The 288,358-nt window shown below is 42.5% G+C and overlaps 3 protein-coding genes and 1 non-coding gene across 6 annotated transcripts; 3 read left to right on the forward strand and 1 right to left on the reverse strand.

Annotated features, from left to right (window-relative positions):
* Positions 1 to 13,790: 13,790 nt before the first annotated feature.
* LDAH (lipid droplet associated hydrolase) lies at positions 13,791 to 143,881 on the forward strand. Of its 3 annotated transcripts, XM_075750520.1 has the most exons (7): positions 13,805 to 13,974; positions 29,993 to 30,151; positions 49,202 to 49,336; positions 74,968 to 75,137; positions 103,481 to 103,721; positions 126,928 to 127,010; positions 140,589 to 143,881. In XM_075750520.1, the coding sequence occupies exons 1-7, from the start codon at positions 13,941 to 13,943 to the stop codon at positions 140,778 to 140,780; spliced, it is 1,014 nt and encodes a 337-aa protein (XP_075606635.1). In that variant the 5' UTR covers positions 13,805 to 13,940; the 3' UTR covers positions 140,781 to 143,881. The 3 variants fall into 3 exon arrangements, with proteins under 3 accessions (XP_075606637.1, XP_075606636.1, XP_075606635.1); XM_075750522.1 differs by lacking the exons at positions 126,928 to 127,010; positions 140,589 to 143,881 and adding an exon at positions 116,458 to 116,555 and having other exon boundaries at positions 13,791 to 13,974; XM_075750521.1 differs by lacking the exon at positions 49,202 to 49,336 and having other exon boundaries at positions 13,798 to 13,974.
* Positions 143,882 to 155,700: 11,819 nt separating this feature from the next.
* On the reverse strand, positions 155,701 to 159,984 carry GDF7 (growth differentiation factor 7). The gene is made up of 2 exons (XM_075750523.1): positions 159,578 to 159,984; positions 155,701 to 157,077 (listed from the first exon to the last, which is right to left on the reverse strand). The coding sequence occupies exons 1-2, from the start codon at positions 159,912 to 159,914 to the stop codon at positions 156,155 to 156,157; spliced, it is 1,260 nt and encodes a 419-aa protein (XP_075606638.1). The 5' UTR covers positions 159,915 to 159,984; the 3' UTR covers positions 155,701 to 156,154.
* A 16,146-nt stretch (positions 159,985 to 176,130) lies between these two features.
* Positions 176,131 to 176,212, forward strand: TRNAS-AGA (transfer RNA serine (anticodon AGA)). The gene has a single exon. It is a non-coding gene; the product is annotated as a tRNA-Ser (tRNA).
* A 10-nt stretch (positions 176,213 to 176,222) lies between these two features.
* Positions 176,223 to 229,622, forward strand: HS1BP3 (HCLS1 binding protein 3). The gene is made up of 7 exons (XM_075750524.1): positions 176,223 to 176,458; positions 181,639 to 181,804; positions 191,020 to 191,227; positions 193,485 to 193,698; positions 216,391 to 216,542; positions 217,043 to 217,178; positions 227,874 to 229,622. Exons 1-7 carry the CDS (start codon positions 176,418 to 176,420, stop codon positions 228,100 to 228,102), a joined length of 1,146 nt encoding a protein of 381 aa, XP_075606639.1. The 5' UTR covers positions 176,223 to 176,417; the 3' UTR covers positions 228,103 to 229,622.
* Positions 229,623 to 288,358: the final 58,736 nt, after the last annotated feature.

Here is a 288,358-nt window from a genome sequence, read left to right on the forward strand (position 1 = left end):
TGATTTAATGGATTTTTAAAAATTTGTTTCGCTCTGTCCTATAGTACATCACATTATCCCTGAAAAAGCACGGTCACATTTGGAAGCATCAAATTTATTTTGCAAAATTGATTTCACATTTTAAAGAAAATACTTCCTTTTACTTATTTTGTTTTAGAGTAATTAATTGCAATTAGAAGAAAATTGCTATTCTTCTTCACATGTCAGTGGCTGGCCATGCTTTTAGTTCTCAAAGCAGAAAAGTTCTAATTAAGAAACAACTGTGCAGTTATAAATGACAGATAAAAGCTAGCAGCCAAAATGAAGACAGCCCACTGGGGTTTTTTTGATTTTTCTTAGCAGATTTCTTTGAGGATTTTTCATTTTGGAAGTTCATCACTTAATCTTTTTTTCATCGTACATACTTTACACAAAATCACCATGATTTTCAACAGTCTATTTATTGTGCTATAGATCATAATTAGTAGTTTAGAAAAATTAACGGTTTCTCTAGAACACATTATCAAAGAACATGTATAACTCTTGTTTACCAGAAGGATTTTTTCTCCCACAAAATCCACTGATACACATCCAAGAAACCCCTGGTTAGAGCCTGCTGAAGATCTTTTGCACTTCATGTATAAGACTACTCAATTCAAATAACGTGTGCAATGCTGAACCTAAAAGGCATTAATGCCAGAAACAACAACTGCACTATATCAAGACCAGGAAAAAGTAATGGGACTAGAAAGGGAGAATTTCCAAAAATCAGAGTTTTTATTTCATCTGTAATATCGTTGATAAATGGAAACGCTACCATGCAAAATCTCAGCACTTTTTTGGCCGGAAAGGCATTCATGCTAATATAATGAGTCTGGATTACAGAGGTTTGCCAAGCTTAGATCATGTATAGATTAATAATGATGTCTTTTAATGTCTTAATGATCTCTTAATGAAATACATTTATAATGCTACAATTTGGTGAGGACTCACTAAACATTTTTCATATCAGAACATGATGTTCAAAGCTAGGTTCTTAATAATAATTAACACATGTACTGGACTTTTTCTCTTCAAAGTGCTCTAGGAACATTAGTAATTAGTTAAAAACTCGTGTGCTGAGTGTACGCTATCTGTTTAGGCTCTAAGAGGCCCACAACAATCAAAATGGAGCTAGCCAGGAAAATCCAAGCAGAAAATACTAATTTCTTCTGTGTTCTAAAGAATTTTAAATTAAGGCAGGAAAGACATGTCACAAGATAAATTAAATGCAGGTGGCAGCCACTTCATACAAATACTATTAGACACATAATATAAACATAGACTACACTTTAAAAAATGTATCCAGATATTAAAGCTTAATTATTTTTTTCTAAAAAGAAGTGAAAGAAAAGGCAATCTCTGAAATAGAAGACTCCCCCAAACCATCTGAAACCTCTTATTTTACTAATTTCTGTACTCTGCTAAGTGAGGATTTTAGCATAAGCAATCAGAGGCTTGCGGTGCTGATTCAAAACTTGCTAATACTCAGTATCTGCAAGTTGTAACAAAACCCTATATAAATCATACCCATTTGCACCTGTGGCTGATACCTGGCAGCACAGGGGTTAATTGAACAAATAAGAGATTGCAGCTGGCTAATTTGCTAGGGCTCATCATCTGCCAGACAAGTACCGATAGGAAAAGAAATTAGAAATCAGTTGTAGCCAACCAAGACTCAGCTTGAGCACCCAGAGAAGATGGTAGCTTGGGAAGAGAGGCTTTCCTTCTCAGATTCACAATAATACATCCCCCAAATCCGGGAAAACTTTATTCTGAGAAATCTCCTTCAGTGCTAGAATAAAAGAATTGTTTCACAGCATTGTACTGCTTTGGATGGAAGAATTAACTAATTCATGATAACGTGAATTCAGAGACTTTGTTCTATATCTGGGAATATTACACAAGTTTGATTTTTCACAAATAATTCAAATAATACATCTTTGAAAACTCATGCAAGAAGATAGCTGTATATAAAAATCTGGGTTTTCTAGTCCAGCTAGATTTTAAGGTTGTTTCATTACCTATTGCAACCAATGTGCTTGTTTTCCAAGTAGAGACAACAGCAATTCCTACATTCACAGGCACAATGTGAAGATAAACATATAAAAGATTCATCAGTAATAGGGTTATGTGCTTAAAATAAATCTGTAGCTAGATTTAGTCAGTTGAAGTTTTGAAAGATCTGGTTGTCTGCTCCTGATCTCAGTTTCAAGGAGAAAAAAAATCCTAAAAGTTTATATTCAGTTGAAGTTGAATTTCGGCAGTCCAAAATGTTATTTTTTATCACTTTTGGATTTCTTTGCCATTTTTCAGCAATGTAAGATTTAAAATTAACAAGAGATACTGCAAGCTTAATTAGTATGAAGCCCTATGAAAAATTCTAATATTAAACCCAGAATGTTTTAGCAAAACATATTTTTTTTTCTATTTTATTTGAGAAAGGAAGAAGTTAAGGCAAGTGAACAATTTGGTGATCAAAAGAATGGCATGAGGTATTCAAATAATAAAAAATTGGTTGTAACAAAGGAAACACCTTTAGTAAAGGGCAGAAGCTGAAAGTCTGATTATTTACACATTGTACTGACTTGGAATACTTCCACTCATATACTGGAATTTCACTTTATCTTATGTTAAATTTTTGGCAATGGCAGTGTGATGCTTGTGAGGTCTTCAGAAATATGACCTAGAAAAAGCTGATAGCAAATTCTTGAACACACTTGTTCTATTTAAATTATACAGACGGCATAAGAGAAATACAAGGGAAGGGGAGAAGGTTGGAAAATGCAGAGTGAGGCTATGGGATCCCAAGATGCTGACTTCTGAGTCTGAAGAAAGAAGTGACCAATTTCCATTCTTTTTCTTGGAAGCTGCAGCAAGGCCAAGTTTCACGGAGCAAGCCTTGCCCTACCATAGCCACCTCCCTCCTGCCTGCTGAAGAGTCAGTCTACCCAGTAAGGCAAGCAATTCCAACAGACCTCTGAAATCTAAGGCAGGAAATTCCTTTCAGCACAGCTTTCAGCAATGAAACAGACTGTCAAAACATCTTCCCAGAGGATTACAGGGCTCCTGCCCAGGAATTAGCGGAGAAGGTTCGGCACTTACGTTAGTACAATGCCTCCAGCTCCACTTCAGGCTTAACAAGGGCAGCTTTAACGTACATTTACACTGAGACTAGTTAACACTTTCAAACTCTGCACAAGAATGTCGCTTTTGTAATATAGGCTATTAAGAACTTCTAAAAAATAGGTGAAATGTTAGAAAATGCTTCCTCTTGTCTAAAGCACAATCTAGTGCATGTCCTTCCCAGGTTGTAAATGCAATTGTTTTCTTAATTAAACACGCAGGCTTTTTTATTTCTGTCCGATGCCTTACATAATTTTATTAAAGATCTTTTTATAGTCTTCCTAAAAATCCCGACTCAATGCATATGCAATCACAGTCTGCATGTACAGGACTCTGTGGGGGGGAGGAGATATGCATATATGTGTCTTCTGCCCTCTTTCAGCCATAGTAACTTGGTGAACTTATTGGCCAATTTGGAAATTATGTTAATTCTAGAGGGTTTTTCTAAATTCAGTTGATAACGTACTGCTCACTAGAATTCATTCAATGATGGCTGACTGCCAGGATAGGATTCCGTTGCATAAATATGTGGGAAAATGCTAGACAAGATGTCCTAGCATATGTTGCTAGTGTCCCGAGATGTTCGGACGCCAGCTGCCAGACCAGAAAGTGCCTGATAGGTCCTGTCTCATCTGTGCCAGACCCCTGCAGACGTCTTAGATGCACAAGAACATCTCAAATAGAGCTAGATGCCTAGGTTTAGGTAGCTGAGTCCAGTTTCCAAGGACTTTGCAACTACAATAAACAGCATAACCGCTAAAACAGCAAAAAGGCTGAGAGCTCAGTAGCTGCAGTAACAGCCTAATCTCACCTCTGTGCTATTTCAAAAAATCATTGTCTTGAAAATAACAACTATTTAAAATGCACACACACCCCCCAAAAAAAACCCAAAACCAAACAGGTTCCCTAAGACTGTACTATATCCCCCCAAGATTTAGTGGAAAATAACTGTAGAACATTAAAGAGTATTGCTGAAACGGAATTGCCTGGTTTTTATTATCTCAATATACCTTGCAACTTAACAGGAGTTTGTTTACAATCAGTTGCCAGCAATCCACAAACTAACATTTGTATTTTTGTTATATTTTTTGTCTTTTTAAAATAGGTAAACATCCTAGAACAACAAAGAAAGATCATAAGCCCTGGCCTCCTCCCCTCCCTTCCCCCAAATTATGTAGTAAATGCACCTGCCTCGGACCCAAACATAAAACTAGCAGAAACTGGAGAGATGTGTCTGTCTATAAGCCAGAAGGAAAGTCTGCCATCTTTTAGAAGCTTGTCAAGGAAAAAGGGAGTAATGTTACAGAAAGAAAGACAAAGACTCTCTGAAAAGCCTGTACCCAGGCAGCATTCTGGAGGGAGGCATACAGGAAAAGCTTCTCCACTACTGCTAAATGACAGAAAATATAAATAAGCCAGAATAAGCTTCCTTTCTTCTGTACAGGGGAAAAAGATGTCCTGTGAAGTCAGAAACACTAGATACAAGGAAAAGGCAGAAGAATTTATTTGAGAATAATGGATGAGTCATTGTAGGCACTTTCTCACAAACTGTGAGGAAATTTGATGCACTGCATATTGGAAACTGCCAGAAACCATAGCAAAGTATCAACAACCAAGAGCCAGAACCAGCCAGTGGACAATCTTCTTTCTGAAGAACAGGCTGGGAAGCTAAGCAGGACTTGTAGTGATCTCTGCAAAGAGAGAGAGGCTTGAATGCAATGATAAGTAGGCAGTGGACTGAAAGCTGGCTGAACTGCTGGGTTCAAAGGGCTGTGATCAGTGGCACAAGTTCAGTTGAAGGCCAGACACTAATAGCGCACCCAGGGTCGATACTGGGACCAAACCAGTTTAACCTCTGCATTCATGACCTGGACAACAGGGCAGACTGCATCTTCAGCAACACTAGGAGTAGTGGAGGTAAAAGTGCTGCCATTCAGAGGAACCTTTATGGGTTGCAGAGATAGGCAGAGAGGAACCATAAAGTTCTGCATGAGGAAAGGGAATAACCCACACACCCATGCAGGCTGGGGACCAACTAGCTGGCAAGCAGCTTTGGAGAGAGGGACCCGGGGGTCCTGGTGGACAAGTTACCTGTAAGCCAGCCACGCAGTCTCGCAGCAAGGAAGGCCAACAGTATCCGCAGGCTGTGTTAGGAAAAGCATCACCAGCAGGTTGAGAGCTGTGATCCTTCTCTTCTACTCAGCAGTGGTGAGGCCACATCTGGAGCGCTGTGTCCAGTGATGGGCTCCCCAGTGCAAGAGAGACATGGACTTACTTGGGCAAGTCCAGTGAAGAGCCACAAAGATGACTGAGGGATAGAAGCATCTGACCTACAAGGCAAGGCTGAGAGAGCTGGGACTCTTCTGCCTGGAGAAGAGAAATGTCAGGGGGATCTTATCAAGGGTATAACTATCTGATGCAGGGGAGTAAAGAAGATAGAGCCAGATTCTTCCCAGTGGTGCCCAGTGACATGACAAGAGGAAACGGGCACAAACAGAAATACAGGAAATTCAATTCAAAAAACCCCAAACCAACTTTTTTACTGCGAGACTGGTCAAACACTGCAAGAGGTTGCCTGGAAAACTTGTGCAGTCTCCCATTCTTGGAAAGATTCAAAACCCAGCTGGTCACAAAGCCCTGAGCAACCTGCTGCAGCTGACCCTGCTTTGAGCCGGGGGCGTTGGTCTATACAATCTTCAGAGGTCCCTTCCAATGTAATCCATCCTGTGAGTGTGTGAATCTGTAAGTGTAATTTCACAGTGCAGATGAAAAAGGTGGAAAAAAAATAATTTGTTTTGTCTGTCCCATGCTTTAAGAGTAAAATTTTATCTACCTACCTACACTTGTCCATGTACTCTATTCACCATTTGTGCAAGACTCAGGAACAGACAGGTTGACCTCTTTTTCTTTTGACCTCTAAACTTCACGTTTGTTTTGGAACTACATCTCTTTCCAAAATTGTACAAGGAAGCAGAAAATCTAAGTCACCTACTCTGTCCTATAAAGTACTGCACCAATATAATGGTGGCAGGGCAGGGAGAAAGAGGATCTGAAAATGTTAAAACTGTGTTTCATGTAACACTGACATATATTAAGTGAAAAATATAAGATCACTAAATTAAAAGGCAGTGGTCACAGTATTAGATTGTATTTCACCAACAGAACACAGGTTTAGAATACAAAGAATATTGCATTATTATCAAACATACAGATACAACATACATAGTTTTTTAGGAGATTTAATGTACTAAACTTGTGCAAAAACTGTTGTAAAAGAGAACAATTTCATACATTTAAAATGGCTGAAGCAGAAAGAATTTTAATTTACTATCTGCTGAGGGACTAAAACCAAAACATTACCACAGCAGGTCTTTGCTGCACATTGACCTCAAGGGAAAAGTAGTTGGTCACATGAATAACAAGAACAAAAAAGTGTAGAAAAGTGTTTGGAAAGTTCACCACTTTCTAGTGGTTTAGATTTCACTGTCTCCCTGTAACTCTGCATATAGGTCTATGATTGCTTAGTGGGAGACTACGTACAAGTAATCATAAATAACAGATCAGAATAAAACTCACTATTCTGCAAAAGCTAACCAGAAAAATGATTCATGAGGCTTAGGCAACAGCTAGGGCTAGAGCTGACTTTTTGCAACTGACTAAATTCTATACCTGACCTGAAACCTGCATGCTCTGAAACACCAGAAAATCTCTGATGAAGACTCCTGGCCAAACCCTGATGTGATTTACGACTTACAGTTCCCATGGTCAGTTTTAGATAGCAACAGGGGAAGGCAAGAGAAAAAAACCCAACAAATTATTTGACTGGTTCAGAAATGTGCATATAAATGGAATTTACTTTCATGAAATTCAATGTTTTATTTCATATTACAGTTTGCAGCTATTAAATACAAGGCAGTTGCTGTGTGAGTTGTTCCAGTACACACAGCTGCATTAACAGCTAACTACAAATACATTTTACACTAGTGGGTACTTTGAAGAACCAAATGTCTCTTCATGAAGTTTTACCAGCAACTTTTTTTTAATGTATTTATGCAGTTCCAGCTAATTCTGTATGTTACTTTCCACATACATACTTTTTTTCTGTCTCTTCTGCTTGAAAACTAATTTCCACTCATCGGTGGGGCAAGATTAACAAAGACACTACCATCTGTTCCTTGACAGGATTTGCTATCATATAACTGATGACATGTAGAGGGTATTTTATATTTTGATTGGGCATTAATTGTGCTTTCTTTGGATTAAGTATTTTAAACTGAACTATGAAAATAGCCTTAAATATATAGGTCATAGCAATTATTGTGTTATTTACATTACTAAACAAGTACGCAACAGACGGCCTCCAGGGCCCTGGCCAGAAGAACCTATCTCCTGCAGATTTATTTGGTGCATGGAGATACTACCAACTAACTTCTCAAGCCCCTTTGAATGCTATTGTGCCTCTCGTTTGTTGCCAGCAAAAATATTCCAGGCTTGTTTGTTTCAACACCAATATTTCTCAAGGGCTTCCTGGTACCTGCTATATATGAAGCATTCATACTTGGGCCTTGTCAGAGAGACCACCTCCCTGCAGTTAAATGAAATAGCACCAGGGACCCTTACCTAGATAAGGGGCCACAGTCTGGCCACATCTACACTTCTTAGTACTTGGCCCAAGTCTCTTTTTGGACCTGGGTGGTACCACTGTGGCTAGTAGGCATAATTATTATATTGTGTAGGGATTTTTTTTTTCATTTATAAGTGCCTGAAAAATATAAAAACTGTGTTGCAGCTCTCCATTGTGATTTCTCTATTTCATGAAACCAAGGGTGTATGCTGCCTGAGAGTATGTGATGGTTAAGAGTGCAAAGCCTGCTAGGACAGCTCTGGAAGACCATGTGAGGTGGACAAGGTCAAGTTTGGCGCAGCCATGTCCATCCGGCTAACTGAGTGTGGTTCAAGCCTGTACCCTGAACTGCGCCCAGGATTGTTCACAAGGGTGTTCACAGCCCCAAACCATGCCAGGAAACAGGTTACGAGTTAACAGTATGGACAATCAGTGGCCTAGTGCTGCAGGATACTCACTGGTCTTGTTTCATTTAGCAGTAAAAACATAACCAGGGAAGTCAGGCAAAATACTCAGGAAGATCTGATCTTATAAAGCACTACCTCAAGTTTTCATGACATAAATTCTTTTTTTCCCTATCCCTGAGTTAAACTGGCCCTACTTACTCTGTTCAACCGTGATCTAACAAAACATTTATGCATGTGAGCCACTTTAAGCTGAATGTTTTCAAGGGTGCTGTTTGTATAACCACAGTCTATGCATGCTCAGAAGCTCTGGGACCATCGCTTTATGTGAGACCATTCACATGCGCTAAGTTTCATGTTTGCTGTACTCTGACTTTATATACTTAAAAAAAGAATCACATGAGAGCAATACTATATATACGATATATAAAAATATATAACCTCCAATTAACTTCCATTTCCAAATGCTTGCAGTTAGCTTTTTTAGCCTTATAATACAGGAATACATACTAAAATATTATTGCTTCCATTTACGACATGAACCTACTCAAATGCAAACCACAAGGTCTGCATGTGCCCACACGTAAGGGCACAGTGAGCCAATCAACACTATGTCAAGTCCGTTTTTTTCCATAGAGATGTGGAATAATAACCTTTTCCTACTTAATGTTTCCCTTTCTTACATTAACTACATGTAAAGCCAGTTTAGTCTTTGGAAGAACATTATTCATTTGCAATCTCTGTTTCAGTTGTTTTGGGAACTGATGATGCAACCACTTTTTGAAACATTTCACTGTCTCTAGGACATTACTTTTAACTCATCATTTTAAAATATGTGCATTTCGAACTGTTCTGTAATTAAAAAAAAAGTAATTTGAAAACCAGAAAGAATTTATTTTACATACTTCTGAAAAATTTTCTGTAAACAAAATGAGTATGTGCACAATAACTTAACTGCTCAGTGTGAAATCTACTTCCATGAACACTCGAAGTATTCATATGATCCATGTATATTTTTAAAATCTTAATTTTAAGATCTTGGTTATACAGATGTTTGAGATACTTAATTCTGAGGGAGTGAATAGTTCAGCTGACAAATCTATTCAGGATCCAAATGTTGCAATCTATTGTTTGCCTTCCCTATGCTGTCAAATTTCTCCATTTAACTAGTGCAGTGTGCGTTCACAGAATAGGAAATATAATAATAATTTAAAAAGGAAATAAGATTTTATATAAATAAAAATTGTCATGGAAGCTGGACATAAAGATGCAGAGAAACCCTTTTTTTCTCCCGTTGAGTAAACAGGTAATTTAAAATATTAGCAACACTGCAGACACATGGACTTCTTCAAATAGAATTACATCAGTGTCCTGTGACAGATCCTATTTATCTTTATTCTAACTCTACCTTTGGTAAACTATCTCCAAAAATACTATGCCTTAGCAACATGAAGACTACTGGTTTAACTGTAACAGAATCACTGAATTATTGTACCTTGACTGTAGGCTACTCTTACAGTATCACCTTTCGCTCTATCACCTTTCATTTATTATATTCATTTCTGTGAGAAGCCACGCAGACCAGAAACACCTTTCCATTGCATTCAAAGCACCGGATAACAGAAGAAACACAAAGCTGGAGAGTAAAGGCATTTATATGATATGGTGAATATTAAAGATGACTGGGTTTTGTATTTACAGATAATGTACTGAAAATAGTAAATCATTGGGTGTGTCTCATCGATATGTATGCATGCATTCACATATACTGTCTCGCTTTACTAATAAACTTACAAATTATACAAACAGAAGTTGGGAACAATTTGTGATCTCCTGCAAATACATTCTCCAGATTAAATGATAATGCTTGAACACTGCAGACTGAAAATCTTTGATTCCTACTTCATACATTGAAATTTGGCTTAAAAATTAAGTTCATAAATTGGAGAAGTGACATTTTTAAGCAGCTAAGGAGATTTTTTTTTTCCCTTATATGAGGATATAAGTGATAAAAATACATACCTAAAAATCAGTTATGGTGATGAAAGGAATAATTAAAGTCACAGTTGAGTACATAGTGGCTAGGCAAGTGATGAGCTAAGACGATGGGCTATTAAGCAAAACATATGTTGCCCTCAAAACACCCATGTCACCTGATTTAATCCTACCCCTCGATTATTGATTCTTTAGCATAGACACTGGTTTGATTAACCTCTATTTTCGTTACACTCAGATCAACTACAGATCTGTAATCCATAAAGTTAGTGTATTATTCATAGCTGTTAATTCACAAAGTAAGTACACACATCAAAAGAGCACATTACAAATATCAAGGCAGAAAACAAATCAACAAATAACTATCTTTTGCTGAATAATTATATTGTTGTTGTTGTTGTTGCTGTTAAGGATAATGGTGCACATAAGCAATGTCTTGAGCAATGCAAATGCATCACAGAACCCTGTTTGAACAAAACACACGAGATGCCTTAAGGCACCCCTCTGCAATTCATGCCAAGTGGAAGAGTTGTTCATGCAGTCCCTTCCCCAAGGGAAACCACTATGAAAATTCATGCTAATCAGAAATTTTATGGTCTCACTTACAAAATTAAAAGTCACCGAGAATCTGCCCTCTAAAAAACATATACCAAACCACACATAAAACTACAGCTTATACTTCTCCTGCAAGGAAAACAATCACCAATTTTCTCAGCTATTTAAATAAATTTAAGAAAATAAGCCCAGCCAATTTACAGCACAGTCACTGATAAACAGAATATTGGCATGATCATACTGGCAGTGACCATTCAAACCCTTTCTGTCATCTGCCCTCATCACACTTAGCAATCAGATCACAAATTGCTGAGCAAAAGCCTAATGATGATGCTGAGAGAGGCAAAGCCCGCAACCTTGGAATTTGCATCTAACCCTTGCAATTTAGGCTATTTTTATTAATATTTTTAAGTGGGGAACCTGAATGTCAAAACACTGAAATGATTTCTTCAAGAAGGAAATTAATGTGTAAAACCCAGGAAAGAGCTGAGGAATTCTGATTCCTTTGAATGTCCATTCAGAACACACCTGGGCAAACTTGGTCTTGCTGTTCCGTACAGAAGTGGAAGTATTTTTTATGACTTCACTGCAGGAACTTAGCAACTCCAGTTCATGTAAGATGTAATACTCAGTCATTATTTTAATATTCACCCATAAGTTTACCTGCTGCTGACAAACAAGTTTTATAAACAGTTTGATGAAATGGTGTACTCTGATCAACAGTACCTGAAGCAACTAGGTGGCCTTTTGATATTATAAATACATATTAGTGTGAGTTCTGGAATAAGAAATGGCCTGCAGGACTTGACGTGAAAGCAATTTCAGAAAAAGCAATGTTAGCTGCAAAAAGGAACCTGAAAACCATATCAGATCAGGTCAATAGTCCTGTCTTTGATAACATCCGACAGCCAAGGAAAGGGCAAGGACTTTGGGCTGTTTCCCTGGTACAACCTCCAGAAGACTGATGGTTCTTGATGCTTTCTGAGTCTTTAGGCAGCATCTTCATGTTTAATAGCCACTGATGGATTTCCCTTCCATACATCTGCCTTATCTTTTTCCAACCCCCTGTAAACTTTTAGGAATCCGTGACATTTCCAATGAAGTTTAAGACTGCATTAAAATACTTTTTGTTTTGAAACTGCTGCCTATTAGCTTAATTTGCTTTCCACGGGTTCTGTACTGGAAAAGACAATGAGGAATCACTGTCCATTCAACTGTTTCACACACCATTGTATAGGCTTTTGTCATTGTTTTCCTGACCTCCTTCTCCCATCAGCTTGTCTTCAGACTTTCATTTTATTTAGTGCTCTCTATATGGAAGAATTTCAGACTTGTGAAAAACTTTGTCACATTTTTCTATACCTATTGCTGCTTTACTGTACCTTTTCTGAGAGGTGGGAACTGCTAGAGCTGCAGACCCCATCCAAGGAGCGACAGTCACACAGAGAGAAAATTGTGGTGTCCATTTCCAAATGGCTACCAAATCTTACTTGATTTTGACCACTGCTGAGCACAAAGCACTGAGATTTCAGAGTATCTGTTGTGACTCCAAAGTCTCGCTCATGAACACCAATCATTTGTTAAGAGCCTTTTACTCCATCTAAACACTCAGTTTTATCTTGTTATCGACATGTGTCTATAATTTTACTAGTCTATCAGTAGGAATTCAGAGGTCCTTCTCCAACCTGACCATTATTTTTACTAACTGGAATAACTCAGTATGAACAACAAATTTTTAGTGGATACACCACTATCCACCCCATTTTCCAGACTACTTATGACTATGTTGTACAGTACTGATCCTCTCACAAATTCCTGTACAACCCTACCTGTTATGCCAATCCATTGAAAAAGATGGCGATTTATTCCTACCTTTTCTTTCCTATCTTTTCACTGGGTATCCATCCATCTGAAGGTCATAAGCTTTATCCCACAACAGCTGAGTCTTCTAAGAACCTTTGATGAAAGCTCTTGCCCAAACGCGTTTCGAAAATCCAAGTTCATTGACCCGGCTTGCCTTGGCCAGCTGTGGTCATTCAGCTCCTCCAAAGAATCCCTCACAGATTTCTGAAGTACAACGTCCCTCCATATAAAAACATGCTGATGTTTCTTCGGTGCAACGTATTTATTGCTGTTCCACTCACTCCTGTCTTTGTTATTCTTCCCACTGATTTGATCAATGCGCACATCGACATTAGGGGATCTTCTTGGAGCTGTTCAGGTTTCTGCTCTGCAACAGTCTCTGGCATGTGGCTACACAGCATGCTCAGCGGTCCAACTGTTTCACACCTGAACCCCTCTGTAACTCCTAGATAATCATCATCTGACTGTGCAAATTTCCTATTATTAAATTGATTTTCTTTTTACCTTCTACCACAACTTCAACTGGAATCAGCTCCTCCAGCACATTTCTCAAAAAAGCAGCATTTCAGCATGAAAACCTCCCTAAGGTCCTCTTTGACAAATATGGGGGTTAGGTTTTTCATTACAGCCTTATCTCCCCTGAGCTCCTTTCACACCTTATGAGGTGGACATGCAGACTCCATGGCAGGAACTTGCTGGATGTTGCAAGGTGATCCTCAAAATCTTTGGGTCTTTTGGGCCCATTTTACCCTGGTCTTGCATTCCAGGCGTCTGGGTCCAGTTTCCTCATTTAGACACATCTTCAAACACTTTGAAGGCTGAGACTGTGCTTCTGCTACCCCTTTTCTGCCTTTTTTTTTAAGCCCCCAGCTTATTTTGCTTTTTCAAAACTACCTTTTTTTTTTTTTTTCCCTTTGCCAGAATTCTCAAAGCAACTGTGAGGTGTGGATAAGCATGAATGACAGAAAGGGAAGGAAACCCCCAATACGTGCATTTTGGGCTCTTGCTCCCGCCTTTCTCTAGCGGGCGACGGACACCGGCCCTCGCTCAGCGCATCGCCTGGGGCTGAGGCGGCCCCACCGGCCACCGCTCCGGCGGGAATGGCCGCCTTGTCGCCGCAGGGGCCACACCGCGAAGGGCCGTCCCCTGCCTCAGGGCGGTCGCACGGCCGCAGCCCTCACGGTGCCGGGCGGAGGAGGCGGAGCGGGGCTGCCCTCAGCCCACCCCGCGCGGCCCAGGCGGAAGGAGCAGCCCAGCCGCGCCCGCCCCCTCCCGCCGCCGCCCTGCGCGGCCTCGCTGGCTGCTTCCGCCCGGCTTCGGTAGACGTTGCTGGCGCCGGCCGCTACTTCGCCTCTATGCTGGGTGTCGGGGAGCCCGCGACGGGGGAAGGTACGTGCCTCAGTGGCGCGGCGGTCTCTCCGCTTCTCGCGGCCTCGGGGCACCGTGTGGGGCGGGGGGCATTGCGGAGGGGCTGCGCCGCCGCCGGGGGCGGGCGGTGGGTCGGGGCGGCGGGGCTGGCCGGGCCCCTCGTGGGCTGCCGGCCGGGCCCTTCCCTCCCTTGCCTTGCCTTGCCTTGCCTTGCCTTGCCTGGCGGGCGGTGTCAGGTCTGGGAGTCGCGAAGCGAGCGGCCGTGCGCCTAGGGCCTGGCTGAGCCAGGTGCCGGGCACCTACCGCTGCTCCGTGTGCTGCGGCGGCCGGTGAGCCGCGGGGCCGAGCCGGTGCCTCGCTGAGCGGGGAAGGGTCCCCTGGCCCTTTTGTAACGGCCAAGCAGAAGTCAGGTCAGTGCACTCGTCTCCCGCTGAATAATGTTGGCGATTCCCAGGCGTAAGGTTAGGGATGGAATAACCCAACCCGGGCGTTAAGCAATGCTTCGTACCTGCTCCCTTGACTTGTTTTTCCTTAGATTGGGAGGAGACTTCAAGAAGCAAGTCCTAAGCAGTGTCTCCTTTTCCAGACAATAACTGCGGTGAAGCTACTTGTAGTGTTTATTCTGTATGTCAGTACTTGCGCCGTGAAACATCACTTGCAGCTGACTGGTGCTCATTATCTAAGCAGCAAGTTATAAAAGGGTAGGAAGAAAAAGTCCATGGCCTGAAGGGCCTATAAATGAGGAAAACAAGATTATGAATGCTTAAAAGTGAGATGAGATTTGTAAGTGGAAAAAAAGTGTCGTTTAATAGAGGAACTAATTGGTTTGGAAAAGCAGAGAGTCTAGCAGGTGTGCGCATCCTTCTTCAGGAACCCTCCTCTGTCAGGTTTGTTCTTAGTGCTGGTCCCAGAGCATCATCATTGTTAGTAAACACAGGCTTGAAGGCAGCTGCTGCAAAAGAGAAGAAATGACTGTGCCAGACAGGAGGTGAGCAGCAGGTTAAAGCAGCAGCGTAAACAGCGATATGGTAGAAGAAATTATGATAACAAAGCACTGTCAAGGCATGACAGTTGTTGAGGGCTTTCATACTGGTAGCTTTTTTGTTGTGTTTGCAAAAATGATGAAACAGCTTCTTTTCTTGCCACTTAAGTGTAATATTAAAGCCTTATTACCAGAAGACTTGAATGATGCAGACCCTTATTTTTTAAGGTGCAGTGTACTCCCGGCCCTCTGGGACTTTATGATATCTAATTAAGGCCTGAGAGTCCATCTGCATGGACCGGTTGCAGAATCTGGATATGAATCTGTATTTTGTCTGTCCAGGAAACTAGAAGCCTTCAATTATTAATTAGGATTATTACAGTTGCCTATTTTCTTGTGGCGCTTGCTTATGATGTCAGTGAGAGAAGTGGTCACATGTTTACAAAACTGGGTAAGCGACAGCGCTAACATTTAGTATTTTCCATCATGGAATTACTACAAGGATTGTATAAAAACACTTGAAGTCAGTGATTTTTCAAGGATCTTTGACAGTACCCTGAGCAGATGCTTGTGAAAGAGGCAAGCATATATGATTCTTCTTTACCTAGACCCACTCTGTAAGTAGCCACTCAGCCTGCAACAAAGTGCAGCCAAGGAACTTTCTGGAACAGGTGTACTGAGGGCTTAAAGTTCCACAGTGGATTTCTTCTCCATCAACTCATCCTTGCCTTGGGCCTCTGTGGAGCTCTGCTGTTCGCAACATCCAGCCTCAAGTTCTGTGGGTCAGATACCCGCTACCTCAGGAGGTGCCTCTGTTGGTTTTGAACATGCTTTCTGCTACTTCTCTTTGGTATTTTCTACTTTTTAAATTAGAAGAGACAGTGATGGATTATCACTCATTTCTCTGCTTAATGTGATTCACAAAGGCAATTACAATAAATTGTGTGTGGGTAATGGTAAAACTAAATATCCAATATGACTGCCAAACCAAAGAACTTACCAGTAAATTTGACAAGATTTACTCTAAAGCTTCCTAATAGCACTGGTCTTATTGTTGTTGGTTTTTTTGTTTTGGTTTTTTTTTTTTTATATTGATAGCTTTGCTTTCCTTTAAATTACATTTTTTCTATTACTGTGATTTATTATCATGCAGGCACCTTGTCTGGAAAACGGGGTGGTCCCCATTTTGAATAACGTCTAGGTTATATTTACTGAGTATTAGGAGTAGAATGTCCATGTTTAAGCTTTAGTGGTGTGCATGCATTTGTACGGACAACATGCATGCAGGATATGAAGGACAGGTAGGTTTTGCTTGTTTAAATAGGACATACTCTTATTAGTGGTATAACTGTTTTTTCTGCTCTTGACAAACCACTGTGTAATACTGTGAATTTTCAGTAAAGTGCTTGACTAAATTTGACTGCAGGTTACACTTTGCATGATAATAGTTAGATGTCCAGTAAGGTTTGCAAACAGGTTACACTGGGGGAAGTCAGTCATTCTGATAAAAGAATATTCATAATAGGAAACAAATGTGTAATATGAAAGGTTTTAACAGAATCTTAATCTTGAAACAAATCTGGAATTTCACACCAAAATACTAGCCTGAGTACATTGTCTATTAGGAAAATGAATGAGAGAACTGTTTATTTACCTATGTAGGATTGTACAACCACCTAATGCAGCTGTGCAGTGTGTGGTAAGTGCCTTGTTGCCATATGTTGGGTAATCCTGATGTGCCAGAACAATGTCTAACTGGAGATGGTACAGCCCCAAGCATGGCAGGATTTTTTTTTCCTCAGTATCCTCGTTTCTTCCTCCTGCTGCCAGTACCTGTGCTGTTCTTTTGGTTCTCTCCTTTTTCTGTCTCGTCTCCTGCTTCTGTTTAGATCCTGTTCCTATTGTCCTTTATTTAGACAGGTTCTTTACGCAAATTTCTTGTTGTTTGGTTTTTTTTTTTTTTTTTTGAAGTAACTTATAGAACCTTTTTTGTGGAAATCTGACCCCCCAAATTTTGTCTCAAAAGAAATTGTAGCACTAACTGGAAATGAGTATCACATGATAACTGGATTATTATTTGCACCTGGGATGAACACAGGCGTTGTTTATGTATGTATTTGTAGGTAGTTATGTGTTGTCAGGGTTTGGCAGGATTATTTTGATGGGAGGAGCTGGGTCCCTGTGCAAAATAGTGATACTTCAAGGAATGCCCTCGTTATAGGAAGAAGCTAGAGGTGTTTCCAGCATGGTGCAGGCCTTCCTACAGCACTGCTTCTGGCAGAAACTTCGTGGCTACCACACCACTTTGTCCAGCCTGACTGTTCAACTCCCTGTCCTATCCACCTGATCAGCAGAATGAGGAACATCGCCATTGCTTGGACTCCGGGCCTCATATTAATCACATAGACAATCATATTACTGTAGTGACTCAGAAGGGGATCTAATGCTGTCTGGTATTATTCTTTGTAGTCTCTTGTTTATGTCTCTTGTTCATTGATTCTGCTGTTTGATTTCCCTTGTCCTCTGCACAGAGCTGCGTACAGCCTATTTGTTTTCAGGTCTCTGCTCACAGCGCCTTCCTAGCCTGTTTAGGTTAGTAAATGAGTATCAGAATGTACAGCTGCTGCAGTAAACATAAGAAGGAGGTGGTAAGCAGCAAACAGGTTGAGAGATTACTGGAGAATGCTGTTGTGACTAGGAAGTTGGTCCACTGTAAGCAGACTTTCTTTTGTGTCCTTGTTAGAGAGCCAGAATACCATCAGTAGCCAGGGAGCTGAGTTGAAGGTGAGATAAAGAGTTGATGTAACAACATATGCAAGATGAAATAATAAAACAGGAAGAAAAAAAGAAAAAGTATTTTGAATTCAGAGCATATGTTAGGCTAAGCGAGAAAAACTAACGTGGAAATATGGAAGAAACGTATAGAAAAAAGGGATAGCTCCATAGGGAGATTCATGCTGAACAGTACAGTGAAGGATGGCAGAAGCCAAATCAAGGACCGTGTGATGCTAATTGGATTGGTGTGCATGTGTTTTGCTTTGATATCTGCTTCTTGCTAGTATTCATTATGCTCTTTGACCTTTGCCTTACTTAACAAGAATAAAGAAAGAACAGTGCTCTCCATTGAGTAATGAACCTTATTCTGATAGGACATGGAAAAGGAGTTATTTAACATAAAATGAAATAGCAATTGCTTTTTACTGCTTTTGCCTGTCATTACTGCTGCTGAAAGATGGAAGTTTCTTGAAATGCTTAACTGCTGGGTGCTGTAGTTTAAATGCATATATAATTACCATGACTTTAAATTCTTCAATTTTTGTGTTCACTGAATGTTGTCCAAATTACCTGTATGACTTAAACAGATGTCCAACAGAAATGTCAAGCTTGTAGTTTTTTTGATGTAGGAGAAAAAATAAGAGTATAGAACATACAGTTGCAGAGCTAAATAGTTTTTTTTCTTTTGAAAAGGTGAAAAGTTTTTTTTTTCCCTAGAGATAGCAGAAATCAAATGGCAAAGAAGCATCAACTTTGTTTAGTGAGCAAGCATTTTTTCCAAACCCTTTTACCACAAGCAAACCTATTTGTATGTGCGTGTTTTCTATCTCTCGTTTTCAATTTCTTCTTGTGCACGTGTCCTTGATTATCTGTTCTTTCACTTTTTTTGCAGTGTATTCTGCTATTTTTCTCTCTCCTGTTGAAGAAATATTCTGTGAAAGGCCATGTCAACTCTTCTCCCACAAAATTCACGTACCTGTTCAATTTTGAATGTTCTCTGTTTTGGTTAATATGTGCTGAAGGTTGAAGGCCACTAATGTTTCTTTTCTCTGCATCCAGAAAGCAGCGTGATAGGTTCTTGTTCATGAAGTATAACATTCCCACCTCTAACTTAGAAAGATTTTAACCCAGTCTGTAATCATGGCGTTACACTTCAGTTTTGCCCAGTGGCTTCCAAAATACTGATGTTCAACATAATCCACATTAAAATAAACAATTAAACAAATTGCATACTTTGCACACTTTACTGTATTTCTGAGAATTTTCTCATGCTATCCATTCCAAACTGATTTATTTCTCTTTGATTTTCTAATACAGAATTTTTGCTTTTTGCTTGGTTTTCCTGCAGGCAGCTGGGAAAGTTCTTTACAAGACTCTCTTGACATGAGTCTGCTGTTTCTGTGAAATTTGCTGGTCAGAAGAGACCTGGCATAGTTTTTTTCCCTGGAAACCTTGTTTACCATGAAGACATTGTACTTCAGCAGCGGTTTTTTATATTCTTTCACATGGAAACTCTCTCTTTACTTGACTGAGGTTTTGCTAACATTACAGTCTAATCTCAGAACATACACTGCATTAGTGTAGTGACAGGACAAGGGGTAATGGGTTTAAGCTGAAGAAGGGTCAGTTTAGATTAGATGTTAGAAAGAAATTCTTTACTATTAGAGTAGTGAGGTACTGGAACGGGTTGCACAGAGAAGTTGTGGATGCCCCATCCCTGGAAGTGTTTAAGACCAGGTTGGATGGGGCTTTGGGCAACGTGGTCTAGTGGAGGGTGTCCCTGCCCATGGCAGGGAGGTTGGAACTAGATGATCTTTAAGGTCCCTTCCAACCCAAAACATTCTATGATTCTATTATATATTTAAAGTATATTTATTATACACACCTGTTATTCATGCCCACCATCTCCTGTTTATTCCTTTGTGAGATTTTGGTTTTAAACTCCCCAAGATTTTCCTCTGCATCCAATATTTTAGTGCAGTATTTGGAGGGAAGGCTGTTGTTGAAAGTTACCTCATTTGTCCAGTAGATCTCAATACTATGCAAATGAACAACTTTTTCTTCCTTTGGAACTAAAAAGTGTCCAAAAATCCCACTTTCTGTTCTGGAAAATACCCTATATTACACCAAATTATACCATCCCATTTGTTTTCATGCAAATGAAACCATCATTACTTCCTTGAGTGTGTTTGTTTCTTTAAGCAACAAATGTCTTGCTCATTTCTTTTTAGGTCATCAGCATTATTAGCTTTATCATCAGGCTTGCATATTAACTGAGAAATGGAGGAGTTGCTAGGAGTATAGCTACCACTTTCTTGTAATCTGTGGGATTCCCACCTTAATTATGCTTTGAGGTTCCTTTAAGAAAAACCAAAACAAACTCACGCTCTTTTGGGGTCATTTTCATGTTGGTAGCTCTGAACAGTTCACACACAGTTTGTCATGCTTGAGCTCTTTTGAAAAAGTGAAAGTCACCATGTGGATATGATTAAATAGATTGTATGAATCCTGAGGGGACCCTCAGCCACACCAGGGTCACTTCTCGGGATTTGCTTATGCTTGCTATGAGTCCAGTGCTGCATGTTTCTAACTGAATATTAAAGTTGCAATGGCAGATGGAGGACCTTTTGATCTACGTAGTAACAAGGGACATGGACTCTGCTATTTGAGCACTGGGCAAGCATAACTGGGTTTTTGAGACCTTTGTTAAAGGAGCGTCAGCACAAACAAAAATTGAGGTCTGTGATTGCCAAAGGAGAGAAAGAGACCAGACATAAAACTTAGTGTCTTGTTGCCAGAACTGCAATGAAACATCAAGTCCCTTGCCGACTACGTTCTGTGCTGTAGACCAAAAGTTGATGCTTTCAAGCTTGTGACTGCTTTCATAAGGGTTGCCATTGACCCTGATTCCCTTGGAAGTCTTTCATTTTCTGTTTCATCTTCTTGAGTTGTGTGGGAATCAAGACCAAGAGTGCTGTAATCATTCTGTTATGATAATTAACAAGACTTGTTTTTTTGTAGTCATTAGTACATGCTGAACTTGTAAAAGCCAAAACTCTCAGTGAGATGTAAAGATTGGTTAAAAGTAATGGTGGGCCTTCCTAATCTTCCCAGGGTTTTGACCACCCTCTCTGTTGAATATTTTTGTATCAGACCAATGTAGGTGTGTATCATTTTGGGATCTGAAAATGTGTTCTGATTTCTTGATTCCTTACCCCCAAAACTCTTTCAAATTGTTCATACCAGAACAAAGCACCTTGTTGGAACAAGGTTGGTGGGGGATCCATCTATTTCTGATTTGAATCCACAAAATCTGGATGTTTCCAAACTAACACTTTCTTGATTTGTGAGTCCTACATTGCTTTACTGAAAAGTTGTCTCAGTAACTGGTTTTATAATGTTTGGCACTGACAAGGGACCACTCGTCCAGTACAAAATTGATACCCAGAAGTTATTTTCCCTGCTTCCCTTCCACCAGGACAGTACGTATTTTCTTGATGCAAGGTTATTAGTGGTAATGAAATCCAAATTTTGTGATGATACTGTAGGTCCAGTTCTTAAAACTGGGTTTCTCCCTACATAGGTTTATGCACAGTCTCCTGTATGGTGTGTCTGTACAAGGTTCAGAAATGAAAACTGATTCCAGTTTTCATTCTGCACTTTAGCTTTTTATCATTACAGCTCTGAGCATGAGTAAGCTGTACCCCATTTCCACGCATTTCACAGATATTTTTACAGTCATCAGTGAAACTTTCCTAGCTGATTTACTGCTTAAGGGAGAGGTATGGCCAGAATGACACTGGAACAAAGCAAATGGAAGACATCAGTTTGCGAGGTCACTTAGCAATTCTTGAAAATAAGGCCACTGAGTTACTTCATTTGTTTTAGATAAAACCAGCCTGCTGCTCTGAACTTTCTTAGGTAGAGATGTTTGGGGTTTATTGGGCTATTTCATACAACTGCATTGCTTTGTTTGACGTGTCCACAGCATTAACTTTTTAGCTGTGCTCATTTTTACAAATAGCACCTAACAGGTTTATGTACTGATTCAGAACTAGTATGAAAGGGACTAGCAGGTCCTTGCAATCATATGACTTTGGCAGAGAATTGTACTGTAAAATACAATGAAGTAATGTTTTGGTTTATGTGCTACTGGATGCTGCTGTTGCTTATACAGAATTGGTCAAGATTTGTGACTGATATCACAACATCTTGCAATGCCTTTAGCCTATGTTTGCTGGTTTTCTGTAGAAAATCTGGCATCCGCTCTTTGTCTGTAGTTTGTCCAAAGAAATCCTTGACTGAGATCTGGGCATCCTGTGTTCCCTTCCTCCTCCCCTTGTTCATCTTTGGAGGTTTTCTACCAGGTCGCTCAGTCTGTCCTTTCTGCTTCTAGTTCTTAGCTACAAGCATGTTAGATCCTGTGTGCAAATCAAGGAGCTTATGTCAGGTCTGGATGATTCTCTTCTGGGAATAATGTTGCAGAAATTGTTAGAGCCTTAGCATAGCAGGCAGCTGAAGGAATCTCACTTTCTATTTTTCCAGTTATTCTTTTGCGTTGTGATATTGAATTCAGTTACATAAGCTCACCAGTTAGAGCAGTGTTTCTATTTTATTTAAGCGGGTACAGCTAATCCATGGAATACATATACTTCAGTTTCCTATGTTTTTTGGGAGGCTGATGTATTTCAGATTCCTTTTCCGTGACCTATATACTTAGTTATTGTAATTTACTGTATTCATGAAGCCCTCTGCATTTGTTAAGGTATTAGAAAAATTGGCTGAGACCCTTGTTGCACCTCACCCTTTATCTTTTTTTCTGGTGTTTTAAAGCCCTAAGAATTGTAAACTGTTGATTTATAGAAAACTCTGGAGAAAATTTAGTCCATCCTTCTGTTCAGACCAAAATTACTGTTTTGTCCAGCTGACTCTTAAAAACCTCCAACAAAAGAGGTTCCGCTGCCTTCCTAGCAATCTTCTATTGCCTTCCCAGGAAAAAAATTATTTTTTTGTAATGTCTTAAACTGTCAACACACAACTTGTGGCTGTTGCCTCTTGTTTTACCATCTGCCACTGCAAAGAAAAAAGTTGGCGATGCTATCTTTGTAGGTCTCTTTCAAATAGCTCTAGGCTGCTATTTGATTACAGCTTATCCTCATCTTGGAAGACTCAAAAAGCACAGTTCCTAAAGCTTTTCCTTAGAGGTCATGTGCTGTAGGCTGCTTACCCTCTGGGTAGTCATCTGCTTGACCCTCCCAAGTTTTCCTTCTTAACCTGGTGGGGTGAACCAAACTGGGGTCAGTATTGCAGATATGTCCTCACTACTACAGAGGGACTGTTTACAAGGGCAAGTAGTCGCAGGACAAGCTGAAGGAGGGTAGATTTAGATTAGATACTAGGAAGAAATTATTTGCAATGAGGGTGGTGATGCACTGGAACATGTTACCCAGAGGAGTTGTGGATGCCCCCTGCCTGGAAGTGTCCAAGGCCAGGTTGGATGGGGCTTTGGGCAACCTGGTCTAGTGGAGGGTGTCCCCTCGGGGGGGTAGACGTGAGACTAGATGGATGATCTTTAAGGCCCCTTCCAACCCAAACCATTCTATGATTCTGTGATACTGTTCCATAGCACTATGGAACAGTGTTCTCTCTAAACACTAGCCATGCTTCTTTAATTTGTCTGATAGATGGTTTGCCTTACTGTGTTGAGAGTGCATTGTTGTCTTTCAGTTTGGCATCCGTCATGACAAACATCTCTTGTTCAGCAGGGCTGCTGCTCAGCCAAGTACTTCTGAGCTGCTTCTGAAGCATGGTGTTCTGCTCCAGGCGCAGATCTTTGTGCTTTACACTGGTGAGCGTCATAAGGGATTTGTTGGCCCAGTCCTTAAAGTTCTCAAGGAAACAACCCTCTGAATTGAAGCTCTGCTGTGGCTGTATCCACCATCCCAGGTGATTTAACATTGTTTGCATTTTGTCTCATCATCCAGGTTTCTCATGAAAATGTTGAGCTTTATAGGCTCCAGTATTGACCCAGGATTACTTAACCTGTTTGACATTCAGCCGACAGCCAGTAGTTGACTATCTTTTAAGCTTGTTCAGTTAGTTTTCAAACTACGCGAGTCAGTTCATTCAGCCTGTGTTTCCTCAGCCTGAAAAGGAGAATGCAGTGGGAGATGGTACCAAAGTCTTAATAAGGCAATGTGCATTACATCTATGTCTTTCATTCTTGTAGCCAGGTATTTTATCATTGAAGGCAATCACATTGCTTGAGCATGATTTACCATTGGGAAATTGATTTCCTGTTCTGGATTGATGTCTTTTCCTTTATGTGATTAGAAGAATACATGCTGCCCTGATTTTTCTGAGGACTTAGCTGAGCCAGGTCAGCCTATAGTGCCTTGAGTGCTCCTTCTTATCTTTCTTGATTGAAAATGGCTATGATTTCAGATTTATTTCTTTTTCTGGCTTCCTCCCCTCTCCAGCCATCAAGAGCTACCTTGATTTACCATGATTCTTTGATAAGCAGCAGCCTTGTAATTGCATCAGTCAATTCTTTTGGCACTTTCAGGTGTATCTAGTCCAGTCTCATGACTTTACATACATCCAATTTCTGTAGGTTATTCCTAAGCTGTAGTCCAGCTCCTTTCTCAAAAAGGGCAAAGTAGGTCAGGTTGCTGAAAGCATTGTCCACTCAAGCATTGAATATCACCAAGGTTGGAGATTCCACAGCCTCTCTGGGCAATTTCTTCCATTATTTAATAATCCTCATTGTGTACGCGTGTGACCTCTTTTGTCATTGAAATTTCCTTTGTTGCAACTTTTGACTGTTGGTTGTACATCACATGCATGTCCATCACCTTTGGACATACATCACGTTTTTCAGCATCCATATAATCCAATTGACTACCTCCAATATGTTGATGTCTTGCTTGTACTGAGGAGTCCAAAACTGGGCACAGTACTCCAGGTGCAGTCTCTCCAATGCCAAGCAGAAGATGATAATCACATCCCTCAACTTGCTGGCTACTCCTACTAATGTAGCCTTGTATATTCTTGGCCTTCACAGTTGTAAGGGCACACTACTGACTCATTTTCAACTTGTTATCCACTAGTGTCTGTTTTGCAAAGCCACGTCCTAGCCTTTGAGCCCCCAGCCTGTGTTGTTGCATTGAGTTACTGAACTCTTAAGTGCAGGACTTTCCATTTGCCCTTGGATTTCACGTGGTTCTCATTTTTATGGCCTATCAAGGTCCATTCGGATAGTGGTCCTGCCCTTCAGTGTTTCAGTTGGTATGTCTCCTTCCCCCTCTTAATCTGGTATTATGCACAAACCTGCGCTAAGAGTGCATACTGTCCCATCATCCAGGTATTTAATGAAGACATTGAACAGTATTGGCCCAGTATTGATCCTTGAAGAACGCTGCTGGTTGGGTAACGCGTTTTTTGTGTGTTGTGGTTTGTTTTTTTATTAATGTTTTTCTTCCTTCTTATTTTTTTCCCAAGAGCACCTTATAGTCCACATCGTCAATGTCTCACCAGCTTAGCTATAAGAGTACTATGGGAGACAGTGTAGAAAGCCTTGCTCAAGTTAAACTAAATAGCATCTAGTGTTCTACTCTCACCCACTGAGCCATTCATTTCATCACAGAAAGCAAAGAGGTTATTTGAGCACAATGTGCCGTCACTAAGTCCGTGCAGGGTGTGCTCCCAGTTGCTTTCATGTGCTTGGGTACAACTTTTTGGGGGAATTTTCTTTGATAGCATTCTGAGAACTGAGATGAGGCTGACTGGCCTATAGCTCCCTGCACGCTCTGTCTTGAACATGTACGTGGTGGTTTCTTTTTTGCAGTTTTCAGGCACTTCCCCCAGTCATCATGACATACCAAAAAAGGATAGAGTGTGGCCTCTTGGTAACCCTGGCCATGGGCACCTTGGGATGTATTCCTTATAGCTTTGTGGAATCTCATATGTCAAATCTGTTTCAGTGGTCCTTTCTCCTTTACTTTGGTTCCACCACTGTTGTATGCAACTTCTCTTTGCCCTTGTGATAACTACTGCATGTCTTGCTTCAGCATCATTCTTCAGATCAGGTACACCAACCTGTTTGTCCTGCCTTGTGATTGGATAGTTTATAGGCCAAATCTCGATCTACTTACTCTGGTTACATTACGCAGTGCTAGACTGAGTTTGTGAGAACTCTTTGATTAAACACTGTTTTGGATGCAGATCGCAAATTTTGTTATTCCCAAGTTATCTTTCAAATAAAATGTCAAGTCCAAGTAATAGTGTAGGATGGAGCAGTTAATATGCTATCAGGACAGTTGCATAAATAATTAAGCACAATGTGTCCAAAATAAACTTAGTTTTACTATCAGCATTTTACTTTGGAGTCAGTTGAACCAAAGATGAATATGAAGAAACTTAGTCATATGGCAGAAGTAATCTGTTCCTTATAGATAACTCTGTTTCCAAATATTCCTCTCTGAAACGGTGACAGTAGGTGTAGTTCAGATCAGTAGTAAGGCACCTAAATCTATGTGTTGGTTTGTAAGTGTATGTGTAAGTTCTTTGCTAACTAGGGTATGATTTGTCTCATCCTGAGGTGGAAACCTAGTGGGTAGTCCCATGGTTGTTCCCTAATCAGTCCATCTACTGACGCCTAGATCTTTGTATCCTGTAATAGGAGTTTGCTTTCAGGTAGACACCTACGTTAAGGGTGTGTTAGTCTAGTGCTAAAGCCCTGCCCTGTAAGTCAAAGCCCATGTTTATGTAATCTAGCAGAAGCTTTGTTACCGGATTAAATACTGTTGACAGAAGCTGCCTTTCTTGTAATATTTTTCCACATACATTTAGAGAGTTTATGGGCAGGGGCTGGAGAAAAGAAAGAATATATTACATGGAAGAAATAGGGTGTGATTTCCTACATGGTTGCATCTCTTTCTCTTGCTCTGTTACTCTTCTCTGATAACACATGTGAAACTCCCACCGTTTGTGGTTCTGTCCTCTCCTTAAAAAAGAGGAGCTCTCTTTCTTAGAGCTGTGGCACAAACTGTGCCCTCTCCACCAGCTGACCGAGCTGGTGGAAGTCTCATCTCTTCAGACCTCTGCCCATTAAATGTGTTTGGAAATTGGTAGGCCAGCTTAAGATATTTCTAGGGGAAATGCAGGCAATTCATGGCAAAGATAGATGCCTATAATGGAAATACTGTTCTTCAAAGCTTCATGTGCGAAGAGGGAAGGAGATCCAGAGGTATTTTTGGGTATTACTGATTTCATCTTAAAACAGGCCTGAGTAATATCTTAGGAGTATATCCACTGCCTTTTCTCTGTTTTTCTCTTCAGTCCATTTCTATTACTAAGGGCCATAAAGTTACAAATTAAAAACCCAACAATAAATAAATAAATAAAAATCCCTCAGATATTATGTAGAGTTAGTACTAGTAAACCTTTTGGGATCATCTCAGATAGACAATTTTTCAGAAAACCTTTTCTTCTCTAGTGCTGCCTTGCTTTCAGGTACTGCAACGTTGTGCATATTAGAAATTAGAAGTTAAGGTAAGTTAAAAAGTGGACCAAAGCTACTACAAGAGTCTGTGTGAACCTGAAAAGCCTACCACTCCTGTCCAAAATGTGTTGCTGAGCTTGCTTTCTTCATTGCTTAATTTATGACCTTATTTTGCAAATGCTACTTGTGAATAGGAAGTTGTCAGTGGAATTTCCATTTGGAATTGTTCAGTGAAATCAGTTCAAAGTGAAACTTTACAACTGATTTTATTTGTTTATGATCAGAAACTTTGTATAAAACCTAATTTCTTGGGTAAGGACTTGTAACTTTTGTTTTTTGGATTGTAAACACCTCAGAAAAGGGATGACAAGTTAAATGGTTACTTTGGTTGTTGATGTAACTGGCTTTCTCTGTCAGAGCTGCTCTTGACGACTTTCAGCTTTGAATAATGAAGAAATGAAGGCAGGAATAATGCATTGCAAAATATACCTTATTATAGTTTGACAATACTCACTTCAGTTACTGATGTTCCAGTCACTGTAAGTGAAAGATGATAACATGGTGAATAATGAGGTGATTAAGATGTCTCCTTTGGCATTAGGTGAACTTTTTGGGGAGGTGAAGTAGAGAGGTAGTGGAAAAAAAGCTTCATCCAGAGAATTGTGCTGTAATTGAAAGTATTAAACAACACTTCTCCTTTCCTTCCAGAATTATACTAGATTTTTTCAATGTATGTCTTGTTAGTTCAAAATAAAGCATTATCTGCCTCTTCAGCATTGCTTGTTGTTTTAACTTCATGTGACAGCTTCATTCAGATCTGTTCCTTTCAAGTTGTGTAGCGCTGAGAATTTTCCAGTGACTATTTGTGAAGGTAGTGACCCCCACTTCATGGTCCTGCAAACTTTGTAGACCTTAGACTTTAGTTTACATGCCTAAAACTTCACAAACTGATTAGGAAATAAAATTTGGATCCTTGTACTCAGAAATAAATGGTCCTTTTCACTAAACAAAAACATTGGAAAGGCCTAATGTTGTTCTTAACTAGATGCTTTTGATGTTTTAAAGATCATGGTGGCATACAACAATATCCAGTTTTATTGTAATGTTGTTTTTTTGCTGATTCTTATTTGATCATATTCTCATTTTATTTGAATTATCCAAATTTCATGTGCTGATGGATTGGTGCTAAGTTATGCACAAAATAGTGGCTTTTGAACTCAGGAAAGATCATCTTCTCAAATAACATTAAAGGTGGTTTCACTTTTGTCTGTTAATTTCAAGATGAGGCTTATTAAAAAATTTCCCTGCATTGGCTGCATGCAAAGTCCTCGAGAGTTGATTTTAAGAATTGTTGGCCTATAATCTTTGGATTTTTTGCTTACTATCTCATTACACTTTTTGGTTTTGCATAATATAGTCAAATTTCAGGGTGTACTAGGTAGAGACAGAAAAGACTAATCTTTTAGATTAGTCATTAGACTTAATGTTTTTTATCCTTTGTGTGTGACTTGAATTCGAGTTTAATTACATTGGAAAGAATTAGGTTGGTCTGCCTTTTTCATTATAGATGGTCATGTATTGGATAAAGAATGCATAGTCATTCCTGTAATAATTTAACCAAGTTGTTCAACTCTGTTTAAGCCAGACCTGTTGCTTCAGAAGCCTGAAATATGCTTCTTATAAGATTGGAAACATTTTGTAGAGCTTAAATAGTCCTTGAAGCTGATGCAAACAGCTTTGTGGACTTAGCAAGCACTGATCTCTGTTCCAAGTGATGCACGTGTGGGATCATGCTCAAACCAGGGCAGGCTTCTGACTCTTGGTTTGGTGATTGCACCTGTAGTTGCAAATGGTAAATGTGTATTTTGGCAGATGCTTGTGTATGTCGTAGTTCATCTTAATGGCATTTTAATTCATAAGTAGTCACTTGATGAAGTGGCTTATTTACTTAAGGAAAGATATGAGGACCAGTTCTGAAGTGGTGGCCTGTTAGGACATAATGGTTTCTTATGTGGTAAATACATGAACTGATGAATGTGCCTTGTTTATTTGGCAGCATACTGTTTTTATTTCCCATTACTGCATTCAGATAATGAAATAATGTAAGAAAAGTTATAAAGGTGAGCATAAATACTTGCCTTGACTGATCAAATCTTGATTAGCTCTAACCGACAAAGATTCCTTCTTAAGTCCTTTGAAAATTTCTAGAGAAGTAAGATATGCTGCACTTAAAATTAGGAGCCCACCTAGTGCTGGAAGGTGATCTAGTAATTAGAATTTTAACATTCTTTTGGATTTTATTCTGGTTTGTTTTTGTGGGGTTTTATTTGGTGGTTGTTTTTAAGTGATGCTGTGCTCCCATACTCGAGGCACACAGAACTTGCGAAGACATTCATGAAGTAGTTCTGTTTGACAGTTTTTCTTTTGTTTGTCTTGAAATAGGCATCAGCTGAATCTTTTCAGTAGACAGTGTGAATAAGAAATTTAAAATTATTTGCATTTAAGGTAGAATAGATCTTATTGTCCAAGTCATCACCACTTATTTCTGTGACAAAAAACTGAAAGATGTTTTCCCTCATATAGTAGTAACATGTATCAACTTTTATGACCTGTTCAAACAAAAAATACTGAATTTGGGCCTCTGTTTACTAGAGATAGCTGTTTGGGAAGGGTAGGTTTTGGCTTTTTTGCAACTATTCTATGGGAAGGTATAATAGCAAAGAGCCAGCTATGTAAATAATTTTTGATCTATTATAACAGTATCTTATTCTGTCTAACAGCAAACATGAGGTCAGCATCGGAAGAGCCAGTCCCATTACATGAAGAATTTATCTACTGTTGTGGAGCTGCTACCCATGTCTTAAAATGTGGGCCCTGGAAAGACCTCTCAAAGGATGAAAGTAAAAATCTACCCAGGCTCTTATTCATGATTATTCCTGGTAAGAGTCTTTCTTTGTTTAAGTCCAGAAATGCAAGGATTGGAAAGGATATGTTCAATTTCAAAAATCTTCCTAGATAAGTGGTAGAATTTGGCCCATGCATGTGGCCAAAAAATCAATAGTATCACAATGGTGAAATTTCTTTGATACATTTTATTATTGCTGTTATCTATATTTATAGTGGTGCCATAAGGTAAAACTGAGAAGTTAGGATGTCTCATTGATTTAGTCAGTGGCGGTGGTTTACTGACAGCATTGCTTTTTTTCCCATTGCTATCTTTCCATTTATTTATTGCACATTAAAGTGGTACTGCAAAGTCAGCTGTGTGCCAACTGAAAGATGAAAGTTTTTTAAAGGTTTTTTTTATAGTAAATGTTTTTTAACTTAGATTTTTGCACATGAATTTTTATAAGCTTCTTGAACTCAATGAGTATCGTATCTAAATCTGGTCATCTTAAGATGAAAACTCTAAACTTTCTTTTAGCACATGTTAAAATCAATGGAGAAGTCCTAAATTCCTTGAAGTCTGCCAGGAGTTCTGCCACTAGCAAAAGTAGAGCTTGAGCCCACTCGAGTAAATATGTTGTGACTCTTTTACTGCCTTAGAGTTTGCAGACTTCTAACGCTTACTATAGTTGATTTGAATGTTTTGGATACTATTGTTACTTCCCAAAAATTAGTGGTGGGAATAATGACTCTTGTGATTATCCAGATTTTTGGCTTACTGTTTCTGTTAAAGTATACTTTGTTGCTGTCTGTGGGCCAGTGTGTGGCTTGGTCCGTCCTTAGTGGTGAAAGGTTCCATTTTTCAGGATTTTGCAAGGTTTTGGAAGCCCTGTGGAGTATTTTATGTTAGTTTCTTTGGGCACAGTGATTTTATGTCCTTGCCTCCCTGAGTTGAATAGTAGTGTAACTTTTAACCCAGGGACAGTGAAGTTTAAATTCTTAACTGAAAACAAGAAATAAGCCTCCTATGATTACATCTTGCTACTGTTTCATGGGAACAACTTTTTAAACCAGATACTGGATAGTGTAACTTTTTATTAAAAGACTATCTGTATGGATCTAAATCGTCAGACAGTTTTCCAGAGACACACGTGTGACTTGATGTTTTTCAATTACTGTGTTCTTTCAGTTAAGGCATTTCTGGAAGGCTTAATTGAACAGCTAAGTGTTTCTTTTTCCCCCAAGTTCTGAAGATTTCACCTGTCTTCAGGTTGTGATACCCTTGTGTTTGGGTTGGTAGTAGAGCCTGTAACTACTGTAAATCTGTAAAGCTACCTTACATTGATAGAAAGATTTGTAGGGGAAGAACACAAAAGTCACATTAGCATTGAAGGCAAGGTGCCTCTGCAAGGCATGTAGGTTATTCTGCTCGAAATATACTGAGTCACACAGACCTTATGGGCTCTGTACTCATCACAGGAAACTTTTCATGCAAGAAAATATAGTGGCAGGGCTATGTGGAGCTTATTTCCTGCAGAACAGTCTCCTGGAGACTCCTTAATAACATCTTACATTAACTAGATAGGTATCTAGGAATAGACATCAGTGGAATATTCAGAGTGCTTCTGTCATGGTCTGCAAGCTTTTGCAAGCAGCTGATTTATGGTTTTGCTCTTATTTTGGAATTATGTTGGTAACAAACTAGAAGTTCTCTCACTGAGAAAGCAATTAGAAAACACAGCAACCACAATAGCGCTATCTTCATTTTAGATACCCAAATTCAGTAGTGAATCAAGTTACCCAAGCCTCTTGCTGTGGCTGGCAGGGAGCTGACTAGGACCTGGCATAATAATGCAGTTTTGCTTCTCATAAATCAAATGTTTTTTTTCCTACTTGTATATGCCTCATTTTTAGCCTTCAAGGGAAATTCTATCTGCCAACACAAAAATACAGCCTTAAGAGAGATCTGGACATTTGGGTCATCTGGCAACATGTTCATGTACCTAAACAGTTAGGATTAGATAGCATTCCCTTCATGCTTTTGTAACTTTCCGAGTATGAAATGCAGAGGCCTTCTGGAGTCCAGCAATTTTCACACTCAAAAGCCATGTAACCCTAGTTAAGATTCTTTATGGAATGAAATAGAGGGGCAAAAGGATAGCTTGGTACAGGTCAAGGAAAGAAACACCCAGACAAGGACAACTCTCACTCAGAAAGGAAAGTATGCACAGCCAAGTTCCATGATCTGAACAAAGCATGGTTAGTCCTACTGCATGTGGTACATAGTTCTGTATATTAAACTGCTTTGGTACTTCAGATGCCAGTCTTAATGAAATTTATGTATATGATTTTGTTTATATATAGTCAAACTGGGGTTGGTGGGTGCATTATAGAGGAGAAAGATGATAAAATTCTCAGCTTCTGCTGGAACTTAATTGTTGTAAGAGAATTGAGAATAAATCCTGTATACTTTTTTTTTTTTTTTGGTCAAATTTCCTCATAATGGGGAGGAATTCTCTCTGCTCTGACTTTTTTTTTTTAAAAAGGGGGGAGGGGGAGGAAGCTGACCCCAAAACATTCTTCTACTCTGAAACCGATGGCAAAATTCCCATTGACTTTAAATGAGGCGGGATTCGGCCTCCTCAGGACTGATAGCTCACTGTGCTTGAAGCAGTTGGAATACAGAATGTGCAGCAGACTTCAATCTCATTTAACTACAGCTAAGCTAATGTTTTTATATATGGCAGTCTGTGTAAACTTATCATTTGAATAAAGTTTTACTATATTAGTTGGAATGTTTAATGTGCACTTTTTTCCTTCTGTAAGCAAAACCTCTGTATAGGAGTAATAGTGTGTTTACTGAAGTAATTACTGTGCAAAAGGCCCAATTTTTCCTCAGTCCAGAATATATACATATGCTTGTTTGCCTTTCTTAATATTAATTCTTTTCTATTAAAATCGATGAGATTTACTCAGAGTAAAATTAAACGTGAAGAGTTGAAGTATCAAGTCCATGGTTTTCTGGAAATGTAGGCGTTATGGAAAGAACAGGAATTACTTTTTTTCCTCTTGTGTCATAAAGATCTATTTTCCCTTTTGCAATGTTTGTTTAGTGTAAAATTAGCAGTGAAGTATAAAATCTACTACAGCAATATTTAACATTGCTTGGGTTCATTGGAAACCAGGATCCACAAAGTGTAATGGAATATTTTTTTACTGTTTTAAGAGTATCTATTTGTGTCTGTGTGTTTATGAAACATTTAACTTCGTAAATAAATCCTGTACGAACTTTAAAACCACCGTGCTGTTTAGCTCATGAAGTTTTGCTGTTCATGAAGTTTTTATTGCATTTCATTGCAGGAGTGAGTTGCAATACTTTCATTCCAGACTTCATTATTTTTGTTACCATTGCGGTAAACTAGGCAATTTTGTTATTTGCAATCTTGTAAGATTGATAATGAATAATGTAAATAACTTCTTTGTGGTAAAGCATGCTACACCAGTTTCATTTGTTAATACACAGAAATCATTTCAGAATTCAGTTATTTGGCATGCATGCAGAGTAATCCCTATGCTTGCCAAGTTTCTTCATCTGTCCGCTTGCAATTGGATTGCTGCTGAGTTATTGGATCATCTTATTGTTTGACCTACTCATGCAGTGACTTGGAGACTTGAGGACTTAACCAGAAACTTTTGTTAAAGTATAAAGGTTTAATCTCCTGAGCTAATCCTCTGAATCAAGAGTTGCTTAAGGCTTTCTGTACAACAGAAAGTGGGAGCTGGATTCTGATCATAGACTCATAGAATCATTTTGGTTTAAAAAGACCTTTCAGATCATCAAGTCCAACCCTTAACCTAGCACTGCCAAGTCCACCACTAAACCACGTCCTGAAGCACCACACCTACACCTCTTTTACATACCTCCAGGGATGGTGACTCCACCAATTCTCTGGGCAGCCTGTTCCAATGCTTGATAACCCTTTTGGTGAAGAATTTTTCCTAATATCCAATCTAAAGGCCGTTTCCTCTCATCTTCTCACTTGTGACTTGGAGAAGACACCACCACCCACCTCACCACAACCTCCTTTGAGGGAGTTGTAGAGAGCAATAAGGTCTCCCCTCAGCCTCCTTTTCTCAAGGCTAAACGACCCCAATTCCCTCAGCTGCTCTTCATAAGACTTGCTCTCTAGACCCTTCACCAGCTTTGTTGCCCTTCTCTGGACACATTCCAGCACCTCAGTGTCCTTCTTATGCTGAGGGGCCCAAAACTGAACACAGTACTCAAGGTGAGGCCTCACCAGAGCCAAGTACAGGGGGACAATCACTGCCCTACTCCTGCTGGCCACACTATTTCTGATACAAACCATGATGCCATTTGTGTTCTTGGCCACTTGGGCACACTGCTGGCTCATATTCAGCCACCTATCAACCAATCCCACCGGGTACTTTCACGTCGGGCAGGTTTCCAGCCACTCTTCCCCAAGCCTGTAGCGTTGCCTGGGGTTGTTGTGACCCAAGTGCAGGACCCGGCACTTGGCCATGTTAAAACTCATACAGTTGGCCTTGGCCCATTGATAGAGCCTTTCTACCCTCAAGCAGATCAACACTCCCGCCCAACTGAATATCGTCTGTGAACTTCCTGAGGTTGCACTTGATCCCCTTGTCCAGATCATTGATAAAGAGAACTGACCCTACTACTGAGCCCTGGGGAACACCACTTGTGACCGGCCACCGACTGGATTTAACTCCATTCACCACAACTCTTGGGGCCTGGCCTTCCAGCCAGTTTTTTACCCAGTGAAGCAGACACCTGCCATGAGCAGCCAGTTTCTCCAGGAGGATGCTGTGGGAAACAATGTCAGAGGCTTTACTAAAGTCTAGGTAGACAACATCCACAGCCTTTCCTCATCCATTAAGCAGACCACCTTGTCATAGAAGGAGATCAGGTTAGTCAAGATCATCTACTAGGAGGAGCAGTTACTTGTACCTGCATCAACAAGCGTGTTGTTACTTCAAGACTACTTAATTATTTTTCAGCAATGAAAACAGTGCAAACAATTTGCCTATATTATGACAAGTCTTTAATGTGTTCTCCCTTGAAGGGAAACTTCCTGTTAGCTTTAAAGTCTTTGAAGTTCTATTTTTTGACTGTAATGTAAGGACTCTGAAAAGCTTTCAATACATTATCTGGCTTTGTCTTCACCTGCTGTTTTGATATATAACAATCATCACCCTCAACATTTGCATAAGAAATATTATATTAAGAATCACTATATAATAATTCTTTACACTAAAACTAATTGTATAGCCCTGAAGCTTAGTTCCTTTGTATTTTGTTTTTTTGGTTCCCACTAAAACAGTTTGGGGTTTTGGTTGTTTTTGTGGGTTTTTTAAAGTTGTTAATCATTCCCTCTGCTCACCAATCACTGGAATGAATAGTTCTTCAGAGGTCTACTGTCACGACCAAGACCAAGGGGTTTGCTTAATAAAAAAAGAATCTATTTTCTCATTCTACAAACAATGTAAAACGTATTTACTCTGATTCTCTTTAAGTTAGTTTCAGAAAAGTGCTTTAATTTATACAAAATTTATGTGATTAAATGTGCTTGTTGGTACGTCATCTGTGTGTTATAGCTATTCATCTACAAGAACTGCATTGGATCTAGTTAGGACTCACAGTATCAGCAGATTAGGTTGCAGTATGTAGTTTCTGGCAACCTTGGCCGGAATGTAATCCAGAATCCTGTATATGAATCTTGGTACATAATGTGTGATAAAACCAATTAAACAGTTCTGGTCTTTTTTTTTTTTTTTTTTTTTTTTTTTTTTTTTTATGTGAAGCAAAACCTGGTTTTGGAATGGGGACCATTGAATTACTCAAGGGAAGGTACATCCTCTCAGACACTACTTTTTAAGTCAACAGCCAGTATCTCGTCCTGCAAGGCACAGTAGCGTTCACTATTTGCCTTTGAAATACAACTGGAGGACAAGGGAATGCTGCTGGCAGTGGACAGGCAGATTAAGAGGGAAGATGACTTTCTACCTACTCGGCAAGGAGACTTCTGGGTTCTGGGTCACATTCTGCTCTGTACGCTTTGTGCTCACAGTCACTGAATGAGCTCCAGCCACAGTTCTATGAGCAAAGTAGAGAACCTGTTCTATCTGAATGCATTAGGCAGTAAAAGCTGTTCTGTTCTTCTTTCTGGTTTTGTGGGTTCTGGTGGGTTTGGGGTTTGGTTTTTTTGTGTTTTGGTTGTTTGGGTTTTGTTTGGTTTGGTTTTTTTGACTGAATAGCATCAGAGCATCAGCAGTAGGAAAAAAATGTCTGTACAGCCTCACCTAATCTTTTGTCTCTGCAGTTTTGTCATTATCAGCCTGGTCCTGTGGTTTTCAGGTTGTTGTTGTGTTTTTGTTTTTCAGGGTCTGGCTGGGTCCATGCCACCTAGTTCAGAAAGGGACTCTAAAGCCCAATTTCATCCAGCCTAACATTAAACACCTAATTAAGTTGCCGAACTAAGGAGCATAAATTCCTAGGTACTTTGCATAATGAGTAGCTAGGGATAGGCACTGCCATGAGCATTTCTGCCTAAGGAGAGGTTAGGTTGCCTTGAGTTGTTATGAAGTCTCCAGCTGTGGAGATAAGCAAAACTTGAGTGGGTGCAGACCTGGGCAACCTGCTCTAGCTGAACCTGCATGAGCAGGGGGTGAGCTAGGAGATCTCAGGTGATCTCTTCTGACTTCAGTAATCCTGCAAATGTGCCCCAGAGACTGGCCATCCAGGCTTCTTTTCCAGGCGTGGATTCTGATCCAGATTGATTTTTGGGGCACTCCCAAAAGGTAGTAAAGATAAGTACATGGAGAATCTTAGATAAATGCTTGATTATAATTAGCCAATCTTTCAAGAGCTGTAAATTAAGGTACCATCTCCTTACCTTCACAGCAATACTGCATAGTAAGCGCCTTAACACTGACATTGGGTTTGAGTGTTAGGAACAAAAAAGAATTAAAAATTGGTAAGGAATGAAGTATGGTACTTAAACATAGCATGGAAAGAGTATGCCAGAAGAGGGAGCTGTTTTAAAGATTAGAAATATATACAATGTTTTTTGGAAAGTTTATTGCTATCATAGCCACCTATACCATGTACCAGCAGGCTTCAGGCTATCATCTGAATGCATAGGTAAGCACTGACTGTTTCTCTACTGTAAGCATATCACAGAAAAATTAGTAGTTGTTTAAAACCATGCATCGGGAGGAGTAAAATAAAGGAAGTCTGGTTAGAGCAGAGAATTGTAAGGATTGGAGTGCTGGAGCTTTTGTTCCCAGCCTTTTCACTGGGTTTCTTTTCAATACATAGCTAGTCATCCTCACAAATTGTGTATCAAACCACAAAACAAATCTTCATTCACATTTGCAAAATTTATATAACCTATCACCCAAGTCTTTAAGCTAGCATTCAGTTACAATCAACTGAGTAAATAAATTAACAATATAAGCACAGCTGCATAGAGTGAGACAACAAATACTTCTCCTGGAATGTTTAAATCATTGACCAACTCTGTGGGCAGCTCCACTCTTACCGATTGTATGAAATTCTTGCACCAGGATATATATCGTACAGCAGTAAATGCCCACAGGACATTAAGGAAAATAACTAATCACATTTAAGTACTTCAAGTCTTTATTAAAGGAATCATTCCTTTAACTTTGGATTTTGGTGGTTTGAATTAAATAATGCTTTCAGATGCAATGAAAATTTTTAGATGAAAGTCATAGAGTGTAATGTTGGAATAAACTACATAGGACCTTTTTACACATTAACTTGCACTTTATTTTAGTTAATCCTATATCACGTAGTTTTGATGACATGAAGCTGAGGCTGAAAAGTTGTTTTCTATGTGGATGTATATTTTTCATCATATTAACACTGTGTTTTATGTATTTATCTTCACTTACCTCTGCTAGCGTAAGATACAAGAAGTTGCACAGGTTTTATTACCTTTGCTTATTTTGACCATACCTTCCCAAGTACAGCTGTGCTGCTATTGTCCATCTGAAGCAACAAAGCAGAGGAGGAGGGAAATTTAGATACTCAAAAATGAAGATGATATTATTTAACTCACCTGGTCCAGGGAATCAACTTAATCTTGTTTGGTTGGAGTCTTGGCTCCCTTGACAAGGCATGTGGAGGATTGTGCAGTTCAGAATGGCATTTAGTCCAGCTGGCACACTTGAGTCACATGCGGCTGATCAGCAGGAATCAAAAAAGTCTCAATTTTGCATCTAAAATTCTGTCCTACTGAGGTAGATGTTTATATCCAAACAGCTGAGCAGGATTCCCTCTTTGTGTGTACACAGATACTCACTCTATTTATTTATTTAAGAAAGGTTCCTCTTTCACCTCAGCTTAGCAGCAACATTCATCTATTCTGTGGTATTTGCAGTGCTTGAAATTAAATGTAGTCCTGAAGATTGTTATAGTTGAACAGAATATTCACTGTGGAACATCATGCCTGACTGTGAGTTAGCCAGGAGAGAATGGTGGTGAATCTGCATACAGAAACATTATGCTCTTCTATCATGGCCTCTCCTGCACAATTACAGCACAGGACTTGAAGCAGCCACGTGATGCTTTGAATGCATTACTTGCCTGCTGGTCTGCTCTTCAGACTGGCTCTGGCAAAGAGAGATGGTGTTCTTAAAATTTTCAGGACCGTCTTTCCCTGTATCCTACCTGTCTATGTTATGACCTTATGTGATCAACATCACGTAATTGGAGTCTTCCTGGAAAGTCTCTACCATTCCCTGCTTTATTAGCAGGTGAGACTTAAGTAATTGAACCTCTGTTTGGATTTGGGCAGCCTGTAAGGAGACTGAGTGACAAGACTGGGCTATTCATAGAGCTCTTGCCTTCAGCTAGATTTTAGAACCATCAAGTTAAGGTATAAAGCAGACGTTGCTGCGTCTAAAGTAGTGTGGAAGTTAGAAACTGTAGAGTGTATATTAAGACCCACCAGGCACTGGCTGGAAGTCTAAGAGCTTAGTGCTTGAAGCACTTAGAGAAGTTTCTAAGGCCATTATTTCTCAATCCAAAATGTTTGTCAACAATATTGGCATAAGGTATTACTGTTCCTACACACTGTGCCACTCCACCCCTTGGTTATGCCAGAACAATAGTTTGAGAGATCATGCTGTGAATTAAATAGTTATATACATTTATTTCTGAGGTCTTTTTAAAGCTGGAACAGTTCCCTGTTTGAGTTCACAGCATGGCCCTGCAGAGTTGTGCCAGTGTAATTCAGGGGCTGGTGAGCCATGGTGGGGGGGTGGGAATGACAGTCAAGGGAGGAGGTGGGAGTTTCTTGAGCTGGACTCGCTGCAGAACTTTCTGTTGTTAAATTATGGTGTCAGTCCACAACACGCAGCACATATATGTGGGTTCACACACTCAGTCTTGAGATGTCTCTGGAATAAGTTGGTACCCCACCAGTCACACCAGGTGGTAGTCATTTGCTGAGAATGCCTCTCCCTTGTGGCTTCTGCTTTTGCTTACACTGCAGCTCCAGATTTGACCCTGAGTTCTCAGATCTTGACGTAGAGAATTTGTATTTTACATTGCTTTGATTTTTTTTTTTAATAAAATAATTGTCAGTGGGAAAGGAATTTTCTAACTCTCCAGCAACCGGTATACATGATGTAAAGTAATCAATGAGAACAGACTACATTGTAGAGTTAAAAGTTTGTGTAGCATAGCAATCCAGGTAGAAGGGTCTACACAGAACAAGTTAACATGTTTTCCCCTTTCCCTGTGACAGGTGGCCTTATCAGCAGATAAGGTAGTAAGAGCACAGCTTTCTATTTCAGTGAGACGTAAACACAGCAGAACGCTTTTGATTCACATACTTACATGGGATATGTATTACACATGACCATGTTTTTTAAATTTGCAGTTGAACAGGAGCAAAAGCAAATAAACACACACACACACAATCCTTTATTCCTGATCATTTCAAAGCCACTTCTTCCAACTTTCCTAGCCACTTCTTTATTTCTAGCATGAATATTAATGGATTAATTATGAGATCAGTCTTATTTTCAGCTGACCACATATTTTTTTCAGATGGCAATGCATCTAAGGTACTGTTAACTGCTGGAGTTCTTAGTGGTTACTAATGCTTTAATTTTCATGCATAGATTATTTGGTCTGTTTATTATTTCTCATAAAGTGGGAATAATGAAATCTGAGTCAAGTACTTGAGGACTTGTCAATGGGATGCGCTGTCTTGACTCATACCAAGGTTCTTTGAGGGGTCTCCCCTTTATTTCACTGAGCTAAATAGTTTGACGGTTTCAGAAAATTATTCTTGGGGGATGACACTGGTTTTGTATGTACCTATCTGGTTTCTGCCTTTAACCCCAATAAAACTTTGAATACATCAGTCAATTGTCCGCAAATCTTTCTGAGAGGTAGGGAACTCAGCGTGATACCAAAAAAAAAAAAGAGAGTTTTGATACAAGACATACATGCTGGTAGAGTATCCCCTGAAGGAAGGATCTAAGTGTCTTCTATCCCATATTAGAAAACTCAGTTCTTAGGACACTGCACTCCATTATTTTTGCTACTTATGGACTACTTGTTTGTGTCTAATATTTTAAAATATGCTGACAGTTGTTGTGCTTTGTTTACTGGGTCAGCCCACCAGCTTCCATTGTCTTTAGAAAAGAAAGGAAAAAAATCATTAAAAATAAAAATGTCCTCATGCAAAGAGGAGCCTGTATGTCAGATCTTGGCTTGAAATATGCCACTTTTGTTGAATTTCCCAGTGCTCCAGAAGTACCTCTGATGGGGGCTTGGCACATTTGAGCTTGTTAAGTTTGAGGAGGCAGAGTAATGACAGGATGGTTGAACATCCAACTGTGCTTGACAGTGTTTCCCTCTACTAAATCTGGGTGGCAGATGTGACTTACTGAAGTGACTTACTGAAATTTCTCATTCCACAGTCTTCTCTAGTTGTCCTCTCCCTGCTAATGAGGCGTCATTTTCAGCATGGATCCTTCCTGCCTGGCTGCAAGCAGTGTAATCAGGAGAGGAGGAAATCCCTCTCCTGTAGCATGCAGAGGCTTGAGTTGGCTGGAGTTATGGAAAAGTTGTTTTCTACCGTATTTTGCTTGAATTGACCATTTTAAAAAGGATCTATTTCTCTTCATATGATGTCTGAGGTGGAAGGGAAGAAGAAATTACCTTCTGAAGGACCTACCTATGAAGGTAATCCAGTGTTTCTATGTGCATCATGCACAAATAACACAAAATATCTAAAGCTGCAGCAGCAGTGTATAATGTACTTCTTCCTTTCTGGAAGCTGCTGACAGAAGTACCTGAGCTGATAGGGATTTGTCTTGATATTAAATATTTTGACCTAGTTCTCTCTGAAAATAGTAAAAAATTAATATCTCCTTTCAGATTCTAGTTAACATGTGGCCTCATTTGTATCCCGATAGTAACTCTTATGGATCATTGAAGCTATAGTAGAAATAAATTTGACCCATTATGTTCAATGTAGGTCCAGAGGAGGGCCAGGAAGATGATCAGAGGGCTGGAGCACCTCTCCTGTGAAGACAGGTTGAGGTAGTTGAAGTTGTTCAGCCTGGAGAGGAGAAGGCTCTGGGGAGACCTTGTTGTGGCCTTCCAGTACCTAAAGGGGCCTACAAGAAAGATGGAGAGGGACTGTTTATCAGGGTGTGTAGTGAGGCACTGGCACAGGTTGCCCAGAGAAGCTGTGGCTGCCCCCTCCCTGGAAGTGTTCAAGGCCAGGTTGGGTGGGGCTTTGGGCACCCTGGTCTAGTGGAGGGTGTCCCTGCCCATGGCAGGGGGTTGGAACTAGATGATCTCTACGGTCCCTTCCAACCCAAACCGTTCTATGAATATCTAGATTATGGAAAACAGTAAAGCTAAAAATTCAGTAAGTCATAACTCTTGCTCTTGTTTTCCTGTTTTGGGCATGATGGAAGGTTTTGATCAGTGTCCTGATTTCCATTTTTGAAAACAATCCTTGGTTATTCTTGATGGATTTAAAAACTCCAATAATAATAAATAAATAAATAAACACGTAGTAATACATACTTGCATACTGCCTTCAACCTTTAAGTTTTAGATCTTTTTATATCTGTTATTGCAGCCTTCTCTTAAGAGGCAGAAGCTCTTCGCAGTAGGTCTTAAATTTGTGCTTGTGAATGGTGACTTGTGTTTATGAATGAAGAAAGTATTTGCCTGAATGAACTGTTTGAGTTGAAGAAGTCTTCATGGAGCATCTACTCAGGACCAGTTCTAATATCCTGATTATAAGTTCTTTTTCCTCAATAGGGGATACACTGGTTTTTCCTAAGGTTGTGGTTTTGTAATCTTGGTTTATCTTATGCAGAACAGTCTGTCGTTTTGTCCTGCATTTCTGAAGACTGATAACAAATGCAGAATTCATTTGTAAAATCATCTTAGACTGTTTGTTTCAGATATGACATTCCCTTGGCAATCTTGATCCATAAAAATGGCAGAAACACATTTTCAGTCTTTTTGTCTGACATTAGCTGTCTTCACAGTCTCCATTGCTATTTGTTTGCCTCCTGTAAAAAATTTTATTCTAAAACCTTATTTTAAAAAAACCCAAACCTATGTTTTTCTTTTTTGTAACTCTGGCCAATGGTACAGCATAGAGAAAAACTCTGATACCCATTTGAAAATGTACTTTCTGGTGCCTTTTGAATGTATTGTTTGCTTCCTCCTTGTATATTATTCAAAAGTGATCAAATCTGCAGAGCTGTTTATCTGTACAAAACAAATAATTTGTGGTTATTTTGGTTTTGAATTGTTTATTTTTCTTGTCTGAAAGACAAGATGTTGTCTCATCAGGGTTGTTGTTATTCAAATGTGTTTCATAGCCTTTCTTGTGAACTCGTTTGACACCAAGTCTCATGTTCCTCTTCTGACACTTCCTTTGTTCTCACCCGTTCTTTGAGAAGGAGGTTGGTTTTCTGCTGGTCCAGTTCTGCTTCAGTCCCTGAAGCCGACTGAAAAATTCCCGCTGGGAATTCTAGACCCAGTGCAACCTCTCTGCCAACACAGGTTGTAGTACGGATTGGATCAGACAGACCAACCACATCTGAGGTGTTAAATGTAGTTAAATCTGTCTTCAGCTGCATAAGCAAATGCTTAAGAGACTCTGTATGTGTAGGTGTGTACCAGGAGACCCAATTAGATGTGTTAATTTTTCATTTGTTGTGGAGAAAATGGAATAAAAACTCTGTAATTGTAAGCACTAGAAAATCCTGAGTTCTACCTTTAAAAAATGTAGTGAAAAACTCACTGTTCCATTATGAACTCTATTTTTTTCAGTTTATTATCTCAATCTTAACTCCCTTCCAATAACCATTAATTTACAGGCGTATTAAATATTAGTAAAACTAAGGCTTCTTTGTATTTATGTACCTGGTTGAGACATTAGAGATGACTATTGAAATACCTTTGTGAACTTTATAACCCTTGCAATATCACTTAATCACAAAGTCCAGTAGGTTTGCAGTGGACAGAATCTTACGTGCCTGGAGAGATACTGTTAATCTTTCATACGTGGAGAGAGGCATGTGCTGTCCTGTCACAATTTCTAGCTGGGAATTTTTATTCACAGGCCTCAGGCACAATTGTCACTTAGACAAAACCAAGTAATTAATTGGGTTCATTCAGGTTTATCAGGTTGTCCATGGGATTTCTTTAGAAGTAAATGAACCCACATTTCTCCTAAAGGTAGAACAGTGTTAGAGAAGAGCAAACAAGTTTATTTGCTCTGCAAAATGTGTATAAAGAATGTATACTGTAAAATCCTATGTGTAAGTTTTATAGCTGTATCAAGCTAGAAACTGTGTGTGTGTATATATATATATATATAGGGAAAAACTGTGAAATGTTCTTGAAAAACCTCTCTAATAAGCTCTGTTACACGCACCTGGCTGAATCCTTCTGAGATTCCCTATTTTCACAACCCAAGCAAATATATTAAGGTGCTTTCCAGCCAAATTCATGATTCCAGAGTTAGAGAGGATCAAACAGAGTTTTCACATGTGTTTCTCCATAACGTCCTTGTAATTGTTTGCTCTTTGGCTGATACTGCTCCCCTGGTGCACAGACTAGAAACGGGATACAGCACGAAGAATGCCAGTCCCCTAGATGTGCAAACAGGTGAAAGCTTAATTGACGTGAGTTTACGATGATCATTGAAATGTTATTTGACATGTTTTATTTGAAATCCCTTGACCCTGCATGTTAGAGAAACCTATGTGTTTCCTTTTAAGGCCTGAGCATCAGCCGCAGTATTAGTTTCTGCAGTTTTCTCCCAAGTGTGAGGACATCATTGTGTTTTTTACACGCTCCATTTAAATCCTTCTGACATCTGCGTGGGCTGCTTTCCATTCATTAACATAGGGGAGTTGCATCTTCTTCCATGGTGGCTGGTCAGACGCCAAAGGCAGATTAAGTTTCCTTGAGCGAGGAACTTGTCATTTAGGCTCCTCAAGCTGGAGCTGGGAGCTTTGGCAGCTCTGTGAAGAAGCAGTGAGAATCTTTGCCACAAAAATGATTTTTGTGTGGTCCTGCTGTGCACCCCTGGATTTCAAATTTGATTTATGGCTGCTCATTTAAAAAAAATAAAAATAGTCTGCATTTAGTTTTGTTGCAGGGGATTATCATGTAAATACTGCGACATGCATACTTAATTCTGAAACTGTGGATTATTTCTAAAATTAAACTCATGGTAATTGCTGGCGTATTTTCCAGTTCCTCAAAGTTCTCTCTAAACCCACTGTTGGCTGTGTATTTTCCTTCTTCTATTCATGTAGTTGTCTTTATTCTTTATGGTCCTGCTGAGATCCCAGAGCAGACAGAAAGCAACTGCTAGAGAAGTGGATGAAGCACCACAGCTGAATGCCAGCTACTGCTCCCACAGATGGTCAGACTGCTGGAGACACGACTGAAAACACTGGGGAACGTCTCACAGAACAGTGCACAGAACCCAAAAAGCTTGTTTCAAAACAAGGTGCAAGAAACCTCATCGCTGTTTGGGATGATTTAGCTACACATAAATTTCTTCTCCTTCACTCCCCGCCACTCTTGGCATTTACTATAGACTGCTTAAATAAATTCTTTTCAATTTAGCTATCCTTTCCAGAGCTGCTAAGAATTATTTTCATTTTGTGTTTTAGTCTCCGTTTCATTTGAGTAAGCTGTTTATATTTTTGAACCTACCCCTTTCTGGACAGAAGGCTTTTCCTATATGTTTTGGTGTTTGTCTTTGTTTCCAACCTGAAACATTTTGCTGTTGTGGTTTGCATGGTACATTCCTCGGTAAGTCTGGGAATTATTTTTACACAGTGTTATCTAATGCTAGTGCTCTCATAGTTTACATTAATATTCTATTGCAGAGGAATTCAAAATGCTTGACAATTTGTAAGCCACAAAAGCTGTCATTGTTTGTGGGGAGTAGCTATGGTCTGTGACTTTAAATGAGCATTATATGTTTGTTGTTTTGCATTCAGAATTAAGCAGTTTGATTGAATTGCATTGATGGCATACTGTATCTGAGTTTGAACTTCCTAAGTCTGGGTAACTTCTTTTTTGGATGTGTAGCATCTCAAATATGTGTTTTATTTTAAGATTGGCCAAGTTTGACTTGATGACAGTTTGTACAGGAAGTCAAGTGAAATCAGGATAAAAGTTATTCTTTATCATTGATATCCTGGGGCAGATATTTAGTTTGTACAAAATGTTCTCTCCCCACTGCTAGCTGTCTTCTTATGAAGGAAGTGGTTGGTATTTAAAATCTTGAATTGATGGAAAAAGCATTAACAAGAAAGTGTTTGAAAGTGAAAAGCAGGCAAATGCATGTTTAGAAGTAATTTTCATGGTTTTAACTATGTGGATGATTAAAGAGTCATAGTTCCAGTTCTTGAAAGCCTGTATATCTGTAGTATATACAAGTGGAGAATGTTGACCTCCTAATATAGCTCAAAGTTACACCTCTGCACGCTCAGTCATTCTGTACCATTTTGCTTTAGCTGTGGGTGGAACAGATTGGAAAAAAAAAGAAGTGGATTCCCGTCTTCAAATTAAAAATAGAAAGACGATGAAATGCTGTGTATTACGGAGAAGGTGGCAGGAGTCCTCTGGTTATTGAAGCTTATGAGTACACCAAATAAAGTGGCCCCACTGTGTTCTAATTCCCTGTGTAAATTGTCCATTTGACTTACTCTTCCCATGAAATATTTAGAAATATTTTTCAAATTAAGCTAGTATGCAGTGTGTTGTAGTTTTTTGTCTTTTTCTGTTATGGTCACCATTTACAGTTATTGTTTAAAAGACTTCTGAATCAACATAAACACTGTTGAAAATTAAGCACAGTTGAGAGTAACTGCTTAAGATGTGCTTCTTGGTTCAGATGACTGCAATTTGAGATTTGCTGGCATGCGTGAGTGATTCAGGTGCCCTGAGGTGTCTGAGGATTGATGTGGTACTCAAATAACTGGAGTAACCTTCAAATCATGGAGGCTGACATTGCGTTTATTTATGGCTTCCATTTTTTGACACAGTTGCTGAGTGAAAGAACATAGGCAGTTTGGGCTTGATGTACTGGGAAATCCTTAAAACGCACAAGCAAGCACTGCATTGCCTGGGTGCCTTTGTGATGAACCTGGTAGTTTTTTTTATAGAAAATTAAAAATAGTTTAATTGAAGAATATTTCAACTGCAGTATATGAGCCCAAAATATTGTTGATCACAGACTGCTGTGCATATTAAGCTCCAGTTATTTCCATTAGCTGTTACTGTAACTGTTGTATGAAAAAAATCTTCTATCTGTTCAGGTTTTTTGTTTGCTCCCCTTAAAGTATTTTGACAGATAGCCTCTAAAGTAAAAACATGTAAAATGACTGAATTTGCAGAGATGTGACCTCGAGCTATATTAGGAGATAAACGTTCTCCACTTATAAATATTATAAGTGCAAGCTTTTAAGAGCAGGGACTATTAATCTGTATTTATGTAAATCCTTGCAAATCTAGAATAACTCCATTGAAATTGAAAATTCAATAAAGAATAAATTTATAGCCGCTTTACACATGGTGATTATCAAAATCTTTGCTGTTAAAATCTTTGTTGATTTTCCTTTCCATTTGTGCCAGCAGTTCTCATTCCTACCCCTTCAAGGCATTTGAACGTATCAGTAGCAGTTCTAACAGCTGACCCCTCAGAATGTCTTTTACCATAAGCAGATGCTTATGAAAAGTGGAGAAAATGGGTTTCCTTTTCATTTATGGATCTTCTCTCCTACCTGTCTAAAATACACGCGCCATTTATCACATGATAAAAATCCCCCTTTCCAAAAAAAGTATTAGAGTGCCTTGAGCTTTGTATAGTATTTAATACAAACCGTTACTGTTTGTAAGCAGTTCTTACTTCATTGCGCTTCAGCTGATGACTAAATCCCGGTTCACCTGGCTGATGATGGGAAAGAGCACCAAAATGTGGAAGACAGCTGTTGCCATATCTCCCCCTTTACTTGTTTTGCATTATTAAAGAAGAGAATTAATTGAAAAATGTAAAAAAAAGTCTGAGTTTGAGATTAACTCTGTGATTCCTTGGTCTTGGAACGACCATTTGTACTACAAATGTGATACACTTTATTTTGGAATGCTGCTACTTTCATCTTCAACCTTGCTGAAAGACAAGTTTCCTATATGTAACATCAGTCTGAGGAGCTTGACAGATGATATCAGATTTGATTTTAATGTCTCTGGGGCCCTGTATATGATATATTTTTGATGTATGAAAATGAAATTGGAGGTGTGGGAGGCCTTGAAACATACAGCTGTGGTACAGTTGTATGGATGTGTAATCCCTGTGAATTTGAATTTGTTTATTTGTTTTTTAATTCTCCTTTAATGTCAAGCTTACAAAAGAGATGCTTAGAAACATGAAATAACTTATGTTGTTCTCTCTCTCTTTTTTTTTTCCCTCCTTTTCCAAATCCATGTGCTTAGTAACAATGATACTGTTTTAAGATCAGAAATTTTATTAAGGTTTAAAAACCACCAGAGATTTTTTTACATATAAGTGAGGAATGAAGCATGTGCAATATATTACCTAGAATGGAAGGCTTCTGTACTCTGCCCATGTACCATCACTGGTGTGAGCAGTGGCATCAGCTCCTACATGTGTCTGTGCTGGAGGAGGCTTTGGGTGCCCGGTGCACTGCTGCTCTGTGGCGAGTAGGCTGTGTTTTGGAAGCACCGGGCAGAGGGAATTTCCCTTGGGAGAGCAGTGAACTTACTGTGTGCTACCTGAAGAGCAAAAGGGTTGACGTAAAAGAAGACAAAATGAAAATGCCCACTATAGGAAAGGCAGAAGTGGAATCAATCTACTTTTTACCTCCACACAGCATTTCTACAAGTACTAATTTGATTACAGCTCTGACTTTTTCTCTATCCTCTTAAGAGGCGTGGAAGAGGACAGAGAGAATATGAAGTTGCAAGCAGAAAAAAATAGTCCAATGAGCTTAATATAAAAATCATCCTCTCTTTTAGGATCAGTAAAGACTTTTGTATTGTCGGGATACCATGTATCTGTTTTGAAGTGGTAATGCTGAGATACTCTGGAGGGCAGACGTATGGGACAAGTGCTATACCCTGTAGTCTTTGTGATATTTTCATAAGATCTGAGAGTTTCTTTGTATTTGCCTAATATTCATGTATCTGTAACGTGATGGAATAGATTAGGAAGCTGCTTGACCTTTAATGGAGATGATTTTTCTCTTGTGTTGGGCTTCAATTTCAGCTTCTGCAATTTCAAAGTAATTCTGTAAAATGCTTCTCATGGGTGCTGTTGATCAATGGAATCAAACCAGTTCAATAGCATAGCCTCTGAAATTGGGAAAATCAAAAGTAGAAATGTTCTAGAGAAAATAAATTAGCAAATTTCTGTATAATGCTGTTTAGTTTGCTTTGAAGCAGATTGCTTGCTGTTGAAAGGTTAATATTGACTGTGCTTGTATGTTTTGTTTTTTGGCAGGTAACCCTGGACTGGCAGGTTATTACAGGACCTTTATACAGGCCTTATATTGTGGACTAAATCAGCAATATCCCGTTTGGGTTGTGAGCCATGCCGGACATTGTAAACCTCCTAGTGGTATGGAAATGATAGAAGGTACAATACTGTAAATTGTACATATAAATATTTGCACACACACCCCTCCCAGATTTCACTAGCAGAACTTGTGCCTATTAAAACCAGCATGAGATGGTACTTGAATGTCTCCATTATATTTCCACAGCACAGTTGTATGATAAGAGAAGTTACTGAGGAAAAGAGTTTTTTTAGGTAAATTAGATTTGCCAAATAAATGCTATTAAGAGAATAAGAGAGTTTGCTGATGGCGATCTTTAGAGACAAGTTATAGAAAAGAAGATCTAGAATGTGCTTATGTTGAGAAGAGCAGATTAGAAAAGTACATTTTCTAATGAAATGTCCAGTTCAGAGATTGAGCACTTGAGGAGAGCCTTAATTATCTCTGAATTTAAAAATAGTTGTACTACATTAGTGAATTTCCAGGAGGCAAGTAAATCTTTCTGAGACTGGGGTACAGGGCGTTTGCAGGGTAGAGGTTATGTGTTTGTCTATTAAAAGTGTTTTGAGGTGCAAGTCTCCAGCAAGACATGGTAGCCAAGTCTAAGTAGATGTTGTTAATGTACAGCACTGTGAGGAGGGAGGAGCCTATAGCAAATCCTGTCCTGAAAGCTGCTTAGTGTCAGAAGACCTCTGGACTTGGTCAAGTTGCAGTGATGAAGCAGTAAATCAGTACAGTTCCTTGGGACCAAAAGGTTCAGCAATGTGAAGCAACCTGAAATTTTTGAAGAATAAACTGGTTTAGCTCTTCAGCATAACTTTCCCTCACTAACCTTTGCACCCAAGCTTTTAAGCCTTTTTATTGGTTTATTTAATCTCAGGTTTGAAACCGAAATGTGCAACCTGTATTTCTTTGGTAAAATTCCTGCCAGTCATCACGTTCAAGTGTCAAACCACCAAAAGCTAGCAGTTTCCCCTGATAGGTGAGAAATCCCTAGGTTTATAATTTCTGGTACAATGTGAACCATGGGATACAGGTAGAAGTCTGGCTACCAAATGGAGCTGAGTTTATTGCAGAGAACATTTGTAGGTCAGATAACCTGCCCTGGGATCACGTCTGTAAGTGTACGTTTAGTGCGAAGAACCTTTGATGGTGAGAGGTGTGTTTGATGGCTTGAGACGGCTGAACTAGTTGAAATGCAGAGGTTTTTAGCTGGGCCCAGCAGGGATGTTGTACAACTGTCCCCCTTCCACTGTGACAGCCCCTGCACTGCTAAGGAGAGGGTAAATGTGGGGGAAGGAGAGCATCCAGTAGGAAAGAGGGAGCTCATACCTAAGTTGAAACCAAACCTCTGTCTGACTTCACAGTGTCCTTTTGCGCTGACAATCCTCCTGTGAGCGAGGGGATTTTCAAGGATTTGGTGGCTTGTTAGGATGGACAGGTCAGAAGTGAAGTACCCTGAGGATTGGTGCTGTGTCAGGTTTTGTTCAATATATTCACCCATGACTTGCAGAATGAGAGTAAACAGTGAAATTTCTCAGTTTGTGGGTGGTACTTTTTAGTATTTAATTATTGGGAAGATATTAGATGTCAGGGAACTACAGAAGCATCTTATAAAATGTAATTTGTGGGCACAATGATGGTAGACAAGTGTCAGGGTAGATAAATATGAGTTAATGCATATGACAAAAAAGATCTCCCTTTAGCTGTCCCTGGGCGATCCTGAAGTTGGAATTAATTTGTAAAACTCAGGAAAGATACTGGCATCATCACTGACAGTTCTCTAATATCATCTTTCATTGCACAGCAGTAGACAAAATTTAAGTCAACTAAACGTTGGACGTAACCAGTGCTACAGACAAGGCAGGTGGCATTGGTTTATTACTATATATAAACATAGTGGACCTGCAGCTTGAATATTAGAGTGCAGTTTTGGTTGGCATCTCAAGGACAACATTTCAAGAGTGAAGTTGGTGAGTGTAGGGAGGCAACTAAAAAACAGGGAGGAAGCAGCTTCCTTGTTATGAGAGATTAAATGGCTCTTTGGTTTGGGAAGCAGAATGCTTCTTGGGAGCATGGCTGAGATTTCCAAAAGCATGACAGTAAATAAGGTAAATGCAGTATACAATATACCAGATTCAGTAATGGAACTAATGGTCACTTAGGATCATAGAATCTTTAAGGTTGGAAAAGACCTCTAAGATCATCAAGTCCAGCCGTCATCCCAACACCACCATGTCTACTAAACCATATCCCGAAGTGCCATGTCTACACGCTTTTTGAACACATCCAGGGATGGTGACTCCACCACCTCTCTGGGCAGCCTGTTCCAATGCCTGACCACTCTTTTGGTGAAGAAATTCTTCCTAATATCCAATCTAAACCTCCCCTGGAGCAATTTGAGACCATTTCCTCTTGTCCTATCACTTGTTGCTTGGGAGAAGAGACCAACACCCACAACCTCCTTTGAGGGAGTTGTAGAGAGCAATAAGGTCTCCCCTCAGCCTCCTCTTCTCCAGACTAAACAACCTCAGTTCCTTCAGCCACTCCTCATAAGACTTGGTCTCCAGTCCCTTCACCAGCTTTGTTGCCCTTCTCTGGACACGTTCCAGCACCTCAGTGTCCTTCTTGTACTGAGGGGCCCAAAACTGAACACAGTACTTGAAGTGAGGCCTCACCAGAGCCAGGTACAGGGGGACAATCACTGCCCTATTCCTGCTGGCCACACTATTCCTGATACAAGCCAGGATGCTGTTGGCCTTCTTGGCCACCTGGGCACACTGCCGACTCATGTTCAGTCAGCTGTTGACCAACACCCCCAGGTCCTTTTCCGCCGGGCAGGTTTCCAGCCACTCTTCCCCAAGCCTGTAGCGTTGCCTGGGGTTGTTGTGACCCAAGTGCAGGACCCGGCACTTGGCCTTGTTAAACCTCATACAGTTGGCCTCGGCCTGTCCAGATCATGGAATCATAGAATGGTTTGGGTTGGAAGGGACCTTAAAGATCATCTAGTTCCAACCCCCCTGCTGTGGACAGGGACACTATCCACTAGAATCCTCTGCAGAGCCTTCCTACCCTCGAGCAGATCAACACTCCCACCCAATTTGGTGTCATCTGCAAACTTACTGAGGGTGCCCTCAATCCCCTCGTCCAGATCATTGATAAAGATATTAAACAAGAACGGCCCCAAGTCTGAGCCCCGGGGAACACCACTTGTGACCGGCCGCCAACTGGATTTAACTCTGTTAATCACAACTGTCTGAGCTTGGCCTTCCAGCCAGTTTTCTACCCAGCAAAGAGTGCTGTTTAAGCCATGAGCTGCCAGCTTCTCTAGGAGAATGCTGTGGGAGACAGTATCGAAAGCTTTACTAAAGTCCAGGTAGACAAAATCCACAGCCTTTCCCTCATCAACTAGGTAGGTCACCTGGTCATAGAAGGAGATCAGGTTGGTTAAGCAGGACCTGCCTTTCATGAACCCATGCTGGCTGGACCTGATCCCCTGGTTGTTCTGCACCTGCCTGGTGAGTGCACTCCTTATAAACCACTCCATAATCTTCCCTGGTACCGGGGTCAGGCTGACAGTCCTGTAGTTCCGGAGATATTCCTTCTGGCCCTTCTTGTAGATGAGCATCACACTGGCAAGCCTCCAGTTGTCTGGGACCTCCCCTGTTAACCAGGACTGTTGATAAATGATGGAGAGTGGTTTGGCAAGCTCCTCCACCAGCTCCCTCAGTACTCTTGGGTGGATCCCATCTGGCCCCATAGACTTGTGAGTGTCCAGGTGGCGTAGCAGGTCATTAACTGCTTCCTCCTGGATTACGGGGGTTTATTCTACTCTCCGTAATGATACTAGCAGGTTTAAAACAGATAAAAGAAAGTATTTGTTTATGCGACAGGTGAAAAATTTAGGGAACTAGCAGCCAAAGCACTATACTGTGGGCAAATTATATTAGCAGACTTAAAGTGATAAAACAACCTAATGGACAACTGGTCCATAAACAGCTGCTGAAAGAGCCAGGTTCTTCATTGTGCAGGTGCCCTGCTGTCCTTGCTTTGGACACTGACCTTCTCCACACTTCTCTGCTGCTTGTGTCAGGGTTGTGAGCCTGAGAGAGTCACCGCAAGGGGTGCAGAAAGTGGGCAGGCTTCGTTTCTCTCACTGAATAGTATCTATGCGTGCCACTGCGGAGTTTGGGGGACTCACTTGCCTGACCCATAAGGTGTTTTGTATGTTCTCAGTATCATGTGCCAGGTTCTGTACTTACTGGTGCACTTACTGTAGCACCATGGAGCTAAGAAAAACACAGAAAGCCACTGATGCATAGTTTAAAAAATAACAAAAAGGCATTTATGAAATTGTTTGCTTATTTTATTAGGAGCACAGGAGCAGGAGGCTCATGTCCTGTGTTTAGTATACATTTAGACAGCATCCCAGAATATTCCATAGGGAGCTTTTTTCAAGCTAGTCTTCTAAAGGGAACCCTGAAAAGTTTAGTGACCTTTGGAAATAATGATGTTACCATGGGTAATATGTTGTGTTTTGCAGAAGCTTTGAATGTAATGAATGAAATACAGTTCATTCGATACAAACTCAAGGGAAGGCACAAAGTGGCTGGGAGGCCTTATATTTTGCCATTTTATGACAATGTGGGTTGCCTGCAGTGGGAGATTTGGGATAATTCCTCCTCATCCACAAAAAGAAATGGCATAAAAGAAATGAAAAGCAACTTTTAGATATTAGAAGCTGATTCCTTTTATTTATTTATTTATTGCCAAAAATGTAATTTGCATTAATTGACTACAAAGGTGTGCTCAAAACCACTAAACCGAAAATTGAATGTCTTTGCCTTTTCCCAGGTGACTGATTGAAAGGAATAGGGAGTTGTAAACTCATTGTTCATGTTCTGGTCCTGCTCTTGCATTCCACAGGAGTTCTTAGTTGACATTCTGTGGCATTATAGCCAAAAAACCCAGAACCCCAAGGACCATGAGAAGCACATGCACAGGGACACATAATTCTGTTTTCTGCAGCTCTTCAAGGTTCTGGATTTCTCAGGCAAAGTTCCTGTGTCAAGGACCACTATATAGGATTATGAAAACCATGTCAATTATTAATATGCTGCACAAAACCAGAAGAAGGGGATATTTTGGCATGAAACTGATATTGTGAAAATTCCATATGTTCCTTTATGCTTCTGATGGGCATCTCATAATGCTTCATTTGAAATAGCCTCATGCAGATCTTCTGAGGAAGTCCATTATTTCTTTATAAGAAGGATGATGGCATAAATTGATGAAGATAACATTTGAATCTCTGACACCATTGGTTCTTGAAGTTTTTCAGATTGGAACCTAGCAAATAAAAAATGGGGAAAAAAAGGGGAGCTGCCAGAAAAGAAGAATTCATACTGATGCATTTAGAACAGTGGTCTACAAACTTTTTGGATCATGGACTCCCATCAGTAAAAAATTTCTATGAGTAAAACATTTTTTGAGCATGGACCCCCAATATATCCTTTTTAAAAAATATAAATTATATACATGTACTACTGCATTTCTAATATTTTCTTCCTGCACCCCACTTTGGAGACCACTGATTTAGAGTGTGCAAGTATTTAAATAGTATGCTTATAAATGATGCTGCCTGTAAAGTAATAAAGGCTTTAAAATGAAACAAACTACGTTGAAATAATATGCCTGGTTATATTTCGATCAAGTAGATTTTGAAAGTCTCAGAACAACTAAAGCAAGTTTTCCAACAGCAGCCATCAATCACAGACTACGTCTTAATTTTTTGGAAGCATATCACATAATGATTTGAAAACTGAACAAAGCTACACCCTTCATTGTTACTTCTGTATGATATCCTTCTATTCAGAAAGCTCTTGCAAGCTGTGCTCCACAGAGACACACAACATTAATCAAACATTTAATTGCTGTAATTCTGCTCCTAGCAATCAATCCACTGTGTAAAAAGATTTGAAACTTACTTTTACTCAGTGAATGCAATAAAAAAGCTATGTCTCAATTTCAACTTCCTTCTCCTCCTCCTCAGCTTTTTAAAAGGCGGTTGTTTTAAACACCGCTGTGACTGTAAAACAGTCCAACATCAATCCTTAGATGTAGGCAAAATTGCAAAAAGGAGAGCAGCTTTCTTGCTCTCTCTCTGTCATTTTGTTTAAATTCGGCATAATTTATATATGCTTTATAAATGTTCACAAAATCTTAAAAGTGTGGCTTTTTTTCTTTTCAGTTCCTGATATTGAGACTTTGACTTGTAGTTTTCCTAGCAATGAAGATGTTCGTGCCCCTTGAACAGATGCTAGCTGGGAACGGGGTCTTTAATAATACCAAACTTCTGCCTACCTACTGCCTCTGATTGTTTGCCATGCCAAATACATTATGACTGTATTGCTGTAAGTCTTTTTAAAGTGCAGGTATTTGCCCATCATTTGGTTAATTTCTACCTTACAAAGATATGTTCATAAGAAAGGAAAAATGTATACAAATAGATCATAATTAAGATATGGCAAATTTTCCTTAAAAAATAAAAATAATAGGCAGGTGTACCCACAGTTGATTGATTTTTTTTTAAGTTCTGGAGCTTCTTTCAATGTGCCACTCCATTGAAGAATTTGCATTACACTGCTTTTGAGATTTCTGATCTGAGAAGATATTCTTCTACGTCGAACCAAGTAACTTCTTAGATATTGTGAGGGTTTATTTAACATGCAAGTTATTGTTTCCTATATGAATGTGTTAGAAGTATGCTATAGCTCAGTGCCCTCACTGTCAAAACAGACGCTACTGCCTGAACGCTGTCTGTAAGTTAGTATTTTCCTAGGGATTAAATGGGTGGTCTTTTGACTTAGTTGAAAGACAAGAGGCAGTTCATGTTTTCATGGTATAGAACCATCACTGAATGTTTCATTTTGTAGGTAGTGAAATCAGAAGAAAATAAGTTGTGTTGCATTGCTCTTTTAAACATATGACTTCCCTTTAACAGGAACAGAAAACAGTTTAAGGAAAGAATAAAAAAATACTTTGGTGCTTTTTAAAGAAATTAAATGTTACTCTTAAATACTTTGTCAACTTCTTGATTTAAAAAAAAATAAGGGTAAATCTGAAAAATAAAATGAATATAAATAATTTTCCATATTTATTCACACTCAAATTATTCTGTCAAAATGCCAGTATAGCTGCTCAGCTTGTGGGGGTGGGCATTATAATACATTATGAAATGTGGAGACTGAAGCTCTGTACTTTATATTACAAAATTCAGCTGAGTAGAAATGCTTGGAGTACTGCAGAAAGACTAAAGACCCATGTTTAGGCATAGCTCCTCTGATGGCAATGAATAGTAGCCACTTGGAAGCTTTTCAACAGCCTTTCAACTTCTTTTGATAGGAAACAAACCGTTAGTTAAAAATAATACATATCAATGAACAAATCTTGAAATTATTCACTGCTAATTTTATACACATTGCTAATTCAAATGCTGTGTTATGAATATCCCACTTTAAAATCAGGACTAAAAGACTCAGTCTTTTAATTTCTTTAAAAGCTGTGGAAAATGGGAGATTAGATAGGAAATCCTTGACATTCCATCCCTCTAACACATCCCTCGCTCCCTTTTTTTAGCACCCTGGTTGGCTTTTGCCAGTAAAGGCTGTATGGATGGCAGGTATACATACATAGCCATGTCTTAAAATGGTCTGTTCTGTGGACGCGTGCTGTGGTTTGATAAGAAATAAGAAATACATCATCTCAGGCAGAAATAAGAATGGAAGAACACGGTTTTGGGTTTGCTTCTCCACAGAACCACCAAGATACTTGTATTTGTAACGAAGTAAGATTGAGAAGTAAAGAAAAATGAAATCAGAATTAAATGATTTATTGAATTTTGGTAATAATTCTATGTATGCCAAATGCTATAGAAATATGAAATAGAATGGTTCATATCTTAATTGATTAAGGAAACATAGTGGATGCATTAAAATATCATATACCTAATAAATGGCTAGTCATCAGTCATGTCTTAATGATACAATATTTGGTCACAAGATAAATTATATTAAGGATAAATCTCTAGAACTTTCTAAACTATACAGATGAGTATTGAGCTGTACACAGTCATAACAAATACTTTTTATTAATTTAGCAAGGTGTGTTTATCCTTTGGAACAGATTGCTGAATTTTCTGTTTTGTTCCTGAATCAGTATTAGGTAGCTTCCCCTGACAGGGAAGTTTGAGTGACATTCTTAATAAACAAGTTACAAGATAAAATTCTAGGTTGGTCTTTTATGTCCCATGGACTGTAGAAGATAATAGTGTCTCCTTAATAACTGTTAAACTATCCTTAGTTAATTTTCCATGATAAAAAGAGGTAGGTAAGGATTGATTTATAGTCCATCGAAAGACTGTTTCCATTGTTTTTTCTTTATGTAAGGAGAATAGGGCCTTCAGACCATTTTGAAAATGAATTATATCTTTAGGAAGCAATATGGGGAAAAGCACAGAACTGGTGGAGGGATAATAAATTATCTGTGAAGACATTGATTATGTGATCCCAAAGTGTTAATGTACCATCAGTGTGAAGTTTTGAAGTGAAATGAAGTTTTGTATCAAAAAAAAAAAAAAATTCTAGTGTTACAGGAAAAATTTGAAAATCATGTGCAGATTGAATTTATTTGATATATTGCTTCTTAGCTGTTGTTACAATTCATCTGAATGGAGTTTGCTTTTCCAGCCCTCTGACTTCTAATGAAACTGCAGAATTGACTATGAGTGAGATTCTGCCTCTAGCTAAAGTGATATAAATCTTATAAAAATTACTGAAACCATGTGGGTAAAACTGAATTTATACTTCAGCAAGTTAATCAATCTCGTTGATTGTTAGACAGTTGTCCACTAAATGACAGATGTAAGTATGGGCATGATTGGCAGATATGAGCCATAACTTTCTACCATCATGATATGCCGTGCTGGCAGGAAAAAAAACCCGAAAATAGTAGCCTCAGCAAGACAAGGAGCATGGTGTGCTATAATAAGAGGGTTGTGAGTTATTTAGGACAGCGATTCCCAAACTGTGGTCTGTGGGCCACTGGTGGTTGCCAGGACACTTGCTTGTGGTCCAGGAAGAGCTGGCTGATCAGATGGAGTTGGCACTCTCACCGGTTTCCACTTGCTAAGCGGAATTAAAGGTAGCTAAGAATACTTTTCCAATAACACTTTTTGTGTAAGTATTTGCTGTGGTGGCCTTAGAGATGTGCCACCATGAATGTGTGGTCTGCGCTGCTGCAAACAGGAGAGGAGGAGATCATGAAAGTTAGGTGTTCCAAGAACTGGGCTCCTAAAAATAGAGACTCATCCTTAGCTAACAGCCTTTGTCCCTGTTGTGTATAACCCCAAAGGAGAGAAGTTACACAAAGGCACAGGGAGTCAGTGTGCATTGGTAATTTTAGCTAGCTTGTGACTCTCATTTATTTTAAGTAGCATGGATGTTTTTAATGATCGCTGATGTTGGAGAATACCTACATTGCTGAATCAGGCGAATCAGAGCTACTGGCAATCTGTTAAGTCAGTACAAAACCACCTCAGAATTAGTGTCTGTAGTGCTTAGAAGGTTTTTCATCAGCAAATCCTTCTCTGTGCTTCAGCACTGTTGGTTAGATATCAAACAGCGGTAGGTATCTGGCCACATTCAGGTACAGAGTGATAGCTGTGTTTAAAAGGCATTTGTGTCTTGTATTGTACAAGTAAAGGGAGAAACGCAGAAGAAAGGCAGCTGAGCTGGCACCTCACATGCATGCTTTAAGCCTATATATACAGACATTTAATTCACGTTATACCCATTTAATTCACATTAATTTATATTTCAACAATATTTTCTGCATCCTAGGCATATAAATTAGAATATCTGAGAGTCATTTAAAAATGGATTATCTTTAATTTAACTTCTTTACAGGTTTAGTCAGTTATGTTTAAACGTTATAGAACTCTACAGTCATGTTTGTGTCCCAGAACACATAGCACTGCTTAATTTTACTGTAGAATTGTATGGCAAGTTTTCTCCCAGTCCAGTGGTATCACACTGTAGATAAATTAAAACGAACCAAGTTGAAAGCATGCCATCTAGGTAGAATTAAGCTAGTTTCATATCAAAGTCTCTTTTTTTAATGTATAGAGAGGAGAAGCTTCCTGTTTACGAAGCTGGCCTCAGCACTGATTCATCCCATTGAGCTCTTCCCAAGGTATTTGCCAGCAGCGAGGGATCCCGCATCGGGGTGTGCACAGGGGAACCACTTGTTTGCACAGGAGGGGCCAGGAGCTGTCAGCTCAGTGCACTGCAGTCCTGCAGCCCCTCCCGGTACAGCAATGGCTGCTGCCCAGAAACCTTATTCCTTCCTTGTCTTTGGAAAAGGCAGCTTGAGGAAGGAAGTGTGCGCGTGTATGTAAAAGTTATTATGAAGCATTTAAATCATGAGGTTTTTGTCTTTGCCTGGTAAGATCTGCATTTTACTGTATGGTTTTAGTGCTAGGTGTCTATTTTAAGGAAACAAACGATCATTTCATGTTATGAACCCGCTGGAATGTTTTAAATCTAAATGTGTGAAAAGTAAGCAGCCCTAGGGATGCAGCAGTACTCTTGTTTTACTTCTTTCCTTTGAGCCACATTCAGTTAATTATTCATAGAGATCCCATAATCGTGCCCATAATTATGCAAATAGATCCTTTCAGTGAAATCTTGGCATTTGGGGTTGACTTTATCAGTTCTGCTTAATTTTAAGCATGTGTTTAAAAATCTTACTCCATTCAAAATGAAAACTAAGAAAATAAAATTTTGCCATATGTGGAATATTTCTAAGTTGCTCTTGTTTTCTTTTCTGGCCACCCAAAATAACAGTTTTAACTGCTCATAGCATCATACCTTAACAGCTATGTATTTACTTATAATGATCACTTAAACACTATTAAGCTGATTGTGGTACCACTATATTCCATTGACTTTGATGGAGTAGTGACCAATTTCTGTTGATGTTACTAAGAAGAGGACCTTGTCTTTACATTTCTTATAGCTATATGAAAAATAGGTTCTCCCTAGTCTCTATTTCTTTCAAGGTTTTCCACTGTCAACATAATGTCTGTAGGCATGTTATTAAAAAATGTCCATGAATAGCTTTCTAATCCATTCTAGTACTTTATTCAACTAATTCCCTTGTTAAAAGAACCAGAATTTTTCATCCATATCTACAAATAAAGGTAATATAATTCTATTTTTAAAGATGTGTTTTAAAATAACAGCTTTTGAAAGCTGATACAGTCTTCTGGATCCTTATCCAGAAAACAAGACTTTAAAAAAAAAAAAATTAACGTTCATCCATTGGAGAGTATAATGTCTTCACTGCATTCCAGGAAACTTTGGATGTAGGTTTTGAGATTGTTTATGAATCATTTTCCGCCTTTCACCCCATGACATAGGTATGTTCTCCAGCTGATAGCATCACTTCTAATTAGATGCAGATGGCTGTTAGTGGGGGGAAGAAAGTGTTCAAGAATGTGAACCCTATGAAAAGGTAACATTTATGTCTTTTGGTGTCTTGACTTAGAAGGCATGTCACAGTTCACTGAGATGAGCAGTGCTGTGATGTTTGAGTAACTTGTTTAAATGTTTACCATACTGTTGTAGGGAAAGTAAAAAAGTAAAATAATTTAATAAACAAAATATTGAGATGATTCAGATTATTTTCCCCCAGGGAGAATGCTCAGGAATCTTTTAATCCAAGTCAGTTTGAAAGATGTATTTGCATCTGCTAACGGAATGAAAACGAGGTATCCCCATAGCAGAGGATAATCCTTTCTGTCTGAAGGTGTAACAGGTCTGAATTTGTTTTGATAGTTGAGTGAAAAAGTTTATTCACTACATAGGTTAGCTGTAGGAAGAAAGCTGATCATACTTTTATTTATTGGTAAGAATTTCTATTTTATGATATAGACCTTTGATTTAATTTTGATACCCATAAAGCTTGCAACAAACAGTGTGGATCTTGAGGGGATCAATCCAATGTTTAATGGCAATTTTATTTTTAATCCTCAGTTGTAAGACTAAGGAACCATCAGCAATGCATAACATAATTCTAGATTCTAAAAATAATCAGGTTTGGAGCATGGAGTCTTTCTGTTTGCTTTGGTTTTAGGAGTTTCCCTTTCATTAAGGAGCAATGTAGGCATTTCAGGGAAGGCAGACTACACAGAAAGAAGTAACTGCAAATGGCCTCATTCTTAGATAATCAGCTTCATTAATGAATTACTCTTACCTCTAGCGTATCTACTTAAATCTCTCAGAAAGTTCCAAGTAGGGTCTGTGTGCTTTGAGAAAAGATAAAGGACAAAATGATACAGTACTGTGGACTCAGGGTGAATGAGGGGGTCTCATTGCTGCTTGCTGGATGAAGGAGTTTTTCTTTTTCTTCATTTTGATACTGCATGGGACTATTCATTTTCTTCAAGCTAGACATATTCTTATCTTTCTAAAGGTTGAATTTTATGTTTTGTGAATTTAATACATTTATTAAAATAATCTAATTTACTACAGCTATCAAATTACTGGTGTGGTCACGTGACTACTTAGTTGCCAAATTAATCCTTGTTGGGTTAAATATTATAGCAGACTACTAAGATTCTCTGGGATTGCCATTGTACTGTCATTTTTTTCAGAACAGAACTGTGGTTTCTAACATACTACCCCTGAATCTTCACTATCAGAGACTCCACTGACTTCTGTACTAGTGTTTACATGCTTTGGAAGAAGAAGTTTTATCCTGCAGTTAATCATGAAGAGACCAATTTCAGTATTTCTGAATGCACTTTAGTACATATTAAACTCTACATGATCATATTTGGATCTGTTTATGTGTAGTCGTGTCAAATGTCAAATTCAGTTGCTGTCTTTTTATATAAATTATACTGTAAAGCCACAGGCAGTTTCAAAGAGTTTGTAATGAGCTATGGCTTCCATGTCTGCTAATGTAAATGAATGAGAAAATCCGCCTTTGCCCAGCTGTGGCCCTGTGGCTCACAGGTGAACTGGTTTGCTTTCTGTGTAGCACATCTCACCTGTGTTAAGCAAGGGCCAAAAAAAAAATCCCTTATACATCTATAATGACAAATCTGTTTTGTAGCGGTGGCACTATAGTCTCTATTTCAGCTGTAAGGTAAAACCAAGAAAAATGAAGCCATCACAGTATCCTTAGCATGATGCCATACTTGCGATGCTAGGCGGTTCAGGTAGGTGACTAAGAATGAAACCTCCGGCATTTTCTCCAGGAAGGTTAAAGAGGAAACTGCTATCTTGGTAATAGGGAAAAAATCTGCCAATTAGTTTTTAAATAGTGTAACAGAACACTGGAGAAGAGAAGATAAAAATCATGATTTTAAGTGGTCAATTTGACAAAAATGTGTTTCGTTCCCAAAGATACAAAATTTGCACTATACAGCACATGCAGGTGATTATTTAAAGCATCAGCAATTGATAAAGAAACCTGTTATGTTTAAAGAAAGTACAAGGTGAAATTCTGTTTCCTCTCCTCAGTTTTGCCACTGATTTTAATAAATTCAGGCTTTTACGTATGCTGTTTTGTCCAATTCTCTTTTGCCTTATGCTGTGCAAAGTAATGAAAGACAGAGCATGGAGTGCTCCTCAATCAAAATCATAGCTTTTTCCGGTGATGGCAGAAAGCGTAACTCGGTGGAGAGTGTCAGACCAGAGAACTAGATTCTCCTGGCTGCTGGATGCCCTTCATGTCATGCTAGCCAGCAGCAGACCCCCTGTTGCTGTGATGTCCAGTAGGGATCAACGCTGGGAATCGCTGAGCCACAGCTGGTTCCCTTTGCTGTCAGCTTGCACTCGTTGTGCAAAGAGGAGCCCAAACAGAGACTTACAAGGCTTTGCAAGACAGGTAGTCATTAGAAGCAGCGATTGAGCGCTGGGAGGTAGCACTGCATTGTGAAATATTTTGCATAAGTTCTGTGCTACAGCCCACAGCGCTGGTGTCCCGGGGTCACGTTCTGTCCTGGAAAAAAACTGACATAGGTCTTTGCAGTCAGCTGTGTGGCACCAGTTTACAGCGTCAGGAAATCTAAGATAATAACGTTAAAAACTTCTTTTAATCCATCAATTTTGAAGGATATGAAAGAATGACGGAAAATATGTTTGCCTAAGTTGGTCATTTACTCCTTAAAATAAAAAGGATGTTAAACAGTATTGTTAAATAATTTGGATCTGTTTACTGCAGGTAGTTATTCTAGATATTAAATTTAACTTTTCCATGGACAAATGAAGATAGAAAGCTACACTTACCTTTATACTTCTGTTAAAATAGTCAAGATGAACATACACAAGAGTGAAGAAAAAGGACCATCCTAATGCCATTATAGTAACTAGTGACGTAAGAAATGCTTTAGTCTTTAAAATATTTTAGTGTTACTCTAAAGATAGAAGATAGTGTTATTTTAGTCTTATTCTGAAGTCATACCTATTTGAACATTTCGGTCTTGGTCTGTATCACAGTTCTAAATAAAATTTTGGGATGGATTTTCAAGAGAAATCAAGACTGGCCTAACAAATTAAAAGTTTTAGCTTGGATTCAGTAGAAGTGTCAAGCACTTCAGAAAATGTCACCTATTGATCTGTCCAGTTGCTGTGAAGTACAAATTCTGTTTTGTTACTTGTGCTACTGTGTAACTGCCCCTCCTGGTATACTCTCAGCTGCTTGCTTTTCCCCCTTTCCCCCTCTTAACATCATAGTGTACTCCTTCTCATTTTCTCCTACTTTTAAAATAATTCTTTTTATTCCTAGTCTGTGGAATAACATGGGTTGTCTTCCTTGCCCAGCTGTCTTACTTTCCTCCAAACTTCATCTCTCCCTTGTTTGTTCTCTTTCTCTATTTGTATCTGTTTAAACTTCCCAAAGTTTCAAAGTGCTGTTTTCAATAGGTGTGACTGTTAGACACGCCTACTGCAGTGCAACACCTCATTTATCATACATCACCTGAATCAGTTCCTTTGAAGTGATATTCATCCATTTTTATTCCCTTCAACACTAATACAATTGCCACTGCCCTTTGTTTACCTCCTGTATTATATTTACCCAGTCTTGGTAATGTACAGAACATTATTTTGGTTTTCTTCCATTGTTAAACTGTACAAACGTAAGTTGTTGTTAGAGTATGCTATTTACTGAAGTTGGTTTTAGTTGCTTCATTCAGTAACAAAGTTCTGTGCCTCAGTTTCAAGACTGAATTTTCCCCATGTTAAATTGGAAGATCTTAGATCTGGCCAAACATGAAAAGATCTTGATACTAATGTGCTTTTTAGTAAAGAATTACAGAGAATCACAGAATGGTGGGGGTTGGAAGAGACCTCTGGAGGTCATCTAGTCCAACCCCGCCTGCTAAAGCAGGATCGCCTAGAGCAAGTTGCACAGGATTGTGTCCAGGTGAGTTTTGAATATCTCCAGAGAAGGAGACTCCACAGCCTCTCTGGGCAGCCTGTTCCAGTGCTTGGTCACCCTGAGAGTGAAGAAGTTTTTCCTCATATTGAGATGGAACTTCCTGTGTTCCAGTTTGTGCCCGTTGCCCCTTGTCCTGTCACTGGGCACCACTGAAAAGAGTCTGGCCCCTTCCTCTTGACATCCACCCTTTAGATATTTACAAGCGTTGATGAGATCCCCTCTCCGTCTTCTCTTCTCTAGACTAACCAGACTCAGCTCTCTCAGCCTTTCCTCATGAGAGAGATGCTCCAGTCCCCTCATCATACTCGCAGCCCTCCACTGGGCTCTCTCCAGTAGTTCCCTGTCTTTCTTGAACTGGGGAGCCCAGAACTGGGCACAGAACTCCAGATGTGGCCTCACCAGGACAGAGTAGAGGAGGAGGATAACCTCCCTCGACCTGCTGGCCACACTCTTCTGAATGCACCCCAGGACACCATTGGCCTTCTTGGCCATGAGGGCACACTGCTGGCTCATGGATAACTTCTTGTCCACCAGGACTCCCAGGTCCTTCTCTGCAGTGCTGCTTCCCAGCAGGTCAGCCCCTAACCTGTCCTGCTGCTTGGGGTTGTTCTTCCTACGTGCAGGAATTCGAATTATTGAATTTCATTTGGTTCCTCTCCGCCCAGCTCTCTAGTCTGCCCAGGTCTCGCTGAATGGCAGTGCAGCCTTCCGGTGTGTCGGCCACTCCTCCAGCTTTGCATCATCAGCAGACTTGCTGAGGGTACACTCTGTCCCTTCATCCAGGTCATTGAATATGTTGAATAAGACCATCCCCAGTACTGACCCCTGGGGCACACTGCTACCTACAAGCCTCCAACTAGAGTTTGTGCCACTTATCACAACCTTCTGAGCTCTACCATTACCTTAAGGAACAATGTGTTATTTTCCAAGACTAACTGTGTTATTCCTGGAGAAACTCATATGGCACATGCCTCAGCTGATGGTGCAAGATAATTCAAACGCCAGTGAAGCGTGTTTGTCCTTGCAAAACTGGGTGATACTATTTCAGATCACATGTGAAGTGAGTATTACTAAGGGAAACACTCAAGGCAGACTTTGCAGGAGTACTGCCTGCTAGTCAGGCAAAGCAAGGAAAATAGAGTTTTTGGAGAGTGAAAGTGAGTTTTGGGGTCCTACACTGATTTTTGCAACCTAGCCTTCTTTGTGGTGTAAGCTCAGCAAATCATCAAGATAATGGAAATAGCAAGATTTTCTCGATGTTGCTTGGACGGACATTATTGGTACAATGATCCATCCAGAGGCTCAGACTGAATGTGGAGCCCTTTCAGGTAGAAGTGCACACCTAAGTGCACACTTTTTTCCTGAAGGTCTTGTTATTGACTTCATTTTCTCAACTACCAGATCTTCAAGTAGATTCATAGAATCATTTAGGTTGGAAAAGACCTTTAAAATCATCAAGTCCAACCGTTAACCTAACACTACAAAGTCCGCCACTAAACCATGACCCTAAGCATCACGTCCACACCTCTTTTAAATACCTCCGTGAGTGATGACTCAACCACTTCCCTGGGCAGCCTGTTGTAAACCTTGATAACCCTTTCAGTGAAGAAAATTTTCCTAATATCCAATCTAAACCTCCCCTGGCACAACTTGAGGCCATTTCTTCTTGTCTTACGACTTATTACGTGGGAGAAGTGACCAACACCCACCTGGGTACAGCCTCCTTTCAGATAGTTGTAGACTACATGAGCTTTGCTTCCTCTCATTGTTTATGAAGTCTCTACCAATGCAAGGCTACCTCATTGTTTTATTCCTAATTCCTCTTTTTATCTTATTTTTTCTTGTGATGCCGGAGAGGTGTACTTCACCTGGGAGGGCTGAGCCCAGCTATGTTGACAACCACTATGGTGGCTTGTCTTTGCTGTGGAGTTACTCTGGAATGCCCAGAAACCTCAGCACCCCAGGAAGAGTAAACGTGTTCAGGGATTCCCACTACACTGGTGTTACTGGGGTTTTTTGGTACCAGTTTGCTTGTATGCAGTCCTGACTATTTCAGGATATGTTCAGTGATTCTTCCTTAAAAAGCTGTGGTAGAGCTGATTCATTTGGGAATTACTGGAAGAGGGGAGAGTTCCTGGAAGATTTTGAAGGGCTGCCAGTACTGAAATTATTTATTTTGCAACTGTAGACGTGCACATCTAGACATAAAATGACTTTGAAACTGGGAAAAAAAATGAGTAAAACCTAGATAAAAGCCTACCTTCTGGTGAAGTAAGGGCATACCGTTGTTTTCTTGTGCTCTGTAGTTACTTGTCTCATAGAGGGTATTCTGCAAAGTTAAATGGTATGCTGAGTGGGATACCTGGTGTGTTGGAATGACCAACTCAACTACATGAGCATGGTGTTACAGGTCTTTTTCTTCAAAATAATTAAATCTGCTGAAAAGTAGTCCGTAATAGTCCAAGTAGTGTACTGCCATCAAAGGTGTAACCTAGTTGTGAAAAAGTCTGACACTAAAGATGTCATGATGAGTTTTATACTTGTTCCTATATCAAGATACATCTTGCAGAGCAGTCAGCCTCAGCAAGGAAATACTTCCAGTTTTACTTCCATGGGCAAGTGAAGAAGAGAATTCACAGAGAATTCAATTTTGCCTACAAAACAAGAAACGTAACATGAACAATCAGCTTCCCATAGGCTCAGACCTCTGTGCTTTTGCTCCTTGAGGTCACTGTACAATGGAAATTTACATCTGCTCCTATACAGTGATGGTTCTCTAACCTCTACCTTGCCAAGTTTTTTTATTTCATTTTACTTTTTTTATTAATATGATATTGAAAATTCTTATAAATTGCACTTTCTGTAGTTATTCAGCTTACTGACTATAAAATGCAGTCATTCAAATATAGAAAAATTTTCCATCTATGTTAGCTGAAGAGGGTAGATTTAGATTAGTATTAGGAAGAAATTCTGCTCTATGAGGGTGGTGAGGCACTGGAACAGGTTGCCCAGAGAGGTTGTGGAGGCCCCATGCCGGGAAGTGTTCAAGGCCAGGTTGGATGGGGCTTTGGGCACCCTGGTCTAGTGGAGGGTGTCCCTGCCCATGGCAGGGGGGTTGGAACTAGATGATCTCTGAGGTCCCTTCCAACCCAAACTTTTCTATGATTCTATGTAAAACACCCATTTTAGATTTGCTTTATGCGCGTTAAAGTGATTCCAGAGGCATAGATTGGTGTAGGACTGCATAATAAAACACTGTTTAAAGGTGTTTGCCTTGTCAAAATTGGAAACAACCAACAAAATTCTCCTTCAAAGTTTGTAATGTCATATCATCATACCTTGGTAATAGTTACTCTAATGAGTTAGAGGGAAGCAAGACTGGGAATGCAAAATAAAAAGAACTCTCTTACAGATATCTTAATTTAATAAGTTCAGTGTGTTCCTGTATGTTTTTAATAAAAATTTGGTGTTTAGTATTTGTCGTGTTTATTAGTTCATTCTGTCAGACTATGCTTGTACTAATTTGATTACAATACAGCTTCCTTCAAAAAACAGATTAGGTGTTAAACAAGTGTCCCAGCAATAGGTATGTAGATAGCAAAGGAAATCAGTAGTTCAATTTGTAAATTAAGGTCTCATTATTTTTATAATAAAGAAAATAATGTATATGACCACCTCAGTATCTTGAGTAAAAGGTAATTTATTTGTGGAGGATACCTTTACAAAAAGTAATTACTCCAATAACACTAATGAGTGGTGTGTTTATCTTAAAAGTTGCATGAACAGTTCCTGAGGGTACTAGGGCCAGATTAAGGTCTAAGGGTTAATCTAAAACACAATGCTTTAAGACCTGGTTCCCAGTGTCAGGAGGAGTTCTTCAGTGTTTATTGGACATTCTTTCACGGTTTCCATCCCATTTCATTGACATTTTGTCGCTTGCTGATACAAATTATCCAGGGTTCAATAATCAAATGAAAGATTGAGTGAAGCATTCAGGCTTTAAGCAATATATCATTAGGGGATGTATTTTCTAACACATTTGCCTGTAATAGACCCACAAACCTGAAAGTTCAGTTTTTAAACTTACAGTTCTATTTAAACATTTTCAGATGGCATTATTTAATGGTGAGGAATTACTGTGTTTTGCTATAAGAACAAAAACAATCAAATGATTTATTTATTTTCCAGAATTAGACTTCTGACTATGCATGCCAGTTTAACAGGCAATCCTTCTAAGTAATTTAATTTTGGGGTTGCTTTCTGCTTGTCAGTACCTGAAGGCAAAGACAAAACTTTCTATGGGTTGCTCCATCTGAACAATAGTTACTCAGTCACAACTACTGCTCCTCTTACCAGTGTTTGTATGTATTTGTAGTGGGAAAAGGAGGTGGAGCATAAAGTCTAAAACACTTGGCCCTATACGTAAGGCCCTATACCCTTATGGTGTCTGATGGAGATGCAGTGGACTTAACGTGACCCTGAGCTAGCTCTGCTGAACTACTTGGTTGGCCGTACTTGATGCTTTGTGCCTTCCCTTTTCAGGTGCTTTGATGTCATCACTGACCTTTCAATATCTTCTCCCTCATTGCATTTCTTTCTCTTGGTACTTTCTTGTAATGTTACTGCATTTTCATGTGTTTAAACTTGTTTTTTCGCCTCACTGTTAACATTAAGCAGCATGGTGATGTGTCATGCAGCTGAAATGAGCAGCATCTTCCGAGGAAAAGGTGAATCTTGTTCCAGTCCCTTGGTTCAGTCTCCAGATACTTGTCCTTATCCTGTAAATGGCCTGGTTCTGAAAATTCTTGACCATGAGAGTTCATATGCTAGGTTCATTAGAGTTTGTCCTTAGGTATCTTGGTACACCTCCTAGAGTAAATGACCCGAAGATACAGTGCAAGTAGGGCAGTGGTTTTTACATCCCTTTCCTTCATGACATGTAATTACAAGTCACCTTTTCACACAGTCCTTTACTTATTCACAAGTAATTTGGAGGCCTTGTGCATGAGCGGATCTTGAGACAGACTTTAAAGTCACTCTATGACAAGTGGACAAGTGTCCATATGTACTCGGCTCAAATGTTCAGTCACCTGTTGTGACCAGGGTAGCTGGAAGTTTGGATGCACAAGGACACCCTTGTGAAATTAGGGAAGTGCAAAGGCATGCAGAAATTATATGCACAAATTTGAGGGTGGTGTTGGAAAATCCAGCCTCCAGTATCTTTTTGAGTCATTCAGTAAAAAGGAGTCTATGATTTTTTGGAGATTTTTTAATGAAAGGTTGAATTTTATGAATCTCCAGTCTAAAGTCTGCTCATTTAACTGATACGCTTTTTTTTTTCTGCCTAAGAATTTCCTGTGCATACACAGCAGAAAAACAAACACACACAATTCTCTGTTATTTCCCTGAAAACCAAAGTCCACTTTCCTAGCAAGATTAACTTGTCGACTAATCATAGAGCAAACACTTTATTTTAATCTATCATTGTTTTCTGACTGTGGGTTTAGCAGAGGTCAGAAAAAGAGACTCATTAAAGTGATTGTGCATTTGTTTTTCTGAAAGCACATCAGAAGATTAATGCTTTGCCAAAGACAATAAAGAAATACAGTATTTCTTTTAATACACTTCAGCTAAATAAAGTCTTAAAATCACATGGCTTGGCCCAGATGGGGTGTTTGCAGCATAAAGTACAAGTCGTATAATTTCTACTATCTGAAAACTGCTTAAATGAGCTGTCCTTCAGCCATGCCATTTATTCCACACCTGAGGTGAAGTAACTCCGGTCCCTTCTCTGATGTAGAGCCATCGGTGAGCTGACTGCCAGTGTGTTTGTACAAGTCTGTTTGCTTATATAAAGAACCCATTTAAGCTTATCCACCCAAGAAATTCATGTTGATTTTGGATAATCCCTAGGCGATTTTATTCTGTAAAATAAATAAATAGATCTTCCAAACCTGTGACGCAGCCCAGCTCTCACATATTTTGGACTATTAGAACTGTAGCATTTGTGTTGGAGAACCATGAAGTGACACGAGGCATGGGCAAATTTATATTTGTCCAGAAATAAAATGGGATGCGTATTTCAGTATAGGGTTACGTGACGTTGGAGTTTTACCTGTGCGAGAGCGCAGGGTCAGTTTGCGACGAGGAGAGTTTTGCCTGTGGATTGCCAGACCCCACACCGCACTCTTATCCTCCAGTCTGGCTTCTCTAGGAGTAGTGCCAATGTGATTTGGTTTGGCAGCAAACCAGTATTTCAGAAGAAAAGGAAAAGTTGTATTAAACAGCTGAAACAATTCTCTGGGGTCAGCATTGGCTGTCAGGACTTGCTTTCAGTCGAAGAGAGAGAGGTGTGTGTGTGCGTGTGTGTAAGACAGGCCAGTAGATGTGGGAATCTGAGCATCCTTGCTCTGGGTGGTGCTGAGCAGGGCTGCGCAGAGGATGCTTTGGCCCAGTGCAGTAGAACGGGTCTCTGTGATCTTCATCAATCATAACTAACTCATCCAATTAAAAATTGCTTCGGCAAGCTCTGCTCTCCCCTGCTCCCTTAAGGAAACACCAGGGCACAGACTTGAGTTGAGTATGCTCAAGTCCTAAACTCAAGTCTGGGCACATGTGAGGAGGAAAAAGCCCTTATTTTGACTCCACTCTTAATCTCCACTGTATGATGCATATCCTTCCTCAGGGTTCTTGCTTTGGCAGCAGAACTGGTTCTGAATAGGCACATCTCTGCTGAAATCAGCAATAGCTATAAATGTTGCCCTGAATCTCTGCACTACTATTTATTAAGTAACTAAGTATTAAATTAGATATCTAATGTCTTGAGTAACTGAAATAATGAATTACCTGTATTTATCTAACATAGTTATCTACCCTAACTTGGAAAATGTTGAGACTGGGCTAGGCTATATTTGCTGTATTATTTAGTAATTGCATTGCAGCAATGTTCAGCATCTCTTGGAGCAGATATTGAATTCGTGTAGTGAAAAGCAGCCATTAACCTGGGCAAGTCTGATTTTCTGTCATCTAAATTGATAATGGATTATAAGGTTGGCTTCAAAATCATGAGATTGTATGGGCAATACAAATAGAATTTTATGTTGTGTTTCAGGATTTGTTTCTGAGGTCTCGCGAACCATGAGAGGTTCTCTAGTTTTATACACCTCCTTTTTTCTTGCTCTCACCTGAAAGTAAATTGAAATTCTTGTAAAATCACATTAAAAGACGTGCTGATAAATCACTGGAGATGGCAGTGCCTGAGAAAAACAGCATGGAAATTATAGCAAATGTTTACAAGGGAAAATTGATCTGCTCAACCCAACACATGGCAATATACATGTATTCAACATAACATACTCTTTCACTTGTTGCTGTATCCAGTGGGCCATCATATTTCTAGTGTTCTGTGTTATATATGTGTTATATATACACCCTTAATTAGACTTGTGATTTAGACAGCCCACTCCTGCATGTGGTTAAGCTGCTGCATAAATAAATAAGAAGTAGGAAAGACAGTTTTTGCTAGAAATAGAAACTAAGTTTAAAAACAATGTTTTGGCCTTAGGCTTTTATTTAGGGTGTCAGAAAACAGAATAAACTCTTTATTTTCCATTACTTGTAGAAACCCTAATAGGCAAAATACTACTTGTCATCTAATTTTGCATTCCTTGAGTGCATTTTAGTAAACCCCTTTTTCATTTAAACTACTATAAATTACACTGGGATATGAACATTAGTAGTTTTAGTAGAAATACTAGTTTAAGTGAAGAACTTCTCTGTTGTGACCTCTGTGGTAATAATTTAAGCTCAGAAAAAAAAGGCATCAGAACACATTCTTTAGCAGTTATTTTGCTTTGGAAGGTTATGTTTCATACAGATGATCAAAAAAGCAATATAGTGCCAGCCCACTTAGGCTTCAAATTAATACTGTCAGAGTCCAACCCCGATAACTTCACTACAGTAGCATTAGTAGTTTCTAGCATTTGAGGTTACTGACCAATTGCTATCAAATTCACCACATGCATGTTAAAAAAACAGTCAGCCTTTATAATTTGAAGGGCAAAAGCAGAAAGGCTTCAGTTATCACTGTGTCCAAGCAGGCACAAAACCAACTACATCTGAAATGGGTCTGCGCCCCTAGCTAACTTTCTCGTATCGTAGCCTTTAATGTGCGTATATTTACGGTGCCTGATGGATACTTTCTTCCACATCTCTTTTTCACGTGGAGAACTGATGCAGAGGGCATCAACATAAACTAAAAGTGGGAAGTTAAACACCTAATACTTTCTGGACTGGTGAGGGCTGTGTGTGTGCTACCTCTGTTAGCTGCTCCTGACTTGTTAGAGGTGGGTGGCTTTTGCCAGGAATCTGTGTGCTGTCTGTAGGACCATTGCTCAGTAATGAGCTGAGCCCCATCATGTGTCTGAACCTTACCACAAGGAGATTTAGCCCAGGTGGCTAAGAAAGGCAACAGCATCCTGGCTTGTATTAGACATAGTGTGGCCAGCAGGACTAGGGCAGTGATCGTCACCCTGTACTCAGCACTGCTGAGGCTGCACCTCGAGTACTGTGTTCAGTTTTGGGTCCCTCGCTACAGGAAAGACATTGAGGTGCTGGAGCGTGTCCAAAGAAGGGCAATGAAACTGGTGAAGGGTCTAGAGCACAAGTCTTATGCGGAGTGGCTGAGGGAACTGGGGTTGTTTAGCCTTGAGAAAAGGAGGCTGAGGGGAGACCTTATCGCTCTCTACAATTACCTGAAAGGAGGTTGTAGCCAGGTGGGTGTTGGTCTTCTCCCAAGTAACGTGTGATGGGACCGGAGGAAACAGCCTCAACTTGTGACAGGGGAGGTTTAGATTGGATATTAGAAAAAAATTCTTCACCAAAAGTGTTATAAAGCATTGGAACAGGCTGCCTAGGGAAGTAGTGGAGTCACCATCCCTGGAGGTATCTAAAAGAGGTGTAGATGTGGTGCTTAGGGACATGGTTTAGTGGTGGACTTGGCAGTGCTAGGTTAAGGGTTGGACTTGATCTGAAAGGTCTCTTTCAACCAAAATCATTCCATGAAAGCTGCACTGCAAGTCAACATATAAGGAGTGTAAAAGAACAGGGGTTTAAACTGGAATATGAAATTGAGCCCTGAAGTAATAGCATGGGTTTAAGAGATTAAGTGATATTAGTACCAGTACATCTCTTTCAGATAAGCTATAGGCATTAGTTCCTTCATGCTTTTTGCCTCTTTTCTTTCATCTGTTTTTTTCAGTATTTCTTCTTACAGTCTTTTCCATCGAGTAGTGCAGCTTAAATTGGAGTGGTGTGTCCTTAATATATCTTTTAGTTCAGTGGGTAGAGCACTTTTCTAGCAGATGGAAGAGCTGTGAACCCCCTTAGATTGGGGGACTTGAGAGCCATGTCAGCCACTTCATGAGCAAGAGTTAAAGAAAGGTGCCCAAATTGCTGTAAATTGTTACAGGTACCAAATCATCCATATCTTGTTGACTGGCCAGGAAGCGAGTAGCGAAGTCCTCATTATAAGTGATTGCCCAAGCTCCTCCAGGAGGTCCCTGGCAGAACAGGAATGAAATTGCACAATAACTGAGAACCGTGAAGCTCTAATGTGATCCTCCTCTTTGTAGCTGGATGGAGAATAAGAACCTCCCTAAATAGGAGTAGTTGATGTAAGTGCTAGTCCATGTTGAGATGTACGCATTTCATATTTTTTACTTATTCCATAGGACTTCTTTGTGTGTCTTTATTTTAAGACAGAAGATTTTGAATATCTGAAGGTCTCTCGTGCATGATAACATATACAATAGCTTGTCTTGAGTGAAGGGACTCCTGTTCCTGGGCAGTATTGCTATTGTAGGTCCTGATCTCTCAATGTAAATTTGGATTGATTTAGGCTGATCCAATGCCTTGAGTTTGGTCTTGTCCTGAATGAAGGCAAACACAATGCTAGATGATGTGCCGTGAAGCTCTGTGTGTTTATGTATCCTTCCCTGTTCCCCAGCTACACATAAGGCTCCACATCCTATACATGTGATTCATCAGTGGTAACTTAAATTTTTAAGTTTGGAGTTGTTTTGGGTTTGGGGTTTTTTTTAATTAATAAGTTTATTTATTTCAGAGTTTTCCAAAGAAGTGAAAAAAATCGAGATACTTGAAATTTCTATCATTAAAACATAGGACTTTTTCTATGTTTCAGACACAGATATTAAGGAGCTAGAGGATGTTTTTGGACTCAATGGACAAGTAGAGCATAAGCTGAACTTCCTCAAAAAGAATGTATCAAAAGATATAAAGCTGGTACTGATTGCTCATTCTATTGGTTGCTACATCACACTGGAGATGATGAAGCGAGCATCAGAACTACAGGTACGTTAACCTTATAGAATGGGAGTTACATTACTAGCAAAGCAGTGCACATGCTTAGCCTATGGGTAATGTCATATCTTTCCTGTGGATGCTATATTCTGCTATACACAAACTTTCAATCCTAGTTCTCATTAAAATGAAATAAAAACATTAATGACTAATCCTAATGTATAATAATTTGGTGTAAAATAAAGTTCTTACTCTGAATTTGGACCTTTAAATGCCCCTGTAATATAAATGATTAATAATGGTGATAAATATATATAGGACTTTCTTGTTGTCTTCTTGTCTTTAAATAATTTATAAAAAGATTGCTAGATAATTGGCCATTATCTTACTATACCAAAAATTAAGACTGGTTATGATTTTAATAGCAGCTTCTTATCTCAAGGCAAGCAAATTGCTGGCTTTACATGGGAAAATGTGGGGAAAAGAATAGTAATACAAATTGTGAAGATTACTTTTATGAAGGACATTATTTTTGAAATTTAATACATATGCATATATCATTGCTTTTGCAACTCAGTCTTGGTTTGTGTAATTCGATGAGAGTGAGAGGTGTTACTGCATGTTCTTGTGTATCTGAACATTTTTCTTTGTTGCTGTGAAGCAATAGGAAGGCTGAGGCAGGACCGTATCCTTGCAACCCTGGAAATGGCAAACTGTTAGGGCTTAGAAATAACTCTACTAGCAGGTGATGAATGAAGAATTCTGAATTTTTTATTCTTAAACGTTCACTCTTGGTGAATCATTGCCTCTTCCTTTACATTATAAATTTTTCAGTGGAAGGAAGTGCAGTGTCAGCGTAAAGTCTGTGTTTAATATATGCATGGGTAGGTTCTTCCACTTCTTCATAACCATTTCCACTGCACGTCTTAACTTTTTTTTTCCTTTTAAAGGAAACAGCAACTAAAAACATGAAACATGAAGTTAACTTGATATATTTCCACAGGCATATTTCACTTTGTGATTATAAACAAGGGCATTTTTTGGAGAGAACTTTTATTACTGTTTTATCTTTTCAAGAGGGAGTGTTCTAGAAAATATCAGATGCAGTAATTTGTCAAAAAATATCAACTTTTCTTTGGTCAACATCTGCACAGTCTTTATTACACAAATTATTTTATCTGTTTTCAATTAAACTATGAATTGTTGAGTAATTCTTTTACACCTGGCTCACTGGATGCTGGCAGCATGCTATTCATCAATGTTTTGAAATGTAGGTATCTACGGAACACTCTTAGACTGCACACTGCACTGTGTGCCTGAAGTTAATATATGACAAGCTACATTTAAGATGCATTTAACAATAGAAAATATTTGTGTTAGCCAGAGTGTTGTGCAACCTTTGTCCTTTTGCCAAAAATAAGTTAACTGTTAGCTTTTATAACATATGAAGTGTGATAATAAGAAACTTGTGTTTCCATCTCTCCCTTTATTTTTACTGGAATATTTCATTCCCACAAGATTTTGAGCACATATGTGTATTTTAGTAGCTAGATAATTTGATTTTATTTTTGTGTCGTTCTTATGTGATATTCTTTTATTACATGAGTTTTGGTTTTTGTCTTAAATGCTCTGCTTTGAGAGCCTTTGATTGCTTACAGTTTATTATTCTGAGCCGGAGGTTAACATGTTGTATTTATTCTTCAAATAATTCAGTAAATGTTTATATTTGGAGTGTATGTTTAGCTGATTTTTTGTTACCCTATTTAAAGCTTTTTCATAATCTGACCAAACATAGACTCGATTGTCCCTTTCTTGGACAATGATGAGGGAACCTGATGCACTTAAGCTAGCATGCATGAAAAGGAGAAAGTACCATCTCTTTATCTCTCCTCCTTGGTTGCTCTTCAGCTGTCAGTTTTGAATGCTGCTAATTTCTTCAGCCTTTGTGCTCTGCAGGTTAATGGGGCACTGTAGTGGGTTTTTTTCTCAAACTTCTGTGAAGTAATGCTTTCTTATTTCATTAAAAGAGAAATTAAATAGGAATTGCCAGTTTACCTCAGGATAAATTCAGATTTGGACCACATGCCTATTTTCCTATTGACTCGCAGGGAGGCTTCTGTTAACGGTCTCTTCAGGAGACTCCTTAACACAAACTTAGTCTTAGGGTGATGCCTTTAACTAAGTCTAATTAGTAGAGAAGGGCCATACAGGTGACATCCATACTTGTAACTAAGTGGGGCTACTGCATGGATTTGAATACTGGGCCAACTGCGCAGGGATGTTTTTGGACTAGTCCCAAAGAGACTTTTTGGCCCAAAGCAGCCAGCGACTCCCAGGAGCACCCTGGCCTGGTTCTGGGCTTGCAGAGGCCCAGGACCGTTCCCAATAGTTAGTTTGGATGCAGACATCCTGGGTTTAGGCAGGAGGAAATTCAGCCACGTGGATACAGACCATCCTATGCCATCGTGTTCCATGGCAGGACAGGGAATAGTTCCTGGCCATTTGGTTTGCTGGCACATGTGTAACTGTGGACACTTCTCAGCTGTCACGGTGGCCATCAAATCTTAACAAGATTCACCTCTCGTGGGAAGTGGAGCACACAGAGTTTGGCAGATTGCCCTAAAACTTTGACCCTGAGAAGTAAAAATGTTAATCAGCCTCACTCTGTGGTGATGGAAAAATGCAATAATATATGGCTTACTTGATACTTAGCCTTTACCTCATAATCTTCTTCGTTCTTCATTTAGCAGAACTAAAAAATGAAGCTGAGTGACAAAATTATTTTCTCAGTTGTTGGAGCTTGAACCTAACTCATAAATATGCTACATACTCCAGGCATTCTCTTCTAAAATACAAAATCCTTACTTAGAGGATTTCCTTGTACTTTGCTGGTGACGCTACTGAGTCTTTTCTAAAACACTCAGTTTGATCATTAATTTAATCAAAAGATTGACACATTTCCTTGCTAATGAAATTCAATCTGTTACAGGATTAGTCTTTCATTTGCAATGATGCTTTTGAAATGCCAGTACCTTTGTGGTAATAAATTAACACTTATTAATGAATGAAACCATCATAGAATGTAAACATTGGTCTTCCTGTAATCTGTAATTGAGAAGGAAGAGTTTAAAACCTCTGACTATGTGTCATTTTACGCAAATAAAATTTCTGTAATATTTAATTTAAAACCACGCATTGCTACTATGCCCTAGCGGTGCCAAAGAATATTGTGTATTGCTAGAACTTGGTTTATTTTATAAATAATAGCTAACAAAACCTAAGTTGGAATAGTTGTGTGTAAAACAAGTTCATACCTTGGAAACTTTGTCACATCATTTCTGTGCACACATTTGTGTGCATCCACCTTACCTTTCCTTCACTGTGTTCTCCTCCAAACAGAAATCTGTGGTTCTGTACTTTCTTTTGAGAAATCTGATAAGCATAACAAAATAACATAGTTTGGATTTAATGATTCCACAAATTTCTACAGTAACATAACCATATTTTCATGTTTTTTCGTCTGTATATGAATTGCATTCAGGTCTTTTACTTGAGGAGCTACAACTTGTTCAGGATCTGGTAATGTATGTAGCTTAGAAGGCTTCTGCAATGTGTCTTATTCTTCATAAATCAGTACTGACTTTCACCCTTAAGGAGGCCATCTGCTAACCAAGATTTCTTGAGTTCAGCAAACATTTATTCGTTGCTGACTATTCTAAATTATTTTACGATGTATAAATATGTTGGTGCTACTCATTCCCCTTTATAAATAAATTAAACATCCCTAACAGGAGGTACTGAGCATTTTTGGTTACCTTTTGAGCTACTGAAATTGGCTATATATCCCTGCTGTTGGTTTTCTGTCTGTTTAGCCAGTTTCTAATTCTCATATAAAAATGTTTCTCTCACCCATTATTAGTATTATTGGTTGTCACAGGGACTGAATGACCTCAATGGGAAGCATTTTGTTGGAGCTTTGTGAAGGTAGATATTTTAGATGATGCTCCTATATGTGCAAGGTACCTTTTATTCTTTTTTAAATTTTTCAAAATCCTTAGTTAAAAGAGTGAAGGAGTTCATTTATAAAATACTATTATTGTTACTTTTGATGTTAGAAAAAGCCAGAAACATATTTTATCATTCTTTTTAAAATTTAGCTGTTAATAGATTAGTCTTCTGTTGTGTCATTTCAGATTTTTCCTTGTTGGATTTTAGTAATGGGTTCTTGTATTACCCTTGGTGCTCCCCTAAATCACACCTTTAGCATGACATATGTAGTCCTCAGTTTGTGGTTTAATGCCTGAACCAAAAGGCCACGTTCCATCTGTTGTGAACAGCTTGCTTAGAAACGTTGATGGCCTACAGGTACACAACAGAATGACAGATGTCACAACTCTGTTAGCTTTTTTTCCTTTAGCTTTTTTCCCTTTTGTCTGGAAATCTGCTTCTTCCTGATTACCTGCAGCCTTTTACAACGCATCTTAGTAGGAGAAGACATCTCTGCACATGGCCCTTCTCACAAAGATATTGATTGGGATGTGAAATTTCAGAAATGCTCTTCTCTTTGCCATCTTTTGGCCAGGGATTTTCTTTTTTTCAGTGTGTGTGAAAGTTACCTGTATATATAGAATTAGTTTGCTTTAAAAGAAGCTTTAGCAAAACAGTGAAAAATAGAAATAAAAAAAGATAGTTTGCATTGCAATGTCTTTGTATGCTACATAAAATGCAATAAATAGTTATTCACTTACAGAAGAAAAGAAAGAAAATATATAGACTACTTGAAAAAGGATCCTTATGTGGCTTCCCTCTCTCTGTAAGACAGAATGTGACGTTTAAAGCAAATCAGCTATTCCTGAATAAGTAATGTAAAAACATTCTGATTCTAAACCAAATGTCTTTTTCTGATATAGCTTAATTTATTTTCAAAATATGTTAAGGTAATGGTTTTGAATATATTCTAGATTCATTCTGGAATCTCGAGAGTGTTCACACATGAAGGTATTCAGGAACATTCCCGTGTTTAGATATTCTTTACTCAGGCTTCAACTTATCACGTCTCTTGGTCAACATCAGTTCTGTAAGTTATCAAAGCTTTTCCAAAATTTACTGGCAAAGATAATCTTCTTTTTGAAATACAATTTCCCAAAGACAGAAGCTTCAAGTAGGTGGTTTGTTGGTAGTTTTTTCTTTCTTAAAGCTGTTGATTCTCTCAAGAGCTGAATTGCACAAGGATAGAATTTTATTTTGCCAGTATTGCAAATGCAAAATTGGCCATCATAGCACAGAGATCCCACCTGCTAAATGAGTTGTGTTTCACATCTTTTCGTGTGCTGAAAATAGTTACTTATGGGGAGGGCGGAAGGGGTATGTAAATTGGTTTGCAGTGGTTTAAAATCTCACTTGGACAAATATTGGATTCTCTCACTGCTGCCTTTCTGCCTTGAAATAAAGTTGGTTCTTTTGTCTCTGGTTAACACTTAGTTCCTTTCTGTTGAACTACTTGGAAATCTCCCCCCTAATTTAGTGAAAATAGGACTAGGCCATAAGAGAGAAACATGTCAGAATTCCTCTGCGAAGTGATTTATTGTGATACAGAATTCAATGCAGTGACCCTTTACTTTAGTAATTTAGTTTCACTTATGTTGAAAGCTTCATTATGAACTTGGGAAGCACTTTCATAATGTTAGCAAAGAGAAAAGTCGCCATGATTTTAAATACGGGTATTTCTACATGAAAACAAAATTCTTTAGTATAGAATAACTGGAAATCCACAGGGATGATGAGAGTATGGGATTAAAAGAGGGAGATTTTTTAACTCTACAGGAACTGCTAAGCATGCTTGACCTCTGAGATCTTTTCAGCAGCATGAATGGATGAGGGAAAGACTGTGAAGGCGATGACATTTGTTCAGTTTCTATTTTGCTGAGATTAGAACCTGTATGTGTAATCCAAGGCTGGTGATGTCATCATTACAGAAAACATCTTCTGAAAGGACACTAATTTAGCAGGTTCTGACGTCCTTAGAAGTTCGAGTGCATTTTGGAAGTAGAAAGAAAACTAAAATATACACACCTAGATAAACAGGAATATACATTTTTCTTCCATTTTTGAAAAACTATTTAATATAATAGCATCTAATTCAAATGTTGATTACCTAAATTAGTTGTCACAGTACTTCAAACAAAGTCAGTTTACATAGCTATTGTCTGCGTAAATTCACTTCTGATGATCTCACTGACGATTATAAAGTTTAAAATATGCTTAGTGAACAAATATATTTTTTACCACTTTGCATGCTGTCTTACAAAAGTGAGCGTATCTCAGGTCTTTTGAAGAGTACAGTGAGACTACATAAAATAGAAAAATAGCCAGAAGATTTCCGAAGAGAGATAATGTCTTGTCTCATGTAGAGGGTTATACTTTGCAGACCTGTGTGCCAGGGTGCAGGTAACCAACAGCTCAGTAGAAGCGTGAACAAATGTCCTTGGTTTTTACAGCCTTGTTTTCATTCGTCCTTGCTGAGAACTGTTTGCTTTTGGTTCCTTAATCAATTGCAGTGATGGCTGGAATATGGATGTGTGGTTATGTCTAGCAGTAGGGACCATGATCTGGAGAAACAAAATGGAGAGACACTATTTTTATATGAATTTCATGTTACTTGTAGGCTTAAATGATAAAGTGCAAAAAATCCCCATAAAAATTAAAATGGGTAAAAGACTTACAGTAACACAAACCCAATAACAACATTTGCAAAATTATTATGCAGGAAAAAAATAAATGGCTATACTTAGCAGACCTCACAAGGGAATTGGTACACATTTCAAATAAATGTGTATCTTGTGAAGAGAGCTGTGAATTTCTAGGCCATGATATAAAACTAAACTGAGTCTGATGTATTTTTCTTCTCGTTCAGTCCATCCGTCTGGATAAATGAGCTACATATTAAAAAACCAAGCAAACAATGTTGGACTGATATACACCTACCTTCATCCCCCTTTAAGTGTTGAAGGAGCAAAAAAAGAAAGACTCTTAACACTGTTCTGCACAGATTTAATCATGAGTCTAAGTTCAGCTGCCTTCAGCGAGACGTGTGTGTTAATTTAACTTTATGGATGTTTTAAGTTGGTCACTGAATTGGACTATTTCTATAATATATATATTTTTGGTAGTTCCCTCTATCAGTTCTTGATAGATAGCAAGTCTTTGGGAGCATATACAAGGAAGCACAGGTGGTCTGAGCCAGCAATTAGACTAAAATTTGCTTCAGCTGATGGTACACACATTCCAGAGTCTGCATAATCCACCTTGCAACAGATGACAAAGTTCTGCGAGTATGTTCTCTCAGTGACACCTCAAGCAATATCAGTAAATCTGGTGGAACAGCCAGTAAAGCAAGCAATACGAACTCGGTGCATACGTGCAAACATTATGCAGCTCTCTTGCTTGGAAAAAGCAAGAAATAATGCAGATGATTTATTAAACCTGACCAAATAAAATAAATAAGATACGGTATCTTTGAAGCATCAAGGAAGTTTCTACAAAGATTTGTAGAGAGGGTTTGTTTTAAAAAAGGATAAAATGAAAACAACCTTCATATGAAAACCTAAAAGACAAACATAAAACCTTCTCTCTTTGGGGTGGGAGTCTGCACAGCAAAGAGCAACAGTGGATGAGTTCATGGCAAACAAAGATTTGTTAGAGAGATACTGACTTTTGACTGAGACACTCATAAAAGGCCATCAGCCTGAATTTAAAAGCTCGACAAAACTTCAGAACACCATCGGTGAAAGGCCGATAACTTTGGAAAGGGGTTGAGAGTGTCAGCTCACCCAAGAGACCACTAGCAACCATTATTTTCACTGGCTTGATGACAGACTCTAATCCTAACGGTCCCAGTCATATTCTTTTCTGCCTCTCCCCACCAAAAAAAAGCTTTAAAAAATGTAAACCGTAAGAAAATGCAGCAATCAACAGGGAGACAGGATTTTTTGTATAACCCTCACTGGACGCCACCTTTGTGGATGGGACCAGGCACTGTTTAGATTGCCATGTGCTGCGTAGGTCTGCCTGAAATTACTTTTTTCTTCAGAAACAAACAACCCAATAACCTACCTTGTAATACAGAGAACAGAAGAATGTGAAATATCTCAAGGATACAAAAAAAAATAATTTAGGAAATTTAAAATGTAATGAGAAATAGACTGTTGAAGGTGACACATCTTCAGATATAAAATGCCTAAGGGCAAATTAAATAAGGAGTCAAATTTTTTATCTTTTGCTTTCACCAGGGAGAGGCATGCATCTTTCTCCACATTAAGAATATAACTTTTATCACAGAAAATTGGCTTCAAGCCAAAGTGGCATGTACTATCAATGATCAGCAAATAACTAAACCTGTCAGGAACTGAAATGTGATCAACAGCTTGAGAATAGTCTTCAGTCATGCTGTGAAGATACCTGACAATTTGTGCTTTGTGTCTGTCAGGTTTTCTGTTTTCTGCATTCTGGTCTTAAGCAGAGAAAGTAGCTTTTAATCATACATCGTGTCGTCTGTTACACATGGTGCCATCTTCTGACTCTTATGTCATCCAAACATGTTGTGGTCAACAGTGTATAACTGCCTGCTACTTGACGATCCAATTTCCTCTGAAATGAGGTAACAGGATTTACGCTTTAAAGTTGTTTCCCCCCACTCCCCAAAAAAGGAGGGGGGGCGGAGAGAGAGAGAGAGAAAAAAGTAAATGAGATTTCCAAAGGGCTCTTCTTTATATATTGGTCCTGTCTGCAATCCAGACTTGTTCTTGCTTGTAAGTGTAGAAGTAGCAAGCAAGAAACAATGAAAGGTGAGACCTAAGTTACCAACATAAGATGATAAAATTCTGGATTTTTTGGTAACACAAAACTCTAGGATTAGGAACATGTAAAATTTTCTAAGTTTCATGTTGGGAAGGATTACCTGTTGAACTATGCCCTTTTCAAGATCTTCTGTCATCGCTGTTGAGATCTTAAACTTCTAAGCCAAAACCTAGAGTTTACCAAGGAAGTATGAATGGAAGGTTTGGATGAGGCTTATGGTGCTTGTCAGCCTACTTGGCTAAAGTTCGTGCCTGATGATCTGGTCCAAAGAAAGCTTTTTGAAATTAACCTTGTCTTCAATTGCTTTGTTTTATTCTGCTCGCTAGTGTTTTGTGCTATGTTTCTTTTATATTGTGTTAGTACACTGCGGCTCAGCTCATGTTAGCCACGTGGAAGCTGTAGTTCATCACATTGTCAACACCTGAAAGGGGGTAGCTGAGTGGTGGATTTGCCTGGCTGGGTTCAGTATCTGACCAAAAAGTGTCAATATAGAAACTCAGTTTAGAGAACAAAAAGCTTAAAGATTGCAATATGAGTCTTAAGAATAATAATAAAAAAGGATATAGATTAAATTAAACAAAACTTATTTTTAAATCCACTCGTTTTGTATCTACCAGATATAGACCAAAGGCTCTACACTGTCAGTTTGTCTTACCATTTGATTCCTAAATGTCTCTCCTAAAAACAGAAACAGAGGTACCAAAAAGATAAGGTATAGTAAGTATTAAAGCTCTGGTTTGCCTTCTAGAAACAACTTTTGAAGTATATATATAATTCATTCTTAATAGTGCCTCATATGTATTTTGAAAACAAATAATGCATTTCTGAAGAGTGCTGCCATGTGTATACATAGCATACCTTGTGTGGTTTTTGAAGTGGGTGAAGCAGGTAGATATCACCTGCTCAGTCCTAGAACTTTATGGCAAATACTAGATTACATATAGTTCAGTACTCTTCTGAGTCAGGAAAACTTACAGTCCAGAAGTGTTGAAGATCAGATGAGACTGGTAAATAGTAGAGTGATAATTAAAAGCACAAGTGTGAATTTAATTAAAAGTGATGTCTGGTGCAATTAAAAGACAGGCTTGACAAAATCAGCAGCAGTATATCTGTCAGAACGTAATTACCGAGCATATGAATACAAGTTTCTGGTTTTAATATTGATTGCATTTTTAAGAGTGAAGATTCAGAGTTAATAATGACATTGCCCTAAGATTAGCTTGTTTAGATCCAAAGCGTGTGATAAGATGGCCTGAAGAAAAACTAATTCCCACGACTTTCTGAGGAAATTGTATTTTGTTCATAACGTTCACTGAAACGTCAACTTCTGTAACCTTGTTTAACATGTGTGGTTTACTGCTCAGTTGAATATAGAAACGATATGAAAACCAAGATTTTGGTCTGTGATGATTCAAAGTAGGAAAACATAAGAACAATAATTTTAATTTCAAGAGTCTTGAATTTTTTTTAATAACTTTGTGTTTATTTCGCTGCTAATGAAACATCTGATTTCTTTTCGGATGTATGTAGTCAGAATTCAAATAAACCTATAAAAATTATTTTTTCTAGGAAGTTAAAAGACATTAAAGTAGCCAAATGTACAAACAGAAAAGGAAGAAAAATAAACTGAAAAGCAGAATCCGTGATCATTCATTAAGAATCCAAAGTAAAACATGAGAATGAAGAGGAAATGAAGGGCTAAAAATAAAAAGATGGCTAGAATGGTAAATGGCAGAATAACAGGATTTATTAAGTACTGTGGATTTTTACAGATTTGTTCATAAAATCTTGTTATTTTGAATCTCCAAAATCTGGATTCATATTATAATAACTAAGTGAAATGATTCTATAAAAATGAGGGAATCATAAACATATAACAAGAAGTGAATTTCAAAAACAATTAGGATTTATAACATATGTTTTCAAAAGAGCTCAACACCATTTTGAAAGCCAGATTTCCCAAAGAACTTTTTATGCTGGGTGGTGAGATCTCTTGAAATTTTGTCTGCAGATGTGTATGCGTAGCACTTGAAAATCGGAGACTTCTCTCTTTGGAGAGTTGGACCAAACAATCAAAATTCAGTATCAAGATATGTCGCACATAACTTGAATTTGTTTTGTTTTCCTACTGCAATTAGTATGCTTTTACAGAAGACAATAGAGCCAGAAATCAGCAGTTTTCATGTTAATTTAAAATTGAGTAGAGAAAAGGGGAAAGCAGTCAATTAGGATATTAAAAACTTGTTCATGAAAGGAGTACGTGAAGGGACATTGTGAAGTTTTTGAACATAGACTTTGCAAACATGTAGTTAAACTTTGAGCTCACCTGTAACTCTAGTAACCAATAGCTGTTCCTAGAAGCTCTGTATTAAAATATAATTTTGCTGGCAGTCCTGAGCCCTCAACAAAGAAGTTGTACTGCTTCATCAGCTCTTGCCTCTCATTGTATGTGATACAGTTGGTCAAGCAGTGAGGAAGGACTTGACTTGGATTTTCTAGTTAGAATGGACAGGATTGTAATTAAAAATACTGCTCTGCCACATTGTTGATTTGTTCATTCCCCATCATTTACAGTGAAGTCTAGGGATGCTTACTTTGGAGGCTGGAGTGGAGAAACATATTCCTCTGCATTAGCTTCTGTACTGAGAGTCGTGTGTCCTGTTTGAAGAGTTCACTGCAGGAGTGAAAGGAACCGGAAAAAGACACAAACTCTACACAAAACTGTTACAAGATCTGTGAGCTTAGATTGCACATTGACTGCATTTAGGGCATTTCTAATACACTGTTGAATTAAGTTCAGATAAATACTGGAGAATTTTTTTTTCCCTTGTCTCTTTAGTATTTCTTTGATTACGGATTATTTTAGGAGAATTTTTGCCATGCCACGATGGATCTTTTCAGATACCTGAGGATGTGTTGAGGGATTGTAAACCTATGTTTAGAGAACTAAATCAAGCACTAGATTTCTTCTTAAGAATCACTCTTTGTGCTCCTATGACTGAGATTATCTTTAAAATTATATGTAATATAAGTCCGCTTCCTTTTCTGTTTATTTCAACATATAAATACTTGAAATGCTTAATTTCTGTTGTTTGGATATAAGTCTACTTAACTATGACATTTTGGAAAAAAACTCATTGGAGTTTGCCCTTTCATGTGGAATTCAGTGTTAAGTATACATTTAAGTGGAAGTCCAGGAACCACAAATGTATTTAATAAACTTGTTACCTTTGGAGTTCTATAAGAAAGTTCAGTCAATGTTAATGAAAATATGCTTCTAATAACTTTGATACAACATTTCTAGTCACTGGAAAGTTTTAAGAACATTCCACTCCATTTCAAATTCCAAAACTAAGGATAGTTCTGTATAAGGAGTAGAATTCACTGAGTCCTAATTGTTCTTGGTCCTCTATTTTAAAACAGCAGTATTCCTACTGTAACTGTATTTTACTGAAATGAAAGGTGCAAACCCCAGATCTCAGTAAATATAATTTGAAATGTGACCTCTAATGGCAGCTGGCAGAGTTCAGACTTTTTATCTGGCATTGGTAATTGGAAGATGTCCTCCAAATTCTTGTTCTCAGTTGCATCTACCCGATGACCATTTTTATTTGCGTGATTGGATATGATAATTTTGCTCTTTTAGCAGATTCCTGCCTCTATGCCATTTGTCATAATAATTAAGCTAGGACCAGTCTGTAGTATTGCAAAGGAAGGAATTTTGTATTTTTCTCTTATTATTTAAAATGCTTAGAGTTCTGGGAAAGTCAATGCAAGAATGCAAAAACGAGTTGACTGAGAGAATTCCTCACTCCCTCCTCTCCCTTTTTCTCCTCTTCTGATACCCTGACGAGTTTGGGATATAAGTTCTATCTTGAACCTGAAATACTCCTTGTTTCTTTTCTTCCTTTGACAAAAATACAGTTTGGCTTTGTGTTCCATTTCTTCTCAATGTATACTTCCTGGCTCACTCATCCTTCTGTTCTTCACTGGTATCACAAGTCAGGACTTGTTCTGCTCTTCTTCTTCCAGAGTACATCATTAAATAAGCCACTTAAAATGGTTAAAATGGTAATGGACTGAACTCCTTCCAACATCAAATGTCAGCTCAGCTTTCTTTATCTGTTTACTAACCCCTCTAGCCAAGCAGGGCTATGGGCTTGGGTTGACTGGATGCCTTTTTGAGGGCTGACTTCAGTGAGTGGTGAAATACAGTCCTTCCAAATGTCTTAAGTGGAGCACTTAAAAATAGAAGTCCAAGGATCTCGAGGCACTGATGGAGAATCATGGCCTTCCATTTTCATCAGCAAAATGAGGTTATAATTGTAAAGCTGGTTTCTCATTCACCTTGTTCAACCACTTTTCCTTAAACTGAATGGATTGTCATTGAGATTTATTGGTAGGTATGGCTGTACATTGATGATTGTGAAAGCAGTTGGTTCAAGACAACAGAAAATTTGATTCTTAATACTTTCTTTTTGCTGAGCCCCCTCTCCACTGTAAGGGCATATTACTGGTTCATCATAAGTGGTAAGTGTTCCGAATCATGTCTACAAGGAGCAATCACTTTTACCAGTCCATGTACCATAAGGGTACCTGCAGATGCAATGCAGTGATCTCATGGGAGTGCTACACTTAAAAAAAAAAAAAAATCCCACCCTGTACTTCCAAAATGAAAACGGAAAGAATTTCTCCTGGAAAGTGGCAGCTGCGTTCTGACATTCATGTAATGGGAGCAACTGAAAGCTTTATGGTGTGTAACTGTGACACTGCATTCCAACATAAGCTTCTCCCTGCCCTTCTTCCAACCAATAAACTATTCTTCCTCTCTTTTCACTCTCACCCCTCCTAATCTTCTTCTGTTTATATGCTTTAATCATAATAGCAACAAATCCATCCCTGCCGGTATTATCACACCGTTGCAAATTTTGGCTGTCTCATTTGGCAGTTCCCTTGTAGATGGAATGATATTGCCCACTTTGATGGGGCTTAATTCTCTATGTAAAATACTGCTCTGTCAATGAATATTTTCTCTATTAAACTATTTTCAGTCCAACAATAAGATACAGATTTTTGGGAGAACAGTTTTCTCATTATTACCTTAACCCATAAAAAGGCTTTTGCTTTTGCTTTTTTTTTGTTTTTTTCCCCCCCCAAATATTTTGGGCAAGTCTTCAGTTACCCAAATATTTGTAGTACAGAGTAATTTGCATTTCAGCCCTGTGAGACTTGTAAATGTAATGAACAGTCTGTGTGTTTAATATTTTTTATATTTTTAATAATTCACAAATAGTTCAGTATGTAGAGCTGACCTGTTGAGAAATAGTTTGCAGTGTCTGTAGAGAACACTTCTGAGTTCTAGTCTTTTGTACATTTAGCAGAATTCTGGGCTTCATCTGGAAAAATTCTAGGAGTACTTCGTACTGGAAAATACTTCAAGTAATGTGAAACAACAGGTAATTTTTTCCTGTGCCGTGACCTGCTTGCAAGGTACGGATGGTCCCTCTCCTGTTGCCATTAAACAGGTTTCAGCATTGGAAGCCAGGTATTATGGAGGATACTGACAACCTTTTGAAAGGCGTAATTGAAAGTGTATTGATTTCAAAAGGAATTATCAAAGGTCTCAATTTATTTCTCAATCCAAGAGGTTATTCTGTAACTACCATGTTAAGTGTTTTAAGGCAGCCATGGTCTTCAGCTGTCTATCCAAGAATAGATAAGAGAATCTTGGTCTCTAGAGCTGGGAATGTTCTGTCTTTGGTGAGATCTACATTGACTGTAGACTGTCACATTTAATAACTGAAAAATAAATCCTTTAATCAGAATTTATTCATTGGGCAGAATTAAGGCCCATTACGTCGATGGAAATTTTGCCAGTAGTTTCAGCAGGAGCAGGATCACATAGCCAGCCACACAGTAGGTGGAATCACAGAGGACCAGAAACATTCAAGAAGATATCGGACACGCTGCAGTCTCATGAGGGCTCTACCTTTTCTGCAGTCTCATGAGGGCTCTACTTTTTCGTTTACTCTGCTTGCGACCACTGTTGGCAAAGGCGATTTCTTACTCTTAGCAGCCAAAGTTAGATGCTACCAAGATTTCCACGTCTCTCACTTTCTTGTTACTGAAAGATATTTCCTGAGTTATTTCATCCCATTTTAGTTCTTCTGTAATTAAATTCTGCAGAGCAAATTTTAGTATACTTCTAATAATATTATGCAAAGTTGATACTGTAGAAGCCTGATTGTGATTCTTCATATGGCTGGTCCGATGAGTTTGGATGCGGGATTCCAACATAGAAGACACAGAATCAAATTTATGCTGAGTCAGTGGAAAGTGGCCTTAAAGTAGACATAAATTTAGTCACACCTCACCTTGGTGCAAATGACACTCAGACCTACATACCTAAGGACGTAATCATTGTACCCAGCACTATATTCATCGTTACACTGAAGACTACAGTTTGAAATACAAATACATGAAAAAAAAATGCTGGTCCTTGAATTTTGTTTCCACCCAAGTGGAACTGCCAGGAAGCATTGGAGGCTTGGGACATGAAAGATGTACTTCAAATAAATATGGATAATGTATGTTAAATAAAGAAGGTGCCAGGACATGGAAAAAACTTGTGATCACTATAGAGCATTTTAAACCGATGAGAATATTGCCTGCTATTTATATCATCAGATAGAAGCTGAAAGAAAATAGTAAAAAAATAAAACCAACTTTTCATTCATTTGAAAAATGTGTCTTCTATATATATTTGAACATAGTGGGTAAAATTCAGATGTTGAAGGAGGTGTTATTTATATAATAATATTGGATATACTGAATGTAAGAAACTGTAAGTTAGTATGAGTGACAGATGGACAGAGTGGGAGAAAATATAGGGGTTTTAAATGGTGTGGAACAGGTACATTAACTTCTATTTTCAAAGCATCCTACTAATTGCTTTTTTCTGCTAATTGCTTCTCTTTTTTTTTTACCACGTAGAGTAGAAGCAAAGCTGTGCTGGATACACAGCTGAGTTAAGGAGACCCTTTGCTGCTGACAAAAACTGGTCATAGTTCCATTGGTTTGCACAAGGGAGTCCTGACATTTTCCATCAGCTGGGAAGTTGATTTTTTCTGTTTTCCTGTCATCGAATAGCATCAGCTAAAAATTAACATTCAGTTATATCTTAAACTATTCCTGTCTTCTTTTTCCAGGATAGTCTGTTAAAGTACAGCACAGCTGCCTACAAGTTGCTTCAGTATATTAATTTTACTTCTTCATTTCATTAGTAATAAATCATGGCTATCCACTAACTAGTGGATGTGCTACAGCTAAAAGAATGCCTTCGACTAACTTCTCCCAGAAATGGTGGTGTACCTCAGGGGAAGAGTATGAAAACGGGACATAGTCCTTAAGTTTTTTTAAATAATGTTTCTCCGATAAAGTCATGAAAAGTAAGGACAAGATTTGGCATCGTGAAGGAGCCTGTAGAGTGGGGAAAGATATAAATTCAGTTTGTTGTAATCCATTGTATTACATTTAACTACTTCAGAAGGAAGGTACAAGAAAACTGATGGTTGGGATATTATGAACCAGCATACACAAATCTGAAGTTTCCCCTTAAATTTTATTAACTGTTGCATGGCTCACATATATATATGTGCCATTTACAGATAGTGACTTTGTTTAATATCACTGAGGACAGCATTGTCCATACAACTGTTTAATCTTCCTTTTAAAAAAGAACAAATCTTAATAATGACCCTATATTTTGCAACAGTTAATACCACAGTAGAATACCGTGAAGTTGTGAAGATTATGCACAACTTCACAAGATGAATATTGATGTGTCCTGTATCTCTCATTACGCTGTATCTTGAAGGAAGTTAATGCTGTTGAAATGTTTGGAAACAATGCATTTCTGAGGTTTTCAGGAAAATTTGTATATATGTTGTTTCTTAGAGAAGCCTTCTGTGGAATGTATAAGGAAGTATTTATGTATGTATACTGTTTCCTGAAGAACCAATATAGCTGGTACTTTATGTGTATGTCCAGATAGAAATAGCTAAAAACATTGGATATATGGTTGTTTGAATTTATGTTACCCTGAATCCAACCTGTTGTAGTCTCCAAAGTTCTCTCTTTTATAATTCGAAATGATGGAGATATCTCTAAGTTGACCAGCTCCCTTAAGGTCAGTAAAAGTCATGAAGTTTATAGAGGTGAGAAGAGGTCTCCATGGGTTGTGTCTGTGGTCACAGAGAAACGAGAGTGGTCTCTCTCTCACACACTTTGATAATTCTCATTTTGCCTCTTGTTCAAATCCAGAATAAGAATTGAATTGAATATCCCAATCTATTAGACTATGCTATAAGTAATTTTAGCTGTAAAAACATGAAGTTAAGTATGAACAAAGGTGAATACATCAGATGCCAAGAGGCAGAGACATCCCTGACATCAGACAAAGATAAATGGAAAACAGCACTCGAACAGGAAACAGCCCTTGTCACACAGCCAGCCGGAGCTTAGGATGTGATGCAACACAGTATTAAGGCAATATTGTTTTGGTAAAAGTATGTTATGAATTTCTAGTTACTTTGCTTTGCAGATCTCTAGAGGAGACATTGATTGGAGCTTGGCTACCACTTCTCCCCTGCCTCAGCTCTTGCTGACTGTGCTCTAGTTTGACCTTTGAGTGACAATCTGGCCAAGGAACAAGAGTGAGAAGGTTGAGAAGACAACCATGTCAGCAGAGCACTTAAAGGAGGCAGCCTCGTCTGTTGTACACATATTGTAAGAATTAAAAGTCTGGGTGTGCAGGAGAGGGACTTAAAAATGTTATCTTCATATTCTCTGTACTTACTGTTTCTTACACATCTCATGAGTCATATTTGCACAGATAAGGTTTAAGAAAAGCGTGCTTTACTCACTGCATGTGTGGAGTAAAAATATACAGTAAAGGGCTAAGGGTCTCCATCAGTGCTTTTGTGAAGATGAATGATATATGTCACCGTGGAGGAAACTCACACGCATTTTAGTTCGGCCTAATGTGGTTTATAGGACAGAAAAGCATAAGTACTATCATACAAGGTAATTTCTACCCCAGGTGTTCAAGAAGGAGGAATTCAGACTGAAATAAGTAGAGGGAAAGCCTACAAAGGTAATAAGGAACCTAAATTATGGGAGGAGCTCAGGATATCTTGGCTCATTTAACCTCATTAGAGAGAATGTGCATATGAATGCCTTCTATAAACATAGAAAACAGAAAAAAATAAATTGTTATGAAATTATCTATTGCATTATGTTAGAATGCAATGTTTATATAGGATCAGATGAATATAAATAAATTCAGAAATTTGCAACTTGTTTCTGGACATGAAAATATTAAATCTGAAGTAATCATCCAAATAAGTAACAGCAAGAAGACTGTATTGTTTTTAGTGAATCTGAGTAGTTAATGGAAAGGACTGTAAAAACAGGTAAGACAGTATGTTTGTTATGGTTGCTGTAGGTTTTGCACCATATATGTTATATATTGTGAATGTCATTCATGTATCTATATATATGTACGGAATGTAATTATTAGTGTAAAGTATGTCTTATATTTCAGTACCTAAACTCCTGTTTGTGGACTTTTCCATAACTGTCCAAGAAATATTTCTTGCCCTGACTTGAGATATAGCTTCTGTGGCCTCTATTGCCTTCCTTAGAAGCAGTAAAGATTGGCCACAGGTGGACAGCATATACTGGGTACCCCATAATACTGAAAACCTTGTAGGTGGCAACTGGTGTGTCTTGTTTACATGCTAACAGTGATATTCATCAAAGATTTGAAATCACAAAGGAATTCTCCATCAGCACTGACCTCTGTGTTTCTTTTTGGTAGCATTTTCTGTTGGCTGAAAAAAATAATTTCCTGGGATTTTTTTAAATAATTTAATGAGTTCCATATCAGAAAAGGGGGCCCCATGCCAGTGGTGGTACTGTGAGTCTGCCTTCACATCCTGTGCTGGATCATCAGGTTTGGGGGTTTGGATCTTTTTCCAAAGCATAGAATCATAGAATTATAGAATCATAGAATGGTTTGGGTTGGAAGGGACCTTTAAAGGTCATCTAGTTCCACCCCCCCCTGCCATGGGCAGGGACACTAGACCAGGGTGCCCAAAGGCCCGTCCAACCTGGCCCTGAACGCTTCCAGGGATGGGGCATCCACAGCTTCTCTGGGCAACCTGTTCCAGTGCCTCACCACCCTCACAGTGAAGAATTTCTTCCTTATATCTAATCTAAATCTGCCCTCTTTTAGTTTAAACCCATTACCCCTTGTCCTATCACTACTTGCCCTTGTAATTGGCCCCTCTCCATCTTTCGTGTAGGCCCCCTTCAGGTACTGGAAGGCTGCTCTAAGGTCTCTCTGGAGCCTTCTCTTCTCCAGGCTGAACAGCCCCAACTCTCTCAGCCTGTGTCCATAGGAGAGGTGCACCAGCAGCATCTTTCTGGCCCTCTCTGGACTCTCTCCAACAGCTCCATGTCCTTCTCATGTTGGGGGCCCCAGACCTGGACACAGTACTTCAGGTGGGGACTCACGAGAGAGGTGTAGAGGGGCAGAATCCCCTCCCTCAAGCTGCTGGTCACGCTTCTTGTGATGCAGCCCAGGACACAATTGGCTTTCTGGGCTGTAAGTGCACATTGCCATCTTATGTTGAGCTTCTCATCAACCAACACCCACAATTCCTTCTCCTCAGGGCTGCTCTTAATCATAAAGTATGTGCTGGTGGATTTTTTACAATTTGATGGGAAGGAAATGCAGAATGGTTGTGACCTGGGTTTAGGAATCAGTCTTGTGCTGGAGTGTTAACAAGTCCATTTTGCTAACAGCATTCTTTGAATTAGAGTGAAATATTTTTTCTGTAGTGTCCTCAACTTCATGTTTTGTTCTGATTTTTTGGAAGAGGGGTGAAAACTTTGCAAATAACCTTTGATTGTTTTTCTCTCCTGAAGGGGTATGTTTCTTTCCTGGGCATAACCACTCTGCAGAGATTCTGCCAACTTGCTGTATAACTGAAATATGCTTTAATTTTATTTTTTTAAAATGTAGTAACCATTTACACAAAAGCAGGGAAAGAAGGAAAAAAAAAACCAAACATTTTAAGTCAATGCATTTACTTTCCATTCTTCCTAGCTTACTAGTTTAGTCAGCGTATGTGATACGCTGTTGTCGTAGGACAACGTAGTTGCATGAGAGAAGTGAATATGTAGAAAACACACCTTACGCTAACGTTTTTACAGCTTTCTGATACAATAGTCTGGTTTTGGAAATGAAGAGTGTCTGTCACATCCGTGTGAGGTGGCATTTCTCTGTCGTGCACTGTTCCTCTTGGCAACGGTTCTACAGTTGGTATCTGATAGCTTGGTGCAGCGCAAAAGTTGATGTCAACACAGACTTGATACCTGCTTTGACATTTGAATTTTTTCATTTCTTTCCATCACATCTCATTATGTCACTTGTCCCACCCAAAATATTATTTTGTATCCTTTTTAGAGAACACTTAAATACTGCTTTATATTAGCATTTACTCCCCTAAAAATTACTGATTGAAAAGTATGCTCTGCTGCTTCTCCCATAGAACGGTCTCATTTTTGTTCTATGTGATGAAGCTCCTAATTAGAAGTTTTAGGTCCTCTGTGTGGCTAGTGAGAGGCAGAAGACTCTACTAGAAAGTGTTTTCAGTTCATCTGACATCTTTCGAGTATCTGTCCATGACTGACTGCAGTTGGGAATCTCAATATTTTAACTCCTAACTTAGGCACCTCAGTTAAAGGCCGGTAGTGAACTTGATGAAACTGAGCCAAAATGAACTCTGAAAAGGGCAAAGGTTTATGCTCATTAATTTTTGCACTGTTTCACGATGCACTTTCAGCAGGTGTCATTAACATGCATGCATGTAAAGACACACGGAGTTAGTGACTCGTTCTTGCCTTGCTGAGCATCTGATGAATGATCTCTTGATAACAGAAGGGAGGATTTTAGTTTTAGTCCTGGAGCTGAGGTCCTAGCTCAGTTTAGTTTACCTGTATAGAGGCTACGATGCAAACTGGAAGCCACAAGCATAGGTGATAAACAATTTGCTACTTGTTACACCTCTTTCTGTTTCCAGAAGGCATACAAGGGGGAAAAATGACGTAGGATAGTCAATAATCAATATTTATTTCAATATAAATCAATATATATATTGATTCAATCAATATAAATATTGATTATTGATTATTGACAGATAATCAGTCAATATGATAAAGCTTAGGTTATTTCTAAACTGATACCATAAAGAAAACTGTTTGCTGTACACCTGTTCTGGCCATAGCTCAGCTCTGTGCATATGAGCCTACTTTACTGTGTTTAATTATGATTTTGCTCTTTTAGTATAAGACATCATTAATATTCATGTAACCAGTGTACTGGATGGTTTTGCTATATTTATTCAGCAAAGAATTAGAAGCGTGTACCTGGGCAGTATGTGTGTGTGTGTGTGTGTGGACGTGTTGGACTTCGCATGTGCCCACGGCAATGCCTAGACCTAACGCCTTAGAGGTAACGACACAGAAGTTGTCAAGCAAAACTCCATCCAAAGTTTATTTGGTAAGCGGATCTTATGGACCACTTGCGTGCTTTTATGCTTAGTCCTTGAAAGTACATTTGATGTTTACATACTCGTGCTTTATATCTCTGGCACTACTGTTTGTATTCATATATGTCTGTATAAAAGCAAAAAAAAAAAAAAAACCCTGACATTTTAAATAACTTTAATCTTTAAACACATTGCTCTGTGCTGTTACCCTGCTGCATTTACACTTCTGTGCTCTCAGCTACATGAAAAGCTGGCTGGGACATTGTATGTCTAAAGATGGCATTCAGGAGTTCTGCTCAACTGAATCATAATTTTTTCAGATACTGTAAGAGAAATTCTGCCTTTAAACATCTGCACATTGTCCACATGCCTTCACAGCCCTGCACGTGTTGGTTCCCTTGAAGAACTCGATCCCTGGCTGGATCCTCAGTATGCCTATGAAAACTCTGCCGGAAGGTCCTGTGATCAAGAGTCTTGGTCCAATCTGTTCTTAAACTGTGGAAACTCAAATACCACTGAATAAAGTCGAGCTGGCATTGCCATGATGCTGTTAGTGACACTCAGAAAGTTTGCTTTTCCTAAGGAGCAAGAATTCCTTCAGCCCATCAGAGAAAATTCAAGTGTATTATTTAGACTTACAAGAGCACGTTCACAGAGTCGCATATGCTAACAGTGCTTTTGTTTGGAAAACAAATTAAGCTCTGCAGGGAGCAAATTATGCTCCTCATATACAAAGAGTTTTCTTAGAAAATTAAAAAAAATCCTTCTTTCTGTCAGTCTCATAGATTATACATAACAATGAGAAGTCTGGAATGAAAGGTACAGAAAAAATTAAATTAATCTGGTGCCAAGGTGAAAATTTGGGCACTAATAAATAGGAAATGTAGAAAATTTAAGTAGAAAGCATGAAATCAAGTGCACGTGCCCATGCCTCACAGCACTGTGTTGGGAGGGGGCTTTAGAAGATGGTAACAGAAGAGTCTAAGGAGCCACTAACGAACTAAGCCACCATGGCATTCATGGTAAAAAAATGCAAACTTTTCTACAAAATGTTGATTGTTTACAATTTTTTTACCACTCTGTTTTACAGAAACAGTTTGATTACCCAGAAAAGTAAGCTTTGGTTAGAGCAGAGGATTGTGAATTACCATACAGTTGTTTTAAATCTTTCTACTTTCACAATATGTATTTTCACGTGGAGTCATGTAACTTCCCGAATTTCCATTTATTGATCCATAAAATAAGTATGGTAACACTCCTCTGTGGGACTTAATTCTCATAAAGCACTTTGTCATTTTTCAGCAGTAAGATTTTCTATTAACTGTGTTTGAGGTATTTGTTCTGTTGCCCAAACATACGTTTAGGATCACAGGAGATCCGTAAGATAAAATAGAAGAAAGTGCACACAGTATGTTCTTACTTCATACCAGGAGTGAAATATTATTTTTTTTGTAACTTGTGTTCATTCTTTAGTTCTTTTGCTGTCATGAAATCATGTGGGTTTGTTGATACTGAACTGTGACTGCTTGCTGATACAACAAACCAAATGGCATCTTGAATAGCTGAAGAAGAAATTATTCAAGATTTTAAAATATAACTCTATATTATATGTATTATATTGTCTTATAATATACTATACTGCACTATATTATATAGAATTCATGACTGAGCAAAATGAACGGGTAAGTCCAGAAAGTCCCGCTGTGGTGAGAGGAAAGCCCAAACCAGCCCTGTCTGGTTTTTCCTCTGCGTTTTCTTGGAAATCTGCTCGGCACAGCTGTGGTAATAAAGCAGGGAATACTTCCCTGACCCTCGTTGTTTTGCCTGCAGGTTTCTGCATACTGGGTAAAAGAAATTGTGATTAATGTGGCATTCCGTGTCAAGGGTAGACTGTAGATTACCATTAAGTGCATCATTATGTTATCTTTGAAAAATTTACTGAGTTTCACCTGACAGATAATAGCTTTTCCTCTGCCAGCACAACAGAGGAATAACAAACTAATACATGGGATGAACTAATATATATCAAAAGAAGTGTTACTTTTGACAGAGAAACAGCTTTTGCTTTTGGTAGGGTTTTGAAGGAATTTTAAAAACAACTTCCTGGCTCGTTTTCTTTCCAGCCCTGTGAAGTCGTGCACATAGTGATGCTATTGCTGCGGAGCAGGGGTGCGTGGCTGCAGGGTCTGCGGGCGAGCAGCAGAACTGCGCTTGGATGCCTCTTTACTGAGCGTTGGTCGGTGCGATGGGTCCGTTCGAAAACATAGTAGATTGCTTCCTTGCTTCTGCCCGCTGATTTGTCTCTGGAGTTCCTCATGGGCTCTGAGTTGCATAACCGGTGTGGGATTTGAGCCTTATGTTCTTTTTGTTGGTGGGTATTATATTAACCGTATCTGCACGCCCCGGTGATTAAGAGCCAATTATGCAGCAGGAACAAATACTTTCCAAAACCTTCTCTGCTCAAAAGTCGATGTGAGCCTCCAGCAACCGCTGCTTCTGCAATTAAAGCAGAGTGAACCAGCAGGTTATTTCTGAGGAAGTTTCATTGTCTGATACTTTCTTCAGTGGGTCAGAGTCTTCTTGTTTTCCAGCCTCGGTAGAGATCTGAACGTGCCTGCGAGGGGTTGTGGGCAGGGCTGTCCATTGAGAGCCAAGGTACAGGACTGAGAGAGCCTGGCTGCAATTAATGAATTCATCTGCTGTGGATCTCTTCTGAAACAAATCTTTACAATGGCTCCTGCTCCTTTCTGTCAGTCAGTGTCTGCTTTTTCATGTCCTGCCTGCTTTTCTCTCCCATTTTGTTTCTCTTAGTAAAACCTCACTCTATGTTAAGAGCCAGCGCACGGTGTCACAGCTCTCTCCTCGGCTGCAGTGCCGGTGTGATCTCCGGAAGGTACGCGCCTGTGGCGCCTCAGTTTGGAACTAGCGTTTCTTGTGCATAATCAAAACTGCCTGATTTCAAAAGTATCGAGCTCCTCTCATTGGCATCACAGCACTTAATAGCTTTGAAAGTCATGTCACTCTTTTGAATACCGGCTGTAAGTGGCATCTGGTTTTTAAGCATGGTGTTACATCCTCAGCATTGTCCTTTACCAGTCCTTGTAACAAGTAGTATTACCTGCTCAAACTTCAAATCGTAGCTGTCAAATATATTTCAACTCTTTCAGTAGAAGGCATTAGTGAAAAATATGACCATGAGGGTTTTTTTGCTTGATCTGATTTGCATACTTTTAGTGTTTTTATAAAACATTTAAACACTTTACAAAAATCCTTTACTGGTGTGGTTGAGACTATTAAACTGCAGTGATAAACAACAATTTGTTGTAAATTTAATTGTTTGGCTTTTTGTAGTCTGTTCTCATTTTAATCAAAACAAAAAAACTTCCAACTCTTTCTGCAAATCCAAAAACATGTCAACATAACCATTATCCAGTGAAGGCTTGAAGGTACTCAGTTGTCACCTTGTCATCTTGTTTTAGATATATGAAAAGCTGGATAGAAAGCCCAGATGTATAGGAGCATATATGTTCTTTATGTAGGTGGTTTGGAGGAAGCCTTTGTTTATTCTTTAATATTTATATGAAGCAGTGATCACATGAGGTGAATCATACTCATTTAAGGATCCTGCCTAAACAAAGCCCCTTGGTCAATGCCATGCTTTCTGGGAACGGACATTTAATATTCTTTGCCTTGAGGGCTCACTTCTTCTGTGAAATAAGTAGTTTCTCTTCTCTCTGCGTTGTAAAATTTACAACAGGTCTTACATACCTGAAGTTGTTGGACTGATAGACCTAGACACCAAAGTATATAAAAAAAAAAATCACAAAAGTAAAACTCCAGCAGTCCCCTCACCTTCCTACTATGGTGTTGAAGGCATAAAGGGCAGAACATAGGAGAGGTTTAGGTCAGTTTGTTCTCTGGACACATGCTCAGGCTGTGCCCTGCTTGTTTTTTCAGTGAGAGAGATATATATATATGTATGAGAGAGAGATATATATGTACACACCACTTGACTAGAGACTAGGAGCTGCCTTGGCACCCACATTGAATTATGTGCAGAGCTTGCAGATAATGTTTTTGTTGCTAACAAGATCTAAAACTCGTGACACTGCATCGTATTACACTCCCTTGAACCATTCAGGTCTTGAGCCCTGAAGTTAAAAATTAATGATGAAAGTAGGAGCAGCTGCCTGGTGACTAACCCAAAGAGCAGCTATGCCTTAGACATTGAACTTGTGCGTCATCCCAAGTGTTGAAATCTTGCAATTTAATAGCACGTTAAATAAATAACTGTTAAGTTAAATGACAGTTTTACAAATACTGTTTATTGTCACAACAATCAACAGTGACAATTCCAGTATAATGTAAGAATACATGTACCATGTTTATCGGGTTGACCAAAGCACAGCAAGGGTAGGTGATACGACCCACAGCTCTCAGAGACGCGGGGACATGGGGTGTGTTTGCCTTCAGTAGATTCACTGGCCAGCTTTCGGAAGCCCCCAGATCTGCTCAAGTCTCTGTGGCTAGTGTCTCTAGTTGGCCAGCTCTGTGCCTTCCCATGTACTTAACCGATAAAAATCACTGGACTTTGAATTGGGGGTAATTTAAACCAGGTGAATCTGGATTTCTCTCTCTAGTTGTGTATAATATTTTTGGTATTTTGACTGATCGTTATCACAAGAAACCTCTGTCGTTAAGTATGAGAGGAGTTTCCATAAATAAAGGTGTCATTAACCTTGACATGTTACTTAATGGTATGTACTGTGATGTTGATAGGTGTGGCAATGCCCAGTATTTTATGATAGGCAATGTCCTGCATCTTCAGAACTGACTGGTTATATAATAATTCTGAAAGTTGTAACATGAATATAATTCTGTGCCGTCTACTTGATTTCAGCTAGTGTAAATTGCGTATAATGAGATCCTGGCATTTGACAGGACAAAAATCATTAACTGATGTTGGGCATTTGAATCTCATTAATGTCCTTCATTTTACCTGTATAATTCACTTATTTCATGACACAAGTGTGACATACTGATTTCACAAACATATGTGTCATTATAATAAAGTAGGTTAAATCTGTTGTAGCCACAGTGGTATTGCAAATAAATTGAACTACATCTTCAAGCAATTCGGCAGACAAATGCACATTTCAGAATCCTGGCTCAGGAATCTAGCAGTAAACTAAGAAATAGTCGATAAGAGTTTGAAAATTACAAATTTTGCATTTCTCTATTATCTGCAAAAGACTAAAAAAAAGAAATTCAATAAAATTATCCTCCATCTTCCCACCGTCTTTTAAATTTGTGTGCCATTAAAAAATGCAGGAATGCGTGGGTCATTGTAACAGCTTTCTTGGTTTGTCCTTTTTCCTCCAAGGTTTAGCAACTTCCCCCAGTGGTTAGTACAGCACTCCAAGCAACTAATCCTGTATCTATAAACTGTAATGTCAAAGGATTAATGTGTGCCTGGGAACGCAGGTCAAATCTGCTTTAGATCACAACAGTTTGAGTTCAGCTCCTAGCTGGAATATCACAAAACTACCATATAATTTAGTACAAGTCTTGCATTCCTATACTTCAGCTGCTGGTTGCCTTTAATAAAAAGAGGCCCAGGATTGATTTCCCTGAGAATGTATTTTTCTTTGTCTAAAACCAAAGTAGTATCAGCTGGAAAGTAGAAGTATTTCTTAAAATAGTTCTGTATTAGATATAAATAGCACTTTCAAAATCTGCTTTTAAAATGCTGTAGAAAGTACAGTACAGTAAGTTACTGATATTTCCTGCATTTCTGCTGTTTGCTGTGTTACAATGTCCAGATCTTGCAAGCATCTCTCGGTGCCTTCCACTGCGTAGCTGCTGAGCCCCGTGGTGCTGCACACAGACACGGTGGCATACAGCAGCTGAGTCTCTTTTGACAGTAAAGACAATTATTTTTAAATATTTTTTACATTGCGTAGAATGGTGTATATGTAGTAAGCAGACATAGATAACTACATCTGCTTTATTTATGTTGAGTCACCAGCAAAGCACAGCAATTTATACCTAATTACCTGCAAATGTAATATCCAGAATCTCTCTCAGTTTGCTTTCTTGGTACTTCTGTTATGTATTGTAGTCATGTATCTTTGATCGCGTTTCCTATATGAATTCTTGTAATACGTTTTTACTTTCCAGGAAAAAGTGGCAGATATCCTTTTAGAATATTTGTTTGATCTTAACATTGAAATATAATTGAGAGTAGGTATATTAATTTACTTTTGGTTAACGTGGGTGGGGTTTTTCATTAATTTCATCCTATTTTAAGGCTACAGTGTATTCTATTATCATAACATAAAATAATTACCAGCTTTAGAATATGGCTGTTTCATTACAACATATAAAAAGCAATATTGTGTGCCACTGTACACGTCTCAGTGAAGGGGCTGTGTGCTTTTCGACTCTTGTTCTGGTCAGGTTTACCAATATTGAACTGCAAATTGAAAACCCTGTGTGTTGTCAAACTGTCAATTACCATCACAGTGGATGACATTTTTTAATTTGGTTGGTTGATTTACTTAGAGAAAATAGTTGACCGGATGAAGTAAACAGCCGCGTACTTTTGCTGACATGAAAAACCCGCCTGAAATGACGGTTCCTGCCTGCTGCCCTCTGGTGGGGTCGCCGTCCTGGAGCAAGTGGCCGTGCTCACGTTCCTGGGTGCTTGTTCCAAAACCGATAGAACCAAGCATTTATTTCATAACCACCTTCTTGTTTGCTTCGTCTTTTAAAAAACTCAGCCTGGGCACCCCGCGAAGCCTGCCTGCTGTCTGAGGTGCAAAACGCCTGGAAACCCAACTTCATTTCAAGCGGAGACTCGTTTAAAAATTAAGTGCGCTGTGGGACTTTGCTGACAGTCGTTTTCTCATGGCCTGACAGGTTCTTCGCTCTGTGCTGCTGTTTCCGACGATCGAGCGTATGGCTCAGTCCCCTCAAGGAAAGCTCATGACCCCTTTGCTGTGCAAACTTCGTTACGTTCTGTACATGCCCGTCTACCTGCTGTCCTTTCTACCAGAGGGAGTCAAAGCCTCCCTGGTGCGGTTTGCTCTGCGAGGAATGAAGACCTGTGATGAATCTTCCATAACAACCTCCGTAAATCTCTTCAGCGTGGACTGCATTGGTGAGCACATTTTGTTGGTTGGGTTTGGGTTTTTTTTGTTACACAAGCTTTTGTATTGTTCTCATTTAGTAAATGTTGATGTAGTTTGGTGGGCAACAGCTTAATACTAAAGCATGAATAAGTTTTGAAGGACAGGTCTAATCTTTTCTCAAAGTAAGACCATAGGTACAGGAAAATCTCAAATGAGTCAATTTTGAGAAAAAGTGTTACGGGGAAAATAACAAATAAAATATTTCCCCAAAGAATATGTATTTCTTAAGAAAACCTATACCAACCTATACTACTAACAGTATCTCACATGATTAAAATACTGGTTTACAATCTTTTGTGTTACATATGTCTGCTTACTTTTTGCATTTCATTCGTATTGGATGGTGAAAATAGATCAGTAATCAATTTCACAAAGGGTTCTTTGCGTCTGTTTTTTTAAAGCTGTGATTTAACCAGCTGTATAGATTTTGTCATCTGAATTGGAACATTGGTAAATTCAGAAAAGGACCTTTAGTCGACAAAAATGCATAGAAATTACTTTATGCACAGAAGAATTTCAGCACTTTTCTGGGCACACGGAGAAAGATTAACGTTCCTCCAGTGCATATTGTACGCATATTTTGCACATTCTAGCAAGAGAAACAGCTTTAAGAAGCGGAATAATTTCACCTAAATTATGTTAAGTTTAGAATGAAAACCAGAACGTGGATTGTGCTATACTCCAGGTATTTTGGTAAGTTAGCAGTTGAAAACAATTTGGAATAGAATTGACGTGCTAACGCAGTAATAATAGCAAGAAGGAAGTTTTGATTGCATTAATAGTAGTAAAAACACATTCCTACATTTCCAGTTGTGCTCTGTCTTCTATCAGTTAAATTTTACCGACTAATCGTCCAACCAGATGTGCCAGAGTAACTGTGGTCGCAGCGAGGTCCTGTACCGTTCGCGGGAATCTGTGGATGTGTTGGTCTGTATTGGAGGCTCGCTGCAGGACTGTACAGAGACTGACAGCGGGGTGGGCAGCGAGGGTTCGTACTGCCAAACCGAGACAGCCCCGCTGATGTTGTACGACCCTGGCATAACGACAGTCGCTCCGTTGCAGTACCCGCTGCCTGCCAAAACCAGGCTCCCGGTCCATAATGGAAATTTCTGATAGGAGTCCTGTGGTTTGTTGCTTGAGCTCCTATTAATTTATGGCAGGTTTATGATGACCGAGGAGAAAGCAAGCATGCAATCATATGCACACTAGGCTTTCAGGCTTCTTCTTTTGATAATTTGGTCTCGGAGAAAGGTATGTGAAGGTCCGTGGGGTCACACCTCCACAAGCCAGGAAGCCTTCCCTGGTCCCCACAGATAAACTCTTACCTCTCAAAACAGGCTGTCCACATCCAGAGTTGTATTGGAAATGGTCCTTGGCCTGCATTAACCTCCAAAAAAGCGTGGCCAGCCATTGTCTGTGAGTGCTGTTTGGCCCAGACCACAGCAGTGGCAGGAATAACGTCACAGAACGGATTTTGTGTGCTGCTGTTGGAGCCGGACTCTCCGAGCTCTTTAGTCCCCGGGTGAATGAGCCCGGTTGATGTGTACGTGTTGTAATTTTCTGTGTGTGCCAGTGTCTGATCAGTGTGCAAGCTGTACGGTAAATTGAGGCAAGGAACCAGGCTGAAGGCTCTTTAGGATGTGATCTCTGCCTATGTTCAATTTATTGACTGAATTCGTTACACCAGAATGAAAACCCCTGTGAGCCAATGTCTTGTAAAACTTGCATAAATAGTCTTTACTGATGCAACTGGTTCCTTTGGGCTTGTGATATCATCTCTTTCAAACAGAATTCCCCTTTGGTTTCATCTTTGGAAACTGGTGGTGTTTTACAACCCAGTGACTCAGGACCACATGTGTGGATTAATAATCTTAGGCTTTCCAGAGATTGCCTGTTAACCTTCTCTTGTATTGTTTGCGGACAATAGAAAATGTTACCATTCAGCAAAAATTCTCTAAACCTAGCACAACAACCGAGTCTGTTTTATGGGACTGCGCATCTGTGAGTTACTGAAGCCCCTGAATTTGTGGTAAATGTTTTTCTCATTGATTCCTCGTCCCTTAATAAACTGCTAGATACGGTTCAGAAGCGTTGAGCAAATGAAGTTGTTTCTCCTCTCCAGGAAGGTTGCATGTCAACTCATTAAAAATAGACATATTGCCTTTGGCACGTACATCTGTTGCATTACTGTAATTGTAATAAAAGCTGTGATTAAGGGCAGAAAAGATGGTAAAAGTTTCCTTAGAACTAATACGTCCGTTAAAACAAACCAACCTGCCAGGGATTTGTTACCACATCCAAAGCTTAGTCACAACAATGTTTTCTCTCCTCTGAAAGGAAATGAGATTTGAAAACATAATTATAGCGGAACTCTAAGACCGAGTGCCGCTCCCGTTGACATCGAGAGTGAAATGCTCCATTCAGTGGCAGCAGAATCAGGCCCTTGGTTGAAAGAGTCCGTGAAGGAAGAATTATGTTACCTATCTGTCCCGCTGTTTCAAATTATGTTCCCGTTTCTTATCCAAGCTCGTCTCTCCGTTGCCCTAACTTTATAGTTGATGATACATAGAAGCCCAGTCACACAGCAGAAGGCGTTGCGATGACACTGTGCAGAAAGGTAACATCATCTAACGTCTTGTCCCAGTGGGGAAATGGTACAGAAAGAGGAGAGATAGCAGGGACTGTAAAGAAAGTGGATTCTGAGGAAGAATGGGAAGACACATTGTGTAAATAATAAAGGCCCTATTAGAAATAAGCTAACAGGTCTGAAGGCAGTTTGCCTACATGGATTAAACTTCTAGCAAAGATATCTTAGGGTAGAAAAAGCCTTACAATCAACAAAATAGCATTTGAGTACTTGTATTCATGAATCTAGGAGATGAATAGAGAGCAAAATTAGACATTAATGACCTTGAGTTATCTGAAACATTGTCACTCTGTTTATTCAGGCTAGGAAAACAAGGCTAACCGTATCTAGCACAGTGGTGGCGGTTCTACAAATCATGTACAGTCCTGCAATGCTGGAATACTTTGGCACTCCAGCGCGTTGAAATTTGTAAACATTTCTTCGGTGACAGATGCCAGTAGCAGACTTACAGTGACAGTAAACCATTCTATCTACACGGGACAGGATTTATTGTCCAGCCGTTTGACTGGCAAACTTCCTCCATTTGTTTCTGTAAAATTTCCACAAAAGCACAGACATTACATAATCAGTAAACACCGCAAAGCTTTTTCGAAAGGCGGGCTCGCAGGTCAGAGGTTAACGTCTGGATGACAGTGAAGATACAGATAAGCACAATAGCAAGAAAAACCTCCAACTGGCCCAAATGAGGTGCGTCCTTTGTGATCTTGAACCTGTGACTTCCCTGGAGGAATCTCCCTGTTTGTTTAACCTATTCGGGGAGCGGGGGGAGCGCGTTGGTCCGGGGCAGGGGAGGTCTGCTTTGTGCAGTGCAGGCAGGTTGGGAAGGAGGGGACTCGGAAACCCGAAACGAAGGTTTCAGATGGGTTTGGGCTGTCACACGAGTGAAAGCTGGAGACAGTAGATTTCCCGTTTATTTTAAGCATCCAAGAGATGTTGTAAGAAGACAAGGAGCTAAGATTAAACTTCAGAGTTTGGATTCAAATTTTATCTTGATCGAAGTGTGGAGACATTCCGATTTCATGTGGAGTGTTTACTTTTCCCTCATTTTACAGAGAAAAAAGGGCTAAGGCAGTTTCACGCACTCCACTCTTCCTCCCACAGGACTGCGTAAGAAGTGAGAGTCCTGACTAGGTACTGAGGCTTGTCTCCCAGCGGTAACTACTTCTCTCTGTTGACTGTTCAGGATGGCAAAATTACATCCCTGAAGTGCCTGCTATAGAGTAAAAACATTTCTCATAGGATAAAATTTGCGGAACTGTGAAATAGCATCTGTGAGATAAATTTGTATCAAAAGCCAGTGAAATGTAAGCTTGCAATAGGTATGAAAATGGAACATAAGCTTTTACATTGACTAAGTTATTTTAAACTTTTATCTCCAGGGAGCCAACTGGAAAATTTCATTCTGGGTTTGAATTATCCCGACCTTGGGAGTTATCATGTCTTGAGGTCTGTTTCTATTCCATTTCTCTCTTCTTAATCAGAGAGAATTTAAATATGACATTATGGGTGGTCTTCATCTGACCACTGCGGACATCATGCTGTCCCAATAGTTGGGATCTGAAGCAGGTCAGGTGGATCACACCCGACAGATGACTGTTTCTCTTTACTGGCTACAAAGGGACTCTCTCTTTGCTAGATACATAAATTGGAGGAGATAAAATCCCATTCTGTATCTACTGGCCATTTGTTTTGCTGCAGACATCAGAAAACAATGGGATCTGAATTGTCCGTGCAGCCTTTACCCTTGCTGCCAGAAGGACAGTCAGAAATCCCATGCTTTGGCTGCGTTGAATTTACAGCTGGTTTCTAGTGACAGTCCTGTCGTTTGTTTCCTGCTGCCTTTGAAAATTCATTTCACATCTCCATCTCCATTTCCTGACAAGTAAGACGGGAAATTTTTGATGAGTTTTTTCTGGAGACTGAAATGCTATAGAAACACCCATCTAACTGAAATACTTGGGTAAGAACAGTGCGTGGAGTTGTATTCGTGGCACTCAGTAGCCCCTCCACCTGTTCTGCTCATATTTTTCAGAGTTAAAAAAACAATGTTTGAAGTATTAGGTAAGCACTTGATAAACGAATTCACCTGAAATGGTGAAATAAGAGTGCTTTGCCCCCTAAAGGGTATTTTGAAAAGTTATATGACCACATAGCTAAAATTAGTTTACTTTTCTTTCTTTGTTTTTAAATTAAAATGGTGTTCTTTTCTTGCACTGAAATTAAAATTTAACTCCTAAAAGTAACAGAAGGTACAATGAGCACCTCTAAATTCAGCACAGAAGGCAGGGCTCTTTTGATTTTGTTGTACAGAACTAAAACTCTCCATCGAGTAAAAAGCCAAGGGGGCATTGCCCATTATATTCTCATCTAGGTCGTATTATTTCAAACACTGTAACAGCGCACTTAAAAAAGAACTTGTTATTGAAGGCAAGCAATGAGCTATTGCCCAGCATCACATAGCTGATCAGCAGCAGAACTGTACATAGACCTACATCCCGGGGCAGCAGCGGATCTAGTGAGCCTGCTTAACCATTAGTTTAGCCTTATAAATACATATACCTATGTCAGTCATGAGCAGCTTCCACAAACCGCATTCACTAGACAGGCATGCAGGGCATTTTAAAATAGAGGCAGAGGACAGACTTTTTAGTAGGACCTGTTGCAATAGGACAAGCAGTAATGATTTTAAACTAAAAGAGGGTAGACTCAGACTGGATTTAAGGAAGAAATTTTTTTATGATGAGGGTGGAGAAATACTGGAACAGGTTGCCCAGAGAGGTGGTAGGTGCCCCATCCCTGTACATATTCCAGGTCAGGTTGGATGGGGCTTTGAGCAACCTGATGTAGTTGAAGATGTCCCTACCCATGTCAGGGGGTTGGACCTAGGTGACCTTTAAGGTCCCTTCCAACCCAAACCATTCTATGATTCTATGACAGAAACTGATACCACAGAGGATTTCAGGTAGTACCTTGCAATCTCACACCTACATTTTTCATAGTGGGCAGGAGAATAAAAGCTTTCTCTCCCCCTTCACCACTGGGCAACTGTGCAGATCTTTGAACATAGACCAGTAAATTTTCAAGTTGATTTTCCAGGCTGACTGAAATCAAAGCCGTGGCAGTAAAAAGTGATTGCTTTGTTTCTTCTGATGAACGTAGGTTTTAGATAACTTCTGGCTATAATGCAGAAATCATTTCAAGGATAATTTTCTACTTTTCTAATTAAATATGTATAGAATTTCAGACATGATGTATATAGCTGGACAAAATTTCAGAGAGCGCAGAAATTACTGACATGGTATGTAAATTGCATCTACATAAACTAAATAATGTTAAATCTGGACAGTGTAGTGTAATATATCACAGGTGAGGAAAAGGATGAAGCTCAGCAGGTCTCCTCTCTTCCTCCTGTGTGCATTCTTTGAGACAAAGTGGGGCAGAAAGAGGTCAACATGATACAGCAGATTATCTCCCTCCCTCTCGCTATCATCTAACTAATGAGGATTGAAGAGAAGTCTTTCCTGAAATCAGGTAACTCTACAGCTGTCTCTTACAAGATGTTTTCTGCCTGTACCTGAATTTCTACTGCCAGGTATTGCCGAGGGGCAGAAGGCTGCTTTAGGTAACCCAGCAGCGCTAAATCATCTGCTTCTGCAGAGTTTCTCGGCAGGCTCCTGTGTGCTGTCACAGTTCAGTCCTATCCACTTCTGACATTTTAAGTGATGATCGTAATATGTATTTCTGCAAAGTGTTTAAGAGCGTGTTTCCTTACCTGTGGAAACACAGTAATATTTTATCACCTGCTTCGCAGGAAAAGGGGCCAAAGAATAACAGTCTTTAATATTTTCATGTTTCCTCTGCTACTGTTTATTTTCCTGTGTGATGCCTGACTAAAATGTTTGTTTAATGTAGTCGGACAACTCACCTTACCAAGGCAGCACTTAAGCTGACGGAAAAACCTCACATCTGCTTCATTCTTTCTGCTTTCACATCTGAGTGAACTAAACTTTTCCTTATTTCAGAGTAGGATGCTCATATTAAATTACTGGAAGAAGGCAACAACTTTTATGTATTTATAGTCCTATTTATTTTTTAAAGTCAATCTGATTCATAATTTACCCTATTTCCGAAAGAAAGAAAGATGTTTAACAAGGACTTTTATTACTTGCAAAAGCTTTTACTTTCCTGTAAAAACCTTGTGAAAATAATAGTAATAATGTGGAAATTTCTCATTGGGTTCATTTCTGTTAATTATTCCTCTTTTTCTTCTTGGGGGGCAGGGGGGGAACCCAACATAAAAAACTCCCATCGTAAATATTACTCATAAGGCGTGAATGTTTTGATAGTGGAACTGCTGATCATTTCCATGAAATGTGAGGCACAGTTGGGATTTGGTTGGGGAAGGGGAGATTGTTTATTCACCCCTGGTGGGGTTTCATCCCCAGGGATACCATTTACTCCCACTGACTTGCAGTGAATCTACTGATGCGTTGCAAATGGCATGAAAAAAAGGAGGGGGTAACATCAACAAAGCAGAAGGGATGTTGAAAATAAGTATATGCCAGTTAAGGGCTAGCAGCTACAGTTGCTTTGTTTTAGCCAGTGCCAGACAGAGTCATCTGAAAATTAGCACTTGATTTTCCCTGGGCCCAGTGCAAAGCCCCTGAATTCAGGGGAAGGATTCCCTTCTGCAGTAGGCTCCTGCCTTTTGTCTCAGAGGTGTTTGTCTAAACTCCCCCAAGGAATATATGAAGTAGAGCTCATGGCTCTGTCGTAACTCGTGTTTACTGGTTGGGAATTTAGCTTGATTTGTTGAACTCTTTCATCATGCAGTACCAACAAAGTATTTAAACACACGCTAAATCCATACCCATGGGTAAATTATAGGCGTTTGTGTCTTGGAATAAAGGGGTTTTTGAAAATGACATTTGCAAAGCTGCTAACTAATGCAATACCTGGCATTCCGCGTGCCTAAAGGGGACACCAGTCTGGATGTAATTCCTAGTGTCAGCTAAAACAAAATTGCAGTCTGCTTTGCTGCTGCTTCTTCGCATGACAATGTCCACCAGCACTCACCATCTCCCTTGCCTAATTCTCTAACATGACAATATTGACAAGGGGAAAATGTCTACAGAGTCTTCACGGATCTCTGGAGGAAATGCTGGCTTATCTTGAGCAATCCAGGGGTGCAGGAGATTGCTCGCTGGTTAGTGCAATGGTCAGGTGTATTTAAAATGAGCTTTAAAAACAGTAGTTTATGTTTAACAAAGGGTGGTGTAAAGTTCACCTTTCATACCACTCAAAGCCACTCCACCTGAGAGGAAGTTCACTTCATTCAAAGCACAGGTGTTCCAGTTGCTGAATTTCATCAGGGTTCCTCAAGAAAGACTCAGCATCAGGTCCCAATCCAGAAAAGCATTTAAACTGACCTCCATATACCTAGTCACATGCATAAACCCTTGTCTATTAGAGCGTATTAATCCCAGTAGAGCTCAGACAGGAACCACAGTGTGGAGGTGCTAAACTACTGCTGTGGACGGTGTCCATCTTGGCCACTCCCTGTGGGACGGAGCACCACCTACACCAGACCCTTGTATGCCCCTCTGGCAGGGTGAGAGAACAGACACTTTCCACAACCAAAAATCTGTACCCTAGCAGAAGTCCCATCATCACAGCCATCTGCCAGGGTATGTGAGAGCTTAAACAGGAGATGAATTTTTCCAGCTAAGGGATAGTTTTGTCATTTGAAGGTGATGGGAGTTGTTCCAAAGTAACTTAGGGCAGGATTAAGTCCATAGACATTTCAGTTTCCATCACACACCCCACTTCACCTGCACATGCTTCATCACACAAAGTAAATGAGTGTTTTTCGCACTCCTCAACAAAGTATCTATTGTTTGTAAAGCACCTGGGTACAATTGTTGAATAACTTTATTTTTGCCTTCAGCCTCTCCTGTGCTTTCTCAAGCACAGCTGACCGATTTTCTTATATAGTTCTGATCTTCCTGCAACTATAGTACCAAGCAGATTGGAGAAGTCCGTCGTAACAATTGCAGCTATTTCTGCCTATTTATGTCGATCATGGTTATATATAAACTGGTATGTTTTCATTCTAAATTCAAGTGTAAACTTAAGCAGAACCCAAAGTCAACATTTACAATCTTGTAAACCTCCAAACATCAACATTTTATCTAATGTGTGTGTGCATGTGTGGAAGCACATGTTCCTGTGTTAGTCATCCTTGATACTAAGCAGTTCCTTCTGTTTGATGTTTTAAACAATAAGTTATATGATATTTCCAAGACTGCTGTTGGCAATAATTACTGGTAGAAAATATTTTTTCCCCATAGGAAATTACACTGCTGTTTGGTATTATTAGGTCTTACCACTGTTTTCTGACTCTGAAGAATGACAGAGATTGCTTCCTCAAGAGCAAAGAACAAACTGAAAATTAGTGTTACACTCCTCTGAAGAACCTTACAATAAAACGGGCAATTTACCAGGAAAAAAATGTGACCAGATAGTAGTACCTTCCCTGAGGAAAACTTATTTTCAAAAGTTCAATTTACTTTTTGCAGGGTATTTCAATTTAGCATGGAAATCCAACTTAGAATTGATTCATCACTTTTTGCAATTTAAGCAATTTTGCTTTACAGTTTAGAGGACTTTTGAAAGTCATATTACAGCACGTCAAAGTACAGATGAGCTCTATTGCACATGAAAATAATAGTCTCCGGCTATAATCGTCCCATTGAAGTCAAATTATTCTCTTCTTCTACCCTCTGCTTGTAGTCCCTCAGAAGGACGAGCAAAACTCTGCATGCATATCTGCAACTCAATGTTGAACAGCCATGGGTTTAGAAATAGACTGTGAAATCTGTGGAGCAGAAATGATGTTTTTCCTGGTAGTCTGAATAGCCTCTGACACACTGAAGCCAGCTCTTGACTGGGACCTTTAGCACTCCCACACAGTATAACTAATTCTCAGTTACAAAAAAGAGCCAGTCAGGTAGTCAGTTCGGACTCTTCCCTTTTGCTACAATTACCAGCAAATTACCAATTTACTTGTATATTGTCCAGTTTACCTTTACAGAGGTCAGGAAGGGGAATTAAAACTTGCTAATGTTTTGCATATTTAAAAATACTTCTCAAGCATTTTGTAATACCAAATTATTGTGAAATTACCCTGCTGCCAGGCAGATTTACTAAGGGAGGCGTCAGTGAAGCCTTCTGGGAGAAGGAGACTAAGAATTTGTGGAGGTTTTGTGGGAGTCCCTTGTGTGACAGTAGAGAATGGCATTTCAGTCTTTTCTACGTGCAGTACTGCCGGTACCTGACAAAATGTGTCCCCAGTCTCTACTGTCGTCCTTAGCCAACACAAACAAGAGTCTAAAGTAATAGCAATAATAGCAATTAAATGGCAAATGGTGAAATAGCAGCTGCGTTCTGTGAAAAATTTGACAGTAAATTATAGTTTTGTAAGGCAGAGCATCAGAACCGTCCTGGGAAGCTGCAGTGTCAACATGGGAAAGAAAGACGTATGGAAATAAACTACAGTGAGTGAGAGACTAATGGCAGTGTAATGAGGTTGCTTGTTTTTCACAGGGCATAAGACATGGTTATTAAAACCACTGTATTTCCTCAAAAGAGTCTTTGCAAGTGTGCACGGAAGTGCAGAGGTTGGAGCGCTTTCAGTCAGACCAATGTCATGGGAGTTTTGGCTTCCCTAACCATGAATAGGTGATTAACGTTGAAACATTGAGTAAAGAAGGCTTGATGATGAGTTTAAGGAGAAAGATAAAAAAATCTTGGTTTTCCAAACCATCAAGCCATGTCTGTAAGAACTATACTATGTCCTGGGTTTAAGAGTAAACCTATAAGTAACGTCAGGGAAGGCAAATTAATAAAGCACTTTGCTCAGACTTCTAGGTAAGAAATGTGGACTAACTAAACAAGTTGTAGGCACTCTTCAATTTTTTACTTGAATCTGGTAGAATTGTGACCCTGATAGTACAGTACTAACATAGCAGGATATTTTCTTAGAGATGGTGACAAATATTGCTCAAAAATTTGTTCAAAAGTAGATGAATGTAAGCATTATTTTACTAACTGAAATATACTATTAAGTTGCATAAGAACTAATATCTGGAAATGAGATCCAAAGTCCATCCTGTCCCATCTTTCATTTCCAACAATAATCAGAACAAAATGCTTCCAAGAAGAGCAAAAACTCTGCAGTAGAAAAATCTGCCAATTAATCATAGAGTCATGGAATCATAGAATCATAGAATGGTTTGGGTTGGAAGGGACCTCAAAGATCATCTAGTTCCGACTGTCCCGGCCGTGGTTGCCCAAAGCCCAATCCAACCTGGTCTTAAACACTTCCAGGGATGGGGCCTCCCCAGCCTCTCTGGGCAACCTGTTCCAGTGCCTCACGACTCTAACAGTAAAGAATTTATACCTTGTATCTAATCTAAATCTATCCTCTTCGACTTAAACCCATTACCCCTTGTCCTATCAATGTCCTTAATAAAGGCATCGTTCTTAGAGGCAGAGGCTTAAAGACCTGAGGGTTTTGTATTAGTATGTAGCTCTAAATTTTGGTTGTAGTTCATTAATAGAGTTCTAAATATTTGTTGACTTCCAGTGTCTTTGTTGTCACTTGCTAATTTCTTGGCCCTGAAAAGTTCTTACTGTAATGGGCTGTATCCTATGTGCTGTAAAAGGGATTTCCTTTTACAGGTTCTGATATTTCTACTTGTTAATATTCCCTTGTATTGCAAATGAGTTGCAAAAGATTTTTGAAGAACCGAAGGGATCTCTTCTGGGCCTGGTTGCACTTCAGATTTGTGTTTTTTAATCGTAATGAGCTGTCTTTTATTAAATGCCTCAAACACAAGGGAGGACAGAGACCAGGTGGAAAGTGTTACGTGACTGAAAAATACATGAATTAACTAAATTACATTCAACCTGGAAAAATGAAGCTAATACAATGCACACGAATCAAAAAAGAGTGGTGCAGGCTGCGGGTATTCTCTGTACTTCTATAGTCGTAAGAGGATCACTGGCCTGTTACAAACTCCTCCAGTTGTAGCCTACAGGAAGTTTACTCATTTCTTTGTGAAAGAAGACCATACCTTAGTATATGGTGGTCTTACTAAGACAGCATAAGAAGACTCTCCACGCTCTGTAGTCATCTACCCAGGGGGTCGGTTGGTCAAACTATGATAAGAGTAGTGGCACCAGATTTGCATTTGGGAAGCACGATGAAGGGTTGCGGTCTCTTTTTCCTCTGAATTTGTCCACCCTGGAAAATCACATAGTATGTTCTTCCAAGATTAAGGCTGTTGAAATTGTTCTGTCTGGACCTTGAAGTAAAAATTTGGCTTCGTGTTTCTCCCTGTACCCCTTCCAGAGCATAGCTCCTACTAACTTACAAAATAGAGCAATATTTTGATGTGTGGGACTTAATAAATTTACACCTCCAGCCACAATCTTGTTGATAGAGTCAACATGATCTGAAGCCAACAGCAGTAGGAAAATGAAGTGAGCTCGGGTAACCCTTTGTAGTCTTATGTTTATTTTAGTCTGATGAACAAGCTATTAAAGAATGTGTGTGTGCATCCATTAAAGTGTCCAGATTGGGGCTATCTTCACAACCACTCATTTTTGTTGGAAAAGGAACTATTCTGATTATTTCCTGAAATTCATTAGCCAATGAAGTTGAAAAGGGGTTTTTTTTCTTTGTTATTGTCTCTGTTGTTTCATTAGTATGGCATCTCTGTCTATTCTTTCTGTCACAGTAAATCCATCTCCTTAGCCCAGCAAAGAATACAATATTGTTTTTACGTAATTAAGATACCGACTATAGAGCAAAACCACATAGAACAAGATCTAGTCGTGGCACCGCAACAGAGTTGAATTTTAAATTAATCAATGGCATGTATATCTCTCAAAGTTTATCAGAGTTAAGTCGGAAATACTTAACCCTCTTTTATATTTTATGGATATGTGCACCATGTGTAAGTCATTTTTTTTAAAGATTTCTTTCCATACAGACATAGTTACATCTCATCTTGAATTTCCACAGACAACACAATGTGACTCCTCAGTTTCTAGCGTGAGTTTACGATTAATCTAACCTTAATGAAATCATTTTCTTGCAAATAAGCAAACAAATGATTTTGGATAATCAATAATCAAGCAAGAATTTTAAAGACTTAAGGAAAAACAAGTACAGGAAAGTACAGGAAATCTCTGTATTGCTTCAAGAATCAAGTATGAAGAGGAAGTTTATCTGTCCTGAGTTAGAACCATGTTTCTTCCCTGAAATTCGCACGGCTTTCCAAGTTCCAGCATAGATCTGTTGATAACCATAGAGTCAACTGACAATGTATTGGTTTAGGATATAGCTCTAAAATCTTTAGAAAGTGAGATGCTAGACATGTGTTTCTTCAAAATCATAAAATCTTCTACTTTGTATATTATTTGCTTGACTGCATTGTGGATATATCAATATGTTTGAAGTTCAGCTCAGTAAATACAGGTATTCATCTCACAACTGGGTAATTGAACCGGTGCTTAAATAACCCTAAGCACTGAAAAGCTTGATTGATTTCAGTCATTATTGTTTGTGAAAACTAATAATTTAGCTGAAGGATATAAAGTCCTTGCTGTGACACCAATGATATAAAGCACTCTTTTCTTTTCTGGATCCTTGATTTGAGCCCAATCAGGGTTCCTCTATCACAAAACCACCACAAATAAATCAAACACATTTTGGCACAGTTTGTCGTCTCTGCTTAGCAAATGTATGAGACTAAACTGACACTGATCCTTAATCACCTTTAAACCATGGAAAGGGAATGATCCTACCAGGGCAGGAGAAAGGTCATTGGCAGGATCATGGAGAGAAGCTAAGTTGGCAGTTAATTTCATAAACCTGACCTGGGAATAAATGAAGGGCTTCTATTTTCAGGGTAATCTGTGTATATAAAAGATCTGCATATAAAAAGTTAGGATATTTTAGAAGGTATTTATGTGTTAAAAGCATGATCAACATGGTATTTGTCTGTTAAAACTTTGATTTCGCTTTTAAGCTCTAAAGCCTTATTGTTTATGATAATTATATAATTAAAAATAGATGATTTTTTTTTCATTATTAAACTCTGGTGACCTTTATGAATTACAAGGGATATCAGCAACTTGAGATGAAATAGAATGTAATAAAAATGCTTTGGGGTTCTACAACTGTCACCAGGTACATTGGCCAGTTTCTGTAGCTTTGCAACCATATTTTCTTTTTTTTTTTTTTTTTTTTTGGAGAAGTATGTTTCCTTCCCTAGCTGCTATGTGAATAAAACACATGAAGGAGTATTTACAGAGACCATGATACTGCAAAGATTCATGTTACATGCTTCTCTTTCTGTGCTTTGGATTATCCCACTGACCCAGGCTGACTCATAATCCAGCATATGCATAAACACAGATTTGAAGGAATGGGATTAAACCACAAAAATTAAGAAAAAAACCCACTGAAACTGGCTTTAGACTGTTAAACCAGATAAACAAATTAAATAAGCAAAAATACATTGGCAAGAAAAGCTAAAGAGCTTCTATACGTTCATTTCCTAGAAATCCAAGGCCGATTCAAGACCAAGTCTTTAGGAGCCTGCTTCCTAGATGGGAATTCAGAGCGCAGAGGTGCTGGGCTTTTGCCATGCAGGCAAAGGATGAGAAAAGAATAAACTTTGTTCCTTTCTTCCAAAGTCTTCAGGAGAGGACTGCAGATTATGTATCCTCAGTGGATGGAGATGACTTCTTGAGTCAGATCTCTGCGAGCCAGGATTTAGGATTCAACTCCAGCCTTGATATGCAAAGCATCCATGCCAAGTAAAGTGCTCTCAAGTCATTGTGTGGGTCTTTGAGCAGAGTTCTGAAGCACTCACATTCATGTCCATGAGAACTCCCTTCTCATTTCAGGGTCTGAATTACCCAAGTTACCAAAGGAACTGATGTATTTGGTGTTCATCTCATTTACAGATCTCATCATAGCTGTGCTGTGATGGGGTTCTTCAGACACTGAATGTTTTCATGATTTATCACTGGTTAAGTTCCTCCTTCAACAATGTGTTGGTTTTGCGTGGCAAGGTTTTGGTAGCGGGGGGGGCTACAGGGGTGGCTTCTGTGAGAAGCTGCTAGAAGCTTCCCCTGTGTCTGACAGAGCCAATGCCAGCCGGCTCCAAGACGGACCCGCCGCTGGCCAAGGCCGAGCCAATCAGCGCCTCTGTGATAACATATTTAAGAAAGAGAAAAAAAACAGAGAGCGCTTTTGCAGCCAGAGAGAGGAGTGAGAAGATGTAAGAACATCTGCAGACACCAAGGTCAGTGCAGAAGGAGGGGCAGGAGGTGCTCCAGGCGCCAGAGCAAGATTCCCCTGCAGCCCGTGGTGAAGACCATGGTGAAGCAGGCTGTCCCCCTGCAGCCCATGGAGGAAGGATGAGGGCGTGTAGCGATTCCACCTGCAGCCCGTGGAGGACCCCACGCTGGAGCAGGTGGAGGCACCTGAAGGAGGCTGCGACCCCGTGGGAAGCCCACGCTGGAGCAAGCTCCTGGCAGGACCTGTGGATCCGTGGAGAGAGGAGCCCACACCAGAGCAGGTTTGCTGACAGGACTTGTGACCCCGTGGGGGACCCACGCTGGAGCAGTCTGCTCCTGAAGGTCTGCACCCCGTGGAGGAGACTCACATTGGAGAAGGTTCGTGAAGGACTGTCTCCCGTGAGAGGGACCCCACGCTGGAGCAGGGGAACGATGAGTCCTCCCCCTGAGGATGAAGAAGCGGCAGAAACACCGTGTGATGAACTGACCGTAACCCCCACTCCCCGTCCCCCTGTGCCGCTGGGGGGGGCGGAGGTTGAAGCCAGGAGTGAAGTTGAGCCCGGGAAGATGGGAGGGGTGGGGGGAGGTGTTTTAAGATTTGGTTTTATTTCTCATTCCTCTACTCTGTTTTGCTTAGTAATAAATTAGATGAATTCCCTCTCTAAGTCCGGTCTGCTTTGCTCATGATGATAATTAGAGAATGATCTCTCCCTGTCCTTATCTCGACCCGTAAGTTTTTTTTTCATTGTACCTTTTCTCCCCTGTCTAATGAAAGAGGGGAGTGATAGAGCGGCTCTGGTGGGCACCTGGCCTTCAGCCAGGGTCAACCCACCACAAGCAAGCAGGTAGAACTGCCTTGCTTTCAGCAGAAAACTGTGTCAACTGCACAACTTTTCACAAAGCGCATGCAAACGCTGCATACACCTTCATTTCATGACAAGATCAACTCATTTCAGTTGAACCAATAATTGGTTAGGGACTGATGGAAGACATACCTAGTTCAAACTACAGGACAGTTCTGATTCTTCAGATATTTAACATTATCACTTTAAGCGTTCCTGTTAGAAGCAAAGAGGCAGCAGATCATAAGCAGAAGTGTGTGTGTGTGCAGTATTGGGTCCTCCAAGGTTTTTGTGTGGGCTTCACTAAGCCAGTTTAGAGAAAGTTTTGAATCTCAATAAGTACAATTTTCTCACAGAGACACGTCTGGACTCTGAGTACTTACACTCTAGCCCTTAGTTCTGTTTTTGATGTATTCTTCATCTGATAGCTTTGAAGATTTTTGTTACTTACTCACTGTAAAATGCAACATTCGAGGTAGTAGTGGGCAATTCTAAAGGGACATGATCAGTTTGGCTCTGTAAATTTCGTTATTGTTAAAGAAGTATGTTTTTCAAGAACTAAGTAATAGCCATTATGTTTACACAATGCTTCCAGTATTTTAAAACAGTCTACAAAAAACACTTCATTGTCATAGCAGCCTGAAGTATGTTTTTAAAATGAGGAAACTGAGACATACAGATTTTGTAATTTGCACAGGGTCTCAGAGGACTTCAGTGATAGTTCAGAAAAATTCCAGGCCTCCTGACCTTTCATCCCACATTCAGTCTTACCTTTCACATACAACGATTTTTCGGAATACTAATTTCAATCTTATTTTATCTTTACTAAACCCCAGATAGTTCTCTCTTCAATGAGTAGTGAGCTATAGTGATGAATGAAGCTACACGTTCACCATAACTTCAGCATGGACAACAAGGTCACAACTCCGATACAAGTTCCACACAGCTCATTATGGGAATTCTCCATTCTTGCATTTTGAGCCAGGGTCCTGCAGACTCCTGGATGTGCTTCATTTTGGGCAGTGACTCAATCTGCAGATTTGGGTGGGACGACTTCATCACTCAGGAAGTTCAGCACGTGGGCTCTGAGTTGCATTATAAATTGTACTTGGAATCATGACAATCATTACCAATAAACATTTTTTCAGGATTCTTGGTAATGATTCTGGGAATCTTTAGAGATTTTCAGCTAAAGCGAGCACTAGCACAGGTTGGAAGTCTTTCCACAAGTGTAACGCCGGTGGCAAGCACTGACAAGGTGATCTCACGAGACACCCTTCCTCTGCAGAGCCTACTGAAAGACTTCAGAGGCCATTCATTTTGTGCGTCTCAGTTTCTGGTTGTGCCCAGTTCAGAGCCTGCTAAAATATTCGTAGTAACAGTTCCTGGGAGCCTTTTGAGATGGGTTTCTAATTACACACAAAAAGCAAGTGAATTCTTCTGAGTTACTTCCTTTGAAAAAGCAGGTCACTAGTCATGAAATAAGGAAACAGAACAATTTTTATTTTTTTTTTTTAAAAGGAAAGAACTAAATATTCAAAAAATGCCAAGGTTAGTTAGCAGAGTATAGCATTAGGAAATAGCAGAGAGTTTCTCCCTGAACTTGTGACTTAGCTTTTGAGAAAAATAGCTTTTCTGAAGAAGCCCAGTTTGACGTTCTACAGCAGCAAGAGAGAAAGTTACTGTTCCTGCTCTTTAACAGTATCTCTTTCAGTACAGCTTTCCATAGACATTAAATGTCTTACGGTGTAATGTGGATTAGAGGAAAGCAGTAGATTTAGAATATTTTGACTTTAATAAAGATTTTTACAGCATCTCCTTTTATGTTCTTATAACAATGTTTAGGAAATATGACATACCTGAAACAACTACTAGACAGATGTGTGACTGGAAAATGGGATTCAGGAGGATTTTTGAAACTGGAAATACTTAGCTAGTAGGGTTTTGTAACAGTCTTCATTCCTTTACTGTTCAATAGTTGTGTTAGGGATGTGACTGATGGAATACAGCGTGTGTTTACTGAGTTTACAGGTGGTACCACGCTAGAATATGCTGCAGATATGCTGGAGAGGGACAGGATCAAAATGACCTTCACAAGCTAGGAGAAGTGGTCAGGCTCCTTAAAGAACCAAGTTGTTCTGTATGTAAATTGAATACAAGGATGGTAAATCACTGGTTAAGCAATAGTTCTGCAGGAAAAAATCCTGGGAATATGGTGGGTCACAAACTCATGTGGGTTAACATGTCATGCTGTAGCGTTACAGATGCGACTTTGGTACATATGGCTGAAAGAGCTACAGCTCTGCCGTTGGAGAGAGAGATTCTCCAGCATAAGCTGAAATAACGTCGGTGTAATTCAAGAGAGATACGAGCTACTGGAAGTGTGCAGAGGGAAACCAAGCAAGAATGATAGCGGGCCTAGAGAACGGTACCTGAAAGGAGAGATTGTTGGAAGTGTAAGTTATCTAGCCTTATAGATACTTGCCCTAAGATTAACTGCGTTCATATTTACAATTAGAGGAGCTCAGGGCAACATGCTTAGATGTGAATGTGGCAAATACGTGTGCTTATCGGTTTCCTGTGGCAGCAAGGTTCACAGTTAATTGCATATGACATTAAAAAAGTACTTCCTTTTATTGTTTTACATCTTAATGTATTATGCTGTAAGAGAGGGAAAAACAGCGTATCATGAAGTATCACGAACACAATGGCAGCAACACATCTTTAATTGTACTTTGACAGTTTTTACTACCATTCTCAGTTTTGCAGTGTCCCACAGAGGTTATGGCTGTCAGCATACACTGTTCTTCAGGTGTGGTCATGTTATGTGATTTATATAATGGCACTGTAGAATTCTGATCGTCATCCTCCTATTATTTATGAAACATGATATTTTATTTTATTGGAATTTTGAGTAAATATGCACGGTGAACAACAGTCATCTTAGGGGGTTTTGGGTTTCTGATTCCATTCCTTGCATTAATTTAGAAGCTTGTAAGGGAAAAGAATATTTGGGGTTTTTTCTGCATGTACGTTGTTTACCATTCAATTTGAATTCCATTTGCTAGCGCGTTGATTTTTTTCTCTCTCCTCTTTAGGTCTCTCTTACATTTCTTACTGCCTGGTCCTGACAAACTGACTAGTGGTGTGTCCTGTGCAAATGCTATCAATAAACTACTTATCCAGTGACCAGATCATTAAGAAATAAATTACCCATTATTTTAATAGGAAGCTGGACTAGAATCTCAGGCCAGGGTTTATCCCACCTCAGTTTTTGCATTTAATTCAAGTTAAGGTCTAAAAGCCTTATGACTGAAAAGAGAGTCATTTTGAGAGGTGATTTAACCCAACCCAGGAATGATCAAATTACCAGGTGTGTTCAATGATTATTTACAATGATTATTAGATTTTAGTAATGATCACTACTTTTTTTGTATTTGTGATGAATCCAGACCTTATTCCTTGCTGTGATTAAAACCAGCTAATCTAATCTAATCCTAATCTTTTTTCTTTCCTTCCAGACTATTTCTTAACATGTTACAACCTTTCATTTTACAGTTGTTTAGTTTCAACCAAAGCTTATTGTGTGAAATGTAACAGAGGGCTTTTAGAAGACCAATATTTTTTGTCATTTGTTGGTGTTTATTGAAGTGTTCAAGAAATTATAGATGAGTAAAATGCTATTTTCCTTTGTAAAATCAGTAGCGATTAGACACTATTTTTAACTCCCCAAGCCACTGGACAAGGTGATTCTTACGTAGCAGGATTGTTATTAGCTCAGCAGTTCTGTATTTAAGGTTCTTCAGAACTCTTAAATGTGCCTTCTGGCCCTGATATATTCTGTATTCTCCAGTGTTGCTACTTCTTGATACCTCAATACCCAAAGAGAAATCGTTGTTATTGCCAGAAAAAGATTATAGAGAGCAGAAACCTCCTGAATGTTTTGAACAAGAAAGGTGCATGCAAAAAAAGGAAAATCATTTTGCTTCCAGTGTAATTATCTTCTTTAGCTACTCTCTTAGCCTGTACAAATTCTGCGGTAGGCTTCTTGTTTCTGATACACCTAAGGAATATTTTATTGTTTATTTTCAAGTCTTTTAATGTTTGCTCTTGGAAACCTACTTTTGCTCTTTGCAATTTCCTCTTACTTAACGCCTGCTGAAGTTTAAGTTCCTGTTTATTGGCTTCCCTAGGATCATGTTTCCAAAATTTGAAGGATTTCTGTTTGGTTGAAATAGACTCTTGAACCTTGCCATTCATCCGGTTTAGCTTAATCCTGCCTTCCTGGTTCCCTTTCTTGCGCAGTACACAAGCCTTCAGAGACGGTTCCTTTTAAAGGAGTGTCCTTATGGCCTTGGCTGTCTTACAGTTTCACTTTTAGGATCTTTATGACTAATCTAAGTTCACTAAATTTGTGAATTCCACTTCATTTCTTATTTTTTACTGCAAAAGACACATGAGCAACCGAGAAATACGAGCAGAACAAGAGGTAGGACGAAGAAACCGGTGAGATGGGAGAAGGGGAGCAGGGGAGTATTTACTGTTCTGAACTGAAGGTGAAGAGCTGCCTGCAGGATCCCAGTCAAGTTGAATGAACTGGTATGTGTCAGGTTTTGCACTGATGGCCACCAGTATTGTCATCCCTGCCTACCATCCACTGCCGATGCTGCAAGGTAACGGCAAAAGTTCTGACTGCAGGTAGGCTATCCACCGTGTCCTACTAACGAGCACCTTATTCTGGACTGGAAAGTAAAAGGCCTGGCATGCTAAAATCCTCATATAATGGGTAGGGTACGAGTCCTATTGCCACAGACACCCTGCCAAAGCCAGGGTCTTGCACTTAGTGCTTTGTGAAATCTTGTTAATCCATAGTAAACCACATCCATCACCATAAGCACCAGCACCTAGGGTAGCAAGGGCTGCTCTCCATGTTCTGCCTTTCCTTCTGACACAGAGCAATGCTTTTGACAGACAGCTTCATTTAGAGGTAGGAGTTTTGAGCACTGGAGTCATAGTTGTCACATTAGAAATAGGAATCAATCTGAAATTAATGAAATACCTACGAAATTCCTCATTGTCTTTCACACCTCTCATTTAAAATTTTCCTAGATGATTTTTGAAGGTACGTTCTAAGATGCATGTCCTTCTATACACAAAAGTGTAAAATGCATTAGTGTTTGGAGCTGAATTGAGAAAAAGAAGACCAGTGTCAGGGCATGAGCATAACAGTGCTGCAGCTGGACAGACTTTAGCCAGCTCCACCACAGGATTAGATGACTCGATTGCTGGAGACAAAACTGCAAGGAGGCCACTTTGCCCAATAGAATAGGATGGGACCAGCAAATTTGCTGGATTGCCTATATGATGTCACATCTGCAACCCTTTCATCTTATCTAGGAAAGGAAGAACTTGCACTAGCTGCGTTCAGCGTTTCATTGAAAAAGACAGAGCTCTCCAGGCATGTAACCGAATTGCATCTTCTTTGGCTGGCTCTGAAGTAAATGCTACTTTCAAGGTTTTGGTTGTTGGGTTTTTTTTTCACTTGAGAGCACTGGCTTTGTCTTTTAACATTTGATCTCTGGAGCCATCACTCATCTCTCTGGTGGCATTCTGTTTCCTCAGAGCACTGCTGGAATTCAGCCAACATCATGTTTTGGTCAGCACCAAAGACCTATGTGATTGCCATTTCCTCCCCTATCACACATTGTGAGAATGTATTACTCCCATCTCAGAGCAGTATCAGATCCAATGTTGTCATTAACTACTTGTGCACTAAACTTCATTGGTTGAAATTCAAAAAATTGTTAGAGTCTTTCCATTTTCTCCTGTTTTTCAGGAAAGGATTTAATATTTTCGAATACTTTCAGTCATTCTAGGACCTGGAAATTGAAATGCTTTAAGGTAATTTAGCCATTCAGGGTCTTCCATTGGTTTTGCGAACTGGTGAGAAATGTGAAGAATATTGCCCTTCATTCCCACATATAAGTTTTGAATGTCTCTGTGATCCAACAAGCATAGAGGCTTCAGATTGTGAGGACAGGAGAGGCTTTGCCATCTTATTAGCACAGCAGAAAAAAAAGGTAATAGAAGTGCTGATTCTTTGGATAGTGGTATCTGCACATTTCTTCAGTACAGCACTGATGTCAGAAATGGATAGCCCCTATTAAAACCGGGTAAGTCTGAACACCCCTTGGAGGACCTCTCACTATCTGCAGGCATAATGCAGCACTGATGGTCATGTAGCAACTCTTGATTCTGCAGTTGAATACGTGAGGGTTATTCTAACAGCAAAACTCATAATCTAACAGGTACATGTGCTTGTTCAAAGCCAGGTTTTGGACTGTGCGCTGAAATTTCTTGCCGAGCTTCTGTAGGTTCTGTTGTAACAGAAGCCAGGCTAGGTGAACACAGTGTGATCCTTTTGTGTCAGAATGTTGAAATTTAGCAATATTTAGGCATCCAGGCAAACTGATCCACTTTTCAGAAGTGCTTAGTTCCCACTGCTGTCTAACATACATAGGACCTTTCAGAACTCAACACCTCATAAAATTAGACTGCTTTTAACTAGGTGTCCAAACATTAGACTCAATCATTCATATCTCTGAGACAGTATCTTGCAGACCAACTCACAATAAATTGCACTGAGCCATTTTTAATGCTTTACATTCCAGAAAGGTAAGGCTTAGACATTTAGTGTCCGGTCCAGTCCTGTCTGGGTAAGTACTATCGATATTATACAGGACTGCAGTTTTCAATGATGCTGGTATTTGCCATTATTTTTATTATTTGTTATGTTGAATATTTGAATGACTTGCATATTGAAATGTCAATAATTTAATTGTCTATTAATTCTTAATGCCTTTTAATGAATCCTTTGCATTTAAAAGCCTGCTCTTGCAAACACTTCACAGGTAATTTATCATGCTTACCTTTACCTTTCTAAAAGTACATAGTGAAAGGTAGTCATCAAAGTTCCTTCATTAGTCAGTGGAGAGAGAGTCATCACCGTGAGCTGATTCAGAAGTCTGTAAGATAGATGGATAGAGTTACGTTCCAAAGGTGTTTTTCCCTGTCCTTTAATCATGGAATTAATTAATGGGGAGTGACTTAATTTAGTCTATATGCCTTTTTGATGATTCAGTTAGTTGACATAAATTCGGCCATTTCTGTCAGTAGGATTTTTTTCAGTGGGATTGACAAGATGATGACTGCTCTAGGTGCCTTACCTTTTCACAGGGTTGGGCCCATATTATTTTTTGTAAAACATTTGCTGTGTAATTACATTATTGAATGTTTCTTTTTCTGCAGCCAACATCTTGTATATGGCAAGCCAAGAAATGATGAAGGTTGTGGAGAGAGACAGTACGACCATAAAGCAAAATTTAAAGAAGGTAACTATTTAATCCACATAGTTTTCATGGGAAGCCCACATGCATGAGGAGATCTTACATCCAGTTATATTTGTGCAAAAATAGAATTTCAGCAGGCTTGATTCTGCTTTTATGTTAGTGTCATTCCATTGACTTTGGAGAAGCCATTAAAGGGTTTGCTGATCATTGAAGTGCCATTGATCCACACCTTTGTAGATGTAGCATTCACCACTATCAGATGTAGTATCCCGTCTGGTATGTTTTCCTTGGTGGAGGAGAAACAGTCTATGTTCTGGCTAAGCCGGAGATGTGGTTCCCAGTAAGGCCAGTAGTTACCCGGGGTCTGATCAGACAGGCGGATGGCCAGCCAGGACCAGGATCAGGAGTGCAGGCTGATTGACCAAATCCCTGACTTTGCTGATGGACAGGCCGAGCAGAACACATACCATCTGTGTTGTGTGGTGTCAGTTAATATCATGGGATTCTGCAGGCTTGATTTTTCCATGGCATCAAAACATAACAGAGAGGAAACAGCAAAATTATTATGGCTCCACAGTTTCTGCCATTCCACTGCAGTGTGAGAGAAAGACACAGAAAGTGCGTTCCTCAGAGACTGGAGCTACTGCTGCACAAGTAAAGGAAGTAGTTTCGGGGACCTTTCTCCTGCACTGAACTTTCTCATCTGTACAGATTTATTGTTGAAAGAGATCCTGGTACAGTTTTGGTCTGGACCGACAGCATTCCCCCAGTGAACTCCCAGTCACAGTTCAGGGGTTGGCACAGGCCAGGAACTGTTCCTGACTGGACTTTGGATGTGGTCAGCCTGTTTTGGAGGCCGAGAGAATTTAATAGTGTGGCCATGGTCAGACAATTCCAGATGGCTTATGAGCCAGAAAACTGTCACATTTAATAAACTACCATTGGTGTAGCCTCTGTGTGAGTAGATAATCAGTATAACATATTTTTCTACTGTGTCCCCTTCCTTCCCTCCATTTTTTTGTATCATCCCTGTCTTTTTGCTGGAAAAATGATTCCAGCACTTTGCACTGGCAGGGATTTTCCTTGGAGAATGGAATTTTCTAGAACAGAGGTCCTAGATCTATGTGAGATTACTTTGTGCCTTGTAAATAGATATGGTACAAAGTTCACTTCATAAGTCGGTCTTTCTTTTTTTTGCCTGAAAATTGATTTATTTTTTATTTATCCCATTTGCCTTCTCTGCACTTTGTAAGGTATGTTCAGATATTTCAGTTCTATTTTTTTTTAAAGGAGTTGAAATAGCACATGTGAAGAAGGAACACTACACTGAACTAGGCATGCCTGGTTTTTCACATTTTTACTGCAGGGTATTCAAAGTTCTCCTGCACTTTGCGGGGGGGGGGGGAATCTCAGTGAAGATACTGAAGGGCTGATCTTGCAGACTGCAGATGTTCTCATTGTCTTAAACAAAACTTTCCATGGGTTGATCCAAAGCCCAATGAATTCAAGGAAAACAGTTGATTTTACTGACTGAATCACATCTCTGAGCGTCAGGGAGCTGCATCCGTGTGGGGCAAGGTAACAGGTTCCTTTGACTGTCCCAGACAAGGCAAAACAATGAACCAGGTCCAGCGTCCCTCCAGAGAATCCAGTCAGGAGCAAAAGGAGACAGGGCCAGAGACAGGACTATAGGCAAGGCTGCAATGTGGGTCCAAAGTCCGTCCAGGAGACATGGCCAAAGACATGGTGGAAAGCAAGGTGGGATCCATCCAGGTGACAGGCCATGTACAATGTAGGTCCAGTCTAGGACACAGGGACAGGGCTGGAGACAGATACTCCTACAACATAGCTTGAGAGGCAGAGACTAAAGGCAAAGGGCAGAGATGGAGACCCTGGACCATGGGCAGGGAGCATAGGTCAGAGTCCCAGGCGAGGCTGGTAAGGCCTGTTAGTGCCCTCAGACTGAGGGTATGACTCTGCAGGGTACCGTGTCAGGGTACAAAAGCGAGGAGTTTGCAGGATCAAGACTTCAGGTGCTTTTGGAAATTTTATTCACAAACACACATGCTTGAAGTTAAGTATAAAAGCTTCGTTGGATGAGGACGATAGTGGTGACTATCAGCTGCAGCTCCAGTGACTTCAGGTGGTCTACTCAGATGCTTCACATTACAAAAATACTTATTTCTTGTACTGAATGAAGGCCCGTAGCCAACAGTAAGAGTTTGCAGGTGTCCTAGTCTGCTTCATCTGTGCTTTTGTTGACTCTGTCAATCTAAGCATGGCCTTGGCAGGCAGGAGCTTTTTTAAACCTGTGTTAACTTTCTTTTATTGATTCTTCTATGTCCTCATATTTTTAAAGTGGCAAAAATACTCAAGAAAACAAAAAGCTGAAGCAAGCTTATAAGCAGTTGGCAAACTGAAGAAAAAGCAGGTCTAAAAATGAAGCTAAATGCTTCTCTTTTTTCATCTTCTAGTAATTTCTGGGAATGTAAGAATTAAGGAAAAAATTTTGAGTTGGCATTATGTTAAATTTGAAGTGTATTGACAATAAAAATGGGCTTAACTTATAAAGGTTGGAAGTTTATAAAAACAGGAACTATAGTCCAAGTTGCTATAGAACTGGCAAGCTGTCACTTCAAAAAATTTATACTGTTTAGTAGTCGCTGTGATCTTATGTTAAAAGCCAATCTTAACACCTGACTTTGCCAGCTGCTGTGGAATAGAAAAGTTATTTCTGGATCTTATTTGCATTCTGTGATGTGAAGAAGAAAGAAGAAGAGACACTAAATTATTCCGATCTTTCCATGCCCAGGTTTAACTATAATTATTAGTTAGAGACTAGGATGAATTTTAGCTCCAGACCCCATATTCTGAGTCTAACGATGCTAATTGCTCAGATTTATGTTGAAAGAATGGGAGCTGGAATAGTGTTTGGATAATTAAATGAGATTTTACTTATAATCTTCTAAAGACAGAAGTTGTGCATATTAGATAGCAGTGGAACTGTATGAGGATAGAGACCTGTCTTCTAACAAAGTAATATATGATAGACCATTTAAAATATTGGTTCTAAAGCTATTCATCTGGATCAAGCAGTGCATAAACGTTGGCTTCTTACTGCAGTGACACAGGGAGTTGTGATAAATCACAAACTCTAAACAAATAAGGTAGGGGATACAGATACAAGATTTGGTCAGCTTTGATGGTTAATGATCATTAACTGATTGTGTCTGAGCCAGCTGAGCTACTCTCTTTCACTGTAGTAACACCAGCTCCCTTTCCTAACAGAAACTGGAGGCAAAGATACTACTGTACTCGAGGAAGTTTATTGTAATTCTTGCACAAAAGGAAGCGAGTGTAATTCCGTATTCTTAAAAGATAGATCAGCATTGAGCATCATGGAGCTGTTGTTACAAATAGAATAAAAATAGTAAAAGGAAAGGGAAAATGGTTACTTTGAGCATTCACTAGCATGCCTATAGTGGACAATATTTCCATATAGAAGCTCTCTACTTAACTAGTGCCACACTCATGGCTTTATTTTAAGACTTAGCCTTATTGACTTTTTTTCTGTCAAGTGAACTTATAACTCTATTGTAACCAAGAAGATATTGCATTAAAGGGTAAAATTAGGGTGCTTACAGAGGAAATTTTGCTTAAAAAATTCACCCCTCAGATTTTGTATTTATTGAGAAGTGCATAATACACAATAGTCGTATTTTTAAGTGTAGGATCTGCTCCAAAGCCCATCTAAATGAATAGAAGAGCTCCCACAGACTTCAGGAAGTCTTGAATCAGTTTGGCAGTGAACTTTCTGTAGTGGTTCATAATTTCTTAAGACCATAAATCATCTCCACCAGCAACTGAAAATCATGATGCTTTTGGTTAGCATGTTAAACAAAAAAAGGTTTATATGCTGCTTCAGTTTGCCAGTGGTCTGGTGTAGCAGATACATTAATTGCGTAAGGAAAAAGACAGGAAACATCTGAAGTGGAGATACAAAGATGAAAAAAATCTGTTGTCTGAGAAGAATCATTTTTAATCAAATGGGAAATAGTATCTACTAGAAGTTTATGGGCACAGGAACCTATCTTCACTCAGATTGAGGAAGTCTGTATTGGGGGTGGCTTATAACAGCCCTTAGATGGTGCGGAAGAAATTCTGTTTTGAAAAAAATCAAATGAATGAAATAAATGTCTACCACTTCCTGCTTATTTCAATGGTGTCTTTAGAATTTAAAGTAAAGTAATACAAGTTTATATCTCACAGTAATAATGTAGAAAATGTGTTACCCTGGAGTATCAACTGAACAGTGATGTGCAGAGATTTAGAGTAAAAATTGCAAAAATTAAGTATTTCCTTTCCAAGTGCTAGGTTTTTCTTTTGAAAAATTGTCTTTGCTAGAGAAAATTTTTATAACTGAGCGACAAAGAACTATTTCGACCCCTGAAGCAGCTGTTTTGATGTTGCCCAGTGTTTTTTGTTTGATTGTCTGTAGACATCCACAGGGGTTTGGTAATTATTCCCAGGGAGAGGAGCATGATCTGAAGATAAAAGTGGTTAAAAGAATACTACAAATACTTTGCCTGCCCACAGCCTGAGCAAGTTGCTTGCCTACATTTGGGAAAAACCTTCCAAACACTCTTTCTGAATAGGTGCAAAGTGCTCTCTCCAGCCAAGAACACCTCTTTTTTGGCTGGTCTCACATCCTTTTTGGCCTGCACTCCCTGGAGGTACAGAGTTGAAGTTAGGGAAGTTGCACATGTGCTTGGGGATTTTGGTGCCTGTGTCATTTAACCACAAAAACAACCTTCTCTTTGAAGCACCCAGAATGCCTAATCAGGGATCAGCAGTTTCTCTCCTCAGTGGAAAAGGATCCCAGTGAGCATTCAAAAAGTTCAATGGGCCGCAATATACTTATATGTGATATTTCACTTTTCCTGTAACTGGGCTCCTGTTACCATCGTTCATGCTGTGTGGTATTCCAATAAAGAAACAATGACATGGATTTCCAGGATTTTTGGGAGGGTGTAAGGTGTGTGCTACACACAATGAGTAAAACCAGCAATATTTCCCCAGCCTTCTGAAGAATACTTAAGAAGAAGTTACCGTCCAACCCTTACTACCCCTTAATTGCTGAGGGCGATGCTTACCTTCCCTCCGTTTGCCGCAACACTCATTGTATGGTGGTGGACAAAATTGCCCTTTACAGCCAGACACTGATCCTGCTGTTGCAGGAGAGATCTGACTGATTCATCTTAGATAAAGTCCCACTGAACGTAGACAGTGTCAGACTGATATTCAGAGGGAAATACTGTTGGCAGAAAATATGGTTGGAAGAATCTGGCCCAGTAATAGTATTGCTTAAATAGTGGTTTCAGGTCTGTGTGGTTTTATTTTGGTATTTATACAGACTTTACTTCTGAAATATTCATGTTCCTGACACTTCTAAATATATACCCTCAAGATGCTTTTAACTCTTTAAAAGTAACATAGTTTAAATAAGTTAATCACCCTGGTTTGTTGGTGCATACTTTTTAAAAGCAGGTTTTTGCATTGCATGGAGTTTGACTCTTTGTTATTTGTGAGAAGGTGGAAATAGAAGTGGCCTTGCTTGATCTCCTGGGTCTACGTGCAGAGCCGCCGGTAGCATTGCTGACAAACTGCAGCAAAGTTAGAGAGAAGCCCTTTCCCCTTCCTGGCTGAAAACAGGGAGCATGCACCCTGCCCCTTTGGTGGAACACCGTACCTGACACCAGGGAGAGGAGTAACACAGCTTGAATCAGGTGCAAAGTAGCCACTCTGCCTTGCTGTGTCTCAGGTTTTTATCTTAATTTCTCTGAAAGTAAAATGTTTCTCCACTCCCTTTCCAGATGGGGAAGTTGGGTTTGTTTACTATTTGTGTTGGTTTAACAAAACTGGCCACGTTCCTTATGTTAAATAAAACCACCACAAATTCTTGAACTACCCATTACACCTTTACTACAACCCCTACAAGGTTTGTATTTTAAAATAGCATTGCGTACCCCAGATTCTCAACTGCCTCCTCTCAAAACTGTCCAACAGAAAAATTTTAGCTTCACGCTGGCCTTGGAAAGTTGAGAAATCCCAATTCTGGTAAAACAAGATGAGAAGCAAGTTCCAAAGACCTTGCCATCAAACCAGCTGATCTCAACCACGCCAGGATCATGAGGGCAGAGAGATGGTGTCTCAGAGAACCAGATCCCAAAGCATTTAGGGCTTCCTAGGGCAATGCCAGCTCTTTGAATTCTTCCCAGAAACTGATTAGTAAAGCCAAAGTACAACTGAAGCACGTCCAAAAAAAAAAAGCATGTCCCAAACCAGTCTGTTCCCATGTCGTTCATACTATTCTTTTGGCAGGATAAGGTGGAGACACTCTCGTAATTCCAGAGAAGCTAAGTCATTTTCTATAAACCCTGATTGAAACTAAAATTAATTCTGGGCTAATGCCTTTACAACTAGTTTGCATCCAAGGACAAATGAAACTATTCACCGGTTACTGTTGGGAGATGTCACCCAGAGAGAAGCTGCTGTCTCATCCGGTGAATGCATGTGGGAATAACACCGATGATAAAAAGTTAATGTATGGGAGCCCAGGATTTCAGCAAGGCCACTGGTAGAGTCTTGCCTGCCGTTGCACATGTGCCGCCAGTTTGTATCCGCAGAGATCAGTCCTTCACTCTTTGCCATCAGCTGGAGTGGTGCCTGCCGATGTAATAAGATCCTAAAGTTGTTATAACATGTACCAAATTCCAGAGAGATAGAGGAAACTCAATGAATATTTTTTAACTTTTTGAATTTGTTTTTCAGTGTTGACCTATGACAGCCACAGAAGAAGCATAAAAGAAATATCTTGGTAATTTATACTTCTGTGAACTGTCATACATACTAAAACAAGTGCCAATTGAGTCAACCGCAGGAAATCTTTATTATTTTCTTAGAAACTCTTTAAAATGTAAACATCCTGTTGATACGAATCTCAGATTCTTCTGATGTTTACTTAGCAGCTGCCATCATTGTGCAGTGTCGGAATACACGTACCATATTACAGGGTACTAGGCTGACAGAGCCCTATTCTGACTTGTGTTTTATTTTACAGGAGCTAAGGCTGAAAGTGCTTCCGAGCACTTTAATGGTAAAACAGATTATGAGAACATTGCTGTTATTTTAAAATTTTGAAATTACGTAACTGTTTCAAACACAGTATTGAAATGGCTGGCAAAGATAACCCACATCCCCTTTGCTCTGTCCCCATCATCAGGTCCTCAACAAGGACATGGGTTAGTCACTCATAACAAGCAGGGTGTTGCATCAGGAATCATACAAAGTCTTTGACATGTCCAGTGGTAGCTGCCATTTCCCTTCTGAGTCAGGAATACCTGGAAGTCTCAGCACTCTATATTGCAAAAGAATAAAAAGTAATCCTCTCGCCCTCATGGCAGAAAAGTTAAGAAATGGAAATATTAAAAAGTTTAAGCCCAGAAAAAAAAATAGAAAGAACCTTCTGTTTATTGTTTTGTAAATCTGTTTATTTTTAAGCTAGTCTCATTATTTTGGGGGGCTGACTCACCATTTTTGAATGCTTAGGTTGGCAGAAGTTTTCCATTGCTGGTACAGTGGTTGTGCTGACTCAGGATGTCTTTACAGCCATGCAGAGTCCACAGGAAAATATATACTTTACAGATCCACGCAAATCATATAGTGCACGCCAATGTTTCCTACCCTTAATGAAGATCCCGTGTGCCTCTGGTTGCACATGGTTCATTAATTACACCTGCCTGTGTGCTGCAATGCAAAGCTCATGATGTTAAAATGAAGATGAGAACATTTGGATTCTGGAAACTTTTGTTTAAATATGTCTAAAATGAATATATCTTAATATATTAGGAAAATAGGTAACATCCTAACATCTGGACATTTTGTGGCTGTGCGTGGCACAGGCAAAGAGCACAGACATTTAGACCCTCAACGCCACAAATGACAGTCAGGGATCTGTCAGGTTCCATAGGCCCTGTACCACCAGCTGGATCACTGAAAATTTACACCTTAATTACGATCCTGCTTGTAGATTTTATTGCAAAGCCCATTAATAGGGAAGTATTTTGAAAACAATTCTGAATTCTGTTGGCAGTTTCTAGTTAAGAAACAAGTATGTTAAAGTTTTAGATTTGCAGGCATACGCACATAGACACACAGAATGTACACACCAACATCTGCACATGGAATAAGCAGACAAAATAACTGCAGCATTAAATAAAGTTCTCCAAGTCTTCCTGTTAGTTAGTCCTGCTCTTAGTTAGTTGGTTATAATGTACCCAAACTTCAATTGCATATTTGACACAAGTGTCTATCCTACCTTGACTCTTTATTTTTTATTTCAGTCCAAAGGGTTCTACAATGTCTACAAATAAGGCTCAGGGGAAAATGCATTGTTTTCTCATGGTAAAAATTCTTGGCTTGGAGAAGGAAGCTATTCTTTCCAGTGCAGAGGAGATACATGCAGAGCTAGTCTAGTATAGAGGGAACTAGTGAGTGAGGATTAACAGAGGAGGAGGAGGAGGCAGGAAGAACCAGAGGCTCTGTTTGTTTGGCCAAAGGTAAGCTTCTGGTGGTATATGAGCTGGTGGATTTGAGCTACCCAAGCAAAACGGGCATATGAGACACATGAGCTGCCTGTAGCAAGGGTGGAGACCGAACAGGATATGCTAGCATATCAGTCGTAAATTGCATGAGATCGTAATGTCATTTAGGTAGGAGAAGACCCTTAAGATCATCAGTCCAGCTGTTTAACCTGACACTACTGGATATTTATGTATGGGCACCTGAATCATGCTTTATGAGTTTACTTGTAGGAATCTACAGGTGCAATAGCCATTAGAGATGCAGATGACCCCATTAGAGACAACAGACATCTACTGAAGTCAAGGTGGAATTTGGACCTTAAACATGGACATCTGGTTTAATTTTGGGCACTGAGGATATCCCCATCTGGCCTCCAGCTGTTTTCCAGAAAGTTGTGGGTCTCCTATAAAATCTGCCATACCTCCCAGTCTCATGGCAGATGCCTCAGACATCTAGAGCATCTCAAATGGCCATAGGTACCTCCACTTAGGCAACTGAGTTCTTAGTGGAGCTTCAACTGCAGCTTCATCCACCTTACTGTAGACACCTGCTATTTCAGCTGAATAGCTTTCTAAGCACCGATGACTGTATTGAGTATATATTTCCTGACTGAGTGATGGGAATTTGGGTGCCTGGTACACATGTAAACACCACAGTACAGTTACCTGTATGTGGATGTTTTTATGCTGAGCTGAACCCAACACTGACACTAGGAACAACTGATAGTTTGAGAGATACTTGAGAAGTAGGGCTGGGAATAGAGGTTCTAGACTAATAAAAATTGGAGAATTGCTGGGGGGGAGAAATCAACTAGGGTTGGAACTGAAACTCAGAATGGGGTGGAGAAACCAGAAGACTAATATCTGGACTTGGCAGAGCAAGAATGTGGGACTAGAATAAGAAGCAGTAGAGGAAATTGGAAATGATGAGGGAAGGGGAATAGAGCTGAAACAATGAGCCAAAGGTTGGTAGAGCAGTTCTGAGACCAGAAAGGGATGAGGTAGAAGAAAGACAGACTGGACAAACAACTGGACAGCAAGGCCAGTGGTTGGTAAATATTCTGCCCTTTTCTGCTTGGAATGGAACCTAAATTTCAAAAATCTTATCGTTCATATTCTCAGCAGGTGCCTTTGGCTATGTTTGCCTTAAAAACAGGAGCAGCACGATAGAAGAGAATTTGTAGAGATAAATAATAAGTGGTGAGGACCTGATGTTCCCAATGTAGGCATCTCAGAGGGTTATTGCTTTAGCCAACAGTTGTCTGGTCACATGGACTGAATGTCTATTAGTGACTGGAGCTCATGAAGTCTGATCCTGAAGAGCATCTTTGCCTTAGTTTCAGTTGAAAGGAGTTCATACACTCCAAGACTACTCCACAGTGTGAGCCAAAGAATGCTAAATCTGGACAAACATGACATTTGCTTCAAAAAACACACAATAGATCCAAATTAATCACTAATTTCTGTGCTGGACACTGCCAGTGTGACTCCCAGCAGGAAGGTGTCCCATGTTCCTCTGGCCAGAAGCTGACAGTGCTGCTTCTTTCAGTTACACCATTGCCTCAAGGGAAGAGGCCTAAAGCAGCAGACCTAGAGGTGCTGACACTGTTGCGAAGACCTACGCGTAGGTGCCACATGTAGCATACCTGGTTTTTTGTTAACCTCCTCGAAGTCTAGCAGACTGTATGCACAAGCTCTGCTAAAACTAGCTGATATTGCATTACCAAGCATTTCAAAGTTAGGGAGCACCCGTCTTAATTCAGACACCTTTTATGTATGCATTAAGAGGTGGTCTTTCATTAAAACTTCACTTTTCCTTTTTCCTCTTTTGTTAACCAAAAGAGCTGTGTAATGAAGGAGACGGCAGGATGCAGAACTCCTACCTCATTTGTGGCAGAAGCAGTAAAATGCCTGTTGAAAGAAATAGGGAACTATATGAAGTAAAAATAGATAGTTTCATGGTAAAGGCACCTAAACTTCACATCCAAGAATGGGCTGTTGGTGAAGTCATTAATAATTTCCATAGATGGTCACAGTTTGTCCTCACTTTTCTGAGTATCATCTCATTTAAGACCTTGAAATCTGTTTTACAGACAGACAGACAGTGTTTCAGAGCACCCGCAAATGAAGTCCAGGAGTGCTGTCCTTTGAGCAGAGTCAATACAGCGTAATGCTATGCTCACTGGAAAGCCAGCTCTAGGTGTTTCAGACTAGACTACATACTTTCAAATTAATGTATGTAGTTTAACCTTAACTTCTGTGCTCCCCATCTGCAAAATGGAGATAAAAATGGCCACTAAGGTGTTGCAAAACTAAATTAATAAATGTGAGCATGCAAATCCTGTAGTGGTGCACGCCAGAGGAATGCACGTAAGAAAATAAATTCTGTCTAAACCATGAAATATGTAGTAAATAAATCCTCAGACCACACACAGAATTTAAAACAAAAAATACTATCAAATAGCAGCTCATCAGCTGGACGTCATCCTGTCAGTGGATTGAATGAGTCAAGGTCCTTTGGATCAGGCTATGGAAGATTAAACCGTAATGCAAATATACTAGAGGCAAGCTAAGAATGCACATAAATCTTTTGTTTAGGCATTTCCAAATCTGTGAGTTCTCAAGTTTACAGCCCTACCTGGAGAACAGCCCATTTCACAGTTCATGCAGACTAAGCCAAGTATTTTATCCACCTTTGTAACTGTAAGTGACTCTTCATCTTTTTCTAAATGATCATGTGATAAGACTTTACGACTAGCCTATCACAATATCTCGTAATTTCAAGGACTAGTCCATTAAACTGGAGTTGCTCCATTTCTTTTTTTCTCAGTTTCAAAGTCTTTATTTTTGTGTCTGTTGATAACAGAGCCCGGGGTTAAACATAATTCGGTCAGATGTTTGGCTTTCAAAAGGCCTGAATGCAGCTGGCCATTTTACGTTAGCTTTTTTTGAAGAATTTTTGCTAGTGTGATACCCTGTGATGTATGAATTGAAGGCAAGATGAAAAGAAATTTTCTGCTAAAGCAAGTGACATACCTTGTTTCCAGTAGTTAGTGACAAAGGAAACCAATAAATATTTGTTAACATGGGATGGTTTATGTTCTGTGTTTTACATCTACATAGAAGTATAACTTGGGTTGGTGTCTGTGCAACTGAGATACTATATTTTGGATACAGCCAATAGTCAGTAATATCCAAGATTTGGGTACACTTCAACAAGAGAAGAGCGAGTTAGACAAGAACTTGTAACATTTTGTGAAATGCAGTCTGGGCTTTTAGCCCACCTCTGCCCCAGTGGGTGCATTTATTTATATTCCACATGGCTACAAAAATGATGGAATTGAAGATTTTTGTGATGAAAGGAAGATTTCTTGTCCCCTAATTTATGTTAGCATTGCTCAATTATTCACTGAAGTACAGAAATGAAATATGAAACAAATGAGAGTAATGGAATTTGGCCAAGCTGTGTGTGATATGTTGAGCAATCAACATCCTTCTGGTACCTGCATTCAAACATTTCAGTATAAATTAACATCATTAATCTTGTTCCTGTATAGGTTTAAATCCATAGGTTTTTACTGTCTCCTAGACAACCACTCTACCTTAAAATACTTTCTAGAAATTGAAAAACATAGCTATAGCATACAAAGTTGAGATGAAAATGAGGGGAAATGATGGCTTGGAAAAGAGTGACATTTTGTGTTTAGGTGGTTCCTGTAGCACCTGCTTCATGTATGTCATTGAACAAGGCTGTTAGGGCAAGATCAAAACAAAATAGACTTTGGTAGAATGTAGTTCCACATTATGACCCAAAAGAAGATTGCTCATTGGTCTCTGGGAGGTGCCTGTGCTCTACGTGGGAATCACTTCACAAAGATAAGATAGAGAGTTGGGGTTGTTCAGCCTGGAGAAGAGAAGGCTCTGGGGAGACCTTATTGTGACCTTTCAATATATAAAGGGGGCTTATAGGAAAGACGGAGACAAACTTTTTAGTGGGGCACAATAAGACAGGGGGTAATGATTTTAAACTAAAAGTGTATAAGGAGGAAACTTTTTACATTGAGGGTGGTGAGGCACTGGAACAGGTTGCCTAAGAGGTGGTAGATGCCCCATCCCTGGAAACATTCAAGGTCAGGTTGGACAGGGCTCTGAGCAACCTGATGTAGTTGAAGATGTCCCTGCTCATTGCAGGGGGTTTGGACTAGATGACCTTAAAAGGGCCCTTCCAATCCAAACCATTCTATGATTCTAAGATTATACGATTCTCCAAGCAAAAAAAAAAGTTTTGCTTCTGAGAATGACCATAATTGCTGTTATTCTAACATGACTGAGTGAATCACCTCTAGTTTACATCCAACACCGAGGTTAAGAAAAATAGGTGCTCCTCCACCTAAGGCCCCAATGGGGCAGGTGGTTTGAGATCACACCTAATAGATGCCGGTAAGACTGAGCTACTCAAAAATGTGGAGTGCCCTCCTACTTTCTCTTAGTTTATATCCAGAAGAAAGCCATAATGGTTAGCCCTTTCAGCTGGGACATAGCATAATGTCTACTGGTAATGTTGCTATTTGATTAAGTAGCTAGAAAGCTAACACAGAAAACAGCTAATAGCTGGGGAAGACACAGCAGTTTGCCTGGCTAGAGGTGGACTCCGTGGACAACTAGATGTTTTGATCCATAATAACAAATTTCTTAAGACAGCCAGACTTTCATCAGCAGATCTCTGTTTTCAGAGTTAAGCCTGTATTGTGTTCCACAGTTTTACAGATGAGGAAACTGAGTCACAGAGCATTTAATTGACTTAATTTTAATTGCAGACTTGGAAACAACCAAGAACTACAAATTTGCTATTCATCACAGTATATCTTTGGTCATGAAGCATCGCGTATTTCCAAATAATTCAGTGCTCTTTGTTTGGATATTGGTTGTTTCATCAGTAACTTTTCAAATTAATGATTTGATGTGCTTTGATTTCTAGCTGATTTTTTACTATGGAACTGGAGACAGCTGGTGTCCGCAGCACTACTACGATGAGATCAAAATGGATTTTCCAGATGGAGACATTCGACTTTGTGAGAAAGGGCTCCGCCATGCCTTTGTGCTAGATGCCAGCAAGGAGATGGCTGCTATGATTACAGACTGGTTACGGGATGATCTGACCAAATTATAAACATGGATTCAGTGTTTAACAAGAAATGATGTAATTATTTTGTGAACGTGTAATTTTTTTGTGAGAGAGTCTGTCCTATTTTTTTCTGTTTATTATAGATTATGGCTTGTTTTCTACTGAGATGTTTTAGAGAAAGTTAAAGAGAGACTGGCTGGTCCAAAGTATAGTTTTATTGATTCAGTGGTGATGTACCTTCATCCTGCGTCTTCAGGATTCTGCAGGACTTGGCAAAGGGTGGAATATTTATTGTCTTCTCGTGCTCTAGACAACACTGATACTAGATTCACTGGCTACAAGTGTACCTGAGTTACTACCACCTCACTCACCTGCTGGAGGTGATGCCAGGGATGGGTTTGGGGCAGCCCAGCTGGCCTGCTTTAGACAGAAATACCAGGCTACTCTGTACGGCTTAAAATTCCCCTGTGGATGGATCCTGGCAATGGATCCTGGTATGCTGTGAAAGACCTGGCCCTCTCCACATGTCTCATCCGCCCATGTAACCCTGGTGCACGACAGCCAGAAGAGCCCAAGGCTCCAGGACAACCCTGACGTTGTCTCCTCCAGATCAGACGGATTTGGTGGGATGAATTCAGGATGAGCACAAGGGAGATGTGTAGATGAGGTGTGCAGTTTCTCCAAGTCTCAGAAGGCGTTTAGGGCACTGCCAGGACTCCACAGAGTATTAAAAATACCATAAGGTAACTGTGGCTGCTCAGCAAGGGAATACATACGGAGCTCTTATCTGGAACATGGCCAAATGTTTCGTTTTTCCATTGACTGTGGAGAAGGTAAAGGATGCTGGTCAAAAGTGCCACTATTAAAAAGTTAAAATGGATTGCAGAATCCATATATAGCTACTTATAGGTGGCCTAGCTCTCCTAATGAAGTCCATGAGAACAGTGCTTCCTCAGCAACTTTAAAGAATTAACCCAGTTGTGATACATGCCTAAATTTCCGTTCTTTGCTCGAAGGAATGAAGTATGAAATTTTCTGCCAAGCCACAAATTAGGCAAGTCCACCATGAGAAAATGGCTCTTACTCTGCCATGGTCACACCCATGAAATCTCATGAAATGTTACTATCGAGAACCAGATCCTTGCTATAGCACATTGCTGACAAGTACACTGTTCCTCACATGTGTTCATCCCTCTCCTTTACAGAGAGGAAGAGGGGGAAAAAAAAAAAAACACCAGAAAAAAGAAACATCCTACCAGTTGTGATAACACAAGAAGTTACAGGCCATATCTAAAATGTAAATAATGTGAGTAAGGGGAACAGAGCCAAGTGTAATCAGGAAAAGCTTTCTAGCCATGAACCTGTGAAATGGTCTCCCTGTGGAGTTCATAGAGACGTTTCTAAATAAACAAAACACTACACAATGTAGTCAGGAGAAGTCCTGCCCTCACAAACAGATGAATTTAGATGATGCATTGGGTATCTAACTGACATCATTTATTAAAAGTTTTAATGTGGTACTAGTGAGAATGGTACTGGAGAACATTCTCTGTGGTGCAGAAAGAACTAATAATTCCTTACTTTTCTTGCACGATTGTGTACACACCTTCCACTTCTCTCTAAATCCACCTTTAAATTGTTCACTGATACTTAGAGCAATTTGTAATAGAATTCAATTTCTGGATATTTTGGACTAGTTTTCAGACCTGCAGCCAGCCAGTGGATTTAAGTGACCTTCTTTGCATTAGGAACTGGTTTAGCTTTTGAGACTAGCCAGTGGATTTTCAGATTACACTGCCGCATAATGAAACAGAAACTGATGCTTGAGGCGGAAATGTTGAGACTACAGTTGCAGCAGCATGGAGAGGAGTCAGGTACGTTCAAGGTGAAGGGACCGGGACTGTGCAACTAACTGATTCTGTTTATTGGAGAGTCATGGGACTTTCCTTCTTTCTAGAGGGGCGTATTCATCATGATCAAAACACTTCCTGTGCTCACTTTAGGAATCCATAGTTGTGTGTGTCCGTGTGTGTTTAAGCAGCCCCCAGACCCTGGCATGCGTTGCTGCTGGATGGCCTTATGCTACATGAACCTCTTGGCCTAGGTGCTCCCTGTGGCAGGGTGAGGGCGGGGGTGTTCACATACGTGGAGATATATATATATGTGTACACGTAGATGTTTACATATGCACATGTTTGTATGTTAGCAACATAAAAAATACAGTTCACTTGGTTGTTTTGGTTTACACGTTGATCTGGTTGAACGAAACTTTTGTTCTTCACAGTGTATGGAATCAGGTCATTGAGCAAGGAATCAGTTTGTAAAAGTTCAGCTGTTGTAGTGGGTCTCCTGAGGACAGAAAAAATCTTGCATTAACCAAAGATGACGAGCAACTATTAAAGCCTGGAAACTGAAGCACCTATGAGAAGCAGTTGTTTACAGTGCATTATTCATATACTTTGTATGAGGAATTAATTTAGCAATACTTGTACTTGACTTGTGTATTCCTTTTATACAAATGTTAATCTGTTGTAACAAATCCTACTGACTGCATTAAGACCTAAACTGAGATTAGATCTGGTCAGCAAAGACCAAATCTACTGCAGGAGAATGCCTTACGATTTTCTTAAATGAATTTTCTCTAAGATTATCGAAACCATAGTGATTTAATTGCTACCTTCCACCTAGAAGCTGTTACCGTAAGGCTAAGATCTGAAAATTTGCTACTCTACTCATTGAAAAAAAGCACAGGTCTAGTTTTCACAGTTGTATTTCCTAAGAGGAGCAGATCTCGCACAATGAGAATCCAGCTCCTCTGAAGCCCCTGGTGTTCACCGTGACCCCAGGTAAAGTGTGTCAAAAGTACTTATGGTCCAGATGTGCCAATTTACCATGAAAACACAGTGTGGTGTTGCCTATTTTAGACTATTTTAGAATTTTTGGAAAACCTGTTGCAAATGAATTGACTGTATGCAGTAGCACCTAATCTCTGTCATTCACATTTGTGCTTAATTCTCACCACACGAGTAATCCTGCTAGCTTCAATGACTTTGACTCATGTTCAAGTGTTTTGCTAGATCGATACCTTTTATGAAAAAGTACACAGCTCCAATAACAAAAATAAAGACATTTATGGTAAAATGTAACTCGATTCTTTATTTTGATAACTTGTTCAGTCTTACTTCACCTTCTTCATTACTTCCTGCATACAAAATTTACAAAAATACTTGCCAAACCCCAAATTTCAGATGCAATGTAGACATCTGCTCAGTGGGTGGTAGGCACCTGACTCACTTAAGCATTTTTATGAGCCACTCCGAAGTAAGCGGTATTTCCTCTTTCTCCCTCCAGCTCCATGTTTGCTGCTTTGAATGAGCTGTAGAATGTGTGGATCAGTGAGGTCTGTCCCTTCAGGAAGTTTGATGAGTCCTTGCCCAGTGTTTATGGGGAAGAATTGGGAAGGAGTTGGACTCCAAGCTAAACACCGGTTTCTTGACGCACAGGAGACAGGTTGCATACATGAGCCACAATACATGTCTCTTCTCTGCAATCTAGGTCATTTACACATTTATTTTACAGAAAATGGGTTTATACGTGCATCTGCTCCTCCTCCCTTTCTTCAGTCTAGCTAATTGCCAGGAAAGACTTTAAACAAGATGTTCAATGTTATCATTAGTAAATTCACTCAAACTGTTACGGGGTTTGGATAAACTTACTAGACCCAAGAGACTTGTTTTACTCTGTATCACAGGTCACACTCAGACTCCAAACTACAATAAGTTTCTGAGGCTCTTCACTTGCAGGCAAATGTTCTTTTTCCTGGCACATTTACAGAATAAGAATCCAGAGAGCATTTGTGAGATACTATTAAAACAGCAGATATTTCTGGAACAGCTGGTGGGGTTTGAGTACAAGCAGCAGATACAGCAGTAACAGTACAAGGCAGCTGCCAGAAGCGATCGTTGCTCTCGGTAGCATCATGCAGAAGTTATGAAACAGGCTAACACGCATGCTCAGAAGGGACAGGCAGGGAGAGATTTAATTAAAGACTGTTTTCAAGCACTTAAGCTGACAGCAAATGGACTAGGTTTTTCCATTCCACCTATTGCAGCCCCGTGCTTGCAGGAAAGGAGTTGTGTTGTGGGAAGTAGTTTGCAACGGCTAATAAAATGCAGAATGTTATTTAACACATCTGACTCACTCTGTATCTGACTGCAGGTTTGCCAGTCAGACACTCGAAGGAGATTTTTAGCCATCCTATTTGAAGCAATTCATGGTGAAGGAGGCAGGGGAGGGTACCCCCCATTTTCCCAGTTTATGAACATCTTCCACAAACCAGCCTTAAAGCCCCCCCAAGCTCTAAAACACACTGTGCTTCATATATTAAGAGAAATCCTCGTGTATGAAGTGGCTTGGAATTGGGAAAAACAGGTTTTCACAGTGTCAGGATTCAGCTACTCCTTCTTCCTAACAGGCCTCCTTAAAGTTCGATAAGGTTCCACCTGTTCCAATCCAACTTGTTAGAAACAGGAATACCATTTACAGAATATAAATGTTCTGAAGTGTTAACATCATCTGCTATCATCATGCAGAGGGTACTGCAACTCATCTGTGTTTATGGGGAAGGAACCTGTATTTTCACTCACACAAAAACCCCTAGGATTTTAAGCATCCAGAGTGAAATGGAGTGTGTAAGTCCAACTACAGCCCCAGTCCAACCTCAGTAAAGTCAATAGGATTGGACACAGGCTTAGGGAGACCCAAGTGATCGATTGAGAGGTGGCACGATATGAACAAAGAGCTTCAGTACAAAACTATTGCCTGCAAGACGGGAGTTTTCCTTTCTCCTCGTATCCCCAAAATAGGACAGTCCAACATAGCAGGATTCCTGTGGAATTAGCGCTTTGTGATAATGAGCATTTGGGCTTTCATAGTAATGAAAACATGCCTGCCCAGTATCAGTTACTGAAAATAAATTCTCATACTAGAATACTTTGGGACTGCAGTTTTGCCTCACAGCAAACACGTCCCAGTGATCTCCCTAAGCATCTTCTGGATTAGTCTGCATTACAGAAAACTACATGAGAGGCTTCAGGTAAGTCTTGAGCAGATGACAGAGCCTGCTCCCAAACCTACTGAAGTTAATGTATACATTAAAACTAACCTCACTGGACTTTGGATTAGGTGCTAAGAGTAAAACTGGTACTCCAAGCAAAATAGACCTGGCTCACCTAACTTGCCCCCAATTTATAAAGCACTGCTCCCAAAATAGATGTCAAAATTCCCTATCTGGTCTAACTTAGATATCTAAATGCAGGGGTATCAGATCTCCCTCTGGAGGTCCTGGCAGGCACCAACTGAATTTCTACTACATAAAGGACTCAGGCATTTGCTTTAGGGTGAAGTCAGTAGGTGTCCGAGTCAGACTATGTCCTGTTTTAGCAATGCTCTGCATTTTCTTCCATTGCATCAATGTGTGACCTGGGGCATCTCACCTGTCTTTGCTGTGCCTCTGATTTCTCTGAAATCTAAACTGACCGTGAGAATGCTTGGTTTTCTGAGTATATATGAGGATTAACTATTTTATGTTGTAAATCACATGAGTAGTCTGAAGTGCTATGTTAGTAAGGACTAAAAACCTATCTCCACCAAACACAAACATACCACTCCCACTGATTTCAGTGAAGACATGACGGGATTCCGATGAATAACCATTTGCTCTCACCCTTCAATGTTTTGTTGAAAATAACTTGAGATAATACTTTCCTGTAAAAGTGCCCACAGAGTAGGCAGGGGCATGGTGGCAAGCGCCATCCTGCCTCCCTCCACGTGCCTAGCCAGGGAACTTGTGCCAAAAGACCCTCTCAGCCAATGTGACTGTAAATGAGCATGTGGGGATGCAGGATACTGCCCAAAAGGTGGCTTGTGCTTGGTATGTCACTCCATGTGCCACTGGGAATAGAAATCACCATGCCTCACTCCAGCTGAGCCGTTTGTTTGTGTGGGTGTGCTCAAGATGAAGGGACAGCCTAGAAAATACCAGTCCTGTAAGAACTCCTTTTTAAGTCCTTCAGGCAAACCTCCTTTGTCAGTTCTCCATGGATTTCTCCTACGTCTTGAAATCTGAAGTTGCTCTGCTGTGACTGAAACACATACCTGATGCCTTGAAGACTTCTGGGCTTCTAAACGCGCCCCACTCCACACCTACACGTTCACAGTATTGTATGTGGTAGGGACAGAGGCAGTCTTAACCCTATTACCCTCACTCGCTGTCTCCAAGGCATGTTGGCGATGTCCTTTGCAGGAATACATGCTAAAGCAACTCATTCTCCATGAAACTTCTGATTTTGCAACTCTAATGTCCTAGTGAAAGCAGATGAAAAAAAGTTCTATGGCTTTTTACAGCCCCTCCCAGAACGTGCATCACATTAACCTAATGTGATGGATTAAGCTGATCTTACAGATTCCTTGCTTTCTGGATGTGCCATAACTTTTAAAGTTCACCTACTAGAAATGCAAAAGGATTTCATGTCCCAGGGTGCTTTATTCAGCTATTTAAAAAAAAAAAAAAAAAAAAAAAAACCCAAACAAACAAAAAAAAACCTTCAAAAGAGGGAAGAATGGAAGACTAAATCCCAATATTCAATTAAAAGTATTCTTTGGGGAAAATTTTGCTGCAGTAGTAATAGCCTAATCTCTCGAGTAGTAGGTGATATGTCACATATACCAGTGGTACCTAACAGGAATGAAACTACTAGACCTGATTTGAGGTAAAAGAACGCACTGCTTCGTTTTTCTAGGGGGGGTTTTTTTTTTTGGTATCCTAAATATTGAAATTCCTAATTTCTTCCTCATTTCCAAAGGGGATGTTTTCACCAGACCTAACCAGATTGGGTTCCTCCCTCACCCCTCCAGAAGAGCATTGCTTTGGGGTCCCTCTGCGGGGACCACAGGGAGCTGGGCACCTGCAGGGGCAGAGCCCCGTGCTCAAGTTAAACTCGTCCGGCCAGCTTTGTGCGATCACAAGTATGATGTGAGCAGGGGATAATCTCCCAGCTCTCATATTTACCCTCTCAATACAATGACTCTGACCCTCTAATACTTTCTATTCAAGCCAATGGAGAGAATCCTGTTTGGCTGGCTGGGGCTGGGTGACTACTAGTCAAGGCAGGTGAACAGTATTCAGAAACACAGGGAAGAAAAGGATGTATATTTTGTTGATGAATCCATCACAAACACTCACTGTTCTTTTTTTTTCCTTGGAAAATACCTGAGGTGGCCAAGGAAGGCAGTGTAAAATGAACCTCTTTTTCATTCTTGGTTTCATTCTTAGGTAGCCCAGGAATTAAAGGTGACTTATGAAAGTTGCTGTGAAATGAGCCATCTGGTTTCAGGACACAGACACAAGTCTTCAAAAGAAAAAAATCTCACAGAGATCTATTTATCAATAAAATATTTAATAAACTTATCTGTACAAAATATTAAAAAGGTTATTGAAGAGTATACAAGAATACTTATTTAACAAATATATACTGCTATATAATATATTCAAGAAAATATAGATTGCTGTTTACAGTTCATTTACAATCCCATATGTACAATCTATTTAAACTTTAGAATACATACAAACAATGCATTTACACCATCACTTACAGAGCTATCTTCTTCAGAGATACTTCACACACTCAGACCTGAAAAGGCTGAACAAATAAATGGATAGTTTAGAGGCACACACAGGGATATGAGTATTGCTTCAAAAATTATAACTACTAGAGATACGGCTATTGGAAATGCGAGTCCTTTTTCATTTTTTGATATTTTCCTTTCTAATCAAAGAAAGGAACATATAAATAAACCCATGACTGACCAGCAGAGAGGCTTGTTTTGTCAAAGGAGCTGCAGGTAGTGTTGACTTCTGAACAAGGGCACGCGGTGATGGGATACGTAGTGATTTAGCAAACTGGATCAACAAGCAGGGCTGACGTTGCTCCTGCCTGCATCTAAAGCGAGCAGCACCAAAAGTGGAGCAGGTCTTCCCCGCGCCAACATACGTTCAGGTCTTGTGAGTGGCTTCTCCATCAGCTTTTCCAGCAAAGAGCACAAGACAGAGCTGGTGGTGACTCTAGGTGGGCAAGGCTGGAGCTAACCCCCTGAACCACTGGTCAGGCTGTAAGAACTTGACTTGCAAAGGCACTGCACAAATGTGGCTACTACCAAAATACATGGGAGCACTGGATGCTCAGCACTTCAGAAACTCTTCTTCCCCTCCTGCTCCCCCTCCTCTGTCTTCATCAAGGCAGGATGAAGGCGGGGAATGAAATGCCTTGGGGAACGCCACCATCTTCCCAAAGACCAGGACCAAAGCCAGAGCCACAGCTCCCAGGGAGGCCGGGTTTGACCCAGAGTCTCAGTCTCGTCTTTCTTCTGCTGGCAGAGACCTGGGTGGCACCAGCATAGGTTGATGCTCTGGCAACTTGGAGGGAAAGGGACACCCAAACACTCCCACCTCCCATCAGAAAGCACTTGAGCATGTGACCCATCATGAGTGGGTCCTCTCCTCCCACCAGCCTCAACCCAGCCAGACCCGTTCCCTCACCGTCCCCTGCTCGAGGGCACAGACTGCCCCAGCCTCCTGCCGCTGAGGCTCAGCCTGTCCGTCCTCGCTCTCCTCCCACCCACCAAACACCACAGCAAGGCTCCACGCTCCCTATCCTGAAAACCCAAAGTATGAGCACAAGTACCAGAGCAGAAAAATGAGCTCACAAAACGTACAAATGAACTCATAAGTGGTGATGACAGAAAAACGAAGAGCAAAACCTGCTGAAAAAACACTGAAAAATGGCTGGGGATTTTTTTCAGCCATTTCTGGGAATGGATCAAGCTTCGGTTTAAAATTTTTCAATACCGATCCACATGAAAATGCTCTGCTGCCCAACGCTTCCTACCCAAGTCCACTCAGCCAAAAGTTAAACATGGTGCGTCAGTCAGCCTGCCGGTGTGCTCCTTCCCACCACCACGGAAATCAGGATCCTCTCCAACACAGTAAATTCAGGGGGGCTGCTCAAATACCAGTGCCAGTAAAAGGAAAAAGCAGCCAGGTAGGCTATGCGTGCCTGGAGGTGTAATGCTGCAAAACATCCTTCATGATGTAGGGTGGGGTCCTTGGTCAGCAGGTTATACTAGCAGGACTGCCAACTTTTGGTCATTTTTCGAAGGTCCAGAACACTTGCCAATAGGGCATAACTGATTTTCAGAGACATCTTTGCACCTCTATGTACCTTGCAACATGCTGTACTAGGAATAAAGAGCCTGAATGCAGCTGGTTTTTCCATGGAAGACATAAACCAACTGATGACAAAATTCAAAGTGTCACAAAGACCAGCCTGGTGGAACATCTCACTCTTTTACCAGCCATTAATTCAAAGACAGCAAGGGCAGAAAAACTCTCCCCCCACCACGTGAGGTCACAGGCTCCTGACGATCAGCAACACCCCATCCATGGGACAGTAACTCCTCTCCCCAACATATTTTCACAGAGGACACAGCGCCAGTGGTGAACAAGCTGCCGCATTCTGCTCCTGCTACCCACCATTCCCGTCCAGACCCTACGCAGCCCTAAAGGGATCCCCAACACCGGGGAAGCTGCTCTGACACCAGTGGGACACGTGTGGTCTCTCCATCTGCTGGTCCTGGCGAGTTAAGAGAAGAACCATGCTGCTCTCAAACAGCAGAGCTCAGTTTTGCCCACGTGGGTTTTCCTGCCCACTCACCTCCCCAGAGGGTGACGTGAAGAGTGAAAAATTCACACTGCAACTCTGGTTTCACCCAGGAGATGGGACACAGCAAGCAATTTGGTGGAACTCCCCAACCAAGGTCTATGTGATAGCCCTTCGGCCTGATCATCTTTCAAATCCAGTGGCACAGCCACTGTGCAGTACCCAGACTCTCATTGCCGTTGTCCCACGCAGGTTTTTTATTCCCTGACACGTGGCTGTGCTGCCCCGATGCAGACAAAGGAGAAGACACTCGTATTTCAGGACTTGCTACATGCTCAGCAGGAAACCATGACATTTCCCGCCAGGTTTACTGCAACGTGAGTACGAGCTGGTCGCTGGATTGGTATTTATGACGTATCTGCCACATCAACATATGCCATGGGGTTTTTGATGCGAATAACTGTAGATGCCATGATCACAGACAAGCACATCAAGCCGAAGCTCACGCCAAAACTCCTGTTAAATCTGGACAGCAAAGCCAAAAGGATCCCATCAGCACCCCAAGGTGCTCCGCTCCGTTTGCCCAGCTGTAACCTCGTGGGACCCGCATCCCCAGGGCGTCCCAAGTGATGCCCCGGCCTCCCTCATCTCTTCCCTGCAAGAGGCAGCGCTGCAAACAGCGGTGCATGTGTCTGCTGTTACATGGGGCCAGCACAGGTGACTTCCCTAAACACACACTTTCGGGTTTGTGGGATAAGGGCTTAAAACTGCCAACAGTAAAAGGAGCTGCTTGTTTTGCCACGAGACTGTGACGGATAAATCGCTACAGACCCACCCAATTTTCTCCAGTAGCGAGAGCTGTGTAATCAAGACGTGAGTTAAAATCCATATGGTGCAAACAGACGCAGAAGTCGCTGGCACTCAGACCTGAGCAGAAGGCTCAAGGCTTGGGGTTTGCTTTTAATCGGAAGCGGTGCCTTTCCCGTCTTTTTCCTTACAGGTACACCAAGCATCAGCAAACAGCCAAAGAGGACATGGCTCCGTCTGCCAGGGCTGACCAGAAGTAAGGCCGCTGGGATCAACGCAGCTATGCCAGGGTGAAGCTGCTGCGAGCCTGAAGCAATCCCTTTTCCATATGAACATCCTTCTCCCTGCCAGAGGATTCTCATTTCCCTTCTACCATTGGATTTGAAATACAATGTAAAAAAAAAAAGAAAAAAAAGGGGGTGGGGGAGATGTTAGACAATTGCCTTATTTTGAAAGAAATTAAAAAAAAAATTACTGCTTTTAGAAAATGAAAAAGGATAAAATCTGTGTTTCCTGGGAATTATTTCTAGGCCAGAAGCACCCCTGGTCATCAAGCAGTTAAACTGGGCATAAAGCAATTTTTTGCTTCTGACTGTCCCTGCTATGGGATTCCACCGGACAGGGGGTTCAGGACACAGCGCAGACAGTGGCTTAAGCACAAGCTTTAGTTTTACAGGGCTCAAGGAGCCCCAAGCCAAGGCACACACACCAGTCCTGTCCCGACCGGGCGTGCTTGCCTGAATCGCAGCCCCAGTGCTTCCAAGTCAAACGGGATCACTCTGCAAGATCCCTGCTCCTGCGCAATTACGTTCCCATGTATCGGGGAGGGAGCCAGTGAAGTGCAGATACACAGTCCTTTTCAAATGCTTAATATTTGTAGCTTCACTGTAATTATATCCTGCAGATAAAAATGGTGCTGAAGGTCAAACAAAGCCTCCATGAGAATATACTCTGCATGGAAACTGTTTTTTCTAACTGGAAAGGTTGTATAAATACTGCAATTGAGAACCTATAATTATCCATTAAAATCACTCCGAGTCTACTGAATTCACATTTGTCCGTGTTCAACCTCTAGTTTCCTATTTATAATGTTTACATGTGCCAAAAAATCAGCTCAGGCAAGAGGCAACTGATCAGAGAGACATTTTTCCTGGACCATTTCTATGGTGTTAGAGCATGATGCTCTGCGGAGGACCAGCTCCGGTGCTGGGGTGCTGGGCTGAGCTGTGCTAGTGCCGTCCTGCCGCCGACGCCCTGCTTACCTGCCTCCAAAGGCAGGGTTTACTGCTCCGTGCCCTTTGCAGACACATCCCCACGTTGCTCCCCAGCACGGCAGGGCTGCAGCATCTCAGCCGCAGGAACCTCTCAGCCCAGGAGAGGTTTTTGCATCCCTCTGGGGGCTCAGCACATCCGTCTGCAACGGCTCTGACGACTGCATCCGAGCCTAATCCCACTGCTTGCGTACAACCTCTGAATCCGCATGGGGACGGAGAGGCAGCCCCTGCTGCCTGCACACGGGGATGCGAGTCCACCCTCATAAGGGAGGACTGGTGGCTTGGAAATACTCTCTGGGAATACTCCTCTGGGAGCAGCGAGCAGTGTGACCACGGAGTGCTGTGGCCGATACGCTTACCCAGGGTGGCAGTGGCACAGCTACACACCGAGAGCCCCAGCCCCGCTCCCGTCCAGCCTTGCTCTGCTAATACGCATCTCCCTGGAGCAGCCCCAGGCAGGGAGCTGCCCTCCCCGTCTCCTTAGGCAAGGGGAAAGAGGGTACGACACCATCCTTCAGCCTCCTGTTGTCCTCCAGAGGTTTTTTGCCCAGGAAAGGAGCAGATGCTCTCTTAAAAGAGTGGCTGGCATGGTGGTGTCACCGTGACCGTGAAGGCAAAGGACCGCACCACCACTGGGCTCGCTCCGGGGGGCAGAAGCTTGCTCCCCCACCAAACGTGCCTGTTCAGGAAGAGGCACCTGCAGCCTGGAGAGCTGGGACTGGTTCCCGCACAGGCAAACCCATGGATGGCATCGCTGCCAGCAGCAGCCTCTGCGCTCTCCCCAAATTCTCCCCTTTCTCCTTTATCGTAGCAATCCAGGCTACAAAACTGCAGTCACTGAGCCACAGCTTTTCTCACCAGCACCCCAGCAGCGAGGTTGGGGTAAAGCATCGTGAGACCCAACCCGTCACCATGCTCTCCATCGGCCACCTCCAAACCTGAGGTGGGTGACACCTGCCTGTCTGTCTGTCTGTTCCCTGCAGCTGTGGCTGAACCACAGGAACCAGGGGTTACTGGCATCGACACCTGCTCGGACGTGGTCCCACAGGGGCAGGTCTCAAGCCACCCGTTTGGCCGAGGTTCATAAGAGCCACCAGCCAGCGGGGGCTGCCAGGAGCTATATGTATATCTTGCCTGGATTTGAATTGCCCACGAAGCTCCACTGCAAATATTTGGAGGAAGGGGAGGGGGTAAAAAGAAATGAAAACATTAAAAAAATTGTCTCAGCAGTGAGAAAAACTATCAAGGAACCAACAGCGATTGAAAAATCAGGTACTTTGAAAGCTTGGTAACTTTATAAATGATGCAGTGTTTCCAGAGCAAGCTGCTCCGCGCTGCTCGTGCCAACCTCCTTCCCCTAACCGCCTGTGCTAAAGCCAAAGGTCAGAGGAAAGCCAGGAGCCCTCCTGCCGACCCCTCCAGCTGCACCTCAGCCCCCTAAATGCTGACAGTGAGAAAACCCACTGGCATGGACCTGACTCTTCCTCTGCCCCACTAACCTCCATCTCTGAACATCCCCCTGGGTACAGGTGCATCACACTTAATATATTTTAACATTCATGCTGAGGTAGGGAGCTGGATTTTCCTCTCGGATATGCGGATGTAAAGCCAGAGTTGCTGTGTGGGTGTCAAGGGGGTTACACGAGACTTACGGGTACCACGCTCGCTCCCCTGAGTTGCCACCGGCCAGAGGCTGAGCATGCAGAGCAGACCTCAGGGGGTGAGGATGGAAGGAGGCTGGGGGCGTTTAGCCCAGCGGATATATCACTATTATGGATGTGCCTGGTTTACTCCCTGCTGATGCGCTATTTTCCTGTGGGGAGGGGGCTGTTGGAGCCTCACTGAGGCTTTCCTGACCTTTGAAATCATTTGGATCTCGGTAGAGTGCTTTGAGGTGACTCCCTCTCTGTCCTGGCTTGGCTCAGCCCTCCCTAGCAGAACACCCCTGTGATGGAGAACAACTGGCTTTATATAGAAAAAAGATCCCACATTTTCCAGCAGGGATTTATCTCCCCCAAAAGCAAATCACTGTCGCTAATGAGCACAGACGTTTACACGCCAACACATTGACCACCAGTAAAAAACAAACCATCAGAAGCAAAATCTCTGGTCTAAGCCAATCCAGCCATGACGCCAAAGTTCGGTACCAAAAGCCACCGAGGTGCAGCAGAAATGCTTCCCGGCATCCAAAACATGCCTTGGCATGGATGCAAGCCTTCTCTGATTTAAAGGCATAATTTATACTCGGCTCCTGAGTTACTAAAATCCTGTAGCACTTTCAGGATGGGTCAAAGCACCTCGCTTTGTGTAGGGGTCTCCGAGGGTGGTGTTCAGCCGTTTGCATGGGAAACGTCTGTTCCCGGCGGATCTGGGCTCCCTTAATGGAGCGGGGAGAGGCAGGTGATCCAGGGAGTGATGGACCTCGCTGGGAAATCAGTACCAAAGGCAGGCAGGGCGGAGCTAAACTCTTCTATAGAGATTATTTGGAAAAAGAAGAACCCGAGTGAAATGTCTCCTCCCTGGGGAGCTCAGGACCTTTGCTTCTCTCCAGACACACCAAGGATGGCTGTGCAACTCGTGGGCCTGATGCCAGGTGCCCAGTGTGCCTCGGAAAAGGGATTTTGTGCAGGAAAGGGAGAAGACCCGCCAGCCAGTACCTCCTGCAGGTCATCGGCAATAGGGCCAGCGCTTCGGACCACATGGAGCCAGGGCATCCCCAGGGCAGCCCCAGCTAACACCTTCCAGGGCTGTTCCCATCTCTGTTGAGAGCACCAACTCGATTTCAGCCCTGACTCTCGCTTCAGCCTCCAGTTACAGGGACCTTCTTTCCTGTCCCCAACAGCAGACTCACAAATCTCTCCCCAGTGCAAACAGGCCTGGACCCGATTATTTCAACCCCCCGTGACCACAGGTTCTCCACACCTCACCTTCCCCCAGGATCCCATTTTTCCCACCACAAACCCAGGGCATCGATTTGAAGGTAGCGAGAGAAACTACTTAAAGAAAAGAACGTTCCCACCTCCCCTTCGCGCCATCGCTGCAGCCGGAGGGGTGATGCTGGCCTGACCCCTCTGCCGCAGGCACCACTCCTTCCCCCCCATGTCATCCCCCCCCCCCCCCGAGACAATTTTGGCCAGACGTTTTCCAGAACCTTTGGGAAAGAAGCGTGTCAGGCAGAGCTTGGAGGCTGAGCAGGCACCCCCCAGGGGTTTTGCCAGGCTGTGTGCCCCCCTCCCCAGGGGAGAACAGGAAAGGCACGGAGATGGGGGCAGATATGAGCCTGCCCTCCCGCTGCAGCGCAACACTCCAGGCTGAGCCCCGGGAAACCCGGCATGGGTGGTGGGGGTCACTCTTTCTTTGAGAGGGTCTGAGGGGGGGCCAATCTGCAGCCTCGCTGTTGGGAGGGGCATCCCCCATCTCTCCTGGGCTCATGCCCAGGGCGGCCCCGGGAAGGCAGGGGACACCTGCTCTGAGCTTGACTTTTGGAAAGGCACACATCAAAATGTGTATGTGTGTATATATATATTTTATATATATATATTTATATTTATATATATAAAATGGGGCAGGGCTGCTGGGCGGGACAGGGAGGGAGGCAGGAGGGGGAGAGCTGCAGAAATTGCTACCTGCAGCCACACGTCTCCACGACCATGTCCTCGTACTGTTTGTAAACCACATTGTTCCCGGAGTCTATGTAGAGGATGCTGATGGGGCTGAGCTTGGAGGGCACGCAGCAGCTGGGGGGGGTGGACTCCGGGTCCATGGAGTTCATCAGGGTCTGGATGATGGCGTGGTTGGTGGGCTCCAGGTGAGAGCGCAGGGGGAAGTCGCAGACCCCCTCGCAGTGATACGCCTCGTAATCCAGGGGGGCGATTATCCAGTCGTCCCAGCCCAGCTCCTTGAAGTTCACGTGCAGGGGCTTCCTGCTGCAGCGGGTCTTTGCCTTCTTCCCGTGGCCTCTGCCCCCAGACCGGGCGGCGATGGTGGTCCGTCTCTTCCTCCGCTTGGGGTACGCCTCCTGGCCAGGATCAGGGGGCCCCAGGAAGGGGGGGCTGCCCAGAGCCTTGATCTTATCCCGGATCTCCTTGAAGAGGTTCTCCTTCCTCTGGGTGCGGGAGAAGGCCACGAGCAGGGCTTGCTCGTGGGGCTGCGGCCGGGGCTTGCTGAACCCCAGCTGCCGGGGGGGCAGGAGCCGTCCTGACTGATCCGAGACGATCCTCAGCAGGAAGCACAGCAGCTTGCTGGAGGGAGATCTCTCCCTCCAATCCCGCAGGGCTTCCCAGACATCAAACACCTCCCATCTGGAGGAGCCTGCATCTAAAATGTCTGCAGCCCTGGAGTCCAGCAGCTGGGGCTCCTCACCCTCCCGGCTTGGGCAGGTGGAGAGGAGGAGGTGGTGGAAGGTGCCTTCGGGGGACAGGGCCAAGCTCTGGTTTTCTGGGAGGGAACGCAGAACCCGCAGCTCTGCGCCTGTCACCTCCTCCGTCTCGGGCAGGCTGGAGATGTCGAAGAGGTACCGCTGCTCGGGGGCAGACGGGGAGGCATCTGGAAGAGATAAAACAAAAAAATAAAAAAAAAACAACAACAAAGGAAAATTAAAAAATAAAAACTGAGTAAGCTGAAGCCAAGCTCTCATTATGGAGGCACAAGGGACACAGAGCTAACAGGGGAGATCATCGCCTTGCAGCAAGGCACGCAGAGCATCCCAGCGGGGACACAGCCTGTGTGCCCTGTGGCCAGGAGCATCACCCTGGCTGGAGACATGGAAAAAAAATGGGGAGGAGAAGGCGAGGAGAGAGGGAGAAATCTCTCCAAGCAAGTGCATTCTCATCAGCGCTCTTCCCCACGTCCCCAGGTGACTTCTCTGCCTCCTCCTGGGTGTTTCAGTGCCCCAACTGCATCACTATCCGGCATCATTGTTTTGCCACAGAAAGCCCCACCTGAACCATCCCCAAGCAGCAGGTTATCACCGATTTTTTCTGCCCCCCCCCCCCCCCCCAAGTTAAATGCCGTGAAAAATCTTATTTTCCCTTGCAGGCACACCCATCAGGGATGCAGATGCTGTGCCACAGGGCATCTGATAGAGGCACTTCCAGAAGCTGAAAGTGAGCCCAGATTGAATTTGTCGCTATTTTGGTGGATCCAAAGCCCAAACACAGACTCGCGCAGTTTCTGGCAGTGATTAAACATACTCGATGTGAATTAAACAAAAAAAAAAACCAAACAGAGGAGGTGGGGTTGGGGAGAAGAGATGAATGAGTTCTGGGAGGGTTGTTTTTTATTTTCCTGTTCTCTAAAAAGAAACCTGAGCTGGGCACGCTGCAAACGTTACCGCCGTGCCTGAATCCCCTGACCCACTGCTGGCAGACCCCTGCCCGACACCTCCACACCGCAGCCCTCTCCCACGGGCAGCGCCGCCGGGCTGCAGCCTGCACTGCCCGCCAGGTAGGAAAGATTTTTCTCCCTGTCATTTGCTATTATTATTATTATTATTATTATTATTACTATTATTATTATTATTATTTCAAAAGCAGATCTGTGAGGAGCAGATAAGGAGATCCCTTTGAACAGTTTATCTGCTTTCGTTTTGTGCTGAAACTTCCCAGGACCTGTGCACAGTTTTCCCCCCGCTCTCCCAAGCCGGGCACTGCCCACTCTCCCATCGGAGCATCCTCCCCCCGTCCCGTCTCGCTCCCCCGACGTTTCCCCACCAGCTTTCAGCAAAAAGCTCCCTGCAAAAGCTGCCGGCAGGATACGGCTCCTGCTGGGTTTGGGGACGGGGTGCGGGGGGTGCGGGGGGCTCCGCACCCCCAGCCCCGCCGCTCTCCCACCCCGGGGCAGCCGGCGACAGGCACGGGGGGGGGGGGGGGGGGGGGGGGAGGGAGGAGCAGGGGCTGCTTTTCAGTTTGTCTCTTCATTTTATTCGATCGGGATTCTTTTTTATTTTTTTTTTCCCAGCCGAGCTAACTTCGCCAGCAGGTCCCAATGTGTGTGTGTATATACACGCATATATAATAATATATCGTTAAGTGCGTATATGTGTTTATTTGATTATTATCATTAGATCCGTGGGTATGAAGGGGCCAAAGGAGGAGGAAGAGGGAGAAGGGGACCGCGATGCCGAGCTCAGCCGGCTCCGGAGCACCGCGGCAGCCCGGGGCTGAGCCGCCCCACACGGGGCACCGCGACGGGACGGGACGGGGAGGGAGCGCGGCCGCGCTCCCTCCCCGTCCCGTCCCGTCGCGGTGCCCCACGGACTTTTTCGGGTGCAAAGGCTCTGGCGGGGCTTCTGCCTCCCGGCCCCAGGGATGCTGCTCGGTGAAGCTGTCCCCATACTGCGCCGGGCAGCGCATCAGGTGGCGGGGGATCCCGAGAGCTTGCCCGCACCCCTGCCCGCCCTGTCTCGGCTGGGCTGCAACTTGCACCCCGTTCCCAACAGTATCTCCAGCCCCCAAAGCCACCCTCGACCCCGACTGCGTGTGCAAACCCCATCACCATCCCCGACCCCACGCTCATGCACAGACTCATACTTATCTGCACCGGCAACACTTTTCTCCAGCTCCTTTGCTATCCCCATCGCAAGTCCAACCCCATGCCCACGCACAGCCCCATCCCCACCCCTGTCCTCATCCCCATTCCCATGCTCAAACTCATGCACAGCCTCACCCCCGTTAAACTACTGCACAAGCTCCATCTCCAACTGCTACCCCATCACCGCTCCACGCAACCACCCGTGCTCAAACCAGTGCACAACCCCATTCCCCAACCAACCCCCAAGCCCCAGCCCCATGCACAGCCCCAGCCCCAACCCCAGCCCAGGCACAACCCCGTGCTCAGATCAACGTGCAAGCTCCATCCCCGTGTACAACCACGTCCTTACACGCTCAAAGTAATGCACGACCCCGTCTCCATCCCCAAACCCGTGCAGAAGCCCCATCCCCATCCCTCCCGCCCAACGGCGGGGCCCGGCGGGGCAGCCCGTCCCGGTTCCCCTGTCCCACTGCGGGCGTTGCGCTGCGCGGAGGGACGCGCGTCCCGCACTCACCGCTGCGCTCCCGCTCCGCGAAGCCCGTCACCGTGTCGGCGCGGCGGCCGGGAGCGCGGCGGGCGGCCAGGCGTTGGTAGAGGGCCACCATGTAGTGGTGCGGCACCACGGTGCCGTTGCGGAGAGCCCCGTCCCTCCGCGGCGGGGAGGAGAAGGGGGAGGCGGCGGCGGAGGAGGAGGAGGAGGAGGCGGAGGAGGAGGAAGGCGCGGCTGCCGAGGGTCGCTGGGGAGCGGCCGCCGACGGGCCGCGCACGGCGGCGGCCTCCAGCCCGCGGCGGAGGCGGCAGGCGCCCAGCAGGCAGAGGCAGAGGGCGGCGGCGGCGGCGCGGAGGCGCATGGCGGCGGCCCGGTGCTCGGCGCTGTGCTGCTGCCGCCGCCGCTCCCCGCCCGCTTTTGAACATCGTCTTCGCCCGCCGCCGCCGCCGCCGCCGCTGCCGCCGCCGCCGCCCGCCGCCGCCGAAGCGCCCCCTGCCGGCCGCTCGCCCCTCCCCGCCGAAGCGCCGCCCGCGCCCCGGCCCCCGCCCCGCCTCCGCCCGCAGGTGAGACACCCCCCCCCCCCCCCCCCCCGGCCGGGCCCCCCCCCCCCCCCCCGGGGCCCCGGTGCAGGGGGCACCTGCGACCCCGGTGGGGGCCCCCGCACCCCTGTTTGGAGGGGGAACCTCCGTCCCGTAGCCCCCTGTTGCGGGGGTCACCGTGGCCTTATTTTGGTTTTTTTTGGGGGGGGGGGCAACTCTTATTGTGGAGGCCGGCCCTGGGTCCCGGATTGGAGGGGGGGCACCGCCACCTCTATTTGCAGGGAGCTCGTATTTCTGTCAGGGAACCCCCCACCCCATACTGGAGGGAGAACCTTCACCCTGGGGGGGGGGGCACCCGCCACCCCGTATTTTGACAGGGGGACCCCGGTCCCATACTGGAGACGGGGCAGCCCCGGCTCTGTTTTGGAGCGAGGAACCGACACCCCGCGTTTTGGACGGGACCCCGCGCCCCATATTGGAGGGGGACACCCCACCGCTATTTAGGAGGGGGGACCCCCGCCCCGGTGTAGGAGGACCCCGCTGTCCCCGCGGGGGTGGTACCGGGCGGCGAGGTCGGGCCGGGAGCGGCCGGGGGAGCGCGGAGCGACCCGCTGCGGGGCGGCCCCGGGGGCCCGGGCTCCGCGCTGCTCCGCGCTGCTCCGCGCTGCTCCGCGCCTCCATCAGCCCCGGTAATTCCGCCCCGGGAGACCGACACCGGAGCAAAACAAAGCCCCGGCCGGGCTGCGGGCTAATGTTTTGCCTTGCAGAGAGGGTTTCCTTGGTAAAATTCAGATGTTTCCTTGGGTCTCGATTAAAATAACAAAGTGGGGTATTTACTAGGATGTTATTTCAAGTCTCTTAAGTCCCTGGTTATGTCTGTTGCGATTTCTCCGCAAATACAAAAACAAGTGCTGCGATGATTTATTTGAAGGAATGTAGATATTTCGCCAAAACAAGCACAGGGGTTTTTTTTCCCTCTCCCCCCCCCCCCCCAAACAATCGCTTCTCACGAGCATTTGTCACTGCAGCCTCTCAGATTTCTTTCTGCTGTAATTTTACAGGTGCTTTGTCACAATATCGCGAGCGGGTTTCTAATGCCAGCCAGCGGAGTTGCTCAGTACGTACACATAGCGCCAAGCCACGGAGGCAGCTCCCGTGACAACGTCCTCAGAAATCCCCGTCCCATGCGGCGCAGGATGACCTGGCCCCAAGCCATTTGCACGCCTCGCACACCTCGCACAGCACCTTGCGCGGCATTTGCACGGTTCGCACGGGGCTTGCACGGCCTTTGCATGGCGTTTGCATGGCTCGCACAGTGTTTGCACACTTTGCACGGTTTGCACGGGGCCTTGCACGGTGCCGTTGGCACCACCCGACCAGTAATTCGTGGCCACTGGGAGCCCTCACCTGGCTGGGGCAGGAGGCAGAAGAAGGGCCGGCAGAAGAAGGCTTCATTAACTGTTTTTCTTCTGTCACCCCCTTATTAAATCCAGCCTGATGCTGTTCAGACACTAAAGGTCACTTTAAAAAAAAAAAAAAAAAAAAAGCATCCAATAAGACCTTCCACTCCCCAGACGCCCTGCTCCCCCCGGGCAGGGTGCTGGGACCCCGGCTGGGTGCCCCCACAGCACCGGCGCAGGCGGCAGCAGGGCTGAGCACTCAGGGAAGCCTTTTTTCGAAGATGGGAAGCCTGAAATTCCCTGTCCTGTCCTGCACATCCCAGTCCCGTCTCTGGATCCGTGCCCCGGACTGGGACTCTCTGCTCCCCTGTGCCCCCGCTGTGGGGTACAGCAGTGCTCCCCTCCCCAAGGAAGGGAGCAAAACAGTGGCAGGATGGAAGGATGGGTTGATAGATGGGAAGGACTGCTGAGCTACAGAAAATGGGCAGAGAAGTCCATCCATAAACCTCTGGGCTTCTTGCAACCGTTTCTGGAGCCTCCTGCCTGGATTCCTCTTGTGCAGCCACTTGCATGGGAAACAGTGAAAGGTGTAAAAAAGGTGAGTGCAGGCCCTGCCCCGGGCCACTCGGGTCTGTACATCGTCCCACGTTTTGGGTGCGTGTACCTCCCACACGTGAGGAACCCCAGGCTTCTCCAAATTCCTGAGAATTGGAACTGTCGCTGCATTTTTTCCATGTATCTTTTAAAAATTAAAATGATATTGATACAACAGCCGGCTGTGGCCCCTGTTTTTTCTTTCCCCCTAACTTTTTCACCCTGGTACCAGTCCTCAGCCCCCAGTGTGGACAGCAGGGCCAACTGCCTGCTTGGTGCAAGCTAGCAGAGCTGAACAGTAGGTTCCTCCACAGCGGTTCGTACCACACCATCCTCGTCGCCGTGCACAGCCGTCCCCATGCACAGCCGTCCCCGTGGCGGAGCCGTGTGTTGCTGGGTGATGAGAGCCAGATCCCTGTCCTCACCGCCTGTGTGGAGACCCAAACACAGGCACGCACATACCCACACAACCCCGAGCGACACGTACACACATGTCTGCACGCACCAGTCACACATGTCCTCACCAGCTGGTGCACACGCACGCACACACATGCACACACACATGGGTACACACACACACAAGGGTACACAGACCCAAGGAGCAACTCCTGCCTGGCTGTGCCGGAGGGGAGTCGTGAAATCCTGCAGCCCATCCTCTCAACCACACAGTGTCTACTGAGGTGCATGAGCGCTGAGTTTCCCATCTGTTCTCCATTGCAGCTTCATCTAAACCCTTTTGGGCTTTCTTGAATTTCCATCAGCCCAGCCCAGTCCAGCTGCAGGACCTTCCCAAGCCGCCCCAGCCCTATGCAGCGGCACGGCAGCTCCTGCCCCCAGCCCTTCCCTGCTCCGAGGACAGGCTCCCTTCTCTCCCAGTGCAAACCTTTTGCGCATAATTTCACGCTGGCAAAGAGCCACCTTCTACCAGCCCCCTTCCAAAACCAAATTAGCACGCTGCTGCAGCAGCAGAAATTGGAGAGGAAAAGCTGCAGTTTTATTTTACAACTCAATTAGCAAGTTTATATAGAAAAAACACCCATATAACCAAGGGAGATTTTATGTCCGTTTGGCTTCACCAGCAAATAGACTTGCTCCTCTTGAGGGCACTCCCCATTGCTGTGAGTACAGTGATGTCCTCCTGCCCATGGTGGCCCTCAACCAACGTGGTGATGCTGGCTCCAGCCCTGCTCACTTGCTCCATCTCTCTTTGCTCTTACACTTACAAATCCTCTGGGTACCTCCAGCACAGACTGAAAAACACAGTTCTGAGACTGTCCTGTCACCCTGTCCGCTAAGTATTAAACGAACCAGAAGTCTGCCAGAACCTAAGATGAAGATGAAGGGCCACATTTGCCTCTAATTTTTCCCTAAGAACCTGTCCCGAATAATATGAAACCAATGGCTGTATGCCAGGGAGGGATCCTCATTCCCATACCTTAACAGCTCACACCGTGTCCCACCACGGTCTCTCCCTTCCTTCACCAACAGGCCCTTCTAGGTGGGTTTTTGGAAAGAAGGGGTCAGTCAGCTCTCTAAGCCTGGTTTTTTTCACTAGGAACATTTTTTGAATGCTCATTCCTTCAGGACGAGGAAGACATCATTCCTGCCTGGCTGAGACTTGGGCTTGTCCCCTCTGTTGCAGTCTCCCTCCCTCCATTCCTTCTCTTGATTCCCAGCACTGTCCTGCTTGCCCTCCTGCATCGTCCATGGTGGTTGGGAATCTTTGTGTACGGAGCACAGATTCATTTCCATGCATGGAGTTGAGTCCTGGGCAGGGTGGACTCCACCATGGTTGCATCCTCTTTTGTAACTGTGGGCAAGGTGCCAGCCTGGGACTCTTGCCTGCCAGAGAGGGGCTGCCCTGCAGATGCTCTTCAGCAAAGGAAATAAGGGGGTATTTGATTTAACCAAACCCCACCAGCTGTGGAAGACCACTTCTCAAAGAAGGAAACTGAGGTAGAAAGGAAATCCTCAAGCAATAACCATGTACCTGGTGTCATAGCCACGTTCCCACAGCCCTGTACCTCCACAGATGTTCACCTTTCCTGTCATCAGCACTTTTTGATGGAATAAAAATAAACTGCAGTGACAAGCCCCCTCCACACTTAAAACTGGAGGTGTTTGTGGCTGTTTCCATTAGCTAAGCCAGTGAGACTCAACCAAATTTGCAAGTCTTGAGCAAGTTCAGAGCGGTCAGAATATTGATGCTAGTGGTTATTTGGAAGAATATGTTTTCATGTAGTTACCACACAAGAAGTCTCTTGTGGTTTCACTTAACGAATGTCTTCTAGCGAGATGGCTACAAGTGATGGCAAGGCCAGCTCAGCAAGTAAGCAAGCAACAACATCATTTTCTTTCCAAATCTTCCAGCAACTCCTTCCAAAACTTACTTAAACTGAAGCCAAGCTGAATTCTCCCGGATTGTCTGCACAGGGATAACCAGGGAAGATAAGACAAATCAAGGTACAAAGTCCATGCGTGAAACATCAGATGATTCAAAGACCCCATAGGGCTGCTTCCTTCAGGCCCAGAGACCTTAACATCACCGCAATCTGGATGTCTAAAGCTATGCTTGTCTCACATCACGGTCTATTTGAACACTATAGCTAAGGGACAGGAGACTTATGGAAAAGCTTTGCAGAGAGTTCAATCCTTCTGGAAACATAAAAGCTTCTTGGATTAGACTTTCCATTCCCGTGGGGGAAGTTGTCCTATTCAGCATCTGGTCGACAGGGTCTGGCATAAGCCACCTGAAGATAGCAAGTCAAAGCACAGTTGAGTGCTCAGACAATTTTTTAAAAAGCCCATTTGCTTTTTGAAAAGTGTAGAGTCAGCAGGTCATCTGCCAGTGCACTACACCACAGATGCAGAGTCGGGGTGATGACTCAACCCAAGTGTCCTTAAGGTGGTAGTCTAGGCTAGCGTCCAATTGGAAGGGGTAGGATTCACCTTGCTTCATTTTGGCTTCTGTCTCAGACTAACTAATCACTTTCCTCCCATCAATAGTTACGGAGAGCCGTACCTCCAGAAGGTGATTCCCACAGTGTTAACCAAGGAGCCCAGGTAAGACAGCTGTTACAGAGGTTTTGGTCTTCCTCTGCAGAAAGACCACAGCTGCCTCCCCACCCCTGGCTGTCCAGGTGAGATGTCACTGGGGGAAGTCCTCTCCTACAGCTCTCCTCAAGCTCTGCTCCATGCTTCCGTATTTTTACATATTTCACCCTTTGACCTCCACTCAGTCCCTTTTTCTCTCATCTGTCTCCCAGATTATTGTGTTTCTCCCCAACTTCTTGTCCTCCAGCTCCCAGCCCCATTGCAAAGGCTCCTCAGATTTGGGAGGTATCAGTCAATCCTGAAAGGGAGACCTGGCTGGGAGAGCGTCTGCCAGCGGGCACCCAAAGGAGTGTCGGAAAGGGACCAATGCACACAGTACTTCACCCCGATCTATCCATTCCCAGCTACTCCCAGGAGACCCCTTCTCTGCCCGCTCCCCATCCCTCCGAGCCACCAATGCTCACGGCTGTTGTGTCATCCTCAATTCTCTGCCGCTTGAGACAGAGAATTTCTCTGTACCAAAACCAAGGGCTTTTGTTTTCTGCTGTAGACCAGCCAAATGGAGCTAAACTCTCAAGTCCTTAAGGCCAGCCCAACAACTCACCACGATGACAGAGGTCTGGCAAAGAAAGTCCTTTCCCCAAGAACTGATTTCCCTCCCTTTTGGGATCATCACCTTGTGCAGGAATCAACAGGTGGATGCATCCTACCTAAGTGCAGCTAACAACGCAAGGTACCTAGCTTGAGGTATCAACTTTGGTTTCTTTGACAGTTACTCTGAGGACACCGACAAGCCACGGGGTCAGCTGAAGCATGCAGAGGGCGAGAGCAGACCTGCCATCACCCCAGCTGCATCCCAGCCCCCTTCACTCCTCTCTGCCTGCCGCTGTGCCGGGCTGGGAGGAGGAGGAGTTATGGAAGAAAGTGGGTGTCTGGGTGGGGAAAAGGATGTGGTCCAAAATCCTGTTTGATGTCAGCTTTTCACGGTCCGGATCACTTCCCTCAGAGACTGTGTCTTTCTGATCTTCTTGCCAGGGCAGTATGTCCTTCTGTGATGGAGGGAATGCAGGTGATTTGGACTGGGCACCTGGCAGTTAGGAGAGATGCTTCACCTAAAAGGCCCCACAGAGACCAGCATAGACCATGGGGCAAACTGAGCAGCTCATAAACCACTTTTTATCACCACTGGCCTCCTGTCCAGTTCTGTATTTTAACCCTACAACTTCTGCTTTCCTTTTCCATCTTGCCTCTTCCAACTTTTTTTTGTAGACATTTCATACCCCGGGCCTCTTTCTCCTTCAGCTGTTGAGTAGCATGGGAAGCTCAGAGGAGAAGAAACCATCCCACAAGGCCATCCCGACCCACCTCAGCTGGGTGGCTGCAGTGGGACCCAGCACCAGCAGAAAGCGGAGTACCGGGGGGTGTCCCGACGTGCAGGGAGGGATCACTCCCAGGGCAGGAGCACCATCTCCTGGCGAAGGGACTTATAGCAGCAAGCCTCCCTTTCCCGCTGCACAGATGACATGTGGAAGGCACTAGCAGTTTGGAAGATACTCTGGTTTCTCTCCCCTTAGGCTGTAAAACATACGTAAAGCAGCCCAGCATAAGTATGTACCGTGCATAAGAGGGAGATGGAAAATTGGCTGTGAACAGGAATACATTGTGTGGGCACATCCCTTCTTCTTTGTGCCATGCTGTCAGAGGGATTTCTGAGTGTGTAAGAGTTGCAGGATCAGCTGTTACAGAGCTCTTACTATAGGTGTACCAGGTGAAGCTCCATCTTATTTTGCATTGCTCCAACTCTGTCTCAAAGAGCTCGCAAGTTAATAAAATGAGGAAATCACATATTGCTTAAGGGTCCTTTGCATAGTTTTGCTATTTAACTCAGAACAAGATTTTTGCCCGCATATTTTTGCCTAGATAGATGTATTAAGAGGAGATATGTGCAGTATATTAAATCCTGTGTTCCCTGCACATTTATTTAGTGCTCCCACTAAAGTTAAAGGCAGGCCTCTGGGCACTGACAGCTGCGTGGATGAAGCATTTGATACACATTACTGGATGGGATGTCAAATGCCCTACTAGCAACACTCTTGCTTTCCTAATATGTTACAACTGTCTATCTACAGCTCTTTGCAGAGTTTGCAAGTTGATGTGGGCTGTGCGGGCATCCGTATTTAGGGAACATACATTTCTGCCTTTAATATTTGATGCAGGCAATCTGGCTTTGCCTTGCCCACCTGCTTGTTCCTACCTGCCCAAACACTCACGTGCAGGTTCAGGCACCTGAGACTATCTCAGATGCTTAAACGTGAGCATCTGGTGCCACCTGAGACATCTGGACCTCCAGCTGCTGCCTCACAAAAGACAGGGGACTGTCCTAACACCTTCTGCCTCATCTGCCAGCACCATGTGGATGTCTTGGGTGCCCTGCAGCCTGCACAGAGACCCCAGGTGCCTATTTTAGCACCTGAGCAAAGCACTTTCCCTTATGAGAAGAAAAAAATATGTAAGATGGGACTTGCTGATATTAAAGAAATCCTTGAAGAGCACACCACTGTGTGTGGGTCACTTCAGCAGTGTATGGGGAGCTCTGCCTGTTTCTGCGGTTCACATGTTGATCCCACCAGGTTAGTAAGTCAAAACATGCCATTTTGGGCTCCTCACTCTGTGCCCAGAAGGAAAGCAAAGCTTAAAATGATTTGATATGACTGGCTCCTGTATGAAACAAAATGTCTGGTAGGCAGCTGCCTGTTTGCTAACAAGCCCTTTGCACTTGGAACAAGGAGGTGTTAAATAACAATAATAAATTATAATTTTTTATATATATATATAAAAACAAAGTGATGCACAAATACTCACCACATGCAGAAGGGAAAAAAACCCTAAAGCCCAGTCTGTTTCCAAGAGAAGACAGTTGCTTCATTCCCCCTATAGCCACTGGAGAAAAGTGGGCATTTTTAGAACACAAATCATCATGTCTTGAAGTGAGCACCTGAAACAGATCCTAGTGCTCCCAGAAATGTGTCCCAGAAACACCCTTTTCTTCATTGACTACAAAGCAAGTCTACCAGATCAGCACAGAGGAAGATGCTGAGCAGGTCAAAATTGAATTTTAAGCAGGAATAATCTCACTGTGTGTAACTGGATAGGAAAACTGTTACTGCTTTACTACACCTTTATGATAGCAACCACTAATATCTTCATTAAAAACCACAGATTTCAGAAGCCCATGTGCATGACCTGGTGAAACTCAGAGACTGACTGCCAGCCACCTTCTAAGTAAGAGTCAGAGCATCTGACTTAAAATGTTTGTTGCAAAACATCTGCGAGCAAAACTCAGTTCCTGGATTAAATAGCATTGATAGGACAAGGGGTAATGGCTTTAAACTGAAAGAGGGCAGATTTAGATTAGATATTAGGAAGAAATTCTTCACTGTGAGGCTGGTGAAGCACTGGAACAGGTTGGCCAGAGAAGCTGTGGATGCCCCATCCCTGGAAATGTTCAAAGCCAGGTTGGGTGGGGCTTTGGGCTACCTGGTTTAGTGGGGGGTGGAACTAGATGATCTTTAATGTCCCTTCCAACCCAAACTGTGAATTCTGTGATTCTATGACCTGAAGAGATATTCACCTTCCTACTACTGCTGTGTATGAATGACTGGTTAATGAGACAGGTTGTACTGGTCACACTACGATACAGAGGCATACTTTCAGATCTCCTTGGACAACTGGGTGACTCTATCCTGGCTTGCTGTCACCAAGAAATGTTTGGGTCATGGTAATGTCTCCCTCCTACAATCTGTCAAATTAGTTATCCTGAATTTAAAACAGAGCAGCAGAACTAATGCAACTCAATTTACCAAAATATCTGTATTGTACTTCCCTTATAGTTCCATCCCACACTGGATGTTCACGAGAAGTGACTGACCTACTGGCAAGCCAAACCAAACAGGTACCTGCCGAGCTTATGCTTCAGTCTTTCCCTTAGAGGGACACAAATGCCGGCCTCTCACCTATTGAGCTGCCAGGTTTTCACAATAGTTGGAGGAGCTGAACGTTGTCCAGCCATCTCCTCTTCTGTTGTATGTGGTTAAAATTGGCCATCGGGTTACTATAACGTTATTAGGCAGGGAGCAGACACTTAGACTGGCAGACACATGGAGTGACAGACAGAGCAATTGCATACACCTTCTTTTTTTAGGAAGAGATGCTGAAGAATAGCATACTAACACCTTTTCGCCTCCCACCTCCTTCTCTTTTTCTTGCTAATTCAAAAAGTTGAAATTTTTCCATTTGGGAGAATTTCAGTCAGGTCTAGAATCACTCATAAAATGGAGGAATTGTTCCAACAATGTCCCTGAAAAGTTTCCTAATTTTTAAAAAGAAATCCAGGAACAAAATCTGACCAGCTCTAACTCAACTGGCTCGAACCGCGTTATGATGGGTAGTTCAGTAGAGGAGCCTAGGTCTCCATGAACCTCAGCCTTTTCTTACTCCTGCAGGCAGGGTCTTCATAAATGGAGTCATCTCCACATTTCACGCAGGTAATGAACAACCAGCAGCCAGCACCAAAGCCAAGCAGACCTTGGGCTCTTGTTTATCTCCAACCAAATAAATTAGCACAGACATAAGCACCTCCAGAGCTCATTTGATGGGAGGGAGGGAGGGAAACCAAGGTAAAACCCTTGGGCAACAACTTAGGTCAGGTGTGTGGTGAAGATGTACTTGAAAAACTTGGCAACATATTTTGAAGCCTGCCTGGAAACTTGTGCGATAACTGACTGTGCCTTCACCCTTCCTTGACCTGTGGAAGTACTTTTTTCATTGCGCCTATGTAAGAGCCAACTACCCCAAAACTACCCTTTGTCTTTGGAAAGATAAGTCTACTATATCTATCTACTGTAGTTGTGGTTTTGAATAATATGGACAATTTTCAGTATTGTAAGGCTTGGTTTTATTAAACTGGGGCAAACCCAGAAATCTCATCTTTTCTTCTTCACTGGCTACCATGAAATTTATCCATGATTTACCTAGGACCCCCAAACTTAAGAGAGGTGGAATTTTAATTCTGGGGCTGCAGCAGGTCAAGAGCCAGGTTTATCTTTCAGCAGGGATTACCTATGGTTTCTACTAGATTATTCCTGACATGTGGCTCATCATATTACAGGTTAACTGTTTAAGGGGGGGGGGGGGGGGGGGGGAAGCAAGAGGCATAATGAAGAACAGCAATATAACTCTCCTCTCCTCATAATAAATCTATCCTGAGTTTAGGAGGTGTGTAGATTAAAAGACTGCCTTGACAAGCTATCAACAGTCTTACCACATCATATAACAAGAGCGAACTTTAAATCTACCATTTTGGCTACCTTTGAAACTCACAGAGAAGCCCAGTCCTAAAATAAAATCTCCTAGTGGTTCACATCTGGGTTTTGTAATTGTCATCTGAAAACAAATAGTGGTAGGAGTGATAAAGTGACTGGTCATCTCACTGGAATCCTATTACCCTAGTGCAGCCTTTTTCAGTAATTAAATAATATTGTATTTCTCCCTATATGAATCAAGGCTGAAAAAAAGGTTTCACGTTCAGCTTTTAAACTGCGTTTTCATAGCCAATTTATTTTGTTTTAAAGTACATTCCTCTGCCCTTGCTTTTTTTCACACCTTTTTTTTACTATACCCTAAGCAGGGCTCTGATTTCTCCTCATTCTGCCATGATTACAGGCAGAGTCCTCTGCCAGGGATTCAAAATTTGGTGGACAACTCCCCCTGGGCTTATAAGGTCACTGTTTTTCGCCTGCTGTCTTGGGGGAGATGAAAAGCAAATCCACAAGCTGCCAAGAATCACACCCAAGCAGGGATGCCGTGCTGTGGGAGCTGGTTCTTGCTCAGTGGCCAGGAGACAGACATGACCCTTGGACAAGTTCATGAGGTCATACCCTGGCCCTGATGGAGACCTCCTGTCCCCCTGTGCCCTCACGGGGAACGGAGAGGGATCGAGCTGTAGGGCTGCAGTCCGTTGGCATCGAACTGAATGAACAGAATGGACAGACCCCAGCCACAAATCACTCAATATTTTAACAGGCTTTGGGAGGTTTTTCTTCCTCACTTTAACCCTTTGTGGGAACTCAGGGCCTGCAGAAGATGGCTGGTGGGCAGTCCTCCAGCACACGTGGTGAACAAGGCTACCTGGTGCAAACCCTCTTCTTCCATGTCCCAGACAGAGCGGAAGGGACAGGGAGGACCATCCCCTTCACCTCTCAGGTGCTACAGCTGCCCTCCAACACACTCCTCGCCGCCGGTGTTTCCCATTGCCTGCTCACCAAACGGGTCCCCAATTTGGCACCAAGCCGTTCCCCAAGGAGGCCAGGACCTGGTTGTCAGTTATCTCACAGGCATGGGACCATAAGCTCTGCAGAGGACCTGGCTATCTCACAGGTGTCAGATCATAAGCTCTGCAGCCACTGCCCAGCTCCTGAGCCATCTGAGCTTGCCCAAGTCCTTGCAAAAACCTCTTTCATGTGTTTTTCAGGTCACCACAGGGAGGGCCAAGCGAAGAGTTTTTGAGTTGTGGCTGGTAAAGAACCAATATGTTTGTGCCCTTTTCTGAGTGCTGGGGAGGGAAATAATTTCTCTTTGTATCTCCTTGCCTGTCCTGCCCCAGGTCAGTGGATGAAGAATGATCTATTCTCTGGCAGAAAAGCCCTGTGCCAGGTACAGAGAGAGGTTATGAAGAACAGTAGCTGTAGGCTGCTGATTTCTAACCTTTAGCATTTCTTACTTCTCCCCCTTTTTCAGCCCACCCTCACTTGGTCCCTCACAACCTTCTTCATGTTGCGGCAGGTGGCTGAGAAAACTCCTCTGGGTTGTGTATCAGTGTAAGTCTCCTACAGTTTAGCTATTGAGAGTAAAACTGTGTATTAAAAGTAAATACAAACATCAGCACTAACTGCAAATGCTGTAGTATCTGTGGAAAATCCCAGTGTAACTGGTCCCAGAGTCAGGTTTTGAGCATGAGCTGAGGGTTCGACTGGAGTCAGTGGGATTGCCTGTGCAAGAAAACGGTGCCGGACAGGAGCTGGGCACTTGGCTCCCAAAGGGTGACACACAGCTGGGGTTGCAGTTAGCACCAGCAACACGTCCCTACTCTATAGGTTGTCTTTGAGTGCTCTCTAGTGGACAAAAAAATAAGTCCAGAGGCAAACAGCACTGATGGTCACCTGCCCTGAGCTGAAGTCACGATTAACTGGGTGTCTGAGGCATTGGGTCTGTAATATCTACACTTCCTGGGAGCAGGGTTTTGGAAGGCGGTTCAAAACAGGGTCTTCTTGATCTGTGACGCTGAAGGGCAGAGGTTTGATGTGGGAGAGATGCAGGGTGACGGGGGATGCATGCCTCGTTGGACGCCTGTGATAGGAGCTCAGGCATAGAGCACAGGGTAGCATCCCACCCCCTTCCCCGCTACACAGCTTTTCGGAGCTTCTCCTTGTGTTGAAGGGAACACCTGCGGGACCTGCTCCTGCGTGTGCAGTCAGCAGGTAGAAGAGCGATAGGTACTGTGGAAGGAGAGTAGAAACCATTTTTGGTCCCTAAGACATATTTAGTGAAGGGGGGGGTGGGGAATTATGGTATTAACTCACTCACCAGCCGCTCCAGAGGCCCTCTGCTCTGAGAGAGCCCTGCCAGTGCCGGACACAGTTGCGCTGAGGCAAGATAGTGCTTGTTTGATAACACAGAGTGATAACCCACTAGACACAGAGAAAATCTAAACTACTTCAGTGTGACAAGAAGGGGTTTATCCCGTGGAAGTCAGCTCAGGGCACAGGCCATCAGGTGATTACATAGTGGGTGCTCCCAGATCAGCAGAAGTGTATTACTGAACCCAAATGTTCAAAAGGTGTCCCAAAATCATCAGATTTATCAGGATACTGTATTGCAGTTGGAATTTACCTGCATTAGGTGTCTGAGTTTTGAGTTCTGAAAATAACTCATCACATTTTCCTTTTATTTCTGTGAAATAATGACATCTAAAAATTTTTTAATGATGGTGAAAACTGAAACAGCCACTTAACTCATGAAATGGCTACACCAGTTATGGAGGTTTAATGTATCTCTCCTTAAATTCTTTGTTTAAAACCTGGCTTCTCCATTATGCCCATGGTCTGGAGGCTACTATTTTAGGTTTTCAGGATGACACTGTCTGTCAGCAAGAGCTCCTCTTAAATGGGCACTGCCCAATGCTCAGACATCTTGAACACAAATTAAGATCCTTCAACCACCTACTGAGCTTAATTACTTGTCTCCCATTCATTCTTCTTCACGTTCTAGAGGCCTTTGACTGAAATCAGACTGGCCTGCTTTGCTTTCAGCATCTTCTTCTACTTGGAGCAGTCAGTTTTGACCTTGCCTCATATAGTCAGAAACCACTGAGGCTCTAGCAAAGTACCACATGTACCTGCAGTAAAAAACCAGGGCATTGTATATGAGCAGTTCTTCTATGCAAATTCATTAATAGTTTTGTTACAGAGATGCTGCAGCTATGCATACTTTAGGCTACTGAATACTGACTGCATGAATAGCTTGATTCAGTTTGTTGAGGGTACAGAAAGGAAGGGGAAAAAAAAAAAAGAATGGATAAAAATAAACAAACCAACCTACTAAACCAGTCAACACTGGAGAGTTAAGAGGCAGGAAAAAAGCCAGCAGTCCCAAAGAAAAGAGCCCTTAAACTTCAGAGAATTTCTTCCTCTTTCCTTTGCTCATACACAACCGAACTGAGGCAAGGGAGGTCCATGAGGGTGAGAGGAGCAGCTGAGGGTAACTTAAATATTGGTAGAAAATAATAACTTTATTAGTGCTGCTTGTTACTGGTATTGGTTCTCAGATTTGCTGCACATCCTCCCATAAGCCTTCCTCTGCACATCTCCAACTGATGATCAGCTACACTGATGATCAGCACCACTGTGCCTGATGGCCTGGGTGCAGGATCTGGCCAAAGCTCATCGATGTGCTCTTTTCTGCCAGAAAAAAAAAAAAAAAAAAAGAAAAAAAATTAGTTCAGTGGAAGAAAATTTCTATGTAGCATCCAAAGCAACATGGGAATTAAACTCCAAATATTCTGGGAGGTTGCTTCTGAAAAAGGCAAGATTTTTGCTCAGGTCCAACAGACAGCTCTAGCAGCATATTAGAATTTTCTTCTGGCAGGTTTGATTTTTTTTCCACCTTTTTCTCCCAAGATTCACTCAGAAATGCACTCCGCACAGTCACCACCTGATTAAAGACCCTACCCTAATGTCATGGGTAAGTCAATTGACTCTTCCCACAACTTCAGAGATTAGAAAAATGGAGGCATTTGTTTTATTTTCCAGACACATGATGCTTTCGATGATACAGGCTGTGTAGTTATAAAAATGCCACATATGATGAGACTTGCTAAGAAATCAGAAAAATGGGCAGTTCTTGGACTTCTCCACACACATACCAAGATAGCGCACACAACCTCTCCGGGTCAAAGACAGAGCCCAGCAGCATACTGGGCTGAGCAGACACTTCTCTCTGGGGAGAAAAGCCCCAGTTTTTGAAGCATCTTCACAGGCACTCGGTGACATTTGGATAGACACTGCTCAGAGAGCGCGACGAGCACTGCCTTAGTGGGGGCCCGTGGCTCAGGTCCTGCTCTATTTTTGCTGTCTCAGGCAGCAAACTGCCAGCTGCTTACTCCTTGTTACTATCTGAATAAATTGGATTATCCAGGAAGCCAACCGAGGATAAAAATACCATTAGAGAAGTAATTCATTTAGACATATAACTGTTTAGGATATACTTATGCTTTCAGAAACTCCAGTCCAGAGTTTTTAACCCTTCAGAGGCCACATGAGAACAATTCAAAAGCATTTTCCAGTGGTTTGCAGCAATTCTGGCAACCGCGATTCCTGTGCCAGGAGGGCTGCAGCTGTGTGGTGGTATTTACGCTCTGCTTAACAAAAGGTTTCCAGTGGCAATAGCCAGGGAGAGAAAACAACCAGGATGTAGGAAGGAGCTCCACTTATGAAGTCTCCCTTTTCTGTTTGAGTTTTATGCTCCAGACTTCTTGTTTCAGCAGAAGCAGCAAAAGATCTTTCTCCATCTGCCACCTTTGGATCACTCTTGATTTTTACAGACTTCCATCACACCCCCAACTCCTCCAGCTGTTTCTTTCCAGGATGAAAAGCCCTAATACACTCACCAGGTCCTCTTTTAGGGGCTGCTCTTCTCTGGGGGGGACCCCTGGACCCCACTGCATACCCACTTGGGGTGCAGAGCCTGTTCAGGGGGCAGCTGCACTGATGCAGCTGGTTTCTATTGCTCTTCTAATATTCCCCAGCATCTCCTTAGCTTTCTGCTGTGATATTGAAGCATGAGCAGCAGACAGCAGAAAGCCGTGCTCGGTACGAAGTTTTTTTTCTCGGTGCTTCCCTGCAGAAGTTTTGCACACCCGTGCAGAGAAGCACCGAGGGGGAAGAAAAAAACAAAAAACAAACAAACAAACAAAAACACCACCAAAACAAAAGAACCAGCACCCAGAAGCACGAAAAGGAAGCAGGGCTCCCCAGGCCAGCCGTGGGTGTCAGAGAGGGGCAGCAGAGGGAGCAGCTGCTTGCTGCTTTCTTTCCAAAATAAAGGTTGGAGCAAACAGCAGGTCGGAGCACCCCTACGCCCGGGCAGCGGGGGTTTGCAGCACCCGGCACCCGGCTGCGCTCTTTGCCCCGGCGGAGGGCAAAGGGCTGCCGCGGAGGAGGCGCCCAGGCACCGGGCTGGTTTTTACTGAAGCTAACGCTCTCGAACAGCATCGTGCCGGTTATTTCAAGGCAGATAGAGGGGTACAAGCTATTTCCAGTTAGGGGGAGGGCACACGGATGTCACCGGGGAAATGTTTTGCTCCCGTAAGGAAGAAAAGAAAGAGACGGGAGGGTGAATTAGTGGAGCTTCCGCGCCAAGACAGTCGCCCGTCGGTGTAGTCGTGGCCGAGTGGTTAAGGCGATGGACTAGAAATCCATTGGGGTCTCCCCGCGCAGGTTCGAATCCTGCCGACTACGACCCTCGTTTCCTTTTTTTCTCTCCCGGCTCGGACGTTTTCTTCCCCCGCTCTTCCTAGCGACAGTTTTGCACCAAAGCCGCCCGCCAGCAAACATCCGGCAGGGCGGCCGCTGCCAGCCCGAGGGAAGAGAGGCGGGACCCCGTGACCGCCGGACGCGGCCTCTCAGACCGGGCCGGCGCCGATCCGGAGCTGCTCCCCGCGCCATGCAGCACAGCCCGGCGCCCGCCGTGCTGGTCACCACCAGGTACCGTGGAGGGGCAACGAGCGGCGACCCCGCCGCCCGCCTCAACTTCGCCAGCCGCTCTGGGCGCTGCCGCCGCGGAGCCGCCCGTCGCGGCCTTCCCTTCGCGGGACAGGGCCCGCGCAGCCGTCCCCGCGTCCCGGGGAAGGGAAGGAGCGCGGCGGGCGGCGCCTCACGGGGACCCCGGGGCGGGCGCCGAGGGGAGGCTGAGGGAGGTGGCGGAGCTGAGGCGAGGCCGAGGGGAGGCCGAGGGGCGGTGGGCGCTGAGGAGACGCTGAGGTGTGGCGGAGCTGAGGCGAGGCCGAGGTGGGCGGCGGGTTGCTGGTGCGTGGGTTTGCCCCCGGGACACTTCGGCGTTGTGGGGTTCCACGAGTTACGTGGCACTTCACAGCCGGGAGAGATCGCAGTTGTCATCTCGCCCATCCTGTGTAACGCTGGCCGTTGAGTCCTTTCCTCCTGTGGTAACTCAGGGTCTTTTCCCTTCTGCATGGACACAGCTGAGGATGTGACTTGTGCTCCCACCCTCTGGAAACGTATTTTCCTTGTTGATATTTCAAGGCAGGTCGGAAGGAATTTAAAATTCTTCCTGAAGTGTAAACCGACATCTTTGAGGCGTGGTGTTGGCAGTGCCTTCAGCTGACCCCTGCACCCCGACCCTCCTGTCCACCAGGCTGCAGAGCTTGTTGGGCTTGAAGTTAGGCCAGGGATGGGCAAAATAAGTTTCTTCTGTTTTCCCACTTCTTGAAGCCATGCCCTAGGTGGGTGCAGCGGCACTGTTTTCAGTTACATTGAATTTTTAAAACCTGTATTTTCCGCGATGTGGCAAATGAACCTTCAAGAGAAACGCCTCAAGATAAAAATGCTTGTGGCCATCTTTATAGAGAAATGATGGAGACATCTCTCTCATTTTTTTGCCCCCATGAAATATTTGAGACCACATGAAAGCAGTTCCCTATCACATGTGACATGAGAAACATAAGTGTTAATTCAGCAAGATCTTGCCTCACACATCGACCTCCTAGGACATAAGTAGCAACTATTTCAATCATGTTAACTTCAAAGCCCTTATTTTAATCCTTAAATATTTGGCTGTGTCAGGACCTGACTTCCTTTTGAGCAGTGGCCTTGAACCTTCAAACGTATGTGACTTAACTCACACATTTTGTAGAACTGTCTTTATATTAGGTTTAGCCTTGGAAAAGGAAATGCGAACACCTGGATTTATTTTACAGTCAATAGACTTTAACACTTGCAAATTGTCCCACTGGTAGTGGAATGCTTTCAGTGATAATACTGGATATATATGTAGGTGTGGGATTAAGGCTTTAGCAAGTGAATATATTTTCTGTCTTGTGAGATGAGGCTTTGGGCATCCTGGTCTGGTGGAGGGTGTCCCTGCCCCTGGCAGGGGGGTTGGAACTAGATGATCTTTGAGGTCCCTTCCAACCCAAACCATTCTATGATTCTCTGATAGCTGTATAGTTGTGATCTTTTTCCCTCTTTATACATACTGGTTTTGGGAATAGGGTTCCTGGTTGCTATGGTAGTATAAATTAATAATAATCTGTATACTTGTAGTTAGACTATACAGGGAAATAAAAACGTTTGCTGGCTAATTTGTGTCTGATATTTTGCCTTCTTTTAGTGAATAAACTAGTTGTACAAGTTGTTTCTCCCTTTAGTATGACCTGGGTCATCAGAGTTTGGTCCCTTTTGAGGTCGCTCATGGAAGGAAGAGAGCTGTTGGAGCTTGGTGCTGCTGATCATGCTGACTTTATCATGGCAAAAAGTACAGAGTCCGCTCTCCTGACCTCACAGGCACTGGAATAAAGTTTCTCCAGTCACAGCGCCTGCATCCCTTACTTTGCTTTCTTGCTTAGCAATGGCTATTTTCCCACTCTCCCATCTTGGCCTTTCAGCACAGAAAACAGATTAATTAAAGCACAAAGCCTCTACATTTTAGCAAATCAAAAGACAGGAATGGAAAACTGTGGAAGCTGCTCTGTTCAGCTGGCCTTTATATAGTCTCCCCTTCCTCCATCCAGTGCCACTCCTGCCTGATCTGATTGTGCCAGCACAGTGTTACTCGTATGAATGGTCTCGTTGTGTTTTAGGAAAGTTAACCATGTGCCCCAATCTCCCCTGCACTGTCTGCATTGTATACAAAAGTGTAACTTAGAGATACACAAGCTAGTTTTAAATAAGGAGTAGAAGCAGTAAACCTCTGTGTCCAATTTAAACAACCAGCTTTCTCCTTTTACTTCTTTTTTTAAAGCTACTAGTGTAAAAATAATTGTGTTTGATGTGAAAAATGCAATGAAACTATATTCTGTCTTGGGAGTTGTAGGTGCTGCTTCGATTTGAATAACAACAATAACAGTGTGGAAGGAATCGAAACACTGGGGGCTGCTTATTTTGAAACTAAGGCGTTACAAGAACTAATATGAGCTTCGGATATTACACTGTATCTGTCTCAGCCTCCCTGCTGATTTCTGTTCATTTAGAATCATTTTTATATTTAAAAAAACACACAATCTTGTTGCTATGGAAGAGATAATAGTGGAAATAGTGGTTTGGTTTTGTGTAAGGGATGATAATGAAAGGGATCACAAAGTATAAAGCAAACAAACAAAAATGTAGCTATTCCCCCTCCAGCTAATAGCTTTCCATTACAGTCATTTTAGCAGAGACTTTTAGCAACTTTAAAAGAAAAACTCTGGGTGTAGGTAAGGTACTTATTAACTTCATGACATTTTTAGGACTCTTTGATGCAGCAGCTCTTACAGTGAAGTTGTTGTTTCATCTCAGTGCATCTATATGCGGTTGGTGTTTTAAGCTAAATAAGGCCATTCAGGAAGGATGGTTTTCTGGTGGTTTTTCTTTTTTTTTTACATCAGAGGTGAAAAGCAGGTTAATTTGTCATTTATACTCTGTCTGTGGCAGTATTAACAGAAATAAATCACTCCAGAGTACCAGCTGACAGACTTGTTTGCTGTCATAGCTGCGGTCACAACTTTTAAGTAACCGCACATCTGGAGAGCATTTCCTCTGCTGCAGGTATGTTCTGAAAAACCCAGATCCAGCTGATTTTACTGCCAGCTGTCCTTTGAGCCAGTATTTTGACTGCCACTGCAGAAGGCAACACTCCAGATAATGACTGTAACTTACGGGTTCAACAGACTGCTGTGTGAAGGCCAGGCACCTATGTATTTGTACATAAGCACTATTGATTCTATTTACAGCCCAACAACGTGTAACTGAGACCAAAATTTTGTCTGTTAGTGTAAAGTCAAGTCCTGGGCTGGCAGAAAGTGAGATCAGAATCGGAGCAAACAGAATAGCATTCAGGTACCTAGTATAAAATCTTGTTGATGGTAGAGCTGTTGTTAAAGCCCTAATGTTTTAAACATGGCTTGCAAAGACGATTGGGTGCAAAATTGGGCCTGTGCCCTTGTTCGTTGCTATCTGATTTATAGAGAACTCTTGAGATACTCTCTTTCAAAAGCTTTTTATCCAGTTTTGCATTGGAAATTCAGAGGTTGCCTTCTTGGGAAAACTCAAGTTTCAAAAGAATTGGTCAAGTTTTAACATGATGAGAGGAGTCTTTTGAAACTTTGTTGGAAACAAGATTGTTTAAACCTCTTTAAAGTGTGTTTTAAGTTCATACGCCTCATGTATCCTTAGGTGAAGGGCACCTGTGTTAATGAATCTAAATTTCCTAAAGAAAGAGGCAAGAATTCTGCAAGACACCTCTGCAATCTACAGGAAATCCAAGGAAGATGGGACTTGATGTTCCCTATACAACTAGGGTTAAAAAAAAAAAAAAAAAAAGCAAAAATGTTTAATGAAAAGAAAATTGTTTTTTTAAACAGTCCCTCCTGATTTCATTAAAAAACTCTCACACATACAAAGGACGCAGTCGACGTGTTCAGAGAGTATTCAATGCTCTGGATGATAAACTTTCTGATTCTGGCAGGGTACTTGGTTCCAATGACAGGAGCAGTGAGGGTGTGGTGGCTTGGCACAGGGGTAACTGGGGAAAGGATCACTGTTTTGGTCTCCAGTCTACTGAAACAGACTGTTTGTTTCATTAAACACACTGTTCTCTTGTGCCACAAAAACAGCTGCTCGGTCTTACTCTTGATGCTTGAGCATTATAATATGATCCTGGCATTCCTCTTGCAAAAATGTCATAAATAATTCCTTGGTTGGGAATCCAGAGGGAAGATAACACCATGGTTCAGTGGATCTGAAGCTGGCAGGAGAAGAAAATGTGTTAAGTAAGCTGCAGCAGTAGTGCCCTTGTTGCATTTTCCTCCAAGAGGAGCCATGGCTGGTTCTGACTCTTGGCAGCTCTCAGAGGTTAATGCTGTGAATCTTTGTCTACTTTAACTGGGTATGATAGGACAGGTAATTTTGTTTCCAGAGGGATTTTCTGTGGGAAAGCGGCAATACTTTAGCTAATGTACCCTTTCTGCTATTTGGCAACAAGACTATCAGTCAGACCAGAAGGCTGCTCAGAGAGATCATGTACTCCTTTAAATTGCTCAGTCCTGATAGGTGTTTGTCTAATATTCCTCGAGGACCTCCACAGACAGAAACTGTGTGATTGGCCCAGCAGTCTGCTCCAGCAACTTCTCTCTGTATTTTAGGCTTTAACCTAATTCCCTGGCTGGCTCTTACAAGCCTTTATTCAAGCAAGCTCCTTCTTCCTTTTGTGGCCTCTTTCCACTATTGTCTTTGCCATTCCTAGGGATGTCCTAAGACAAAGGAGAGGTGGATAGGGCTTGGTGTGAATTGTAATGAGTAGACCTTTGCTTCAAAACAAGCCGTGATGAGAGATCGTGGGGTCTTCTCATCTGCCCTGCTGGGTAGGACAGCACCTTCAACTCCTGTGAGTGAAGCGCTGTTCTGAATGAATCCCCATCTTCTGTTCCCAGAAATACTATGTTCCTGGCATTTTGTCTGCAGTGGCCAGTGACAAGTGCTCTGGGATAGAATATGGGAAGCAGGCCGTGTCCAACTTGGTATTGTTGCAGAGTAGGAACAGTGCTGGGGTAGGTGTCCTGCTGAAATAGGAGTCTTTAAACTGACTTTCTTGAGCTTTGAGCTGGATCCTTGGAGAGGGTCAGTTAAAAGTCTTCATGCCGATGCCTGAACTCTGTGTGTGTTTTCTTCCCTAGGCAAATTCAGAATACAGACACGGGACTGGATTTGTCAGTGCCAGAATACCAGGAAATCCATGGGAAGATGATGTCTGGCCACGTAGAGTATCACATTGTTGTTGTTACCCGACTGGCTGTCTTCAAATCAGCAAAGCACAAGCCTGAAGATGTAGTTCAATTTATGGTAAATGTGTAATCAGTGCTGCATTAATAATAATTTTTTTCTTTCTTAATCAGCTTTGATTATTTTGGTCCTGATGTAGCAGATGCTTTGTCATCACAGTCTCTGTGGGTCAAGGTCCTTGGTAGGACAATGCAGTCTGTACCGTTCCTGCAATAGGAATATTATAATATTTTAATTGAAATTTTTATTCCAGAGCTCAAAGCAATTTTACCTGTTTGTTGTTGCCTTTAAGGCATTTTGATTATGGGTCAACAAATAGAAACCAATCAAGCTTTTTATAAGTCCTGCTACAAAATTAGTTACTCTGATATATGTATCAGTACTGGGACTTGGTACATAAATATGTAATAGTTTACTTGTATGGAGAGAGAATCATGTGGAGCAATAAGAGTAATTAACCTTGCAGTAGGTTAGCCTTGACGGATTAGCCTTGATCTATTAGGCTTGATATGGTTTTTAAAATCCTTAGTAAAAGAGTTTTACAAGTGTCCGTATAAAACATTATTGAGTTGGATTGTCTTTTTCATGATACCTGCAGAGTAAAGATTTGAAAACGTAGGACATGAGATTCATTTCACTTGTTTTAAGTCATCTATATCATTTGCATGTCCCTTGAGCTGCCTCACCTGTGCCTGTCTATTGAGTCGATGGAAAAAAGTGCATTTAGGGTACATTTCATGTGATCTGATTTAGCTGTCTGCTGAACCATTCCCAAGAAGTGTGTTTCCCTGTCCATTGACTCTAAAGGGGCTCTAAGGGAAAGCACCCTGTTGCATGCTGTGAACATCTGCTCTTTTCAGATGTTTTGGGGGTAATCGGAGTGATATGAGCGCGTGGTTACCTGGTAGATCATTAGCCCTAATGTAACTCATACTCTGTATGAGACAGCTGATAACTGGATATTTACACAGTCTGATTTGCAGATAAAGCCATATCTGTCAGTGTTGTGAAGAAGTGCATGGTGAAGAGATCTCATACATTTATTGCATTCCTTATGCTATATATGATTTTATAGGAAAAGCAGCAATGCTGGTATAAGAGTCTCTTCTGTTCTCCCTCCTTGTCCCTGACTGCTTGTTTTTGCTCCTGCAGTGCTTCCTTCTGTGTGCCAGTGTCATGTGGCTATTCTGTAACATCAGCCAAGGAAGAGGTCCTGGCTAAAAATGGGTATTTGGGGGTTTGTTATTTAGTACTAATTTACACCTGTTTCTTGAGCCTGCAAGATGCACAGCCCCATTAAAGTTTGTTTTAGGACAGGAGAAGGGCCAGACATGGGCAGATAAGAGAAGGGGATGTGGAACTGGTTTTTTCCTGCTGCAGTGCTGGCTTATATTATGTAATATTTCCATGCAACTCTCTGGAAGAAAGAGCCTGACTCATCCCAAGGTGCTAAACTGGCCTGTTGTCATCTAACATTTTGCTTAAGAAAAAGTAGACAAAATCATCTTGTCTATAAAGAGGAGAAACAGACTTCCTACTGTGGGCCGGCTGGTTGCTGAGATTGTCCATTCCCATGTCTGCTCTCTCTAGGAGGATTTTCAGCACTTAGTTGCTCTTCTCAAGTGAAATGAACCTTTCTGATTTCTTCTGTGGTCAGACCTCTTGACATTTTATTCTTCATGAAGAAGAAAACTGGTGTAGTTTGATGGGAATAACATTTATCTTATCAGATACATTTTTTCAGCTGACTAAGTCTGATATATCATGTATTTTGGTGTGTGAGAGTAATTTAAAACCATGAGCTGGGAGGTTGGAGGATGGATGCTTTGCATCGATTCATTCCAATGAGTCTTTTCTGTATGTATGACGGGAAGGAACAGACGGATTCACCTGTCCTAAGTTACCTCTCTGTAAATTGGATATTTTAATCTGAGTCTGTCCCTGCTTTTATGGTCAGTGGGGAGAACGGGAATGAGGTGATTCATCCTCTGGAAATGCCTCTCTTCTTTGACCATAAAGGGAAAGCATTCTACATTTTAGACAGCTGGGGCAGGGGGCTTCAACTCCAGGCTAAAATGCTTAAGGCTCAGTTGCACACAACTCACTGTCTATACTACTGGAGGTGCCCTGGGATTTTCAACCTAGCCTTCAGGAGGTTGTGGGTCTCCCATAGGTCCTGTGTGATATTTGCCTGCCCCACACAAGCTCTTTGGATACCCCAGAGCATCTCAGATGGCATGAGATGCCTGTCTTTAGGCAGAATGGTCTCTCTATGATTAGATGTCTACATTTGCTGCAGATTTCTAAGCTCCCATGCCATTTATCCAATTTGTATAGCAAGGGGCAGTGAGATGAGATGTCTGAAGGAGGAAAAAGAAACAACTGTGTGCATGTTCTGTATGTAAGCAGGGTGGGAGAGGGAACTTATTTTTGCTGCTGTTGAAATTATCAAATCTGAGAGGATGGAGGAAGGAGCCAATGTCACGCTGCTGAGATGACAGGTAGGTTACAGAAGATGGGTAGGCGTGGTAGGATTTTCATTGGCTCTGGATATGTTAATCCAATTTTGGCTGCCTCAGGAGCCAGGTCTGTGTTTTGAGACCCTTGGTCTTTCTTTTTCTTCCTCCTCCTTCCCCTCTTTCTCTCCCTGAAATATTAGCTAAATTGATTTTCCTTGTCTAGCTGTTCTTCCATCCGCTCTCAGCTGAAGTGACTGCCTTCCACACTCTCATGCCCTAGGTGGCAGCAGTGAAACTGGCTTTGAACAACTGCCCGCAGTGATGTGATTGAGCAGCATTTATTGCTCAGATAGCTTCTCTGTATCCCCTGGAAAAAGATGGTGAGCAGGACACAAGCGTGCTCTAAGCTAGCTGTGACCATGCTGGATCGAGATATTTGGCCAGGACCAAAACCAGATGAACATAAAAAAAAAAAGAGATTTCAGATCTGACCTGTGGAGTTCCTAGCCTTTACTGTGGGTCTAAACAATCCAGAGTTCCCTGTTCTCCAGCCTTAATGACACTATGCAAAATCAGTATCATAATGTTTCTAACTGAAATGTTTCTGAAACATAAACAGAAAAAGAAACTCACTTGTTAGGTGACTTTCAGATCTAAATTCTTAAAAACTGGAGGGATTTTTTTTAATTTAAAAAATGCTATTTGTAAAATAACACAAATGGGTTGTAGAACTGCTTAACCTTGAGGTTATATTTGATACTTGAAGGAAAACTCAGCTGCGTGTCTTTCAAAGGTCAGAATCCTCTTGCCCTATTAAAACAGTGAAATTGTTTTTATCTTTGGTATTGCATCAGAGATACTGCTGCAAAAGGAAGATATAATTATTACCTGTAGATCTGCCATTTTCTGTGAGAAGAAGAAAAGGCTTTATTTATCTTAAAGGCATTTCTTCTAGAAACATCTTGCCTTTTTTAGCAATTAACTTCTCTCTTCCTAGCCTTATTAAAAGTCCACCCAGTCTATAGCACTTTCTCTTTCTCCCAGTGCCCAGTTTGCTGCTTTTTTACAAGTTACATTTGTTAGTCAGGTCCTTTCTTTTTCAAAGCTGAGCAAATAACTACCAGTGTTTGATAGGCACAGCACATTTTTGGGAGGAATTTACTGTAGAACTATCTTCTCATAAAATGAGGGAGTGTAAGTACGTGGGTGTGTATTCATCTATGTTTTCATCATTGCCTGCTTGCATATGTTGTCCTTCTTTCTGTGGCCCTCAAAATCTGTGCGTTGGAGGTGCTATTTCCTGACCATACAGGTGTGTTGTGAAGATAAATGCCTTCACATTATAACCTCTGTGATGTGAGACGGGAAAAAAAGTCCCTGCTCAGTGTATCAGTAGGTTCAGGAGCTGTTAAGTATTCATGTTGATTAAACAGAAATAGTAGAGTGTTTGCTCTTCTGCTGGGCAAAACAGGTGGGGAGAACAGCATGTGGTCATGTAATTAAAATCCACCATAATGCGTACCCACGAGGTCACCAAGCAACATTAATTCTGGTATGGCTTGAATTGGGAGTCTGCAAGTGAAAGCTTGGTTTGTGCTCTCTATGAGAAGGGATGCTTTTGATTCCTGAATCCAAAGCTGGTGGTTGTATAAAGGACAATGTTGCTGTACCTCCATTTCGTTTAAATCCTTGCAGTAAATATAAAGCACATGAAGACACATTTGAGGTTAGAAATGGGGCATTAAAAGAAGCCGAGGGAGAGGAGGCATTAAATCCCATTAATACTGAGCAGGATCAAATTCTCGTACGCACATCGGAGAGTCCCAGGCTCGTACCCTACAGGCATTCCGGTGTGAGTACTTTCATGCGTGAGGTTCTCCTGAAGAAGGGGGCAAGGCACATGTGTGAGATTTGAGGCATTAGCAGCAAACTTCAGGCTTTCCCTTTGAACTTCCCAGTGGTTTTCTTAACCTTCTAGCTATATTTGATCATGCTCAACTTACTTATTTGTTCCTGGTGCAAAAAATATTCGAACCCATCCCTGTCTCTTTCAGTTCTATGTTGATTGTTAATTGTTACAAGCAAATAGGGTCTTGACCTGGTAAATATGCACATGCTTTGCCGTATTTGCATGATTAACTCTTTTGAAGTGAAGTAGATTGAGCCTTTGATATTGTGACTTGACAGAACTCCTTGAAGTGCATGCACTCAGGCTGACTTACAGGTGGTGGGGGTTTAGCTCCACAGTATTCACGGAGTTCAGTTAGAGGCATGGAGGGGGAGAGGATAATTGGAAGATCAAGACCTAGAGGAATTACAGGCAGCAGAAGAAAAATATTTGAATATTAATAAAATAGGACTTTGTTTACTTAATAGGAATGATAAAATGATTTTTAGAGGAGCATTTATTTTTTATCCTGATATTTTAGGCCACACATAGGATTCATCAACTCTTTTCATAGGGTTGTGAATGGTAACCAGGAAAAGCAAGATTTAATTTTGTTACATGCCAATATGCCTTTCTCCTGGAAAATTGTCAGAGGATGTCAAATTGAAAGGGTCCAAAATTGTCACGGCAGAGCAGTGCTTCCTGACTGGCAAGGTGTGAGAATGCTCTGGGTGACACGTGGGACTCGACCTGAGAAAACACACTCTGTGAGACCTGGCCAGTGCTGTGTAAGGCCCCTGCAGTGCAGCTGTGCTGCTGCTTTGACACAAGGAGAGCCAAATGTACGCTTGCAGCCCAGAAAGCCAACCATGTCCTGGGCCGCATCACAAGAAGCATGACCAGCAGGTTGAGGGAGGTCATCCTGCCCCTCTGCACTGCTCTTGTGAGACCCCACCTGCAGTACTGCGTCCAGCTCTGGGGGCCCCAGTAGAAGAAGGACATGGAGCTGTTGGAGTGAGTCCAAAGGAGGCCATGAAGATGATCAGAGGGCTGGAGCACCTCTCCTATGAGGACAGGCTGAGAGAGTTGGGAGTTGTTCCGCCTGGAGAAGAGAAGGCTCCGGGGAGACCTTTTAGCAGCCTTCTAGTTCCTAAAGGGGCCTACAGGAAAGCTGGAGAGGTACTGGTTACAAGGGCATGGAGTGATAGGATGAGGGGTTAATGGCTTTAAACTAAAAGAGGGTAGATTTAGATTAGATATAAGGAAGAAATTCTTTAGTGTGAGGGTGGTGAGGTACTGGAACAGGTTGCCCAGGGAAGTTGTGGATGCCCCTTCCCTGGAAGTGTTCAAGGCCAGGTTGGATGGGGCTTTGGGCTCCCTGGTCTAGTGGAGGGTGTCCCTGCCCATGGCAGGGGAGTTGGACTAGATGATCTTCAAAGGTCCCTTCCAAGCCAAAACATTTTGTTATTCTGTGATTCTAAATGCATCAGTCTGAGGTTGTTGGATTCGGCCAGTCTTATTGCTGCATTTCCAGCACCAAAACCAAGGTAAATATGGCAGTAGTGTTGAGCGAAGATGTAGAGGAGCCAGCCAGGGTTTGAGGTGGAGGGACAGCAGGCAAAGAGCCTCAGCTGGCAGGGGCTTGCAGGGGCCAGTGTTGGGCTTAGGTAAGTGGGGACTGGTTTAGGCTGGAGGTTTAAGATCTTGCCTGTGTGGTAGGTTATCCCAGCAGAGGGCATCCCGACACTGTTGGATGTTGGCTTGCATGGTGTGCTGCAGGCTTTTGGGTAGCATATTAGTATGCTTTGGATATAGCGTTATCACACTTTGTATGCTGTGTCGCGTGTTATGGTTGGTGGTGTTGTTCAAAGCCCACGCAGATTCACAAAGGCTCAATTAGCGATAGGATGCGAGGGTGTGCATTTACTTTAGGTTCAATGGTGTAATTAGACATAAATTGAGATTTATGAATAATTTACAGAGTTTGATAGAGGAGGAATGAAAATTAAGTAGGGGAAGATAAGTTTGTATGTCTTGGTTCAGTTTTTGAGTATTTTAAAGCTGTTTTGGTATAGTCTTGTTGGTTGGGTGCTGTCATGTAATGCTTTCAGACATTAATTTATTATTCTTGAAATTAATTAGATGTTAAACATTTTTCACAAATCAGACTTGATTTTTTCTTTCTGGGTGGAAGGTAACATTGTTTATTCATTTGAAAAAGTACCAGTGAATTCCTTACTGCCCTTATATTTGTGCTTACAGAGTATTTTTGGGAGGGGCTCTGGTTTTGTACCCTGTTCACAGTGCTACAGGGACCTAGCAAACTAGAAATGTACAGCAATTCAGAAATTCCAGAATTGCTTTCCTCTCTCTTTTTGGGGTATCTTTCAAAGGGAAGATTGTCTTATTCTGAGAACATTTCTTTATTGCTCTCATTTTAGTGCTTGACTGCTGAATTGCATGTCAGACCCTGCATGCAGGGCACATTGTTGCTCACACTGACTTCTGTTCCTTACAGGAGACAAGTCTAAAATTCCTGTTTTTCATTCCTCTGTCAACTCAGGTTTGTTTTTGTACTTGAGATCTTTTGTATGGAGCTGCTTACCTTTTGTGACTACACCCTGAACCCATAGTGAGCATTGTACAGATGAAATGCAAATTTCAAATCAGCTAGCTTGGTTGATAATTACTGCAAAAATCAGGGTAGCATGAAAGCTAAGGAAGTTATTGCTCTTTATGCCTACATCTAATTTAGTGAACTAGTTGAGGTGTGTCTGTTAGTGTCAGGACTTGTTCTCTGGCCTGGAGGGCAGCTAGCACAGTCTGAGTCTATCACATCCATACTGTGAAACTTTCTTGCAATGGGCATCGTTACCCAAACTGGCTACTGAGTGGTCTCTGCACCAGGCTGTCTTGAACTGAAAAGTTACCTGGGGGAGTGCTAGCTGCCCAGAGTCAAAACTGCTGGACATTGTTAGGTTGCAGTAGATGCTATAAAGTTCCTAATAGACACTCTCAAGTTCCAGGGCCTGGGAATATGCCTGGATACTGTTTAGTTTGCTAGTACAGATGCAGTTTATGGATTCTTGGTTAATCTATAACTCATTTCCCTTCTACTTCTGTGCTTTTTGTTGCGTTGAATTTCTTTTATCACTGTTGGTGGAAGAACTCTGCCTTCTTCCATCCCAGGATGTGGCACTTGAGTCTCTCCATCTTTTATGTTGCAGTATTAATTAGAATTCACTCCACTAGAATTCACCAACATGTGTGCCCTGGTTTTGGCTGGGATAGAGTTAATTTTCTTCCTAGCAGCCAGTATAGTGCTGTGTTTTGGATTTAGTACGAAAATAATGTTGATAACACACTGATGTTTAGTTGTTGCTAAGCAGTGTTTACAAAAGTCAAGGACTTTGCAGCTTCCCAGCCCTGCCAGCGAGGAGGCGTGAGCCTTCTGCAGGAGGTGCACAAGAAGCTGGGAGGGGGCACAGCCAGGACAGCTGACCCAAACTGGCTGAAAGGATATTCCATACCATATGATGGCACACTCAGTATATAAACTGGGGGAAGTTGGCCAGGGAGGGCCGCAGAGCTAGCTTCGAATCAGGTGGTGAGCAATTGTGCTTTGCACCACTTGTTTTGTATATTCTTCTTTGTTGTCATCATCATCATTATTATTATTATTATTATTATTATTATTATTATTATTATTCCCTTCCTGTTGTTTTAAACTTTATCTCAACCAACAAGTTTTACTTTTTTTTTTTTTTATTCTCTCCCCCATCCCACTAGCGGTGGGGGAGTGAGTTAACAGCTGCATAGTTGTTTTAGCTGCCTGCTGGGTTAAACCACAGCAACGTGTTACAGGAAGATAAGAACTGGACCTTAGCAGAGGATCTGTCCCATATGCGCTCCACTAGCACTAGTTTTTTGGGGTTGTTTTTTTTAATCTAACTCTGTATTCATTGAAGCACGTTAATAGATTAGGGGGCCGTGGAGGGCCATGGCGAATATATTGTCTATTTAATACCACAGTCACAGAGCATGACAGTCACTCTCCATTATGCCAGTAACATCAGTTAGAGATAGTGTTTTGTTTGTGTGTGGGTTTTGTGTGTTGATTTTTTAAGGTATTGAATTCAACACTTAATGTGGCATAGAAGCCACCCCATTTCTCACCAGTGTTTCCATAGTTATTGCTTTCCTTGTAATATCTTGGGCCGTATTTCTCCTCAGGCTTCCTGTCTTTGTCTGCAGAAGGAATGACTCCATTCACTGTTGGCATCTTCTCCCTGTATAAGAACCTGTAGACCATGGCCAAGTTGTTGGTTTTTATTTTCTTGTAGATAAACTGAATAGTTGGGGTCAGCTGAGGGCTTTGCCCTTTGGTTTCTGTATTAGGTGCTCTGCAGGGCCAGTTCTTTAGGCCTCGACAGCCAGAAGGGCACTGAAACCCACCATAGCCAAGAAATGGGTCTTCTGGCTTAATGGTGAAAAGATTCAGGCCGCTTTCTCCATCAGATACCTACCTGGCTGGGCTTCTTTTCCCTGTCGTCTCTCAGAGCTGGGCATCGTATAGCTTATTTTTAGTAGACAAGGATTTTTGCTGTCGGAGAAGAGTATCTGGTGCAGTGACCTTCCCAGTATTTCATTAGTTGATGAGTCAGACAAATGGATGCTGGGTATCTGGCAATGAACCTCAGTTCCATTAGGGAGTGGATTTTAATAATAGAATTAGAAAACTAGCAACAATGCTTGGGGATCCACCGTGTAGATAACAGGCTTTTACTAGGCTATATGTAAAGCTCCTTGGTAATACATGTTTTTCCACTTGAGTTTCCAGGGTTAATGTTTCACAGCGCTTAAACTGATGTTTGTTGCTCATGTCTCCCCTGTAAAGAAACTTAACCAGGCAGCATGTTTCATTGCAGGTTTCCAAGAAGTACAGTGAGATAGAGGAGCTCTACCAGAGACTGGCAGCACGGTATCCACAGGCTTCACTTCCACTCTTGCCAAGAAAAGTTCTTTTCGTGGGGGAATCTGACATCTGCGAACGAAGAGCTATGTTCAATGATATCATGAAATTCATCTCAAAAGATGAGGATCTAGCAACGAGTCCTGAGTTACTGGAATTTTTAGGTAACTAAAAGATGTGAGTGTCCCCTCTCCCATGAATGTGCTTGATAAAAGCGTTATTAAGTTCTTGACTCATGGAGTCAAAAACTAGAAAATGCCAGAGTAAAGGCTATCACTGCAAATATCTTCTTGTGCATCTACAGTGCTGCAGAGTCATGTGTGATAGTGTTTTCCCCTCTTCTCAGTAGACACATACCTCATTTAGAAGTGTTGATACCACAGTGCTCACTTTGAAGGTACTATCCCACTGTCTCTGATTTCCCTAGACATATACCTAAGCTGTGATTCAGAACACCTAAGTTTAGAAAGCTATATAATCATATATCGTCAGTGGCAAGATGGACCCTAAAGAGACAGTGCTCTACCTTAGTGAACAACTGTTCCGTGTTTTGTCTGGTTTTCATTCCTAATAAAATTTCTAGGCCTCGCTGAAGAGCGTCCCGAAGAAAATTATTGACCCTGAGAAAGATCTGAATAAAAGCCAGATGCTTTCTTAGTTAAACCCATTCTCTGGCCTTTTTCTTTTTTCTTTTCTTTTTTCTTTTAATTTTCTTTAGTCTCATGTCCAGCTCTTGCTGCCTCTTTCAGCGATTCATTTAGTTCCTTTCTTATGTTCCTTGGGCATAGCAGGGAGTCATCGAATGAATGAAACAGATGGGCTCTCTGCTCTTAATTCAGCTGGGAGCTACTGAGCAGGGAATACTCCAGCCTAGTGCTGTGCAGGATTCTCAGTGTAGCGTTAGTTTTAAGGAAGTGAAGTTGTAAGGTGCTAGCATGTCACTGTGTGTGAACAGCTGATTTTGCAAAAGTGTCAAGTGTGGACAGATTAGAAGTTCTGTGAGACTGGCAGCTTTCTAAAGTCAAGGGGAGCAAGACTGCATAATATTTGGCAAAATTCTTTTGCTAATAAGGTTTTGGATTTTTTTTTTCCCTGGCAGTGTTCTCTTGAAAGTAGGCCCCTTGCACAGAGAATTCAGAATTCATGTTGATTGACTTTTGCATGCCGATTAACCTAACCATGGTGTACATGTCTACAGCTGAATTAGTCTAGACTGTCTTTATACTGTGGACAGATTGGGTGCAAGTAATCTGACCTGTTCATCAAAATCTGCCATAGAATAATGTAAGTATCGCCCTACCAAACCAGGTGGAATTCAGTACATACACTGCAGATCCTCAAGCTAGTTGTGTACGCTTTCCTTACAGATGCTGGAGACATAGTCAATATATTCAGGGGTGTTTAGGGAGAATCAACATGGTAAAACACAGATGACTGTGGGGATAAGATAATTAGCATCCTAACATCCACTGCCTACCCTGACCATCACTCTCTTGCCTATAAGGGCAGCATAAGACCACTTCTTCAGTGTAGACACCCACATTTAGTCAGTGAAGCCTGCCCTGGGTGATTTGGCTGATGCAAGTATGAAAAACTGGGTGAGATGAGTCTCTCATGCCATGTTACTTTAACACTCAAAAGAATGAAACCATTAATTTTATCTATTGTGGTTTTCACTGGCCTACTTTTAGTTAGTCTCATTATTTTAAATTGCTTTCCTGAACATCCAGAGACTCCACAGCAAGGAATAGTTCTCTCCTCATTCTCCTGGGCTTTGCATATGACAAGTATAGTGAGAAGACTTGGTCAAAGCGCATGTTTCAGTTTCCTGAATTTGCATACTGAAGGGAGTTAGAACTTCAGGCTTCGGCTTTGAGTGTAAATTGAAGAGCTTTTGTGGAAACTCTTTTTCATGCTGTCCAATGCTCTAATTTTAGCCCAAATGAATTAAATCAGTAACAAAAAGTTGACTTTATCTCAGTTAGCTATATGAAAGTTAGCTACCTATATCTAAGCAGAGTATTTACAGCCTCTCTGTAGCCAGTGGAGAGAAACAGGCACTTCAGAGGGAAATTCCTTCTTGGACAACTATGGATGGGATGAATCACCATGTGGAAATTCTATTGTCTCCATTGACTATAGAAGGAACATAAATAAGCAGATCAGACATGCACGGCTATGTCCCAGATAAAGTTCATTTCCTCTGTCCTTCTCAACTACTTTAAATCAGTAAACAGATCAGACACATAGTGACGCATCAGTGGATAGAAGGGACAGTCAGGAATGTTGAAAGAGTTTCACAAAAGCTGATCATATCCTTTATTCCCCAAAAAACCCCATCAGGAACAGGTGCAAGGTATTAAATAAAACATGGTTATTATCCTGTGTACTCACTTTCGCATCCTTTATTGTATTTTGCAGGAACAAAATCTATTAGTGCCATTGACTTCAAGGGTATAAACATTCCTGATGACAAGGAGAGAGAAGATGAAGAAAGTGAGGCACTGGATTTTTTCAAAGAGGAGAAGACACCTGACTTAATCTCACAGCTTTCATCAGTGGAAAATGCCAAAAAAGGGGAGAAAAAGGAAGAGGAAGAGGAGGAAGAAATTTTAGACCCTCTCGGTATAATCAGGTATGGCTGGTAGTACCTTTGCTATTTAGGTTTTAGCATGGTTTTCTAACCAAGTAAGTCTGTTCTATGTCACTATCCCCTCATCCCAACATTTTGTAATATCAAGCACTTTCAACTCAATTTGACAGAGGAGGAGAGACCTCTGATACCGTGTTCCTATCCAGTTCATGAAGGAGGTGCCTCGGTAGAGGAAAGAGACTTTGTAGTGCCTCTTCAGAGTATCCAAGTGACAGAGGGACATTGTGAATGCCTTGATAACAGTGTCAGCTACAGCAGGTACTTTACTGAACACTGCAGGGTCCCACCACAAAACATAAAGCCACCAGGCTCCATTGAATGTGTTGCACTGGAGTACACTGGTGTTTACAGTGCCTGGTACTGCTTCTGAGCTGACTTGCATCTACAAGGAGGTAAAGTTATAGCAGTGTAAAGACCAAAAGAGCCAACATTTCAATCATCATGTTCACAAACAGACTTTTCTTTTCTTCTTCCCTTATCTAAAGGTGTCACATGCTAAGTGCTGCTATGGCATAAGCAATAACAGCTTCAGAAACAGAATAATTGAATCAAAGCTTGCTGAAGTTAGTGTCTGGATTTGTTTACCTGTCCAATAATTTTCAGACAGTTATTTTCTTCACTTCAAGATGGAATTTTTCACTTAATTCCCAAAAGCATTTCTAACTACTGAAGCCTGGAAGCAAATTTAGTTTCTCAGTGGCTGGGATCATGAGTAATGACTACATTTTTAGGGTGTCTCAGGCTTTAGATGCCCAAGTAGCAAAGGCTTAGCTGTTCTTGATCTGCAGTAAGCGATGACTGACTCAACTGAATTGTTTCAGCCACCCACAGTCATCAGCCACTACTGAATGTTCTTTGTCTTGGACCCAGACAGTGCTTTCAAAACGCTTCTTCACAGCAATAGGCAGTAACTGATAGTAACAAGCCAGAGCCCCCTCTTGGTGTTTCCCAATTTCCTTGAATCATTTCCAAGGGGATCATTCACTCCAGGCTCTAAGCCGGAGTCTCCTACATTAAGTTGGGTCAACTACAATGATTAATACTGGAAGTGCCGTTTGGACTTTCCTCCTGCTATTATAATCATATGTAATTGTTGATATCCAGATATCTTCCTTTTTACTTGAAGTATTTAGTCCTTTACGTATCACCAGAAAACTTTAAATATTATTATTTTGACAAAGCATGTGCTTAATTACTCAGCATCAAAATTATTCTTCTGTTGAAGAAGAGTTTAAAAAAGTTAAATAACTATTTACAATGCGAAGTCAGATAAAGCAATACTTCCCACAAAATAGTCCTTAGTTGGTAAGTTTACAGAAGAAGCTGTCCTTTTTTGGATAGGAAAATGATCTATTGGGTTAGCAAATGCAATGTTGTATTTTCCGACTTACAACAAATAGAAGCTGTAAAGAACTTGCTGTGCCAAGAACAAGCAAGAAGTTTGCTTTTCTGTTCTGCACAGTTTGACATAGCATTTGAAAGTCTTGATTATTTTGGTCTTTTAATGCACTGAAGGATGACAAGATCTGGTATTTAATCCTCATTTAGTTTATTGCTTTCATTCCTTTTGGGAACAGAATTTGTACTGAATCAGAATAACTTCATTTATATAAGAAGTGTGGTCTGTACTGGTACAGAGCTGCAGCATGACATGTTATGCAGTCAGATGTTTTTCCCTGTAAACTAGTGGTTGGCTATATATAAAAAAAATTCTCCATATGTATTTACTATTATTTTCGTAAGTCTCACATGTACAGTTGTTGAGGCAGAAACATGAAGGTGGAAACGAGAATCCTGAATCTGGTTGTACCCTATCTCTAGTCTCCTGTAACTCACCATGCTTCCATGGAAGATATTTTCAATTCACATCAATGGAGATCAGATCAGACATAAGCATCGTACTGTAGCTTTATGCCATCTGGTAATGGGTGTCTAGGTAAGAGGCTAAAGGCAGGAGATTAGCTGTCAGTGGATGGGCATTTCTTGGGTGACCATTTTAGGGTGTCTTCTGTGCCCATTAAAATGTTAGGTGCTTACATGCTTTAAAGAGGAAGCTTGGAGGCCTCACATCTTTAGTGCTTCACATGTGCTTGAAGTTACTTTGGGATGGGGATGAATAGAAAAGTAGTTAATGCAGACTGGATAAATATGTTTAGTAGTAAACTGCTCCCTAATGCCTAGTAAGTTCAGTTTTTTTTAAAAAAATAATAATCCATGATTCTTTCCCCTGTGAAAAACCATTGAAAAGATGTAAAGTCAGCAGTGAAACAAGCCATTCCATTCCAAGCAGTATTGGTGGCCAGGGTGCTTTGAGCAGCAGAGATCTGACCTAAATTGAATCATGTGTTTGGCATAACCTTACAGGTTTTTTTTCTTTCTGGATGAGGATGAAACTGCTCCAGTAGCGCAGGCCTCCATATGTTGTCAGCACGCTTCATTTGGTAACAACTTTTCCTCCTGGGCCAGAAGGCTGTGACTTGGATTTGGCCCAGCACTGCTGCTGTGCTACTGAACCACCAGATATCCAGTTGAATGTACTGGCCTTAGGGGTAAAATGCTAAACTAGGGTCTTTTTTTCGGGTTTTGTATTGCTGGTGATCATCCAGGTGGAAGCTCATAATGGTCTAATTCCTTTTGCCTTGAAGAGACATCCTAGTTGTGCCGGTTCTCTTCCTCGCATTCAAGGCTGTGTCTGCGTTGCTCTTTCATGTCTAATGGGCAACTCACTTGCCAATTCTGCTCTTCAGCTTTTGTGGCTATAATAACGGTCTACAAACTTTGTGTTTCTCTGCTATATGATTCTTATGCCAAAAGCTTTTTTTTCTGTGCTAGCAGGACGATCTTAGGCCATGTCTGGGAGTCTTAACAACAGACAGACTGTTTTTTTCTTGCCCAAATCAGGGCCATTTCGAAAACTGTAATACATATTTCTGATGAAGTTTTCAGCTTTTAACACCCCTCCTCCTTTTCTTTTTTTTTGCCCTACGCCTAGTTCTTCCTAGAATAAGAGGTGCTCAAAATCAGGCTACATTTGTGGGGTGTATTGTTGAAATTCATTTGAAATATGTTTTTGAGGGGTATATCTTCTCTTTTCCCACTCCTGTTCTTGACAATTTGGAGTGCTGTTATTCCAGTGTATTGTCACCAGTTACTCTGCAAGTTTTCCTGGACATTTGTAGAAATCTTTTCAGCTTTGGACAGAATATACAGGTCCTGTAAGAACAAACACTCCTAATACTGAGTAAGATGGCCCTTTGACATCAGCTGTGTAGCAGGGAGTGAATGTAGTGTACTCACTTTTATAGCAGTGGCATATTTCTGGCTCTATTTAATTTTTCTTGGCAGCCTAAGTGTACAGTGACTTCTAAGTCACAAGGTTTTCATAGCCAAACTATTTTTTTTTAAAGTTACCATCTCATTTTTTTCTTTTTTTTTTTTTTTGTAAGCCACAATCATTAGAATATCCCTTTGTTAAAATGTTTTAATTGCTTTATAAGTGGGAAATCAGATGTGTATTTTACTCCACACTGTAGGGACAACAGTAGTTAGATTGACTTATCTTTGTCTCTACTGTTCTCCTTAAAGAGAGCGCAATACCGCTCTTTATCACTCTTCTCTAAATCCATCTATCTCAGCGTTTGCAGAAACATGTATTTATGTGCACGGTAGGCTACCGTGGTGCTTTGACAATATACCTGGATTTTTAGAGGTGCAGTGTCTTTTAACAGTGCTGTCTTTTAAAGGATTTTCCTGGTAAATTACAAAATATTACTGTGTGGCTAGTCACAATTGCAGGGGTTTCTCCAACTGGAATGCCATCAGGAATGAAAGAAGCAAGAATACTAGATCTGAAAGAGGCTAATCCTGTGAAGGGAAAGGCATGGAAGATGGAGAAGCTTTTCACCCACAGCTAGGATATTCTTGATGATACTGCTGAAAATTCTACAATGGAAAAAGGTGCAGTTTGCCAGTAGTTTGAGAGAAGATTTGCGTGTAGTGAAGAGAGATGTGTGAAGCAGAAATCCTGAGCAGCATCAGTGCTAGTCAGCTGAGCCGTGCCAGGGCGCGTTGGCTGAGGCTGACTGGGCAGTATGTGGCCATGTCTATACCATTACATTCTCCTGTCTCCCAGAGTAGGTTTGCTACATCCGGAATGCCCATTGGGAATGGCTGCTGGGCTGTGCTGCCTCCTGGGCAGTGATTAGGATCATTTAGGAGGAGGCAGGTTGTCCCATGCCAGGGGAGTACTAGAGACTGTCCTAACAGTTGAATTGTGCTCAGGCCCAGGGTGTGAAGGAATTACTAAAAAAAAATAGTATGACCTTGAGCTCCTCTGCCCACAGGGATTAACTTTCTGCCTGCTGCCGTGTTTGCTCCCAGCCTGCCCTGAGGGTTCCCTAGGGTTTTGCTTTCTGTAGGGAACTCAGGTAAGCGGTTGTGGATTTTTTTACTTGATCCAAGGATCAAGTTAGGCATTTCTAGCTCTGAATCTCAAGACAATTTTAAAAACACATCACAATAACTGCATTGGGTTTTGTCTTCTCCCTGTGTGGATGAACTCTGCAGTTTTATTGTTTGTAGGTTGAAGCCAAGAGCTTTAGCATCTCTCTCCTCTCACTTTTTAGTTAAAACAACTGAATTTAGCACTTGAACTCAGTTCACTCCAATAAATCTGAGACAGCAGCTGATTAAAATGCCTCTGAACAAAGCAACAACAATTTTGCCAAAGGAGCACGAGTGCTTCAGGGGCTAAAGCATGCAGCAGCCCTTTCAGTGCATGCACTTCTGCAGCTGCAATTAACTTCTGAGGTAATGTTTGTTCACCAGCTTGGGACAGCCCACCTTTTCCTGTGCTTCCCTTTCCTGTCTTCATCAGCTCTCCGCAGCCCTTGCAGGAGCCTCTCCTCCACATGCGGTTCCCTCCCTTCCGTCTTTTTTCCTTTGCATCCCTAAATCTCTCAGTGACAGCGTATCTTCACTCAGCCCTAGGTTTTTCCTGGCAAACTGCACAGAGCCCAGAGGTAGGTATTCCCCAGGCAAGAGCTCTGTCTCCTCACGGGTCCTGGAGAGTTTCTGTCTCCACTCTCTACCTTTGCTGTTGTTTCAGAGCATTTCCCCTCGTGACTTCCTCTCATCCAAATTTGTGCCTTTTCAGAGGAATAAAGACACGTGGGTAGTTGAAGCTTTGCATCTGTTGTGTTTAAACACAGATCCTGACAATAGTTAGGAAGGGATGGGGCTGGTGAGGGCTGACCTTTTGGGGGCCTGCTGCCAAAAGTTTTTAAAAGCCTTGTAGCTAGTTGTTGCTGGGGTCAAGCTCAACCATGCCTGGTGCCAGAGGTTTGCCGTTGCTGGAGATTATTGAAGGACTCAGCGGCTTTTCTGGCTGCAGATGAAATGGGCAATGCCTCTGAGCAACAGATTGGCAGGGAAGGAGCAGCCAGGCAGCCAGCCCTGGCCTTGCCAGAGCCCTGCAGAGTCAGGCTGGCTGCAGGAGGTAGGTTGGTGCATAAACCAGCAGTTCTTTCTGGGTCGCATCCCACACCTTCATTTCTCCCAGCCCTCTCATGTCAGTCAGGCTAGAATTTGACTCCTGAGCGTTTATCCCAGTGCTCCCTTTCCCTTCCCATTCCCCTTCGTCTTCCCCTTCCCCTTCCCCTTCCCTTTCCCTTTCCCCCTTAAGGGGAGTCCTGCATTTAGCATCTTTCCAAGTGGTTTTATTGATGGAGTGCCCAGAGCTGTAATAGGTGAGGGCAGTGTGTTTGGTGGATTTGCACCTCCAAGGAAGAGAATTTCTGCAGGCTGCAGTGGTGTCACGGCACAGCTGCTGTCTGCTGGACAGATGGTCTGGAGCAAATTTGTCAAAATGTGTGTTCAGCTGCTGTGCCTTCTGGTCCTCGGGTTGGCAGGGCTGTATTCCTGCCACTCCTCAGGACGCCGCTCCTCAAGCATCCTCCTACTCCTCAGCCACTCATAAATTCAGAACTGCCTTTTGGTCTAGCCAGGTACGTGCATGACTTCCCCTCTGAATCCAGTGGGATTCATACACACCAGTAGAAACACTTGTCTGTCTGTCCTGATCAGCTGAGAGTGAAGGTGTCAAAATATCAAAGAAGAGAGAAGATGCAGGTTATTTTTTCTTTAATGAAATTCAGATAGTTAAAACAATGAACAAGAAAAGAAAGAGTGAGCCTTGTTTTCCTAGCAGTGTGTGTATCCATGCTCACAGCTGTGAAGCCTTCAGAGATTTAAACAGGCGGATCTTTATTTTCTGTCAGTTGTTGAGTCACAAGCTTAGGTTGCAAGGCATGCTTGACTGTTGCTTTGCCAAGTGACACAAGTATTTGTCGCAATTCCAGTCCAGCTGCTGTCAGATTGGCGACTTGCAAAATCCCAGTAAACAGCCCTGTTGGTCTTTTATTGATACATTTCTGACAGTTGAAGTTGTTCTGAAAACCAAGAACATAGTCTGTTATAGTTTTTTTCCCCATCAAAGAGAGGAAAAGGAAGAAAAGGCAACAATAAGTCTGTATTACCCATCCAGTTAAAGGATAAGCCTTACGTACTTTTCATAAATTGCCTGCTCTCAACCCTTTTTAGGGACAACCTTACAGCCGCTCCTTGGCGATGTTTTAACCAAGTGGCTAGGGAGTAAAGCAGGATGGCAGGGATGCTCTCCTTGCAGGAATTCAGTCCCTCCAGTTTGTCTGTCGTGAACTTCTTTTACATTTATAGTTGCTTGATGAGTGTCGTTTTCCCATGCAATGGGCTTTCCTTTCTCTTCTGCCTCCGGTCCCATCTCCTGAGCACAGCTTCCCATGTGTTTCTTTACTGCAAATCTTGTCCCCTCACAGATGGAAGGTTGAGGGTGATTGAAAGGAAACAATGGAAAATGAAACCATGTTTAGCTATTGAATCTCATAGAATCATCCATATTTGTTATGTCTTCTGAGTGGAAGAAACATACTCTCTTGGAATATGTTTTCCTTGGGAGAACTTTACCAAGGCCTGTGTGGCTGCAAGTGGTGGAACACCTTTTCTAGCTGCACTTTCCAACCAAAGGAATTGAGTTCAATGTGTGAAGGACTCAGCCCTCTTCTCTCATTGCTGTTCTGTGGTAGTCCTAACTGAATGTAAGTGCACTCAGGAAAACTGAAATTTTCTGGTACTCATTGGCATATGTTACATCCATAAGCACTCCTTCAGGACAGCATATTTGACAGGTGGTTGCAAAACCCCTCCTGCTATGTCCACTTCTGGCAATCAGAAAGAACTGTACCTTGGGATCAGAGCTAGGGCACTCAGACTGTCAGAGAGGTTTGGAGAGGAGTGGATGCATAACTTACAGACCTAAAGTTGGCTGCTTTGGTTGAGTTTTCTTTTATTCTGGAAATAGTCACTTCCCTGACCTAAGGAAAACTTGTAAGAGTCCTCCCCTGTGCCAGCATTGTCCTTATCTGCATTCATATTTCCTGGTTTAGTGTTGGCTTTTGGGTCCTGTACTATTATGCAGTCATTATTTCCCCAGGTTTTATGTTGCATGTTGAAGCAATTGCCTTGGTTAAGCTTCAGTGGTGAGTTTCTGTCATGGCTGGTTTGAGTGATTCCAGCACATACACAGCTGGAACATGAGGATCCTTTGGGAAGGAGTTTAAGTAATTATTTTAATATGCTTCATTTTCTTTCTGATTAGAACACTGAATATACTTTAATGGGTTTTATAAATAGTAAATCTGTGTTTATACCAACCATCATCCTAAACCCAAAGGATTGCAAATAACTCTATGGTCTGTGTAGTATTACAGCTGTGTATGCCATCCAGCAGTGTTTTCAAGCAGAACACAAATGTAACTACACCTGGGGTAAAATGCAGCAAGGGCTTGATAGTTTAGTGCAGTACTTCATTGCAGCATCAGACAGTAAGTGAAGAACACGTAATTCAACTGGAAATACAGGGGGAATTGCACCAATGTAAATGTAAATACCCAGCTTGGAATTTGACCAGCTTGCTGAAGTAGATATGTCTACTTTTATGAAAGATATCATGGGATTTTTAATGGACCTGGTTCATTGTTTACAATGTATTAAATCAATACAACTTCTGTATATAGAAGAATTGTAGGGCCAAGTAATGTCAGGGAACTGGAATGAAAGCTGGCACCAGCTTTCACATAATTCCCATAGTCCTCTGAGTGAACTCTCAGCTTTTGATTTTCCCATCCTGTTTAACAGCAATGTGCGGTCATTTGTAGAAGTGCAGCACTAAAGAGTGATGAAGGCATGCAGAAGATGCCGTGAGCCATTCTGCAGGCGTATTAAGCAAGTCCTTACTTAACTGAGACAGGTTCGTAGGAGGCAGGACATCCTTTAGAAGGGGTACAGGATAAATTTACAACTATATAAAATCAAAAGTGTCTTTTTTTTTTTTACTTCTGCTTTGGAAGAGGATTGAACATGATGTAATTGGGCAGATTTAAACATGTTTTGTTTCATGCACTTTACAATAATAGGATGACTCAAGTCCTTAATTAGAATAAAAAAGCATTACCTCATAAATTCGCCTGCTCCTTTCACCAAAGCACGGGAAATCTTTAATCAACAGATGCAGGGAACTGCTTGTGGATGAGACAGACTGCTAATGAGGGATGGATTCTGAGCTGCCCTGTTGCGTTTCTGTTCACCAAGTATAACAGAATTGTTTGCTCTAGCAGAAGCTGTCTATGGGGCGAATGTGTGCTCGGTTTAAATCGAGATGGGAGACTTGCTTTTCCTTTCATCTGATGCTGTCAAGTTCCTAATTCAGCAGACTTAATAAAACCATTGTTCCCTTTTCCCCATGGATCTGCTGCAGAAATTTCTGTCTTGGTTTCAAAGGATCAAAGAACTGCCTTTTCGAAAGCCATTTTTGGAAACAATAGTAAAACTTTGCCAAAAATGCATGAATTAGCCATTGTAACTATGAGCTGGTACTAATTAACACACCTGGGGATCAGATCCTCTTGCTGCCACCCCTTGCAGCAGTTGGCCAGATCTGGAATCATCTGAAGTGCCAGCGAAAGGAGAGTGTCCTTAAGGACTGACACACATCTGGGACTCAGCAGCTCTTCATTCTGCGTTTGCATTTCTCAGGTCTCATCTTGGGCACAGTACTTAAAAGTTAGATCTTGCCATTTTCCCTTTGGTAAAAGGAATAAAACTGATTTCATAGGTCTGGGGAAAAGTTTCCCTTTGCATAGAAATGTGGCATTCAGATTGTTCTTAATAGCAATTGTCCTTAAAATGAAAGAAAGGCTTTCTATTATCTTCCATAAATTTTGGATAAGACTCAAAACCTTTCTTTCCATATTGCCTGAGATGCCCAATCATGTCCACATCATAAGGAGTAGTAAGATTTATCATCACAGTGAAATACACAGCTGTGGTAGGTGATTTGACTGTATCTAAACTAGTAAATAAAAGCAGACAGGAACTGTAGTCTTGCTCTGTGCCAACTAGGATGAAGTAGCTCCTGTCCAACAACTAAATCCTTTCACTCCCCAGAGCATCTGGACACGTCCAAAACAGGAAGGGCCCTGAGCTTGTACTGAACCCTAAACTATGTCCGGGCATCATTTGGGAAAGCAATAATTAGCCTGGGCCAAATTCATGCCAGGGACGATGCTAAAACCTCATAAGACAGACATTGTGTGCCATTATCTCAGCCCAAGCCCTGACCACATTTATTTGCTAGTATAGATAGTGGTTTTTCATTGTCAACAGGACAGCCTGAAGAAGGTGCATTTAGGAGTCAGGATTGGAGCTGCTGAGGCCCTGTAATGAGGCTTTTCTTGGTGCAGGTGGTGCTGAGTGTATGTCTGGCACTTAAGGGTGCTCTGTGAGCATGAAACACCAAGGACGTTTTGCAGCAAGCATGTAGCTGGCTGCTGCGGCCCCTGTCAGCTGGCACTCTTTTGGGTGATGGTGGGCACAGCTCAGGAACTAGCCCAGGACTGGATGGGTGCAGCCATATATATTTGGAGTATAACAGCATTCACCCATGTGGGTGTGAGCCATGGTGTGTCATTTGGCTAGGAAAAGGTCTTGATTTGAGTTTTTGCTGGTATAGGCTATTTTCTGAGGTCTGCTCTCTGAAACATGATTTTCTGTAATAACTGCTACTTATTTGGCATGATACACAGACTGGTCAGAGTGGCTTGGATGGAAGATTTCCAAGCTTCTGTCTGCCTTGCTTTATTGCTTTTTGTCTGTAATAGCATCCGAGGCGTTCTTGAAGGCATCATTAAACACAAAACATGGTGTCATGCCCTCAAAACCACCTTACAACATTATCTAGACCCATTTGCTAAAGATGTCTCATTTTTCATCTGTGTGATGGGTTATCTGCCAGCGTAGGTTGTTGCTGTGTATAACAGTCTCGTCCTGGAAACTTGTTCCCAAGCTATCCGTCTTTCTCATCTTGGCTATGAGTGACAGAGTGACAGAGCCAAGGACCCAACTGTTCCTGTAATATGAAAAAAAGCAAATGCATTCTTAAGAGGCTCCTGAGGGCTAACCCTCACTTCCTCCCTCAGGGGCTGTGACAGCAAACCCTGACCTCCCTGGCACTGTTTTTATTTGTTCAGTGATGCTGCCAAGAGACAAGGGCAGTGCCACACAATGCAGGATGCTCAACGGGAAGAAGTATGTGGTCCAGAGCTGCTGGCCAAGGTCTCAAGGGAATTTGTTTCAATTCTTCATTTCAAACATCCTGTTTAGGCTGCAGACAGCTCACTTCTGGTTTTCAGGACCATGTTTCATTACCGATCTGTAAAAGAAGAGTGCTGGCATGCCCTGCCATTTAGAGGTGCAGAGAGTGAATTCTGAAAGGTTGTGAGGTGTTTGGGGGCTATCCAAACGTTGCAGTCTCTTGGCAATAAGCATTGGGCGATGGTGGGAGATGTAACCCAGTCTGTTGTATCCCTTACTCTTGTTGTGCCAGTTGTTTGCCAGCTGTTGGCAGCACAGCACCATTGCTCGTGGGAGGGGAGCCATTGTGATGCTGTTGGGCACCACAAGACAGATGCTACTGATGAGTATTATGAAGGATGCCTAAACCCTACAGACAAATGGACAACATGGCAAAGGACAGTCTCCTTTCTGCTCTCTGCTTATCTGTTCTTCCTGGGAGGGACCATTTCCAAAAGGTGACGTGGAGAAGACTGCATCAGTTTGTCTCCGTGCACAGTCCTTTGGCAGTATTTCATCAAACTTTGCTCCTTCAAACACCAACACGTGCCTTTGTTCAGTGCTCAAGGCATGTCATAAGCACCTTCTGTTTCAGGCTATGACTTTTCAGAGCCCTAGCACAACCCTAACATTATTTCAAGCACTTTGAACTGAAAATTAGATGCAGAATAAATAATAATTCCAGGACACCACACAGAGCAAGGCCAAGTGTTGTATAGTTTGGATACAGTCCTGCAGCAGGGTAGGGGGGTGTGCTGCCTCCTGTGCTCGTGGCACCTCTGCTGTTGAATTCTGCCAGCTGTGGGAAGGTGGGCAGCCTCAAAACCCTTCCCTTCCTTGGACAGACCACAGGCAGGTACCAGTGTCCTCCCTTGGAGGTGCAAAGGAAGATGAACCGAGACAGGAGTGAGGCCAAGAGCTGCAGATAGGAGCTGGGTGGGCAGCACGGAGGGGCTCGATGAGGGGCACAAGGCAGCCCTGTGAATCAGCACCTGGCATTTTGGCTATGTTTGATGTACTATATGTTTACAGCCACACTGATCCCGTGGTGTTGGTTCTCTGTTCTAGCCATGTGGCATGCGAAAAGTCTGCTGTGGCATTTCTCCTTATGGATCCAGATCCTGAAATGTCCTAGATCTGTGTTTTCTGTCTGAAATCATCATTCCTTCCTCCAATATTACCACAACCACTGTAACACCTGGGAGTAGATACTTAAAATGTTGTGGAGTTATTTGGAGTTGCTATTCCCCTGCTGTCATCAGCATCATTTCATCACTTTTCCACTAGTCCCTCCCACTGACACAGATTAGTGATTTAATTTCTGCTCCCCTGTGTATTCAACAAGAGATCCCCCTTACCAAACCTCAGTTAATTTCTCACGTCTCTCCAACTTGCTAGATGGTTTAATTTCACCAGATTCTCCACTGATGTAAAATGATGTAACTTTAGTATACTTTGAGCCTATTTAGGATTTGTGAGTCAGCAGACTGGCCCAAAGGATCAAGTTACTTGCCCAAGCTCACACCATGAGTCAACAGCAGCTAACCCTGAAAAGAGCTCTCTTTGGGCTAACAGAGCACTATCTACTTGCTCCTTTTTGTCCCTACAGAGGCCTGAGGTCTCATGTTGTCTGGGATTTGAGAGCCTGAAATGCTTACCAGTCTTTCTACCCACAGTCTGTATTCTCTGATCTGTTTTCCCTGCTGCATCCCTTGCAGCACATGAATCTTCAGCATTTCTAATCCAGCCAACCCCAAGGGGGACAGCTGGCAGTAGCAGATCATCAGGTAGCTAAGTAGGAGCAAGGAGCAGGGTCTGCAATGAATCAGTTGGGTGGATCTGCAGGCTTGTGTCGCTTCTGTCAAGTCGTAATTCTCTGAGGATATGAGATGGTAGTTGGAGGCCTCGCTGAGATCATCCATCTGCCATCTCTGAAGAGTGCTGTGGGAATAGCAAGCATCACTCTGGGTGAGCTGAGCTCTGAGAGGTTTTTTGCCAATAGGAGGGGAATGATTTTGGTTATGATTTTAGAATATTATCATGGTTGTTAAATAACACCAGCGCTGAGCTGGATCTCATGCATGAGCCAGAACACTTGTAAAGACTACTTATTTCTCTTCTTTTAGTCCCGCGTTCGTGGATTACTTGCATTTTTCAGGTTTCTGTGATTCAGCGTCCGACCTCGCTGTGCTCTGCAAAGGGCTCACAGTGCTTCCCCAACTGAACTCGTCCACTTAGCGTGACAGCCAGCTGTTGTGTGTGCTGAGCTCAGTGCCCAGCCCCTGAATTTACTTATGTTACAAAAGCTTGTGTGCTGAGACATCAGGCCAGTTAGCGATAAAAACATAAATAGGAATCCAATTTAAAAATGGCAGAACTATGTCAGCTATTTTTCTGCTTGTAGCAGAAGGAAGCCCCTTGCAGCTGCCACTGCAGAACCTCAGTGCCTTGCTTAGGAGGGAGAGTTTTGTGTCTCCAGTGCTCCCTGGTGTGACTGTTCTACAGTCTGACCTCCAGCAACATCTGCAACATCAGAAGTGGAATTGCTTCATGCAATAGGCATATCCATGGCCTGGGGAATATTTCACCCAGAGCAATTTTATCTTACCTCTGTTAGGAAAAAAAAAAACAAAACCAAAAACCAATGCAAGAAATCTCTAGGCAGAAAAGCCGCATTTTCTTCTTATGGAAGAGGTTTTGATCTCGTGATCAGCAGGAGAGGCAGCAGCCAGAGCACAGGGCTGTGTCTGCAACAGCAGTATCATTTAGCTCTGACAATGTCTCACTGTGTCCTTCTCTATTTTATTTCCTCTGGAGCCATCTCTGTGTTGCGGTGAGAGCTTTGTTTTACCCGCAGCACAGCCAAAAGAAAAAAGTGACCTCTGTGAATGGCAAGATGTGGGGGAGGGAAGGGCAGTGGGGAACCAGGCTCAGCCCCGTCTTCCCTCCTCGGGACGGATCATGGAGCAGTCAGAGACCCTGTGCTTTTGAAGCAGTCTGCCTCTGAGTGCAAATCCTGCTTGGCTACTGCTGGAATCTGCTCACTGCCTTGGTAACCAGCCCTTCTGTGGCTTTTCATAAGCTCTCTAAGATGTGGTGTGACAGGTGTGTCAGGCAAAATTATAAACTGGAACATCATTTGCAGTTTGCTAGACGTTTTCTGTAGGCTGGAGGTGGGTCTGTGCAAGTACCAGGTGAAAAAAAGAAGGGCATCCTTCAGAGTTTTATACAGAGCCTCTGGGATTAGAGAGGCCAGAGGTTTTTTGATGCAAAATCCTGTCTTGTTATGTTATGTATTTGAGGCTTTTCTGTTCGCAGGGAGATAAAAATTAGAGTTGTGCCCGCAGTCTGGGTTCTTGTACCCATTCTGGATGCAGTGAGGAGAGAATTTACAGGGCAAAAGGTCTCCTCCGGAGGAGGACAATGTGATCCCAGGAGGCTGTCAGACAGGTGGCAGGAGATGCTGCTGGAAATGATGGGATTCTGTTTGTGAGGAGGTAAAGATTAGGTAACACAAAATGAAGCCTTTATAAAGTAGATGTGGAACAGTCAGGCTGCCTGTCCCTGGGACGAGGCACCAAGCAGTTGCAAGTCCTGCTGATTTGACTTTACCAAGGCCTGTAGTGACAGGATAACTTTAAAACTTTCAGTTTGAAAGTGCAAGAAGGTAGATTTAGATTGGACATAAGGAAGAAATTTTTTATTACAAGGATGGTGAGGCACTGGGACAGGTTGCCCAGAGAAGCTGTGGATGTCCCATCATTGGAAGTGTTCAAGGTCAAGTTGGATGGGGCTTTGAGCAACCTGATCTAGTGAAAGATCCCCCCATGGCAGGGGGCTTGGACTAGATGATCTTAAAAGATCCCTTCCAACCCAAACCATTCTGTGACTCTGTGGTTCTATGATTTAGAGGTGTGGGTGCCCAGCACTTCTGGAGATGAGGCATCAACTATTCATGTGTTCAATGCTTTTTCAGAAATTATTCAAATATAACTAACAAGAAGCTGCAGTGGTACATTCATGTGTGTGTTTGGCTTTTTTCACCATTTCAGTGTTGAAAAAACCAATCACTTCTCCAAAATGGTTACTGTTTGCATTTGTCACTTCTTTTTGCTAGTTGTAAGAATTCTTACCACAACATCGGATACTTCCAGTACCATCAATTCCTTGAGGTGAGGCCTTCTTTTTTTGTGTTTGCTCCTGAATCTGTTGAGTATGTGGCAGATAACAAGCTCACTAGCAATTTTTTTTCACAACCTGTTTGCTTCAACTTGGTTGACTTTGGTTATGAAGCTGCTCAGGACATTTTGTGAAGAATGTCTCATAAAGGGACAATGTTGGCAGGTTGATTTCATTACAGTTGTCATATTTATATTCTTGTCATGTCACACATTTTATTGCTGAGTTATACTGCATGTAGACATCACTTTACAGGCATGCAACACAGTACTTGCCCAAGAATTTGTTGTCTTTGGAGCTACAGACCTGTAACAATTATTAATTAGTGTAAGAGAATGGATTTTTTTCTTAGACTGTGATTTTTATAGGGTCAAAATGTAGAGCTAGGGCCTATTCCTTAAAGGAAGTAGATCAAGATATAATATCTGGCAGAGTTTGTTAAGTTCTCAAACTGTTCATCCTAACTTTTTCCTGATAAAGCTTCCTTTCTCCAGAAAGATTTTACGTTTATTTAATATTTAACATTAATTTTATCTTATACTGAAAACTGACTGGTAAACATCCATGTTTATTTTTGGTGGTCAGCAGTTACCGCTGGTTTTCATTTACAATCAATGTCTTCCCTTTCTCTTGCTTTGCTAACCTGCCTACTGTTACTGCTGCTTAATTTCATCCTTTTTTTCCCTCACCCTCCCTTCTGCATTTTCCCACTTCCCATTGCAACTTCCTATTTCTTTTTTCAGTTACAGCCTGTGCTCTTTTTCAAAAGCATAATTTGACCAACAATAGTAATTTTAGAGTTAAAGCAGGAAAAGAAGAGACCAGAATAGAGGTCTGGAGGGTCAGAGGTACAAGATGTGGACTGCGGGAGAAGAGGGATGAAGATGACAAGGAGGCCTAATTGTCAGTCTAGAGGGTAAGGCAATACTGCAGATTCTGGAGGTGAAGCAAGAAAGTATCTGATACAGGCCAGAAATTTGGGGAAATAGATTGAGGAGGGATGAAAAGGGGAAATAGGATGATATTGGGCAGAAATTGCAAGAATGAGGCACGGGAAAATAGAAGGTGGTCCAGAAGATGGAAGCAGAACAAAAATCAATGTTTCTTTCATTTTATCAATTTGAAATCAAGTCCTACCAAACATACAAATAGAGAAAGAGAATTAGGGGCACAATAAAAGCTGGTATACACTCAGCCCTGATGCTGCCATCATGCTTGCCTTGTAGCTCTTACTAATTCACAGACTAAACAGCAAGATATAATATTCTCTCCTCCTTGTCCCACCAAAGCCATGGAGAAGAACCAAAAAGAGAGCGTTCTGCTTTCATCCCTCTTTGCTCAAGGTGTCTGAGTGCCTAAGTTAATGTAGGATAGCTCAGGCTCGCTCTCTACAGAGAAGCAGATACCTGCAATGCTGCAGTGACATCCCTGACTGCAGGAGCTGGAGCTTCCGTTGTCCTGGTCCTGCTTTGGAAGAAAACAGTGGGAAGTCTCAGGACTGCTAAGTCAATCCTTGGGTAAGATACCATTTTTAACCAAGCCTGTACATTCATAAAAAGAAAACAGCGGCATGATTCTGGCAAGACTTTAGTCATGAATGCTCTCTTAATTGCTTACTGATTATATCTGATTATCTGCCTTTCTTTAACTTCACTAGGCATCAAGGAAATGCTCACCAGCCCATGCTTCTTTGTGTTGTACTTTTCTAATTTCTAAAATATCTTTAATTTTAGCCCTCTGTAGCCTCTCTGAAGTTCTAAAATGTGTTGAGTAGTTACATCCGGGTGCAGAAAGATGCCTGGCCAATTTTTATCAAAACACGTTAGTGCGTGTTATCTGGTATTGCATATTTGAAAATGTGCATCATTAACATGAGTATTAGGATAAGAAGCATTTCACTGTTGTCAGAAACCCTGAAAGGACCATTGTCCTGCTTTGCAGATGAAACCCAAAATACTAGCAAGTATTTTTGGCTTTTTCACATCATTATTGGCAACTTTATTATGCCTGTCTTGTTCTGGACCTTGCTGTAGTTTAATTTAGTCATGGTTATATTTTGAAATTTGTCTTTTGTTGTCCTTAACTTGTTTCAGCAAGTCTCACATTCTGGTTTAGTCTAGAAAATCAAAGGAAAACGATAAAGAACTTTCCTTTATATTAATTTGCTTTCTTTGCAATCTACTCTCTAACCCTTGTTCCCTTGCCAGACGTATGAGTTCCTGTGTGCTTTATTAGTTAGTTGAAAACTTTTTAGGAAATGTTTGTGTATTATGATTATTGCTAATGAGCTGTATACTAAGCAAAAGTTGTCCATCTGTGGTCTTGTCATCTGTTTTCAAATTATATTGAAAAAGGATGTAATCAGAAAGTTTAAGGACAGATTATAAAACCAGCTTGGCTTCTTTTAGGATGAACAGGTACTCCTGAGTGCTGAGCCCTTCAGAAAAGTCTCTCCACAAAAGCAGGTCCCTAGATGGGAGCAGAACTCTTAAAAATGTCTTCCTTCAGGCTTTCTTTCCATCTGATGCTCTGCAGGAACAATAGTCCAAGGCTGACCTAATCTAGGGGCTTCAGCAGGAGAAACTTTGCCTGCAATTGCTCTTCTTCCAAATGACTTCTGATAGGAGATTTATTCCATCTATTATGCATTATCTTATTTGGGGACATGCTGGGGCCATTTAAAACACTTTAAGTTACTGTGATGTCCGCAAGAAAAAGATTACTGTGTGAGGTAAAATATCCCTGCAGCCAGCACTTGTCATAGTTGTTTAATGCTTTGCAGTCAGGCTGTGTTGAGCTGACAGGCTTAGAATTTCTATTCGGCATCCCTTGCCCAAAGCAGATGAGAATGACCCCTTTTGTCCTGTCTGTTATTATCAAGCGGCTTTGGAAAATGAGCACTGTTGAATGAAAAGAAAGCGGCAGATGACATTTTGTTTTCTGCATAAACTAGTGTATAGGTTCTTTGTTTTTCAGAAATGGTTTTCAAGAAGATGTGCTAATATTGCTGCTATTTTAGCAGTAGTTCTTTTGTTCAAGCCTGAACGTAGATTTGTGGGTGTTAGGGTGTCCATTTATGTTAGTGAGCTCTTTCCTTGTAAAATCCCATGGATACCTAAAACATGAATATGTATATTCTGAGTAAGTCTACTGTAACTTCCTTTCCTGGAGCATAATCTCATTTCTATAAAAAAGAAATAGTCACATTTTCAAAATAATAAGTTCTGAAAATACTTGTTTGTGCTGAGATGACACTTACTCTGAATAATGACACACACTTACTCTGAATAATGGCACACACTTACTCTGAATAATGACACTCACTTTTAACCCAGTAGTGAGCATGGGTTAGGGACTCCTGTCTGTCTTAAGCATAATAGACATGCCCTTTGATTTAAGCTACGTGTCACCAAGCATTAGGTCTGGAGATAAAATATTTCAAAATACAGCTATCACACAAACAGGTCTTAGTCATCCTCGTTGCTGTTTTCTACAGCTGACCAGAAAGCTTTTCTGTGTTATTGATGTGCCAGTGAGACATGGAGGCTGCCAAACCAGTGACCTACGGTTTGCATCGGTAAACAATAGCATGAAAATTGCACTCACCAAATGGGTTAGGTTTGAAAGTGAGTTTGTTCTGCATACAGGGTTTTGTTGACATTTTCATGTGTGATTTGAGAATCATTTGGGAGCCAGGAGTCTCAGCTGGATTTTCAAGTGTGCCAGCAGCCTGACTAGATGGATTCATATTCCCTAATTTTTAATCATCCAGTTTTGGTCCATGTCAGTTAGGAGACTAGTCTTTATCTACGGTCACTTATGAGGCATTTTGGCTCCTTTTGGACTCAGAGCAGAAGACTGTAGTGTTATTTGAGACATTCTCACAGTGCTTCGTGTATAGAAGTCAGTGAGCTCAACTGGGTAAATAGGTTCAGCTGAACAAAGGATACCTCATCTTTAGGGCTTGTTTAGTTTTTGTTAAGATTTTTAAAATTCACTAGAGTGGTGTTCCCAGTTTCACTTGTTTCAGCAACAAAGAAATAGCAATCATAGAATCATAGAATGGTTTGGGTTGGAAGGGACCTTAAAGATCATCTAGTTCCACCCACCCTGCCATGGGCAGGGACACCCTCCACTAGACCAGGTTGCTCAGTGACACCAGCTGGATGCAGGTAGTTTCAAAATGTCAAATGCCAGGATTGTGAGTGTGATGTATGAAGAAGATACTAATGAAGCTCCCTTCTCCTCAGGGGAGACCTTATCGCTCTCTACAGCTACCTAAAAGGAGGTTGTAGCCAGGTGGGTGTTGATCTCTTCTCCCCAGTTATAAGTGATAGGACAAGAGGAAATGGCCTCAAGTGGTGCCAGGGGAGGTTTAGGTTGGATGATAGGAAAAATTTCTTCACTGAAATGGTTTTCGATCACCGGAACAAGCTGCCCAGGGAAATCGTTGAGTCACCATCCCTGGAGGTATTTAAAAGATGTGTAGATGTGGTACTTAGGAACATGGTTTAGTGGCTGGACTTGGCAGTGTTAGGTTAAGAGTTGGACTTGATGATCTTAAAGGTCTTTTCCAACCAAAATGATTCTATGATTCTAAGCGCAGAGCTTCAGTACAATAATACTTTGGGAGAGTAAATGTTCCTTTATTTCTGTCTTCCCAAAAGACTCTACATCGCTGCACCAGTTTACTGCACTGTGGCACATCATGATCATTGAATTAACTATCCTTGCAGCTTCTCCTCTGCATGCCTCCCAGCATATCTTGATCATATCTTCACGATTAGCTCAGTTCCAGCTAAGTCCCTGGTCCCCTGCTTATGGGGAGGTAGCAGGAGTATATAGAGGGGGGATGAGTGAGCAGGCAGACACGCATTCAGGCCCGCTGAACCTGATTGTGAAGCCAGAACCTCAGACAGGCTCCAGAACCTCTTACACACCCTTTCTCATCCATTAACCTCTGCTCAGCAGTGCACAGCCTGGACTGGCACAGCTAAATACAGAACCGTGGGAATCCTGTTTCCCAGTTAGAGACTGACCTCAACAGAGTCCCTGTATGGATATGCTGGAATTACTTGGCAGTCCAGCTGTGGCTTCCTTAGAAGGGTAATGAGGGGAAACAACTTGAAGGCAGAAGAACTTCTTCATGTTCCTACTGGTAGCAGTCAAGCCCTGTGGGTTTGGCCTCATGCCCTGTAACTGCCAATGGAGTCCCCTGGCAAAACAGAAAGCCCCAGTGTAAGTGGGCTGGTTTGATGGCTGGACTAAACAGAGGGTTATTACCAGGACCTTTCAGTTCAATTAATTTTTTTTACATAATGTTCTTTATGACACTCTTTATGGTTCTCTTCCCTTTCTTTGGTATTTCCCACCATTCTGGTACTCTTTGCTGCAAATACTTTAGCTAACTGTTAGTAAACTCCTTGTTAACTTCAGTGAGGTGGAGACTTGTTGCTTGGAAATATATTGGCTCATGTATAAGCACCTGTGGCATAACAGACCCTTAGGCATCAGGAGAGCTGTTGTAACTCTGTGAATGGACAAGGGATCTTGTCAAAGATGTTTTGGCATTCTGTAGGTTGGCAAATCCTCATCTATATTGTCATTCACTTCTCAAAGAATACTTTGCAAGGCATGAATTATGCAAATAAAGGTCGCTCCTTCCCCAGTAGATTGGATTTATTTGTATCTACTAATTCTATTTTTAATCAGTTTGTCAGCTCTGAAAGACTCAGTCTTACTGTTCTTCTGTTTTTGTTGTTAAATATAATGGCTCTAATTTTTTACCTTTTTCTTTAATACTTAGGTTCACTTGAGTAGTAGATTTCTTACCACTGTTAATAAAGCAATGAATTTGAGCTTGTGTAGAAATTCTGGGTGAAAGCTGTCTGGCTTGTACATATTCTAACTTAAGATTTTGTCAGGTTTTGGAAGAGGGCTCTTTTACAAATGCTTCAGTTTGAGGCAGTTCCTTAGAGCTGACCTCTCAAAAGGAGCTCAAATTCAGAAGGCATATCCATGCTGAATATAAATTCAAAAAAAAAAAAAAAAAAAACCAAAAACAAAAAACCCAAGCTGTGGAAGTTTCTCCTGCTTTAAGAAGAAGGTTTGTATCATAAATAGTTCAGTAAATTAGTTGCTGACAACCGCAGATACCTTTAGTATATTCAATGGGGTGTATTTCCAAATAAGGACGTATTTAAGTTCTGCATGGGGCTTGCTCTTAGGCCTGTCAAGTGCAGCATTTCCCACTCCTAAGAAACAAAGTGGTGGTAGCAAGGTAATACCATCCACGAGTTCTATTTTGGTGATAATAAACTTGTGAAAATAACTGGAAGTAACTGGACTCCACTCTTTTGTGTGCAGCTGTAATCGGAAGAGGATTTTACAAGATTTTTTAATGTAGTTGGAATGTATGTGTACTCTTTTGACCTTGTTCTTAGTTTTTGATCACTATGGCATGTTAAGTGTTGATAATTGGGTTTGCTCTAGGCTGAAACCTGACCTGCTCTCTGAAAAGGAGAAGATCAGATCTTCTATTGTAGAGGCACTCAAAGGGGCTACCTTAGAAATTGCAAGGCCATGACTGCTTAAGAGTAAGGATCTCTGAAATACAGCAATTTCTTAGGAAGGACATGTTGTCCTAAGGAATGCTTCTCTTTCAGCTTAGTTTGAATTGGACTTTTCACCCAAAGGTTTTTTGTCCTGTTCTCTAAATTTTCTTTTTTCTGCCATCTGATTTGCCTCAGAACTCAAGCTGCCCTACTGTGAAAGCTGCCTTATAGCTTCAGCTAGTGGAACGTGACTCCTATGTATGACATTCACTCTCTTGGAAGAGGATTCAGCTCTCCTTGTTTAAGCCACGTGCAAATAAGGTCTCTAATCCAAACTAGTTTTCAGCTTCCTTCTCCAGCCAGTGGGAAGAGGAGGAGGTCTTCAGAGATTTATTGCGTCCAAATATCAGTGTTCAAAATAGATGGGATTAATTGTCCTATGGAAATGTATATCACTTTCCACTGAGTAGAGAAGAAGCCTAAAAATTAACTTTGTCTCATTGTCAAATTTTTAGAAGTCTAAATTTAGATGAAGTTAATCCTGTCCTTGGTTCAAGAAAGTGCTGAGTGACATTTGTAAATTCTGCAAATAGCTGTCTGTCCAACCAAGTATCTTCCAATCCCTGCTTGCTTCAACTTAAAGGTGATGTAGTCTTCATATCATGTCTCCTCTGAGGAGGACGAGGGGAGTGTCTAATACCTTCATGAAAGGAGTATGCAGTCAAAAACAGAAGCAGGCACTGGGAAGGAAATGGAGCCAAAGAGATTTTTAAAAAACTGTCCAAAGGGATCAGTGCAATGGTCCAACCCGCACTTTGTTTTTCAAGCCATCCGTTTTCTGTCTGTCTATGACAGTCTGGCTGGAACTGTTCTTTCTTATTTTAAGCTTTCTGTGTGGGAGGAGTAAAACTGCTTAAAGCAAATGTAATTGAGTGGTAGTTTGCACAGTGCAGCATTGTTAGCCCTGCTTTCCAGTTCCTCTGGGGTTCCTTGATGGTTCTTGAGAATACAAAATATGAGTACAGGTAGAGTATGTCAGACCAACAGTCCCTCCAGCTCAATATCCTGTTCCTGCCAGCAACTAACAGATGCCTGTGTACCTTTCTCTAATCCTTTACCAGCCTCCATCTATTTTCAGTTTATGAGACTTTCTAGCCCTAAATCTTTCTTGTTAAATGAAGAATAGCAGCTGACTTTCTCGTCTCTTATGTTTTAGAACTAAAAAAACAAAGAAGACATCTGCTCCTCCAACCAAGGAAGAGAAGCCCAAACTAACCATTTTTGAAGAGGAAGTAGATACAGATGAAGGACTTTTTGGCCCAGAAAAAGATTTCTCATCAATTGGTCCCAGGAAGAAGATGAAAGAGAGTAAATCTGTTCTATATTTGTATATACACGGATTGTTTTATCTAAAGCATGTGTATAACTGAGCTTTTAAAATGTAGTGATACAGAGTATACAGGCTAAATAATGACTTGGGAATGTTAAGGCAAATCTTCAGCTGGGGCAGGATCATCTAGAATCATTCAGAGAGAATAAATAAGACCTGTAATTCCCACAGCTGTTCACTGTTGACATTTTGGACTGGATATTATAGGTCTGTGGGAGCTGGCTGTCCCACAGTCGCTCATGCCACACTAACAAGAGTAATGTGACCTACTTTTGAGTGCAAGAAGAAAGCAGATTTACTAAGTCCTGAGAGTGCAGAGTATCACTAGGCTTTGTGGATTGGAAGTCCTTGTAAAAAAGAATCGTCTATCTGATGTTTTTTTTTCAACCCAGTAGCCAGATTTACTAGCTAGTGTTAATGCTGGTAATGTGTTATGTAGTATGATTTAACTACGGTATGTTCTGGTTCCCTTTTCTAGATCTGAAATTATTTGAAGATCCAGACCTTGGTGGGGTGGTAAGACTAGGTGACTCACTGCTGCTGCCAGCTGCGTGTAAGAACAGGGAGTATGTGCTGAACACCAGTCCTGAGGAGGACACCGAGGAACTGCTGAGGTACACATCTCAAATCTGTTGTGTAGGATGAAGGTGATTTGAGGAATTATTTAGACTTCAAGAGATATGAATTTGAGGGCAAAGCTTAAATACTTTGAATGCTAACTGTGATAATCAATACTTGTACTTGCAAGTAAAAGTTAAGATATGTGTCATGGAGCTTGGAAATCAAACACATTAAAAAGGAGATTAGGAAGACCCTTTGAGTAAGGTAGGGTGCAAAGTGTTATTCTGTGACTCCAAAGGAAGGTCTTGAAAGCCCAAGACATGCCATCTAGTCCTTGTTTTCTAACATGACACTTCTGCTTTCTGCAAGGAATCCACAGGGGGTAAAAACTGACCCCCATTATGAAAAGTGAGAAACAGAGCCTAGAAACAGAGGAATTCACGTTCAGTGAGCTGAAATCAGGGGCTCTTGCCACAAAAGGAGTGATTTTCTGCTGGTAGCTCACAGACCTCCATGCCCACTTCCACGAGGAATCCTGTGCACACCTCCACAGCTGTAAAGGACTCTCATTAAAATCTCTGTCAATCTGCATTTAATTTTTAATCTAGTGGAAAGGAGGGTCGGAGCTTAGAGTTACAGGAGGGAATAACATACTTGCTCTTACTACTTACCTGCCCCCTTGATGGTGTAGCTCCAGAACTTACCATCACATAACATGTTTTATTCCTGACATCTCTCTCACAAGGCTAGTTTGCCTGCACTGATAATCCTCAAGAGATCAAGCAGGGAGCCAATGCTCAGACAGACCAGCATCACCAGGGAATCTGTGCTGCAGTAACGAGTCAAATTCATGCTTTCTGGATCTTAGGCTGGCATCTGAATGATGAGGCCAACCTGCTTCCAGTGCTAATTCTTGCCAGCCAGCTCCTGTTAGGATGTATGATTTGCACAGCAGGTACTAAACCTAGGAGAGAGAATCCATGTGTGGTTTCAAACCTCTCCTGAAGCAGGTAGTTTTGCAGCTATTGCTTTCTACGCATGCAAAACTGCTAGCTATCTCAGTGGTAATACCTAACTTAATTTAAACAAAGGTTAAATTGGGCTGGGTGCCATCTTGCATTACATCCTGACAGCCCACCTGATGTTTATAGAAGCTGATGAGGCAGGACATGACCTGATTTAGTGCTGCGGTATATTGGGAGCAAACACGTATGTGCTTGCAATATTTTCGTGTTTGCTCTCTCCTCTGCTAGCAATCTCAGCATACAGCACTTCATCCAGATTGTTCATACGGCTAGAAGAGAAGAGCAGTCCTTGCATTATTATCCACTAATGGAGAGAACTTCTCCATCTGTCATGTTAATGTCCTTTGGGTTATATGTTTTCTCTTCCTCTGTGGCAGAGAAAGGTCTCCGAAGTCTGCTCTGACACCAATGGACTATCCTTTTATATCAGTTTGGGGTTGTCACTGTTAGCAGCACACCAAGATGGTTACGGAAACCCATGGGAAAAAATTCCATTTCTTTTAAATTCCAGTAGTTTTCATTTATTCTTGAATTGTCCCAGCACTTTCAGTAGCTGACAAGTCATCAAAATCCAGTTGGAAATGAATACATGTAAAGAAGCAGAAAATCATGCCAGTGGTAGCCAGTTGCTATGGGAATCCAGAAGCAACTGCTGGCTGTGCGAGAGGTATAGACAGAGGTATAGGCCAGGATTTGTTGGCCTGTTCAGGTGCCTAACACCCTCTGAAATCCCCCTGATAAACCTAGATCACAGTGTTATCTGCACATCATAGAGAGCTGGTGGACTGAATGTGAGGCGATGGGGGGTAAAGGTGAAGCTGTTAAAGGGGCGAAGAGGAGTAGCAGTGCTGTTTTAACCTAGTAGAATACTTCACCTTGCCTCTATGTAAAATCACCTGAAATCCTGTAGCTGAACTTTCTCAAGTGGTTATGCATAATGCACTTTGTTTTCTGTTCAGCTGGAAGCCTTAGCAGAACTGTCAGGTCACATAAATGTAGAGGCAGCATTTGAATCATCTCCCACTTCCCCTTACCACCAGACTGGTGTTACATGTTCTTGCAGGGCAGTGCCACAGTGTCTTTTCCAGTGACCCTTTATGGTGAGAGGCGATGTTCAACATGAGCTGAACCCTGCAATCTCTCTGGCAGGGGGGCTTGAGCGTATTTTGAGGCCTAAGAATAAATCTTCCCTTTGCCCTGTGGATGTTGACAGTCCCTCTCCTTTCCCAAAGGGGACTGAAGAAACCTCTCCCCAGCCCTCAGATCAGAGTAGGAGCTGTGACAACCCATTGCTTTAGTGGGCTAGAGCTGGCTAAGCTACTAGAGGAAAACCGGCAAACATCTTGGTCTGTTGGACATACTCTGTTATACCGTACAGAAAATTTGCCTGGACACATTTTGTCAAGACCTAAGACCAGCCTGAGTTATGATGCACCAGCAGGTCTGTGGTGGGTCCATAAACCTAGACATGTTCACTGTACACAGATGGGTTAGCTGAATAATGCAGATGTGGTAGCTCTTGACTTACATAGTGTACCTGTGCATGTACCACACGGTCTGCTCACATGCATGTGGTAGATCCGAGAAGTGTTTGGCTTTGGAAAATGTACTTTCCAGTGAATCATGGTCAGAGATAGGAGAACACTGCCTAAGGCAGAGGAAGGCAGAACCTTCTTCTTCCAAAGGGGAGATGGGAAAAAGATGATGTTCAGAGCAGAACACAGGAGCAACCAAGTACTTCATGATCTTTGTGGTAGCTGAGTGGTTGTAGCAGCAGTAGCACCACAGCACTGTCAGCACAGCAGTGAATCCCCAGCAGTGACTTGTAACTCTTGAGGAAGAGACTGTTACAGAGACAAATGAGTCTGCAAAATGTGCGTGGGCTGTGCTTGTCACAACATTAGGGAGAAGACTATGATAAACATTCTCATTGCAAACTAAAGACTGTGCTCTCTGTGGATACGTGCTCAAATGAAATGAGAACTACTGTTTTAAATAGAATCACCTACTTTACATTAACAAGGGTTGAGCTTAGAGAAGAACCAATTGCTTTGTAAGTGTAATGAAAGGTTTCTTTTTATGGCAAAATACCCATGTCCATTCAGACAAGTATCTTCCCTCTTCCTGTCCATTGACCAGCCTTTTACTGGTTACTAATTTCTTGGCCTACCAACAAATATTAGGTGATGGTGATGGAGCAACTAGGTGAGCTACCTCACTCTAACCACTGGCACTGTGGATGCAGGCACTCTTTCCTACCACTAGGTCTGCCGTAATACATCAATGAGGTGCCTGTAGAGCACCGTACTTGCATCTCTTTCCAGAACTTGTGGAAAAGAGATAGATTGTTGTGGTAGGAACCAGCAAAGTCAAGTCCCATCATGTTGCCTTCAGGAAAAAAGGAGGACACTCTTCCTTCTTGGGATGTGCTTTGAGAAAGGGAGGGATAGGTAACCAAGTCTTTTTGGCTTATCTCTTCATCACAGGGATACGGAGGAACCCAGGCTTTTCTGAGAAGTCTTGGGTCCCATTGCTTTTGACTCTTCCCAGGTGCAAGGTGACCGTCTGCAGTGAGATGAAAGGGTAGCTGATCAACCCTTTCCTACATGTTAAAAGAATTATCCTTGGGAATGGATTTAGGACCAGGCTTTTCTTTTCTCCTGTCATTTTCCTGGGTCACATCATACCATATAAAGATTCCTTCTGGATGCATTCAGCCATTTATCTCCACTTTCAAAACTTCTCTTCAGGTCTGATTTCCATTTAAGCTAGTGACAGATGTCAACTTCTGCAGAAATCAATATCCTGCAAACTCTCCCATCATGGATTCTCATGCCGTCTTATTTTCTCATCTCTGTACATCCAGTAGTCACAGATGTGCAAATTAAGTTTTCGTGCAGCAGGACTGTGGCCGACCTCTTCTACCTCATTAATCTAAATTGTGCCTGCTGGTGTGATGGATCAGGTTTTTGTGGAAAACCAATGCTAGAATTGATCCTGTGAATGTTGCAGCAGCTCTGTGGGCCCACAGAATTACATAAATTTTCACACATCCTAGTCTGAAATAATTATCGCAGTTGTCTGAGCAGCTTTTTAGGAGAGATTTAATTAACTTCACCTTTGATAATGAATAGGGAGTTGAACTGGAAGGAAGCAGCTGTCAGCGTAAGATTTGTCTTTTTCCAGTGCTGAGAACAGTGTCAGCAGCAGGATCCCAGTTCTGCTGCCCTGTGATGGTAGGCCCGGTATATTCTTTCTTAGGATTACACTAATCTAAGACTGCTGGTGTTGAAAGGGACAGTCCAGCTCTTACCTTTGTGCTACAGCTGCATCATCCTGCCATGCCCTTAAAAGATTAATTTTGTCTGTATTTACAGGTTGATCTCTATTTACAGCTGCGAGCTGTTCCATCAGGGATGCAAGTGATGACCCTTTCAGGAGCATTATATGGTTAGAGGCTGAAGCTGTTTGTGAAACCACATCTAAAACAGTCACCATTTCTGAACACTGTTCAGTCCATACAGCTTCTTGAGAAGGTTTGTTAGCGTCAGGTTTGCCAAGGAACTGTTGCCACCCTTGGAGCAGAAAAAGTTTGTAGGTTCTTCATTCAGCAGGCCATTAGCAGATGCTGAATTCAGAGTGCAACACTTCAGGCTAGCTAGGAGGGACACCACCTCCAGCACCACATGATGAGAAATGCTTTCTCACTGACCTGACAATATGAGAGCAGCACCATAGCTGGGAGAAGAGCTTTGAGAAACTCCAGAGGGTTTAAATCTAGATCTTTTGGGCAGAGGGTTGTTTGGGCAAAGGGCAGGTGGTAGCGGAGGTTGCAATAACTGAGTCAGAAATTTCCTGACCACTTCAGGGCAGTTTCCCTTGCTTGCTGTGGCCTGTCTGTGGGGAAAGAACCTTGATTTGGCTGCAGTAGTTTTCAATAAACAAATAAATTCTTCTTTTCCTACCAGTTTTTGGTGGGTTTTCTTTGCTGCCCAAGAGCACTTTCTGTGATAGTTTTCAAGTATTTATTTTGTTCGTTTCATTTTCCTGTGATGTATAGGGATGCTACTTACAAACAGTGAAAGGACTACGAAGTAAACTTGGCCAACAGAATAGAAGCCTTTTGGTAGAGAGGAAACATTTATTCTTGACCCACCCCTATGAACATGTATGGATTGTACAGAATAATGCAGAGAGGTAACCTAGAGTCCTAGTCTCTCCTAATGTTTTTGCTGGGCTTGAGAGTCACTAGATTTCAACCATCTTGCCCCAGGGTACTTGCACTTTTGGCAGCCATCTTCAGCTGGGGGGGTAAAAGCTGCCTGCTCTCCGCTGCCTCAACTATGCCTTTGCCTGGTGATTGGGGAGCTTTCTAGAGAAGCAGGAGACAGAAGTTTGAACTTCTTCAGGCTGGGGAAAAATTGAACCAGCTCTCTGGTTCAAATTGTAAAAACTGAATTGTCTTATTTCCTGGGTGAGTGATCTAACCAGTAGGCTGTTTTCCTCAGAGAGCTTCTTGTGGGCATATGCATGTAGTACTCACTTGTACTAATGAGCTTATTTTCTGGCCCTCAGCCAGACAGCACCACCAGGCTGCATCCATGCTATCAGACTCTCTCCAGCTCCAGATCAAGGTGACTGTACGCAGTTGCCTGCTGGGAATGATCCCTGTCCTGCGCCAGCTCCGAATTGTGCCTGGGAGTTTTCTGGAGGAGGGCTCATCTGTCCCAGACCAAAGTTGTGCCAGTGGTTCTTCTAGCATTTCAATAGTACAGGCTCTCATGTTCCACTGTCCAGACATATTTCCTCGCACTGCTTAAAGTAGCAGTATGAATTTAGCACTAATAGACCACAGGGGAAAGCAGGAGCAGGAGGGGAGATACCTCCTACACAGCCCCCTGTGCTTTGCACTCCTGTGGTTAACCAGCCTGTATAATTTCCAGGGGCCCTGTTATATGTCACACTGTGTCTACTGACCATAGCAGAAGTGACGGTCAACAGATACTTCGAAGCCTCCTGCCTATTTTTGGGCACAAGTCTTTTCCCAAGTCATATATGTGATATTACATCTCTCCACAAGGCTTCACGAAGGTATCTATTGTACTTGGAATTAACACCAGACAAAATAAAGACACTGATAATAAGACAGGGGAAGATAATAGTCTATTCTGCAAGAACTCCTGTGAGTTGCATAACCTAGCTTCAAGCACAATCCTTTTGGATACTTTAGCAAATTATGGGAGTCTTTGTCTCTTGCTTTCATTGCTGATTCTCCTCATTAGAGCATTCCCAGCAAGCAGAGGTCACTATCCCCATCCTGCTAGATGCTGTACACACACACAGTCATTCTTCTGCCAAAGAGCTTGTCCAGATAGATGAGACAGAGTTCAGAGAAGTGGCATCTAAAATGTTGATGTTCTGATGGCAGCGGTGTCTGTCTCCAAGTCAGAACTCGTTCACTCTCTTGAAGTCCACATGCTAGCAGTCGTATCATAGGGCTTTGTGACAGCCTTTCTTCAGTAAGCACTTTGATTGCTTTTTGTGTCTGGAAACAGAGATTTTCCACCAACAGAGTCTGTGAATCTGCACAACAGTATGGCAGGAATTTTAAACAATGTGGCACTGCTTTTCTGTTACAGAAAAAGAAAGAGACTAATTAGAGAATGATTAATTACATGGATTCTGTGCCCGATTGTCTATAAAAAAATGGGGGATGAAGATGGGAAGGTTCTTCCTTTAATCTCCTTGTTATTTCAGAATAGTTGCATGACTTTTTTTCTTCCTCCTCCTGGCCTGGAGTTAAATATGGTGGTAGTTATGCACTGTAAGAATTCATTTACTTCTCAAGAAATAGAAGTCCTTGTTTCTATCTCTGCCTGAGGCGTTTTGCATTTTACCTCTTTAGTTTGTCTCACCTGATCAAACAGCAGCAGATCAAACAGTTTGCCTAGCACTGCAGCACTGAAAAGCAGGTTTTGAGACAAAGTCCACATATTATCTGCTATGTTCTCTGTAAAAGACTTCTGTCTAACCAAGGTCTTGAAAAAATCCAGGACAAAAAAGGAAATTTACATTATCAGCTTTCAGACTGAAAAATCATCTCCTGCAGAATTTCTGGGCTCAAAGCACACTACCAAAAATAACTCCCTCCCCCAAAAATAACCCCACAACCTACTGGACTGCATCTTTCAGGGGTATTTTATGATTGTGCTGAGTGGTTTTGTTGCTGTGGTTAGCACAGAAACTAATATATAGCCACACAGGAGTAGAGAATTCAGGAGGCTGTACCATCTGATCAAGTTAATGAGCTGTATTTACTGCTGCCCCTTCTGGACAGGGCGCCTAGTTCAAAATCATGCTTCCTCCATATGATCTGTATGTATATGTATGTATTGTTCATCTGGTTATTATGGTTTCTGTTATTTATGACCAAAACTTTATGACATGGACACTGATTCATTCAGTATTTGTTTCTGCCAGGAAAGGACACATCAGATCAGCTAAAGAAAGCTACGCTTCAGAAATACCAGCCCTAACATGTTTTGTTTATTACACAGCAAAGAGAACAAGAACATGTCTTGGCAATGTGATCACAGGTGTGATATCTCTGGGCTATCAGAGTTTGCAGCAAACAAAAATGCCTGGGCTTAAATTCAATTAATTTCTTCTATGTATATGAGGAATTCAGAAGGAAGGAATACATTGACAAGGTGTTTTGTTAAGTTAGGTGGGATATGTCACCCACAGGGAATCACGGAAACTAAGAGACATCAGAAATCTTACTATCTAATTAAAAGAATATAATCTCCAGAATTACTTGAGGCATGAAATTTGAGGTAACAGCAGGAGCTGCCTGCTGGAATCCAAAGTTCACAAGGTAGAGTTCAAGGTGCAGAGCTCGGGGACAGTGGCCCTATTCTGTCCATCAGTTGGTCTGTTTAGGTATTTCCTAGTTGTAGATATTAGTGTTCAGGCAGTTGGTTTTACAAGATTAGCTGTGGTTAAAACTGATCCTTTTTAGATTCCCTTTGGGAGTCACAAAAAGATCAGACTTCGAGAATGGTTTTATCTTACATGGTTATGACCATGGCAGAAAATTCAGGCTAATCCCTGTTCACTTTATGGCCAGTTCATGGTGAGTGTAGTTTGTTTCAGCCTGAACAGTGCAGTTCTAAGTTCCTCACAGCTTTTAATAAGGGTGAACATAAAAAAGAAACCCTTGAAATAATGCCATTTTTCTTAATAGTAGTGGGATCCTTAGCTGAGGGTGCTGGAGGTCTTTAAGTCCCTGTGATTTTAACATTCAAACAATGTGCACTAGGGATGGCGTAATAAAGTATCTCAGATACATTGATTCTTCTGTTGATCATGTTCCCCATGGTCCTGGCCAGTTACCCTAATCAGTTGCTTCCCAAATTATGGAAGAACTCAGCTTTGCTTTAACTACCTACTTTGATTTAACTGTCTGCAGAAGGCCCCACCAATTGTTCTGTCTGTGCTAGAGGCATTTACAGTATCTCTCCTAAGGCTACTCATGAACAAAGAGAGAAAGGAAGAGATCACAGTCCCATTTAGTCAACAGAAGTTATCCCAGTGGCTTCGCAGGGGTCTGGCCCCAAGATGGCCTCTTTGCATGGTAGTGAGGAAGATATGAATTACAAAAGACAAATGAGTGGAAGGACCAAAAAATACCTGACGTGAAACAAGGTGAGACTCATTCATGCTCCACGGACTGCCTACCTATGGGGCTTGTAGAAGATACTAAAAAGGTACCTTTCTTAGACTCCATGCCTGGTACCCTGTTCCAGTGAGTGGAGCTGCTGGAGAGCTGCTGTAGCCAACCCCTTCCAGTCACCAGGGGCTCAAATGAGCAGAGAATCCTCCCAGAGAGAAACAGCCATTGTCTGTTCCCTTAGTCACATCTCCATTTGCTCCTTGCCATTTGCCATGAGATGGTTATGGGTGCTGTGACGAACAGAGAGCGTCCAGTGCATCCTCCTGGATGGAGGGACTGTGCCACCTCTTGATGTAGTGATGTAGCAGAGGCAGAGGTAGAGGATGGGCTGCACATGTGCCACCAACTCCTTTCTTGTTTAAGAATCACTTCATCAGACTTTCTTATCCTCACAAGTCCACCAAGAGTGAACTATGTAAAAGTATTTGAAGGGAATTTTAGCACCGAAGAAAATTCCAGTCACTTTGGAATAACTCCTGCACCTTAATTTCGTCTCCTAGTTCATTTGTAGCTTCCCTGTCTGCCCTTTGGCTGAAGCAGAGGGATTTTTGCTGCTGGCACTGTTACAGCCTAATGGGCTGATTCAGTTGGTGCTGAAGTTTGGTAAAAACAGTTCTTATAACAGTGCTTGTAAACAATTAAACAGTTAAATCATTTCACTGTTAAGACACATAGTGTCTTAACGCTACGGTCATAGAGTAAGTGTATCAGACTAGAGCTGGGGTCTGGCAAGGAGATACCCACATATTACAAACCTACTATTCCTCTTGATCTTTGGCTCTTGGTCCCCCATGTAAAAATTTTTGCTTGTACATCTTAGGCTTTAGCTTTCTTGATTTTGTATGCTACAGTTAGGGGTAGAGCCTTCTGCAAGTCATCTGTTTTGTAAGCATATATGAGGCAAGCATTTTATCAGGGGCTTCACTTTTGTAGCTGGTCATTACACAGCTCATTATCTGCATGGATTGCTGGTTGGGTTTTGACTGCTTTAACAATTATTTACCTATCAATCTTTTGGGAAATTAACAACTGTGTTTACTCCTTATGGTATTTTGTTTGGCCACTGTGCTCAGAGGACCAAAACAAGAGGCTGTTTTGATTCAGAGGAGAAATTACTGTGACCTGTAAAGACTTCTCTAGCTATGCTAATTTTTACTTTGCCATCTCTGCTATATCTTTTAGAGATGTGATGTGTCACAACCTTCTTTCCCTTTGCTCCACATATTCACTTTCCAAAGGCAGACACCTTTTGGAGTCACAAGACAATGTGTTATAAGGGCTCTCTCAAAATCTTTAACAGCTCCTACGGGAACAGAGTTGGGCATGCACAGCATGCTGTGTCTCTTGATAAGGTCAAACAATGCAGGTGGAAAACATCCTTAACTGTTTCAACTGTTTTGGGTTATTTCGCTAGGAAATAGGGGAAAATGGTCACCACAAAGAGTTGGTTTATATGGTCACAGGGTCACAGATTGCAAAACTCATTCAATTTCTTGGAAGCAAATGAGAATGCAATATTTTTAAAGCCATTAGTTTGTCCAGTTTCTCATGATTGAGCATGGGGGATGCTCAGTCTGAGTCTTGGGGTATGGGGATGATGAGGAAGTAGAGCTGAATGTGAAAAATTTTACTGTCCCATGAAAGCTTCTGGGAGGCAAATCATCCTGTCACAAATCAAAAGCATTTTTTCCCAAACTAAAATCAAGCTCTTTTTCTTTCAATAATTGCAAATTGCTTTTAATTTAGACATTTGAAAACATGCTGTAAAATTAATTAACTTGTACAGTTAACTGAAAAACCACATTATAAAAAGACAGTTCTTATTTGGTAACATTGAAACTTTTATGAAAGCTCTTCCTGAAAGAGAAATTGATCAAAGTTGATCATTTCCTGCAGAAAGTTTTATTTTGCAAGATTGCATTTTCTCACGAAACAAAAAACACTTCAGAAATTCCCAAGATGTTACTGATGATTTCTTTTCATTCCAGAGTTGAAGATGATTTAGAGAAACTCTTGAAGATAACCTCCAAACCAAAACCTAAGGTACCATCAAAACCACCACTGCCTCAGAAGCCAGCAGTTGCCCCCAGGAGCACTAATTCATCTCCACTGGCAAAGCCAAAGGAAAACAAGATTCAGACAATGAATGAAGTTGACATTCTTCAGTATATCCAGGAAAATGAATCTATCAACAACCAAGATACAAGTCTTTTTTGAACATTCGTGTTTTTAAAATGTAACGATGCCTTCTTGGCCCAAACTCCCGGTGATCTCAAGTGACAGTAGCAAGAGTTGACCAGATCCTTTGCTGTCACAGTGCTCATTTGTGTACTGTGATACAGAGAGCAGCAAGTTTGACTAGCACAGGCTTGACACGTTTTCAAAATAGTGCAGTTGTGGTATAATGTTGCCTTAGATTTTCAGGGGTTTATAGGGAATGTGGACAAGGACATGGCACTACAGATTGTCTACTACTATTTTAGTATCAACATAGTACAGTTTTGGCCAATTTAGTCCTGATTGAAAATGGTAAGCGTGTTGCACACATGGCAACTGTGAATAGTGTCCAACTAATGGTCTGAGGCTGGACAGGATGCTGTTCCTGTCATTTTAGACAGTGTATTTCAGCGCACTGGAAAGGTAATTTTCCTCTTATCCTATGCATTTTTGTAGCAGTCCTTTCCTCCCTGACTGGTATTTCAGTAATTTATAACCCAGAACTGTTAAGTATAGGTAACAGTTCCTCTGTAATCCAGAGAAACACTGAAATCCCAGCTAAGCCTGACAATCTGCTGTTGTGCAAATGCCAACTTGTAGGACAACTTGTAGGACTAGACACTATGCATCTCTAGCCCCTGGGGAGAACAGCAAATGACTGAAGATGGCTAAAAGCACAGCTCCAGACATATGCTGAAGTTGCAGTGTGTAGGAGGTTTGGATGCTGTAGGACTCTTGTCAACCTACTCAAGATTCACAAGGGCTAATTTTTTCCAGCCAAGTCTTCCTGGGCTTCTACTGTAGCTAGTGGAGAGGAAGAGATTTCTCCAGGAGGTGATTCAGTGCAGGTTTCCTAGTGGAGGAACTCTGAATTACTCTCTGAGGTCACTCATCTCTCTTTCTCCTTCCCTTCACCCAGAACTTAGAGAAGAAGCCATGGTGATTAATTCGACTAAGCTAAAATGAGGTTTTTTGATAAAACAGTGGTCTGTTCATTACTATGGCAATGGTTTAAACAAGGGAGGACGAACTTGGGATTATCCAGAGGAAAAAATAGGAAGAAAATATACTGGGGAATTTTTAATATGCAGGAAAAGAAAAACACGGTAGAACAGGCATCCCAGACTACCCCTCTTCTTCCCCAGCTCAGGCACTCTGGTTGAACATGCTGAATTTACATCTCATGTGGGTTGATACCTGCTGTCATGTAGAAGGAGATCCCTGAACTCATTCCATGTGTATTCTATCCAGATGTGAAGACAAGCTCCCCAGAGGGAAAATATTAATATATTTAAGCAATATCACTATCCCCAAATTTTCCTTTCTAATATAAAACAAAATAAATAGAAAGCATTATATATATATTTAATAATGAAATTATCTCTATTAGCATTTCCTTTTTAAGCCAATGGAAAATATCATACAGGTATTTTGGTTTGATGGGACAGATAAAACATAACCATTGGCTCTCATCTATGTACAGTATGTTTCAGTATAATAAAACATTTTGCCGACCTGCAGTTGTTACTGTTCTTCTCTAGGTTGTACGGTAGCAGCAAATCGGAGTTAAAGGATGGATTCCATTTAAGACATGAGCGTTACATGGTACTAAAGTGCATGCTCCGCTAAACCCTGTGTAAATAAGTATGAAACCAAGAATGTAGCTGTGCTCATATTTCCTTTGAGAGCAGCTAAAGGTAAAGCTATATGTGGGCAAAGGTAGTACCTGATCTGTTCTGTTCTCACAGTGTCCTGGTGCAATCAGGAAGCTTGTTTATGCCATGCTGCAAAAGGGGAGCAAAAGCACTGGGGAGAAAATAAATGACTTCCCAGAGAGCAGGCAGAGAGTAGCAGGCAGGAGAAATTAATCCAGGACAGCCTTCCTGTTGCACTACCCGATGTCATGAAGAACCACTGTATATTTAACCGAGGGCTGAGGAATCTTTATTCAGCACTATTTGGGGAGAATGCTTGCATTTCTCTATTTTTGGCCTGCAGCCCATCACATGGCCTGAACACTGCTAAAACTACCCTATTGGGGGCCATGGATTTAATGATCGGTAGACTGAGTGTGGATCTTCACCCTTGGTAGGGGATCAATAAAGGAAAAGGATTATGATTTCTTGAAGTAAATTAGAGAAATCATAGAAGAACAGAGCTGGCAGTGGCCTGGGAAGACCAGTTTGTCCACCACCCTGCCCTAAGCAGGAACATCTGGCCTGTGTCCTGCTGGTGGCAGTTCTTACTGGCCAGGACAAGCTGTTACTGATGTGAGGCTGCAACAGGAAGAGTAGGCAGATGCCAGAGCAGGACATGGTGGCTGAACATGGTTAGGCTGGAGAGATACCTGAGCATGGGCACTGAGTTATTCTTGCAGTGGCAGTAATTATGCCTCATAGTAATTATGCAGTAATTATCTCTCATAGACATTTTTCTAACCTGTCCTTAATAGTTTGGCTGGAGAGCAGCACTGGAGATGTCATAGCCTCCCTGGGTGTGCCATTACAATTCTTGCCATCCTATTAGAAATGTTTTCCTACTGTTCGACATAATTGTTCCATCTTGCAACTTAAGCTCATTACTTCTAATTCTCATCACCACAGAAAGAGAACAAAGTATATTCCTTTCAGTCTCTTTTCTAGACTGAACAACTCTGCCAGTGAGGGTGGCAGCAAGACAGGTCAGGACATCACTACGGTACCAACTTCTCACGACTTGGTGTGCCCTAGATGAATGTTGTCATCTTGCATTGGATTTCCCCCATTTTTAGAAGAATTTCTACATATCCACATGCCAATTTACCAGGGGCAATAAAGGATGCCAGCATCCCACACCCTTTCATTAACAGTGCAGTGACACAATGTGCAGCCTTTGTTCCAGCTGAAACTATGGGTTTTTTCCACCTCGTAGCAATGTCATCTGTCTGCCTTCCACCACCTCTAAAAGCTCCACGCAGAAATGGCTTGTGCTTTTGCAAAGCAGTGGGAGGGCAGATATTATATATTACCATCATAACCATGGGAACATTCCCAGTAATACTGATGTAACAACAGTATAGCTGTATCCATTCTGAATGGCCAAGGAATACTTTGCCCCCCAGCCCTCCCTAAAATTGTCAAATTACCTGAACAACGCAGAGAAGGAAGAGCTGTTAATTATTTCCTATGCTAGATTTTTCAGATGATTTTAAGGTCAATGTTGTACTTCAGAAAGAATCTATCTTTTCTGTCAAGGAACTAACATAAAAGGATCCTTCATAAATCCCAGTGTTACACATTTGTTTTACAATGCAAATGTCTAGCTGCAGTAATATTTATAGGCACTTAGAGGTGAGTTACAGTGCTTGAATAAATTATATATAATGAATCATTATTATACAAGAGAAGAATGTCAGACAAATGTAGCCCAGAAAAATTGAACATATTATTTGAAATGACATAGGGAAACCATGCAACATACTTCGCATCCTGCCAGACCAGAACTTTTTTTTTCATACATCAATTCTAGTAGCAGCTATTTTATTAGCCTGCTCTTGACAACTCTTGAAATTCAATTATGGACTCTAATGTAGTTCTTGGCTGACAGGCATCACCTTTCGACATTAGTAATAGCTAGCTCATCAGAAGATTTGAAAAGCAAGAGTTATATTTAAGCCCTTACAAAAGTTATTTTCTTTAGTGATCAGAACTCATAATAGGTATCTCTATTGCTTTAGAAGCTGCTTCTTGTTTTGCATAGCCTTCTGCTTGTTATGTGGTATAGCACTAATTAACAAGACTATATACTTCATTATCTGGGTCATAGTTAAAATACTGATTTCACCAAGCTGGGTATTTCACAGATGACCTGTGGGTCATCTGCTCAGGTCTGTTCTGTCGCTAATTTTTTAGGAAAGCTAATTCCCACATAGCATTTAAGGCCTAAGTCTGTCTGACAATTTGGGTTGGGTCTAAAAAATCTATTAATTGAAACTGGTATTTCTGCTAATCTTTGCCCAGATGTCGGCTTCTGCAAAGAAGCTGAGCTTGCTACAGCAGAATACACGTCAGCCTGTGATTTAAGGTCATGAAAATCCAGCACGCTCATGGGGCACTAAGGCATTAGCTAATGAAAGGAGACTGTAAATGACCAATCCCTGTGGTTGTTAGAGTGAATATAGAGTACAGGAAAGCACTGATATTTCAGTTAAAGATGTGACTGTCACTAATGTCACCAAGGATTCTTGAATCTTTGTGTGTGTCTATGTGTGTGTGTGCATCAACCACGCTTCTTATCAATCGATGCGATCACACATTTGTGACAGTTTAAACCTGTGTAAGTCAAGAAGAGAGGGGATTTACAGTGAGGTTTTATCTATATTCTTACTTTCCATCTCAACAGCAACAACAGGACTGAACAAAGTCACTCAGTTGCTTTCTGTATTGCACCCATTCCTTCCTTGATTCATCTTTAAACCCTTCTGATCCAATTTTTTCAGCCCTCACCATATCACTGATTTTCCTGGATAGCCTTCTGCATACTTCTGGTATTTAATGTCGTGCATTGAACCTAAGGAAGAATTCAAGTGAAAGGAAATCATATGCCTGTGTTTCTAGAGAACCATCTGCAGGGTACACTGCTACAAGTAAAAATAGTAGCAGTGAAAGGTGCTGATAGTAAATTAAATTAATAGTCAAAATAAGTGCCGCTGTGGGAGTTCAGAAGTCAGTGAAGCTGCTTAAAGGATTGATTCGTCATAGATATTTAGGGACTACGTTTTATTCATACCATGATGTTATGTATGCTAAAAAATTATATGGGGTCACGAAGACACTGAGTAGATTCACAGAAGAGAAATGTATCAAGGGTTATTAAAGACACCACTTAAAGTTCTTGAGCTACAAGTTGCTGGAAATGAGGAAAATATTCAACAAGCAAATATTTTCGTATTTCCCTACAGTCATCTGCTTTTGGCTGTTGTGAAGAATACTATACTGGGCTAACCCCAAACTCACACTGAATGAGTCACTTTTAGTAAGGATTTGGTGACTGAAAGGACAGAACATCCTCAGTGCTTTATCGTCCCGCTTCCCGAAACCCTCAATAAGATCCGTCCACTGGCCTTGTAACAACAAAGCCATTTCTCTGATTTACTCAGGAGAGATTCCTGAAGTCAGTGGAAATTTTGATTTGCAATATATACCTTTTCGAAAGTCACTTTTGACGTGCATATGTTATATTTGCAGTGAGCAGTAAAAGTTTTATTGATATCAGAGGAAGATGTCAACCATTCTTGATTGTTCCTCCAGATCCCACCTTGAATGGTAAGATTAGTAGGTACTATGATTTGCCTAGGAAGTCAAATGTAAAAGATTTGCCAAGGGTAACTAAGCAACAAATGGCATCATCAAAACACCCAGCAAATTTCAGGGGAATAACCCCTAAATAGACCATCAGATGTTATTATGTTCTGCTCTTTTTCAGTGCGGTGCTCAGGAACCTCACAGGTTGAAGTCATCACGAAACACAAAAAGACCTAACAGCCCCCTGGCCACTGCTGCGTTAACAGCCACCATGGTTTGTTACCCTCAGGTATATTGTTTTTATTATCAAGTACCTGGGAATCATAGTATTGAATTTGGAGGTTTGGAGCTGCTAAAGCCATGGGGAAGCATTGTGGCCAGTGTGCCATCTTAATGTGGGAGTTTTAGTCACCCAGCCAAATCAGGACAATGTATGAAAACCATCATTTTGTTGGGTTTTGGTTAAAAAATGCAAGCCAGTCTCTCCTTGAACTCATTAAAATAATCGCTAAATACGATTTACCCATTTTCTGCCAAAGGCAATGTTTCCATGCCATTTCTGTCACCGAAGGGTTGCTTCCTGTGACTGCTGGGACAGTCGTACAGTCAACCTAATCTGTCAAAATCCTATGCAGATCATTAGAAGCTTGGTGATGCTAATGCTTGGGAGAGGAAGTAAAGGAATAGGATGTGACACCGCTGTTCAAGCCTGATCGACTTGGAGAGCACCACTGAGAATGTGACAAACAGGACAGAGTGAAAGAAGGCATCTGCCTGATTTATACACAGAGCTCCAGAGCCTCTCACTTCCTTTGAAAGACCTGAGGCTGTATTGCTGAAACAATTTGTTTAATGGTTCTTTGGTGAGATGAGCGCTATGGTTTTTCAAATGAACATAAAAGCAAACAAAATAAAATTACAAAATTCCTGGGGTATTTACTGAGCACTTTTCTTACTTCTCTGCTAATTTCTCTGCTTTTTAAGTTTGTCCAGGGAATTTGTGCTAACAATAGCAAACTTCTCAGATTATTTTGTTGGTAATAATCATTTAAGGCCACTGATTTCCCCTCAGAGGAGCTTACAGAAATGGTTTTGTTTGATAATGTCCAGGTATGTTACGAAGTTCTTACTGTGAACAAAAATAATCATTACCTTGAATGCTGAGAATCAAAGCTACCCGGTGCTTTCCCCCCTTATGCAATCACATCTGCAGGCTACTATGATTTGTTTTCCTGCTTACGCCTTCCTGTGTCTTGACCTTTAATAGCTTAGATATTTAATCTTATGTACAGTCCTCGAAAGGCATGTTTTGTGTCCAAAACTGCTGGCTAATTATAGTTGCAATGCCTTACTTAAAAAGAAAACCTAATTCTACATGGAATTACGTAGAAAATTCATCTTTTTCATGAGGAATGAAAAAGAAATCTGGGGCTGTCTTCATCGGTGGTTTAGTTTATTTCAAATCTCCTGATTGGCTCCACTTACCATATGCTGGTTCCCATCACAGAGCTGCCATGGAGCAAATGGGACACTTGGGTCCAGAAAACCCAACTAGAAGTAGAAATAACTTCCCCCAGATGTGTACATGAGGGCAGTGGGTACTCACCACCAGCTGCTTCACTTTGCAAATCTCCTGTTGTGCTCCTGCACTTGCTGATGTCATCATTGCATGTTGGTGGTAAATTGAGCCCAAAATCCAGCTGACCTCAGCCTGTTTCCTTCCACCTTTGCAGTAGGGGATCGTACTGAGGGAGCAAAGGGAGGAAGGGGCAAAATCACAAGGAGGTTCAGGTGTCCCTCGGTCTGCAGATGCTGGAGTGGATTTCAGAATACCCGGTCAGGTATCCTTAATATAACAACTTAGTCTCCACGTGTCTGTCTCTGTTCTCCAGGCTGTTAACAAGTTTTGCAGTAAGCAAACATGGGCTAAACTAAAGGAACAATGTAGGAGTGGCATAAGGAGACAACAAGCCCCTGTATCTCCTGCTCCCAGGGAGATGTCCTTATTACTGGCTATAAAATCTTTGTTTCTTCTGTCAGGAATCCTATTTCTGTCCAGTATCAGCAGGGAAGGTAAAGCAGGATTTTGGCACTGCCTTGCTTCCTGTTTGCTGGAGAAATTGGAGATTGGGGTTCAGGAGTCCCTGAGGCTGAGAAAGGCAAAAGGCCCACATTTCTCCCCTAGTGGGTGAGTACTTTAGGCAGCGTAGCAGCAAAAAGCTAGAAGAAATAAAAATTTCCGTAAGCAACAGACAGGAGACTGTGTCCCAAGCCTGGCTCAAAAAATAGTGACTGAGCATCACGAGATGCTGTTGCTTCCTCCCGTGCCCAAGCTGGCAAGACAAACCCGGCTGGATCGGGCAGCAGGGTGGTGGTCTGGCTGTGCCCCGTGCTCCCAGGCTGTGCCTGGAGCTGCGCTTTTGGCTGGGGCTGAAAAGCAGCAAGGCTTTTCCGAACGGTGTTGCACTTGCTAGATTTACCAGCTCCAGTTTTCCCATATTTGCAAGTCTGTGCATGATGACTCTGTTCTGCAGGGTAGTCGTGAGCTGACCCATTTCCTTTTAATGCAGTAATTACCAGATCGACTGTCTTCCCCTTCAAGGAACTGACCTTCAGTGGCTCATCCAGTAATTACTGTGGATGAAATCTGTAATGCCTGCATTTACCACAGCCTTTTTTGATCCATTTCTCTTGCTGGGGTTTTTTTGTTGGGTTTTTTTTTTCCCTTTTTCCCTTTTTTTTCTTTTCCCACTTGACCTGCAGATTTACCAGCTTTGTGAAAGAAAATCATGGGGGTTTTTGGCTTAGCCATATGATAAGAGAATGAGAAAAATGGAGAGTTTAGTGGAAAAAATTAAACTGTTTCCCTAGAGCCATGTTTGAATCCCATTTAATTCTACCAGAGATCCACACAGGGAATTACACCGGTAAGCATTAGAAACCAGTAAGAGATCCTGGGAGAGCAGGTATCATTGTTGCCTTGCTGTGAAGACTGTGCTGTTTGGCAGGGACACTTCAAAATATGCTGGACGAGGTGACAAAGTGAGCACAGCACCGTGTCCCCCGGCCCAGGGGCTGGGGTATTCCCCTGTGTGCGACTGTCAGAGACCTGCTGCCTCCCTTTCCTTCTCCTGTAATTATTTTAATAATAGCCACTTCGTAAGAACAATATCCAGTGATTTTAGACACTTCAGTAACGACTGGGATTTAAGACTTTGGAGTCTTTGTAGGCTCCGTGTTTCTCTCTGTCCAATCCTATGTAAGTATATAGTACATATGAGAACATGGAAAAAACAGAGAGGCTCCTTAATCTTCCCACAGTTAAACAGGGAGTCTGTAGCAGAGCCAGCAAAAGATTTGTCTAGTTTCCTATCTTGGCCATGAACCTAAAGACTAAACTAAAAATACAAACAAAACAATCTTGTGGGTTAAGGGATTTTCTGATTTGTTTTCGCTTTTTCATGATATGCATAAGGATGACCTGAAATATTTTCCTTTTGAAAAATTTTTGCCTGCCTTTTCTCTGTTTTGTTAGAAATTCAGGAAGATGCTTTGACTGCTGAACAGGCTGTGAACTTGTGACATTGCAACAGATGAAAGGGAGGGAAAATTAGCAATAGGACAGGATATTTTGGTATTGCAAGTTTTAATTTCTTTTCCAGTTGAATTCCTGATTCATTTTAAAATGTCTAACAATGTGCGTGAGAAAAACAATATTTGTCTGGATCACTAATGGGTTTTCCCAATAATAAGGGTGTGAGAATCTGGGTTTCCTCCTATTTTTTTCCAATAAAATATAAGAAGGAAATGAATGACCTTTAAAAATAAAAAAGGAAAAGCTTAACTGTTTTCTTTATTATGTCAGCAAAATAGGCCCAAACTGCAAATTCCTTTAAAAGTCACCTTTCTATTCCCCATCCAGTCTCTCCTCCCTGAACCAGTCACAATTCAGTCACTACAGGCTACTCAGAATTGGTGTGAATAAAGCGTTTACTGGATTTGTGTCAGAACACTGTAAGACAGAACTTTTTAAAGGGAAACTTTTTTTCCGAAATCATTATCAACTTGTCACAGCACAACACACAGATATTTTCAGGGGCGTACAATCTGGAAAGCTGGCTGTGTGGCCTTCCCCAGGATTAAGCACTAGGACTATAGCCTTTGTGGTTTCCTAAAAAATAGGTACTGGATACAAAAATGGGATAGACCTCTTTTTTTTTTTTTTTTTTTTTTTTTTTTTTTTTGAGGTTTTGCACAGCTTCCCAGACCCAGGGCAGCTCTCTGAAGAAAACAGAAAATCACTGCTGCCCCTTCAGCACGGGCACGGGCGTAACCATGCCTGAAATGGAAATGGCATCAGCCGCCGCAGGGGCAGAGCCGAGTATTCTCTTGTTGCAGCCAGAAAGCAATGTCCTGACAGCAGTCCTGATTATTAGAAACACAGCTATGAAAATACTTAAAGAGTGATGAAATGCTGTCTAACGAGCAATTACGTAGGAGCATGAGTGTGCACTTCACAAGCAGAGAAAGCAAGGTCAGTGATTTAACACAGGCTTTCGGGTCACTGAAGCACGGCGGGCTGATGGCAACGGGGCTTTCTGCCATCGCTGCACCTCGTTACGTGGGTGTACAGGGCAAAGCGCTTACAGGGAGAGTGAGAAGTGAGATTCTGGAGTATGAATAAAAGCATAGTTTGCTGAGATCTGAGTTGTTTCTAACCATTGGAGGCTTCCTGTTACTCTTTCCTTATTGATTACACGTCACAAATGAGACAATAATCCCATTTGGCACCTGGTTAAACCAACAGGAACATGATCGTTATTAGTATTAAGTGGCAAGTTGTTCCTGCTGCAGACGAATATGTCTAGTCGTTTCCTTTATAGGACATCCTTTTTAGTTCCTCAAACTTTGCCAGGTTTTAATTGTTCGGGGTAACATGCTCAGTTATTTGGCTTCAGTTGAGATATTAAGAAAGCCACAGCTCCAACAGTCCAACGGCCTTCAGATGAAGAAGTTGTAGAAAGTTCTTCTTTTAGTCCCTATAATTTTTTCTTAAAACTGTAGATGAGAAGGCTTTATAGTCCCACGTCTTGAAAGAAGGATTTGGGAATTGGCATAGAAATCACTTGGATGTCAGAGCTGTGCCTTTTGCCTTATGGATTAGAAGCAGACACATAAAGCCTAAACCTTCCCAACTCTATCTGTATGATAAAAGGAAAAAATAATTTAAAAAAAAGGAAAGTAATGAATATACTGCTGGTACTAAAATATTGTGGGCAATTCTGTAAATTTTCCTGTGAATGTGGTCTTCCCTGACAGTGCCCATCTGCAGCCAGCCCGTGGACACAACATCTCTCCTCCGTAAGCCCAGCACAGGAGGAGGCTGAGCCAGACTTTCCCTGCAAGCACATCTCTTGGCCGCTGACGTCCAGCTCCAAAGGGGCTGTGGCACCTAGCAAGTGATCGCCTTGGGGCTGGGAGGACCTACAGGAAAGACTTTTGGGGGCCAGCAGCTCCAGGCCAAGCAGATATTAGACACCCGTGTTTAGGCAAAGGAACTGAACCTCAAGGGTGGTGTTTCCTATGAGAGCTGGCAGCTGAGAACCCTTTTTTAGTCAATGAAAACAACTGGTGTTTCCAGGCTGCTTCATCTGACCTTCATCTAACCTGGGGTGAGATGAAATACCCTCTGTAACTGCCTGTTTTCCTCTAACAGGGACCCTGGCCAACTCGCTCAGCTGCAGACTGTGGGCATCTAAACTTAGGTGAAATGGATCCTGCCAGAGGAGACTTTCTCCCCCAAAGTCATGCTGGGTCTCCCCCGAGCGGAGGAGGGGGCCGCTGCCGCCTGCCAGCTGCCGGGTGGCTATTCCAGGCTGGGACCCATTGGCTGGAGCTGTGCCACGAGCATTATTTTGGGTCTGTTCCTGCACATGTGTTTTGGGTCATTTGTTAGCAGACAAGGCAGCCAAAAAACGTACTGGCAGAGGGTACGCGAGGAGGTTCGTGTCAGCTGACACAGGGAAAATGGAGTGGTGGTGCTTTGTCCCGGGTGGGACTTCTCTCCTCTCAAGCGGTGATGGGCCATCTCCTGTGGGTAAGCTCCGTGTGCTCGTCTCTCAGCAAAAGTGCATTTTCAGAGAGAGTCTAAAAAAAATCGATTCATACATGTTAGTCCAGGGACAGCTGTGGCTGGGAGTGTTGGGGTGGTGGATCTATTTGCAGAGACATCTGAAGGTTTCAGAAAACATCTCAGTTTCAAATCGCCACAGAAAGGCAAAATCTCAAACAGACAAACAAAAGCTCCTAACCAAAACTGTAAAAGAAAGCACTGACCAGAAACAAAGGAAATTTTCATTTCGAGTATCACTTTTCCCCTAAAACTACAAAATTATAATTTAATTTAAATTTGAACCAAAAGTCAGGAGTGAGATATGTGAACAATTGTGACAGCTTTAAAAAAAAGAAAAAAAATTCGGAAAACCAGAAGTTCATTCAGAAAGACACTGTCCTGTTTCAATTCATTTTCAATAAAGTTCCATTTCTGGGTGCTAAAACTGAAGTAATTTTCTGTCATGCTGCAGACCTCGGCTGTGCTGTGCTGCTGCATCCTTGGAGGGATGTGACTGCTATCCCACTTCAGCAAAAGGAAGGGTGCTGAGCGCTGTCTCCTTGGGACTGGCACCTCGTGTGAAGACCTGCCTCCCTAAGCAGAAGAGCAGAGGGCTCCAAAACCTCCGGGGGAGGGGGGGGAAGTACATTCTGTGGCTGTGAAGCCATTAAATATTTACAGTGTCAGGTGGCAGACCGCAGCTGTGGCGTGACGTCGGTGGATTACTTGCCTGTTATGAAGGTGGTGTGCCAGGGATGAGTCCGACCCCAGGCACGGTGCCTCGTGTGCCATTAACCCAACCAGCGTTTCCTCGTCACCGTGAGCCAGAGGGGGTATGAGATGGCAGGAGCCGGCAAAGGGAAGAGGAGGGTGTCTGCGTGTCTGGGAGCGGAGATGGGAGAAGGCAGCAGGACAAAGGGGAGGCGCATCCGAGCGGTGCGGTGGAAAGCTCGTTTGTCAAGCTTGCACAAAGGTGATGGGAAAATCTCTGCAGGGGGTTTTCACCCTGCTCTTGTGCACAGTTCGTATTCACTCCAAGTTCCTTTCAAACCCAAAGTGAAGAATGTTTTAAAACCCACAAAGAGGGACACTTGAGGAGAAAAATACCTTTTGCTCTCCTGCAGTCAGTTGGATTAGTGTATTTATTGTATTTTGGAAAGCCTTGGTGATAAATATTCCAGGAATAATGAAAGGGAACTGTACCTGCAGCTGGCCTGTGGGGCTCCAATGAGACAAGCTCTCTGCTTTGCATTGCAGCATTTGCACCCAAAATCTAAGCACCATCCTGACTTCCTTGTGCAGACAGGTGCCCCCGCCTGCCTCATTCCCCCAAAGGGCTCTTTTTCCTCATTTTGCAAAAGGTGCATTTGGTGTCAGACCATCCAGCCAAAGAAAGAGCCGCTTACCTCATGCAATGATGGAACACTATTTCATTGACAAGTTATCCAAAGGGCCATGCACCTACATAAATCCTTGTATGTGTAAAATTAAGATTGTGCCTTTCCTCCATGCATCCTGTTACAGAAGTAATTAGTCTCTGTTGAAAGGAGCACAAGGCACAAATAGCCCATCATGCCTCCTGTCACACCAAAATGAATCTAATCTGATGCCAGCAGATGCCTCTTTATAAAACAAAACCTCTACGTTCCCTTCTAGAAATGCAGGGGCACCAGAGAGAGCTCTGGGGTGCTCTGACCTGCTTTGGGCGCTTCATGGATGGCCTCCAAAGTTACCTGGAGATGATCTCTCAGCAGCAGAGCTGGGCTGAGGGGCTAAACCAAATCACACATGTGTGCCCAATCCAGGCTGTGCTACTCCTCCCCAAGCCGGGACAGCAGAAGTTATGCCCGGCGGTGGACACAGAGGGAGCCCTTGGCCCGTTATTCCATTTTTCATGTACATGCAAAGAAACCCAACCCAACTCCATCCCGAGACACTCCCTTGAGAAACCGAGTCAAATCAATGCAATACGCTCTTGGCAACGGACCCAGGGGCCCTGCCTTCGCAAACAGTCACAGGAGGCTGGAAATCAATTAGCAGGGTTTGTTCCAACGGCAGCTAACGAGGAGCCCTGCTTCTCTCGCCAGCTCCCTCCGGGGCTTCCTCGGGCATCGCTGGGAGCGGCGCACCCAGCCCTGCGGCCAGGTTGTCTCCTGCTGCCACAGACTGGGTGGGAGAGGCGCTTGGAAATACAGTTCTGCAAATGTGCATCGTCTGACAGGGAAGGGGAAACGTGGGGGGTCTGTGGGAGATGAGGGAGGCAGTGTGGGGTGAGGGGAGCAGGGTGGGCAGGTGAAAGACGATGTTGATGTCCCACCGTTCACTCTGCATGGTTGGGGGATTGCCTTGGGCTACCTCTCGCAGGTCCCATGGAGCAAGAGCCCTTCAGGAGTGCCCTCCGGGGCTGCAACACCCAGTCATTTCATCCAAGACTCGTTATTTGCTCCGGGACCTTTCCTTGATGTGAACTGAAGTAGAAGGTTGGGAGAAGAGTGAGAGTCTCTTCAAAAGTTTATACTTGATCCAAGGCAAAACACTCAGGTAGATGCACCCAGGTGTCCTTTGTGGTTCCAGTGGGGGGCTCACATGGGTACAGAGTTGCAGAACCGGGTGTTGTCTCCGGACACAGAATGAGACACATATGTTTTTGATGATTGAAAATACCTGTTGCTGTTAACACCAACACAGTGTCACCAGGGGAGGGACAGAGATGGAAAATGGCAGTGCTCCATTTTACTATAAAAAGGCTGAAGCACGGTCAGCAAAACCCAAGCACTTCCCTCCCTGTCCGGGTGCCCCTGCTTCTCCCCACGGCTTTTAGGACTAGGAAGCTGTGGGTGCTGCTTTGGCAGTTTGCTTGTCCACTGCCGCAATCGCTTGTTCCTTATTTATTTGTCTGTTTTTAATGACCGCCACTGTTGCTACCTGCCTGGGGACAGCCTGCTCATGAATGTGCTGACAGGGGAGGGTTTGTCCTTGACAAATTTGCAGCCCAGGGACTCTGTGACCAGCTTGTAAAAGTAGAGACAAGCCCTTGGAAAAGCCACAGAGAAGCTAAAACATGAGACTAATCCAGGCAGAGCGTTTGAGGGGGCAAGGCAGGGTGTGCAGGCGGGGGGCAGAGGGCTGGAGCCGCTGCAAGAATTGCAGCCGGGCACTGAGACATCTCCCTTGTAGGTGTCCGTCCCAGCTGTGGAGCACGCACCCTGACGGGCCTGGATTTTGCGGATACGAAGCATTAGCTGCAATGTCGTTGCAGCAGTAGTGATCCAGGGATGCAACCAAGGGAAAATTTGTAGGGAAGGTCTGTATTTTCCAATAGTCCCATTGACGTAACCGGGGGAAAAAAATGGATCTGCTTTTGAGCATGCGATCCGGGTCTTACCTCTTGGAGGAAAGTCACACACAAAAGCAAATTCCTCAAAGAATAGACCTAAGCTCTTGATCCTCCCTTCTCCTCCTTCCCTTCCCGCCTCTCCCCTTCCATGCCCCACAGCAGGGCTGGGAGAGGCACTGTCATTTGCTGCTTGGCTAGAGAGATATCTCCAGACATGGGAGACCATAGCTCATTTCTCCCCTCTCTCTGAATTAATTTTAACCTAGTTCACTATGTTAAAAAGTATTCTGGAGTTTGAGGTTTCCCTAAACATAAACATTATTTCATGGTTTTTTTATTCATAGGAAAAGTAAATGTTCTTCAGGCCATCGAGTGCATGTAAATAAGTACATCTCCATAATGTAGACAGGAGGGTATGTATCTGATTTTAGTCCCCCCCTAAGATGAATGGAAGGATGTGTATTTTTACACTAGCTCTCCCCTGAAGCAGGGGTTGGTAGCAGGTCTCCCTACTCCCAGGTGTAACTCAGCATTCACGCCTTTTTTTTTTTCCCCCAATTAATACAAAATCAAGCATCTTTCACAAGCAAAACTTACTGTATCCCTGTCCAGAGTCTCTGCTGACCAGACACTTAAAGCATCTACGCATTAGGAAGGAGGCACGAGTTCGTCTCCCCTAAGCGAGGCACGCTGTGCGCGTTTCCCCCGGCAGCTGCCTATCCACTGACCTAGAACATAAACCACAAAACGCAGGTCTTGCCACATCCTCCCCAGACGTGTTTTAAATGCAGTTGGATCCTACTCAGCAAAGAAGAAGGCTGAGGCATTTCTGGGTGTGCCCAGAAACAAGCTGAAATCCGTGACAGTCAGTTTCACCAGTTTACAGACCTCAGGGTGGATGTCCACCTCTGTGTGATGAGAATAAGCCGGCTGATGGCAGATCTGGTTTTCAGTAGCCGCTCTGAAATTTGAAGAGGTAGACATCAACTCACAGAGGCTGTGAACCACGGATGGAAAATCACTGACCTGGGGGACCTAAATGTCGGTGTCTGAGGGCTTTGCAGACACTGGATGAACCAGGACCAAGCAGCTGATGAGTCTTCAAAGGTCAAACTCTGAAGCTACATCCTTCAAATGGCATTTGAGAAGCCCAAGAGGCTCCTGAGTATTTTTGTGCATCATAGTAAACTCAAAAGATTCTCAAATTTATATACATTTTTTTCATTCTTTGGGGCAGGGGTTTCTAAGCCAATATCTGACACATTTTTGACATCTAGCTGGATGGCTGGGCTCAGCGAAACAAGGAGACCCAGCTCCCACTGGCTTCCATCTTTAATGAGAAAAGTGTGACAGTGCCCTGGGGACTGAGAACAGACGATGCTGGGGAAAGGAAAGGTGGTTTATGCCTTGCCAACATTTTCTCATCGTTCTCATCATTCCCATTTACATCTTTAAGAATGTGGTGCTATAATGCAGCATGCAGATTGTGTGTGAGGCTGATAAACACGAGAGAAATCTACATGTTCCTAAACATCCAAAAAGCTGCACGGTCTCCATTTCCCTAGAAACGAAATCCATCTGTGTAGGGATGTGCCTTTGGGATTGTGCAGCAGATTTTCATGCAAGGACATGCAAGGACATGCAAGGACAATGCATACATTAAATCGGTTTGTTACTTATCTGATTCTGGGGATTTTTCACTCTTTTCCGTATGTAAATTGCTCAATCCTTTTTAAACCTGTTCTGTCTATGGTCTGAGCCGCGCAGGATGTCTCCTGCAAAGCTCCATAAGCTGAGTACAAAGGGTGGTCCCTTTTCCCTCTAACATCACTGCCTTTGATACGGTCTCTAATAATAGTCAGTCACCTAATTCCTCCTGTAAGAGTGTGAACATAATGACAGCCCAAAGGAAGCGCTTACAGGAGCCAAAAGCAAAGTGTGCTCTCTGCTATTCAAACACTGGCATTTCCAGCAATGAGCCCTCACTGACATGGGATGCTGGAGCCCGGCGGCTGGGGACTGCTGACAACAGCTGCTGGCACGGTCCGTGGGGCAGACGTGGCCATGCAGCGGTGCAGGCGATGCTTTGCTGCGGGCAGCGGGATCTGCCTTCCTCCTTCTCCAGTCCAGCACACGTGAACGCGAGCTGCCGCACCGAGACTCGGCTACTGCCTTTCTGACACCAGCCTGACACCTCAACAAAATCAATGCAGTAAATGGGAGCAGAAGCGTCAAGAAAACCTAAAATCTGAAATCCGGGACTGCTTTCAAAGAAAATCTCCACAGATATTTTGATCTGAAAGGGATTATGATGTGGCTTTTGTACCTCAGGCAATTATTTGGCATCGCCTTCGCTAAGTCATATAGGAGGGACTGGCACTTAATTGAAGTACTTCGTAGTGAATTTAAAAACAAAGGGAAAGATCTGTATCTTTGTTCCCAGGTTTTCCCCACTGCTGAGGTATTTCTCCTTCACAGTGGCGGGGGGGAAGCCAGAGTCCAGCCCCTGGGCTCCAAGCAGACAGACACAATACTTGTGTGATTTGTAGCGTTACGCAATTAAAATGGCAAGGAATGACTTGCTGGGTATTTCTATTGTTCATTTGCTCCTATAGCCAACTTCCATTTTCCCATAGAAGTAGCTAACAGTAGAGAATCTAATAGGTTTCCAAATGTTTCCCTGCCCTTCAGGATAAAACTGCTGGGTTTAAAGGTTAGATTAAGAGTCAGGAAATTGCTTCAATAAGCTGAAATTTCTGTTGATACTGAAACCTTTCAGAAGCCTTTGCTGCATTCTGCCAATTTTGTCCCTAATCTGAGTAACTCCTCTACCACCAGAGTTTAAAAGAAAAAGGTCAGGTTGAGATGAACGCGGTCTCTCCCAAAGCTAACAAAACCCTCGGCTCCACGTCTGGCCTGGGTCCATGCGCTGAGCCAGAGCTGGGGAGCGCTGAGCAGCTGGGGTGCATCGGCACATCCCTGGGACAGCAAATGCCACTGCTGCCACATCCTGGGGACCACGACACTGGGTGTCCTGGCAGAGGTGCTGGTGCTGAGGGTGGCACCTCCTAATCATAGGGGAGCCAGTGCAGAAGAGTGTTCTCCTTCAGCACCCCTCCAGTGCCTGCTGCTTCCTGACCCACGTTCCCCATCGTCCCGGTGGGGTGGGTGCGGTTTTGTGCAGAGCTGTGCTCTAGACCAGCCCTGTCCTCAAAGGTGACTTACCTCTGCCCCATCACCCTCCATTTGGTAGGAACTCTCTGCTCCTAAAGCCACGTGTGCCATTCTTGGCCAGCCTCCCCTCCTCACTGGTCCGTAACCACCTTTGGTGAAGGCAGACCCCTCCCTGCTGCCCTGCTGAGAACAATTTTTTGGTCTATTAGTGCACCAGAGGATAAAGACATCATTGCTTCAACACACAAACATGGGACTGAGTCTTTATTGGGATGGCCCAGGAGTTTTCTCTGGCTTGGGGTTGCAGGTGAGCAGCTGTGGCAGCCCTGTCCACCTCCCCATCCCTGCAGCAGGGGAGCAGGGAGACCCTCATCTCCCAGCTTCAGAGCATGGGGCTGGACAGCTGTGTACGGCACTGGTACACAGAAGATGTTTGCACCTCAGTTGTCTTTTCCTATGAAATTATCTGCTATTACTAGTGTCTACAGCAAAGTGCCTTTGCGCCCGTGTTGCCTTTTGTTCCTCCCAGCCGCAGAAGGACACCTGGAGTCATGGTACCCTTTGCTAATGGTGAAGAGCTCCTTTTCCATAGCCCCAGGATGTCTGACCCTTCAGGAAGAGCCTCTCCCAGGCCTGAACCTTGGATTTAGTTGTGCATAACCTCAACAAACACTTGGCAGTAGAGCGCCACGACTGAAAAAACCAGGGGATGCCACTGACTCCTGTGTGAAAAGGCCTCTTTGCACAGGAGCATCACCCCTGCAGGTCAGAGCACACGTGTGTCCCTACCTGAGCTGGGCGAGATTTTTAATTTATTACAAGCTAATCAAGCCAGGAGATATCCATGAGTTTTTTCAGCCAGTTTGATTAATCCCCTGCAGGGCAGGGTGGCTTCTGAAGCCACCTTTGGTTGTTGCTTTGGTCTGTCCGTCTTGAATGACTCTGGATCCAAACGCTGAAGTTCTAGGATGGGATCCTTGGTGGTAGATGTTAGGTCCATGCAGCCATGCTCAGCTCTGCAGCAGCCGGCAATGCGGAGGTGGGACCGAGGGTCATGCTGCTGGTTTCCCAAAACTGAACTTGTTTGGCTGTAAGCTGCCTTTGCAGCGGGCTGGGCGTATCTCTTGCTGGTAAGCACTTTGTTCTCGCACAGCATGGAAGGGTGGTGGTGTCAAGCCCCTCTTTTCCCTTTAGAAATGCTGCGTGAAAGAGTTCCCCTAGAGAAGACAGGCGGTTATAAATAACCCTGTGGGCAGCGGTGACTAATGCGCTCATACATGCAGAGCTGCCTCCCCCTCCCTCTGTTGACGATGGTCACATATGTCTCCTGTGCATGTTTATGGTCTGCAACCTCGGTGGGGGCTGCAAACTGAATGATGGATTTACATTCACTGGAAGAACATCCGTTATCAGTGATGCTCTGGGGTTTAATGTCTTCATGTCACTACCTTCAAAACTGCTATAATCTGGTGGAAAAACTGTTACGTTTCTAGCAAACACCCTGCTTGAAGGTCGTGGTAGCCATTAGCTTATGATGCCACCTGGTCCTGAGTTCAGCCCCACAAAGGAGAGAGCATTTGCTGAAGAGTGATTCATGTGTGCAATAGGAAAGCAAGCTCCGTGTCCTTTTTCAGGATCACTTTTCCATGCCCGTGTGCTTCAGCAGGTCTGGTTGCCCTCCCTGGAGAATGTCATTTCAACATTACATCCTCCATAACTCCTGTCTGGACAGTGAAATCTCATCCTGTGAAGACACCTCCTGCCATGAGAGCGACACTGCCTCTCAGCCTCCAGCAGTGCTGCCTAACCTCTTCTCGCTGCAGGCTATGCTACTCCCATCCTCTCTCTGCTGGCTCACACAGCAGAGATGGTCCTGTGCTCTTCTGACCAGAGCCTGGCCAGGCATGGCACAAAGCAGAGCTGCTGCTAGTCCTCTCCCCCCTGCACAGCTCAGTGTTTAAAGAAACCATCCAGGACTGTTCTCACTTAAGAACAAGCTGTGGCATTTGAGCAATTTCAGTTGGCCTGCATCTGCCATACGAATCAGGCTGTGCTCTTCTCTTAAGGACAGACTTTCTTTAGGTCAAGTCTTTCAAGGACAGACTGCACCATCACTGCTGAGAAAGCATTTGGCTGAGAGACAACGGCTTTCTCTTTGCAAGACGGCAAGCACGTCTGCCATGCCAGGGCCTTTCTCTCCTGTGCCTGCGCCTGGGCACTGAAACACTTGGGTTTTAGTAAGAAAACCTCCAGCACTGAAACCCAGGACATGAAGAAGATCCATTTTCAGGACTGCAAGTTTTTGGGGAGGAAAGGAAACGAGAGATGGGTTGGCAAATGACCTGATCATAGTCTATTAATATTTACAGGAGGAGCCCATACCTGCTAATGAGCAGCTTCTGAGTCTACACCTCTGGGGAGCCGATATCATTCCAGACTGAGAGGTAGGCACAAGAGTATTTAGGTGTTTATTAAAAAGCACCTTACAACCTACTGGTAGATGCACCTCTGCAGGACCTCCAGACCTGAGACCACTTGGCACAAGGGGACCATGCCATTGTAGGAGCAGTCCATGGTGTGAGCTGGCTGCCAGACCTGGGGAGACCATCAGGGCCAGAGGTGTGCTAGGGACCACCAGCCACCTCAGCGTCATAGGCAAAGTCCTTCTGGGGCCTGGCCCCCAGGGCTGGTGCAGGTTGCCTTTCCCCAAGGGTTTGACCAAAGTGCTGGGACTGCAGCTTTTCTGGGGCGCTTGCTGGAAGTTGCGATGTGAGGCAAGAGCTCATCCGTTCTCATAATTGCCTTTTTTCTTGCTTTGCTGCATGAGGTCTTTACGTTGACTCACTCCCAAGGAAGATGTTTTCTAAATAAAAAAAATTCCCAAGCTAACCATGACTTCCCAAAGGATGTTAATTAAAAAAAAAAAAAGCCCTTATCATGACGAAAGATGACTGGCAAGGACATGTGGAAGATGATAGTAAAACTATTTAGTGGCACGTGAGCTCAGAAGGAAAGATCTGATTCCCATTACACAGCCCATTTCTCATAAATCTTAGCTTGAAGCAGCTACTTCAATGAGTGCCAGCCAGGCTCTACAGTTTTGAGTAACGCATGACTAACGGACCTAGCCTTGCTGATAAGTGCACAGAGGCCTCAATGCTGATGCTTTGCGCTGGTGTAATTGACTTTTATGGAGTTGCCCCTGATTTGCACTCATTAAGAGGCTCTGAAACATGACTGCAGATTGGCAAGTTATCACACAGCACCTCCGCAGCAGCAAGTGCTCAAGAGTGATCTGAACCTCTGGCAGCAGAGGTGAGGTTTGACATCATTTAGCTTGCAGTGAGAGAGGAAACAGCTACTCGAATTGCCTCGTATCTCCTGCAGGCTGAAATGTCGGTCCAGACAGTCATCACAAATCCCACTAGGCATGGGAGTGAATGTGTCTGACCTTCTGCTGGGCAGAATATGCCTCCCATTCCTTGGGATGCTCTCCATGCCTATGTCATTGCCCCTGGCTATTTTAGGATGTTGTCTCCGCTCCCATCCAGCAATGCTGGATCCAGCCATGCTACATGTCCTGCCACAGACACACCACATGCTGGAGCCTTAAACTGGCTGGTGCTCACCAGACTCTCATGATTGTTTAGCTTTATCTATAAATCCATGCCTGCTAAGGATGGCTGGTCTCCAACCATTGCAGCTGGAAAGAGATAGTTGACACGTGGAGTGGCACATGGGATGGCACATGGGGTGGCATGTGGGGTGGCACGTGGGATTGCTGTGCACCTTTTGGAGGTGCACCGTTTGGTGGCACTGCCTCCTCAGAGATCTCCAACACCAGAAGCTTCATCCAAGCCCAGTTGTTGAACAAGAACGGATATGTCCCTGCTGAAACTCAGGGGACCCTGCAGTAGCAAACGCAATTTTAGGAGGTGAGACCAAAACCACAGGTGGGCAGAAGGAGGAAAGCACTTGTGCCTGTCTGTCTGAAGTCAGTGAGAAATCAGCCTGGTGTTGGGCTCTGCTCCCCCGTAGGCTTAGCCCATCACTGGGACTCTGTAAAACCCACTTCCCACTAACTGACCCAGCCACTAACGACCTCCACCCAGTGCCTCACCATGCATGTTGGGGTTGCAGACCACAAAACTGCACTGGCTGTGTGCTGGCCTGCCAGGGACCTTCCAGATTAGGCAAGCACCCCATCCTGTTTCAAGCAACGGCCCTTCTTTGTTGAGCTGCAACCTATAGCAAAGGTATATTTAGTGCTTTTTTTCACCCAGATCAGGCAGTGGGTGCTGCAAGCTTGGATGCAAAGAGGAAAGAGGAGAAGCAGCAAGGATGGTGTAGAGGGAGTAGTTAAGCTCCTTCCTAAGGGAATGGTTGGTAGAGAAAGAGAAACATTGAACTTCTGAATGTTACTGGCAATTAATAGTTCAAAACCTCCGGCAAAATAAAACATTTTAAAATATTGTATGTTTCATGAAGATTTGATACGTGACATTTTTTCCAGCAGTCCCAAGTGTTTAATAAATTGTATTTATCTCTCCCTGAATCTGCCTTTTTGTTCATGAACTAGCTAAGTGAGGTCAGAAAGAATGAAAGAGCATTTTTGGCAAAGGGAAGCTTTCAATATGTCACATTTAATAGAAGTAATAAGTACACAAAATCCCAGGATCTATAAAGGGATTTGTACAGAGAGGTTAATTTGCATCTCTATTGGATATCTTTCCCTAATTATCTTTTTTGTTGTTCTTCTTCCTCTTTCGTTTACTGTGTGGATGAGTATCAAGGCATTTCCTCTGCTAAGTGGGGAATGGTTGACACGGTTCACTGCGGAGCTGGAACCCTTGAGCACAGACTAGTCATGGAGGGTGCTGCAAGCTCCGTGTCACGCCAGAAGTGAATCATTAGGGAGAGATGCCCACAGGGACTTCCACTTCTTTTTTCCTGTCTTTGCACCCACAACATTTTATAGCCTGTGAGATCGCCTGAGCAGGGGCGTGCCAGATGTTATTTGTGAATCCATGGATGGAGTCGAAACACAGAAGGCCGGACTCAAAATAATCCTGTTCTGTGCCAGCAAAGCCAGGACAGAAAACCCCTCTGGAGTCTCTTCAGCAATGATGCTGTTTTACCACGTCTTTTAAGGACTGGCATATTTTCTCATAAAGTAGGAGTGAGTACCTAAAGCCTGAAGAAAAGCAAATGTCGCTCCTTCAAGACAGAGGACCCAAGGAACTACAAGCTGGTCAGCCTCAACTCCATCCCTGGAAACTGTTTCAAGGTAAATGGATGACAAGTCATCAGGAGTAGTCAGCATGGCTTCACTAAGGGGAAGTCATGCTTGACTAACGTGATAAACTTGTATGACAAAATGACTAGCCTGGTAGATGAAGGGAGAGCAGTGGAATACTTGGACTTCTGTAAGGCTTTCAACACTGTCTCACATTAGATCTTCACAGACAAGCTGGGCTGGATGAGCAGACAGTGAGGTGGACTGAAAAGTGGCTGAACGGTTGGGCCCAGAGGGTGGTGATCAGTGGCACGAAGTCTAGTCGAAGGGCAGTGACTAGCAGTGTACCCCAGTGGTCTATACTGGGTCTAGTCCTGTTTAATATCTTCAGTAATGATCTGGATGATGGGGCAGACTGTACCCTTAGCAAGTTTGCAGATGATGCAAAACTAGGAGGAATGGCTGATACACCAGAGAGTTGTGCTGCCATCTGGAAGGACCTCAGCAGACTGGAAAAATGGGCCAACAGGAACGTCATTTCAGCAAGGAGAAGTGCAAAGTCCTGCACCTGGGGAAGAACAATCCCATGCACCGGTATATGCTAGGGGCCAAATAGCCGGATGGCAGCTTGGCAGAAAAGGACCTGGTGGTCCTGGTGGACACCAAGTTGAACACAAGCCAGCAATGTGCCCTTGTGGTAAAAAAGGCCAATGGTATCCTGGGCTGCCTTAGACAAAGTGTTGCCAGCAGGTTGAGGAAGGTGATTCTTCCTCTCTACGCAGCACTAGTGAGGCCACACCTGGAGTGCTGTGTCCAGTTCTGGGCTGTTCAGTACAAGAGAGACGTGGACGTACTGGAGAGACCCTAACAAAAGGTGAGGAAGATGGTGAAAGGACTGGAACATCTCACACAAGAAGAAAGGCTGAGGTAGCTGGGACTGTTAAACCTGGAGAAGACACGGGGGGAATCTTATTAATATATATAAATACCTGAAGGGAGGATGCAAGGAAGTCAGAGCCAGGCTCTTTTTGATGGTGCCCAGTGACAGGACAAGAGGCAATGGGCACAAACTGAGACATAGGCAGTTCCCTCTGAACATCAGGAATGACTTTTTTACTGTCAGGATGACCAAGCGCTGGCACAGGTTGCCCAGGGAGGTTGTAGAGACTCCATCTTTGGAGATATTCAAACGCTCTCTGGGCAACTAGCTCTTAGGCGGTTGAGCAGTGGGCTTGGACCAGATCACCTCTGGAGGTCCCTTCCACCCTCAACCATTCTGTGATTCTCTGATGGCCCACAATAACAGGAAAGTCACATATGGAGGTATTTTGGTGGCCCTTGTTGAGGGTGGTTGCTGTGGAGGTCACTAGCTCTTATCAGCTCAGCTTTGGAACTGGAAGAAGAGTGGTGAATTGCCACAAGACCCAGTGCCTACCAGCACCCTGGGGACAGACCTTCCTTGTATTTGCTGCCCAGCTCACCTTCTTCACCGACTCCCATGTGCTGGGGGGGGTCTCCCTTGCCTGCTGCCCCCCTTGCAGCAGCTATGGCAGCACCCTGCCAGCTCCCACCGAGCATTTCTGTGGAAGTCAAAGAGGACTGAGGGCAGGATGGGAGCCGCAGATTCCCCATCAATTTGGCCTTTGTGGCTCCCCGCTGCTTGCGTTACTCGCACCTTCTTTCCAGATGGAGTGGCTGCCTGTTATCACAGGCCTCTTAAGCTACCATGCTTTGCCTGCCAACTTGTACTCAAATCCCATGCTGTTTATCAGTGTACTTATTTTCTCTGGAGGGAGGTGAGCAATTTAATTAACACTGAATTTCAGCTTGTAAGAAAGCAGGCTCTCTCATAACAGATGAAGATTAATGCAGATCCTTTCCCTTTCTCAAGACTTTATACTTGGCTGGCTTGACTCCTTGCATGGATGCAGCCTGCATGTTTGAACAGGGAGCAACTGTTTTTCAGGCATCTTTGGCTCCTGCTGTGCTGAGATCTCCTTTGTTTTCTGCAGCAGAGTGGTGATTGATATGTCTTGCACCCATGCCAGTGCCTGAAGCTCAAAAGCTGAGGACACTGGGCAGGCTGGAGCTGGTGAGCTGCAGGGACAGCAATCTTTAGCACCCTCCAGCCATCTAAATTAGGAAAAGGAAGAAGCACAAAAATTGACCTTTTCTGAAATACTGAGACAATACTTTAAATGCTAGCTGTTTGGCAGCAGCAGAGTCCACACTGTAGTTTGAACAAACCCACAAACCTCCTCCGGCTCCTAATATGCCCATGTTACATGGAGACCAGCCCAGACTCAGCCGTGAGCTAGAGGTGACATTTGGTGCTGTCTAAATGGGGAAGACATGAACCCAGGCCACCTGGGAGCACTGGTTCATGTTCATCCCCGCCTGCAACTGGGATGGGGTGGCTGTGCTGCTCGCACCCAGGCTGGCATTCACTTTCTTACCTGTTCTTGCACCAACATGATGCAGTCAAGGTTGGGCAGGTAAAATGGCCATGAGGTCCTTCCTGGGGGACATGCATGCGCCTCTGGGGTTTATAGGCCACTTTTTGTTGGATTGCCTTTATAACACCATAGTCTGGTCTTATTTCCACTTTGGCTATCCAAAACTGGGAGGAAAAATCCCACTCTGTGACTCCTTCAGATGTTATAGGTCTACAGTCAAGAAGGGGAAAGGAAGGACCATCTAGGGGAAGACCTGTGATCAGTCCAAACACCGTTCCCCTGAATTAGTCTCCACCACTCCTTCCTGGGATGCTCTCCTCCCCCTGTTCTGCTGCCTCCAGACCTTTTGAGAAGAAGCTCCAGTGGAGGCTGGTGTTGCTCTGCAGGGACACGAGCTGTCCTGACCCTCCTGCAGATGCCAATGGAGTCAAACTGTAATGGCAACGCGGGTTCCCCCTTCAATTTAAGCCATCTGTGCTCTTGAGCGCAGCCCCCGCTTATCGAGGCTGGTTGTCAAGTGGCATATTGCAAAGGCATCCCTCCTCCATCGCAACTGCATGTCCCTCAGACTGTGATATCCCCTTATGGCGAAGATCAAAACTGGATCAACAGAGAAAAGGAAACTCTTTTACTTCTCATGTCTGCTCTATGAAAAGAAGGCAGCCCTTGTTCCACTTGTTCTGGCAGAGAAGAATTAGAGGTGAGTTGGGGTAAGAGGCAGAAACTGAAAGGAGAATAAGAGAAAACTTATGGAAATCTACCAAGGCTGCTGTCATACAGAGCATCAGTAAGGACTGCTGTTGACTATCAGGCCAGAGGAGCAACTATGAGAACACAGCCCCTGTAAGACACCTGACATTATTGCTGGTACTGGCCTTTCACCTGCTATTTTCCTCCTCCATCCCTGAAGAGGGGAAAAATATTTGCAATTTATTTAACTTCTATCCATGCAAAATCTGTGTCTCCAGAACAGTTTTCCAGCTCTGCAGGGTCCCAGAGCGGTGCCAGCAGCAGTTTGCTGCAGCTCTGCTCTTGCACAGTTCTTTCTATTTTCCTCTTCACACTTTTTTGCTTCTGCTCCTCCCTCCCTCCCTTTCAGGTTTCTACTTGATCTTGAAGCCAGGCATGCTACACTGAAGGGGGAAGGTTTGATTCAACTGGCTACTGGAGAGACCCCAGACCAAAAAAATGACCCATAACAATGAGGGCTGATACTGTGTGACTGACGATACCGAACCCCCTACTTCCTTTCCTTCCTCCCCACAATAAAGGAAAATAGGTAGATAGATAATACATAGATCCTCGTAACACCGACTTTGGAGGGGTGTCAAAGATATCTCAATGATCTCCCTGTCACTATCACCACCTCGACAGCAAGCCTGACTGGGGCACCACTCCTGGCAGAGGCTGCAGAGGAAGAGGGTGCTGGAGCCTTCCTCCACCTCTGCAGCATCACACCCCACTCAGGGAAGAGCCGAGGCTGGGGAGGGAGCTGCTCCTCCCTAGCATTTGCAGAGCTGTGCAGAGCCAGGCCCAGGAGCTGAAGGACCAGTATGATCACCCAGTACTTTTGGTAGCTCTTCACATTGCTTTGTAGATGTGGGGAAACACAACACTGCTGTGACACTGGGGTGTCACCCATCTGAAGATAACACGCAGCAGACCTGTAGCAGGCAAGCATCCACACTCGCCCCAGTGCCTCGTAGCCTGAGAGGCTCAGCAAAGCGGCGACCCCCCCTTTCTTCTGCTCCATCCGTCCTGCTTCTCTGCAGGAGTCAAGCCAAGTCCCATTCTTACCTGAAGGCAGGTAAGAGCTTGGTTTGCATCCAACTTGAAATGCAGTGAGAGAAATAACGCTTCCCTAATGCTTCCTCTCTGAGGGACTGAATCTCCTCTTTTCAGCAGGGAGACTGCAGTTTGACTGCCCCTGCCTTGCCTAACCCTCCACTTCAACATGCTTTACGCTCTATTTTGATTCCTTTTCTTCTTCACCTCCTAGAAATTTCTGCTGTTGCTGTGACTTTTCAAATATGCCTACCTGCCTTCAAACGGGCCTCATTTTCACTTCTTGAACTGTTTAGTGACCTGTTAAGCCAAACCTTTATTAACATCACACAGTGACAGAACTAAGAGACAGTCTTCTGCTCAGCACATCACCATCAGACCCTCTGGGTTCAAGAGGGCGATGAGCAATTGACATTCATACGCTCAGAGAGAAGTCATCCTGACACACTGGGTGCTAAAAATAAGTGTACAGTTGTAGCTGGTTACCTGAGCACTGCCAAGATCTCTGTATAATCCACGGGGAGAGACAGGAATCTCCAGAGGATAATTCAACATCTTTAAGATAAATATTGTTTTCTGTTTGTCTCCATTTTCTCAATCTCATCTTATCTACCTTCCTAAACATTTCTGCAGAATTTAAATTTCGTTCAAGGTGGCATTTAAGGTAAAATATCCATGCAAATTAGATTAGTTCTGGATCATTAGATCTCTTCCCAATTAATGAGCAAACACTGCCAACCATTTTCAGAAGTGCCAACACCCAATGAACAAACCACTATTATCCTTGCCGTTTCAGACTTGTCTTCTCCTGAGATGTAAGCAAACAGCCGGTGTTATTCTACACCAGTTAAATAACATCATTTCACAGATAATTTACACTAAGGGAAAGCATATCAACAGGTGTTTTAATACCTGGGAATATACCGTCCAATTTGGGAAAGTGAGAACTCTGGGAAGTGGCATAAGCAAAACACCATTAATGAAGCTAAAATGTAGTTTATACTGAGTTTTGGGCTTACATTCATAGACTAATCAAATTTGGATGCCAGACTACTTTTCCAGATGCCAGGTTATACCCAGGCTGCTGACAGCACACCATGTCCTCCTGCATCCAAGGCCTCAGCAGCTCCTACCTGGGCATTCCTGGCACAAACCAGGTGTATTGCTGTCAGCAGTGCCTTCGCATAGCACAATGTCTGCACTCAGGAATGTACTAGCAGAGCTGCTATTCATCTTCAGTGGTCAGAGCTTGCATCTGGCGGAAAAAATTTTTTCTTGGCCTCCTTTGCCCTCTCCTTCCCAAAACCTGTACCCACAGCTCCTGTATGCAGGAACGCTTTAACCCACTACAGTGTGGGATATTGCAGGTAAAAAAGAGCCTTTCTCTGTCGCCTTAATGGGTCGCGCTGTCCCTCTGTGGTCCATGGGGATAAGGACGCGATGGCCAAGAGTAGGGAAGTCTCACCTAGTAAGGCAGTTTGCAGTACATCCTCAGTTATCTCGAGTGAAAATGAAACGTCCCAAGAGGGCAGAGCCTTGCCTACCTAAGTAATTACTGCATGGGGATATGCTACAGGCAGCTTCATATAATGTACAACAAGCAGTTTCATAAAGCATCAAAGCTAAATCAGTGACCAAAATCCCACTGTTGGAGTCCACAAAGAGCCAGCTGCCACGTCCGTACACACGGAGTCGTTGCGGTATTGCCTTTCACAGTCCCAGGGGGCACACAAACATTGGCCATGGATAGAAGATCTCAGGACACGAGGTCACATAAATCTGAGCGGCACAAAGAAAGCCCGTCAGCTGAGCCAGACTGCTGCAATGAACCTACAGTTCCCGACATTTACTATTCTGGGACAAAGCAGCCCTAAATGCTCCATTTAAACTCTGGCTTTGAAAGGCTCCTATTTAAATCCAGACGGACACTGCCGAAGCCAACACGAGTGACACAAAGGCACATGGGTGCCTGGCATTTTCCCACGTGGTGCTCCAGTGACCCCCTCAGAATACGCAAAACCCAGCATCCCGTTTACCAGAAATGGTCTGGAAGGGCTGAATTGCCTGCGACTATTTGTGGAAAAGGCTTCTCAACCGAAAGCATCCTCCCAACACCCAGAACATAGAAACCCACTCGTCCCCAAAACGGGGTGCGCCAGCCACAGTGCTAATGAATGCGTCTGGCAGAGTTGCCTCTCGCCCTGCTAAATTGCCAGCAAACACATTTTATTTTCTGGACTCAGGGAGGCACAGGAGGAAGGTGTGACACCTCTCATGTCCCCCCTTGCTCAGAGAGCGCGCGGTGCTGGGAAGCTGCTGTATTAGCCCTTGTCGTGGGGACTGGACTGGATCCCACAGCAGCAACACAGTTCCTGCCTCGAGGTTTGCAGAACAATAGTCCTTTCAATTAGTGATTAAACCGGTATCTCTTCAAACTCCAGTTATTTCTGGTTTGCAATTGGCATGGATAACAGTTTGTTGCTGTTTTTCTTCTAAGCTGTTTTTAGCATAAGTGTTTTCATCTTACTGAGCTCTTTTTAATGAAATACTTTGTTCTTATTGAACTGATGCCCTGGCTTGTCCGAAAGCAGTTTGATTTCTATTCTGTTATTAATGTGTCTAACTAAGTATTGCAAACAAAAGGAAGATGGGTAAAGACACTTCCAAATTGGTGAATTGATTGTGGTCTCCTTCCACCTTCAATCTTCAGCTGTTGCAGCACAAAACCTAATCTTCCTGTGAAATTGAAACGCAGGAATCTAATATTGTTTATGAGATTGTTATCCTCAAAAATGAGGGGGTGATGACCGAAGTTGAAGGAAGCACAGGCTCCCCCTCTTATCCTAGCAGGACACAACTCAGACATGAAGAGGAGGAAAGGATCACTGCTGAACTTTAAAGCCTAAAAATAACTAAAAGTCAAAGAAAAGCCTGGAAAGCTTTTGGCCTGTAAAGAGCTCAAGCCTGTAACAAAAGAGAGAAAAATTAAAGGGTGGTAGATACTGGACAAACCCTGCTGAGCATGGTGGGAGCAGAGGGGGGGGTATTCCCACTGCCGATGTTGGCCGTGCTTGCAGGGACAGGGACATGAGGGATGAGACATGAGGGATGGCTGGGACAGGGAGTGCTCCGGGCTCTCTCCTGCACAGGCTCTGCCCTCTCCCTTTACACCGCAGCACTGGACAGGAGCGAGTCCAGTAACATCCCAGAGGCTGATGTTAGGGAGTGCCACATTCTCACATATCTGCAGTGGTAGCCGATGCCTCAGCAGCCAGCTGACTTTCAAAAATAGTGTGGAGGGGAACCGAGAGGCAGGTGCTTTCTGGCTTTCACACTGGTCGTTCAGCTGCAGGCTCAGGAGAGGCTGATTCAGCCCGAACTTGGTCTTCTGTCTAGTGAAAGAAGAGCAGGCTATCAAGACTAGACCCAGGCCTTTGTGCTGTAAAATTAAATAGAATGAAGGTAAAGTCATTGCTGAGATTCAAAAGATGAGCCTGGGCTGAAGTAGGCTCTTTTTATTTAATGAAAATGGGAAGAAAAGGAAGGTGGGCTTTTAAGATGCTTGATAGCACTTTTTTTTTCTGTTCCTGGAAGGCTCTTGTCTGTGAGAGTGTTGTTTCCCAGGAGCGGAGGCATGCAGAAAGGCACAGGGCCATTCACTGCAGGGTCATGGAGCTCACAGACCCAGAAGAAAACCTGTGCACAGGAGGGCCCGTAGCTATTGACTGCTAAAGGTAAATGCACAGGAGAAAACTACTGAATAGCAACCTTAAGTGGTAAGCTGAGGTGGCAAGCATCCCACCAGCTGGGAAGTGCCAGGTCCTGGCACCAAAACCCACCAATGCCTCTGGTCGCTGAGCAATGCCTGGACCCCCACCAGCAAACATCTCAGTGCCTCTGTGTTGCAGCGATACACACCCACCGCTCCCCAGAAGCTCTTTTTCAAATACTTAACCTCCTTAGCCAAGAAAACATCTGCGTAAGAAGTCACGTTTCCGAGAAGCCCAGCTTGTGGGGTGTCCCGTCCCCCAAGCTGCTGGCACTGGGGGTTGTCCCTAATGCCTCCATGTGGGAAGCAGTAGTGTACGCTGACCCCAAGTGGGCAGCAGCCAGGACAGATATGTCCCTATAGATTATTTCGGTGTTTTAAAAGCCATTAAGCTTTGGTAGAACTCAGCCAGTACCAAACTTTGATGGGACCAGAACTGCATCCTGCTGATGACAGCAATTAACCTATAAATGGTTTTTCTGCACCTTGAAAAGTGCAAAATAATGTACGAACACAAGGTCTTATTACTGAAACCAATCTGATCCGCATTTCTCCCACATAGCCATTTTTTTTTTCCCCAAAGTATTTAAACCTCAGCTTGCTATTACCACAAAACAGGAAAGTTTAACAGTGGTTAGAATGCTTCCCTGGTTCACTTACAGCCTGTCTGTATCCTACTTGTAATAGACAACATGATTTAAATTAGTGAGAAGACAACATAAACACGAGCTTGATTTTCTCCTGAAAGGCTGTGTGCATTCCAAGCAACTTTTAAAAGCACTTCCAACGCTAGCTTTTAAGAGAAACTTTATCACACTGAGATTAAAAGATTAGAATTTAAAGAGAGTTCCTAGAAAAGCCTGAAAATATACAAAAAAGGAAGAAATATGTTAGAAGAAAAGATTCATTGTGAACATGGGGATGTCTGTTTCTAAAAATTGTAGAAGAGAATTATGTTCTCCACTACATGATAAGATGCTTCTTCCTTTACCCATTATGATTTGAGAAATGGAAACCATCTGAAATGAATTTCATCTGGCTGGATTAAACGGGCTCCGCAGGAAGTTCTGTTTTCAGTCACTTAATGGCAGGGATTACACAGCATACATGTTCCCAGCAGATCCTTTTCCATAAGCCTTGATTACCTTACAGCGGGAAAGCCTGCTCACCCCAGCAGTCCCTCTGCCCAAGGGGCACGGTGCACTTAGAAAAATGCATAATAATAACCAATTACAGTGTCATGATACAGCATTCTTGATAGCTGAATCTGTAGTTTATTGATGGGATCAGATTAGAGGCTTAGAGCATGTCTAGGTGAAGGAGCTCTTTTTTTTGCTAATGAAACTCCAGGTAAATCCTGCAAGTGCCTCAGGAAGCCTTCAAGCAAATTGGTCTCTGCTCCTGGCACTACTCTTGTCCCTCTGGGCTCTGTTCAGCAAAGTATGTAAGTACATAAAAATATACCCAAAGCTAAGCAGGTAGGTAATGATAGCTCTGAAAATGAACAGGAGGTTTTGTGTTTTTCTGAGGTATCAGTCTTGCTTGTGCCCGGGATAGATGGTGTCCTGCAAGTGTAGGAGCTCTGAAGAGGTGTGAGAGGCACAGATGCTCTTTGACAGTGCAGCCAGGGAGTTTGCGTCAAGAGGATTTCACCAGGACAAGCCTGTGAACCTGGGGGGTTAAAACATACTCCTGGTGTGTCTCCTACTTCCAGATCTCTTCTACTGACATATGAGTGATGGAGAAGAAAGCCTCCACTAAGAAGAACATTCTTAAACAGGAGAGGAGAACGTCATCCAGCTGCATCTTCCCACAGTCTACAGGTTGGTGACCTTCCATGCATGCACCATCCAACACAGGTGACAGTAACAGCCCTTACCTCCTCTCAGCCAGTTTCTAGGCAGGAACAAACATATCTAGACCATCCCTGGTGAGGATTTGTCTAACCTGCTCTTAAAGATCACCAGTGGAAGAGGTTCAGGAACTCCCTGGGCTGCTCCTCCCCTGCTTCACCACTTTACAGTTAGAAATATTTTCCTACTATCTCATCCAAATGTTGTTTGTGGCAACTTCAGTCAAATATGTTTTGCCTAGTGCTACCAGACAGACAGAAGAAGCTGCTTGCTGTCGTCCCTATTGCATTCAGAGGGACTGCTGCCCACTCCTCTCCCCTCAGTCCTCTCTTTTCCAGAGTAACTTGTCTGCCGTTCCTCCTGACTCAAACTTCTTAAACCTCTGCCACAGCTGCCCATCCTGGACAGTAGCCAACCTTTCTTAAAGTGGATTTAGCACACAAGCCCAAGAGTCATCAACAAAGAACAGAGCAAAATCACAGTCTGTGATGTTCTTACTGATACAACCCAGAACATACTCTCCCTTTTATTTAACAGTTAATCTTCTGTGTAATATAAACTCATGCTTGGGCATGTGGGTGGGTTTTTTTGGGGGGAAGGGATGCTGTTTTTCTGCCTGCTTTGTATTTGCACATTTTATCCCCCCTTCCCAAATTCAACATTTTACGGCATTCAACTTCATTGGTTGAGCTTTTCCCTTGACTTGCAGATTGCTCCTGCTGCATCCCTCAAGTAGGTTTGCAAACTTCCCTCCAGGGGCTTGATCCCTGCACAAATAAAAGTGCATCCTCTACTCCATTGTCTGAACTGGAAGTGAAAAACAACTTGACTAAAAACTCTGAAAGTTTTGTAAAGAAAAATTTGTTGAGAGTGAACTATTGACAGCTTGCCTTTGGGTGCCAATTCTCAAACAGTTCAGCACCTGTCTCATCATGGTTTAATCTCTTCCACATTCTCTTAGAATCTATATAAGAACATCATCTGGCTGTGACAAAAGCATTTCTGAAGTCATGATGCAACATATCACCTACTTTTCCCCTCTTCACGGGACCAGTTATCCTGTCAAAGAAAGGAGTCAGACTGGATTTGTGTGACTTGCTTGTGAAAAATCTACTTTTGATACATTTTCATTTTATCCCGATGGTGCTTATAAAGTTGTGAATAATTCACTTAGAATCCTTCCAGGAACCAAAGCAAGTCTGACCAATCTGTCTTCTTTCCATCCACATCCTTCTCCCTTTCCTTCTGTTGGTTGCTCTTCCCGAGCCTGCCGGGATCTCCTCTTCCACCCTCGTTATGCACTCAAATACAACTGCTAATGTCCCAAGGAGTGCTTCAGCTGGTCCCTCACTAACCCTAGGGTGAACATCATCTGTCCCTCCTGGTTTATCTAGTTTCTCTAATTTAAGCCTTGTATTTAAAATATTTAACTTATCTAAACATTTAAACACTGAGGAAATTACAGGGAAATACCAAATAATAGTTGTTGTGCATTGATTTATCAGTCTGATGACTCAGGAGAAGTAATGGATCTTTTATGTCCCATTACTTTCAAAGATACTTTCAAATAGAGATAAACATTAGATTTATTAGGACTTATGGTAACAGTATGTTTATAACCCCATTTTGAAAATAACATTTTTACTACAAAGAAATAACGAAAGATCAAGTTTGAATTTCCCCTTTATATAGCTGTGACTCCTTCAAAGGCTATCCTTTATCTTTTGTAAAGCCAAAATCTGCTGTATGTTTGCTTTAAAATCAAACTATTTTTTTAACCCAATGGTAATGGAAGTTCATAATTTTGTTTCTTTCTCAAATCACTCAAACTGTTGCCATGGAAATAATTCTATATGGAGATGGGTCAAGAGAAAATAATCTCTCAGAGAAGATTGCTACTTGAAAAGCACATAAATTATAATAATTTAATCAAAAGCATAAAGTAGTCGATCTAAAAACCTATGCAAGTATAATAATTCAATTCCACTGCCTGATCTTTCTCTCCTGTGCATATCTTCCACACTATTGTTAAAAATCCATTACTAATTAATCTGCCAATATGGTTTCCCAGGACACAGCCCAGTTGGCCAGTGAAAGTATTCTGCAAAGGAGATGAGAAAGGATTCCTGTTCGATAAAATAAGGAACATTGTTCTCGCACTTGCTTGTCACTTTGAGATAAATGTGATTTCTCCTGGATATAGAATCCTTTATCTTCCCCCTTTCTGCCCTGCCGCACTGCTGTGGGAAGGCTTGCGACACTTAATCCCTGTCTCAGATGTGGCTCCACATCCAGTTGTGAGCATTTTATCTCCAGGAACCTGGTCCCAAGCTCAGTGAAAGAAACAAGAATCTTGGGAAAGAAAACATTGCTTTTTTGAAGCTCGAAGTGGTTGTAGATGCTAGCTGAACTGTAAACAATTTTGCTATTGAAAAATTGTTTTTGTGTTAAAGTAAGGGAATCTCATATTAATGTCATCAAGGAAATACCTCATAATTTTAGGGTAAAACTAACACATCCCAGAAGTTCCAATTTACTTTACTTTTGCTCTTCTCATTAATTCTCCTGTGAACACTTGTGGTGTATCTGCCACATCTGTGCCTGTGAGCTGTACTGTCCACGGGCCTTCTCCTGAGAGGTCACATCGCCCTTCTCATCATCCATCTCACTATCTATTCTCTGCATAAATGTTTTACCTGGGCCCAGCTACATCTTCATCTGAGCGCTATCCGGTGCCCTTCACCCGAGGCTGTTCAAGGTGTTATGTTTGAAATGAGCTGCAATAAGAGATTGGCAAACATTCTTCCCATTTCACAGTCAGCTAAAACAAGATGGATTTGAGTGATTTGCTCCTGGCTATTGATTCCACTCTGCCAAAAGTGGAGAAAAATCCAAAGCACTCACTGCCACTGTTATCCTCCAATTCAGCCCCAGTTCATGGGGTGACCCATAAATGTGTGAGACCTATCTTTGCCTAAAAACTTTGGAGAAAGGTGAAAGGAGAATAAAACTTGAACAAAGTTACAAAATATAGGAGGAGAAAAATGACAAAAATAAGACCAAGTGTCCCAGGACAGCAGGATTAACCAAAAAGTTCTGAAGGCTTTTGATTAATGTCACTAACAGAGGAGAAGTGATTTTTTTCCTAGCAGGAATGATATAGGGTTAAGTATAAACTAAAAATAATGGAATAACAGAGTTATTAGGCCATTGTTTATCTGGTTTTAAAGCTGAGAAGGACAGGCTTTTACCTAAACTGGTGATAAGATTTCTAGAGAGAGAGAAGCAGAAAAATAAGGAAGTCTGTAAGATAAATCCTAAAATAGCTTGTGAAGGCTTTGAGCCTCTTGGTATTGACAAGGCATTAAGTGCAGACAGCATCCGTCTGAGGGTGCAAAGGGAAGCGGGGGCGGGACAGGGAGAGGTCCAGCAGATTTTTTTCCAAGGTCGCGCATCCTCCAGGGCTGGGACAGACAAAGTAAATACGGATGAGTCAACAGTGCCAGCAGCTGCCAAGTTGTTCAATAGCAGCAGTGGAGAAAATCCCAACGTTTGCAGGAATATGTTGGGAAGGGCTGGAGAAAGGAGGTTGGTTGGTACAAAAAGGCAGATCTCAGCTTTCTGCATCCCTTCTCGGCAGCCCCCAGCTCTCCCCATTAAAAGTGTGGGGAACACCAGGAAATCAGCTTCTAGCAGAACTACCTAAATGGGGGCAGCATGAATATGCTTCTCCTCCTTGCTTTTCCTTCCTGCGCTGGGCAGAAGGTGGCCAGAGTGAATGACAGCTCACAAACATACACTCCAGCTCAGTAAAGTATCCAAATTTAGGAAAAACCCTGGCCATTTCTTTCAGTCTTACTGAAGTTAAAGGAAGCAGACACATGTTGTAAGAGTTTTATATGAATATGACTCCCAAATTAGAGTCAAATTAATTTAGCTGTTGACTTTTTAATCAATCAAAGCATTCCTGAACTAATAAAAAAAAAGTGATTTATTACTAATATGTATTTCCCAGACAGTTTCACATTTTTTTTTCAGATGATTACTTATTCTGACATGACAATTCTGAATATTGATGGTCAGGTTTAGTAAGGGGTTACCTAAAGGATGCCTTACTCTTCTTATTTACCAATTGGTTTTGGTTTGCCAGTAGAATAATAAAAAATAATACTATTACACAAAAAAACCCCACCAAAACTATTAAGAAATTCAGACCAGTAATTCTCTTGTGCTAAAATTCTAAAATACTAAACCACCTCTTACCTCTGAATAATTCATAGTTACCAACAATCAATTTAATACCCCTAAAGAACAAATATCACAACACAAGTGACAGGGTGGTGATACATCCTCCAAATTATTCATACATTCACATATTTTACTGAACTTTGTCACATAAAATTCAGCACTTCAGGTAAGAAGGTAGCCTTATCCCTGGAGGCTTTAGAGTTTTCTTCCTTATTGACCTACCATTGTAAAGACGTATTGTTGTAAAAGAGCACTATTGATTTTCAGAAGCTCTTTGGAAAAGCAGTATCTTGGCTTCATTAAAAATTGAACAGTGTAGTATAGCAATACATCTGGAAGACAGCTAAGACAGTCTGCATTTAGCCACCAACTGAATAAAGAAATAAGGCAAAACCCCAGTAAAAGGTGTAGGAATCCAACTGGGACTTGGAGATTCAGTCTTAGTCAAATTTAGAACCACAGGTCTGAATATATCTCTGCTGCTGCTGCCTCTCTGTGGAGGTACCTGAATTGCATAGGCAACTCAGGATTTTACCTCAGATTTTCTGAACAACCAAAACTTCTCCACTGAGTGCCTAGATACATGAATTTATCTGGGCTAAGTCCACCTTATACCTAAAACTGCTCGTGATCCAGATGGCAGATGTGCACCTGCCTTCCCTGGCTGGCTCCGAGTGCTTGGGGTTGCTGCCGTAGCAGATGCTTGCCTCCATGGTCGTGCTGCTCATCTTTGATACCTCAATGCCTCATTTCAATGTGTCCTGGTTTCAGCTGAGATAGAGCTAATTTTCTTCATAGCAGCTAGTATGGGGCTGTGTTTTGGATTTGTGCTGAAAACAGTGTTGATAACACAGGGGTGTTTTTGTTACTGCTGAGCAGTGCTCACACAGAGCCAAGGCCTTTTCTGCTCCTCACACCACCCCACCAGCGAGTAGGCTGGGGGTGCACAAGGAGTTGGGAGGCCACACAGATGGCACAGCTGACCCCACCCGACCAAAGGGATATTCCATACCATATGACGTCATGCTCAGCATATAAGGGGCTGGGGGAAGAGTAAGGAAGGAAGGAAGGGGCAAGGGGCATTCAAAGTGATGGCGTTTGTCTTCCCAAGTAACGGTTATGCGTGATGGATCCCTGCTTTCCTGGAGATGGCTGAACACCTGCATGGTGAAGGGAAGTGGCAAATGAATTCCTTGTTTCACTTTGCTTGTGTGCAGCTTTTGCTTTACCTGTTAAACTGTCTTAATCTCAACCTGCGAGTTTTCTCACTTTTACCCTTCTGATTCTCTCCGCCGTCCCTCTGTGGGGGGAGTGAATGAGCAGCTGCATGGTGCTTAGCTGCCAGCTGGGGTAAAACCACGACAGTGTCTCTTGGGAATGCAGGCTACTTCAAACGTCTCTTTAGGACTCAACTGTCCCACATACGTGTAAGGCCCCTGTATCTCATCCAGAATCCAGACATTGCAGCATGTGGCAGCAGTGATGAGCAGCCCATCAACAAGGCCTGTTGTTGGATGCTTACTCTGGTCATTCCTACTGGGTTTTGGCACCTTCAGGAGTTAGACAGAGCCTGAAAGATAAGTTCTCCATGGCTTTCTAGAACTTTCTGGTGTTTAAACTGCTCTGGTGTAGCATCTGGCACTTACGAGAAATCAGTTGAGCTCTGGGTTGGCAACTTGGTTCCTCTGTGACCTGAAGGTTCTTGATGTTTATTGTCCTGTCTGATGGATAAGACTGTACAAATGCTACATAAACCTCAGAGGTAAAGAACAAAGTAAAAGTCTAAGACAGGATTTCTGAAAGTTTTAAAACTTTTTCCATCAGGCCATTCCCAGCAGGCAGAAAAATCCTGGCTAAAGAGTAAAGGCTCCTGAAATGAATAGCATAAAAAGATGTCTTTTATTATCTTGCTTCAAAGTACAGATCATGACCATTAAGTTATTCAGGACTACAAGTTCCAGACCTCCTTTTCCCCCCTTTTCATCTAACCAGCAGAGGAAAAGGCCGTAACTACTTCAGCTAACGCATCTTTCTCTAGAACAAAACGTAACCCCTCCAACCGCCCCCAACCGAGCCCCAGCCCTCAGTCAGCCTTATTTCAATGTCTGTGCGATGTGCACAATGACAGACCAGAGACAGTGGGATTTGTCAGCCATCTCCTCACTGACCTTTAGATAAGAGCAGCCTTCCTTGCTTCTGGCCACCAGAAAGGAAAAGTCTGTGCTCCAGACGTGCCCGAGCCGGGGAGCGAGTTGCAGCTTACGGCTTTGCTTTCCCAGTGTGCTGGGCTTCTTCACAGCTGCGGTTTGGAGCCTGGGAGCGAGCCCCCCTCCTGCTCGCACAAAGCCGTACTGATGTCATCGCTCAGGCATCTGATGCGTAAAGCTAAAAATGTGAGTGTCTGCTGTCCCTGGGCTCCCTGGGGAGGCTCTGCCATGGGGCGCCAGGCCGATGGAAACTGTCCTGCCTGCCAGGAAGGGGTGGGAAACACATCTGGTCCCTCAAAAAACAGCATGTAAGTGTCCCTCTGCCATCCCATCAGGCACGTGGGACAATCCCAGGGGCTGACACGTGGCTTGTGGATGTTCCTGCTGGCATCCCCAGGGACCATACACCTGGGGTGAGGGCACATATCCTGCTCCATGTGGCACGGCTGTAGGATCCCGCTGAGTGCCAGCCACCCTGAACACGCACGTACACACCTATGCTGTGGGTGTCAGTGCCCCTGACCCCATCCTGCTCTCTGCTATGCATTCAAGCTGAAACTCCCACAGTTTTTTTCTCCTGGGGGTTGCTCTCCCCCTCTTCTGCTGCTTTGCTTTCATGGAGTTTGTTGGAAGTTAGCACCTCTGATGCCTCTGCACCACAGTTGGCTGAAGCTGCTGGGCAAAGGTCTTGAAAAGGTGGTCCCACAGGGAGTAGGAGAAAAACCACAACAGGTATGTCATTGCTGCCCAGAATAAATGTCTTTGTCTGTATGGCAGGCAGGAATGTGCCTGAGGCAAAGCAGCAAGTTGAGGAGCTGAGAAAGGTCATCTCAGTGCTTATCCTCAACCCCTCTCATACAGCTGACAACGGGTTCATGGCAGCCCAAGCGGGTCTCATGGGTGTCCTGCTCCCTCCCCTGCCTCCTCTCCCTGCCTTCACCCTCAGCACCCTCATCCAACAAAGCAAGCAAGTAGCTTGCAATGGCATTAACACTCCAAATTGGCTCAGGCAGGCTGCAGTGAAAGCTGGAGTATGGGTCTACAGAAGAAGGTGGTGAGTTATTGGGGTGAGGCAGAGGGCACGCCCCCGCGAACGGGCAATTAAAGGGGTGGGGGCCACCACAACGACTGTGAGAAGCAGCAGGGGAGCCCGGGCATCCGCAGCTCTTGCATGGGTGTGTGCAACGAGCATCCTCACTGGTCTCAAAAACGGTGCTGCTAGCCAAGCGGCATGAAACAGGGTGTTTATAGATAGTTTCACGCTTTTTGCAGCAGCCAACTTTCCACTTTAAATGAGAGTTAATTTGGTTTCTTACTTCAGATAAGACTACAGCCTGTTGGGCTCAATAGCAGGAGGTTACGTATGGAAATGTAGAGGAGCATAGATGAAATATAAACTATCCAGTCTAATACATTAGCATATTTTGAGTGATGAATGGCCATTGCATTGTGAACAGCTTGCTGCTACATCAGCCTTCTGCAGCAGCAAATATATAATATGAGCTATTTGCTAGCATCATATTCAGGATTTTTGAATATGCGTGGTTCCCTAGTAATCTGGAACAAGCCATATATCACCTTCATGCACTCACAGGACTGAGTTGAACTGGTGGCCTTGTGAGATAATGGGCATCTGAATGCCTCCAGCTCTCCTTTGAATGAGCAGAGAGGGTTTTGCACACCCTGGACGTGCCGAGGCTCAGTGCATGGATGTAATGGACAAAGGCTGTTTGCCAGCTGGTGCTGCCCGCCTCGGCGAGGCTGTGCGGCGGTTCCCTGCCTCCCTGCGTTGCGCGTCAAGCTTCCGCGGGGCTGGAGGTGAGGCTCATCCAGCAGCACGGCCAACTCCCACCCCTCAGGGCTTACGATTAACATGTGTGACGGGGAGAGCAGGTGGAGGCACTGAGCACGAAGAGCGCCCGAGGACGTCCCCACTGTCGGCGCAGTGACCACCGCGCACCAGCTGGCTTGCCACTCTCGGGGTACTTGTCACCAGGAGGTGACGGGGCTGGTAATGCCAGACAGATGGCCCTGCACTGGGGCTGGTGGCTCTGGAGCCTCTGCAGTGCTTTTAAGGAAACTAATTGGCAAGGAAAGTGCCTGCATGCATCGGCAGCAATACCACAACCACTAACACCATCGGCCAGCACCGGTGGCTGCCTGCAATGAGCTTAATAAGGCGGTGGGGCTGGTCAAAGGGGCAGCACGTCCCCACTCTGCTACTGCTGTGAAACACTTCGGGGCAGGACATTCCCTGAGAGAAGCTCAGGATTGCTTGGGGCACATGCTGGATGAGGCCAGGGCTGCGAGGTGCCACAGGACACTGTGCCACGGCCATGCCCTCACCCTGCATGGCCAAGCCCACGCGCACCAGCCCAGGCAGCTTTGTGGTCCAGGGTGCAGCAGGATTTTGGAGGGAGGAATGCTGCCAGTGGCATGATGGAAAAAGAAAGAGATGCTTGCTGGTTTAGGCCTCTGCATCCGACACCGCATGGCTGGGAAGGCAGGCATCTCTATGACCCTTTGCTTTTGGTCTTCATGACTGGTGCTCCAGCCAGGGCTATGGCAAAAGCAGAGAGGGCTCTGGTGAACTCAGTGCTACCACTGCCCAGAGGTCAAAACAATGCCTAATTTTGTTGGAATCATCCCAAAAAATGCTGGAGGAAGTTAGAAATATGAGAGGAGAGAAAATGTTGTGGGGGGTTAATGCAGGAGTGGAGCTTTATGTCGGGACATAGAAGTGCAGTGCTGGTGCTCCCCAGCAGACCTCCCTGGTGCAGCAGTACGTGTGAGGCATTTACTAGCCATTTTTCCAAATTGCTTTCCCAACCGTGCCTCTGATAAGCTCCAAGGCCAGTGTTGGCCACACGTGCAGGCTGGTAGGTACCAGGCAGAGAGTTTTGCTGTGGCTGCACCTTTGTCTTTATGGCACAAAGGAGGGAAACAGCCCTTGCACGAAAAAAGGCAGCATTTCCATTTAAAGGCAGACTGAAAAGATACGAGACAATTCGTGTGTGGCCACAAGGCAGCTCATTCGAGACAAAAAGGAAAGCTATATCAGTGCAACTTTCCCAGACAGACAAGCCATAACTCAGAGCACCCTTTCGTCGTCTCCTGCAACGAGCTTCCCTTTAGCTGCTGCAATCTCCGCTCATTCATTTCCTCCCCTCCCTCTCAGCCGCTTCTTTCATTATCCATTACAAGACCTATTCATGGACATCCCCTGAAATGTCCCATTTGTCAAGGGGGTTACGGCGCTTGCCTTCGCTCCCAGCTACTGGACATTTTGAGCCACGGCCCAGTCCTAGGTAATAAACATCGCCTTTGTCAAAATGAAGCACAGTTTAAGTACCAGGGAGCAGTGTCTGTCTGCTAGATAGGGGGCTGATCTGGCCTTAGCCAGCTATTGAGATGTCTTTGTGCCATGTTGCCATGGCTACCCTCCAGCTAAATAGGGTAAGAGCTCCTTTGTCCCACATTAAGACCAGCAGACTTTTGGAGCGGAGCCTGCCGGAGACTGGAGGGAAGGAGCTTGTCTGCAGCTGCCGGGACTTTTGCACTCCTGTTGTATGTGCTTTGGGCTGTGCGGAAAAGGAGACAGGGGGTTGCTTGAAATAAATTGATTTTATATACATATATATGTACGTATGCATGCATATGTACATATATTTTTTATATCTATATATACAAAGAAGGCTGTGAAATAGTGGTAGTTGAGGGACAGGTTTGCCAGCAAAGGAGGTGAAACCTGAAGCAAAGAGGACTTGAAATAAAACAAGCAGGAGCCCTTGCAGCACTTGCCATTGGCCCCAAGGACGACAACCAAATCCCTTGAAAGGGGATGACAGGTCCTGACCAAATCGGGCATTTCCAGATGAGGCTCCCAGAAAACTCACATCAAACTAGCAGGCACCGTCCTTTCTCCTGCCTTGTGCTAAGCAGTGTCAGTGCTGGCCCTGCATGTCCTCACTCATCCATCTTTGCAAAGCCATCGGTGCCTGGGATGGGGGGATGCGTGTGTCTTTGCAGCCAGTGCTGCACAGGCAGCGAAGCATGGCCAGACAAGGTCAGCAGGGCAGGCACAGCAGCTGAGGACTCAGGAGGGACTGCAAAACCCCATGGAGAAACAAGGAAGCATTTGCCTAAATGCTAAATACGAAGGGGATTAGCCTACAATTGATTTTTTTCTGCCTTGACTGGACCTTTAGCTCAGTAAAAGTGAGGCTGAGTGTTCCCACACTGCACAATAGTGCAGAGACCAACACAGGCAGGGTAAAATCACAGCGAACAGTGAATGCTTGCATCTTGTGCTTGCCATTTTGCGTGTACACCGCAATGCCATGTGCAGCCATTGCTTTCTTCCTGAGTACACTGAACGAGGGGATGTTACACAGCTCATTTGCTCCCATTAAAAGGTGGGGGTTTCCATAAAGGTAATGCACAGCCTCGGGATCCACAGGCCTGATCTAGCTCCATCTCTGAGTTTTGTTTCTGCCCACTATAGACTTCCTAAAACAACCTAATTTCTCGAGGGTGCTCAGGCAGCAGGGAGAATTTCAGACCTCGGGTATGCAAGTAACACAGACTGTTTGGGGACTGAATTCACATGAATTGAGACAAAAAGGGCTGGTTACGTTCAGCACAAATTTTGGATGATATGTAAACTAATTTTGAAGGAAGGACTGAAGACTTTCCTAGAAGTAAAGGAAAAAATATGATAAAAATATAACAGGGCTTTAGCAAGGTCATTTGAGTGAGGCTAACTTGATAGCTTTTGGTGATAAGAAAAGAAAAAAAATAAAAGAGCAAACAAAGTACTTCATGGGCTTTTTTAGACATGGGAAATGCTTTAGATCTAATCTGTCTGGACTTCAGCAACACTTCTGATAAAAGAGCCACATGGGAAATTATTGTTTGTGTTGGAAGAAGTGGGGACTGGTATTCGAGCTGAAGGTCTGTCAGGAAATAGCCAAGAACAAACACAACAGGTTCTTCTGAAAGGAAAATGATAGGAGCAAGGGGACATAATGGGTGAAATTCCTTGGAGCCAGTTTTAGTTAGTTTTCTTCTGGAACAAAAAGTAAGCAAGGGCTAACGATATTTGCAGACAATACACAGTTGGGAAGCATCAGTGAATTGGGAATATCATAAAGAAAAAACATGCTACGTTTGAGACTTGGAAGAGAGGACCTGGAACAAAGAGTTCAAAGTGCCTGTCATGCACTAAGGCTCCCTCGACACTAATTAATTAAACTGAGCCCGGGCAGGTTTATGAACTGCCCTGTGACCACTGGTGAGGATAAATGTTTATGTGCCTCCTGGCACTGTTTGACTGGGGCTGACCAGCTCCCTGCTAGACAATGCCCAGGCACGGTTTGGGGATTAGCGCTGCCCGGGGACTGCTTCCAACAGGCCGTTTGGATGAGGTCACTCTGGTTTAGAGATTATGAGAGTCGAGCTGTGTGGATGTGAGCCATGCCACGCCATCCGGCCCTGGCTTGCTTTACTGGCCTGACGTAGATGTGGCCTAAGAAATTACATCGTTTTGCTGTAAAGTGGAGCACACTGATCAACTGCAAAATGGCTGTGAGCACCTATGCAACATGCCTGCACATGACAACAAATACAGTCAAAGCTTGTATCAGGAGAGAGACTTCTGAAAGAGCAAAGGCATATGTTTTTGCTCCTTTACAACCTTTTTCTGGAAAAAAATATGTGTAACCACAGACTTCCCTAGCCCAGAAAAAGTCATTCCAACTGGAACAGGTTGGCAGGCAAAGAAGAGATGTTGGAGGGACCAGCAAACATGTCCAGTGAGAGGGAATTGTATGAATTTGGCCAGTTTACTGTGGCAAAACAAAAGCTGAGAAGCGATTCACTTGCACTATTAATACATCAAGGAGGTAAACACCAGAGAAAGAAAAAAAAAAAACAAGAAAGCTAAAGGCAACTGTTGGCACAAGTACAAATGTGTATCAATCAGCCACAAATAAATTTAGGTTGGAAATTAAAAGGAGTTTTCTAATCCTGGAGGAGAGTGCTTCAGCTGTAGCCTTGCAGGAGCACTGGAAGCAGAAATGAAACTTGGTTTAGGAGGTGATGGCTGCACACCTGGGGATACATGTGACATGGTGGCTTGTGACAGCAGAGACTGGCCTCGCTGACCCACGAGGGCCCCCAGTCCAGCTTCTTCTCTTCCTAAATAATTAATAGGAAAGCCTGCCAATAATGACCACAAGAAGTGATGCAGAGCCTAATTGTTCCCACCATCCATCGAGCTCTTTCATTGACCACAGCCCTTGTGTGCATTAGATGAGGGAAGGCTGCTAATGGAAACCAGTGTAACAATATTCACAAGTGCAAAATCATAGACTCATAGAATAGTTTGGGTTGGAAGGGACCTTTAAAGGTCATCTAGTCAATGTGCTTGCTGTGCTTGCTCCTGGGTAGCTGCTTGAGCATATTGCTTCCTGAAAGTCTTGGTCTTACACATTATTAGAAATGAAAGCAAGTGAAAAAAAGAAATATAATTTTTTTTAAAAAGAGGTTCCATCGTGTATGTAATAAACTGCAACCTGAAGATGGTTTAGAAGGCAAGAAATTGTGATAATTGCTCTGGCTAATAACTCTGCACATCCAATTTACTTCTTTATGCTTGTTCCATGCTTTTAGTAGTGTTTTGCTTATGAAACCAGTGCTTTTCAGACTGTGGTCTACAGATCCTGGAAGGTGTTTGGGCTACTTGTAAGTAGTTGTGCAAAAAGAAAGGAAATCTGTTGTAGGAGCCCTACATTTGCTCTACAGAAGTCTCTTTTGTAGAGCAGTCCAAAACCTTAACTGGCAGCGTCCAGCTGTCCCCCAAACTGTGTGTGAGCAGGACTGCATTTATACAGTGTCCAGCACAATCAGACTCTAACTCTTCCAGCCTCTATGGACACATCCATGGGCATATCCTCTCTCTCCTGTAGCCCAGACATGTTGGGCATACCCTCAGTGTTTCCATGATATAAAACATATGACCGCATACAAAGCCTGCAGCTGGACAGGAAATATATAACCATGTGAGAGAAGTCAGATAAAGGTCTTTGCATGTCAAAAGGCAGCAAAACCAAATTATTTTGCCTTGCAGTACGTCCTATGCTTTCACAGAAGGAGATGTCTCTTAGGGATTTGGGGAGCAGTTGAGAAGCCCCAACTGTTGTGGAGGAGGAGGAAAGATGGCAGTAAAGCAGCTGCTCTGTATCAGTGCTTCTTTGGACACTTGCCTTTTAGCTAAGTCATGCAGCCCCCATATGCAATAGTCATAACACTGCATAGTTTAGGTTTTATCTGTTATTTAGTCATGACCTAATGACCCAAAAGGCAAAATCAGCAGCACCATTCAAATCCTCCAATAGGAGTGTCAGTAGTTATGAGATGTCTCCTGAGACACAATTTACAAATCCCTTCTGCTTTTTAGGCATCAGCCACAAGTTTGCATACAGATCCAGGGTTATTTGGAACCAAGAGCTCGAATCTATTTCTAAAATTTGCAATTTGAAGCCAGGTACATGTGCCAACTTCCCTTTCTTTAAAGCTGCCAATTCATTACAGGTGATACCAGAATAGAGAGGGAAAGTGAGCCAATGTTTCAGGTCTGGGGCTCAGGTGAAGCAAGTTGATGTCCCTGCTGGGTCTCAGACAGGGACAAATCATTTAAACTCTCTTTTTCCTATATCCTGGGCCACTGTGAAGAAAAAAGGTTCAGGCTACAGTGATGGGAGCCTTACAAACAGGCTCCACATCTACAAAGGTTTTTTTAGGTATGATTGATTTCAAAAGCATAAAGGCTCCTAAATACTTTGGTAGTTCTGGGGATGACAGCCTGCATATATGTTGAGTATATTTCTTCATCAGCGTATCTACACCACAGAAGGAGTTGCCCCCTTCACTGGAGGACAGCAAAGAGGTAGAGGCATTGCCCTGGCCATCCACATGGGAGCAGAGCATTACAGTGGTCATGTACCTTGGATTAAAGCAAGTGCTGCTCAGCCATCACAGTTGGCTGCCCAAAGAAGTAATGGAGCCTTAATCTTTGGAGACATTCAAAGCCTGACCAGAGATGGCCCTGAGTGACCTGCTGCAGCTGACCTTGCTCTGAGCAGGGGTTTGGACTAGATGATCTCCAGAGATCCCTTCTAACCTCAGCCCTTCTGTGACTCTGTGAAACATACATACATACACATGCACACATATATATACATATATAAAATATACATATACACACACCCCCTCGGGGCTCAGATGCACAGCTGAGTTTCAGTAGCTCAATGAATTACCATCCATCAGCTGACACCAGTGGAGCTCAGGCATCCATCTGCAGACATCTGCATGCGCAACATAGAGTAAATGTCTTCTACTGAGGTTACTTCTCTCCAGAGATGGGCTGGAAGGGCAGACCTGGGCTGCAGCAGCACAGTCATGGTGGCTCAGCTGGCACACAGTAACCTGTGAAGTTGCCATAAGCTGAGCAGGTTTCTGAGCCTTGCAGGTAAATAGATTCAGCTACAGTGATCTGTGTTCTCAATGAGGAGAGGTGGTAAAGGGGTGCTTAACTTTAACTTGATATAAATTCAAATCCATTTAAGAAAACAAGGCATAGACATGTTCTGCCACTTGCTGGAGCATAATTCACTAGTAATTCTTGTGACACCTCTCCATAGGCCTTTGTGGGAAAAACAATCTATAAAAGTCTGATGAATAAACAAAACTTTTTTAGGATACAAAAAAATATATTTTTGAGTAATAACGCAGTAATGCACAAAGCCCTGTTGCCAGCAGTAAAAGCTCCTAATCTGGGTCAACTAGTGATTTAAAGCAAAAAAAAAAAAAAAAAAAAAAGGCTCTTTAAGAAGATTGCTCTTCAGCAGTTGAGTATCGGGAGACAGACTCACCACTGAGCTCCATCTGCTTTGTATCATGCTGTGACGCAAGCCCAGATCTGAACATCACTGAGACCATGTGGAGCAGCTGGAGTAGACGGGGGAGGCTGGGCCAGGAAACCTTCATCAGTTCTTAAGAGTTCTACAGTTCTGGGTGGGGTGTTCTTTGGTCTGTTTCTTATGGCTGCTCTTCAGATACCACAGCGACGGCCTCCCAAACACCAAATCTGCTGAGCTGTGGGATGGTACAGTGGCTGGCCTGACCTCTCCAAGGAGGAAGTTTTCTGCTTGCAGGACAGTGAAGGGAGACCCTACTATGGGGTTTCCATCCTCAACCAGGAGCCGTATATCCCCCTCTTACCGCCTGGCTCCCCATGCAGGAAAAATTCACATCACTTCTTCTTCTCCAGCCACTTTTTGACTGTCTCGGTAGACCAGAAGACCTCTGAGAGAGTATCTCTTGCCAGGCTCATACAGTGCCCAAACCCCACAAGGCTTGTACCACAAACAGTAAAGGAAGATGCTTGGTAGGAATTTGAGCAGTGTCGCCTGCCTCTAACAAGAAATGTTGCTGGTGCTGTCTGCAGAAAGCTGGTATACATAACCTTCTGGGAGGAGACATTTAGTCAATACACTTGGTGTGGAAAGTAAAATGTAGGTAGGAGCAAGGAATGAGAGCTCTCTTAATCATTGTCATTGATTTTCTGAAATGGCTCTGTGTCTGTTCATAAGAAGGATGCAGTGACATCCTATGTTTATTCAGTGTCAGCTCTGGGTGGGAGGAGATGGCCATGCCAATTAAGAAGTTTAATTAAAGCAGTAACCTTTCTGTTCCAGAGGTGGGGGCCTGTCATCTGCTAATTTATTTTCATTAATAAGTCATTAAAGCAGGAGCTGCTAAGGACTTACTCATATAGCTCAGGTTTGTAGTGCATCTTGGCTGGTTGCTGGAAATCATTGCAGATATGATATCAAGGCCTTGAGGTGAAACTCAAGAATACTAGTCTAAACAGATCAGAATTATGTCTGTGATGTTTTACTGCAGTATTGAAATCTCCCAACAGCAGGGACATGCTGTTACAGTCTATGCCAAGATTGCTATAACTGAGTTTCATATAAATGTCACACCCAATAAATCTTCAGGAGCACCCAATTCCCATTTTTTGTCTTGTTGCTCACTGTGGTGCTTACCTCTGTTGATCACGTTGCTGCATCAGAGAGAGGAGGTGCTTATCATTTCTGAGCCACAGTCAGCTGACAGTCCATCTATGTGTGATGTGGTAAGTTCCTCAGAGAACAGATGTGACCAAACTCAGATGGTCCTATGAGAGAAGAATCAGAAATGTCAGCTTATGACCTTGCTTATGACTACCTGATAGATGAATTCTGCATTCAGATGAACAAGCTTACCTCTGAGTTCAGGCTGCTTTGAACCACCTCTGGATGTTACGTCACTCCACCTGATTCACTGTCTTGAAGCCAGTACCTCCTGTCATAGTTGGTAGAGGAACACTGGTCTGCAGTTTAAAGTATCAGTGTTTTGATGCAGGGAGGTGAATTCATGAGCTATAAAATCACCTATTTTTTCAAGATTTGTTAGCACTTTGCAACTATTCTCCTGCTTTCTAAAGTAACTGAGTCATCTGTACTGAACTAGAAAGTTCATCCCCCTGGACCAGGTGAGACCTGAGTCAGCATTTGAGTGCTGCTCATCATCTCTGTGGGCTCCTCCAACCAACCTGCTTCTTCCACCATTAGGATAGGCATGGTTCTTCCAAACCAGCCTACAGATAAGAATAGACTGGCATTAAAGGAGAGCAACTACACAAGAAGCAAATGGGGTCTGCTTCCAGGAGCAATAGCCAGTGTGGCTTTGTGGGGATTTGTCATAAACAAAACAGGCAGAAAGGCCATCACCATTTCAGTGTTGTTGGCTTACACATCCTCATGCTTCATCATAGTCTGTTGAATGTCTACTACACTCTGCAGAGGAAAAAAAACAGTCATTTTGTGGAACTGAAGGGATCCCCCCTATAAAATGTCAGTCCAAAGAAATTTAACATGCTTATTGACACAGATAAGACAAGCCCCATGGGTTCATGCTGGTACATGCATGGATTTGTGCAAGTGCACATATATGTCTCTGCATACAAGTACTCACGCACGCTACACAATATATTAAGAGTCAAAATTAAGTCATTTTGGAAGCTAGCCTAGTCATTGTATTGACAGCAATGTTAAGGAGATCTTTAAACATTGGAGGGGACTCAAAAAACCTTAGGAAAATCAAGTTGGAGGCTGCGAGGGATGTGCACTCTCTGGAATGACAGGAAGAACCAAACACCTGTGGTTTCCAAAGCTAATTTGGCGTGGCGACTACTTGACTCCCACAAATATAAATGAAAGTTATATGGCTAAATCTTCTGGTCTATTCCTGTTTTCCTCCACTGTAGCTGCGGCTGAATCCCTGAGCCTGCTTGGAAAAACTGATCCAAGTGTCCAGGCTAGTCAGACAACAGCAGAAAGGCTCTGTGTTGGAGATGATTGTGTAACACTGGGGTTGGAGAGCCAAAATTCAAGCTGATTCAAGCAGGTATTGCTGGAAGCAGTGAGGTGAAACTGAAAAAAAGTAGAAGCTGCAGATTAAATGTCAGAACTGCTTTTTCCACAGCCAAGGTCTATTAGCCTGAGGGACATTGTCCAAAGAGAGTTATGGAATCCCCATTAGCCGTCCCTTTTGAAAGCTTAGCTATACCAATAACACTCAATAATACATTTTTTGGAGCAAACTTATGTTGGCAGAGAAACAGGAGGTGAATTAATAGATCCTTTCTGGCTCTGATTTTTATAACTCTTCACGCTGAATCCTAATACAAGAGGTTATCTTTATAGCAGGCAATGAAAGATATTCCCTGTAGATTACCACTTGAAAAGTACATGCTGCACGTCTTTAAAGTACAGGACATTTTATACTTTCATTTGATTTCAAGTGATTGGAGTACTCTATAGCCAGCTTCAAGTTAATATTTTAGCAAGAATCAATGGCATAATTAAACTTTATGGATGTCCCTCATCAACAGTTCCATGTGACCAAATTTACAACATGGTGGTACTTGGATAAATCATTTTGTATTTATGGATGGCTCGTAAAAAGGCAGGATGAGGACTTAGCCACAAGGGATGATGGAGTAATTACACTGAGTGGTATGGTTTTAAACATAAATGCAATTTGTTATTAGTGCTATGAACTGAAATGTGTTTGACTTAAAGGGACAGTGCTACGTCATTAAAAAAGCCTCATGACAGGGCCCGGTGTTTGGGTTAGCCAGTCTTACACTTCACCTCCAGAAGGATGTGCCCTTCTAGCTTTGTCTCCTTTGGCTCGTAATGTCAACATGTGAAAAATGGTCTCACTGTTAGAACCATCCTGGGATGGTATATTTGTCCCAGTGGAAACCGCAACTGGACATGGATATCAGATTTAAGCGCCCAAGTCAGGCACTGTAAGAGATGGCTATTTTCCCCTCTGAAAAGCTGATGGCCCCTGAGCCATCCGATTGCTCACATCAAGGCCAGGACTGTCTGCTCTGGGCAGCTCGTTCTTCCTTCACCGGTCACCCCTCTTCAATCCCACAACTACCTTCAGGACCTTTTCTGAGCCCATCAGAGGAAAAGGATTTTGTCACACCTTTCCCAGCAGATTGGGCACTCTTTTCCCCAGCTCCTTTCCTGGCACTGAGTAGCACACGCAGAGCTCAGCCTTAGTACGGCTTTGTCCAGTGGGAGCTACCCGGGATGGAGAAAATCCTCGCTAAAACCACCCACACCAAGGCATGTCTTCAAAAGAGAGAGAGCCTTCCTTGCAACTAACCCTGACAGTGCCTGGAAAAGCAGGTGGGTTTGAGGAACCACAGCTGCTTTGCCGGTGTGTGGGTTTGGGTCAGAGCAGGACACGATCCCTGAGGAGAAGCAATATCCCAGGAGTGGTGCAGGCTGATTTCCTCCCCCTCAGGTCTCCCTCTCTGCATGGGGAGACTTGTGTCCCAACCGAAGTGCAGACTCAGTGCCGCTGGACATCACACCTCCTCTTCCAGCCCAACTTCCCAAGTATTTTTACCAAGGACTAGCCTGCAGTGCAGGCAGAGACAGCCTTTGATTCCCAGGAGAAATAGTCATCCTGCCATGTAATTGTACAGCAACAACTTATTCCTGATTAATGGCAGTATAAATTAATTCTGATAAACAGATGAGGAGAAATTAAAAATGAGCAAGCAGAACATCACTGGCAATCCCTGCAAGGTTTTTCTCCAGTTTATTCTTACTGCTTCATCATCGCTTCCCTTAAAAAAAAGGTAATGGTTCTGATGCGCACCTATCTTCTGATGAGTGTCTTTCTTAAGACACAAGTAAATGAAGATTTTCTCTCTGCCTAATACACAAGCATGCTATCACTGGCTCCTTCTGCTCAGAGTGCAAGGATTTTCATGGGGTCATGCTGACAAAGCTGTAATTACAAAGGATTGCAAAACAGGGGTCAGATCATGTTGCTGATCTTGAAGCAAGTGAGGAGATGGAAGATGAAGAATGAAACAGGTTGAAAGGGAAAAGCAGGGAGGAGGGGGGGAAAGTTAATGTTATAATTATTGTTATAATTTGCTACACTGGAGTAGCCATCTCAGTTAATAAAACGTATAGTACAGAACTCTGATTCAAGAAGTTCCTCGTAAACCTGATGTGCTCCTTGCATGTGTGCATGTTTGGGGGAGAGGGGTCTCTAGGTGGTTGCTGGCCAAAGCATAAACACCTCTAAACTGAACACTTGCCTATTGGGTGCTACTGAAAGAGCACACCACTATCAGGGAGCAGGTCTGATGCATTGAGTCCTTCCATTTTTTGAATGACAAGCATGAAAACCACTGAGCTGTGCAGCCGGAGCTCTGTGCATGATTTTTGAAGAGACAGAGCACCTCGGTGCTCAGCAGGAGCAGGCACGGGGTGATGGTCTGATCACCATCTGCAAGGGCTGAGCAGACCCCCATCTCCTCTGCAGGCACCACCAGCTGCTGACAGAAGTAAATTTGAGAAAATATGGTCATCTTTGATCTCCTTTGGACATAATGTGAAAGCTCTAGCAGGCCCTATGTTATATGTGTAAATATCATCATCAATATTCCAGCATTCTTCCTTAACATGAGCCTTCCTGTCTCTGGTAAGATATTAATTTCAGATACTTGTACTCTGATGAGATAGCTGTGTCCTGGGCCATGCTGACCACTGTTTATACCAGCTGGCTGCCGGCAGCCTACAGCCTTGCTAAGGTCCATGTTAGTCTTTTGAAAGCTACAGATAAAGTCATTGTAAAATTTATCTGAATTTATTTAAGCACAAAATAACCTGTCAGAAGGAGTTTGAGTTTTCTCTGACCTTCACCTGATACACAGCTACAAGCCTGGCAGTGTGTTAGTATATTTAAATCTGGAGTGTAAACACAGCCAGCCTTGCTGTGCTTCCCTTTTAAAGGACTGTTTAGGTTTCAGAAACCAGCCACGGACTGAAAGAAATTTGTTCAACAAATTAATTGTGTTTCCTTCCTAACTAACTGCAGCTAATCTGCTCCGAGGAAAGGTGCCCCTTTTTCTGTTTGCTGGAGGTTGCTATATCAAGGCTCAATGCTGCCTGTAGGGAAAATAATCACTTATGAGCCGAAATACACTTATAGTGGCATTTTGCCAAACACAATGCATCGCTACTGCCATGCCAGGGACCCTCTCACTTTGCGCATCTTTAAGCATCCAGAAAGGACTTAATTACAGAGTGGCTCATATTCTGTTGGGGAGGTTGGAAATGTTCTTGGCTGGGTTTTTTTTGTTTCATCTAAAAAAGCTTTTTCCTTAACCTCTTCATGAAACCGAAGCTTCCCTGGCAGCTTTAAAGCACAGGGTTAGTGGCTTTTTTTTCTGTCACACAAATTCTTCAGTTCTATCTCCAAATATTTCTTGTTCATTTAGAAACAACTTGAGATTTCAGTCTGTTTCCATGGACAACCAGGTCCCCAGTGGCAGTTTTACAGGCTCCTCAAAACAATGATAATCAGTGTCACACAACACTGAGTATGAGAAAGAAAACAGAAGTCTGTAAGGAACCTAAAATCCCAAATTTGAATTGCTCTGGGTGGTTTCAGCAAAACCAGAGACTGAGTAGACTTGTAGCTGGAGCTTCCTTCTTACCACTGAGCTTGTGCTCTCTGGCCAGATGCTTGAGTGCTTCCTTGGGTGATGGCACAGGGAGATTTGTCCCACCACCGCTCCCTCCTGATACCTCAGGTCTTGTTCTGGAACCCCCAAAATAAGGACACCATTTGCTATAGTTTTAACTCGATGGTGTATCCCATCAGAAGCATATCACTCATGAAGGTGATCCTGCCCCTCTACTCTGCTCTTGTGAGACCCCACCTGGAGTACTGTGTCCAGCTCTGGGGGCCCCAGTACAGGAGAGACATAGAGCTGTTGGAGAGAGTCCAGAGGAGGCCACGAAGCTGATCAGAGGGATGGAGCACCTCTCCTGTGAGGACAGGCTGAGAGAGGTGGGGTTGTTCAGCCTGGAGAAGAGAAGGCTCCAGGGAGATCTAATTGCAGCTTACCAGTGCCTGGAGGGGGCTACAGGAAAGATGGTGAGGGACTGTTTATGAGGGAGTGTAGTGACAGGACAAGGGGTAATGGGTTTAAGCTGAAGGAAGGTCAATTTAGATTAGATGTTAGAAAGAAATTCTTCCCTGTGAGGTTGGTGAGGCACTGGAACAGGTTGCCCAGAGAGGTTGTGGATGCCCCATCCCTGGAAGTGTTCAAGGCCAGGTTGGATGCGGCTTTGGGCAACGTGGTCTAGTGGAGGGTGTCCCTGCCCACAGCAGAGGGGCTGGAACTAGATGATCTTTAAGGTCCCTTCCAACCCAAACCATTGTATGATTCTATGAAGCTGGAAAGGACGGTGGTTGCTGCACCTGACTCGTGCAGTGGTACCTCACCCAAGTTCTGACCACAAGGAAATGTTAACTATCACTTGGCTGATAGCTTGGTGGCCTGAAATAGGGGGCTAACCTTGGTACTCACTGATGAACCAAGCAAATTATTTCCCTACAGACAGGATGGTCTTACTCCAGACTGCTCCTTTGCTGATTCAGTAATTCGGCCTTCCTCTTCAGCCATCCTCTTCAGCACTACCTGGACAGAGTGGAGAAGACAGCCCTGTGAGAGCAGCCTGCCAAGCTGCTTGCTTGGTCAATGGGAACTTGTTCTTGAGCAACATCCTGGATGGAAAGGGGAATCCTTTGGCTTGTCTGGTGTCCAAAGGGAGGGCAGAAGTACAGAGAAGGGATCATTTCCAGTTTGGTGATTTTTTTTTTTTTTTGAGATTTCAAAAAGAGAAAGGCAGGTCAAAATAGCCTGTAGTTGTAGCTAGTGAAACAGTTCCCTGAGTCATGGCATTTCCAAAGTAATCTTTGCTCTGAATAAAGGAAACAGAGACCTGAACCTAATCTCTGATTTTCTGAGTGAACAGTGTATTTGTTCAGGAGTGACTGACTACCAAGCCTGCTGTGGAGCTACAAATCTTTATTTGACCAAAACTAATATACTTCCATTAAAAACTTCTATTTCAAAAAGCTGATATGAAACAGTTAAAAAATGAGAGTTGAAAAATTCTCAAACAGCTCCATTTTGGATATTCTCTCTTCCAAATATCAGGATACTGTGATAAACTGGAAGCCTCTCGGTATAATTTGTAATGTCTTAGACGCCTCTGGTTTAGAACAAAAAGCATTCCTTGAGATTAAATAGCAGCACTTTGTCAACATTTTGGAGTTTCCACTCAGTGAATACAAGGATTAGTTCAATGATCCAGCCAGCTCAGCTCATGGCCAATAAGAACATTATAAATACAATACTAAGATGACTTTTTTTTTTCAACTTTTGACCTCAAGGTAGCAACTGCAGGAAAGCATGAATACAGCTGGACATGGTTTGCAATGGAGCCCTGAATTATTTTCCTGTTTAATACCAGCTGATATGTGTGTGTGTGTGTGTAATATCTCTTGTGGGGATGCATTAAGCAGAAGAGTTAACTAGTGTCAACTGATGATAATGCTCAGCACTTCCTCTTGGGAGAGCCCTAGATATAGGTTGGGTAAACACCACGCAGACTGCAGACAATATAGCATGTTTGCTGAGGGGGCCTTAAACTGGTGATGCACAAGCAGTCTGGATAAGCTGGTCTCTTCTGAAACAACAGGCTCTCACTCTAGCCAAATGTGAATTTGTTTCCTCCAGATGAGTTAAAGGCACCAGCAAAAATGATGAGTTATTCAGTTAGTCTTTAGCAACAACTTCGCAAATGCTGTGGAATCCCAGCTGACTCCTGTTAGCCTTGGAAGACTGCAAACAGCAGGTAAATGATACGCATAGTTGATGAGTCAGAGAAGTATTTTTCATACAGTTTTGAAGAGGTCAAATATGCAGTTTTTCTACGTGGGTCATTCCATTGTACTTTGCCTTGTGCCAAGCACTTTCATCAGTTTATTTTTACCTGACTTTTTATATATATATATATATAAAGGTGTTAGATCTTAGTCTCAGCATGTCTGGAACATAAAGGTTATGTTAATCTTTTTGCTACCAGGAGAGCATGGGAACAAGCCACAGAAGACTCTTTTGGGTGGGCAGGATGGATGTTTTGGCACATCTCCATGGGATCAGGGCTTGAGAGACTTCGTGCTCAACTTTGCCTAAGCTACTGAATTTCCTTGTTTCAATTTGTAAGCCATAAAATGGAGTCATAACTCCTGTGTCAAACTGTGGATCATCCTTAAGGCAGCTCCTTAAAGTTCAAATAACATGGAGGACTTGGGCCAAAGCTCTTTTCAGACTGGGTGGTTCCTTACTACACATGGGTGTATAAAACTTCGTGAAACTTGGTCTTGGCTGAGACCTACTCTAAGTGCTAATAATGGTTGTGCACCTCAGAGTGTCTTGCATGCAGCCCAAAGCATTGCAGACTTTGACTAAAGCCTGGCACATCAAAGTGGAGGGAGCCAACCGAGAGCCTCACCGCTAGCTCACTGCCCCAAGCCTCATCAGTCACTTAGCTGTGGCCTCCCAGTGAAGGACAATACCTGACTATCAGTGTGTTTTAAACCCACTCCTTTATGGTCATGAGTTTATTTAAACTATATTTATGTACATAAGTGTATTTATAAATTCTTTATTACTCATATTTTATTACATTTTGTTTGTAAATTACTTATACATTTACTTAATTACATAAATTCTTTTTTATGGTAGAGGCAATTTTTTAAGCCTAGGCACTTTACCGCTCCCTCCCTTTACATTAGGTACCCACTGAGCCATTGAACAGATGAGGTAAATCCACCCCAAAGGGCAGGTGGAAGTTAGTTGTGCTTTTCCTGCACAGACCTGTGATATGTGTAATCAATTGGGGCTGACACCACTTACTTAATCCATGCTGGCAGGAAGGCCATTTAGCAGTGTGTCCTTGACGCGAGTATCTCTCCTCTGTGGTTATCACGGAGCCCAGACTCACTGGGTTTCAGGATGTGCAATATGGTTCAGACATGGAATTTGATTCTTTGAGGCTTTCCCTACTGGAATATGTGTGTGCGGAAGGGAGAAGCTGGATCTCAGCCTGCTCAGTACATGTATTATTGATCTTGAGCAGGGAGGTTTCATGTGCCAGATGGGGGGATGTGAAGCTAAGGAAAAGGGATTTCTTTTACTGTGGTTGCTGCTTTCACATGGATGTTGATCCAGCAAAAATATTGCTGTGGATTTATAAATTATGGGTGTACGAAAAGAAGGACTGGTAAAACCTCCCTTTGTCATCGTGGCAGTGTTTGTTACTTGAAGATGGATCTCTCCTTTTGACATGAGTGATGAGGCCAGAATTTTCTCTCGTTATAATTGATCAAGTAAGCGGACAATAGGACAAGACATTTCTCCAGCAGATCTGTATTCCTCCTCTGCAGCACTGCAATTTGTTACTACCTATATGAGCGTTTAAGGAGAAGCTCTGAGCCGCACGCCTGAAGCCGGCTCTGCAGCCTGCACACCCCTATCAGCCTGCTGCCTGGGCTACCCAGACCTCTGGCATGCAAAGGTTAACTCCACCATTGTATCTCGGTGGTTATTTTTGTGCAGCCTGTTTATCTTCAGTCCCCAGGTCATTAATAAACATCCTCTTTGAAATACTTTGGACATCTGGAATATGGCTTGCTTGTCTTTTGAGACAATGGTATCCTTTTAGGCTGGTAAGGGAAGGATGGAGACTAAAGCTCCCCTTCTTTGGAAAAACACTAAATTGTCTTCTTTTTTACTCTAATTAATTTACCTGTCAATTGGGATTGCAGTCTTCGGGAGCATTTAAGCAGGTATCTAACTGTTGGGCACATATACAGCCCCACTAGTATGACCTCCCTGTCACCATCGCTGCAAAGTGTTCTATTTGCACCCTCAGTGCGGGCAGAGTCATTTGGAAAAAAGCAACATCTGCTCCTGTTATACAAGACTAATTACTAATATACTTGCAGCAGGACAATGGATCTGGTAATTTTCAGTTCTCTTTACTTTCTTTAATACTTGCTTAAACAAGAACCAAAAAAAAGGTCTTTTTTTTTTCTTTTTTTTTTTTTTCTAAAGAAAAATAGCCAACACAAGAAGTTCTTCAGACGAGCTAGGAGAAATTCAGAGGGGAGTTATGGGCCTGTTCTGCTCATGAGTGTCAGCAGCCAGAACTGTGTCTTGGCCTTTTCTCCAGCACCTTGTTGTGAGGAGGCTGGAAACTCCTGTGCATGTGTGCACCCTCTCTCTGCAACCCAACAAGTTGTGCATCCCTGACTGACCACATCAGACATATGGATTGAGCAGGCATGGAGCTACCTTCAATATTGCACCTCATTTTCTACCTCTAATAGCTTTTGCTAGAAACATTGGGCTGGCTGGACATGATGGCACGTGCAGCCACGCACCCCACTGAGGACCGTGCTGGCTGCTTGCATGTGTCATCTGCTTAGGAAATGGTTCCCAGACAACCCTCTAAAGTGTGAGCTGCTTAGGCTCATAGCTGCCTCCAAAGTACCGAACTGCCTGTGTAGCACCAGCAGCTAGCAGAGCACCTCTCTAATCATCTACTGATCATTCATTAGCCCCCAATAAACTATGAAGATTGAAACCTCCCACTGCATGCTCTGCAGACATCTGCCACTGCTGGGGAAATGTCCTGCAAAATTAACATGCTTTTTGGGCCACTCTCCACACCCCCCCAGGCCAGGGAGTGGGAAAGGAAAAAAGCCCCTTTGTGAGCCATCTCCCACCGAGCCCTCCCAGCACAGGGTTGCCTTAGAGGAGTCATGTTTTATAGACTTCAGAGACTGCTTTTCATCACTCCTCTTTGAGAAGACCCTCTCTCTCACTGAAGTAAGGCAGGAAAATCGAAAATTGTGCCTGGAGCTGTAGCAGGGTTAGGGGTCAGCAGGTGGCCCCAGGTGACTCAGGGCTGAGGAATGTGGAACCAGACCAGTCCTCCCAGGGCGCCCACTCCCGCGATCTCCTTTCAGGATCAGGTCCCTGATGTCACCTTTGCTAACTGGAGCAGCTTCCATGGCACAATGCAGACCACAAATGGCTCCTAAGGCTTTGCCAGTGTTATTTCCCCATGTGTGGTGCAAATGGAAGAGGCATTTGGCTTGGAAACCTCTTGGTCAGGCATATACCCCCACCCCAGAGGAGGGACTGGGGACAACGGCTGCAGATGTCTTTGCTGGAAAAGACACAATCAAACCAGCTATTTCAGCCGGGGGCAGTCTGTTAGCA

Source organism: Balearica regulorum, chromosome 3, assembly GCF_011004875.1.
Source record: "Balearica regulorum gibbericeps isolate bBalReg1 chromosome 3, bBalReg1.pri, whole genome shotgun sequence".
Lineage (NCBI taxonomy): Eukaryota > Metazoa > Chordata > Aves > Gruiformes > Gruidae > Balearica > Balearica regulorum.

Coding starts and splice junctions, on each gene's coding strand:
- LDAH (XM_075750520.1), top strand. CDS start 13,941: ATGCTGGGTGTCGGGGAGCCCGCGACGGGGGAAG. Junction 30,152..49,201: donor CTTATTCATGATTATTCCTG/GTAAGAGTCTTT, acceptor GTTTTTTGGCAG/GTAACCCTGGACTGGCAGGT. Junction 127,011..140,588: donor TAAAGCAAAATTTAAAGAAG/GTAACTATTTAA, acceptor TTTGATTTCTAG/CTGATTTTTTACTATGGAAC.
- GDF7 (XM_075750523.1), bottom strand. CDS start 159,914: ATGCGCCTCCGCGCCGCCGCCGCCGCCCTCTGCCTCTGCCTGCTGGGC. Junction 157,078..159,577: donor CGCGGAGCGGGAGCGCAGCG/GTGAGTGCGGGA, acceptor TATCTCTTCCAG/ATGCCTCCCCGTCTGCCCCC.
- HS1BP3 (XM_075750524.1), top strand. CDS start 176,418: ATGCAGCACAGCCCGGCGCCCGCCGTGCTGGTCACCACCAG. Junction 176,459..181,638: donor GCCGTGCTGGTCACCACCAG/GTACCGTGGAGG, acceptor TTTCTTCCCTAG/GCAAATTCAGAATACAGACA. Junction 193,699..216,390: donor GACCCTCTCGGTATAATCAG/GTATGGCTGGTA, acceptor CTTATGTTTTAG/AACTAAAAAAACAAAGAAGA.